Consider the following 287238-nt stretch of genomic DNA (forward strand, 5'->3'; position numbering starts at 1 on the left):
GGCAGATCAGGGACATTTATGATTTATTTCCAGGGTAAACTCCCAGTGTAAAAAGCTGAGTGACCCAAAAATGTAATGAGAACAGCGTATAAAAAGAATCAGTCTGACCCATATCCAGTTTAGATATGGGGCGAGCGCATAAAAAGATAGTTAATCTCACACTTTCTTCTTGGCCCAGCGTAAAGCAGCTGTGGGTTTAATATTTACCGTACTGTAAACACACACACGGCCTTTTAATGGGGCTTCTGAGAGTGCTGTTCTTCATCTTCAGATCCTCTGCGAGCTGACAAGAGAAGAGAAGACAATCATCATCACAGGATGAAAACCAACGAGCACAACTATAAGTCTTTGATGCTTTTAAGTCAGCAGAACTGATGGCCACCTGAAAAAGGCAGTGATTTGGTATTCAGAGGATGCTCTCAGCTCAGAGTGCTAAAACACCAGAGATATGCAAAGTCCAGCCAAGCTGTTGTTTATCAGGCCTCTCAGACGTACCTCTGAGAATTCAGCCGAAAGTTAACCTTAGACTAGAAACACTTCTACCTCAGAGCAAGAAGGAAGCTATTCACGACACGTCTCCATCTTACTTTCAACCAAGAGAGGTTTGACCTACACTCAAAAACATAAAATAAAGACTTTGAGGTGTCAGTGCAACAGTTTTAATCAGATTTAGGATCCACTTCACTTCTGTATGAGGCTTGAAATTTGGGTCTCAGTTGCTTGCATTGTGACACACACAAATGACATCAAATCAGGGGTGGAGGCAAAGCTTGAGCTTGGATTAATGCTGTTAGTAGCAGAGTGTTTTGGACACCAAAATTAAATATCTGCTGGCACTTCTGTAGAATCTGTGAGGGACAAAGAGGACAAAGAAAGCACCTCCTACACTTATAAGATTTTATGTAATGTGGTATAATAAAAAGAAAGTCTGGTTCTTAAAAGTTCTGATAGTAAGGTAAATACAACACATGATATAACACGCCGGATCATGGGGTTTACAGAGAAAAAAAGGATTTAATCTACAGGAATTAAGAGGGTAAATAGCAGCCAGCTGCTGCTGATCAATGCTCTGATTAATTGATCATCAGTCAGTGTGAGCTCCTCTATAAAAGCAGAAGTTCTGTCAGTTTTCAGGTGTGTTTTAACACGATGCCAAGGAGGAAAGACATCAGCAGTGATCTTAGAGAAGCAGCTGTTGCTGCCCATCAGTCTGGGAAGGGTTATAAGGCCATTTCCAGACTATCTGGAGTCCATCATTCTACAGAGAGAAAGATTATTCACAAGTGGAAAACATTCAGGACAGCTGTCAATCTTCCCAGGAGTGGACGTCCCAGCAAGTTCACCCCAAGGTGAAAAAGCCCAGAGCTACATCTCAGACTCTCCAGGCCTCAGTTAGCATGTTAAAGGTTAAAGTTCACCCCAAGGTGAAAAAGCCCAGAGCTACATCTCAGACTCCACAGGCCTCAGTTAGCATGCTAAAGGTCAAAGGTCATGACAGCACAGTTAGAAAAAGACTGAACAAGGATGGCTTGTTTGGAAGGGCTGCAGGAGAAAGCCTCTTCTCTCTAAAAAGAACATGGCAGCACAGCTTAGGTTTGCAAAGCTGCATCTGAACAAAGCTCAAGACTTCTGGAACAATGTCCTTTGGACAGACCAGAGCAAAGTGGAGATGTTTGGTCCTAATGCACAGCAGCACGTTTGGAGGAAACCAAACACAGCATATCAGCACAAACACCTCATACCAGCTGTCAAGCACGGTGGTGGAGGGCTGATGGTCTGGGCTGGTTCTGCAGCCACAGGACCTGGGCACCTTGCAGGCATTGAGTCCACCATGAACTCCTCTGGATACCAAAGTATTCTAGAGTCAAATGTGAGGCCATCTGTCCCACAGCTAAAGCTGGGCTGAAACTGGCTCATCAACAGGACAAAGATCCCAAACACAGCAGCAGATCTACAGCAGAATGTGTGAAAAAGAACAGAATCAAGGTGTTGATTTTATGTTTCTCATAAATCTGAGGTGACAGTTCTACAGAAAAGACTTAAGAAAAACAAATCTGATTTTATTGCAGACTGAGCACAGCCTTTGAGCGTATATATGTCCTTCACACCTTCACAGGCACCCTGTGAGGGAGCGGATGAAAAGAAATGCCTGCTGAGGTCTGAATTGGGGTTGACATTTTGTTTGGCACTTTATTTCCTTGAGGTTTTTTTAAGAATAAAACTATTACTGTTACAAACTATGGTGCCAGTCTCGACTTTATTTACAGCCTACCAGCCAGCGAGGGGCACACTTATTAATGGTTTCAGTGCAAGAACAAACATGTGGAAGTTATATGCTGCAAAAGAAACATGTTCATTCAATGTCATTGTCGTATTTAAGCAGGCTGTCCCTCACCTTTCCTCACTTTGCTCTCTTTTTCCCCCCGTTTAATTTCTAAATGATATTATGTCCATGTGACATTATTGTGGTTATTAACTTGTGTTTCCCTGTTCCAGCAGGTATCCTTTGAATGGCGTTATGGTGTTTTTCCCCCCTCTTTTCCCTCTTTTCTGTCTTCTCAAACCCCAGCTGGTCGAGGCGGATGGCCACCCTTCCTGGTTCTGGTTCTGCCAGAGGTTTCTTCCTGAGTCTGGTTCTGCCAGAGGTTTCTTCCTGGTTCTGGTTCTGCCAGAGGTTTCTTCCTGGTTCTGGTTCTGTCAGAGGTTTCTTCCTGGTTCTGCCAGAGGCTTCTTCCTGAGTCTGGTTCTGCCAGAGGTTTCTTCCTGGTTCTGCCAGAGGTTTCTTCCTGAGTCTGGTTCTGCCAGAGGTTGCTTCCTGGTTCTGGTTCTGGTTCTGCCAGAGGTTTCTTCCTGGTTCTGCCAGAGATTTCTTCCTGAGTCTGGTTCTGCCAGAGGTTTCTTCCTGGTTCTGGTTCTGCCAGAGGTTTCTTCCTGGTTCTGGTTCTGCCAGAGGTTTCTTCCTGGTTCTGCCAGAGGTTTCTTCCTGAGTCTGGTTCTGCCAAAGGTTTCTTCCTGGTTCTACCAGAGGTTTCTTCCTGGTTCTGGTTCTGCCAGAGGTTTCTTCCCGAGTCTGGTTCTGCCAGAGGTTTCTTCCTGGTTCTGCCAGAGGTTTCTTCCTGAGTCTGGTTCTGCCAGAGGTTTCTTCCTGGGTCTGGTTCTGCCAAAGGTTTCTTCCTGGTTCTACCAGAGGTTGCTTCCAGGTTCTGGTTCTGGTTCTTCCAGAGGTTTCTTCCTGGTTCTGCCAGAGGTTTCTTCCTGAGTCTGCCAGAGGTTTCTTCCTGAGTCTGGTTCTGCCAGAGGTTTCTTCCTGGTCCTGGTTCTGCCAGAGGTTTCTTCCTGGTTCTGGTTCTTCCAGAGGTTTCTTCCTGGTTCTGGTTCTGCCAGAGGTTTCTTCCTGAGTCTGGTTCTGCCAGAGGTTTCTTCCTGGTTCTGGTTCTGCCAGAGGTTTCTTCCTGTTAAAGGGAGTCGTTCCTTTCCACAGTCCCTCAGGCTCAGGACGGGAGATTGGACTGAAGACAAGTTTCGGTGCAATCTGTTGGTTTCCTTAGCTCGGATATTATTTTTTTAATTGGCTCCATATGAATTAATTGGATTATGATTACAATGAATTGAATTCCAATTGGCTTGAATTGGACTTTATTATTGAAGTGCCTTGAGATGACAATTGTTGTAATCTGGCGCTATATAAATAAAATTGAATTGAATTGAATTGAATTGTCAAACCAAGAGGGTTGCAGCTTAATGACCTGCACTGTTAATACCAAAGTACTTCAGAGTCGGCACAACTACAACAAAGAGGTTTTCTGCAAGAACAGCTTGTGTTCTCCTCTACATCCTGGTGATTTCTTTCTCACAATTATTTTTATATACATTTACTGTCTTTATGTGATCATAAACCGAGTGGAGGAGCATCCCCTCGCAGTCACTGGAGGACACTTCTGGAGATCTATTTGATTCAATCTAGCAGAGATGGCTTTAATTTCCTGAATCCAGACAGTAAACTGAAATTTAGCCCTGAAATGGATAATTAGAAGTGACTTCCAGGGGATAAAGACAGGCTCTGATCCATGACTGGACAAATATCTAGAAGGAATGTAAGAGGAAAGTGTATAACAGTGGGTTCCATCCTGCAGCACTGAACATGTCGTACTAACATGCCACAGCTATTTATGTTCTGTGAGGCCAGTCAGCAGCTTCAGCCATTATTCTCACTCCTAACTGCGGAGGCCTCAGCCTGCAGCTCCAGTCCAGTTAGTTTGGACCCTATAGCAACTCAACACAAAGCAATTTGCTCCAAGAAAAGCCACCCGGGACGCTTCCAGTGCATTACACAGGCAATTAGCATCGGCAAATAAACTAAAGGAGGGCAGCGCTGAGAGGGAGAGCAACAGAGCGAGAATAGAATTAGAGGCTCTGCAAGAAAGATGGATAAAGAAATGAGAAAGAGAAGAGACGACGGAGGGCTGTTATCACATTACAGGCGGCGCTGGTGCTGTTCGAGACGCTGAATAGGCAGTAAGAAGACAGAATAATAGAGCTGTAATGGCCGGGAAGCTAACCCAGGCTCTGTATTACAGGACCCTGTGTCCACGGCAGCCAGAGGTGGCTCCCAGGTTAACGTTATGTAAGACATGTGAGTCACAGTTATGGAGGCATTATGTCACGGAGGGTCACCCAGCAGAGATATCATTTGGTTTGTCAGGGACTGTTTTCTGCATTATTACACACTCTGCATGAAGCAGGAGGGACTGCGTTTGCTCCGTTTCTAAAGTGGTTTTATAGGAATGGCAGCGTTCTACCTTTCCTCTCAGCAAGTTTAATCCCAAATGATCAAAAATGCAACAAAACCGTAACATGTAATGTGTTCATTTGAGACTTTATTTGATCTAAAACAAGAACATCTTTGTATTTAGAAAACATAAGAAATTCAAACAAAAAGTTCCTTCCTTCCTTCCTTCCTTCCTTCCTTCCTTCCTTCCTTCCTTCCTTCCTTCCTTCCTTCCTTCCTTCCTTCCTTCCTTCCTTCCTTCCTTCCTTCCTTCCTTCCTTCCTTCCTTCCTTCCTTCCTTCCTTCCTTCCTTCCTTCCTTCCTTCCTTCCTTCCTTCCTTCCTTCCTTCCTTCCTTCCTTCCTTCCTTCCTTCCTTCCTTCCTTCCTTCCTTCCTTCCTTCCTTCCTTCCTTCCTTCCTTCCTTCCTTCCTTCCTTCCTTCCTTCCTTCCTTCCTCAACACTTTTTAATGGTTTTGGAAACTGAGGACACTGATTGTTGCAGTTTTTCCTTCCTTCCTTCCTTCCTTTAATGACTCTTTTTAATGCTTTGGGAACTGATTGTTGCAGTTTTTCAGAGGAATCTGTGTCCATTCCTGCTGAATCCCAGATTCCAGCTGCTCAACAGTCCCTGGTTGCTGTTGTCTGGTTCTCCTCTTCATGATGCTCCAACATCTGCAGCAGGAGACAGATGTGGACTGCAGGCAGGCAGCCGAGCTCACACACTCTGTGTGTCTGAAGCTGCTGGAAGTCCTGCAGAATGAGGTCTGGCATCGTCCTGCTGAAATAACCACGGACCTCCCGGGAAAAGACGGCACCTTGATGGCAGCATCTGTCTCTCCAGAACTCCAACATCCAGCTGTGCATCAGTGGTACCTTCACCCAGATGAAGCCCTCCATGCCATGGACTCTGATGCAGCCCCAGACCATCACAGACGCTGGCTTTAAACCTTCCTCTGAGAACAGCCTGGATGCTCTTTCTCAGCAGTTTTTCCCAGAAGCAGCTGAAACGTGGACTCATCTGCCCACAGAACACGTGTCCACTGTCTTTCTGTCCCTCTGAGATGAGCTGGAGTCCAGAGAACTGGGCCGTGGTTCTGCTCAGAGCTGATATATGGCTTCCTCCTTGTGTTACACTCAGTCCTGACGCCCTCATCTGTAACTAATTAATCTTCTGATAGCAGAATCTTCCAGAAATACGTTTCCTCCCTGTGGTGATGTCACAAAAAGCTTCTACAACAACCAAAGTATCGAAGTATAATCAGCCTATTAATATGCAGCTTAACTGTTTTCAGAGCTAATTAAAAAATAATTAAACTAACTGTTGTTTTGCTGATTTTTCCAACACTTCCAGGACCGGGGAGGAAAAGGAAAAGGTTTCCTGCACTTTTTTTTAATAAAACATTGGCCTAATGTTGCTCTCATCACCCGAGGAATCATTTTTCAGTGCATTGTAAGATAAAAAGTTGCCTCGTTCCTTTTAAAATGTGGAGTGCAGGCAAGGTCAGATTGACAATGAAAAGTTAAAAAAATGGAAGTGACCTTTTCCCATTTATTCTTCTGCTTTCCCACCGTCCCATCTGGCCGCCCATAATACACACCGCTTACAGCAAATATCCTCAGTGTTGAGTGTGACCTCCCTCTGATATTAACACAAGCCTGTGGTGATGCACTCTATCTGTATGTGTTGTCTATCAAAAGGTTACTGCTGATAAAAGACAAATAATGAACGTTGGAACCAACACTGCTCCTAAAATACAGCTTTCATGGCTTATGATTCACATTTAAAGCTGAGAAAGGTTACTCTTAGAGGGCTGAAGCGTTATCGACATGCATCATTTTAACTAATATATAAATCGATCCAAGGTTGATGCCAAACACGCAAACAGAGCACTTTGCTCTCAGACTGCAGCTTTAACTTGTGGTTCCTGGAGTTTCTAAAAGTAAAATGGGAGGCAGAGCCTTCAGTTATCAGGCCCCTCTCTTGGGAACTGGATCTCACTGTGGGTATAGGTGGAAGAAGCTCTCTTTACCGTTAACATTAAGCTTAAAACGCTCCTTTTTGATACAGTATTTACCCTGAAACATCCCTTAAGTTGATCTGCTATAGGCTTGATGTAGCTATGCTGCCCGTTCCCAGCCTCGGCCGGTCGTACAGACGGATGTTGATGAGCTCCAGCTGCAAATACAGCTGCTCCACCTCGGTTGCCATTGGTTACTGTTGTTAACTGTGCAACCGGAAGAAAAAGCAAATTGCAGAGCAACGTGTTCCCTGAACGCAGAACTTCGAATGCTCAATGAAGACGTCACATCGACGCCGGCAACGTTACGGAGGAGTATAAACTAGGACTAAGACTGCTGCACCTCTCTTTCTCAGCAGATGCACTTTATCTGTATGTGTTGTCTATCAAAAGGTTATTGCTGATAAAAGACGTAAACGTTGGAACCAACACTGCTCCTAAAACACAGCTTTCATGGCTTATGATTCACATTCAAAGCTGAGAAAGGTTACTCTTAGAGGGCTGAAGCGTTATCGACATGCATCATTTTAACTAATATATAAATCGATCCAAGGTTGATGCCAAACACGCAAACAGAGCACTTTGCTCTCAGACTGCAGCTTTAACTTGTGGTTCCTGGAGTTTCTAAAAGTAAAATGGGAGGCAGAGCCTTCAGTTATCAGGCCCCTCTCTTGGGAACTGGATCTCACTGTGGGTATGGGTGGAAGAAGCTCTCTTTACCTTTAACATTGAGCTTAAAACGCTCCTTTTTGATTAAGTATTTACCCTGAAACATCCCTTAAGCCACCGCGAACGTCTTCTCTGTCGCCTGCTTCAACATCTGCAATTTAGGCATTTGTTCTTCAATGTTGATGAGCTCCAGCTGCAAATACAGCTGCTCCACCTCGGTTGCCATTGGTTACTGTTGTTAACTGTGCAACCGGAAGAAAAAGCAAACTGCAGAGCAACGTGTTCCCTGAACGCAGAACTTCGAATGCTCAATGAAGACGTCACATCGACGCCGGCAACGTTACGGAGTATAAACTAGGACTAAGACTGCTGCACCTCTCTTTCTCAGCAGGTACCCCTGACCTGGTGTCATGGTGCCCGTTGTCTCCTCTTTCCTGTCCTCCCAACTGCCAGCTGGTTAAGGCAGATGGCCGCCCTTCCTGGTTCTGGTTCTGCTGGAGGTTTCTTCCTCTGTCGCCTCGTGCACGCTCAGGACGGGGGATTGAATCGAAGCGATGCTACGATGCGATCTGATGGTTCCTTATAGGAAACTTTTCATGAATTGACTTGGATTTTAACTAATTTGAGTATAAAAAATGGGACTATATCTTTAAAGTGCCTTGGGATTACATCTGATGCGAAACGGAGCTATAGGAAAATAAATTGAATGTTTCAATAAAGCAAAAAAAGATAATCAAATATTGATGTTATGTGGCATTTGTCAGGGTGTGTTCAGGTTTTATGAACAGCCTCCAGTACTCATGTCTGTGCTGTCAGACAAATCAGGAACTGTGTGTCAAGCAAAACTGAACCATTCTTCAAAAAAAAAAAAGGGAGAAGAAGAAAGCCTCGAGCTCTCTGAGGGATGAAGGAAGCAGAAATCTAACAAGTCCCAAATTATTGATGTTGTTGCTACAGGTAACCTCTAAAATTAAATAGAGGCTCGGAGTAAACAGGACCACAATATCAGAGCTTATTTTTTAAAGAAAAACTCTCTGAATTTGAGCATCTTCAGGCTGCAGCTGTGATCTGATCTGTGCTTAAACTGATATGAACCAATGTAACCAGCCATACATGGGGAGAACATGCACACTCCACACAGAAAGGCCCCAGCCGGGAATCGAACCTGGAACCATCTAACGGTGCAAACCACCACACCACCGTGCAGCCCCAGACTTATTGTAAAAAGCTAATTCAAAGTGTCGATGATGTCATAGACCCTGATCTAAACTTTCACAATTACACGAGGAGTAAAAGTAATTCTCTGTTAATTCTTCTCAGACTTATTTTCAGGCTGCTTTTTACATTCAATTTTCAGAATTCAATATAACTGAAGATCCTTGTTCCAGGCTATTAATGGACAGGCTCTTCGTGCTATGGGGCAGATATTTAAGATCTCTAATGCTGGACTCACACCAAACGATTTTCACAGCTCCGGACTAAAAACTGACAGTCTTTAGGAGTCTAACTGGAGTCTCGGCGCGCTCCCGTCATCTCGATCGTTAAGTTTAAGGCGGTAATCTGCGCTAAATTTAAGGTGGTAATCTGCGTTAAATTTAAGGTGGTAATCTGCAGTCTGCGACCGCGTTTCATACCGGTCTTTCCTTGTTCTTGGGTTTTAGATCATATCAAACGTGTTTAATATTATCGCAGGTCGCAGTGACGTAACACAATCAACAACCAATAGATTAGCTCTGACAGCATCAGAAACAGGAAATAACAAACATGTCGGCGGACGTAGAAGAACGAGCCATATTCTGTGGCGTTTTCTCTTCTTTTTGTTGGGTTTTTCACTACAAACCACTGCACAGACAAGAGCAGCTGCAGATAAAAGCTGCTTCTCCGCCATTTTTGTAAAACTTCTGCTGAGCATGATGGGAAAAAAATCTAAAAAATCTAGTTGTAGTCTTGTAAATAGTGACCCTACAAAATTCACAGTATTTGTAAAATCTTTAGTCTGAGGCTAGTCTGGGACTAAAAACTCTAAACACTAGTCTTTAGATGTGAGCTGATAGTCTTTTGGTAGCATGAGTCACTTGTTTCCTTTGCCTTTCTCCAGTTTTCTTCAAATCTGGTGAAGACACTCAGACTTAATGCATAATATGCAATGCAATATCTCTTGCCCTGCAGGGGATGAAGTCATTCATGTATAAAATTGAAATAACTTTCAAAATGAAAATATGTGCATGAATTAGTTGCCTCAGGGCAACATTATGCAGTTGGACCACTTAGGGCCATGATGCTAATGCAGAGCTTCATGCATCCAAATCCCTGATGTGCACCTGGTTAACGGCACACCGGACAGTCATTACAGCCAAGGTACCAGGATGCAACGGTACTCATAAGTGCAATATCCACCTCTGTTTTAACCATCAGCAGGTGTCTCCTGACGCCTGAAACAGAAGAGTTTTCAATGTCAGACACATTCAGTCGTACAGAAACATGCAGACAGACCGACTCACGCATGAATCTGGGGACACACAAGCTTCCTTGGCTGTAAGATTAAATGTTTGAATAAAAATGTACATGATGAATTCTCAATCAGTTGCTTGTTTTTCGTCCTAAATCTAAAACGTGAGTATTTACAGAAAACCATGACATTTCAGTACCCTTGCTGCATGTCGTTGCCTTGACAACAAAGCAATTTCCAGTGGTTTTACCATAATATGATTGCTACAAATCTGTTTAGATATTCTTTGAATTGTCTTTATTAAAATACTCATTTCAATGAGCTGATAATGAGTGGATGTTAATATCTGTGCAACAATCTGATTCCTCTGAGACGACAAAGTGCAGTTTCTGTGCTTTTATCAGTGAGAATAAATGCAGGATTTCACCTGTGCACATCTCTGCTGTCTCCACCTGGATGCAAGAGCAGCAATCAGAGCCTCGCCGAGAGCTTATTCTTTTTTAACTCGGGGAGATTGGTGACTTTCGAGCTGTTATGTACCTTACATCATTAGGAAGTAATGAAACTGATCTATAATTTACATGACATGTGCAAATGGGCTTTCATTTGCACGAGGACCCTCATGAAATAATGTGTACGAGAAACAAAGAAACCATTCTGCACAGGCTCCAACAACAGCTGGCTTCTGGATTTACTGATGTGAAAACACAGATTTACATGTGATGACAGAACCCTGACCCCACAGACACGTGCACACGCACACACACACACACACACACACACTACAAATGCATGCAGCAGAAAGATTTGCACACAGAGTTCTCTGGAGTCAGCACTTTTCTTGATGGTAAACAAGCCTGTGAGCTGCTTTGCCATGCTGGTCAGGCTTCAGGCACTGCAAGTGCACGTAACATTAACCCACACACGCACACTCACACTCACAGAGCTGTAAACATTAGCAATATTTTCCCATTTCCTCAGCAGGGCAGGTGGGAGTGCAGTAGATCTTCAGCCCTTCACTGGTAATAATCTGCTTTACACTTCACTCTGCTGAGGAGATGAATCATGGAGGATGGGGTCAGTGTGTGAGGGAAAGGGCTCAGATGTGCCCTGCGAAGGTTGGCCTTTATGGTCCTCAAGTGTGTGTGTGTGTGTGTGTGTGTGTGTGTGTGTTTATTCGGGGAGGAAGACAGACGCCAAGGATCTTGTACAGATAATGTCAGCAGAGGTGTAGGTGTTATGATGTAAGCTAGACTTCAACTTCAGAGTAAAATTAAGCTATTATTTGCTACAATTAAAGAAAACAACTTGTATTTTCTCTCTGTGAATGCGTGGGTTCTCTCCAGGTATTCCAGTGCCCTCCTGCCATCCTGAAACTTGCATGTTAGGTTACCTGGTGATTCTAAGACCCTGAATAAGATCCTGAGTAAAACCCTGAATAAGATCCTGAATAAGACACTGAATAAAACCCTGAATAAGATCTTGAATAAGACCCTGAATAAGACCCTGAATAAAACCCTGAATAAGACCCTGAATAAAACCCTGAATAAGATCCTGAATAAGATCCTGAATAAGACCCTGAATAAAACCCTGAATAAGACCCTGAATGAGATCTTGAATAAGACCCTGAATAAGACCCTGAATAAAACCCTGAATAAGACCCTGAATAAAACCCTGAATAAAACCCTGAATGAGATCTTGAATAAGACCCTGAATAAGATCCTGAATAAGACCCTGAATAAAACCCTGAATAAGACCCTGAATGAGACCCTGAATAAGATCCTGAATAAGACCCTGAATAAAACCCTGAATAAGATCCTGAATAAGACTCTGAATAAGATCCTGAATAAGACCCTGAATAAGACCCTGAATAAAACCCTGAATAAAACCCTGAATGAGATCTTGAATAAAACCCTGAATAAGACCCTGAATAAAACCCTGAATAAAACCCTGAATAAGACCCTGAATAAAACCCTGAATAAGACCCTGAATAAGACCCTGAATAAAACCCTGATTAAGATCCTGAATAAGACTCTGAATAAGATCCTGAATAAGATCCTGAATAAAACCCTGAATAAGACCCTGAATGAGATCTTGAATAAAACCCTGAATAAGACCCTAAATAAGAGCCGATTTTTTGTGTAACTGAATCACATAAAATTGAGTGAATCCCTAAATCCTACCTTACCTCCCACCTGTGGTACAGAATCAATCCTCCTGTATTCACATCCCTGCATGTCACACATTCAGGAAGAAACAGCACATAAAGTTAAAGTAGAGTTACTTACATTTATATATATATATATATATATATATATATATACATATACATATACGTATTTCACTGACCTATCCCCACACAAATAAACCCAAAGCCCATTTCTTTACTCAACCTTATACAATCCAACTCGGCTGAGTTAGTCCATGTTGAATTCTCTCTGTGCTGAATATGCCTTCACTGTTCAATCCGTAAAAAGTGTGATGAAACTGAATGTCACGGAAAAATGTTTCATAACGGAACTTTATAAGCCTCATTCTCCCTGAAGTTTAAATATTATATGGTCGGTTTCATCACGAGTGGTCAGTCCGCTGAAATATTACATTAAAGTGAAGGGACAGCTGAGACGTCAGCTGTGATAAAATGGAATTTGGAGTAGGTGTGATGTTGCAGTTCCAGGTCTCAGACCTACAGTGTGTGACGTTAGCAGTGACCTGACTGATGAGGACATGGCGGTGTGACAGAGAACCTGCCACCGAGCCAGTCCCCAGGAGACGGCCGCCACGTACGCAAACCGCTGACCGACTTACAGAGAGAGAAAAAACCCCAGAAACACGAAATTTATGGGCAGCATCTGCAGTGTGGTGACAGGCCCTGATCAAAGGCTGAGTTTTTAAGAAGTTGTGCCTTCATGATTCAAAATGACACCAACAACACATTTTATAGAGGTTGACGTGTGCAGGATCAGTGCTAAAGCAGCTAAGGTAGATGTGCATCTGTGTGAGACACTTTTACACATTTTACATACACTTATATTGGGTAGAAAATATAATGTTAACGATTAAACTGCTAAAAAGGTTAATGTTCACATCGAATTGATTGGAGATGAAATATTGCAAATAAACTAACTGGCTGAAAGAAGACATCCTGCTTTGTGAGAACCTTTTATAGATAATAAGATGAGTCAATGAGCAACTTAAAGGGGACATATTCAGCTTATATTTGGGTGAATGAAGGAACAATAAATGCATAAACTTCATAAAAAACATTTCTACATCACTTTACCAGATCACAGTATTATTATCCAGCCTCATCGTCTTCATCTCAAGTTCAAAATCACGCTTCATTCACTGTCAGGAAGGAATCAGGAAGCGGAGACTCTTTTGCACTTAAATTTTCATCTATACTTAAAATAATAATAAAAAAAGAAATGAGCTAATAATGCTCTCCCAGTACTTTGTATAATGTTCAATGTCTTGAATAGGACATCTGACTTCTAATTTTTGTTCTTTCACATTACCGAGTCGGGAGGTGGAATTTCTGATTTCCCATTTGTCATTGAATGCATCACTTGCAGTTCTTCTTCTTATTATTCAGGATCTCATTCAGAGTCTTATTCAGGGTTTTATTCAGGGTTTTATTCAGGATCTTATTCAGGGTTTTATTCAGATCAGAGTGGACAAATCAGAGTCCAACACCAGAGGCTATGAGTGAGATTCAGGTGTATGTCTATCCCACATGGGTTTAGCACTGGTGCAGGTATTATTGCCCACTATACTGCTAATACCATTATTATTAACTGTATTAAGTGTAGCAAACAGTGGTGAAAAGCAATATCAGTAATAACACCGGAGGACCTTCTAGTATTTGCAGCATCTGAAGACACTGAACAGGGTTTAGTACAAACGTACCAAACTGAATGTGAGCAGCAGAGATCACAGAACGTTGCTGGCAGTCATAACATCAACAGCTTGTCTGCTGAAGCCCACTGGCGCCTTCCCCAGGAGAAATGATTTGGAAAAAAAACTCTAAGACTGAATGCTCCTCAGCAAGTGGAAATGAAAAGGAACCGACTGCTGCTGTGACGATACCACTGCATACCTCCTTCGTTTTAGCCCGTTTCAAATGGCTGCGCTGTCATTTTAAAAGCCGCCACGGCGTCCAAACTAATCAGAAATCAGAAAAAAGCAAAGAGAACCGGTGAACGGTGAGAAGTTTGGTTCTGGCCACGTCACGTCCGTCTCGCCCTCCCTCGTGACTTCGTGGTTTCCGATCCAAAGCAGCTGCTTACCACGAGCTGACAACTTTAAAGAGATGCTCATTAAGAATTCCACTTGGGTCGCTGCACTATGATTCAGCACCATGTCTGACATTTGGGTACCGGAGAGAGGCTGGAGTCCCTCCTCTTTAGCAGAAACAACTTTTAGTAAACTTTATACACTCTCTGAAATCTTATATGGCGGTGAATGAATGGAATCACTGGCACAAAGCATGTCATACCCCGGTACGATAGGTGGCGCTGTCCCCATTTCAGCTATCGCTAATAGAGCCACTTCCTGTTGACGTCTTCACCACCAACAACAGCAAACTCAGGCATTCAGAAAGATGGCGAACGAAGTGTTTTTAATCGTATTGAATTGAACAAAATCGTATCGAAATCGTTGGCTGAATCAGTGGGTCTACATGATGAGATGAACTGGATTACAGCTACAGTTGGGTTCTGCTCCTTATCTGAGGGTAATTATCCTTGGATATATGGCGGTGAATGAATGGAATCACTGGCACAAAGCATGTCATACCCCGGTACGATAGGTGGCGCTGTACCCATTTCAGCTATCGCTAATAGAGCCACTTCCTGTTGACGTCTTCACCACCAACAGCAACAAACTCAGGCATTCAGAAAGATGGCGAACGAAGTGTTTTTAATCGTATCGAATCGTTGGCTGAATCAGAGGGTCTACATGATGAGATTAACTGATAGATTAACTGGATAGTGTAGTAGTATGATTGCCACCTTCCATGTGGGAGACCTGTGTTCAAATCCCCTGCATGAAAGGTATTACCTCCAGTAGGGGTCCTTAGGCAAGACCCCCTTACCCTGTCTGCCTACCTGTAAATCGCTTTGGATAAAAGCGTCTGCTAAATGCATAAACATAGTCTGATTTATAGTATACCATCAAATTCTTGTGTGTGACAAAATGTGACTGTTAAATCTGTGGACTCTTAACAGAGACATTGGCATTCAAAGAGACAATGATGTTTTTGGATAAAAGCGTCTGCTAAATGCATAAACACATAAACACAACTGGATTACAGTTGGGTTCTGCTCCTTATCTGAGGGTAATTATCCTTGGATATATGGCGGTGAATGAATGGAATCACTGGCACAAAGCAGGTCATACCCCGGTACGATAGGTGGCGCTGTCCCCATTTCAGCTATCGCTAATAGAGCCACTTCCTGTTGACGTCTTCACCGCCAACAACAACAAACTCAGGCATTCAGAAAGATGGCGAACGCAGAGCGAGATGAAGCTGCGTCCCTCTCCATCTGTGATGAGCTGGTTATGGCACAGATGATGCACAACGGCGCATTCTCCATCGCGTTGTTTCTTTCTTTCTGACAGCAACAGGAATATCGTCTCCTTCCACTTCCGGGTGACGATCGCGGGAAAAAATCTGGAGCATGCGCAGAACGCTCGATCTGATCCACTGTCGTCTACGTGCACGTTCAGTGCACGTTTGGATCGAGTTATCTCGGGTCTTAATCCGATCCGATTTTAGTCAGATTAAGGTGTCTACATGAGCTGAATAACTCAGTCTTATTGTAATTTAGCCTTTAATCCGATCCGATGGCGCTCATCTAACCGAGCTGAGTGACAACGGCTCGAAACCAAGAAATCACTCAAAGGTCTCAGTATTTTACTTGCAAGAGGAGAACAACACACAGACCTTCTCTCTGCGGATTCACAAGAGTTCTCCAGCGAGTGGTTGCCTCCCTTTACCTTTTATTTGATATGTAATGAGTATGCAGTCATCAGCTTATTTGGGCAGAGTGAAGATGACATTCCTTTTGAGTACATCGTGCTCTTTCTCCCATCCCTCCACCTTGGGAGTTTTAATATATAATGGCCTCTCTGGCCTTGACATTTATGCAGTGATGATATGCAGACTTTTCAGACACTTGTCATCACGATATGTCTTCCTGCTCCAGTGGTGGTGTGAAGTACTTTGAGGCTTTGTTTGTTTTTAGTAAAACATCCATTATTGAAGCTGATTAAATCCTTCCCCATTACCAGTAGTAGTGCATTTACCCTCAGTGCTCTTAACTTATTCAGAACCAGTTCAGTGATGACAAACTCATCAAAAAGGTTGAGTCTGATGTCGGCTCTGAGCTCACAACTTTGGAGGAGGTGGTTACGGCAAAACTGTCCATAAAACACCAGAAAACCTCAAGAACCGCTTCAGCAACAGACTTATTCAACCCCGCTGGTAAAAAGAACAATACAGGAAATCATTCCGGCCAGGTGCTGTCGGGCTCCACAACTCATCTGCTCCTGTTCGACCTGCAATCATCTGACCCTGTGGGCCAATAACTGAATCTAATCTTTGCTCTCTGCACCTTTTCACATCAGAGTACTTCAGGGTATCTTTTATGTCACATACAACACATCACACAGTGCTGATACTGACCCATCATGTAATCTATATAACGTTTATCTTATTCTATATTATATACCATATCTGTGTTTATACTATACACATTATATCATATCATCATAACTCTGCATATATCCTGTACAGTCAATATGTTTATCATCATTTCTATCTGTCATCTTACAATCATTGCTATGTTTATTGTCATTAATCTCTTTAAATCTAGGCTAAAAACATATTTATTTCATACCCAGTAGTATGGTGACTCTTTTATAATATCTTATTCAATTTTGCTGTATTTTATTTTATTGCGTTTACTGTTATTTTATTGTTTTGTACTTATTCTTTTCTTTATTTATTATCTGATGTAAAGCACTTTGGTACCGAAAGGACTGTTGTAAAGGGCTGTATAAATAAATTACATTTACATTAATATCAGTACCAGTTCCATAGCTGTCCTATACCAGCTAAGCTTAATTATGCCCCTAATTCTCACATATTTTATGTGTATGCTGTATATTTGCTATTTCTACTGTAGTTGTATGTTGTACCTGGCTGCTATGACAACTTAATTTTCTTTTAAGACTGATGAAGTCGTTATCTACCCACCTGCCTACCTACAACAACATAAAGTTATGGAATTGCACTGGATCCTGCAGGCTGTGTTGGACAATCATGGCGAGTGTCTGAGATAATTAGGCTGCCTTGGACCATGGACTGGATCATGGCAGCCATCCGTCTTACAGTCAGGTGAGACAGTTTCTTCTCTCTTTAGGGTTATGTTCATGCATTCAGCAAAATGCAAAAGAGGATGTAACATTACAGCTAACATCAGAGCTAACATTGAGCTACATAGAAGGAAAAACACGTGTCAGGCTTTGTCAGAGGGGACAGGGTAGAAATAGAGCTCAGGCATCGAGGGAAGTACAAGTACAGGGTAGGAGAGGCTCTCCGAAGAGCTGAGACTTCAAGAGTTTCTTGAAGGTAGACGGGGACGCCCCTGTTCTTGCAGCATTTGGTCATTCCACCATCGTGGAGCTACACATGAAAAGAGTTTGGATTGTCTTGAGTGTGGTGAAGGCACCGCTAGATCCTGTGAGTATCTGAGCCTTTGTGAGAGCATTCAAGTAGATGGGAGCCGTTCCATTAAGCACTTTGTAGGCTAACATCAGTGACTCTTTGCTTTCAGTTTCTAAAGGGTTCAGATGGGTTTTAGCAACATTAAATTGAACCACTTGTTCACATGGAGCAAATTAGCTAACCCACTAATTTACCCACTAAGCTAATTTCCCCAAGCTAACCCACCAGTGCAGGTGAGTCTGCAGATGTTATCATAAAAGAGAGAAGTTCTTAAAAACAGTTGGATTGTGTGAAAGTGAAGCAGTTATATGTTGGAGATGATTATTACAGAATAAAACCACAATAGAGACACTCATCCTACATGAATTTGACATACAGTCAAAAGAATTTAACATGTCGAGCATCACTACTCCTGCACTACACTCTTTCTCTGGTAAATTTATAATTGATTTTGGCTACTTTGAACTCGTTTTGAGTTCCTAAAGTTTGAAAGCCACAAATCTAGAGAACAATGACAGAATAAACACAACAAGAAAAAATGAACAAACAAAGAGGAAACATTTCTAAACAGTTGAAGAATGGAGCAGTTTGTAAGTCTGGTTTTAAAAAGACCAACGTGTACGAAATGTAAACAGAAAGTGCAATTTAAAGCAAAAGGAGATGCTGATAATACCAGTTAACGCTGTTTTTAGGACAGATTTACTGCACTCGGCTGATTCGCTGGCATCTATTTTGGAAAAACCTGATTCGACAGCTGAAATGAACGCGCACATTTTCCATGTTGGATCTTTTCTTTTAATTGTTCTAAATTTTGAAAATTCCAGCAAAATCCTAAAAATTTGCTGATTAAAACTTTTTAATGACGTTTATCAAATATTTGCTTCTTAAGATATGTTGTAAATTTCCATGAGATGTACTTCTTCTCAGGACCAAAAGGGGGAAAAGGGACTGAGGAAAGAAGGCAAGTGAGAAATGAGTAAAAAGGGCAAATGTAAGGGAAGGGAAGGATGTTTGAGAGAGCGTGTCGCTGCACAGTGCAGCTGAGCTTTAACACCGAAGGGTGGGATGAGGAGGCGCAGAGATGAAGTGTCCCTCTGCTACTGTACACCCCATCAATGAGGAGAAATTGTATCATGAATAGAACGATCTGTGCACCAAACAATCTGCACCAGCACCTATTCTGCTACAAAGATTTAGCACCACCTTAAGTACGGAGTACATGTTCCACCATGTCACATTTCGCCTTTCATAAATTCATGAATATAGCAGCAGTTTGCATGCACGGACAAAAACAAAAACACATCTGCGTGACATTTGAGTTTGAAGTCAGATATCAATGCCACTGATTCACTGCTCACCTCACCAACAAATCACACTCTTTCTTCGCCCCCAGTAAAAAAGCACATTACTCTGATGCAAATGAGCTGCAGTGGGGGCGTGATGCATGGAACTGGCTGTAGTGTCTATAGGAGGCTCACAGCAACACAAGCCAACACCTCTCACGTTGATCTACTCGCACAAACATTGCGGCTTATGAATGGCTGGCGAGACGGGGCATTACGGTGGGCTGCAGTGGAAAAGCCCAGAGGCCGTGGGCTCTTTAAAGTGAGTGATGCTGTGTGCGTGAGGAGAGGTGGGGGAGTATATTTCCCACGGTAACAACGGCCAAAGCAACATATAGAATAAAGAAAAATCTAAATCCGTAGCTCATGCACGCGTCCTCTCTGGGGAACACTGTGAATGTGAGTGAACAGGCACGTATGCGAGAGGGATAATGTCACTGCACGGAGTCACCGGCCGGACATCGAGGCTGACGCTGCAGATCAGCATGTGATTATTTCAGGGCTTGAACCCATGAGCTGCATCCAATATGTCCACAGAGGTTATGATGAGTGTTTGTGGAGAAAGGTGTGCACCTAATAGAGAGAGTGCAATTAAGTGTGTGTGTATAAGTGAAAAACTCTAAACACAGAAGTTAACACAGCAATCTTGTGATATTGTCAGCTTTAAAGTTACTGTAGGTGCCATATAATTGATATAAATCATAGTACATTTCAGTTCATTATGGAGAATGTGTTTGGATTTCATGGCAGTTTAATGATTTAATTGAATAAGTTAATTGAAGTCATGATTATTATTATTTACTTATGATTTGTACATAAACTCTCATAATTCATTGTTTGACGTCATTATGAGTTTCAGTGAAGCAGATGACAGTAAGCACCTGTATCTTTAAGAAGGTAGCGGTTCAAGGTGATGAGGAACTGGGCTGTGGACCATGGGAGAGTGACAGGAGCACGAGGGTTTTCTGACCGTGTTGATCATTTAGTGGATATCGTGCTAGAAAACGTAGGACGCGTGTTTTGAAGTGTGTATATGGGTATAATTGGTTACAGTGTCCGTGGAAAACTTGTGCGTTTTATTTTTTGTACTTTGGCGAATAAACCTGTAAAATCAGTCATCGTGGAGGACACACTTCTTTCATGGTTTCGCTTTGGACAACACGCGTCAGCCATAAACTGCGGTGGCAACCGATAGGTTTGTTGGAAAGCCTCCAGTTACTATGAAACAGCTCACAGAGTGCGAATAAAACCAACAAGTCCAAACACCTGATTAGTAGGCCCCTCCCACCATTCTGACATCACTGGGATAAGGAGATGTTTGTGCGCCCTTTGGTGCCGCTTGGTCTGGTCGCGCACTTCCAGATTTGGGCGCAGTGTAAGCGGCGCATTTGAAAAACAGGGAGCGCTGCATGGGAAAGTAGGTCCGTCCACTCAGGCATCTGTACCGCACATCTGTTTGAGCCCCAGGCCTGCCTGGTGTGCAGAGTTTGGGGCTGAGCTGAGCCGTTCCCTGTCCAGGATTGGCCTGAATAGTCCCGACTCCGCTTCCTCCCATCCTGGCACCACCGACCGGACTATTCTCTGACCTGATCACAGCATCCATGTTGATTTTTCACCAATATAACAAACTATTACATGTCAACAATGTTCTAACAATCTCCCCTGAGAAATGTTCGAATACAGTTAAGCTAATTTAGCCTAAATTATTTAGTGAGTGAGCCACACGTCCATTTGCTCTGTCGGTTCTTTTACATTCTACAGCAGCGCATACGCACTTCTTAGATATAAATGCTTAAAAGTGAGTGTCTTCTCACCTGTTTTGACTTCTGCTCAGTCACAACATGTCTGCATCTTCCGCGTCACATTGTGCAAAAGCTTGTTGCCAGTTTGTCTGCGTGGTCACTCGTGACGCTGCTCATAAAAAGCTAAACAAACCGTCTTTCTGCCATGAATTTTTCATTCTTGTAGTGAGTTTTATTCTCCTGTCTCCTGATAATACCTCTGCGTGGCGAGCAGAAATGTGCAGTTCGGCTCACCCAGAAACACCAATCTGCAATTTTAACTTTGAGTCTCAACTTCAGCTCTCATCAGTACATTCAAAGCTTTTAGTTTCTGTCTTTTCATGCTGATTTTACACATATTTATGTCAGATGGAGGGTTTGCTGAAGAAGTTCAGAGCGAGGTATGTCAGGGCTTAATTTCGCGCTGCATAAATTAATTCAAACCATTAATAAAGAGCCTGAATATGAAGCCCGCTTAACTTCCTTATTTATAATACTTAACAATTTATGAAGTTTGCTGAATCAAGCTTTGTGGCTCTGTTGACTGCAGGCCACTTTCTGTGTAGGGAACAGAGCTTTAAAGAAGCCTGAGTCATCATAGTGGAAAATATTGCCTGAATATTTTAAGATGCACAGGAATAAGAAAGCAGCCTGAGTAGGAGACTGTGAAAGATTTTCACAGGCGACTGAACACCAGTGTAAACTCTATTCCCCGGTGACCCGAGTTCATTATGCACCACTATACCCATTTACTTTCCAATCAATTCATATAAACAGGTACAAGTCATAGCATGGAAGTAATTCAAAGACTGACATGCTAATAACTAAATAATATGTTATGATAAATGGACTGAAAGTAAGGCAAAAGTCCTGATCCAGCCTTAATTTCTTTATATTTTGTCTCCAAGCTGCTCAATCTTCTTGTAATCTTTTAAAGTGGCCCTAATGGTTTTCCAGACTTTCTCAGTTTTTCTTTGGACATTTGCTGCTTTTTTCTCTTATTTTCAGAGGAGTGTGTTCTCTTCTCATGTTTGTGAAGCCACTTAACACTGATTTATGAATGATTCAAGCATAAAAAGGCACCAAACTCATAGAACGAGCAGTGCTGTGTCTACACATATGCAGACCCTTGGAATGACCTTTCCCAGTTAAAGGCCAGGCAGTTTTCAGCCATTTTTTTCATGCATCTTTGCATGTTTCAGTAAATCTTTGCACCTAATTCCATTTTTCTGGCATTATATAAAGAAATGAAGGGTAGCCACAGACTTTTATCCAGTTTCGTTGACCATTGAAAGGCCTTCATGATACAAATCAAACATCCAGGCAAAGCTGCACATTGGTCCCATTTACACTTGGTGTTAGCATGTGTTCTGGGTGACATGTGACTGCTCCGCGAACACGTGTAAATGCACGTGTGAGACCACATTCAGAGGATGTTCCTCTTTCTTCCAGGTTCTTTATTAAAACACTTTGTTTATACCTTAAAAAGTGCTCAGTCACATAGGTCAACTTTAGTGAACCATGCCCGAAGTTCCAAGTTCGATTTTTGCTAAACGTAAAGAAATATGAAGGCTTCATGACACTAACAACACAAACAGCAACTTTCTTCAACACCTCTGGATCTGACATTTTTCCTATGGTCAGACAAAATGTAAGTAGAATTGGATGTCCCAAAACAAAAGTTCACCATTCACAAACATCAAGTATAATATTGAATGTAACAAAGTTTGAAGCTATGCTAAGCCTTGTTCAAACACACAGAACACGTCATTCAGAGTAAACCATTTGAGGCAAAAATGGTGCTGATGCTCTCTGAAATCCATAAATTTCATTGTCTGTTTGTTGTTGCATCGAGCACTTGGATCATTTTTAATGTAGTACACTGTTATGATTACAAAAGCCATCCAAGGACAGAAGGTAAAATGGAGGAAAAGCTGACTGAGAACTCCCTGAATTATAGGACTCAACTTTGTGGTGATTCCTTTTGTCCCCGAGGATCACTTTGAGTGTGCTGCACCGTTCTGTGTTGCAGTGCAGATCGGCTCATTCAGGCCCCTCTTTTCCTTCTCACTGCCAAGGCTGGTGATGGCTCATTTAGACTGAGCTCAGCGTATCCCACGTTCGGTCTGGGAGGGCCACTAATTTCTGCAGCATCAGAGAAACAAAGCTGCTGTGAACACGATGCCAAAGCTTCGGGTTTGTCCTGGGAACCACCTTTTACTCCTCAACTCAAAAGTTAGCCACGGGTATCTGTCAAGGTTAAACTTTCTGATCTGGCTGTAAATCATTTAATGAACCTTTATCAAAATTAGATCTGGTCTGAATGGGTTTCTTTGTGCCATTGTGCATGGAGCCCACTGCAGGCAGTGAGCAGAGCGGTTTGCAGCTCTTTAGGGGTTTCTGCACAGAAACCAGTCCAGAATAAACTCTGCAGCATTTAAAAGTCTCTCATGGACAGACACAAATCTATCATTACTTGATCCTTTTACTTCTCTTTCAGATCTAATCAATTATGCAACATTAGCTGTTAAAATTTCAATAAAAATAACTCAATGAAACATGTTTAAGTCTGAATACAGGAGAAGAAATACATGTAAAGCTCTTTATATAATCTGGACAAAGTTAAAAAGATGCTATTTACCAGTTTATCGCCCAGGAGGCACTTTAGCACCTGGCTGAAACAGATTAAATGAGTTTAAAACACACCCTCACTTAGAATAAGGCATCGGGGGAGATGTAGGTTTCAGTATTTTGTTTAAGGACATTTGTGGAGTGGGGAAGCTGGGGTTCAAACCATTGCCCCTGCCCCCAAGTGTCCCTACATCCTGCACAGTAGAGCTTTAAAGGTGCCCTTAAAGAGACTTTACCTACAGAAACTGAAGCTGGGGAAAAGGAGCTTGAAATCTATTCTGAAAACTTACACTCTTACAGTTTAATTCTATTTGGAAATATCTGTTGTAAGAAACAGAAAGGGGACAAAAGGGGGGGTTAAGAGAGGCCTCACAGTTCATTACGTTCTTAAAATCAATACAATAATTCAGCAATGGAAACATTCAGCATTGAGCTTTAAGTACCGGAGGTTTGGGTTAAAAAAATGACCTGATGAAGACGAATTAATTTAACTTTCACATGGTGGACACTGCAAATAGGTCACTTCAATAGTTTAGCACAACTGTGCATTGTTACACAACAAAGCTAAGGTGGGAATATCATTCATGTCCAAAACCTCCAGTCAGTGGGAAAGGCTTCTGAGAACATTAATCCCTCTCCTGACGAACCAGAGCATCACTGCTGACTAAAGCACATTATAAGTGGGAGCGCAGCGGCCCGCTGGCAGCAACAATGGAGTCACTAAGCAGGGGTGGACTTCACATAATGGCCACTCAATGAAAACAAAAGCCCTGCCGCTGTCGGCTGAGCTTCTTTTCCCCTCTTCGAAAAATCTAATGCACGTTGTTTGGCATTCCTCCTTTCTCTCGTCCAAGGCTGAAGCGTCCTTATTACAATGGATCGGCCTCGATTGATTTGTCTTTAGAAGCCTCGGGCAAGAAAAAAAAAAAAAAGAATTGATTTTCCTCTGAGAGCAAGTGAGACGGTGAGCTTGTGTTGAGGTGGTTGGTAGGACTCCAGAGGCCAAATGCATAAAACTAATGCAGTTTCATGACTAAAACTGTGTAAAGCTGCACAGATATGTGGTGTTTTTTTCATCTGTTTTCTATTCCAAGTCTCAGATGCAGACAAACAACCCTTTGGACATAAAACCTCAGTTTGCACCACTACGTCATAAACAAGATAATCAGAAGCACAACAATAACAGCTTCATGAGGGAAAAAGGCAACAGAAGCCGTCAGCTTTGTGTTCAGAGCAAAGAGCTCTGAATAAGAGGCGCACAAGGTCAGCATCAGCGTCACAGCACAAAAAAGTGAAGTCTGAGGAAGTCAAAAGGGCCATCTTCAGCAAACTATGTGTCATATGGAGCCAGAAAATATATAAATGCTCTTTTCTCTTATCAAACTGGAATTAGAAAGGCCTTCCAACAGCAGATATCTGAGAGTAATTTATAGCCCCATAACTGAATAAAAATACAGTTCAGAAATTAGTGTTGAGAGATCAAATCTGCATAAAATCACGATTATACTGATCAAACACCATGAAATTGTCTATATGTTAAATTATGTGGCCTCTTTCTCCATCTTAGATTGTTCTCAGGATGCACCAGCACATTGTCTGAAGAATGCATGAGAAGTGCACGTTCTTACATTATAAATACCTGGTTTTTATCCTGGAAAAGGTCTATGCATTGTTTATGTGTCCATCCCCGGGCGGCTTGGGGTAAAGACACAAAAGTGCACGTGTGGTATGGTTGGTGTGTTTTTCCCTGGCTTTTCTATACTGTTAACTGTGCCAGTCGGTGTCAGAGTAAAAAGCTGCAGCCAACAGCGGGAGTACAGATAGAAAGGACCATAAACAGTGCTTCTGTTTGGGTTTATTCTTGGAGGAAGTGACTCAGAAGTTACAGCTTATTTAAATACACTGACAGGGTGCTTTTCATATCGAGCCAATCGAGATGAAGCGTCTCATCAGAGTGAACTGACACTAATCGTTTCAACAGCGTCAGCATTAAACAGAGTGAAGCGCTGCCCAGTAACGTCAAAATAGATCACGAAAAATACTTTCTACAATCATCAAGTCATAACTAAACATTTTCTAATCTTAACCGTTGTACAGGGGTTGAACTACTTAAAGATCCACTTATTAATCCTTTTGAAAACAGCAAGCTCACAGCCAATAGCTCAGGAGAGCTTGGCTGGCTCTGGGTTTGGCACAGCTCTGAAAAACCTGACTTGCATGCCGAGTTCCCGGCTGATAACCCTCTTGCTGCTCAGCTGTAGCTGCTCTTTTTGACTGAGAGCTGGCTATGCAAGCTTGTTTAACTGTCTTTTGTTTGAGTTAGAGCTAGTTAGCTTAGCTCCCAAGTTCGTGGCCAAGTGATCTCCTGAGAAAAGCTGAGATTTGTTGACCAAGTCTGAGCTCTTTGATACTCTCTATAGATACTCTAAGGCAGGAGGAGAAAAGCTGAATAACTTTTTCCTAAAAAACAAAGAAAGCAGACCTTTCATATCACCAGTGCACAAAGCTGCAGGTCATGTATGACTCCTTCTCACTGACATCATTCACCAGCAGACAAAAAGCCTCGGGAGAAGGTCAAAGCAAAATGACAGGAAAGAAAAACTGATGAACTCGTCTTTCTTTGCGTCATATCCAGACCGCCCTCCTGCTGTACTGCAGTCTTGTGAACACAGCAGTGCCCTGAATGAATCTATGGCGTGACTCAACCCCTTCAACACAACCACCACAGTGTGGGACTTACAGTTACATGGCTGCAGGAAATGTAGCAGTGGGGACTTAGATGGGAAATAGGTAGCTAAGCTGCTGCTTGTTAGTTTTCTCCTGCAGTGACTCCGTCAAAATCCACGACTGATGAGCAGCTTAAGAGACTCCACAGTGTGACTGAAATCCTCCTGAAGCCACAACAATACAGCTGTTATCCTGAAACTGCAGTCATGTGAAAAAGACAGCACATCCGCCTCCAATTATGAGGTTTTATGTGTAAACGATGAACAAATTACCTGAAAAGTAGGTAAAAACAATCTGAAAAACAACACATGACAGTTTTAGAGTATTTTTTCCACAAAACTAAGTAAAAAAGTAAGAAGTAAGTGAACCCTTCCTGCTTCCATAGGCATTAAAAGGGTAAGTAGCAGCCCGCTGCAAATCAAACACACCGATTAACTGATCATCAATGATCTATAAAAGCAGGAGTTCTGTCAGTTTTCAGGTGTGTGTTAACATGATGCCAAGGAGGAAAGACATCAGCAATGACCTTAGAGAAGCAGCTGCTGCTGCCCATCAGTCTGGGAAGGGTTATAAGGCCATTTCCAGACTATCTGGAGTCCATCATTCTACAGAGAGAAAGATTATTCACAAGTGGAAAACATTCAGGACAGCTGTCAATCTTCCCAGGAGTGGACGTCCCAGCAAGTTCACCCCAAGGTGAAGAAGCCCAGAGCTACATCTCAGACTCTACAGGCCTCAGTTAGCATGTTAAAGGTTAAAGGTCATGACAGCACAGTTAGAAAAAGACTGAACAAGGATGGCTTGTTTGGAAGGGCTGCAGGAGAAAGCCTCTTCTCTCTAAAAAGAACATGGCAGCACAGCTTAGGTTTGCAAAGCTGCATCTGAACAAAGCTCAAGACTTCTGGAACAATGTCCTTTGGACAGACCAGAGCAAAGTGGAGATGTTTGGTCCTAATGCACAGCAGCACGTTTGGAGGAAACCAAACACAGCATATCAGCACCAACACCTCATACCAGCTGTCAAGCACGGTGGTGGAGGGCTGATGATCTGGGCTGGTTCTGCAGCCACAGGACCTGGGCACCTTGCAGGCATTGAGTCCACCATGAACTCCTCTGGATACCAAAGTATTCTAGAGTCAAATGTGAGGCCATCTGTCCCCCAGCTAAAGCTGGGCTGAAACTGGCTCATCAACAGGACAAAGATCCCAAACACAGCAGCAGATCTACAGCAGAATGTGTGAAAAAGAAAAGAATCAAGGTGTTGCAATGGTCCAGTCAGAGTCCAGACCTCAGCCTGACTGAGATGCTGTGGTGGGACCTTAAGAGAGCTGTGCAGAAACCAATGCTGCAAACCTCAATGAGCTGAAGCAACGCTGGAGAGAAGAGTGGCCGAGATTCCTCCAGAACCATGAGAGAGACTGATAACGTCACACAGGAAACCATCACTGCAGCTCACTGCTGCTGGATCAGGGGTTCACTTAGTTTTTCCACACACTGCTTCTACATTTTAGCTCAGTTTTTGTTAAATTAATAAACGTTACAATTCTCATGACTATGTATAATTTAGCACGTTTTAACCTTTTTCCCTTTAAAATAAAAGTTCTTGCTCCTCGTGTCTTTACCTTATAAACTAAATCAAATAATGTGTAACTCCTATTATTTCTTTACCGTTCCTCTACTTATGTACCGACCCGTTTGTCCTCCCCATCATTCCTTCTCTCATTCCTGGGGCTCAGCGATTGTTCTTGTTATCAGAGAGGAGCTCGCAGGGGTTTTGTGTCAGTGTGTTTGACAATGAGACGGTGAAAAATGAGGCAGGTGGTTGCAATTCATCAGCACTTGAGCGGCGTGAGGCTATGTTGTAGCAGAGGCAGCTCAAGATGCGACGCCGAGGGTTTTTCCTATGTGAGAACAGGCATGATGAAATAGATGCGGCTTCCCCTCCACTGCATCAGACGGACAGGAGGGAGGATAAACACAGAGGGGAAGACAAAGCCAGAGGGGAGGGTCTTTTCCTCCATCTGCAGAAGCTTTTCTCCGTTAGAACTCACCTGACATCATTTTCAGCTTTTCCTTCAAAGGGAGGTAGTCTTTAAGGGTTTTCTTTACAAAATGTGTAACATGTGCTCTTTATGTCACCTTTTTCTTCTCTTTCCTTTGCATTTTGTATCTCTTGTGGCATGGAAACAGATGACAGAATGTAGGAACATTTCTAGATACATCTCCCTACCCATCAACTCCACTCCCAACCCTCTAAATCTGCATGCAAGCACCCACAAACCACCTTACATTCCCTGACCTTTTAGCCATCTACCGCCCATCATCTCGCCAAATGCCCCACTTCGATACACACTGATAACAGACACATACATATGCTGTTACTGTACAGTGCCGGCTCAGCTCGTTGCCTGCAGCTGCCTCAGGCTCACTGAGCAAGTCTCTCCACTGGGAGGGATACAGAAAGGGAAACGCACATCAAGGCGGCCCACAGTCAAGTAATCAAGGAAAGCAAACAGATGGAAGACTTGGATACCAAGAAATGCCAGGGAGTCACGCATTTAAAAGAAATATTAGCCGAAGGGTGTCTTTCACCAGTCAAAAAGGCACCGATGCCTCCGTCTGTTAAGATCTGAGCAAAACAGATGAATGTGCCAGAGATTTAACCCAACTGGCAGATAAAAGAGGAGTGAGATCAGATTAGAGGGAGATAAATATGTACAAAGAAATTAAGCAGAACTGGTGCAACTTTGAGCAAACGAGGGAGCAATAATTCAATCGAATAAATCTTCATTAATCCCAAAACGGGAAATTGTTTTTGTAGCATAAAAGAATCAAAACAGTTCAGTTATTAGTCACTGATGCAGGAATTACCTGCTACAGCCGGGCTGATGAAGCCTCTGACTGAACACACTTGTTGACCCAAAAGCAGCACTCTGGAAATCAGGAACAGCTGGTTATGACTTACTTTCATACCAGCAAAACAGGAGCATGAGCAGACGAGGACAATGGGCAAACAGTTCTTTAGCAGCCATAGTAGTAAAGGGAAGGGGCTTACGGGAGACGAGGTGTCCAGAGCCAGAAGAGTCAGCCGATGATGCAGAGGAGGCGGAGCCAGGAGAGCATGAGGCAGGGCACTTGGTCGGGGAAATAAGGCAGGTAAGTTCACCAGGAGGCAGGCGAGGAGAGGCTGGAAAGTCTTGCATGGATGCAGTAGAACAATCTGGCAAAGGTGGAGTGCTGGAGAGGCTCATATGCAGGGCTGATGAGCTGCAGCCGAGCTTGCAGGTGAGTGTGGTTGGACTGATTAGGTTGGAGTGGCTGACAGGTGAGTGGAAAATAACTGAGGCAGAGGGATAAGAGGGGAGACAGGACGGATGAACTGTGACACTTCGCTGTCTGAGCTCTATGTGATGCAGAAGATGAGCAGCATTGGCCATTATGTGAAGCAGATTTATAGTTTAATGAGATAATGAAATGAGCCTATCAAGAAAAAGGGATGGAGGAGATGTCTGTGGGGGGGTTTAAACTAAGAAAAATGGCATCATCTCATTTCCACCTTTGATTTCAACATCAAATTAAACATGTCTGGCTCATGTTCTTAAGGTAAACAGGGCAGGGAAATATAAAGCCACCCAGAAATGATACAAAGACATTCAAACTATGTGACTTTGTTCAGTGATAGACGCTGGACAGTATTATGTGTGTTACTGATTTAATAAGACAGAGAGAAGTGCTAATAAACGGATTTCTACTGCAGCTTTCATCACTTTTTCATGTGTGAGGCAGCCATGCTGGATTATGAGGTCGGGGCTGGCGAGGATCCTCCACCTCTTTGAAGTGGAAATCTGACTTCACAGGGCATTCTGGCTGAACTTTACTTTCAGGAATTTGGAAATCCAAACTTCTGAGATTGAATTAAATGCACCACTGGGCTGCAGTTTCACTCTGTTTCAAAACTCTGCTCTCAGGGATTCCATCGAAGTTTGTCACAGTTTAGATCATGAATGGGTTTGGTTCATACCAACATTATTCCATTAAAGATAAAGAGCCTGATATCCAACCCTACCCGTCACATCTGTGTAAATACACAAAGCTTCCAGCCTTAAAAAGGAGCACAACATCTGGATTTAAAACCTTGATTTTCTTTCCTTCTTGAAGAATCACAACTTCCAACTTTTGATGATAATCATGTCTGCCTTGTCAGATCCTCACAGAGACGAGGTGAGCTGCAGACACAACTTTGCACAATCATATCCCTAAATACTGAATCTGTAATCCTAATGAACAGAGATGAGCTTTTAAGGGTTAACTGCTTACAGAGAGAGCCAACAAAACATAACCGAATGTACAGAAACTCCATAAAACACATTAACTGCTGCCTTAAAGCTCGAGTCAGTGTGTTGCAAAGATATATCCAGATGTGTATAATCTATAGATACAAGGCACTATGAAATTAGTTTAGAGCACCATTTGATTTAAGGTGACTGTGGCTTGAAATGTTACAAGTTTAGATGTCTTTATGAAGGTAGAATTGAGATTTAAAAATGCACCAACAAGTAAAGAAAGAATCCCAACATGCATGTATATATAAATATATAAATATATATATGTATTTATTTATGAATTTTGGATAAAAGCATAGAAATCAAACAGGAAGGTTACTATAAGGGCAATTAGAGGGAGAAGGGGTATGAATAAATAAGTTTTGCATTAATTAAAGTCATATCTGAAGGTATAAATACTTACATGTTTATTCAATTGGAAATTTTGTTTATATTATTAGTTTCTATGAATATGTAATGCGATGTTGAGCTAATACTGGTAGTTTGGGATTGTTCTTTTTGTAAATACTGTTTACCAACCTTTTTTGTGATAATTGTCTGAAATAAATTCATTAATTCATTCAACATCGAGGACAGAACCAGAGGATTTTGAGGGGTCGGGACAAACTGTCTACAGCTCAACTAAAGATGAGGGAAATTCATTTATCTGAGAATAAAGTAATCAGTTTGGTGTGTTGTAGAGTGAACTTTCAAGCTGGGTACTTTATGCTCTGTCGATACATATCTTAAAAGAGTCAAAACCCACAGAAAAGAGGGGTGGAGAGGACTTAGAGTGGGTCACTCCACCACCTCAGCTGCTCTGAAAAGACGTGCAAAAACCTCGGGAAAATGTGTTTACACGTGAAAACAAACAGAATCAATTCTTTTATTCACAGAAACAGAATTTCTGACAATGGATGCCCAAAGTTCTGCGGTGAAATGTGAAGAAAAGAGGGGCAGAGAAGCTCTGTGCCCCCGAGTCACCTGAACATGTTTTATTTAATGTCCGACGGAGGCAGAGCCGCCGAAAGAAGTTTCGCTTCACAGTCTGGGTCAGTCTGCTCAACACAGCCGGAGGCTACAGTCCTGCAGGACCTGCTGGAGCCACACATGATTTGTTTTAACTCGTAACGATGCTCATCTTTAACCAAAACTAAGCATCTTATATTTCTCCCACATTAAAGGTTCAAATCTGTAACCCAGCGACAAAAAATACTTGTTAAGTAGCTTTTGAATTGTTGCATTCAGCCTTTTCTGCGGTGCTAATACACCACCGACTTATCAGTATATGTCCCAACAAATAAGTTGAGTTGTCGGAGTTCCTTTTGCTGTTTCTGTGAGTAAACGTTGTGAGATTGGACCCAAATGCAGGGCTGAGGAAGATGAAGATGAACTCAGGCTTTATGTGAAAAACAGGAGCAAAAGAATGAACAAACTAAACTAAAAGGACTGACTGACAATGGAACGGAGAGAGGATCAATGAACTGGCAAATGAGAACCGAGAGAGATATAAAAACAGAGCAGGGTGAACCTGTGTCAAAACTAAACCAGAACCAGAAACAAGACAGTTTTATCACAGTCCACAGTGGCAGGAGGAAGACCCAGAGCTGCACTGAGCCTCTGACAGAGAACAATGAAAACCAAGTAAATATGCTGGGATGGGTGTCAGGGTCAAGCTCAGCAGCGCAGCCTGTTATTTCAGATGAGAATCACAGGATCAAAGGTTTTTCTCTTCTCTTTACTGGCTCTGCTTCACCCGAGGCGTCCTCAGACCCGGTCCACACCCAGCTGAGTGCAGCTGACACCCCACCCATGTAAAGCAAACAGATTGAATGGTTAGGGCTCCGTTTGTGCCGTTAAAATTGTTGTTTGTGCTGCTTTCGTTTCTGAGATATTAGGAATTTCTTTTAGGTCATCCAAAGGTCACCCCCCCCCCCCCCCCCCCCCCCCATGTTGCTCCAAAACAAACCAGAGTGGTCTACTTTTTTAGTGCTTTGTCTGTGCAGGTTTGTGATGTTAAAACTGTCGTTTGGTTTCTGAAATATTATGAATTATAGTTTCGGCCGATATATTTTACAGAAATATATATGTAATGCAAATGGCTCTGCTAATCTGGGGCTGAGTTTTATCTAAAACCTCAGCATTATTAGTTTGCTTCTCTTGTACAACAATCTAATTTTACAGAGGGTTGGAAAAAGGATAAAATAGAGTAATACTGTTTATTACTTCTGCTCAACCCTCACTGTGGTGGGGGTCAGTGAATGGGTGGAGCCATTCCTGATGACACTGTAAATATATTAGTGACTTAGTTGACATTTCCATCTAAAGCACATTTCTTTAAATGAGAAAAAAAATTATTTTTCATCATCTTTATTGAGAAATAAAGTGAAAAACAATATATCTCTTATATAGCTGTTATATCTTCATTTGTAAGTCGCTTTGGATAAAAGCGTCTGATAAATACATATAAATATAAGAAGGCACACATTTTACAACAGCGGATAACAGAATTTAGCAAGTCAGTGATGGCCTGAAAGCAAATTATATATTTTATAAATCAAAGCAGCACAATCACGGTTTTAACGGCACAAACGGATCATTCAATCTATTTGCTGGAATTTCTTACGTGGGCGGGGTGTCGGCTTCACTCAGCTTCCACGCCCCTCTGAAAATGCAGGGTGAAAAGGTGAATGGATACAGGTGAGTAACGAGTCCAGGGAACAACATGGTGATCAAGTGACGAGTCGAGACAACCGAGGAACTCGAGATATCCTGACAGGTCGCAGGAGAGAAACTGAGAAAAAACTGAAACGATCCACCAGAACTAAAGCAGTTTCTGTCACAGTCTGCTCTGTCAGTCTATGTCACAGTTTAGGTTTGATCATGTTTGGTTCTAGCCATGTTTTTCCCCTGTTCACTCACATCACCTGTTCTCACTGATCACTCCCTTCACAGTATTTAGCTTCCTGGTTTCCTTTCAGTCACGGCAGAATCCTCACTATCCCTCCATGCTTCGCCACAGACAGATAAGTTTGGTTATGCCTCATAGTTTTGTTTTGTCTTATTCATAGTTTTTGTTACCATAGTTTTGTTTTGTCTTAGTCATAGTTTTTGTTACCATAGTCTTGTTTTGTCTTAGTCATAGTTTTTGTTACCATAGTTTTGTTTTGTCTTAGTCATAGTTTTTGTTACCATAGTCTTGTTTTGTCTTAGTCATAGTTTTTGTTACCATAGTCTTGTTTTGTCTTAGTCATAGTTTTTGTTACCATAGTCTTGTTTTGTCTTAGTCATAGTTTTTGTTACCATAGTTTTGTTTTGTCTTAGTCATAGTTTTTGTTACCATAGTCTTGTTTTGTCTTAGTCATAGTTTTTGTTACCATAGTCTTGTTTTGCATCTCACAGTCTTGGTTTTTTGTCATAGTCCTTTTTCCACGTTGAGTATTTTTGATCCGGCTCTGCCGCGCCTTTTGTTCCCGCTATTGCTCCCCGTTTTTGTGGAATAAACTTTGTTTTTGAACCAAGAGAGCTGCATCTGGGTCCTACCTTCCCATCGTTCCGTGACACTTTCTAATAAAAAATTGCATAAATTTAGAATCTGATGAAACATTTTTATGGAGCACGAATCATTTAGTCTATTTGCTGGAATTTCTTACGTGGGTGGGGTGTCGGCTTCACTCAGCTTCCACGCCCCTCTGAAAATGCAGGGTGAAAAGGTGAATGGATACAGGTGAGTAACGAGTCCAGGGAACAAGTGGCAACATGGTGATCAAGTGACGAGTCGAGACAACCGAGGAACTCGAGATATCCTGACAGGTCGCAGGAGAGAAACTGAGAAACTGACCAGAAGCTGAAGCAGAACTGACCAGTGGGGCTGGATAGTGTAGTGGTATGATTGCCACGGAGATCTGGGTTCAAATCCCCTCCATGAAAGGTACTGTCTCCAGTAGGAGTCCTTAGGCAAGACCCCCTTACCCTTTCTGTCAGTCGCTTTGGATAAAAGTGCTAAATGCATAAACATAGAAGCAAAAACTGAAACGATCCACAAGAACTAAAGCAGTTTCTAATAAAAAATTGCATAAATTTAGCATCCGATGAAGCATTTTTATCAATCAGAGCATGCTGGGCCAGACTTATGCAGCCTGGACACACACAGACCAAGACAACAAAGTTTCCTCCCAAAATGAAATGAGTAAAAAAGTCCCGCTGACAGTGATGGAAGGTGAAACTGCTGCAGCTCAGCCCTCCGGTTAACACACTCACTGAATTATACCTCCAGCAACAAGTCGCGTCCTTGTGGCTCCATAAGATTTTAATGAGCGCGGCTGCTCCCAGCAGAGCTCATCGGCCCAACCTTGGGCCAACTGCCTCTCCAGCATCCTCCATGACATTTCAGGAGCATTTCGCAAAGGGCAGCAGAGTTTGTACACCAGCATGAAGTCCACTGAACCAGCCTCCATAATTGAAGCTGAATTGTTTCCATTTGGCATAATTTAAGGAAAAGGCGTCGGTATTCCAGAGGAATTATAATCAGAACACAACACATATATAGTTTAATTACACACTTTAGAATTAACTGTCGGCCTTTTCGTTGATTTAGAGATTTTTGTGTTAGCGACACAATGTTTCCACCTCAGGCAAGCAACGCCTTTGTTTTAGCAATGTTTTGTTTTTATTGGAAATAAAAAAATAATTCTTGCAGCAGGTCAGGGTTTCAGTCCCAGCCTGAGGATCTTTGGTGTATATCACCTGCCTCTTTCTGCCCTCTATCCAAGAAAAACTTTAAAAAATGTGCACATGGAAACACATTCTCCACAGTCTGCTGTCGAGGCACATCTGCTCCAGTGAGTTCGGCCAGATGTTTTACAGGTGACAGCGGATCCTCAGCTTCTGTCTGCCTTTACAAGAGTCTGAAATCAGAAAGAGCCAAAAGAGTTTAACAGTATGTCTTCAAAATGAGTCTCAGTTCTGAACTACACTGGTTAGATAGTAATTAATGGTACATTTGGCAGATAAATAAACTAGTTTCTGAAGTGCAAAGCTTAAATATCTGGTCTGAGCTCCTTTATTCTCCAACACAGCCTGAACCCTCTGAGACAAGCTTTCTGTCATTTCTTTAAGGAGTCTTCAGGAATAGTTCTCCAGGCTTCTTGAAGGACATCCCAAAGCTCTTCTTTGGATGTGGGCTGCCTTTTGTTCCGTTCTCTGTCAGATGATCCCACACTGCTTCAATAATGTTGAGGTCCGGGCTCTGGGGAGGATTCATCCCTCCATAAGACCTGTTGCCACTGATTTTCAGTCCACTTCTTGTGTCATTTGGCACAGCTCAGCCTTTTTTCCCTGTTTCCCTTCCTTAAGAACGGCTTCTTGACAGCCACCCTTCCATGGAGACCATTTCTGATGAGGCTTGGGCCAACAGTAGATGGATCAGCTGAAGGTCCAGATGCATCTCTCAGGTCCTGTCAGGTCACAGCTGGATTTTTTCCTCTTTCTTAAGGACATCACTTTCAGATTCTGTTCATCTGCTGTAGATAGTTTTTTAGGCCTGACACTTCTTCTTTTGTCCTCCACTTGTCCAGTTTCCTCAAATGTTTTAAGGACACACTGCACACCATGCTGAGATATGCCAAGTTTTCAGCTAATAGCTCTTTGGGAATCACCTTGTTGCTGCAGAAATCCTATTTTCTGTCTGTCAAACTGTGTTTTCTTTGCTGTTTTTCATAGATGCAACTAAAGAAATGGGAACAAATTATGTGTCTTTGTGACAAAGTGCCTAAAGATCCAATTTAAAATGGCTTCTTTGTTGTCTGTTCTGTGTCGACACAACACTGGTTCATCCTTTGAGTTTGGAGCCTTTTTTTCTGCTTGAATGATTCATAGGTCAGAGTTAAGTGGCTGAACATATTCTCTGAAAATGTTCAGGTACAAGGACTGGACTGAAAATGAGTGAAAAAGCAGAAAATATCCACAGAAAAGCCTGAAGAACTATTGCTAAAGAGTTTCTTAAGCATTGTTTGAGTTAATTACCACATGGTGCACACTTCCAAATCCTAACAGATCCTTCTTATTCTACGGCTTTAATCCCCACAGAATTGGAGAATCTACTTGTTTTCTTGGGGTGTCTGGATTAGTGACGTTTTCACCAAATTTTCAGCCATTTATACACTGATATACCAGTCCTACTATAATGTAAATTGAAGCCTGAAGCTCATACCCCACGAGCTCAAGCTGCAGAGGTTCAATGTGCCTGCAGTCCGTTGAGCGAGTGTGAGGGTAAAAGCTCGGTTATGGCCCAGAGGTACCTGCTACAGCCCTGCTGACTCAGCACAAAGCCTCTCTCCCTGTCTCAGTCTCTTTGTAGAGAGGCTGATCAAAGCACGGAGCGTGCTCAGAGGATTCACTGCATCAGGCAGCTTCAGAGCGGATGCGCATGGACATCCCATTATGTTACCAAGACAGGTGCCGAGGGACATGAAAGTGCACACAATCCCACGTGCCTAGCTAACCTGTGAGTGTTAGCTCACTCGAGCATCTCCATTTCAATCCCGAAGGTTTGATTCTGTGCACGTATGAAGATACTTGAGTTTGGAGAGTGAAACTGAGTGATGATTATGTTTTTGAAGCATCGGAGTGTGCTAATGGTCTGCAGCCTTCATCTGTAATTAGGATGGCAGGGTCAAGCTCAGCAGCGCGGCCTGTTATTTCAGATGAGGATCACAGGATCAAAGGTTTTTCTCTTGCTCTCACTGCCTATGTATCCCTGCTTAACCCGAGGAGTCCTCGGATCGCCTCTGCCCCTTCCACACCCCTCTGAAAATGCAGAGAAACTGTCAAAGGCTCTTAAACTCTTAACTCCTCTGCTGCAGCAGAATGGAGTTGTTTACGTCACGCCGAACAGGTTCAGCCTCGGACTGCTGACCTCTGACCTCACTGTCGATGAGGACTAAAGCACTCAAGCACTCATTGGTTATAACCCTCCACTTCCTCCTACGGCACAAAGAAAGATTCATTTCTTATTTCCGAAGACCCCTCTGTCTTCTGTTTATCCTCCATGATAAATTTGCTTGGCTTAATCAGCTAATTAGATTAGCGTGATTAGCTTCTCTACCAACAGGCTGCCCTTTACTTTGGGATTTGGGGAGTTTCCTCGATGAGTCACTTGCTGTGGCTTTTACGCTCATTTTAGGAGTGGAAAATCACTCCAGTGACAATGTTTTTACTACGGTTGTGTGTGTCGGTGTGTAGCTGTGACGACCCACATGTGAAAGCTGAATATTTTGTCACTTACATCATTCTAGGACTTCTGCATCAGCAGCTGGGAAGTGTTTGCGGAGGTATTCTCTGGAGCGACAGTCGGCCTGTGGAGGAAGAAAAGAGAGAAAAATTAATTATCTTAGAAGTTTCTACTGCTCAAATGATTATTCATTTACATGAATGTGTTTTCTAGCTGTACAAATAAGTCGATTACATTATTAATAAAACTTAAAGGGGAACTCCGGTGTTTTTAAACCTGGACCTTATTTCTGGCATGAAATACGTTCATCTACTCACCGAGAACAGTTTGGTGAAAGTCGGCGTCCTTCGGAAGATATTTAGATAACTGGAGATCCATATAACGGAGTGAACGGGGCTTAGAGGATGCAGCCTCTAAATAAGGCATTATCTGTCTTTATTTCACCAATACTTTAAGAAGAATGAATGAATGAACGTGTGCTATAGCTCTGTTAGCTCATAGCTGCTGTGTTGTTGTTATTGGTGGCTATCGGGGGGGCTTATAGAGGACTTTCTACACACTCGTCTACTGAGATGACGTAATCGACGCCCCCCCTGCAGCACAGTTTATTCACTCCGTGCTCTGTGACAGTCGGCTAACTTCACACAGAGTTTGCTGCTGATAGTTTTGTGCAACATGGCAGGATATTTATCAGATTTTGACAACGTGGACGATGACTTTGAGTACGATGGACGTTCTTACCGGAGTGAATGAGCTGTGCTGCAGTGGTGGCCGTTCCACAAAGGCACTCTACTGGGACCACTTCATCCACCCGCCCCCCTGCAGCACAGTTTATTCACTCCGGTAAGAACGTCCATCTTACTCAAAGTCGTCGTTCACATTGTCAAAATCTGATAAATATCCTGCCATGTTGCACAAAACTATCAGCAGCAAACTCTGTGTGAAGTTAGCCGACTGTCACAGAGCACGGAGTGAATAAACTGTGCTGCAGGGGGGCGTGTGGATGAAGTGGTCCCAGTAGAGTGCCTGTGTAGAAATCCCTCCGTTAGCTCTCCTATAGCTGCAAGTAGCCACATAACAGCAGCTATGAGCTAACAGAGCTATAGCACACGTTCATTCATTCATTCTTCTTAAAGTATTGGTGAAATAAAGACAGATAATGCCTTATTTAGAGGCTGCATCCTCTAAGCCCCATTCACTCCGTTATATGGATCTCGAGGAATCTAAATATCTTCCGAAGGACGCCGACTTTCACCAAACTGTTCTCGGTGAGTAGATGAACGTATTTCATGCCAGAAATAAGGTCCAGGTTTAAAAATACCAGAGTTCCCCTTTAAGAGTGCTGCTATTTATCAGTGCTGATGGTATCTCTGATATAAAAAAATAAAATATAGAGTTGACAGTATACATATGATGATATTGAGATAGTAAATAATATCAAACATTGAGAAAAAACACACCACAGCCTTAATAAAGAGACAACACACTGTTAATTGCCATAACTGCATAATAATAAGACCCAATCTGATGATCTTTCAGCTGTTTTCCTCCTAATCAACACACTGATTAAACAGGAGTTTGGTTTGTTATTTGATGTGAGACGCTCATAAGAAAAGACTGGAGTGTGAATCAATGATTAAATAATGTTGTCACTGTCTGGATTTGTCATTTATGGCAGCTTCTTGAATAAAAGTGCTTCAATTTACATCCGCACGGCAAACTTGGTACAGTGAAGCTCACCTGCTGCACCGTTTACTGTCACTTCCTTGACTGGTGGCTAAAAATACTCTTATTTACATAAATAAATGGAGAAACCTGATAGCTGACGGGTTGGGTGAATGCCACACGGGCACCAATTTCCTGAGCCGGGCCATTTCCTTATTATCAACACTGACTATCAAATAAAGGCAAAATACCCATAAAAAAGGATTAACATGCATAAAGTAAACTTATTTACATTGTGCAGCAGAGAAAATGAACGATACGAGCCCACAGCTGCTTGAGATCAGCTTATTAATGCCTGCAGACTCACACATATCTGCAGAGAGGTGTCTCCACAAAGAAAGCCCTTTTGCCTTCTTTTCATTTAATCCGTGCACGAGTTGGACGGCAGAGTTTCATCTAAATGTGAGTTCTGTCAGTGATGTTTAAAGATGCTGATATATGAAGAAGATTATCGAGTAATGTTTGAGTTTTCAATGTCACAAAGGTTGAGAGCCCTTTAAGAAATAGGTGCGGTAATTAATTAATCTGCATTTTAAAAGGCTAAATGTAAAAATTTGATAGCTAAAGGGAATTTAGTTTTAATCAGCATTAATTTTGACTGATGTTATTATACACATCGAGCAAAAAGAATTTAATTTAAGAAAAGTCCTTCACACAGCAGTTATACTTCATGTGAACCTGTGCTCAGGTAGGAGCTCAATGGCTGAAGGAAAGGAGTCGTCAAAAGGACCATTTTGTGGTTGAAAAGCTCAGATCCAGATGTTCTGGTAACTGAAATGTTTCCACAAATTCAGAAACAAACAGATACCCCAGCAGAGACCTTTTATGTATCTAATACGGTCTAATTCTGTCCGTCAGCACTGTGAGGTTCAACTGGCTCACTGACTGAAGGGGATTGAACAACATAATTGGGATTCTGTCGGCTTCCAGGAGTGAAAAGATGGAGTCATTTTCCAAACTCTGAGAGGAGGCTCAGAATCTCAGACATTAAAAACCTTTAAGCAACACTATAGAAGTCTGTAAACCTTTGAACCACGTGCTTCTGACTCATCTTAATGGGACTGGATAGTGTAATGATATGATTTCTTTCGTGTGGGAGACCAGGGTTTGAATCCCCTGCATGAAAGGTACCATCTCCAGTAGGGGTCCTTAGGCAAGACCCCCTTACCCCATCTGCCTGCCTGTAAGTCGCTTTGGATAAAAGCGTCTGCTAAATGCATAAACATAAACATCTCCAGCCCTGAAACTGCCCCGAAGCAGCTGCGATACTGCAGTTTAAACTCTGGTTTCCGGCCCTGCAGACACTGTTTTGCTTTACGGTTGCTTGATATTTTTCTGGGCTGTTGATGGCGTCGTTGTGGCGTCTTCAACATGTCAACAGATTCATGTGAATGGCTCACATGGAGATTTGTTTCATGTCAACCTGTGGGAGGAGCCAAAGAGCCAGGTGAAAGAAACATGTGGGCTGCAGGGGGGTGCCGTGGTCCGTCCGGTCCATTTATAACCAGATGGTTCCGGGTCTGAATATTGGCCGGGGCTTTTCTATTGGGTCTTGGGTAAACGTCCGGGAAGCAGACACCCTTTCCACTTTTAAGATTAGGCTTAAAACTTTCCTTTCTGATAAAGCTGATAGTTAGGGATGGCTCAGGTGATCCTGAAACATCCCATAGTTAAGCTGCTATAGACTTAGACTGCTGGGGGACCTCATCTGTCACACCTTTCCTCCCTTTCCTCTCTTTTTCCCCCTGTTTAATTTCTCAAATGATTTTATGTCCATGTGACATTATTGTGGTTATTAACTTGTGTTTCCCTGTTCCAGCAGGTATCCTTTGAATGGTGTTATGGTGTTTTTCCCCCCTCTTTTCCCTCTTTTCTGTCTTCTCAAACCCCAGCTGGTCGAGGCGGATGGCCACCCTTCCTGGTTCTGGTTCTGCCAGAGGTTTCTTCCTGGTTCTGGTTCTGCCAGAGGTTTCTTCCTGGTTCTGGTTCTGTCAGAGGTTTCTTCCTGGTTCTGGTTCTGCCAAAGGTTTCTTCCTGGTTCTGCCAGAGGTTTCTTCCTGAGTCTGGTTCTGCCAGAGGTTTCTTCCTGGTTCTGGTCCTGCCAGAGGTTTCTTCCTGAGTCTGGTTCTGCCAGAGGTTTCTTCCTGGTTCTGGTTCTGCCAGAGGTTTCTTCCTGGTTCTGGTTCTGCCAGAGGTTTCTTCCTGTTAAAGGGAGTCGTTCCTTTCCACAGTCCCTCAGGCTCAGGACGGGAGATTGGACTGAAGACAAGGTTCTGTTGGTTTCCTTAGCTAGGATATTATTTTTGAATTGGCTCCATATTAATTAATTGGATTATGATTACAATGAATTGAATTCCACTTGGCTTGAATTGGACTATATTACTTAAGTGCCTTGAGATGACAATTGTTGTAATCTGGCGCTTTATAAATAAAATTGAATTGAATTGAACTGAATTGAATTGGGAAATTCCGTTAGTTACGTTAAAAAGTTAGTTTTTACCTGCTTTTTAAAAGAGTTAAAGCAGTCCACAGATCCCAGGCTCAGCAGCAGAGTTCCAGAGTCTGGGGCTCACTGTTTCCTTCAGCTCTCAGCCTTGTATGCTGCCCTGATCACATGACCTCATGAACCTGCTGGGGACGTATGGATGTAAAAAGTATACAATGCGTATGCGCCTGAAAGAATAGTTTGTGCTTCCTGTAAAACTCCAGTGCAGCCTCGTTTAAAATGCCTGTATTTCATGGCATAGTGACTTCTACAACACCAGCATCTTTCGGATAACTAGCCTTCTTTAGGGGAGTCCAAGGCCCTATTCTAGTGGAATTCCACCAATAGGAACAAAAAAGTTGATCTTATGGCCTTACAATAGTGGTCTATAAAGAACATCATAATGAATAAACTCTCTAATTAGAAGAAAATGTATGAAGACAGAGACCAACGTGGCACCAAACCAATATAATTGGTTACAAAAACGAATAAAAATCTAACTCCTCGATTATTATGGGCAAGTAGAGCCAATAATATTATATTGTCCGTGTAATTAAAGTTGTTTATTCTCGCCTAAAACAAATCTTAAAGCTGTATTATGTGACAGAAACGAGGCAGCAGTTTATGGCAGAAATAAACAGGGTTACTGTCATCAGTGGAAGGAACCTCTGACCCGGGGGGTGATTTTTTCTGTTGGGAAAACACTCCAGCGGCTGGATTTTGGTGAGTAAACCAGCGTGAGTCTTCACTCCGTGTTTGGTCTGAACGTCGGGATGTTATTTCGCTCTGCTGCTCTGATAGATGGCTAACTCGTCTCCGTGTTTCCTTCCTCGCCACGAGGGTTTTTTCCCCTTTATGGTCACTTTTAAAAGATAATTTACCCTCAAAGGGCCACGTTTGCACTATGCATCCAATTCATCTTCCATCTTAATTCAGCTGCCCTGGTATTAAACTTATCAGGGCCTTGTAGTCATTCTCGGATGGCGGGGATGATGATGATGTATCCCCCCGAGCTGTCGTCCTGGCTTCCCCTTGCTGTAGCTTCTTTATTGTACCTCATCAATCTCTACTTTTGAAAGCAGATTCCCTTTTCAAACGGAACGCTGAGTTAGTTCTTTCTGTCTTTATATTTCCACATTTACGTTCATTTCCGAGCACATTTTCTCATCTTTTTTCTTCTCTGTGGCACTTTCTTTATTCCACAGGAGATAAGTGGTGGGAAGAATCGTCCTCTGAACTAACTCCATGGCAATGTGGGAAAGCAGAGGTAAACAGATGCATACTTTTGGTTCTGCAGGAGATGTTGGTGCATGAACCCTCCCACATAAGCAGAGTTAAGGCTTTGGTCCAGAGGCCTGGGGCAAGTCTTTACTCTCCAGCCCCTCCAAAGGCTCTAAAGCCCTGCAGCTATACCCACTCCCTGGTCCTTTCTAAATCCATCCATCCTTTTTCATATCATTTTCATAATTCTCCTTCTCCCTGGAATTCACCTTTCCTCGCTTTTTAAAAATCCAAACTAAATCCCTTTATCACTCTGTTCAAACTTTTTTCCACCCAGATCTCCTCCTTTTTCTGTCACATTCATCCCATGACTGCTCTTACTTTTCTCTTCAAGTCTCTTCCTGTCTCTCTGTGGAGGTCCACAGTCCAGTGGCTACAGCCCCACAATGTCAGACAACCATATATTAACATTTAAACAGCCTCAGGGCTCAGCGGTGAGCTCTGCTTTAAATCAGTCACATCCTCTTGGAATATTGAGAAAAGTTACAAAACCAACTGGTAGGCGGCACAGGTGTCAGCCTTCATGGATGTTTTCCCTCATCAGTTACCCAAGGTGACTGTTTTAGTGCTGTGTGGGCTTCTCTTTCTCTCAATTTATTTTCTAAAACTTGTCTGTTCCTTGTCTGAACACACTGTCTGGTGCTGCTGTCAGTGTCAACAGGCACAACAGAGCCTCTGGTTTTAGAGATGAACGAATGGGAAAAGTTTTTTGTACTTTCACTGAGCTCAGTTAAGAGTTTATAAAGATTTCATTTGTGAAAAGTTTTCTTTTTTCATCTAAATAAAATGCAAACAAATGCAAAGAAGACATCTCAGGCTGTAAAACTGTCAATCCACCACCTGGTTTAGATTAAATATGTCCAGAAAATGTTTCTTAATGATCAAATGTCTGCAGGACTAATTGCATTTCTGTCGGCCTGAGCTGTACGGTGTGTTCAGGGCTTATTACGGCCTTAATTAACAGGCTAAACAAGCTGGTAAAGGTGGCAACATGGTGTCACCTACACATATGGCAGCTTTGTCAGATACTTTGGTGTCTGTTTTCAATACATCAGATACTCTTGTGGAAACACCAGATATAAAAAGACTGGGCTGTGGAATTTATAGCCACCGGAAACACTCTCTGCAGAAAGTGAGAAACAAGCCTCATTACCTGTGGTTCGTCAAAGGCTGCATTTTAACCCAAATCAAACCTAACAATAAAAGACGTTTCCAATGTTAACTCAATTTCTCCTATTAAGAATTCCTGCTTCGTATTTCTCCGCCATCCCGTTGGATCCCAAAGGCGGACGTCAGTAATGCTCCACATGGAGGTACGGTCAGTAATTAGGTTAAAAGAATATGCAGATTTCAGTGGGTGTGGGAGCAACTGCTTTGGAAGAGTCGTGACGTGTCCACGATGGTGGCAGCTGCACTTTAGACCTTCAAGCTGCATGTAGGGTTTGTACTTTAAAGGACGCCATTAGGAGTCATATTGAAGGGTTTGAAGGAATTACCTCTATGATTGTTTAAGTTGGAGGACTTGGTGGTAATTTCCCGATGGGATTAATAAGCTAAAGGGTAAATGAAGTGTGACACCCAGGGGCTCCTGACTAAAATGCAGCTCAATGTTTCCACGTCTGCTCCCTGTTTGTAACTTAAATGTCATCCGCCTCATCGGTCAATAACAGCCCAACACGTCTCTTTGCGCCTGACTGCGTGCAGCCCACATGCTAACATTTAGAACCATGTGGGCTGAGCGTGCTGTCAGGGCATACAACTGGATCAGTCTCCCTTCTGAAGAACAACACACCAGACCAAGAAGACGAGGAGCAGAATAACAACGGGGAGAATTTGCTTTCAATGTACACGGCCTATCAATGCATGGGAGGCTTTGGCACAGCTGGCCTTAAAGGACGAACTCGATAGAGTCCCAATCAGTTTGTGGACGTGGAAAAGAACATGTTGGCTAAATGTTAGCATGATCATTGTGAGGACAGCTGCTGCACAAAGACACGAGCATGGCGACAGATATCAACCGTATCCTCGGGCAGAAATGGCAGCAAAAACACAAACTACAACACTGTGGGAAAAACACGACATTAATGTTTTGGGTTGAATTCTGTTAGAAAAATTCTCTCAAAATTAGGCTCCGAGTCGCTGGAAACGATTAACACAAAACATTTATTTCTTGCAAGAAAGAGACAAGTCCACACAACCTGTCAGGAAGCTGCTCAGAGTTGTCTCACTAACAAAATGGTGCTATTGCTATTTATATTGTTTATGTTTGCTAGCCACACAATGTTATGGGAAAGGGACGTTCAATGTTATGGGAAAAGGCATTACTGGCCATTTAATGTTATGGGAAGGCGAGTTCAGACAGTCAAAACACTTACAGCTACATTGTATTATGAGAACCAAAAGACAGGAGGAGGCCTCCCCCCATCACAGAAACTCTTATTTTTGCAGCTTTTCTCATAGTATAACTGTATAATTTTTCTAACAAATTCTTTAATCAACATTACTTCCTTAAGCAACAAGCAGCTTTGCTAACGTGTTTGAAAGAAAACAACTTCCTGGTCCTGGTTTCTTTTAAGAGTTGTTGCAGTTATTTGCACCTTTAAATCAATCATCTGTTGATGCACGATGTCCAGGGGATGCAACTGAATCTATAGGGACTTGAAATAGGTTTAATAGGAACAGATTAAAAACTACCCGAGTAAGTCGATGTTAATTAGCAACACGGAAATGTTCTGAAATGTTGAAGAATTCTACAAATTCAAGGCCGACCTTAAACTTATATGTAAATGTGTTTGGCGGATTTTACAATTTACTTAAAAAGACAAAACATTGCAGGTACAATCAAAGCAGCAGAAGCTCGGTACTGAAGTTTCCAAGTTGTGTTACTCCACAGTAAATGTGTGAAGTGCGACTCAGCAGAGAGACAGAAAAGAGCAACATGATGCTGTGAAACCCCATGGAGGATAATTCTTCATATTTAGTGAGTCTCAGTGGTCTCGTGTTGGCACGGCTGAGTGAGCCGTGTTTGTGTTGCTGCAGCAGTGACAACAATCAGAAATACAGTAGCTCTGCAGGCCTGAATAATTCAGACAGGAGGTGGCGTAGCGGGTGGTGGAGGTGCAGATAAATGGATGGAGGGATGGGAGGAGGCAGAGAAAGCACTGTGAAGAAGAAGAAAGCCGGCAATAACAAGAAGTGGAGACAAAGTTGAAGATGTGGGGAGCCACATACGGAGAAAACAAACCTATTTTACTACAGCCTGCCGGTGGGGGTCGGTTATAGTCTTACTCCCACACACTGCAGCACGAGAAAACACAAAACAATAAAACACAAAATCTTCCTGCTCGGGCTTCAATAACTGCACAAAAAACATTCATCAGCAATCCTTCTCCCTTAAACACAAACGCACTGCAGCCTTCCTCCTTCTCCTCAATCTCTTTTATTCTGCACATGCCGGCTCCCTACAGCCCATCACTCACGTTGAAATTCCGTCTGTTTTTGCAATCTGGGAGCACAGCTGTAGAGCTTTCACATTTACTGTCTCCTCACCCAGCGCTGAGGGGATGTAGAGGAACCCAAAATGGAGACTCTTACGGGGGAAACTGTGCACAACCGATATGCAAAGATATGTTTTCAGCACCGCTGGCACCTCAACAATGAGATGCAAGTCAAAACCTCCAGGAAATAGTTTGACATGAAGCCAAAGACCTGAGTTTGTGCACTTGTGAGACCTAATGTTACACAAATGGAACTTAGATGAGGAAGAAGGAAGATAATTAGGGACTTCCGCCCTGTACTTAGCACTCAGACAGAGAGGAGTGTCCTGGCAATAAGCCGATCTAAAGCAGATCCGCAGAGTCCCATTACCAGAGGATGCCTTCCCATCAGTGTGTGGGGAGAGAGGAGGGGTGATAGATTTTAATCAGGATATAATGAGCGATGGACAAATTACGGCAAAAATGAAACACAATGTGCACAATTTAGGGGTCAATTTTAATTATGATGTCATTTAGGTTGTTAGATTAATAAAGATGAGCTAAAGAGAAGAAAACTTCATCTATCCACTGACATGACAAAACCTATTGATAACTGATAAATATGATCAAAGTAAAGCTTTTTTAAAACATTCTCAGCACAGCAAATCTGACAAGAGCAAAGATATTCTTCTTTTAGTCGTTTCCTTCATTTTTCAGGCAGCCAAAGTAAAAGTAAGAAGCTATTTGTTAGCATCGCCCGAGCTGTAGCCACAAAGTCTCCGAATGCCTTCCAGCCCCGAGAGCTGTGATGCTGTGTAAAGTGTAAATAACAACCAGATGTTTTCCTCACAAACCAACATTTTATTCCCAACAAATCAAATGAAACATTTTACTATTTGATGAAAAATATTAGCTCATCTTGACTTGGATGGCAGCGACACATCTCTAAAATCTTGTTTCCCCCCGTGCAGCATCCCTTCTTCTTTTAACAACACCTGTAAACATCTGGGAACTGAGGAGACCAGCTGCTGGACCTTTGGGACAGGACTGCTGTCCCATTCCTGTCTGATAGAGGACTCTAGCTGCTCAGCAGTCCTGGGTCTTCTTTGTTGTAAATCTAAATGTTGTTGAAACATCTGGACTGCAGGCAGGTCGGACTCTTCTTCTACGAAGCCGTGCTGTTGGAATAGATGCAGGATGTGGTTTAACTTTGTCCTGCTGAAATGTGCAAGGCCTTCCCTGAAGAAGTCGTCACCTGGACGGGAGCAGATGTTGCTCTTAAACCCGTTTACACCTTCCAGCACTGATGGAGTCTTTCCAGATGTGCAGGTTTCCAGCTTCATCGGCACCAATGTACTCCCAGAATCCTCTGGTTCTAATGCAGTGCTGCCCGAGGGCCTGAAGATTGATTTTCAGCCGTCTCCCTTCCACACAGATGTCTCCAGATGCTCTGAATCATCAATAATGATTATTGATATCATACAGTGCACATGATGAAATATTTAAAGACTTCCCTTTCTTATGTTGAAGGACATTATTCTGAAATTGCTTTACAGTTTGTTGACACAGCTGAACCTCTGGCCATCTTTAGATTAGAGAGACTCTGTCTCACTAAGGTGCTCTTTTCTGATCGGTTATCAATTAAACCAATTAGTTTTAACATGTTCCTTTAGTACCACTTCCTTCTCCAGCCTGAACACGTGATGCTAATTACGAATAATTAGCATCACTAATTATTTTCACAGCCTTTTTTTGGAAATTGGGTTATTTAATGGTGATACAAAGGTGTTCCTATGGGATGTTGTCCACTCTTCGTGTTCATTTGACCACAAATACTGACTCAGAAGGTGTCCCAGTCATGCTTGGCTGTCGTTTTGTTTTGGTCTCTGAGTCTTAGGTGGGCCGAGCAGGTTTTCCGGAGAGCCTTCGGCGGAGCCTGGATCGCTCCTGCCACCACATCTGTTCCTCATCTGTAAGACGTCCTGATAGGAGCTGCAGGAGCAACCAGACTTCACCAGATCGTCTCACAATCTTTGGGGGTAAATCAGCTCTCTTTATGATTCTACACATAGATCTCCAAGTGTCTCTGACTGCTGCCTTTTCTCTAGTGTCTGCCTTCCTCGCCTGCTCTCCTTTGTCCTGGTTTCCTTTATTCCTGGGTGTTATCCCCGCCATCTATTACCGACAGCCTGCCTGCTCGAGGTAAACAGATGCGACCTCATTCACGGACTTCCACTTCTCACAAGACCTATTTACTCCCTTTGGATTATCTTCCACCATTACGGAGGATCAGTCTAACCCTCTCCCTCCTCCTGCAGAATCCTCAAGTGTCTGGATCCTACCCCGACTAAGCTACCACAACTATTTTAATAAACCTTTCACCCTGTATCCTATTCAGTTTGCAACTGAGTCTGAATTCTTCGATAGCAGGCGTTGGTGGAAGGAATATCCATAAAATCCTGAATCTAATCTCACCTGCAGGTGGTTATGGTCAGAATTTATGAACATGTTTAGGTCTAAAAGTTGCAAAACACACATTATAAACATGTGCAACGTCATGGTTTACACACGTTTTGATATTCATGATTCCTTACATGACATAAACTAACAGCCCAGGGATACACAACCATATTTTACCATATCAAGCACATATTTTATGAAACTCCCACATTCTGAAGAGAATGGGCTGATCATTTACTGTGTGATGTGCAGAGGCCAGTTGGATAAATCGCTTAAAAGTCCTGGTTAGTAGCTGGCAGAATAGTACTGAAAACCATGAATAAATACAAATTTATTTACCTTTCCAAGATATCAACGTTGCAATCAGAAAACTGACCGTCTCACTAATGGAAACAACTGATTAAGGACAACGATTATTATGTAACAGTCACTTCTTTAACACCCCATGTTTTCAGATAAGAAAAACTGGAGAGTAAATGTTCTCCAACAGCTAATTTTCTTGCTATCACCATTAAGCTGTTAGATTTAACCAGCAATCCATTACAACGGCTCCTCATATTATTATTTTGCATCCATTTCCGACTGAGGCAGGCGGCTGGCCAGCTAATTACTGCTGAAGCAGTCTGACAGGATACCAGTAAGTTTGTCAAGGAACATTAGCTTGAAGAAAATTAGGTTTCCGTTCTACTGCTGTGCATTAGAGCCCTTAACTGACTGCCGAAGGAAAGGTGGGAGGGAGCTGGAGATGGGCCTGTTTGGTGGTGTGTGCGTACACTTGTTTGGTGTATCTGTCGAAAACAGGTCTGATCCCAGAGGTCAAAAAAGCACAAACAGGAAGGTTGCCTTACCTCTTGTGTCGGATGGAGAAGTGAAAGTCTTTACTTTTCTCAAATGTGTCCCAATAAAATTATATGGTTTGTCTGCACTTGTTGAAATTTTACAGCTAAAATATGGTAAAAATTGTCTGTTTGATTAGTTAATTTTTTTAGACTAAACTCCTGGTAAACTGGGACACCATAAACAGAAACCTGTGAAATATTGAGGTCAGGTGAAAAAGGCATGTTGACTTATCGGGGGCTCACAACCCGCAGCGGCCAGAGAAGCCGGAAGCGGCCAAAGGGGCGGGGCTTATATGTATAGCAACTAGCAGATATATATAATAATCCATCCATACATCGGTTCCCTCTTTCACCATGGATCGTACTCTGGGCAGCCTTCTTTGTGTTTCTTTGTGTTTGCACTCTGCCGTTTTCCGCTTTTTTCCGCCTTCGGAATCCAGATCGGCCCTAATTGGCTGTCGTCGCGTCACTGCTCATTTGCATAAAGTTGAGCCTTTCTCAACTCTTGAAGCTCACAACACCAGCTTACATTGAAAATGAATGGCAGCTGGCCGCTCACGGCGCTTTTGGTGTGAGCCCCCGGTTAAACCTGTCGGGGAGTCCTGTGGGGGGTGCTCTGGGGGTATGGAGTGCCGGACCCCTTGATAGGGGCTGTTCGGTCTCTGTATGGCCGGTGTCAGAGTTTGGTTCCGCATTGGCGGCAGTAAGTCGGATGTGTTTCCGGTGAGAGTTGGACTCTGTCAGGGCTGCCCTTTTGTCACAGATTCTGTTCATAATTTTTATGAATTTCTAGGTGCAGTCAGGGCATTGAGGGAGTCCGGTTTGGCGACCTCAGAATCGGGTTTCTGCTTTTTGCAGATGATGTGGTTCTGTTAGCGTCGTCGGACCGTGATCTTCAGCTCTCACTGGAGCGGTTCGCAGCCGAGTGTGAAGCGGCTGGGATGAGAATCAGCGCCTCCAAACCCAAGACCATGGTCCTCAGCCGGAAAAGGGTGGAATGTCCTCTCCAGGTTGGGAACGAGATCCTTCCCCAAGTCGAGGAGTTCAAGTATCTCGGGGTATGGTTCACAGTGAGGGACGAATGGAGCGGGAGATTGACAGGAGGATCGGTGCTCTGCACCTGCCTGTTGTGGTGAAGAAGGAGCTGAGCTCTCAATTTACCGGTCAATCTACGTTCCTATCCTCACCTATGGTCACGAGCTGTGGGTAGAGACCAAAAGAACGAGATTGTGAATACAAGCGGCCGAAATAGGCTTCCTCCGCAGGGTGTCTGGGCTCTTCCTTAGAGATAGGGTGAGAAGCTCAGTCATCCGGGAGGGGCTCGGAGTAGAACCGCTGCTCCTCCGCATTGAGAGGAGCCAGATGAGGTGGCATCTGGTTAGGATGCCCCCTGGACGCCTCCCTGGTGAGGTGTTCCGGGCCCGTCCCACTGGGAGGAGACCCGGGGAAGACCCAGGACACGTTGGAGAGACTATGTCTCTCGGCTGGCCTGGGAACGCCTCGGGGTCCCTCTGGAAGAGCTGGAGGAAGCGGCCGGGGACAGAGACGCCTGGCTTTCTCTGCTCAAGACCCCCGGAGAAGCGGCAGATAATGGATGGATGGATGGACTTAAACCTGTAAAAGCAGTAAAACTTGGATCTAACGATGTCATCATGTACAAACCAGAGCCCAACAACTCCAAAACCCCCCAAAATTTGTATTTTCTATCTGAACAATGCACCTCGCTTAGAGCTTCATGTCTTTTTGATCTACTAAAAGTCCCAAACGTCCACAAAGTTTCATATAAATTGATAAAAAAAAGATCCGCCTGGAACATGTCGCAGTATGGAGTGATGCAGGAAAGCCAACAACAGATCCTTCACAAACGAAGGATTGAAAAGGTGAATCGTGTTATTCTGAGGCTTGCAGTTAAATCTGTCAACATGCGGTCAACATTACTCCGAGCTTGACGTCATCTTTGCTAATCAGAGCTAACAAGTCCCACAGAAGTCAGTCGCACCTCAGATGATGGCGACGCTCGATCTGAGCGAAGCGAAGTTCTGAGACACTAGTTTCTACCAGACAAGAGCCCAGGGATTAGATTCGTCATCTCAGATCTGACATGTGAGCTTCCCCTTTCTGCCCTCTGCTTGTTGCTCTCGCTGTCATGGTGACTGCAGAGGATGGGCTGAGGCAGATGCCCGCTTGCCTCTGACTTTCATCACATGTTTAAGCGTGAGACGCTGAAGCAGTGTGAGAATTTAATGGTGTGAGGGAGCACAACTGAGGCGGGGTGTGAATTGGCTCCCAGTGTGTTTCAGTCATCTTGCTATGAGATTCTGCTGCAGTGCATTCACACATCAGCCGTCACTGCAGAATCCAACCGTGATGATGTCATCTATTCCTTTCAACTTTCTCTTTCTGAACCCCTCGGGATGTGGGGGCGGGGTTTATTTAATTTGAAGGTGAGAGGATTTTATCAGAAAGTAAAAAGGTTCATCTGCTCTTACCCATCTCTATGGGGAGAACCCAGAAACAAGCTCTCAATAAGCTGATAGAGACTACCAGAACACTGATAATTAGATGGGCACATTTCTCATATACCAGCATTTTTTCACCTCTGGAGAAGAATGATGTAATACAAATACAGGCAGTACGTTCATAATCCAGCACAACAGCATCACTCCTTTATTTGGTTAATCCCCAATTCAAAATTAAGCGGAAAGACATTAAAAAAGAGAATAAATAGAAAGTAGAGGTGTCCAGCTTTCCATTATAAGACGCATTAACATGTTGTTAACTCTAGAATTATATATTTCCAAACAGAAGGCTGGGATTTGATGATGAGAATCAAAATAATTCAGCAGTTCACAGCACAGACAAACAAATACTTATGATTCAAACACGGTTTGTGTCCCAAAATAAAGAAATCTCTGATATGACACAAACAGCTTTGAAACAAAAGTCAATTCCTGACATTTTTGGCAACTTTTTCCCAGACAAAGAGAGCATTTCTAAGAGAAATACATGGCACCAACAAGAGAGCTGCTGGTGGAAACAATGGAAAGGGAAGATATTAGATAAGTGGACAAATGCACCCAGAAAACATTTCCTAGTGATACTGGACTGAAAATGTATAGATTAAACTCAGTCGTTATACTTTGGAAGCTTCCTCTAAAGAAAGTAGCTGCAGGACTAACTTCAACAGTCAAAATTAAAACACAGAGAGCTGCAGGGATGTTCGACACAACTCAAAGCTAAAGGGAAAACAGGGGAGTATGGACTTGTCTGGACCGTCCATGCTCCATCTTCACAGCAGCACTCCCCACAGTGACCTGACCTACATGTTTAAAGGCAGCGCCTTGTTAACCTGAACATCACTGACTGAGAAAATGGAGCAACAGGAACAAATTAAAGAGCAAATACCGGTGATTTTATGTCAAACATGTCGGGGATGTAGGCATGTGAGACGGGAGCTGAAGCAGATGAAGCGTACAGACAAAATAAACCTGGAGTCGCTGCCAAATCAAAGATGCAGATGGGTGAGAAATTCAAAGAAAACTTGGAGAAAAAATCAGGAAAAATGCAGGTGGATGAAAATGTTGTCAGTTATCAACCCAAAATGTCAAAGCAACACTACAGATGTTTGTAAACCTTAAAACCGTGCGTCTGCCTTGTCCCATTCATCCATTTTCTATACCTGCTTAATTCAGCTGTAGGCTTGAGCCTGTCCTCACTGTGGATGGCTTCCTTTGATGCTACTTTATTTCCATCCCCGGTGAAGAATGCAAAAAGAGGAGCAACTCCCTGGTGCCTGTATGATGGCCACATCTGGCCCATGTATTTGAAACACAAGAACACCCTGAACAGGTCGTCGGTCCATCACAGGGCCACACAGAGACAAACGACCACACTCACTCCTCGGGACAATTTAGTGACACCAGTTAACCGAACCTAACTGTTTTTGGACGGTGGGAGGAAGCCGGAGTACCGGAGAGAACCCACGAATACCCCGGGAGAATATTCAAACTCCCCACAGATCGAACCTGGAACCCTTTGTGCTCCACAACGTTTTGCTTTACATTCGTGGTTTTTGCTTTGATGACATTTTTGTGGCCTAAACCTGTGCAGGACTCACAGAGATTTGTGTCTATGACAGTGGTGGCGTTACATCCCACAACTGTAGGGGGAGCCAAAGAGCAGAAAATGAAGGACCAACTTCGTCACAAGTCGGGTGGGAGGGGAACACCGATGTTTTACAGTAACTTTAGAAAAGGCCAGGCTGGAGTTTAGGACCTCCTGGGAAAAGACTTGATGGCAGCATCTGTCTCTCCAGAACTCCAACATCCAGCTCTGCATCAGTGGTACCTTCACCCAGATGAAGCCCTCCATGCCATGGACTCTGATGCAGCCCCACACCATCACAGACGCTGGCTTTAAACCTTCCTCTGAGAACAGCCTGGATGCTCTTTCTCAGCAGTTTCCCCAGAAGCAGCTGAAACGTGGACTCATCTGCCCACAGAACACGTGTCCACTGTCTTTCTGTCCCTCTGAGATGAGCTGGAGTCCAGAGAACTGGGCCGTGGTTCTGCTCAGAGCTGATATATGGCTTCCTCCTGGTGTGATGCAGCTTCAGCTCACATTTCTGGATGCAGCCGTGGACTGTGTTGAGTGAAAATGCTTTTCCCAGCTCCTCCTGAGCCCATGTGGCTGTATGGATCATGGTGGCCTGACGGTTTCTCCTGCAGTGCTGCCTGAGGGCTCCGAGCTCATCCAACAGGGGTTTCTGTCCTTGGCCTTTCCACACTGAGATTTCCCCACTCTTTTCACAATATTCTGCTCTGTAGATGCTGAAAGACCAAAATTCTTTACAATCTTGCATTTAGAAATATTGCTTGAGCTGATTCTCTGATAAAGTGGTGAGTCATGAGCCAATCTTTTGGTGGATGATCCTTTTATACCCGATGATGACATCCTCACCTCTCACCAGTTAATCTGTAAAATCTTCCAGAAAGATGTAAAAACTTGAATATATTGAGAACACTGAGAGTTACCTTTTTGCACTTGTACTTTACAAATTAGAGTTTTCATTGCATTTAACAGAATACTGTAACTCATCTGTTCTAATCTTAAGTGAACCTGCTCCAATCTTGCCATTTCCAATGCAATTTTTCTCTCCTGAACAGATCTATCTGCTCTTCTGTTATCACCTCCACTGCTTTTCTGCTTGTTGCAAGCCTCAGACACATCAGTGAGAGAGAAACCCAAGGTTAGTTCTGACCACGACAGGCACCTTAACTGCACCCGTGATGGCATGTTTTTGCTGTGATGTCGGCAGTGAAGAGGATGGAAAACATCAACAGAACAAGTGAACGCAGGAGACAGAAAAAGGGACGAGAATGTCAAAGAATAAAAGAGGGACAGCTGGACAGAGGAAAGATAAATAGGAAGGTGAGAGTGTCCCTGGTTCTGATGTCCACATCCAGTTCCCGCTGCCTCCCAGCAGCTAAAACACATCACACTTTGATGAAATAAACACACACAGGAGGGGTGAGTTAGGCCCTGCTTCTGCAGCTCCCTTGGTGAAAAACTGATTTTGAGGTGTATTTGTGTGTGTTTGTGTGTGTGTTTTCTGTGCTGGATGCTAGAACAGCAGCAGCACAGCGCAGCCTAGTGGCAGGAAGGAAAACAGCCCGAGGCACGAGGAGGAATTATTCAAGCTTGGGTTTTTCTACTTTAAATCAGCTCGTTGGGGTTTGGAGAAACTTTTTAAGGCTTTTTGTTTCAGCAGAAAGATGCCAAATCTATTGTGGCTCATTTGACTGTAAAGTCATGAAAGCTGTTGTTGGCTTCTTCTTCTTCTACACACTCATTGTTTCAAAGATCTTACCTGCTGGGTCCGGCCTATTAAAGCTTGGCAAAATGAGGAAGAGACACTAAAAGATTCTGAGGTCTTAATTGCCACCAGTGGGCAACAGTTTTGTTTAATGGGCTGCCTTAAACTCTTGCAGCCCGCGGTTCCGCGTAGAAAAAAAGATAAGAATCCACTTAACCTCTCTCACATTTTTCCTTCAGGCTTGCTTAAAGAAGCCTTTGAACCACCTGAGTGGGCTCATATTTGCGGTTTTGATCATAGAGTCGAGCAGAACAACATTTAGCGGCTTCAGACATGATACGATGCACCTGAAAACATCTCTTCACTGCAAAGCGAGACCCGCGTTGCCATGGTAACGGCACATAAAAACGCAGCAGCCAGTCGATGTCCCATGTACTCTGCTGTTTGTCAGCTTTTTAATGACATTACTCATGACTGCTTAACACAGAATTACACTTTCAGAGCTTCTCTGCCTGGCTGTGCTGGAGGCCGAGGAGGACAAGAGTTCACTTTTGACTTGAGAATATTCAGTTTCAGGTAAATTAAGCGCAGTGGATGAGATTAGGGGTGGAAATCAGAGACTGTTGGCTCATCTAATTGGGCTAATTTGTGCTTCCTTGTTTCCTCCATCACCCGGAAATCATTCACAGCAAAACATGTTGAAGGCTTATCAGGCTTATCAAAGGATATAATGCAGCTGCATGTCTGAAATGTAAATGTAATTTATTTCTACAGCCCTTTACAACACTCCATTTCGGTACCAAAGTGCTTTACAGCAGATAATAAATAAATAGAATAAATAAAAAGAATAAGTACAAAGCAATAAAATAACAGTAAACGCAATAAAATACAGCAAAATTGAATAAGATAATATAAAAGTGTCACCAGACTACTGGGTATTAAAAGCCATCTGAAATAAGTATGTTTATAGCCTAGATTTAAAGAGGCCCAGGTCAGAAATAAGATGCATCTCGGGGGGGGGGCTTATTCCAGAGCCTGGGGGCAGCAGCAGAAAAGGCTCGGTCACCCCAGGGCTTTTATTTTGACCTGAACACTTCCAACAAAAGTTGATTTGTTGACCTCAGAGCTCTGCCAGGGTTACAGTTAAAAGCTCAGATAAATACGATGGGGTGAGGCCGTTAAGAGCTTTAAAAACAAACTTTAAAAGTTTAAAATCAGTTCTATAAAGGACAGGAAGCCAATGAAGGGAGTTAAGAACAGGAGTGATGTGCACAGGTCTGTTAGTGTTGGTTAAAAGACGGGAAGCAGCAGCATTTTGCACCAGTTGAAGGCGACTGAGAGAAGTCTGGGAGACGCCGACATCAAGTCCATTTCAGTCGTCTAACCTTGAACTTATTAGGGCAGGGATGGCTTTCTCAAGATCGTGAAAGGGGCGTGGCATGTTAATCCTCCGCTTTAACGTGGTTAACAGCAGATATAAAGTCAGATACAGCAGCAGTATGGCTCATGTACTCCATATACTGGAAGGAATCTGTCAGGCAGAATAATCGTCAGCATCACATTACATCTTTGTCACACTCGTTGCTGACAGATGTTTTTGTCTCTCGCACCTTTCTCTGCATTTGTGGTGGAATCTAAAAAAAATTCCCACAGCTTCAGAAGGTCCCTAATTTGGCTTCCTACTTTTGATCCCTCCACTTCTACTCGTCTCGCAGGCCGTGCTGCGAAGAAGCGGCAAACAGCATGATGCTCGCATCGCCTCGCTTAACAGCAGGACGCCGACACACAAGCACCACTCGCTCTGCCTCACAGCTTCCACTGATCACAGAGAAGCGCCTGCCTTTTCCACCTGATTGGAGGATGTACTGCTGCAGTGTGTGCGTACCTGTCTGATGGGCTCAGGTACCCGGTAGCGGCAGCACGAGTGTGTGAGGCGGACAGCTGTGTCCAGACTGATCTTGTGGCCCACAGACACATAAACCGGCTTTGAGCTCCTGTCAGAGCTTCGCAGCGCCTGAATGCAAAGACAGAAGTTAACTTATCAGCAATTATTTGCGACCGAGCTCATCCTAAAATAACTTCTGGCAGGGTATGAGTTCTCTGGAATCGGCCACAACAAAAACGCTTCTACTTTTTGTGCATCTGCCCTTTGGCCCACCTTTCCCAGCACTTTGCCTGAATCAGCTGTGAGTGGGAAGCTGTCTCCTCCTTTGTGCAAAGCAGCAATCTGCAAAGGTAAAGAAAACAGCAAAGATTAACAGCATGCCACTCTCTGCACTTTCTCTTTAACCTCCGAGTGACACGACTTTAAAGCCCAATTGAAGACGTGCCTCAGAATGTGAAAACTACTCTTTTTGAAAGGATGGCTTTGACTAACAAACTGCAGTAATACTCGCTCCCGCTGACCCCATCAAAGAAAGGGAAAATTGATATATAATTCAGCTCTGACAGCTTTATCACGACTTCTGGCTTTTATTATAAAATGCCCTTGTATCTGTCATTAATGAACAGAAAAAAGATCTGTTGAAAATGATGCTGAGAGCCACGTGTTGCATCATCCGCATGGAAACTGAAAGCTGCTGCAAGGTGAGCCAGGAACGGACGTCTGCATGTTGGAAAACTGACGCAGAACATAGATCACATGCATGTTCGGGGGCAGCCTCATAAATATGTGGAGCAGTCTGAGCTGTGGGCTGCTCTTGGTTCTGTTGGTATCGTTGTTGGTCCTTTAGCTTTTCTCTGCTGTGGCAAAGACAGTTACTTCTTTGCTGTTTATTAGTTTTTGGCATATTTGTTGTGAAATTGGCTGTTTTCGACCGGCTCAAGATAACTTTCAACAAATCCTCTTTCTGGAGTCTGTCTGGTTGGATTCCTCCGATAATGTTTAAAACTCTTATGTGACGTTTTAGGGTTGCAATTTCAGTGTAAAAAAAAAAAACTTTAAACAATCCATCACAGCCACCTAAAACTCAGGGTTTTTAACGGCTTGTTCCTTAAATTTAAAGAAAATTTCAGATAATTCTTTACAAATATGCTTTATAGCTAAGTTACACAGCAACCGTGTCAAAATCTAGGGTTAGAAATTTGTGATCAGCCTTGTAACTACGAGGCTGTTTCTCTGCGTTTTTCTAACACTTACCATCTGTTTTTGTGTCATATCAACCAAAGCTTGTATGTTAATTCTAAAGTAAAGTAAAACATCAGGAGTTGCAGTTAAAGAACAAAAGTTAACAGGAAGAAAGAAGAAAAATCTCAAGTAAAATTAGTCCCAACCTCTCGCAGGAAAGGTCAAACACATCGTCCTTTAAAGTTGTCATGATGGTGACATTTAATGCAACGTTAACATGCTGCTAAACCAAAGGAAATGAGAGAGTAAAACATAGTGATGGAGAAAGAGACATTAAATACTAACATTAGTTAAAAGAATATACTGTATGAGCAGCTGTTGAATAGGTGTAACTTTATCCTTAATAAATTACCTTTAAAATAGGACACGACCAAATGAAACATTCATAAATGTCAGGATCGTTGGTGCGAGGAAGGTAGGAAAAACTCAAAAGGTTTATTCCCAAAGACAAAAGGTCAGAACATAGGACTGATCCGGATATCAAAAATACTAAGTGTTAGTAAAACAAAACAAGACAATGAAAACTGTGGCTATGAATGAACAAATAAACTATGACACTGTGAGGCAAAACCAGACTTAGCTTTTCTTGACTGTGACATGAAGGGAAAGTGAGGAAAGACTGGGACTGAACCTGGAAACTAAATGCTGTGGGGAAGTGACTGGTGATGATGGGCAGCTGTGGGAACCTAACGTGACCTGAAGCCTGAAAACATAACCAGAAACACAACAAATGACCTGAAAATAAGAATATTAAAACATAAACTGTGGCCCAAAGCTGCTTTTATAAATTAAACGTCATGCAGCAGCTTGCTGCCTGCAGTAGAAACCTGAAAGTCTTCATTTAAGGATGATAAACTCAGAGTAACTGGAGCAAATAGACCACCTATTCTTTCTATAGGAGCTAAAGTTTGGCTCTCACAGTCAAAGAGACATTACAAAGTCAGCTGTAGTGACGTGGGCTGCTGTTGACAGGTGCACTGTGGGTTAGGGGCCAAAGCGATGAAAGGAGTTTAGCTGCCGTGATGGATGGAGTGTCTGCTCCACTATGACTGATTACAGCAAGTAGCCAGCAGGGAGACAGGAGGGGCCGCACAGAGCCTCCATTCCCAGCTGGGATGAGGCCAACAGTGCGTGAGATGGAGGGCGGTTTGGCTGCTCTGATGCCAGAACGCAACAGAAGTCAGAAACACAGAGTCAGTGATCAATAACACACTAGTTTGAATTATAGCCAAGGCGATCAGTCAGATAGAGAAACAAAGGTGAGAGAAGGTGAGGGAGGGGATAGGGTAGGAAGGGAGGGAAGATCAACTAAAAGTTTGAAGAAAAAGAGGAGAAAAGTGCAGGGGATGTAAGATCTGAAGGACTCTGAAGCCAAAGGGAATCACAGGTGTGTTGAAGACGCACTTCCGGAGAAGTTCAGTCGTCTTTCATCCTGCTATGTCGCAGTTTCAGACAAGAAAAAAGCTATGCTTTACGCTTTTATGCCGCCTCAGAAACCTTAAATTCAGAAGCGAAGCAACGCAGAGCAAATGGAGAACAGGTGGAGACGCACTGATACGGCAACAGACACTTCAATGGGATGTAAAGGACACGTCATTTGATCTGTTACTCAGACTTTTTCCTCAGTTTGCAGCTTATTTCAGGTATCTGAACAAATTCTTCAAACAGAGCAGAGATGAGGGCACATCCCTCGTGTCTGTTGTTAATGGAGTATTCCAGTCAGCAATTAAGAGGCAGCAGACTTCAAACCACTCAACACATTCTCAATTCAAACTCATCAAGAGCCTTTCGCGTCAGTTTCTAACACACCGGGTACCGAGCGTGGAAGCATTACAGTCACTGAGCGAGATCCGGTAAAACTTAATGTATTTTCTACACGCAAGAGCTAATTTTCCTGAAATCTGGATGGGGGCCTGTTAGCTAATATCCCACAAAGCACTCAGCAATTCAGTGTGTGTCTGTAGATGAGTTACAAAGAGCATCAGACGGTGACGATTACACCAATATGGACTGGGAGGGGAGCTCTAAAATTTCACTGCAACTGACCCCAAACATGGAGCGGTATCATCCAAATCTATCCGACAGCAGCAAGAAACGGGAGGCTGCTATTTGGACAGGCATTGTTTAAGTGGATATGTGCGGCTCTATCCTCGGGGTTAACCATGTCTGCGTAAATCAGGATCAATTACCTCACGTGGCAGAGAGGAGATCATTTTTTCTGACGCCAAAGCCACCGACGCTAATTGCGGGAGATGGAGACACTGCTTCAGAGAATTGGATTAGCATGTATTAGCAGGCGGTGCATCATCTGGATCAGATGCTGGTTGGCTGTTCACATTGGCTCACTTGGAAACTCTGGATCTGCACTCAGCTTTCCAGGAAATGCTCATTACGTCTGCGATTATCATCTCAGATTAAAACTGTAAAGATTCTGCATATTCCGCCGCTTCCTCATTTTCCCCTCAGACCAAAAGATAAGAGCATTTAAGTGTGAGCGCCTGGAGGCTTAACTCACACAAACTCCATGAAATCTTGCCGATAAATGCATTTTTAAGTCCTCTTGTGAGGAAAAAACCCCAAACTCCCCTGTTCTCCATCCAGCCTGATGCTCGCTCGTCAGGTAGATCTTAGACTTAATTAGTTTTTGTTCTTCCCACTGAGGCTCCAGACTGAAACAAAGCAAACATTTGCATATTAATGACATCTAGATTTTGCCGTCCCACTGGCATACTTTCACCAATATAGATATTTGTTTCAGCTTGATTAGTATTCAGATCAGGAGGACTCGGTTTGCCATAAAAGTCAAAGCAACACAAACGCATGTGACTGTGAATTCACACGAAGAGATTCTGTCCTTCGCTTTTTAACATGAAGCGAATACACTTTCAAAACTTAAATAATTCATCTGCCGACTCTATTCAAGGTTAGACGCTTTTTTTCCAGGAGAGGCACACGAACACAGATAAAAGAAGCTAAATACGAAGCGGCTTTGCATCTTCTTTTCTGCTCATCCTTTCATGTTCTCCAAAGCAAACCACAAACAGACGAGGCTCTGCAGCACAGACAGGAAAAAAGTGGCTCTTTTATAACAGCAAAGCCACAATAAAAATATGTTGTGGCTCTCTCTAAGTGTGACTATAAACGTTCACGTTTGGACGCTCAAATAAAAGCACGTGTTTACTCAGTCTCACCTGTGATTGGTGCTCCTCGTTCTTATTCACGCCCTGCACCTGCAGCAGGTTCTTGGCCACGCCCACACAGGGAAGCCCCGACTGCACTCCCAGGTGACACGCAAGTCCGAACTCTGCAACGGACCCAACAGCACCAATCAGTTCAGATCTCAGGGAAAAAGGCCTCGACACAACTTTACGGTGGATGTTCGGCAGCCGTCTGCAAAATGAAACTCAGGAGAACTGACCGAAACGATACTTCAGTCTCATGGACCAATCAGACTAAACAGGGAGCCTCGTCCCGCTGATGAAAGCACGATTTATTCAGCTTATTTGCTCAGTTTTCTGGGCTCAGCCTGAACTTTAGGCTAGAATTATTCTAACAAGGGACGAGGCTAGAATCTATTTCCTGACCAGAGTGGAAATGTTATGGGTCAACTGTTGGAAAATAATTTAAAGATAAGCACATACGGCATCGATTCTTCTAATTAAAGACAGTTCTAAGAGATGCTTTATTCTCTAAAATCGGACGTGAAGATGGTCAGTCTGTGGCAAACTGAGCGGAATAGCACTGAAGTATCACAGCAGCAGACAGGATAAGAGCTGGTTGGATCCTCTAAGGATTAAGGAAAGGAGTCACTGCTTCTTTCTTTATCTTCTTCAGCATTGGAAACACTGAACCATCCTTTACATAAAGGAAAGGAAATCATTCTGCTCTGCAATTCCCTGTGGCTGCAGCACCAGATTACTTTAATGCAGTCATACTCACAAGGACTGATCTCAATGAATATGATGTGTGAACACATGGATGAGGCTTGGCTGTTCACTTATTTTACATTTTTTAATAAACCAAACTAGCTTTAGATGCAACATGAAGTATTACTCCATCACTTCTTGTGGAGTATTTCCTGAACAGCTGTAGTTTTACTGATGCAGATCACCCCCATCTTAGTGTAAATTTGGTCAAATTATCATCCTCTCCTAAGTCCTTCCGGATTTCTCCTAACACCCTCAACATCGTACCATTTTCCAGCCAAGTGTTTTGGAAAAGACCATCAAAAGCAGGTACATCTTCATCAATCAATTTAGGACCGTGTATGAAAGTTTAAAAACGATCTAAAGGGTTTGCAGACTTTCAGGCACGGTGGGAACTTGTTTTTTACACTAAATATTCGTAACTAATGCTGGATCTCATCTAAAAGAAGCCTTTAAGGGCTCGTAACTTTTGTTAAAGGGGAGCTCCGGTATTTTTAAACCTGGACCTTATTTCTGGCATGAAATACGTTCATCTACTCACCGAGAACAGTTTGGTGAAAGTCGGCGTCCTTCGGAAGATATTCAGAGTCCTCAAGATCCATATAACGGAGTGAACGGGGCTTAGAGGATGCAGCCTCTAAATAAGGCATTATCTGTCTTTATTTCACCAATACTTTAAGAAGAATGAATGAATGAACGTGTGCTATAGCTCTGTTAGCTCATAGCTGCTGTGTTGTTGTTATTGGAGGCTATCGGGGGGCTTATAGAGGGATTTCTACGCACTCGTCTACTGGGATGATGTCATCCACACGCCCCCCTGCAGCACAGTTTATTTACTCCGTGCTCTGTGACAGTCGGAAGTTAAAGGGGAACTCTGGTATTTTTAAACCTGGACCTTATTTCTGGCATGAAATACGTTCATCTGCTCACCGAGAACAGTTTGGTGAAAGTCGGCGTCCTTCAGGAAGATATTTAGATAACTGGAGATCCATATAACGGAGTGAACGGGGCTTAGAGGATGCAGCCTCTAAATAAGGCATTATCTGTCTTTATTTCACCAATACTTTAAGAAGAATGAATGAATGAACGTGTGCTATAGCTCTGTTAGCTCATAGCTGCTGTGTTGTTGTTATTGGAGGCTATCGGGGGGGCTTATAGAGGGCTTTCTACACACTCGTCTACTGGGACGACGTCATTGACGCCCGCCGCTGCAGCACAGCTGTGTTCCCCTTTAAAGTCTTTCTCTAAACCCAGCTGAACACATCTGACTCCAATTAACTCCAACTGAATCTATAAGGTTAGAACTGATGAAGGCACATAAGCCAGAACACTGAACCACACCACTTCCATAGATGTTGATAAACTAAACCTTCCAGGTACCATAAATAGTGCAGATGATTTGAAAGCAATTACCTAATTTCACTGCCGCCATTTTTAACTTTTCATAGCAGGAAAAGCAACAGTCCAACTAGTTTTCAATGTTTTGCCGCCTCACCTCTATAGTGGAAGAGACCATTCCCATCCACAAACACCACCTGTTGACAAGGAACACGACACATGTATATTAATTTTATTAAATATCAATACCTCTGGGCAAAGTGACTGAGATGTAATGAGATGCGTCCAGTCAAAAATCAAATAACAATGAATGAAAACAAGATATTACAAGTGATACCGATATGCAACACAACAAAAACCTAAAAACTATCGACCTTGGAGGGCGCTCATTCTGTTCTAATATAATAAAAACATAATATTTTGGAATAAGTGAAATGATGACATGAAATATTAAAGATTACAGGTTTGCTTAAATGTATTTGTACTGCATTACCTGGACACAAATGGTCTTTTTCAAAGCATTCAATGAGAGCTTCTTAGTTCAGAATTTGAGTAAAAGGGAACAAATAATTGTTACATTAGAATAGTTAATGGAGGTAAAATAAATCATTTAGTCATCTGAGTCTGTCATACACTGAGCAATGATCCAGTATTGGTAATATTAGCTAATATTAACCTTATCTCACATCAGGTGTAAATCATTGCTGTCAGTGATGCAAAACCGTAAATTAGCCGATTAACGTGTACCTTACAGAAAAGATTAAAGGTTAAAGGTTCTACTTCACACCAAAAAGAACCGAGTCAATATTTGTTTTGTCAAACAATAACTTCTTGGAAGATTTAAGCATATCAAAATAAAGTTGTGGGCTCTACATTCGTGACACTTTCGGTGGGTATATAATAGTATCAACAGCATATAGTTGCTCACTCTGAGCCAACAGATCTGATTTAATCTGATGCACATAAGTGTTAAATCACATCAGTGCATATTGGGAAAGCTCAATACGCAATTTCTGTCAATTTTTGACCTGAGCTCTTCCTTCGATGAGCAAAGTCAGTGATTTTAGTGTGACGACGTGTCTGAAAGTCTTCCTGATCTTTGAACTGACACAACAATAAAGTCTTGAGGCCAGAGTTGATTTCACAGACTTATTTCTGCAGTGAAGTGTGTTCAAAAATGAATGTCAATGGAAGTAAATCAGATTGCCTGTGTGTGTGTGTGCATGTGAAAGTGCATATTGCATATTTCTGTACACCTTCCCACACGGTGACTGTGAGACAGAGTGGGAGGAAGCGGGGGAGACACGACGAACAGAAGTGAGTGGGAGACGGTGATTTAGAGGCGACGGATTGAGGAACAGCGAGAGGGAGAACAGAGGAGCTTTGTCACAGTTGTCACAGAGTCTGTAGTTCACTTAGTGAGCCTGAAGTACGGCTGGTTTTACATCATTTGAACAAGCTTTGTAATTTAAAACTAACTGAAATGGGTTTAGTGTTGTTATATTTTACTTCTGTTGCATTAGATTTGGTTGAAATGCAGAAATGCAGTGTTGAAAACATGCTGATTAATTGAATTACAGCTTCTAATGGCTAGAACTAAACTTTTCAGTCATTGCTACACTTGGCTGACTTGGAGTCTGACTTGGTTGCAGACCAAAAAAAAGCAAATAGTGACAAATTTTTTGACTTTTAGACATACATTCCCAGCTCTGCCCCTCGTGAGCAAGGCCTCTTTCCTCGCTCCAGGAGCACCTTGGTCTGCTTTCAGTGTGTCTTTAAGGTGGACCAAGAGGCTTTGGATTGAGTTAAAGTACATTTGAAAAATTCTGGGTGATCATTTTAAATGTAAACAACGTCAAAATCCCAACACAACAATGTTAGCACAGAAGAAAAGGGATATTTTGTTGGCTAATATGCTAAAATTAGCATTAGAACTCACAGTTTAGCATGCTAGCATTTTTGTCTGCTAATTTTAGCACTGAGAGCAAAACTATAACTAAAAGCTGAACAGGTTTTGCAAAGTTGCAAACAAGAGGTCAACAAACTGTCCTATTATCACCATTATTTATTGAAGATATAACATTGCAATAAAGACAATGCATTTCTGCAGGTATATCCTCTAAAATTAAAATAGAAAGACAGTGTAACGCGTACACTAAAGACAGCAGATGAAGTTTCAGCATTGCTTCAACAATGATAACCCAGAATGTTAGGATTGACATTTCATCTGTTTTATTTCTATTCACATACAGACTAAACAACTCAAATGGAAAACGTGCTAACGAGAAAGCTTAAGAGATATTCATGGATGTAGTTAGCCATGCTAGCTCTAAGCTAGTTGGTCGTCCAAAGCTAACAACTTCTCACAAAATGTCAGTCTTCTCATCTCACTGTCTGATCAAAAGAGAATTAGTCTCCCAAATTGTTTTAACCATTCCAAATACATGCTATTTTACTCTATCTTGGGTATTGATAGAGCATTCTGGCCACTGTTAGCATAGTTGCAAACTACAAAAAGACATTTAAAAGTCAATGTAATTCAGCAAAAGTGAAAAACGTGAGGCTATGTGGGATGTTAGGAAACTGGAGCTGCATTGGTTGAGTAATAATAACACTGGAGGCAGCTGTTGGAAAGGTTTATATGTAAACAGTGACACAGAAACAGAAAAATAACTATTTAAATGGAGATTCTGTGACTCAGTTTCTGCTTTAAGGCAACAAATACGGAAAGAAATATACTCATCAGGGAGTTAATATAAGAAATGTACTCATCAGTATCACAGGTGTTATTTGATCTCATGTAACTGAAACACTACCTTGATAAAGAAAGAGTGGGACATCTACTACATAACTGTTACAAGAGCTCATCAAACAAGGGGAAGATATTTGTTTCACATATCAAACAGGATACATTTGTGTGTTCGGGGGCAGACCTGAGGCATGAGCGAAGGCTGGCTCATCTTTAACCGCTGCAGAGCCTCCAGAAGAAAAGGAGTTTCCCTGAAGGCCAGGAAGCCGGCGATGTAGGGAGCCGTCAGGGTCACCATCTGACTGTCCTCATACCGAATCTGGCAGCAAGGGTCAGAAACAAGTCATTTCACTACAATGGGATCAGATAAATACTTTTATGGTCCTGGAAGGAGCTTAGACAGCAAGTCTGTGGGAATTTGGGAGCTTTAAATGCATTTACTCCAGTGTTGATGGGGAGTTCATATGCGCACACGACCTGTATAATTAGCAGCATCTCCCAGCTGGAACAAAATGAAACATCTGCTACTTTATGAAGAGGTCTGAACATACCTTGAACATCATGCAGTTTATTTTATTAAGCCACCTGGTGCCATAAGATGTGGACACAGTTCCAGTCTAAATCTTCTCTCTGAGCTTTGATTAAACCCCTGAAAGCTCTCTGCTCATTAGTTTTTTCCAGACCTTTTAAAAGTAGCTGGGATGCAAACTTATACCTTTGCCACATTTAATATGGATACAGTAACATGAAAAAGAAAGAACACACTCTGTCAATTCATAAATCTTACATGTGACATAACAACAATACACCTGTAAATTTAGGTAAATACGACCTCTGATGACATATTGTGTTATTTATTTATTAAACAAAAGATAAAGCAAAGCAGAAGCAGCGTGTGAAAAGTATGATTTTATTTATTATTATAATTTTACTGCTTCCACACTTGGGTAAGTTGTAGCCAGATTCTGCTAATCAAACTGACTTTATTAACCGATCATCAGTCAGTGTGAGCAGCTCTATAAAAGCAGGAGTTCTGTCAGTTTAACACGATGCCAAGGAGGAAAGACATCAGCAATGAGCTTAGAGAAGCAGCTGTTGCTGCCCATCAGTCTGGGAAGGGTTATAAGGTCATTTCCAAACTATCTGGAGTCCATCATTCTACAGAGAGAAAGATTATTCACAAGTGGAAAACATTCAGGACAGCTGTCAATCTTCCCAGGAGTGGACGTCCCAGCAAGTTCACCCCAAGGTGAAGAAGCCCAGAGCTACATCTCAGACTCTACAGGCCTCAGTTAGCATGTTAAAGGTTAAAGGTCATGACAGCACAGTTAGAAAAAGACTGAACAAGGATGGCTTGTTTGGAAGGGCTGCAGGAGAAAGCCTCTTCTCTCTAAAAAGAACATGGCAGCACAGCTTAGGTTTGCAAAGCTGCATCTGAACAAAGCTCAAGACTTCTGGAACAATGTCCTTTGGACAGACCAGAGCAAAGTGGAGATGTTTGGTCCTAATGCACAGCAGCACGTTTGGAGGAAACCAAACACAGCATATCAGCACAAACACCTCATACCAGCTGTCAAGCACGGTGGTGGAGGGCTGATGATCTGGGCTGGTTCTGCAGCCACAGGACCTGGGCACCTTGCAGTCATTGAGTCCACCATGAACTCCTCTGGATACCAAAGTATTCTAGAGTCAAATGTGAGGCCATCTGTCCCACAGCTAAAGCTGGGCTGAAACTGGCTCATCAACAGGACAAAGATCCCAAACACAGCAGCAGATCTACAGCAGAATGTGTGAAAAAGAAAAGAATCAAGGTGTTGCAATGGTCCAGTCAGAGTCCAGAGCTCAGCCTGACTGAAATGCTGTGGTGGGACCTTAAGAGAGCTGTGCAGAAACCAATGCTGCAAACCTCAATGAGCTGAAGCAGCGCTGGAGAGAAGAGTGGCCGAGATTCCTCCAGAACCATGAGAGAGACTGATAACGTCCCACAGGAAACCATCACTGCAGCTCACTGCTGCTAAAAAGATCTCCTGCGTTGTGTCTCAATTTGTGTTAAAAAAAAACAATGTCTAGAATGATTTATCTCATTATTAAGGTAAAACCTTCAAACTGAAAGAGGACATTCTGTGTTTTTCCATGTTTGAATAGATCATTTGCAGGGCAGTAAGTATACATGTAAACACACTCTGCAGCTCTCATCTATTTTCAGCAGCAGCATCCAAGGTTAACATTTGTCCCATGAAAAAGTATCACGTGGAGAATCAGCAGGGGTCAGGGGACAGAACAAGCTGTCAGAGCTCTCTGACCAACATGAAAAATCATTTTCTGTCGTGCCTCAGATGCTGAAACATCAGACCCAATCACCTCTCATCAAAGCTTAAAGGGGTTTCCACAAATGAGCCGCCTGAGGTTCCAGGGGATGAGTGTTCAGAAAGCCTGACGCGCTGTCTGCCTTTAAAATGTCAGCTACCTTTTCCAATCTTTAGGGATTGTATTGTTAGCTGCAGCCACCACCTGTCTGGCAGCTTAAAAGGAGTAACATGCTTGCTGAGATGCAGACTGAACAGTCATGGTACAAGTGAACATGCGGCGCTTTGGTGTCACAAGCAGCATGTGGTGGCAAAGAAAGCATGAGGAGAACATAATCACATTTAAATAGATGTCATCTGTGCAACACTTCTTTAGAATGTGTGCAGACAAATATCATGAATTAGTTTTATAACAGGAAGCAGGCATCCTGTGAAAAGTTGTGGAAGAAAATAAGACTGTAAAGGTCTCTATTTTCAGGCATATCATCTTATTTTCCGTTTCCCTTTTACAAACTTCCTCTTATTTTTTTGGTACTTTTAGTCAACATTTTTTCCCCACACTCTTAGCTGAAGTAGCTTCCTGAAAGAGTTTTATAATTCTTTCCCCTCTTCTGTTTAATCTGAAAAATAATTGCCAAAAAATGACAGCAATTCTTTTAGATGTGTTTCACAAAGCAAAAAAAGGAGGAAGCATCAGCTCTGAAAAACATTCCTACAAATCACAAGCTTTGACATGTGGAGGCACATCATCAGACACCTACAGTCTTTTTAAATCCCTTTGTGGCTCCTGAGACCAACCAGGCAGAAGCAGTGAAATCATGAGTAGTTTCCAAGTCATGCACCAGCTTTCAAAAGTCATAAAACACAAGTTAATTTAAGCAAATGAAATCGCTGAGGCTTGTGCCCAAAGGCTGTTTTCAAATGTCGTCTGCAGCCCTCAGACAACCTTTCTGCTGCATAATTCTGTGATTTCCTTTCATTCAAGGTGGAAAAATTACAAAAAGATCAGACTCTTTTAAATCGAGAGGAGACAAACATTTCCCTTCAGTGCACCTGCTGCTGTTCCTCTCCGTCGCCACTGGGGGGCGACAAAGCTCGGTTCACCTGAAGTTACCGGGTGGGATGGAGGCAGCTCACCTTCAGATCGGGGTAACTCAGCACCACGAGCTGGGCGCAGGCGCTCTCATCATCCCCTCTGATGAAGGAGAGGTCCACCCCGCCGACCCGCTCCAGGCCCGAGAAGCCTGGGCTCCTCTGCCAGTCCTCGGTGTCGTCCTCCACCACCTGCTGCCTCAGACACTCCTGCTCGCTGCAGATTAAAACAAAACATGTGACAAGCTTGTAATACTCTAACACAGCTGTGGATTTATTTTTGCATCTGTCGAAAGGGAGAATGGGAGTTTGGTTGGTCGCTGATGCACAGTTCTAAAGGCTGTGCTGTTAGAGCTTGCTACTCTCAAACCTTAATCCTAAATAATCCTGAAGAAAAATCTAGATTAAAAGGCTGGACAAAAACAACTGTTGTCCAGAGAATAATTTGGCCTAATGAAACAGCTAATTTTACACGATCACAAATAACTGAAAGGTTTTCACTGTTGTCAAAGACATCTAAACTATGAATTAACACATGTGGGAACAGGTAAACTAAAGTGTGTTTAAATAAATAAATACAGGTAAACTAAAGTGTGTTTAAATAAATAAATACAGGTAAACTAAAGCGTGTTTAAATAAATAAATACAGGTAAACTAAAGTGTGTTTAAATAAATAAATACAGGTAAATTAAAGTGTGTTTAAATAAATAAATACAGGTAAACTAAAGTGTGTTTAAATAAATAAATAAATACAGGTAAACTAAAGTGCGTTTAAATAAATAAATACAGGTAAACTAAAGCGTGTTTAAATAAATAAATACAGGTAAACTAAAGCGTGTTTAAATAAATAAATACAGGTAAACTAAAGTGTGTTTAAATAAATAAATACAGGTGAACTAAAGCGTGTTTAAATAAATAAATACAGGTAAACTAAAGCGTGTTTAAATAAATAAATACAGGTGAACTAAAGCGTGTTTAAATAAATAAATACAGGTAAACTAAAGCGTGTTTAAATAAATAAATACAGGTAAACTAAAGTGTGTTTAAATAAATAAATACAGGTAAACTAAAGTGTGTTTAAATAAATAAATACAGGTAAACTAAAGTGTGTTTAAATAAATAAATACAGGTAAACTAAAGTGTGTTTAAATAAATAAATACAGGTAAACTAAAGCGTGTTTACATAAATAAATACAGGTAAACTAAAGTGTGTTTAAATAAATAAATACAGGTGAACTAAAGTGTGTTTAAATAAATAAATACAGGTAAACTAAAGTGTGTTTGAAAAATAAATACAGGTAAACTAAAGTGTGTTTAAATAAATAAATACAGGTAAACTAAAGTGTGTTTAAATAAATGAATACAGGTAAACTAAAGCGTGTTTAAATAAATAAATACAGGTAAACTAAAGTGTGTTTAAATAAATAAATACAGGTAAACTAAAGCGTGTTTAAATAAATAAATACAGGTAAACTGAAGCGTGTTTAAATAAACAAATACAGGTAAACTAAAGTGTGTTTAAATAAATAAATACAGGTAAACTAAAGCGTGTTTAAATAAATAAATACAGGTAAACTAAAGTGTGTTTAAATAAATAAAAACAGGTAAACTAAAGTGTGTTTAAATAAATAAATACAGGTAAACTAAAGTGTGTTTAAATGAATAAATACAGGTAAACTAAAGCGTGTTTAAATAAATAAATACAGGTAAACTGAAGCGTGTTTAAATAAATAAATACAGGTAAACTAAAGCGTGTTTAAATAAATAAATACAGGTAAACTAAAGAGTGTTTAAATAAATAAATACAGGTAAACTAAAGCGTGTTTAAATAAATAAATACAGGTAAACTAAAGCGTGTTTAAATAAATAAATAAAGGTAAACTAAAGTGTGTTTAAATAAATAAATACAGGTAAACTAAAGCGTGTTTAAATAAATAAATACAGGTAAACTAAAGCGTGTTTAAATAAATAAATAAAGGTAAACTAAAGTGTGTTTAAATAAATAAATACAGGTAAACTAAAGTGTGTTTAAATAAATAAATAAATACAGGTAAACTAAAGTGTGTTTAAATAAATAAATACAGGTAAACTAAAGTGTGTTTAAATAAATAAATAAATACAGGTAAACTAAAGTGTGTTTAAATAAATAAATACAGGTAAACTAAAGTGTGTTTAAATAAATAAATAAATACAGGTAAACTAAAGTGTGTTTAAATAAATAAATACAGGTAAACTAAAGTGTGTTTAAATAAATAAATACAATTAGATTACCTCTTTCTTCAAAGTGTTGGAGACCTCTACTTGTATTATGAGGAAGCATAACTATGCGGTAAATAGATCTATTCACCAACTAAAATAATCCATTTTATGTAAAGATCAGCCACCCAAAACAAGGAGAAATGACCTTTTTTCACTACTTAAACTCTCAGTCAGTCTTATAATCTGGAAGGAACTCAAACGTCTCTTCATCAAACACTAAAACATCCAAAGACAGGACGACCTCGACTGGCCTCTAACGTAGATAATCAGTTTATTAGAGTCACCAGCCTCAGAGATCCCCTCAGATTAGTGTCAGCATGCATCCTTCACAGGGTTCAAGTGGCATCAGCATGATTCATCAGAAGGAAACAGCGTGAAACTGCCACAGAGGGAGTTCAGTTAGAGGAAGAATCATGAATGGAATGAACATGAAACCAGTGGAAATCTGTGTGAGGCCTGGAGAATGACCTTTGACCCTGTAGGTGACTTTAAAGCCACACTTTATCCCCTAAACACTGATCCGGGCTCCTCAAAATGATAGATTTCAAAGCTTTTACCACAAAAAAAACCCCCTTCTGATGGCATTAAATTGGGTTAAATGGGACTCCTTGGTTTCTGTAAAACAGCTGCACAGAAGCAGTCTGGATCGGTTCCTCCAATCTCTGTGGAGCCTGCTTCCGTCACATTTCTGAGACTGTAGTGTTTATGGCTGAGTTTGCTCATTCTAGGTCTCGGAGCACGTTAAAACTCAACGGGACAGTGAACGAAAACACACCTCCAGGCTCACTTCAGGGTGTTTAACCAGGAAGACCGACAGAGAGCTGCATCTGAGGTAATGTGGGACCACAAAGGGACATTTTTTAAGTGTTATTTCATAGTTTGGATGTCTGCAGATTTGCTCTGAAATGAGGAAAACAGTCAACGTACAGAAAAACCTTCGGTTTTCAGTCAGTTTTTCACATTTCATGAGCTGGAAGCAATAAGTTAATCATCAGAATGTCAGCACGTTATTCTCTGTGGACTAAAACATGACCTCTGAAGCCCAGAAAATGAAGAATCGACATCTGGAGTGTATCTAGTTTGAAATCAGTCCCAGTGCACGCTCTCTGATGATGATGACGATGTCTCTCTGGTCTTCTGCTGGCCTCGTGCAGCCGCACACACGCTCACAGAAACTCATTTCATGGAGTCATGCTGTCATCAATGGACTGGTCACAAATTTACAACTCGGTGCCTGCTGGGGAGGACTGCAGCTGCTGGCAGAGTTACAGCAACATCTGTCAGCTCATGGGGCGCGTGCGAGTTTTAATCAACCCCCGATCAGAGGTCTGCAAACCACAGCGAGAAGCCCAAAGATAAATAAGGTGCAGTGACGTCAAGTGTAGCGCGTGCAGGACAGAACCACTCACGGACCTCTCCCACTGTTTGACCAGATCTTCTGCCGGAGGAGCGGGCGCGTGCGTCATCCTGCTCACACAAAGTTAAAAAACTAATTTCTTTGAACAGCAATTACACAAAAAAAAGAAACAGAGCGAAGAAGAATGTTTACTTCCGCAAATTATGTGACGTGGAAAATGAGGTGGAGTCACTGAGGGGAAAAATTTAGAAATGCTGACATCTAGCGGAGGTGAAGGTGAATTACAACAATTCATTTTATCGTCTTATTATAAGTGTTTGTTCAGTTCTGAGCAGCTTTAAAGTGAATATCTGGTCTGAGCTCCTTTATTATGCTTTAAAGTTGATTTATTACTGATGATTTGACCCAAAAAACTTTTGAGGAGGTGGAAAAGTGAGAAACAACAAGTTTGTCTCTCACTTGTGACATTTTGATCTTCCCCTCATGAACATTTTAAAAGTAAATCTCTGGTCTGAGCTCCTTTATTCTCCAACTCAGCCTGAACCTCTGAGACGAGCTTTCTGTCATTTCTTTAAGGAGTCTTCAGGAATAGTTCTCCAGGCTTCTTGAAGGACATCCCAAAGCTCTTCTTTGGATGTGGGCTGCCTTTTGTTCCGTTCTCTGTCAGATGATCCCACACTGCTTCAATAATGTTGAGGTCCGGGCTCTGGGGAGGATTCATCCCTCCATAAGACCTGTTGCCACTGATTTTCAGTCCACTTCTTGTGTCATTTGGCACAGCTCAGCCTTTTCTCCCTGTTTCCCTTCCTTAAGAACGGCTTCTTGACAGCCACCCTTCCATGGAGACCATTTCTGATGAGGCTTGGGCCAACAGTAGATGGATCAGCTGAAGGTCCAGATGCATCTCTCAGGTCTTATCTTATTTACTTGGCTATTAATAATAGATCACTAAGATTTAATATAATCTTCCACAAAAAGATACAACTCTTGTTTTATAATAATTTCTCAGCGATGCAGAAAATTTTCTCATTAATAATCAAATCTTTAAGGGATGAAAGCAGCCAGCAGCACAGTGACATTTAACAGCATCCGGTCCATAACTGGCGAGTTCCACACAACAAAAATGACACGTACACATCTGTTTTTTCCCTCATAATTCAAGTTTAATGTCTTCAAAAATGTAAATGCGCCATATTCTCATTAATCCAAACATGTATTTTACACAGTTTCTCACATCAAGGTAAAGAGAAGATATGCAAAGATGCCAGAAAAGGAAGCGAAAGACAGACAAATGTGCCGACAAGTCAACAGTTATAGCCCTCATTGAGTCAGAAGCAGGAGATTTTCAGGTTTCTGTACAGAGAAACATCTCAGTGATAACACATCTTAGTGCCTATGGCTTCAATCAAAGGTTCACTTCCTAAAGATAAACGGGAAAGAAGCTAAACTGCAGTGCAACAAGAGACAAAGAGAAGGAAAAAAGGAAAAATTAGAGCAGTTCTGATCAGACGAACCACCTGACTGGAGTCTCCCGCAGGTGAGGTGGTCCAGAAAGAGAGAAGAGGCAAATATTCAGCCGTCTCACACCCTCAGCCGTCTCACACCCTCAGCCGTCTCACACCCTCAGCCGTCTCACAGCCTCACACACACACTCACAGCGTCCTCTCTCAGCAAAGCATTTCATGTTATTGCAGTTAATGACCATTAACGGGCAGAAATGAGCCGTTTCACCCACCAAAAACCAGCAGGAAGATGCTCCCGCGTTTTCCTGTTCTGCGACAGCTGCCCTCAGTAACCACGGCAACGTCATCGCTGCTTAGAAAGTGTACTTCAACAGAAACGGAGGTTGCCTTTTGAAATGTTCACTCGTCCTTTCCAGTGGTCACCTTGGAAAGAAAGCAGGTTCCTAAGTGATGCTTACGAAGGCTAAAATGGTATTTATTGACACATGGCTCTTAAAATATCTTAACTCTTTAAATAATAGACCCATAAACCCATGTGAGCATGCAGTAAGAGGCCACACTGCTTCACCCATCGAGCACCCGCCGTCACAACCACATTTACAGTATCAGTGATGTCACAACCACACATTCTCCCTCTGCCCTTTAAAGTCAGGAGTCCCATCTAAGCTGGAGTTTCAGGCAGCGAACAGAGCATGAATCAAACATTTTAAAGAGGTGGTTTGATGCCTCAGACGTCGGTTGTGTGGCTCAGTTTCCGCCTGCCTGTGCACGGCTCGCAACAAAAAGCTCACCTGCAGCCAGCACCCTCAACCCTCCGCATAATGAATGATAAATAGAAATATTTCACACCGTAGGAAGTCCAACTCGTGTTATTGCTTTTAGCTCATTACCTCGCTAAGAGTCAGAAATCAGGTCAAATATTCGTCTAAATGTTCCTCTTCAGCTGCTAAGTTGTGATACAATGAGTTCCGGTTCAGATGCTCACCCCCATCCACCCACCTTTGACCTATAAACACACAAACCCCTCCAGTAACAACATGGCGAACACTTTTTGTGCAGCATCCCGAGTGTTTGCCTGTAACAGCTCATCCGGTGCACTCAGCCGGGAGCGAGGTGTCGTGGCCTCGCCTCTCTGTGAGTGAGAGTTCATGTAAATGCATAAATGTAACAGCGCCTCCAGTGTCTCCATCTGGTGTCGTAGCTCACAGGATGAAAATATTGCTTCTTTCAGCCTTCAGCTGCGGCTCCAGACTCTGCCAACGGCCCGATTCCAGCCGCCGCCCGGCAGAGACACGAAATGTACGACCCTTTTGTGCAAAAATCAGCCCTTTATTTGTAGTTCTTTTTGCCTCAGAGTTTCAGAGCTCTGTCTTCTGTTTGTGCAAGAGTGCATCAGTTCCACGGAGACTGGCTGTGCAAGAGGAGCAGAGTCCAAAGACGACGATGAGGAGGGGGAGCGGGAGAAGGGTTGGTTTCCACGTGGATGGTCAGGGCAGTAAATGGGGAGATCTGGGGGGTCGTTTTCTACCTGGAGATCATGGAGCTGGACTGGGAGTGGTTGGAGGAGGTGGTGGCGGCGCTGAGCTGAGAGAAGCCGCTGTGGCTCGACTCCAGGCTGGTCATGGAACCCCTGAGAGAAAAGACAGATTGGTGAGCATGAATCACACATCAGTAACTTCACACCTGAGCAGCTCCAGTCTGCTGAGGCCCGACTGAGAGCACCGTGTGCGCAGGACTCGTGCTCATGATGCAGAACCATGCAGCAGTGGGCGTTCACTCTGTGAGACACACAACGCTCAGGCTGCTAAAACCAGCAGGGCCATCGGGTTTTAAAGGGTTTCCCATCAGCCACCAGGCTCCCAATCTACTGAGCTGGGTCCAGAACGAGTGTTTCGGAGCTGATCTGAGGGCTGTACTACAAAGTGAGACATGTTGAGGCTAAATTTAGGATCCCGATATTCCATTTTTATCCCGCTGATCAACACACAGAAGATTATTCACCAATAAAATCTATTCCGGTTATGTTTGACCCAAGATTGCGGCTCCATGTGTCTGAGCTTTGTGCAGCCGAGCAAACAGCAGGCAGAAACCAACAGATACAAACTACCAACAACTTCCTGTTTGCAGAAATATTGATGCTTTTTTCTGTTAATGAGTTGATTTTCATGTGCTTTGAGCCTCAGCGTCAGAAGAAGCATCAAACAACACGTAAAAACAGACATTTTCATGTGAGCCCGAAGGAGAGCTTTAGCTTTAGCCTTAGCTTTAGCTTTAGCTTAGCGGCTAACGCCCAGAAAGCCGGGCTGTGAGTGTCGTGCACTCCTCAGAGCTTCTGGCTCCTTGTGAGTTTAAAGTCTGAATTGTTTCGTCTCGTCACTGTGCTTCCAGACAGCTGTGAGAGCTTTTATCAGAGTATAAGCATTAGTTTGCTGAACTTTTCCCATAATAACTGCATTAATACTCATCAGGTTCCTTGAAAAAGGAGACGAGAAGCTTGATAATCCTCAGTGTGAAATGCTTAACGTGATTTTTAACATCTGTGGAACCTAAATCACGGCATGCATTTGTAACTCCTCATATAACCAAAGACTGTGGATCAAATACAGGTGAGTGTCTACGGCATGTGGACAAATAAGCTGTTGAATTGTTTCTTTAATTGCACGTGACAAGCGAGGGGTTCTTCTGAAAAGGCAGACATGTCCCAGCAGGTAAACACTGCTTTATCATCTGTTTTCTGTGTTTTAAATGTACAAATCAACATCCTGTTGATTGAAAATGTTCCAAAGTAACAAATCAAATAAGGAAAAAGGTCCTTTTGTCACAGCCCCCTGCTGGCCATTAGCTGTACTGCAGATTTAAGACTCTTTTTAAGACATAAAGGCTTTTATTTCTTAAATCAGTCTTTGGTTATCACTCATCATAACTCTTTAACCCACCAAAGAGTCCCAAGATAACAACCCTCAACTCACGTCACTTTGAATGTTTGACACAGAGACAAAAACACTAAATTCTGTGTTTTTTTCTCCTTTCGGGGTGCGAGTTTAAACAATAGGAAGTTTAAATCTCCACCTAACGTGTCAGTGATTAGGAAATTATGTTAGAAGCAGCCAGAATGAGCAAGATGATGATCTTGTGTGTCTTTTAGAAAGTAAATAAAATGACAATCAGTGAGATGGGATTAAAATGGAGGATGGAAGGAAACGTGTGCGTGTTTTACCGATCTTAACCCAAATTAAAAAATCCCGACAGTTAGTCATGCAAGGACAGAGATTAAAGCCAGCGAGTCTTTCTCAGCACGAACAAAGCGCTAACCTCCTGTTAGCCGGCGCTAACAGCAGTCACACACAAGAACAGATGCAAACGAGCATCTTCCTGCTGCATTAGAAGCCACGGAGGGGCGCCGAGATTAGCAGCCAAAAGCAGCAAGGATGAGTGCTAAAGTGCTAAAATAAAAAGGGAGGCAAACACTGAGCCACTTACAAACTCTGCACATCACAGCAAGCCGTTCTTCACAGTCGGAAGACAGAGCAGGAGGAGGAGGAAGAGGGGTTGTGAGCGAAAGAACAGGGACGGAGTGGACAGAAAGAGACGGATTAAAGGAGTCAGGAAGGCAGGAAGCATCTTCATTTCACTTAGAAAACTCATGATGCTCTCAAAGGTCTTTCATAATCAAGTATCAAATGTCATACGTGGCATTAATGGCAGGTTGCAGAGAGGGATATACTGAAAGAAGAGTGGAGAAAATGAGCAGCAATAACGGAATAATGGCAAAACTATCACAGCATCATGGTAAAACAAAGGGGAAAAGGTAAGAATATGGACAGATGTCATTTACAGATGTGTGTTTTTTCTCGATATTTTCCATTAAACAGGAGGAGGAGCTGCATGTGGGGCAGAAACTTAGTGTGATAGAGGGAAAAACAAGTAAAAATCAGCTGAAATCAACAGCTGTTGGATGAGCTCGTGCTGTAGGATCAGTGAACCAGGACACTAACATCTGGTTTCACTGATGTTTCTGATTACGCCTCAAAGAGGGAGCCATCAGTGAAATTAAGGTGAGGACCCTCGTGGATATTCTCTGTCCTCGGGTTCTGTCCCGTGTTTGGATGATGATATCATACAGAATCCACTGCAAAGTTGTGTAAGAACAGCAGTGAAACAGCTTTTTGCTGCAGTTTTAAAAGGCTTCTCCTCATTTATTAAAACACCTGGTGATCAGGACCACAGACGCAGGGCCGAAGCGAAGCTTAAATAACCCTGTAACCCTCATCCAAAACCCCATGGAGCATAAATGGCAGCTGCCCCAGTTTGCCGATACTGTGGATTTATCCTCAAACATCGATTAATCGAGCAATCGGACACGTTTTTTGTTCTTAACTCGAGTTCAGGTCTGATTTAGCTACATTAAATGCTAACGCTAGCTAGCTTGACTGGATGCGTCACGCTGCGGCGGCTTTAAGAGCTTCCAGTTGAACACCTGAACGCACTCGTTTGACCTAAAATAACCCTGAAACCAGACTAATAGCAACCGAGTTGTATCAGACCCGTCCACTGATAATAAGATATTGTTGTCATAGAAACACGAAGCACTGCTGCTCCTGTAACAGACAGCAGTAATAACCGCTGAGCCCCACATGTTTGTGTGAATTAAACGAAGCATCGAAGCAAATAATCTGCATTGAAGACTTTTTTTTGTAATCGAGTTATTCGAAAATCAAAATTTATCGATGTAATGACAGTTCAGTCGCCATCCTTACCGGGCGCTCACACCAAAAGCGTCTTGAGTGGCGCTTACAACCCGCCGCCTCTGCAGCCGAAGAAGCCAAAGAGGCCGAAGGGGCGGGGCTTTCAAATACCAAACATATAATAATCCATATATGCATCGGTTCCTTTCTACTCCATGGTTTTCCTCTCGTTCTGCCCTTTTTCCGCCTTCAGAATCCAGATCGGCTGCGTCGCGTCGCTGCTCATTTGCATAAAGTTGAGCCTCTTTCAACATTCAAAGCTCACGACGCGCCGCTCATCGACGCCAGCTGACATTGAACATGAATGGCAGCTGTTAATGTGCTGTAACAAAAACACCGACCTCAGCAGAACACGGTCTGCATCGTGTTCTACACCCCGCTCAGTGCTCAGATAATTATCGTATTTGTACGATAATTTTGCCCTGTGTCTGATCAATAATCCCAAAAAAGGCCAAATATACGATCATTTCACCAGTCTGTGAATGTGTGGCTGTAATCAGCCTGTCGCAACTGTCTTGTCGGATTTTTTAGTGGACCCTGAAGGCGTTTCCATTTCCATGTGACAAGATTCAAGCTAATCGTGCTTTTCTATGTGAGCTACATGCTGCGTTGCCTCAGAAGTTCCTAACAGGCCTCATGATTCGGCTCATTAGTTCCCACTCGTCATTGTTTTCGGGGACATTTAGTCTAACGCACCTGCTGATGCAAAGCCGGGAGTCTGTTAGACGCTTTTCAACACCTGAGTGACTATAACGCAGCAATAGACTTGTTATTTTAGTGATGACGAGTGCATGATAATGTCTCTGGTCCGATAAAACTACATTTCCAACCTGGCAACCCAGTCGCTTCGGGGCATTTCCCCTGGTGGGACTCAGACTATCTCTGTACCCGTTTCTGCAGACTTTGTTCAGTGTTCATGTGTGAAAACAGCTTTTATCTTTCACTCACACACACACACTCAGTTCAGGTACCAACCTGAAGTCCTCAGAGCCCAACACCTCAGTGTAGAACATGACTTTACACTTGTGTGAGGAGACCTGCAGGGTTGCCAGCACGTCGTCCACCCGCGGCAGGTTGGTGGCTGAGCACGCCGGCATGTTGTGAAACTTCCACTGGAGGATGTAGAAACCCGGCCAACGTGTTATATGGGAGCCCTGAGGAAGGAAAAGATTCATAGAGTCTGGAAGGCTGACAGGAAGAAGGCAATCACCAGCAAGAAGAACCATCACACGCATACCTGCACGCTCTCGCCCTCCTTGCAGGTCAGAGGCGACTCCACCATGCTGTAATCTTGGCCCAGAGTCCAGGACTTGTCAATGAGCTGGACGTTGTTGACGCCCGGGGAGGTGATGCCATGTGCTCCCAGGGGGTCTTTACGTGGCGGCTGGGGGGCCCGCTTCGAGTGGTAGATGTTGAAAACGATGTCGCCTTTGCACACATCGAAGTCCCAGGTGACGACCGAGGCCGCGTCGATGATCTCAATCACAAGCTGGACGGAAGTGAGGAAATAAAACGCACATTTAGCCACTTTTCCCACTTATTTTACAGTGTGACCTGAGCAGAAAATGGGGATTCCTGAGGAACACCAACAGTTATTCCGATTATTCCTTCTGCTGTTAGCTTGTGTCGCGCTGACAGTAGTTTTTAGGCTTGTTGTTATCATCTTATCGTCTGCAGGAGGTCATGTGAGGCGGCCTGTGGGCGCCAGATGCTGATCTGCTGTCACCGAGGTGCTGCTTTTCTGTTTCCTGACCTGAACTCGGGACGTGAGACCCGTGCCCAGAGGGAAGATTAAATATCACAGGACATCCGTCCCTTGGTATGAATTATATAACATTCACAGCAGCAGTCAGATTATTTTACAAAGACACTCCACACGTGTTTCACATCCTAATCCAAAAAGATTTTACAAGCCTGCGTCCACCAGATGGCAGAAGTCACAACAGAATCTCCATCAGTGACACCCTGCAGCTCTCTGCTGTCCTGACCTACATATTTCTTGTGAAAGAGCCACAGACGACCCATCTTCTCCTCTGTCTTTCAACCCTCACCTCATGCGGAGCTCCTTTGAAAATGCTGGCGCTCTGGTAGATCGTCTCCGTCCACAGGCGGATGTCTTCGTTCTCCAGTTCCTCGCTGGTGCGGTACATTGATTTGGGAACCAGGCCACCCTCCGGGACCTCACACTGCAGAGGAGAAAAATCGGCATCAGTGGTCATATTCTCAAAGTAAAGCTTCCAAAGATGGATTTTTTTTAGCCAGTACTCACCATACACTCCCCTCCTAAGAAGTCAGGGATGATCTCCTTGTCTATGTAGTCCACGAGGCCTCCAGGACCCTGGTAGTCATTGCCTGCATAGATCAGGAACTTCTTGCGGGTGTTTTCATCGATAAATGGGCTCACCTACAGAAAGAGGTACATGTTGCCATGAGTGACTGGGAGAAAGCTGCTAAATACTGTGCAGAAACAGTCCTTCAGCCACCCTTTACTTCTCCACATCATCAGAAAATTGGACATAGGTTCAGCAATTTTTCGTGCAGTTAAGATCATTTGAGGCACAAAAAATAACAAGGAAGTGGTTTTACTTTCATGGTCTACCTCAGCAGCCTGAAGCTTTCACTAGAAGCTGAATGTTAACAATAAAAACGGACCAAATTACCGGGTTTACAGGTGGATATCAGATGGAGAAATGCCTCGATTCCCCATCAGAAAAGACAACAAACAAGAATGGAGATGAGTAAAAATATCTAAAGAAGAAGTGGCAGCAGCTGCCTTCAGAGAGTGAGAAAACCACACTTTCTTTAAATAACCACAACAAACAGAGCTCCACCCAAAATAAGCTCAATACACCTAGTTTTTGCACTTAAAAGAAAACGATTCACAGAAAACCGAACAACAACGTTGGAATGAATCATGAGTTCATCAGTTCAATAGAATACTGTGAAAATGTACTGACCCACAACTCATTTCTTTATATTCTGCCAGTAAAACATGAATATAAATACAGTAAATAAGGCAAAAAACAGAGTTTGTTCAGTTCTGAGCTACTTTAAAGTGAATATCTGGTCTGAGCTCCTTTATTCTCCAACACAGCCTGAACCCTCTGAGACGAGCTTTCTGTCATTTCTTTAAGGAGTCTTCAGGAATAGTTCTCCAGGCTTCTTGAAGGACATCCCAAAGCTCTTCTTTGGATGTGGGCTGCCTTTTGTTCCGTTCTCTGTCAGATGATCCCACACTGCTTCAATAATGTTGAGGTCCGGGCTCTGGGGAGGATTCATCCCTCCATAAGACCTGTTGCCACTGATTTTCAGTCCACTTCTTGTGTCATTTGGCATAGCTCAGCCTTTTCTCCCTGTTTCCCTTCCTTAAGAACGGCTTCTTGACAGCCACCCTTCCATGGAGACCATTTCTGATGAGGCTTGGGCCAACAGTAGATGGATCAGCTGAAGGTCCAGATGCATCTCTCAGGTCCTGTCAGGTCACAGCTGGATTTTTTCCTCTTTCTTAAGGACATCACTTTCAGATCCTGTTCATCTGCTGTAGATAGTTTTTTAGGCCTGACACTTCTTCTTTTGTCCTCCACTTGTCCAGTTTCCTCAAATGTTTTAAGGACACACTGCACACCATGCTGAGATATGCCAAGTTTTCAGCTAATAGCTCTTTGGGAATCACCTTGTTGCTGCAGAAATCCTATTTTCTGTCTGTCAAACTGTGTTTTCTTTGCTGTTTTTCATAGATGCAACTAAAGAAATGGGAACAAATGATGTGTCTTTGTGCTTAAAGATGCAACTTAAAACTGGTTCTTTGCTAAGTTGTCTGAACACTGGTTCATCCCTTGAGTTTGGAGCCTTTTTATCCTCTGAAAATGGTCAGGTAAAAGAAGTGTACTGAAAAAACAGCCAGTGTCCAAAGAAAAGCCTGGAGAACTATTGCTAAAAACCACTTGAAAACATCACAAGAAAGTTTGGGTCCTTGGAAGCAAGACATAAAGAAATAAGTGGTGGCTAAACGTTTCTGCACAGGACTGTAACCCAGTAATATCGTTGGAATATAAAGTAGTCCCTCTTGCTCTCACCAGTGTCCAAAGGACAGGGAAGACTCTTGGTGCTCTCAAGATAAGCAACCGTCCCAGAGTCTCAGGGTAGTTTGCCTCCACGACTTCAATAATCCTCAGAAGCGCCTTGACCCCTGGTCGCCACAAGTGACGCATGTTCAGCCCCTCCAGATCTACAAGGCATGTCCAACAGCTACAGAGAAGGAAGTGAAAGGATTAGTGTGGATAAACTCATGCCATGCTCACTCTGAAGTGGGCAGCTGCCTCTTTCTGATCACTTATCACCCGTCAACCTGACATGGGGCTTAAGCGGTGATGGTAAAGCTGGCTAATTCTGAGCCCTGAGAGCCGTGATGTGATCGCTCACACTTCCCTCCCAGCGTAGCTCTCATCCCGGGTGCCAGGTGACAGATACCATCTCGGCTCTCACGCAGGCCCTGTGCATCATTTCCATTTTGGGGAGTGAATTCTCTGGGCTCGCTCATGCCGTGCATGTCTGAATGTGCTGACCCGAATCCAAAGAGCTGCGTGGGTCCACTTAATCCCACGGTTCTGTTCATCTATGACCACTTCAGCAGTTTAATGAGAAACTAACTCTGCTCTACGATATTCTTTATTTTCATCTAACAAACAGACGTCAACGTGCTTCATTTCCTTCTCTTTAAGTCTTATTCTAACAGCCAGAAGAACAGCTCATAATGCATTGATAAACAGCTGGTGCTCAGTCATTTTCAGCTGATGTCCACCACAGATTTACCTGATGGGTCGCCCAAACACCTTGGTGTTCTCCTCACAGCGCCTCAGGCCCTCTTCGTTGATTGACAGCACCTAAAATGACGCGAACACAACTTTATTTTTCCAGCATTTGGTCCTCAAAGGCCTCACAATGACATAAATAAGCAGGCATCCTGGTGTTAATGCTGCCAAACATTCAGTCTCTAACTGGTAATCCAACCATTAACTGTCTGACCTTTGACCTCAGCAACCTACGAGCTGAACAGCTCTTTGTTTTACGTACATGTCTGAGCAGAGACTCCTCTCCGAGGGCACGCACCAGACCTTTGGTGTCCATCTGGCCCAGCCTCAGGATGTACAAAGGACGGCCATCTGATAGAGTAAAACAAATATTTACATGATCGAACACGCTATTTACACTGCACACAAATGCCAGTTAAGTGGAAATGTCCACAATGGCTGCCATCTGCTCTGGTGCAGGACAATAAGTGACAAAATGCTTAAATGTTCTCTCGACGGCACATAAAACACAATGAAAAGATTAGATTCCCTTCAACGTGGGAGCAGACGAGCAGAAACTGATTTATGATACTCGGGTCTGTAGAGAATGACATGTCTGCGCAGTCAGACCGGCGCTGGAGTGTCCTCTGAAGCGATGAGAACATGATATTCTGGGTGTGACCCGACTCCAGGAAGCAGCTGATCCTGGACTCGATAGGGCAGCTTTGACACAGCCGGCATAAATCTTGACATGCGTTTGCCTGCGTGTGTGCATGTGAGTGCGTTCGCTTGCTCAGCTGTCGCTGGGGGTGACTGGTAGGTACCTCTGTCATGGTGATGCCAGCCGCCGGTGTAGTAGTCCTGAAGGACCTGTGGAGAGTTCCAGGTCTCCAGCAGGTAGTCCACCTGGTGCTGCTTCCTCCAGGTCAGAGACTGGCACAGTATCTCCCGAGCCTTATCGATGTTGAAGTCCCTGGCCCTCAGGAAGCGCAGGATGTGCTCATCTTTAGGGATCTGCAAAGAGAGTTGCAGGTGATTTGTCAACAACTGGGTGAACGTACAGTTCTAATGAAGCAAAGCCTCAGATATTTCCATTTTTTAAGACTTTTCAGACTGCATTTGTATCCCAGAACACGTATTTTAGGATTCTAACAGATGATTTATCGTCTTTGGTGCCTGTTTTTTTCTGCTAGTATTGAGTCTGCGCTGGACTGCGGGGATACAGTCTACAAAGGGATATCATAACAAGCCTTAAAACACTTCCTCATCATTGCTCATTGCATTGGATTTGTCTGGTTCCTCAATGCTAGTTTGATGTGTGCGAATCTCCAAAGAGCAACATCAGCGTGTCAAAAAGCACCGATAAGGGGAAAGTGATGAATGAAAAAGGTTAAAAGTGTTTGGGAGGTTTTCGTCTCTGCTCCCATGACTTGTGACCTTTTAACTGCCCCTAAAGCCCAAACCGATTTGGGAAAGTCGGGGTAGATATGCTGCTCTGAATCAGCCCAGTTTGAGGGACCTGGTTTCATTAAGCAAATTAAAAGAGGATGTAAATGAACCCGTGATAACTGATAACGACCTCATCTGATAGTCTCTGCAGTTTATCCATAAAACACTGAAACTAAAAGAGATTAAAATAGATTTTTAATCCCAAGACTCCTGTTCTTAATGGTTGGATAAAGGTTAAACGAATAAGCACGTCACCTTTCCCTTGTGCGTCTCCTGAAGCCATTTGCGAAGTCTGATCAGACAGCTCTCCTGCAGGGGGGTCAGGTCACCCAGGTAACGTTTGATATAGTCTGCATCCAGCTTGTCTGCTGCCCAAAAAACAGGATATCAATCAACATGTTAATTCTGACAGGCAAATCAAGGTGAAATATGCCTTTGAAACTGCATAAACTGCATCTGTGCGCACGATATCGTTTTTTCTGACACAGTAACCGCATAAACAGAGTCTAAAATGATCAATTAAAACTTAAACTAGAAAGATAACAGTTCACATGTCTTTAATAATCATGGAATAGAGCTCATTATAGACAGACAATGTCCTCACAACCATAGAAATCCTCATACTGCAACATAATCTCACATAATTACTCTGCTTCACAAACCTTCAGGTGTACCGGCCAGGATATCGGGAAAGTTGTCCGTCTGCATTGTGCTGCTGTCCTGCTTTGCATCCTGAGAGGCGCCATCTTTGGCGTCGGTGGCCTGCGGGGCAGAGACAGCGAGTGTGCTCGTGTGTTTGGGGAGGACAGGTGAGCTGGTGGAGAGGCTGGTCGGCCTGGGGACAGCGCGGGAGTCGGAGGAAGGAGTCCATCGGGGCACGTAAGTGATTCCCTCATCTTCGAGCTGCTTCAGGTAGAACTCGATGATTTCTTTTCCCTGTGAGGAACACGAGAATAAATGTGAGAATACAGATCTTCACACGAAACTTATTCACATCTTTGTGCAGTGAATATTTCCAAAAACACACGAAGAAGAAAAAGGGAAGGACTCAGCACTGCTGAGATCTGTTCTAAATTAAAGATGACTCATTGGTTTCACAGCAAAACGGCCCTTTTCAGTCTCTGCTTCGTGTTCACATCAGTTCATTTATGCAGTCACAGCATGAAGTGACTCATGGTTAAATGTCACGGACTGATCGTAGTTACATTCAGCAGCGTCTGTTCGTAAAGATGCACGCACCTTTTTGATACTGCCGGCATACTGCTTCATGGCAATCTTTTCCACTGTGCTCTCGAAGCCAAAGAAGGACTTGATATCCAGACTGGCGGTCTGTTCAAAGCACGTCCAGTCGTCATTGTCCGGGTGGACCTGCACCAACACACACACGCCAAAACACGCCGTTTCTTATACTGTATACACAGGCAGAGGCAAGACGACCGGGTTACTATGGCAACCACACACGATTCCCTGGACGATGACGCACAAAGAGAGCAATTTTCACACTGCGCACTCTGAGGGGGAGTATATGTGTCAGTCTGCCCGTGTAAAATTAGCCAGATCTAAAATATAAAACTGGAGCTTCTGCAGAGAGGTTCTGAACTATGATCATTTCTATTTTTTGGTGTAATTTCAATGCACAATTTCAACAAATGTCTTAGGAATGCTTTTTCCCTTCTTAATAGTATTAATTATCTTAAGAAGCCAAGAGTTAAACGCACCCTGAAGGCAAAATGCTGGTGGCTTCATTCAGAGTGACAACCTCATTACTCCAGCTTTAGGCCGGTCCATTAGCCATCTAACTGAGCTGTCCACCCTGGTTACACAGTACCTGATAAGTAGCCAGTAAGAACCTCTGCGCAGCCTTGGACCTAAAATTAGCACCGCAGTTGGTTGGAAGCTAATACGATGCGCTTGACCTCATTAACTCATAACACATCCATTTATGAACGAGCAGATCTGGAGTCAGAGTCAGGCATGTGGAACAGAGGAGTGTGGCTGGGAGAAGGCTGACCAAAGTGGCCACACGCCTGTGTTGGCTTCTTATCTGTGTTGATAAGTGTGAGGAATGTTAAAAACTCCCAAAACCTGCGTCAACAACACCCACAGCTGTGAGCTAGCAGGTGAGATACTGACCGAGTAGCAGCAGGTCTCGTGGATGATGACCCTGTTGGAGAAGGTCTCGTTGTGGGACTCGATGTGCAGGGTCCTTTCCTTTCTGTTCAGCGTGTTCTTCTGATTGAAGTAGACGTAGTCCACGCCTGCGATCTGTAAACCACGGACGGCAACGATAAAAAAGGGAGGAAATGTGGGTTACAACAGAGCTCGCTACTTATGACGCACATCTGCCAGAGTTTTGAGGTACAACAAACCCTTTTGAGAAGGCGCGGCGCATCAACATCCAGGGCACAGCGGCGCTCCACCCTCTGGGTGGAGCCGTCTTCGCTGGTGTCCTCCTCCATCACGTCGCTTCCCACAAACATGGGGATGAGGTGACAGGTGGGGAAGCGGCGCTCATAAGCCTGAAAGAAGGAGCAAACTCGTATTTTTAAACTGGAGAGATCATTTTAGGGTTCAGGTTTCGTTCCGTTGAACGAAGCAGAAAAGAAAAGAGGTTTCAGTGACTCCTGCGTCATCGCTTTACGTATTCAGCTGTAAAGTTGTTGTGGCGGCAGAGGCAAAGTATAGCACTGACTGTCCAAATATAAGAGACAACCCACTCACATATTTCTATTCTTTACAACCCAAAGTCGTGTTACCGGGGGCTCACACCAAAAGCGACCACAGCCGCTCACAATCCGCCGCTTGTACTTCCTCTGCCGCCGGAAGCGGCCAAAGGGGCGGGGCTTATATGTATAGCAACTAGCATATATATATATATATATATATATATATATAATAATCCATCCATACATCGGTTCCCTCTTTCACCATGGATCGTACTCTTGGCAGCCTTCTTTGTGTTTCTTTGTATTTGCGCTCTGCCGTTTTCCGCTTTTTTCCACCTTTTTTTCGCCTTCAGAATCCAGATCGGCCCTAATTGGCTGTCGTCGCGTAGCGTCACTGCTCATTTGCATAAAGTTGAGCCTTTCTCAACTCTTGAAGCTTACGACTGGGATTTCTCGTCTTTTGTGTGCACTTTGGAACGTCAGGTATGCTTTTTTTTACATTTCCTCTCTTCCTTCCTCCCTGCCCAGCTCAGTAGGTATCAGACGGCTGCTGGTCATGTACTGGTATGGACTGGTATGGACTGGTATGGACTGGTATGGACTGGTATGGACTGGTATGGACTGGTATGGACTGGTATGGACTGGTATGGACTGGTATGGACTGGTCACACCACTCCACCGATATCCCCACATGTAGAATCTCATGCTGTGGGAACCGCCGTCCTTCATGTATTAAATAAGCTAGTTTAATAGGTTTAATAAGGACGCAGAAAGGATTTGCAAAGAGAAAAGCTGCTATTGTTGCATCTAACAAACAGGGCTAAAAGGCTTGTGACAAAGTTGGGAAAGACGGGTTGCACATCGCCCAATTACATCATTTAAAATCGTTTTACGTATTCTTTAAGAAGTGATGGGGAGGAGACCAGTGCTGCAACCAAACAGGAGGTGAAACAAGAGCTCCTTCAGCTTTAAACTGGCGCCGAGCCACCGCAGACTCACTCAGCCCGAGAACTTTTTAATTATTCTACAACAAAGGCGCTCAACACATAATAGAAACACTTGAGTCTCCAAAATGCGTGCTCGCACAAATGCAAAACGCAGGCAAACTAAGCTTGTGGCAGCGGCCAGCTGGTTGTTGAGCAACGGGGCCCGGGGCTGGAGCAATGTGCAGCAACAGCACTCGTAGCTTCACGTTCCTTCAACACCTGTTTTAATCTTAAACTGAGGGATCCTCATGGCTGAAGCAGGAGAGTTCTGCACACATCCAACCAAAAGAGCAAATCTTAGGATATTCCAAAGCTCTTTATTGTGAAAACTTGTCTATTTGGTGCTCAAATATTTCACTTCGTGACCCGTTTTATAAAAACGGCCTTTGTCAGAGCAGTAAAAGAGTAGGTTTGGACGTTTTTTCATGGCATCCCGCTGCCACAGATGCACTCATCAGCCCACTGACCGAGTGAATGCTGAGCTCTGTTTTTCAGCCCTGATGCTCTGGAACACTGGGCGTACGGCTTTGTCCTGCCGTCAGCACAACAGACCGACTGTAAACATCAGCTTGACCCATTAAAAACAGCCATACATCAACCACAAATGCCATGAGTCTTCAAAAAAAGCACCCCAGCACATTTCATTTTAACAATAGGCCACACGCTGTGCAATTTACTTCACAGACCGGCGCCGTTTTCAGAGCGTTGCTCACTCCACGAACAAAAACTACTTCAAACAAACGGCTCGTGCACTGAAAACTGTTGAAGTGTTAAAACAAAAAGGTCCAATCTGGTCCCATCTGACTGGCTTACAGATACGGTCAGTAATAAACCAGAAGCTCTTAATATACTATAACAGTGAATTAACCATTTATTCCACTTTGAATCACCACATGGTCAATTTTAAGGTAAAAATTATTTCTTTGAGTTAATAAGCTCATGTGGGTACGTCAACTCACCTCTAACATGCAAAAGCTCCTTCACACACATGCGATTATGCAGCGTTCGTCATGGATGACTCAGCGCGATGCATGTGTGCAAGAGTCTGAGCAAATATTTAGGTCACACTCAAACTAAATCATGCAGGTCTGTATTGACTGTTCAGTGTTGGCAAACAGAGGCTGGGAGCGTGTAAACACTTCAAATACTCTATTTAGAGATGACTTTTATCGTTTCCTGCAGCCTCTTCTCCCAGAGAAACATTGCAGATAACTGGGAGGATGATGTGTTGTCGTGGAGCTGCAGAAACAGGTGAATGAACCTATGATCCAGGTTCACAGGTTTTCAAATGACTTTTTATATTTTTACACCAAAAGTACCGTGTTAAAACCTGGTCATTTAGGCATGTATGCGAATCAAATCCTTTCTCATTAGCAGTGGTCACATCTACCATTACCTGCCAGGGGATAAGCCTTAAAGTGCCATGAAAGGATGGCGTCACATTGTGTGGTGCGAGCTGTGGCTGAACACAGCGTCTGATCATCACAACATTGTTGGATAATTAGCTTAGCATAATATTTTTAATACTTAATTAATTTACTTCATAGAAATCTAAAAATGAAAAATTATTAAGTTTTTTAATTGAGGACTGAAACTGTCATAATTCATCTATTCCCATGTTTTCTTCTTACATTCCCCTTTCTTAAGCTTTTACATTTCAACCTCATTATGCAAATGAGGGGGCGGTCCTTCCAAATCTGTCATGGGTTCAGCTGCTCAGCTATTGGTTGACTGTCAGGCTACATAGACGATGTTTCAAAAGGTTGTTCCTGAACCAGGAAGTGGTAAAGAGGTACTTCCTGCACCGAAGCATTGATAGATGGCTTGTTAATTGAAAGTCAGAGATAGTTTTTGTTAAGATGAAGCAGTTGTAGCCTGACATGTACATACTTGAAAAACTAAAATTAAGGCCGTCCTTCTAACTGCAAGTTAAACTAGCCGCTAACGCAGCTAGCCTTCCCCGCTTCTGCATGGCTGTGTTGTCATGACACCGTGCCAAACTTCCCCCGTAATTAGCATAACAAGGGAGAAAATCATACAGACATGTAAAAATATACACCGGGATATGTAAAAAGAAAACATGGAAACGGGGGGAGAGCAGAGGGAGCTGCTAGCTGCCTTGAAAACAGGTTAAAAAAACAATCAATCTCGTCTCTTTTTGTCTGCGAGTTGTTGCTGTCAGTTTTAGAGGTTTCACATGAAACATTAAAGTCGGTAAACACGAGTTTCTGTAAAGAAAATGGAGTTTTCCTCCACTCTTGTAGCCCTGAATGCAGCAACTTGAAGCCGATTAACACCCCAAATTAATACGATTCAAGACTGAATGACAATCAAACAAAATCCAGACGTTTAAACCTGTGTGTAAAGAGCTAAAGTAAGCAGCCAAACTAAATTTTTCTGGAGCAGGCATGGGTGGCACCTCCATCCACAGAGGTGGAGAAGTCTCTCCTGCACTGTAACACATGCACAATGGAAGCGAAAGTCTTACAAAACTAAATCTGATCAGCATTCCAGTCCAGCTCAAAGCTCCAGCTCGTTGTTTTATATAAAAAAAAAAAAAAGAGTGCAGGAACATTGCTCTCCAGTTGCCACGGTGATGGGATGCATTGGGCAAACCTCAACTGGCCAAGCCATGAGTAACAGCACCAGGAATTTGCATTCCCAGAGACGAATGAGGAAAAAAAATAGAAAAACAATAGACGGTTACCCGATTTTCTTCCTGCAAACACGGAAAACTGTTTCCTCTCTGGAGAAAACAGGCTGCGGGTGCGGAAAATAAGACGCTTTCTGTACAGGAAGGGAGATTCAGGAAATCTATGAGAAGGAACAAAGGCCTGCAAAATGCCTATAAATATGAGTCATGAACTACCATGAAAAGAAAGTCCCAACGTGCAGCCAAGACATTTTTAATATAGATGCAGTTCAAATGAGTAAATGTTAAGCATTGGATTCAACTCAGTTGTTTAGTTTGTGGACAGACTCTATTCCAATCCTAATGCATGAACAGAACCACCATCCTTTATCTGCTGTACACAAACACTATTATTTTGAGTCTCTGGTTGTATTTCGGGTGTTTTTCCACTTGTGAGAGCACCTATTTAGCTTGTAGCCAAACGTGTGAATGATGAAATGCGTCAAGCCTGGACTCGATTCGTCATATTTTGTGTAAAATAGCTTCAGTCGTAACATCTACAGCGTCCCAACGATATAAAATGGAATTAATTAGACATCAAGCCGAACACGCCCTCCAACCAGAGGCAAAGCAGCTCTGATGCAACGTCTTTCTTTAAACCAGCAGGCATCAACCAACAGTTTGTGGTGCTTCAAGTTTTCCCAAGACTTGAGAGTTTTGCAGCCAGAAGAAAACGGCTCAGAGTTTTTGTTCAAATCCACTTGTGTGTTGTATCTTAGAAAAGCTTCTCATCAAGTCAATCCTGCAAGTGAGATGTGGGTTAATCTGAAAGGGGTTTGGTGGCAGAAATCCTCCCACTTCCAGTGAACGCGTCTAATTTCCTCAGAGGAAAAGCCATATCTCTGAAGCTTATGAGAATGGTTTGCATAACGGAGACAACAGCTGCCCAGAGGTCAGCTCAGGCTATTTTTAAAATTGCCCGGCTGGGAAAATGGGAACATTTAAGTCAGAGGCACTTTTAAGATTAAGACACTTGAAGAGGAGAGCTTAGAGACGATGTCAAAACAAACCGGCAAACACAGAAGGCCGAAAAGCAGCAGTCAACTCCGTCTGAACTGCCGTGAATGAAACGTTAAGTCGTGTTCAACTCACTGGGTCACAGTGGAGTAAAGTCTCTTCTTTCTTGTAGCAAACCATTTGGTGAGTATAACTGGCTTTTTATACAGAAAAATAGAAGCATGTGTCCACTTGTGCCTCCTGAGACTCTGATAATGACACCAGCAGGATGCAGTGTGTAGTCTGCTGCAGCATCTTTGGATTTTTCTGAATCTGCATCGAACAGTCACACCTAAAACACGTGTTGTGTAACAAACATCACCACCACTGACGTAAGACTCCAGCAGAACCTGGCTTTAAGTGTCGGCCACTGGTGTGACGTCAGTTAGCCTGCGTTTGGTGACAAAAATCATTAGGTTTTTCCCACCAACCACCTCAGGCAACTCTGGGGCCTTAAACTGTCAGAAACGTCATTACAACGGCTCAGAATACGCAACACACAAGTCCCCCGTGTGACTCTGATGGGACCTGTCCGCCATGTTGATGCAAGTTATCGATTAGAACGGCTGGGTTGCGTTTGATGCTGTCTGGTGGACAATCAGTGGAACATAAACAGTAAATTAGTTATCCAATTCTGGCTATTAACCAAAGCGCGAGTCAAACAGAGGTTTTTTTCTTATACGCTCACATTTAGAGCTTCAGATCAGCATTTATAAAACCATTCAGAGTGCAAATCAGTCAAGCTGCTGAAGCAGGATGCAAAGATATGAGCTTAGCATGCAAAAAATAGCCATTTCAACAACAAACCATATATTTAAACCCCTAAATAAGAAAATTCCTCCTAAAATGTGTGCTCTCGCTGTGTCAATATTCAACCAACCAATTCTCTGCAACTAACTGGGTTAACTTGAGGACAAAATGTACATTTTTGTCATCAGTCGAATCACGAAGAATAGGGATTATCCGTGTCTCTTTTGGGGCCCAAACAAACCTGGTCGATGAGGCTTTTCAACAACGCTGGTTTCACTGTGTCTCGTGTTACATTTAAATAAATATGTTCAGACAAAGCAGAAGAAGACGGAGCCACTGGTGAGGTCAGGTTAAGTAAATAAAAACCACTTTTAAAGGAAACGAATCCTTTAGCAGCAGCTTCCACGTCCCAGTTCTCCTTAGCTTGGCCAACCAGTTAAACAGCTTTAGATTATGAACGCCACAGGGTTTCTGCACTTCAAGCCTTCTTTACTGAGACAGTGCAAACTGTGCAGGGTGTTAAACAATATGCTGCATGTCAGATTTAAAACACATAATAGTTGCTATCCTATTGAACGAGAGACAAAATAGAGAAGTTATCTGAGAAGAAGGGTTATCTGGTAAATAAGGGTTAATCACAGCCCCGCATTGGGTCAGAGATGAAGCATTTTCTTTCAATTTGTCAAGTCCAAAACCTCCAAGCCAAGGTGCAGACTTGCTCAGGAGTAGGAGAGAGAACAAGCTCTTGACTGAAAAGATAAAACAATAGAGGCTTTGGTCTCTGCATGCCATAACACCCACATCTCTCCTTCCACTGAGCTCACTGCTGCAGCCTGCTTTGTAATGGCAGAACCGCCTGGAACCACCAACAAGGAGAGAGGAGGGAACAATCTGCCAAGAACCCGGACCTACACAAAATCTGGTGGGCCGTGCTTTCATCTGAGTGCTCGGTTAGGCACACATGGTTAGATTGGTTTGTGCAGCAGGGAGTTGAAAGCATCAAAAAGGCCTCAGAGTAAGAATTAGAAATGACTCAATCAGCCAAACGATGCCTTAAAAGGTCGCCTGTACCAAGAGCAATAATTACAAAGATAATTATTCTTTAATGGTTGCAGTTAGAGGATGAAAGAGCTCCTACCACAACTGTAACGACAGTGGGATTAGATGAGCGGTTAGATGAGCGCCATCGGATTGGATTAATGGCTAAATTACAATAAAACTGAGTTAATCAACTCATGTAGACACCTTAATCTGACAAAAAAAAACGGATCGGATCGGGTTACTCGCGATCGAATTAACACCCCGAGATAACTCGATCTGCGCATGCTCGAGAATTTTTCCCGCGATCGTCACCCGGAAGTCGAAGGAGACGATATTACTGCTGTTGTCGTCAGAAAGAAAGAAACAAGGCGATGGAGAATGCGCCGTTGTGCATCGTCTGTGCCATAACCAGCTCATCACAGATGGAGAGGGACGCAGCTTCATCTCGCTCTGCGTTCGCCATCTTTCTGAATGCCTGAGTTTGTTGTTGTTGGTGGTGAAGACGTCAACAGGAAGTGGCTCTATTAGCGATAGCTGAAATGGGGACAGCGCCACCTATGGTACCGGGGTATGACATGCTTTGTGCCAGTGATTCCATTCATTCACCGCCATATATCCAAGGATAATTACCCTCAGATAAGGAGCAGTACCCAACTGTAGCTGTAATCCAGTTAATCTCATCATGGAGACCCACTGAGTGATGAAATGATCGACGGCCAATTATCACTCATAGTCTTTATAGTAAAATGGATTAAAGCTGATTAATGCAGCGTTTTCTGACTACCTTTTATGTAACTGATAGAAAATGACACTTTAACTCTGAAATCATCCATTTATCCATCTATTTTCTGAACCAGTTTAATCCAATCCAAAGGCGGGGTGCATGCTACCACTTATCAAACACCAAATTATCGCAAGGCTGGAAATGACCTGTGACTCAGTGAGAAAAACGCTGACACTGATGGAACCTCTTGGTTTTTTCCTCTCTGACTGCTCTGATATTGTCAAACTGATAAAAAATATGAATAGAATCTGTTCTGAAAAGAAGACTCGTAACATAGTGGTGAATCCTGCCAACTCCAACCTTCCTGGTTTTCTTTCTCCTTCTTTATGCGACACAGAACGATAGCAGGTCATCAAAGCCCATGTTGGTGCACAGGCACAGCTCGATCTGATGGTTTACAAATGCTTACAGCTCGATCTGATGGTTTACAAATGCTTACAGCTCAGTGCTGTGTTAGGACTTCATTGTTCTTGTGGATGGCCTCAAATCTGTAAGCAAATCTAAAAAACAATCACCAAAATGAGAGCGTGAACCAGCTTCTGGGGGTTAATCTAGCCGAGTTTCAGTAAAAAAATGTTTTAAATCCTCAACCTACATGGAGTCTGAACCACACTGCGACATATGAGCAGCGAGTTATAGGAAACTGGAGCATTATTAACACCCAGAGTAACAGTAAAGGAGAGAGGGGAGCTGGGAGGGCATTCATTGCTGCTACTTCGCCTTCTTACACCACAGTTATACAATTAAGAGGAAACGCTTAGATTTGTTCAGGAATTGTTGCCATGACGGCTTTTAATGTCCTACAAGCTACAAGGAAAGATTTTAGAATGAAAACTTTGGCCTTTATTTGCACTCAAAAAGCAGCCAATCGAGCCAAGCTCGACATTTAACATCACATGGCTGAGAAGACCGAGCTTTGACAAGCTAAAGCATATCATTAGAGAAACATGTCAGCGAGCACACAAATCAGCTGTCACAACACGACATACACACCAACGCCGCTGCCGCACAGCTCTGAGTCACTATCCACTGCCACACTGACTGCAGAGTAAACCACGCTAAAGGGTCAATTGTGTAAGAGTATGTGCGCACACATCCATCTGTGTCTTGCAGAGGGAAGCTGGCTGGGGGAGGGGAGCCACAGAGGCAGCATCTCAACCTTGCAGCAGCAAAGAAAATGAATGAATGTGCTGCTGATAAGTGAATGAAATCACATGGTGGTGGCGGCACAGTCCTGCATTAATGCTTGTTAAGGGAGCATGCTGCACTGTAAGCTCATCCTTCCAAAGCAGGCCGTAATTTAATCATTTTTGGCAAACAACAGAGTAAGTGAATTAAGCAAAGCAGCTCTGACGGTCTGATTCAGAGGCGGATGGACAGTGATGGGGAGAGCTCATGATCCAAGCTCACATAATAAAACATTTCACCAAAGCAGGCACACAGAATTTCCTTTGTGACATTATACCTCCCCTGAGAGCTCAAACACAAGTGTATCGTCTTTCATTCCATTATCCCGTGCTCTCTTTTTCTGTGGAAAAGTTTCACCGCACCAAAATGACCCAATTTCCCTGCTCAAACAAGCCTAGCATGGAGTGTTTGCTCGTAGATGGAGCCGCCTGCAGCAGAAGGACCGTGAAGGGATGTGAGCCACATCGCAGCCAATAGAGTCAAGCCCAGAGAGCTTCAGAGACGGAGAATTGGGTCGTAAAAGCCTTAACCAGACCTGGCCATAAGTGGGTCAGAACATGGTGGGACAGGATGACACCCTGGCAGAGCTGCGCTGCACTGAGCCAGGCTGGGCGGAGGGATGAGCCAACTTTAGCTCAACCGTGCACACTCAAAATAATTGGCTGCTGAGTCAATGTGCAGAAAACGAGTTATAGAAAGGTTCTGAGCAACTTCCTTCATCTTTCTCTGCAGCAGGAAATATGTGACAGGTGAGTTTAAGCGTTATTCAACCAGCTAACTGGGAAGACAAACAATGGTATTCCTCCGTAATGTTCTGAAGATATTTTTCTACAGAAGCTCGTATGTCTCGCTGCCAGATGCTTGGTGAATCAGGGAGCAGTGGAAGCAACACAGAGAAAAAACAGGGCAAATAAAAGCAAACACAGAGTAAAACAGGGCAAATAAAAGCAAACACAGAGTAAAACAGGGCAAATAAAAGCAAACACAGAGTAAAACAGGGCAAATAAAAGCAAACACAGAGAAAAACAGGGCAAATAAAAGCAAACAGAGAAAAACAGGGCAAATAAAAGCAAACACAGAGAAAAACAGGGCAAATAAAAGCAAACAGAGAAAAACAGGGCAAATAAAAGCAAACAGAGAAAAACAGGGCAAATAAAAGCAAACACAGAGTAAAACAGGGCAAATAAAAGCAAACACAGAGTAAAACAGGACAAAGAAAACAAACGCAGCACAGATGGGAGTCAAACTCAGCTGACACGGTTCCATAGACGCAAAAGCAGAGGAACAACAGGTCAAAGACAATGTCTCCCTGCCGACAATCACCACTGTCCATCTGGGCTTATCTGATTAAACCGGCTTTATTTAAATCTTATCAGTTTCCCTGTGCTGCTGCTGCTTCTATCAGCCTAAAAACATCACTCATTCAGGAACAACGAGGAGAGAAGAGGCGTCATTAATGTGCCTGTAGCAGGTTCCAGACTTGCAGAAGTGTGCATCGTGCAGCTTTAACCGTTGCACCACAGAGGGTGAAACTCTAAAATTTAGAGAATTTTAAATTATAGGCCAGAGACCACAGTATTTGCAGGTGGCTGACGCAGCCTGTGGCCCTTTTATCGGTCCCATTTGAGGCTTCTCTGCTTTCTTTTGCCATCTGTGGTTATTAAACCGCGTGTCTGCATCGCCTAAATCCTGAGAGCACTTTGAAAGCAGTCCAGCTTCCTTCTGAAACCCACTTGTCTGTTATCAGGAAACCATTTAATTTCTAAAACATGTTGTATCCATTTCTGTGGCTCTGACTAATAAAGAGAGTTTAGGCAATGAGAAGGAAATGTCTCCTGTTGCTGAGGGTGCCAACATGCCCAGCAGACATTAAACTAACATGGCACATCCTGTTTCCTACCCTGCAGAAACTCTGCTGGGACGGGGCACTTTGTCCTTGTGGATTAGTCAGACTGAACCTGTTTCCATGGAGCAGGTTCAGCTAACAATAAGCTTCGGTTCACAACATTCCCTTTCTCTAAAGCACGCAGACGAGGGAGCGGAAGCATCGTTACTGTCCTACAAGCTCAGCTATGGCAGCTTTGAACTAGTGGACACGCACTAATCCACCCTGTGTTTTTATTGTTTTTCTCCTCGTGTGACAGCGAAGGTCCTTCATCTGCTGCTTTGTACTGGAAGCTTCTGTCCCTCCAGGCCAGAAACAACAGGAGGGGTGTTGTGTTGAGCTTTTGACATTCCTCTGCGACTCCCTGAGGACAGACCAGAGGCTCTGAGACTGGACCGCTGCGATAATGGCAACAACAGCATCAGCTACGCTTCCTGTTATTGAGACACAGCAGCAGAAACAAGGGGCTGCTGTAGCTGAGGGAGATTAAATAAATAAATAAAAAACTGTGCTGATACATTTCCTTACTTCCCTTTTATCCTTACAAAACAGACCGAGAGGCGAGGATCAAAAACACACACCTTGGTGCGGGCTGCATGATTCTCCTAAACATTTACAGGGTTTTACATATCAAAGAAGTTCTGATAAACATGTTGAAGGGTTAACCAAACAAATGATTTTTACTACAGGTTTCCTGGGGCTTTAGAGGCAGTTTCTCAGGCTTTAGAGGTTTTTTAAAAAAAAATAAAGTCTTGAGCATTAATGGGTAAAGTTATTGGGGTTTTACACCTGTAAAATGCACGTTAACCCAGGTCAACTAAACCTGGGGTTGGTCAGGTAGAAAGTATCCCGTAAGGACAGTAAAAGCACAGTTTTACGGACCAATCAGAAGAAAAGGTGTTAGCAGTGAGTTATTCTATTCCTGCCAAGTTGTGAGTGCTAAAAGAGGGCAGAGGAACATCTAAAAGTTCACCCAAGGATGAGCCAGAGGTTGAAAAACTCCTCAGGGCCATGTGAAGAGTTGCTGCATTTCATCTCGACTAAAGGAAAGCATTCAAAGGCTCAGACAGAGGAATGTCGAGCCTTGGTTGTTCGCCTCAAATTAGTAAATCGGCATTTCAAAGACCCGACAGCGTCCAAACAACAGAGTCGAGTGCAGAGAGAGCACCAAATTCCTCAAAGCAAAATGTCAACCATCATCGCTCACTGGATGAAAGTGAGAAGTCATATTTCAAAGGAATCTTAAAGAGAAAGCTATGGGCCAGCGAAGCAAGGCTCAGACTATCTGGAACTACCCTGCAATGGCTGCCTGATATGTAAAACCTTCTTAACGCACTGACAAACCAAAGTATCGCTGGCACCAACAGGCTGATTCCAGTCGGCACAGTAAGTAAACAGAGCATTTTGTCACATGACGATTTCCCACAAACCCAGGATGTTTCTATACTGAGCTGTGGCAATGCAGCTGTAGAGGAAACGAGAAGGAAGAAGTTGCAATCGCTTTTCAGTAAAAGAGGAAAAAGAGAGAGCCGAGCTGGTGTTGTGACGCACCATCGAGTCCGCTCTGCAGTATCTGCAACAGCACTGCAGAGAAATGTCACATAAAAGCAAGAAGTTCACCGAACTGGGCTGTGCATCTCAAACACATCAGCTGCAGATACCGACTGCTCTGCGTTTTAATTATGTCACATCACACAAGCACCTTATTGGTTTCCTGTCCCGTTTCAAAAATACTTCCAGATGTGGGTCATCTCCAGCTTACAAATCAGTCCAGCTTGCTATTATCACCACTTCCCCCCCTTTGGCAGCACGAGTTGACTAAGGTGCAGGTACCATCTATTTTTAGCTATCCGTTTGCCCGCTGCTGAATCCAGGCTGTGCTAAAGAGATTTAGTGCTTCTGCATCCTCCCTCGTAGGAAAGCTGATTTCCATTTAAAGAAAATAACACCTGTCTGGAACACCGAGTCCTAAAAGCATGAGAAAGCTGAGGTGAAATAGCACCGCTTCAAAGTGACTTTCAAGTAATTATCACAAGTTTAAATAAATCAACCATCTGATGTGGTATAATCAGGCCAAGAACAAATAAATAGCAGGCGACACCATAAAAAAGGATCACTAAGTTCTGTAAACCACCCATTCTTCTCTGATTACAGTCTATAAAGCAAAGTATTTCTGATTCTTCTTCATTTTAAAGATCTGGTACAAATAATACAGAGTAAATGTGAATGAGAATCTCTTCGATATTGAGTCCCGGACCCTGACACTAAAGCAGGAACAGACTTTACACCACAGGCAGCTCAGCAGTGAACCCTGTGTAACGTCCACCAATCCCTCATCTCCTCTGCTAAAGAGTGAGAGTCAGCTTGACGTGGCAGAGGAGACACAGAGGAGGGGAAATTAACACGAGCCTAGAATTTAGGACAGAAAAAGCTGCTGAGCAGGGCCGTTTTTAAACAAAAAAAAGCAAAAAGAAAGACGACAAACATGCAAATCAGACTCCAAAATGAGCACTCTGGCTGGAGCTTTAACAAAAACACACAGGAAACCAGTCGGGACCTAAAAGCCGTGCAAAACACTGAATTTTTTATGCTGCAAATGGACTACGAGCAGAGTTCAGCAGGACCTCTGCCTGACATGTTGCAGATTCAGAGGCTTAGTGTGCGAATGTGAGGTTCACCACCTCTGTGAGCATCACATGAAACCAGAGAGCGGTTTGTGCCACAGCCAGTGTTATCCTTCCAGTCTGAGAATCCCAAAAAGCTCACGTTCAAATGGCTTCGAGTCGGTTTTGTTTGATCAGACGTCAGGTGTGACGGTGCAGCAGCGTAACGTCAGAAGCAGATTCAATGGCTTTCTCTTCCCAGCGTGACCTCCCGAGCGCCCAACTCTGCATGCAAAATTCAGGTGGACAGAAGGTTGACAGAGGCGACAGGTAAACACACTTACCGCCATCACCAGCTCAAACGGGTGCTTGTACACGCGCACGGGCGACTGATACTTCTGCACCATGATGGGGGTTAAGGTATCACCAACAATCTGGACAGAGATAAGAGCAGAAGACATTTAAAAGTGACAATCACAGGTTTTTAATGAAAAAAAGCAGAGGTGTGGGGATGCATCTGATCTACTTTTGGCACTATTTAGCCTGCACATGGCTCTGTGACACGAGACCGGCGTGCAGTTATGTAAAGGTGTGTCCGGGCCGTCGGCTGGAATTATGCAAGCTGGCTGTGTTGTGGTGTCAAACAGCCCAAGATTTAAGAACACTGTGTACAGAGCGGAGCTGCAGAGGGGAACTCTCCCGGGCCGTGACCGAGGAGCTCGCTGATCAATGGATGCAGCGTTTCCCGCTCGTTTATCAGCCGACTTCACCGCCGCAGCGACGTTTTTAACCACAGGGGAAACGACTGAACTGAGTTCAGCTGCAGTTTCTGCCAGAGCACCACTTCACGATAATGCATGAAGTCATTTTTTAAGAAAGCAGGCTCTGCTCATTCTTTAAAGTGTAAGCAACACATTCCACATGCTGGAGCCTGTGACGTATTCTCCGGCCTCCGAATGTTCGATGTAAAAAATGTGCAAAAGCTTGTTGTGGAATGTTCTGGATGCTGGAAGATAAGCGATGTGTCACGTAAAGACCCTCTTCTGTGTGGGTGCAATGTGCAGCTCAGGCTTGATGAGTCGTGATGCTGCTCGGCGTGCTGTTACATGTTTTTAACTCCAGCTCTGACTGCGGGGGCACGTCTGCGAGGCAACTCTCTAAAAAACAGCACAGCGGCTCAACTCTCGGAGGCAAAACAACACCACAACACTGAAGAAAACACAAGAACAAAGTCAGAAAACTGTTTTGATGTTTACCGATGAGGCTTTTCTTGTGAAGTTGTTTTTATTGGGCTTTTTTTTTTTAAACGTTCTTGTGTTTTCTGAAGGTTTTTTGTCCTTATTTTCTGTCCAATGTTGTTGTGTTGTGCACCTCGGGGGAAGCATGGACCAGGAGTGACAGACTATAATAACCAGGCTAAAAGGAAACTAACCAAAGTTTCTTCTTTAAACAACACTTTACTACAGCAACGTGCAATTACCGTCATGATTCAGCATCAGTTAGACTTCAAAGACAGGCCAAAAGAGGACAATGTTCAGTCAGTATGTGGAAACCAGAAGACTTTGATGACATGACTTTAAACAAGACATTCAGCTGTGAGTCTCTGTCAGAAAACACACTGGATTTCATCTCCTTATACCAGCCATTTCCTTATGTTTAAAGACACACTTTCCTCTTTCCTCATAGTTTTTAGTTTGGTCTGCTTTATGTAACAGGAACTGAAAGCGGTTTTAAAAACAGGTTGGACTGAACACACCTGGATCAACATTACAAGTACAACTAATTTTGAAAATGAAAGCCATTTAGCAGACAGTCCTGTTCAAACTCAACTCCTCATGGTGGTGGTTAACAACATTTAAGCAGATGACTAATGAAACTCAGTCATAACTCAAGCAGTCTGATCTAAATCAGATTTTTAACTGCAGCAAATGTTTATAAAGAGGATTTCTAATTTATTTTTATTTCCAAACAGGGCGGTGCCTCAGAAATGATGCCGTTTGACTCACAGACGTGAAGACCATTTATATATGAACACATTTAAAGGCAACAAATGTTGTCCATGGTGATGTCCAACTAAACACAAAACAGCAAAAACATTAATATCAAAAGACAGACTTTCCCAAATGGGAAAATATACCACTGACGTGTAAAGCAGCCAATATATGTGAAGAGGAAGAAACGGTCACAATGATTAAAACAGTTATTGTATGAGGCAAAATAAGATAAAAATAACTACTGACCAAATATTGCTTTACAAACAACTCTACAGATAGAAATAGAAATGTTTAAATAGCGTAAAAGTCACAATTCGAGGCACCAAACATCTCAAAATATGTCAAAATCTTATTTCTATGACAACAGTTTGGACACCTGAATGAATTTAAAAGGTACCGTTATCAAATGGTAATTTATGTAATGACTTAATTGTTTAAATTCCTTTAATAACTAGGTCACAAATGTTGGCGTTGCGTCGCGTGAATACCTTAACGTTAGCTAACACAATAACACTTCTGGCTGATTAAGACTAGCCAGCATGCTAACGCTGACTTTACAAACCGGCTTTAGCGTTACACAAGTCTCAGAACCGGTACTTACCGGTGACTCAACGAGGTAAATAAACGTGGACTGGTTTCGTGTAGTTAGTCGGCGTTTCTTCTGGAAGGGCAACCGGAGTGAACTCTTGCCATTCCTCTCCTCGGGTCTGCACTTCACCGGGTCCGCAGCTAACAGTTAGCTTTGTTGTGCTAGCTGCCCATGTAGCCGGGCTAACAGCTAAGAAGCTAACCGCAGAGGTTCGCAACACAAAGCAAACGGCGGTGGACAAACTAAATATCTCAAACAGCCTAAAGCTCAATCACGCCGTTGGAGATGAAGTGTGGACGCCGGAGGACAGCGGTAGGTCTCCTCTCTGTGGTCCTCTCCTCCCCTCTCTGGTCCTCTCCTCCCCTCTCCGTCATGAATCTGGTCTGACGCCGTCGCTCCTCCCACTTTTGTAAGCTCGGTTTTTTTCCATCTCTCGGTGAGGCGCAGTGCTGCTTTCATAAAAACTCACCGACTGATCACATCTGCTCAGCTGAAGGACAAACAGCAGAGGACAAGCCCCAATGAGAAAATCTAATAACCAGGCAGAAATCAAATTAGGCTCTAAAGTTATGGAACATGGGGTTAATAACGCTGCAGACATAAGAGATGAGCACAAATTAGGAGCTGCTTCATTATGCAACCAGCTCAGCAGCAACCAGATTAATATCATATGTTTCCAGGGCAGTGAAATAACATTGCTGGTGTGTAAATCCAGAGGTCATATATGTACAGCTGTGTCTTTAGTCTGATCATGGAACATGTAAAAGGACTGAAAACTGTGCAGTTGGCGGGATTTAGGATCAAATTAACACGCATATCTCCAAAGAGTTAGGAAACCATTTTAAAGTAACACTTGAGAAGTTTGTGAACCTTAAAATTACGTGCTTCTGAGTCATTTTGACTCTATTATGCACATTCCCAGGCCTGAAACTGACCCGGATTGCCTACAGGCTGAGATACCGCAGTTCACGACTTTTACCTGCGCCACACTGTTTTGCTTTAGTTTAGGGGGGGGTTGGGGGCATCTTTGTGACCTCTTCAACATCACAACAAATCAGTTTGTATGGCTGTAAATGTTCAGGGCTCACACAGAGATTTGTTTTTACGACAGTGGTGTTGCATCACAGGACTGTAGGCGGCGCCAAAGAGCAGAAAAAGCCTAATTCTCTTGTGTTACTTTAAGGGAAACATGTGAAACAAAAGACTTTTTGTGCTTGAGAACATCCATTTGGACGTCTGGAGTCACGACCAACCCGTGAGGGCCCTTAGGTCTTAAAAATGATCATTCAGTGAGCCTTTCAGATTTGCACATCACAGGACCAACTAAATGCAGCCTCCCAATCCTTATCTCCACCCAACTTCCACTTCAGTCTGCGTTCGCTGTACCTCAGAAGTGGAAAGATGAAACTCACTCTTCCTTTTTGCTTTTGCTTCATAATTCACCCGCAAAAGAAATGAGAATGTTTTATATCCCCGCTTGGAAATCAGAATATTTTCTTGATTGGAAGATGAACATCGAGTTTCCAATTGTCCTTGAACTTACCACCATCTTATTACTTTAAAACAAACTTAATTCAAAAGTAGCACAGATAAACATCATGGATAATTAACCCCATATGTTATGGAGGAATGGCATCGTGATTCAGACTGATGATTAACATGTCCAGTGTCCCTGTGGTTGAGTTTTAAAAACCTCAGCCAACAATTTAACAATCTGAAGCGTTAAAATCACACACAATGGTAAATGTAAGTATTTATGAATAAAGCTGTTAGCTAGGAGCTCTCAGGCTCGGTACTTTTCGCTCTCTGAAACAGCAGTAATGTGCTTAAAGATGCTACAGATCTCAGTTAAGACACACTCTGCAAAAGAGACGAGTGAAGTGGAGTAAAGTTGGTCTCTCTACACCCTAAAATCCACGAGAAGAACTGTAAATGCATGGCTCGAAAGGAGGCTTTTGTCGTGCATTTTTAAGGTATTTCATCCAAATCATGTCACAGACTTCAGAAACTACTCAGGAAAAATAGTTAACCTGTGAAAAAGGTGCTTAGTTGGTCTCCTTCAAAGAGAGAGGATAAGAAACGAGCGGCGGCTCAGTTAACATAATGGATACGACAGGTTTCCGCTGTGATGTGAGTTCATCGGAATAGCAGAGTAACCTGACACTTGGCAATTAAATGTTTCTTGAACAGCTGTGTGTGGTTTCAACATTATTTCATGCACAAGAGAGCTCACATGGCTCAGAGATGACACACAGCTGAGCATCGAAGCGAAGAATGAAACAATGAGGCCAAAGAAAGCTGAATCCATCCGTAAGACCTCCATGTTTGAGACAGTCTGCACAGAGAAGACCTTCTTTATGAAAGCAACATATATGGTTTATTTTGGACAATTGAGAGAAAACGGACTCACAACACCTCTGATTTGAGAGCAAGAAAAAACCTCTGAAAGAGCTAGAAGTTATATAACAAACTTAACTGAAGTGATGGAACAAAATATCAGCCCTCACTGAAGTTAGCAAAAAAAAGAAAAGCAGCTCATGACGCAAAACACACACACGTCATTTGTCATGACAACATGGGGGTGCTGGTGTTATCACGTACACACGTACAGCTGCCATACAATCACCATGACATTTATTGATGTTTTTGCTGCTGTTAGATGCAACAGGACGAGCCCTGAGGTGTACAGCAGAGCTCCATCAGCTCAGATTGAAAGATTAAAGCCATTCTGAACCCTCAGACTTTGTGCTCAACTGGCTACAGTCACGTAAAAAAGAAAATGGCGTGTTTACACCTTGTTAATATTTATTTAGCAAAGTTAAAACACAAACGTAATTGATGACAATCTAAGCTGATCCAGCAGCTTCAGCTGCAGTGATGGTTTCCTGTGGGACGTTATCAGTCTCTCTCATGGTTGTGGAGGAATCTCGGCCCTCTTCTCTCCAGCGTTGCTTCAGCTCATTGAGGTTTGCAGCATTGGTTTCTGCACAGCTCTCTTAAGGTCCCACCACAGCATTTCAGTCAGGCTGAGGTCTGGACTCTGACTGGACCATTGCAACACCTTGATTCTTCTCTTTTTCCCACATTCTGCTGTAGATCTGCTGCTGTGTTTGGGATCTTTGTCCTGTTGATGAGCCAGTTTCAGCCCAGCTTTAGCTGTGGGACAGATGGCCTCACATTTGACTCTAGAATACTTTGGTATCCAGAGGAGTTCATGGTGGACTCAATGACTGCAAGGTGCCCAGGTCCTGTGGCTGCAGAACCAGCCCAGATCATCAGCCCTCCACCACCGTGCTTGACAGCTGGTATGAGGTGTTTGTGCTGATATGCTGTGTTTGGTTTCCTCCAAACGTGCTGCTGTGCATTAGGACCAAACATCTCCACTTTGCTCTGGTCTGTCCAAAGGACATTGTTCCAGAAGTCTTGTGCTTTGTTCAGATGCAGCTTTGCAAACCTAAGCTGTGCTGCCATGTTCTTTTTAGAGAGAAGAGGCTTTCTCCTGCAGCCATTTCAAACAAGCCATCCTTGTTCAGTCTTTTTCTAACTGTGCTGTCATGACCTTTAACCTTTAACATGCTAACTGAGGCCTGTAGAGTCTGAGATGTATGACCTTTAACCTTTAACATGCTAACTGAGGCCTGTAGAGTCTGAGATGTAGCTCTGGGCTTTTTCACCTTGGGGTGAACTTGCTCCTTAGATGATTGACAGTGTTGTGGAGAAAAAGAGTGGTCGGACTCATCTTTGCAGCCTCTTATGAGGAACAACATTGAAACAGATCACATGGCAGCATACACAGAATTCCCAACGACTCCAGCTTGTGAGATTCCTCTTATACTTCCTGATAACATTCTGTGCATACGTGGCCAAAGCCCAATCTCTGTCCGGTATCACTATGTCTGCGATTGCCACAATATCTTCCATCATCACCTTGACAGAGAACATTCTGGCCCTAAATAATATGTGGCCCTCCCACAACAGCTGTCCTGAATGTTTTCCACTTGTGAATAATCTTTCTCTCTGTAGAATGATGGACTCCAGATAGTTTGGAAATGGCCTTATAACCCTTCCCAGACTGATGGGCAGCAGCAGCTGCTTCTCTAAGATCATTGCTGGTGTCTTTCCTCCTTGGCATCATGTTAACACACACCTGAAAACTGACAGAACTTCTGCTTTTATAGAGCTGCTCACACTGACTGATGATCAATTAATCAAGAGTACTTTCACACCCTGCTTCTACATTTTGTCTCAGTTATTGTTCAGTGAATAATGACACAGTGTAACATGTCGTGTGTTGTTCATCCAAGGTTGTTTTCATGTAATTTCTCTATTTTGTCTGAATATGTAAAACATTGTTTACTTTTTGTTTTACATGGCAGCAAACCAGTAATTCCACTAAAAGTGCATCTTGGTACCATGTCCACTAAGCACAGCACAGTCCAGGCCATCCATGTGATGTAACAATGATTCATAAGAGCAGGCCACCTTCTTCCAATGATCTGTCGTCCAGAGCACCTAAAGCAGTCTGCAACTCTGCGGCTCTACTGCTTCTGGTCCATCCTACCCACTGCAGACTGTAGCTATGCAGCTAACATCATTGTGTCCTTATGGGAGCTAATCTTTTCATTTTTCCCACCCCTGTCAGGTGCCATTATAATATGATATGCATCATTTTTCATAGGCCTCAGAGGGTAAAGAGGAACACATTCATTAAAAATTTGATGACACTGTGGCCACATTGTCTCTATAAAGAGCAAACATAGCACTTTCTTTAAAGCAGTATCCATTGTTGAATTGTAATGTAATTATTCTATTTTGTCTGAATATGTAAAACATTGTTTACTTTTTGCAGTATCCATTGTTGAATTTCAGATTAAACTAACTGAATCATGAAATCTTAGCAACAAAAGTCCTCTTGCTTGCACCGTGGTGTGCTTCATTGAGCTGTTTAGCTGCGTCTTTAGGTTTCATGCACCTTCTTACGTGTGTGACCTGGGCAAAACGCCAAAACCTCAAGTGTAAATGGACTCAGTCATTTTAGGCCACAGGTAATCAATACTGGTGTTGGAATCTGATAGCTGCGGTCACGTAAAGAGCTTTGCGAACAAGTGCTGGTCCTTACGCAGTATGGATGAACTCATTTGGACGGTGGACATTCGAGACTTCTGCCAGCATAAAAGTTTAAACAGGATTTAAATGTTAAAGTAGCAGGAGCCCCATTTCCAACTCATCTGGCTTGTCTTCATTAATGTTTTACAGTGACTGGATAAACACTCAGAGTTTAGGAAAGATACACATAATGTGGTGAATTTGAACTCTTAACCTGCTCGTGGTTTGCCTTCTCCTGCATCTTGCCAGTTAGGACAGACTGAAGAGCCACAACTACTCACTGCTGCACAGACACATCAATCTCCCAGTCTCCTATGCTTTTAAAATCAGCTGAACGTGGTGATTTATGAGTGAGCTTTACAGAATTTGAGTGCGGGTTTTCTCCAGATTCCTCCCACAGCCTGAAAGACTCATGTCAGTGTACATTTGGTGAATCTGAATTGGCTGTAAGTCTGTGAACCAAACGAAGCAGTTCACATTGATCTAATTATTTTCTGGTGTGAATTATTCAGCGTTGCTGTCAGGCTCAATTGCAGACTTCCTGTAGTAATTTGATGCTCTACTGCCATCTAGTGGCACAGATATGGAAGAGCCCTCCACATAAGCCACAGCCACAAACTGCAGTACGCTGTGAATGTGCACGTTTGTGTCACAGTGTTAGCTGCTTTGTGAATTTTCCACACAGTCTCTTTTCATCTTGAGCAGAGATGAAAAGAGGTCCTCGAGGGCCGCTGTTCTACAGGTTTTAGATGTTTCCCTGCTTTAACACGCCTGATTCAGATCAATGCATCGTTAGCAGGCTTGTGCAGAACTTAATCTTCATCTGAATCAGAGTTGTGGTTCATCCAGAGGCATATTCACCTTTACAGATGGATTATCACAAACTCTGAAACACTCGTGTTGCAGGGACAGATTAACATTAGTGGTTTTAGGTGAAACATTTGAGTAATCATCCAGAACTAGCTGTAATGCCTTTGCATGAGCTAACTTTTCATCACAGCAACAGTTAAATCCAGAACTATGACTTGTGATGAAATACTGGCAAAGTTCATGACCCGTTTATCAGCTTCAGTGCTGTGGTTGGTGCTAATGAACAACCTGCCACATCGGAGTGGATGATAAAGGTAACAGGTGCAAGAAAAGTCAGTGTTCTATGAACACAACGTGTCTGAGTACAACTGAACTGTTTAAGGGACACTTTCTTAGAGAAAAATATAAGCTAAAGGGAAAATAAAATAAAGTTAAAGATAATATTCTGTTTTCAGCTGTGACCGATTGGAAGAAACCAGGGGAAGAGATCAAGGCAACTGAGGACCTTTAGGGGAAATGATTCAATCTAAAGACTGACGATCAAATGCAAGGAATAAGGTTCAAACAAAATACCAACTAAAGAACCAGCGAACTACAAGATAAATAGAAAAGACTAGAAATCCAAAGCTCCACAGTCCACGGCTGCCTCTCTTCAGCCCACTGTGACCTGCTTTTCTTCTCTTTAGGTGTTATTGATGGTTTATAGTTGACTTTTCTGAATGGAAATCCCATTTGCCTTCAGCTGGTTTCTTTCAGTTTCTTCACAAATTTGTTTTTAATTTCGTTTGCTGTACATTTTCTATTTTCAGACCTGAGTTTATTGCTGTCCTGAGTTTCTGACTTCTTCCTTGGTCTAACTGTATGTTTCACTTTTACAATTACATTTACATTTTAGACACAGCTTACTGTGAACAGCAATCATATTTGGCCACATTCTGGGTTGAAATACCTCCATGAAAGAGTTTTACAATCCTTAATCATCCTGATGCATCAGCTTGTGAAGCTGTGAAGAACTCTCTTTTAACTGCAGACTCATTTGACTATCTGGACATGTACAAGTATTTTGTTTGAGAAATGCAACACCAAGGCTATTCATTAATCTAGTCTTTGTGATTATGTGATTAGAGCTGCACGGTGGTGTGGTGGTTCGCACCATCACCTCAGAGCGAGAGGGTTCCTGGTTTAAATCCTTGCTTGGGCCTTTCTGTGTGCAGTTAGCATGTTTTTGCTGTGTATGCACAGGTTCTCTCTGGGTACTCTGGCTTCCCATGGTCCAAAATAAACATGCATGTTGTGTTAATTGCTTATTCTAAATCGACCTTTGGAGTGAGTGCATTCATGGTTCGTGTGTCCCGGCGACCTGTTCAGGTTGTATGCAGGTATCATCACCATCATTTCAACGTCATTATCAATACCAAAATACAGCCAGCAGAGGGTCTTCCAGAACAAAGACAAATATGTCATCTTGGGTGGTTTGAACTGTTTTCTTTGAAAAAAAGACGAGTGAATGCCCCTGTTTTAATCTGGTTTTCAGATAACAATTTCAAGCAGACTCTGAGATAACATAAAGAAGGAAGCAGACAAAGAAACACAAATTCCAGATACCAGGAGTTCTGTTCTGCCCTCGGTAGTTTGATATCGATGCACGACTTCCCACCAGACAACCACTGACATTATCAGTTGCATTGAGTCCAGATGAGACACGGAAATATCCTGCAGGTGTGTTCGAGCTGAGAGCCGCATGAGAGCAGGAAGTGGTTTTTCAGCGTCTGAAAAAACTGATCTGAGCAGGAAATGCAGGGTTGTTTCAACAGGAAACTGATCTCAACAGTCGACAGTCCAAACGCCCACAGGTAGCCCAAAAAAAGTGGATATTATTATTATTTTTCTAATATCACGGTTGAACAAACTGAGCCTATAACCCCCTGTGGAAAACAACATTTTTAATAACCACATTTGAACTTATAACTTATTTATGAGCACCCACATTTCAGTGATCAAGCTAGAATTTTCCTATATTTGACTAAATCTGTCAATGAGTAGCTTCATAAATTTTAAGTGGGCAAGAACTTCTAAAGCCATATTTTCATATTTCAACAGCTCGAGATCTGAGAGACAAACATGTTTACCTCAGCTGGGTAAAGGTGGAGCTTTTAACCACCAGCATCAAACCTGCAGTGAATCTGACTTTGACCTCAGCGTCTGTGTTCATTGCTTTATGTTATGCATAAATAAAAAGCTGATTTTATTTTCTAAAACACACCCTGGCTCCTTTTTTCATTTTAGAAAAGCTCATTTGAATTAAAAAGAAAGAAACTTAGACATAAAAAACGGAACGAGAAGAAGAGGGGAGAGGAAGCATTGACTGAAAACATAAAGAGTACCAAAAATAATGAGATTTTTATAAATAGGTTAACTTCTCTGTGTCATTTAATGAGGAAGCAAACAGCCGTTGTGAAAGAAGAGTTGGGTGCTGCAGCAAAGCAACCACAGGCAAAGCTGCTACTCGCGTGTTGTTGACGGATAACGTCTTTGTAAGACAGGAAATGAGAGAAGCGGAGAGATAGAACGAGAGTAGATTTGTCTACCTTAGCATGCATGAGACAGAGCTAAATCAGAAGGGAAGCAGCTAGAAGTCTCCTGTGAAAGTGGTTGATGCAAACAGGAAAAAATTAAGACAAACAATCTGCAATGGGCACTGCGGAGAAGGATTCAGAGCCTGCAGCTCTGCCAACATTGAAGGAGCGGGGATCCCCAGAGAAGGAAAAGGAGTCCCCTGTTGAGGCTCCTCAGGCATCTGAGACCACCGACGCCCTCAACACATACAAGTGGCACACGGGCTCGAAGGGAACGCTCAACGAGATGAAAGAAGAAGGAGATGGAGGAGCAGCTTCCTCCACATCTACTGTCGATAAGATTCAGAAGGCCTCCAGCAACAAATGGAGCGTGATGCAAAACTGGCGCAAAGCCTTGAGCGAGGACCCCGGGGACAAGAACCCATCCAGTGGGAAAAGTGCAGAAGGAGCCAAGCCTGATAAAGCAGCAGGGGGGACCAGGAAGAACCCGTTCAGAAGAGCCCTGTCGGAACCTCCCGGGTCCCTTTTGTCAGCTCTGACCCCTTCCTCCAGCGCTGGCAGCTCAGCGCAGCCAGCTTCATCCTCATCTGCTGCTGCTGCAGAGGCCTCAGGAGGCCCCTCCACTGACCCCTCGCAGAAAGGAGGCGGAGGGGCGCTCTTTAAAAAATACCTGATGACCGTGACCCAGAAGCTCAAGAGGCCCAGGCTGCAGAGTCGCAACAGCACTCACAATTTACTGCCAGGTAGGAGCTCGTGGTCTGACTGCACAGAACTCAAATGTAGAAACGAGGCGTTAATCAAATTCTATCAAATTATGGTTGTGTGTGAATGTTAAAGTGCACTCAGCAATGCTTTTCAAATAGCAAATCGCACACCTCATGCTACACGTAAAGAATAACCACCTGTTAGACTGGCTGAATCACAATGTTTGCTTAACATAAATGTAATATATTTAAGATTGTTAAACTCAATAAATGTATGTAAACAAACCCTTAAACTCAATGCATTTATGTTGAGCAAATACATCTCTATTTACTCAGTCTAAGGTTATTTTTTTCACCGATCTTCCAGTAACACGCAGCTCTAGGTGGGGCATGTGTCACCATTTTAGCAGCAATATGTGAAAAATGAATCTGAATTTAACCCCAGTCCTAAACTTGATATAAACCTAAGAAGGAACTTAATATTTGAAAAACAGATGCAACTAACTCAACAATCACTGGGTTGACATTTTGCAAAATGTGGAAGTCATTCATTTACGTATAAGTAGCAGGAAATATAACTTTGTTGTAAGCTTCTACTGAAATCCAGGATCTCTAAATGAGCGATTCGAGGTCAGTCGCTGGCCTTTTAATGCTATAATGAAGAGTTGTCTTTGAATTAATATAAATTTGGCTGTAAAGATCGGTTTGAAGCTCATTGATTTTGTCACGTTGTTCAGTAGATACAATAAGGTAGAATCATGACAATGTTTCAGCAGAAACTGGCTGGGCCTAGTTATGATGCAACTGGCATGAAAACGCAGGAAAAAGGCTAAAACACAGGTCTTAGTTCTGTTGAAAAGACTGAGACTGCTGTGGCTGTGAGAAACATCTGCAGCCAACATTTGAGAGAAATCCAAAAATAAATTAAACTTTCAAGCTAAAGGGCAGTTCCTAGAGAAGTTAAAGTTAAAGGACCTTAAAAGAATGCTAGAAAATAACCAGAGATCACCGGGTTAGCCCGTAAGTGAAGCTAAGCTAACACAAAATGTAGCTCAAATAGTCCAAAGTTCTTTCAGTCACAAAAGCTGGAGTGGCTTAAGAAATAAAGACGAAACAAACACTGAATTCTGCATTAATGTGAGAAGCAGGAGGCGTTAGCAGTACAGTACCACGCCTGTCAAATGTATGTCATCTTTTAACCCCTTTTAAAAGCAAAAAGACTCCAGCTTAACTCCAGATATCCACACAATAATCAAATTACCCAGAAATCCTGTTTATGTGTGACTGAACACAACAAAGCAACGCCACGCTGTCGAGATAGAATTCATAAATACAACAGCACCATGTTCAATACATCAAGATGCATCAAGCTGCATCAAGCTGCCCTGGCTGTTGCCTGTCTGTACGGTGGCTGTAAATCAGACAGCTCCTGCAAACGTCCAGCGGTTCTACTGACATCTAGTGGCACAAATGACAGATTGCAACCAAATAATTGACCCCTCAAACTACTGCTGACACAATAAATGTGACAGCGCCAGTCCTACAGTAATTTTCTCTTACAACACGTAAGATTCTACATCAGTGAACGCACGGTGATGAATTCTATATCATATTTCTGCCTAAAAGTCACCCAAAATGTTTCTCAAAGGAACTTTGAAGGTGGTTGAACTTTTCTTTTATGTATACGTCAGAAACGTACAGAAAAGTCAATCCACATCGGGATAAACCTAAAAACTCAAGATGTTTATCGGTTAAAACGAGGGATGCACCGATCCGATATTTGGATCGGGTATCGTGACAATGGGCCTTTTGGCCTTCATTCGAGGGCCTTCTGCCCCCATTAGTGGTGAAAAAATCTAAGTTTGGACTACCTCAGATTTTTTCTTTTTTAGTTTTTACCAAACTAGAGAAGTTATTGTTTTGTTCAGATGCTTTTGTAATGGATGTTTAATTCCCATTTGCACTAAACTATATAAAGAACTGATTTATTTTGAAAGTATACCAACCAAGCTAGTAAAGCTATTGTTTTTTTGTTTTTTTAATCAATTTCAGCTCCTTTATTATTTAATATTTTGAATCCTTAATTGCACTGACTGAACCAATTACACATGTTATATTTTTATGGTTAAGATTGTTTTACTGGTGCATAATTATTAAATAAACAAGTTATTCAGTACTTTTATATCTGTTTATTTGTTTTTTAAAAAATAGGAAAGAAATGTTTAAGTGAAGTCTGATGTTGCCTGGCACAAAATAATGATCTGAGTCTTTTCCACACAATGAAACTTACTGATACTAAACCTCAGATTGATAGGTTAAAACACAAAGATCAGGTCTGAAAAATCATCCCAGTCTCATGAAAGTCACGTAACAGAAGGCTTTGTATTAGGGCTGATGAACACGAAATCTGTATTGTTTTTCAAGCCTCCACAACGTGGAACCAGTCCTTCCTCTAGTTTGAGCGTCCAACATGTTACGTATTTATAGTCGAGAGCACGAGTCTCAGCTGCCAAACATACCGGAAAAGGAAATGAGACGTCATGTTCCCAGTGACCACGAAAGGTGATTGGCCATAACTCTCATTTAGCCATGAATATGAGCAGTTCAGTCCTTTTTTAGTCTTTAATGTATGACACAAACATTGATAAATGTTTAAGATGCACAACTGAAGTCTGTAAACCCCACAAAAAACGGATCTTCATGTTTTTGTTTGGTCTGAATGTCCAAGAACCCATTTTTCAGTGTAAAAAACATGTAATTATTTTGTTCTGTTGAGTTCAAAGGGAGGAAATATTTGTTTGTGTGGATATAATTTCAATGCATTACTGTTTTCGATCAGATTGTATTAGTATGGAGATAAAAAGCTGTATACTATCAACAAGAAGGTACAGGACAACATAAAGGCAGCTGAATATGGCACATTTCTTGTGCTTTTCACATGCAGAATATCCTAAAATCCTCTAAATGAGCAGTTTGACACGGTGATGGTGCTACGAATAGCTGTGGTTATTAAACTGACGGCACGACGCTTTTAATTTTAGAGTAAATACAATCCTGGTGAACTCTGAGCTGAATATATGTTTAATCACTGCCTGCAAATACAATAAACTTCCAGTTTTGAACATATGAACCATTCAGACGTCTTTCAGCTGCAGAATATTCAGTGGGTTAAACAGTGTGTGTTTTATTTCATGCCCTAACCTAAAATAATGTGTAAATCCGTAACGAATCCTCAGTACTTTACTTTAAAACATCTGTGAGAGTTTAACTAATAGGACATGATGCAACAGGTGTTTTGTGACACATTTGCATTTCACAAGATGCAGCGACTCTGTGGACACGAGACGACGGATGAAGTTTTCGTTACTTTTTCACATTTTGCTGCGAGACTGATTGGATTTGTCCTCATGTTCACTTGTCACACGGGAATGAACAGACTCAGACTCTGCAGATGCTAAAGGAACATGTTAGTGGGAGAAAACGCACAGAAAACGCCAAAGAAAATGACTCTTCAGTGAGTCTGAACCGTCTGTGATCATCAGACAAGTCAAACAGAGGCAGGTTTTTATGTGATCAAAATTCAAAAGGTGTGAGTGTTTGATTGGTGCCTTATTTCATCTTTCTGTATTTACATCCTGGTTAACCACGCAAACGATGAAGTGTGCACGTCAGCCTGGGTTGTCATGAAATAAGATAAGATCAGTAAGATAAGTGTCATCATGCCACAATTACCAAAGCTGAAAAACAAACAGGGGTTTGCATGTGCTTCCAGTTATGCTGGCGGGGAATCTGTAGATTAGAAACATCGCCATTAGCTCCTCAAAGTGACTCATTTTGCAGAGTGAGTTCAGTAATTGTGTGCGATGTCCAAACAGATTTGGGGGAGGTTGAACCGACATCAGCTGCCTCCACTGAACTCCCAAGACTACAATGGGTCCCACCTCAGGAGGTCCCACTCTGGGACATCGGCAACTGCAGCCTTTTGGATGGACAAATTCTCATCTCTCAGGAGGATGAGGTACCAGCACACACCTACAAAAGAGCACAGACCGCTCCAAATCACCAGAGTTGTCTTATTTTAGCATGTGTGTGTGTGTCCTTCTCAGCCAACGACGTGGATCCGAAACCGTGTCAGCAGCTGCTTGTCCAACCCCAGCATGCAGAACCTCGTAGATATCGACACAGGTCAATACTCACACACACACGCACACATTAATCAAAGTGAGAAACAGATTTATGGGGTTTTTTAGATGCAGTGAAGCAAAGCACGACCAGCACAACTCCCTCCAGCTCGAACTATGATTCTGTACACAGTCACAGAGGAAATAGCTGAATGTTAATTTGTGTGGGTGACTGTCAAATTGCTTCCTCTGCAAGTTTTTTTGAGGAAGATGGTATCATAGCTGAGTGTTCTAGCTGTCCAATGACTAGTCGAGCATAAGAAGAAGAAGAAGAAGAAGAAGCAGCACAGGGAGGGGAGAGTCATCTTGCTTCCACTGAGCTCAGACACTTTGCTTAGAAGAAGCTCTAAGCTGCTCTGTGCTGTTGAAGTGATGAACCTTCACTGATTAGCCTGCTCGGCTCGGTCAGGAGCGACGCTTGTTATTGAACAGCTCCGGGAAATGCTAAAGACACAGATGCTGAAGTAACAAGACTGCCACACACCTTCGGACTAAATGATGGGATTTAGACGCTGGATTGTTTGTGGTGGGGCTTTGGGTAAGCAAAGAGAATAAATCTGTACAGGATTAAAGAAGAGACGCTACGACGCATTTCATTTCTTCCACTGGAAAGCTTTTAGTTAGAAGAATTACTGTTAGTGAAGTTTGCATTTGACTTACTTGATACTATCAGCTTCTAGCTAAAAACCACATCCTGAGTGAGTTAATCTGAGTGTATTACTTCACTGGTGAATGTTTTTTTTATAAATGTGTAGAAATATGTGCTGTCAGAGGCGCAGGAGCAGAAACATTTTACTCATTTTACCGGACAGGTTTGAGAAAAGAGTAAATGTAAATGTAATTTATTTCTACAGCCCTTTACAACAATCCATTTCAGTACCAAAGTGCTTTACAGCAGATAATAAATAAAGAAAAGAATAAGTACAAAACAATAAAATAACAGTAAACGCAATAAAATACAGCAAAATTTAATAAGATAATATAAAAGAGTCACCATACTACTGGGTATTAAAAGCCATCTGAAATAAATATGTTTTTAGCCTAGATTTAAAGAGGCCCAGGTCAGAAATAAGACACATCTGGGGGGGGGGAGCTATTCCAGAGCCTGGGGGCCCCAGGGCTTGTATTTTGACCTGAACACTTCCAGCAAAAGTTGATTTGTTGACCTCAGAGCTCTGCCAGGGTTACAGTTAAAAGCTCAGATAAATACGATGGGGTGAGGCCGTTAAGAGCTTTAAAAACAAACTTTAAAAGTTTAAAATCAATTCTATAAAGGACAGGAAGCCAATGAAGGGAGTTAAGAACAGGAGTGATGTACACAGGTCTGTTAGTGTTGGTTAAAAGACGGGAAGAAGCAGCATTTTGCACCAGTTGAAGGCGACTGAGAGAAGTCTGGGAGACGCCAACATAAAGTCCATAAAAGAGTCACAGAAAGCAGAAATTTTGACTTTTAAGAGCAGGGAGCGCACATCTGAACCCAAGTACATTAATTACAGCCAACGCCCATCAAAGAATCTACATTCTTCAATCAACTCAGAGCAGACGTCATTAATATCTGACCTATCATACTTCCTGACCTATTATAGGGGGACCTTCAGGCTGTGGAAAATGTCTTTGTCTGAAGCTGTGGAACAAATGACTAAAACTGGACCGCAAACATAAACTCCAAATAGAAAGGACAGCTTAAAAAGTGGTTTATTTCTGTGTCTTTGGCTCAACTAACCCATTTCCTCCTGGTCCTCAGAATGTAGCCCCGACCCCGCGGGCCCAGCAGGTGGTCCTCGGCAAAAGAGCCAAGATGGCGGCGTGAGGGTGAGTGTTGAAGGCACCACAGATAATATCTGTGCTCGCACTGTATTTCCTGTTGATGTAATATTTAATTACACTCATGCGCCATGCCTGCCTCCTTCCCCCTCAGGCGCTGATCAAACGACGTCTTGACAAAGCCAAAAGGAATAGCGCCTCCCAGCTGACCACGATGGGACTGAGCAAAGGAAGCAGGTAGAACACGCTGGTAGTCTTTGGAGGAAAGGTCAACCGGGTTCATACGTGTCCAGCATGTTTATCACCTTAGTTTAGCTCCTTCTCCTTCTAATTCAGTTTAGCACAAAGTAAAGAACAGCTGAGAAGGAAGGTAATATAATAATTATCATTATTATAAGCAACTGGACGTCTGGGCTGAAATTCAGGGGAACAAACACCAAATATTCGATCAGTTCAGACCTCAGGAGACGCAACATTTCATCACAACTGATCTCTGAATGTCTTTTGCGACACAAACCACGACATAACTGAGTCATTTAATTCCGGCTCATTCAGGGAAAGTCATATAAAATGTCGCTTTTGTTCATTTTATTTCTTGATCGGGGGATTTAAAGTTATATTTTTACATTATAACGGGAAAAACTAAAAGTGAGAACATCTATTTTGCAACGTTGAGCTCCAACAAGCAACAACTAAAACGTCTTCTTTCAGGATAATACCAAAAAAAATGTTTTCTGGGAGCACATTAGAATATATAATCTATCATATTCATAACTAAACACAGATCTTAAAACCTTTAGAATGTAAAAACACAGTTTTTCAGGGATATCTGCTGGATAAAGTGTTCTCCTTGAATAGCAAAGAGCTAAAAAATGGTTAAATACTCTAAAAGCTCTTTCTTTTTTCCAAAGGCACTATAGTTCCCGGGACTCTTTGTCAATTCCAGTGGGCGCAGTGGGAAGCCTGGATCTGAGTGCCGACACCAGCACTGTCATCAGGCCGGTCCACAGCTCCATTTTAGGGGAGAAGTACTGCTTTGAGGTAAACCGTGACCTGTGAAAATCTCACGGGGATAAATTAAGTGATTCCAGTCAGGCTGACTCCGTCCTGTTGGCTTTAATGTGTTATAGGTGATAAACTCAGAGAACACCCACTGCTTCGGCTGCACCTCGCTTGCTGAGCGCGACCGCTGGATTGAAGACCTGAGACGGGCCGCGCAGCCCAATAAGGTGAGCCATCGAAAAATGTGGTGAAATGAGGTGAAAAATCATCTCCCAGCATCAAAGCACTGATTTAACTGCTGAAATCTTCACAGGACAACGTTGAGCGCACAGAGAACTCTCTGAGTCTGTGGGTTAACGAAGCGAAGGATCTGCCACCCAAACGGCGTTATTACTGCGAGGTCCACCTGGACGGAACTCTGTTCGCGCGCACCAGCAGTCGGGCCGTCGGGAAGCCGTCCAATCGCTCCAGCCTGGCTGCGGACGCCACCACTGGCTCCTCAGGGGGGCTGGGGTCCAGTGGAGGTGTGGCTGGGGGGTGTCAACTTTTCTGGGGTGAATTCTTTGAGCTGGACAACCTGCCCTCTGTCTCCCAGATCAGTCTGCACCTTTTCCGCGAGGACGACCCAAAGAAAAAGCGCCACTCTCGAGATGAGTCCAGCCTGCACCCACTGGGCAGCGTGACGATCCCCGTGGCAGACATTAAAGGGAGGACCTATCAGGAGAAATGGTACCCCATCACCCCATACAAGGCCGCGGGCACAGCAGGGAACAAAGAGCTGCTGGGGCCACAGGCTTCTCTCCGCATCAAGGCCCGTTTCCAGAATCTGAAGGTGCTGCCAATGGAAAAATACAAAGAGTTTGCGGAGTACGTGACGGTGAATTATGTGCAAATGTGCAGAAGCTTGGAGCCACTTCTGAATGTTAAGGAGAAGGAGGAGCTGGCAGGAGCTCTGGTCCACGTACTCCAGAGTATCGGCAAAGCCAAGGTGGAGAATGAGCGCAACTTCGTTTACAGCTTAGACACAACCTGGTTTAAAAAAACGGGAATAATCACAGGTGTGTTTTTCACTTGAACGCCTCAGGAATTCCTCATCAATCTGGGCAGCGCAGAGGTGGAGCGACTTGGAGAGAAGGAAGCCTTAATCTTCAGAGAGAACACCCTGGCTACCAAAGCCATCGATGAATACATGAAACTTGTTGGACAGAAGTACCTCATCGACACTTTAGGTGAGGAAGCTCAGGGGTAAGGGTGGGAATGTGAATTTGACAGATGGGTTTTCATCGATGTGTTTTCTCTTTGATCAGGGGACTTCATCACCCGCCTTTACTCCTCAGTGGAGAACTGTGAAGTTGACCCTCGTAAATGCCCCCCCGCTGACCTGACAAACAACCAGGCTCACCTGAGGGCAACCTGCGAGGAGGTGGTGCAGAAGATTGTTGAGATCCATGGGTGAGAGAGGACGGCTTATTAAAGCCAAAGCATATCCCGTTTAGCACGGCTGATAACTGAAAACTCTCCTGTCTGCAGACCTTTTCCTGAAGAACTCAACAAGATCTTCTCCAGCTGGATGGACCTGGGCCGAGCAGAAATTGGCCAGCGTCTCATCTCTGCCTCCCTCTTTCTTCGCTTCTTATGTCCTGCTGTTCTCAGTCCTTCTCTTTTCGGCCTGACACAACCTTATCCAGAACCAAACACCCTGCGGACCCTTACCCTGACCGCAAAAGTCATCCAGAATCTGGCCAACTTCACCCTGTGAGTGGCCTCTTCGAACATTCAATCTGAGCAGAAATGCACAGAGCTTAAAGAGCATGATTACCTCCCTGAAATGGTTTGAGTGAATCCAGCCTTTCGCTCCCCTTTAGGTTTGGTGAGAAGGAAGAGTACATGCTCTTCATGAATGAATTCCTGCAGCAGCACTGGGATGGAATGAGGTCCTTTCTGCAAACAGTGTCCAGTCAGGACACTGACATTACAATGTCGTCCTTTGATGGCTACGTGGATTTGCCCCTGCGTTTAGCTGTGCTCCATGGCCTGCTGGTGGATATCATCTATCAAAAGGACATGGTAGGAGTCCCTTTTTGTTTCCAAGCTGCCAGAAAAACTTGTAATCTTCTAAAGTGGTCTTGAACAATAGTTCTCCAGGCTTTCTGAAGGTGTTTCAAAGAGTTTCTTTGGACATTGGCTGAATTTATTCCGATTTTTATAGCGATAACACAGTTTGACAGACAGAAAATAGGATTTCTGCAGCAACAAGGTGATTCCCAAAGAGCTATTAGCTGAAAACTTGGCATATCTCAGCATGGTGTGCAGTGTGTCCTGAAAACATTTGAGGAAACTGGACAAGTGGAGGACAAAAGAAGAAGTGTCAGGCCTAAAAAACTATCTACAGCAGATGAACAGGATCTGAAAGTGATGTCCTTAAGAAAGAGGAAAAAATCCACCTGTGACCTGACAGGACCTGAGAGATGCATCTGGACCTTCAGCTGATCCATCTACTGTTGGCCCAAGCCTCATCAGAAATGGTCTCCATGGAAGGGTGGCTGTCAAGAAGCCATTCTTAAGGAAGGGAAACAGGGAGAAAAGGCTGAGCTGTGCCAAATGACACAAGAAGTGGACTGAAAATCAGTGGCAACAGGTCTTATGGAGGGATGAATCCTCCCCAGAGCCCGGACCTCAACATTATTGAAGCAGTGTGGGATCATCTGACAGAGAACGGAACAAAAGGCAGCCCACATCCAAAGAAGAGCTTTGGGATGTCCTTCAAGAAGCCTGGAGAACTATTCCTGAAGACTCCTTAAAGAAATGACAGAAAGCTCGTCTCAGAGGGTTCAGGCTGTGCTGGAGAATAAAGGAGCTCAGACCAGATATTCACTTTAAAGCTTGTTTGCTCTGTTTTTGCCTTATTTACTGTATTTACATTTATGTTTGCATGAATCACTGCACATATCTCCTGTTTTCCTGGAACATATAAAGAAAATATATTATGAGAGGTAGTTCAAGACCTTCACACAGCCCTGTAGTTGTGAAGGTTTGTGATAATTTGAGTATCTATAGTTTTAACTGACTGCTCATCATATCAGTTTAGGGTTCATGAGTCAATTAAACACATCGTTCATGTATCATGACAATAATCCCATGTTTTGATCCCAAATGAGACCTAACTTGTCTCTTCTTTTTTCTTCCTCAGGACACGGTGAACAAGCTGCACCCTCTCCCTTCAATTCTCAACCAGATTACAGAGTCACTGGGTCCTGAAGCACACCGGATCATTGTAAGCAGGTATGTGAAAGACCTACATCTTGTGTGGCATCATAAAGATGCTCAAACTGTGGCTAAAGCAGCCTCTTCTTTGCAGCCAAACTGGACAATCCAAGCCAGTGTATGTTCCTCCTAAAGACTTGAGCCAGTACAGTCCTCTCCAGTCGTCCCTCCAGCAGCTTCCCATGGACTCCAAAGGTGTACGAGACAGGTATGATAAGCCTGTAAAAACAGGCAAAAACATCATTTATTATTGCGTGGTAAATGCTGTTTTTGTAGTACTCATTTTGCACACTAGAGACAGCTTTTTGCCTCCTCATTTGACGTGTTTTTCCTTGTATTTTAGTGCTTGTTATGCTTCCTGTTTGAAGATATGTGTAGAATATTATTTCATGTGGGGAAGTGTGGCAATCCGTCAATTTTAAAGTGTGTAAGCACTAATTAGGCATATTTCTCTCACCCTTAACCGCATGTTTTAGACTCTTAACCCTGACATTTTGCAAGTGACAGCAAAGTACAGTCGAGAAGTTTAAAAAAAACTGTCAAACATTTTGTTTGCTCCCGCATCTGCAGTAATGCTTACATCATCATGCAGTGACACGTCATGATGTAAGCAGAGTCTGAACGAGGAAAATGAGCCTGTAGAATGTGGTTACTCTGGTTTACTCTGTTAATTTCACTGGTGCACTCAAACCTCTTGTAGATGAAGCCTCCAATAACAACAACACAGCAGCTATGAGCTAACAGAGCTATAGCACACGTTCATTCATTCATTCTTCTTAAAGTATTGGTGAAATAAAGACAGATAATGCCTTATTTAGAGGCTGCATCCTCTAAGCCCCGTTCACTCCGTTATATGGATCTCGAGGAATCTAAATATCTTCCGAAGGACGCCGACAAACTGTTCTCGGTGAGTAGATGAACGTATTTCATGCCAGAAATAAGGTCCAGGTTTAAAACTACCGGAGTTCTCCTTTAAGTATTCGAGTCAGACCTGTTCAACTAAAGGTTTTATAGTTTCTCTGAACAGCTACACTGAAGGATGAAAATAGAAGTTATTGATCGTGGAGCAGCATCATATTGTTCAAATTTGGTGACAAATTCCAAAGTTCAGACAGATGCAGCTGGAGCATGCAGCGGCTGATTATGATATTAATCAGGTGTTCAGACACAGGAGAACATAGAAAACATCAAATGCTGAAAGGGGGACTTTACTGTTTGATGAGAAATATTTTCTCACGATGAATCTGACGGCAGCAACACATCTTAAAAGGTTACAGGTCCATGTTTCCACTGTGCAGCATCCCCTCTCCTTTTAACAGCATCTGGGAACAGAGGAGACCAGCTGCTGGACCTTGGAGAGGGAAATGTTGTCCCATTCTTGTGTTCTAGCTGCTCGGCTTTTGAACTGAGCTGACAACCAGCTGGACAGTCCCTCTCCTCTTTAGTCTGGAGGAGGCAGCATCCATGATTTTACCATTAACACAGTGATTTAAGACCAATATCTGTGGCTGAGTCCTTATGAACACGGTACCTTTTCTAACCGTGCAGGATGTGTTTACTGATAAAAACAGTGAATATATAGATGAATGAATACAACGTTTGATACAAAATGAGTACAGTACAGATCTTCTCTCTTCATCTGTTTGTTCTTCAGTGATGGAAGAGCTCGAAGGAGCATGAGAGAGAGGAAGCCAGTCACCAGAACTCAGAGCGCTCCGTACAGAAAGCCCGACAAGAAACAAGTCCTAAAGAGGCAGACGAGTTCTGAAGCTCTGCCGGTACCCGACCAAGAGCCCGAGGCGGACCCCAACCAGCCACTTATCTCTCTACCGAATACTGTGAGTACCAACCGGCTGTTTATTCCTCTTTACCCTCCTGAAGCTTGTTTAGTTGAATAAAAGAATCATGAACAAAGTCTTTTAATCGTGTTTCTTCAGGATTCTTCAGGATTCAGCATCAAACGTGCACCTGCACCGGTTCCCTGGATAGTCAACCCCAACAGGGAGTCGAGTGAGATCAAGGCAGAGGATGAGCAGTTCAACTTACTGGACAGGGTATGTTAAACTGCTGCAAAAGTGACCCACTTCTGGCTAAGTAGTTCACAACTTGATTTGTATGAACCTGTGAAACCCAACCAGCACGCTCAGGAGCTGTCGGAGCTGCGTCTGGGGATAGAGCAGGTGACGGAGCGCGAGCTGGACATGGCCAAGCGTCTGGAGGACTTCATCATCCAGAGTCAGGACCAGAACGCAGTGCTGCAGGCCGAGGTCAACGAGCTCAGGGACATGCTGGCTGTGAGAGAGGAGCAGCTCGCCAGCGCCACCTTCAGGTAAGGTTTTATTTTCTGTCTGGAACTTAAACTCATCAGTAATCAGTTGGATTTCAGGACATTTTTTTTGTTGCTGGCGTGAAACGAGCATCTCTTCTGTCTGTTGCAGGCTTGGTGTGATTGAAGAGGAAAGGGAGGAAGATGAACGGAGGCTAACTGTTGCCGTGGCAGCAGCCGAGAGAACGAATGTGCTGGTGAGGAAGGCAGAGACAAATGTTTGACTAAATAAAAACTATACATTTTTTTATCTAATTCAACAACAGACAAAACTGTGAAGGCTCTATAAAAAAGTTGGGTTTCCAGTTTCCATAAGTGCTATAAGACAGTTTTTCAAAAGCATTTAAAATCAGAACGAACAGCATTCATGCACGACTTAAACTTAAGACTTTTGTTTTATATAATGTGATGAGATGCTAATTTATGTTTGAGTGAGTTAAAGCAACACCAGAGAAGTGTGGGAACCCCAAAACTGTGTGCTTCTGACTTGTTTTGACCTTAGTTATGCATATTTCTGGGTCTGAAAGTTTCCCAGAGCACCTGAGGGCTGAGATATCACAGTTCACTTCTTTGGTTTCCAGCCCTGCACCACATTGTTGTGCTTTATGGTCACTTCACATCTTTGTTGCCTCTTTCATGTGACAAAAACAACTGTAGGAGGAGCCAACGAGCTCTCAAACAAACTATCTTGTTTTACTTTATGCATGTTTAAATGTCACGAAAGACAAGATACTGTTTTATGGCCATTTTTCCCACAGTTTCTAGAGGTCTGTGACATGCTTTGGTCCAGAAAACACAGAAAGACGCATGAATAAACACCAAATTAACCCTTAAAGCACATTATTACTGTACAACTGAGCATACAGTAAAGATGCTCAGAGCTCACACCAACAAACCAAACTGAAAGAAAAATGTAATTATCAGATACTTCTGTTAAGGCAGAGCTTGATGAAGCTTATTGAAGCACTTTTCCAGCCTGTTGTGCATAGAATAAAGAAACAAATAAGAAATATCACATCTTCATCTCATCCATTACCACCAACACAACACACAATTAATTTGAACTTAAACCTAAACATGTTAAACATAATCAGGATGAAATGTCCTGAACTGTAATTAATTTCTATTCAGCTTTTTAAAGGAGTGTTTTCCTTTATTGTCACATTTTATTTGCATCCATTTTAACTGAACAAATGACGATTACAAAACCATGTTGCCTGCAGATGAAATACAGGTTAAAAAATACTCTGAGGGGGACAGAAGTAAAACACAGATCCCTCTCTTAGCCACAGTCTCATCACAAATCACATGTTTAAGGAGCCCAGACTGTTAAAACACCAGCCGGACGTTTAATTCTCCAGTAAAAAAACTCACATTTCTATTCCTCCTTCATATTCAGGCTTAATAAACTCTGCCACTGTGTCTCCATTTTTCAATATTTTAGAGCCTGACTTTAGCCTACTTTTAATCAAAGTTAGCAAGAATATTTTAGTAATGAGGGAGCAGATGATGGTGCGTTCACAGACAAATCGGGAAATCCAGCTTCAGACTGAAAATGATTAAAGAACACCTGTTAGAGGTCAGATTAGGAGTTTTTATTTCCCCTTTATGAGGCACAGTGAAAGTAGCATGAACTTTACATTGGGTGGAGATAAAGATGGAGAGGTTGAATGCTTCTCCTCTGATCTGGGAATGTAACATTACCCACGGTAGCATCTTTTTTTATAGGTTTTTGAGTTGGTAAAACACGGGAAAACTTCTTCTCTTCATAAAATGATTCACCTGACCTGTTTTTGCAAACTCTCAGCTCCCACTGAAGCATATAGAGTGTGGAAAGAACCCTTTTTCAGGAGCTGAATGACAAACTTGACCGATAAATGTTGTTCGCAGGAGGAGCAGTTTGCTGGCCTCGTGAGGGACCTTCTGCAGCTGAGGGAGGCCTACAAAAGCAGCCAGAACAACACACAGCACCCTGAAAAGCCGCTCATTAACAGCAACTGAACCCCGACAGAGGAAAAAGGTTCAGCTTTAGTCTTGTATAAATGCACATATAGAGCACGTGAGTGTGAAAGTTACAGGATTTATCAGCATTTTCTTTCTTCTTCTGTATGTCAGCTTAAAAAGTGTTGGGCTTTCTGATAAATAAAAACTAAGAAAGTGTCTCTTTTCTGTTTAAAAATCAGTCATTACAGGTTTTCAGATCTGTTTAATCAATGATAAGTATCTTAAGTTGGGTTATGGTTTGTGCTGGAGAGGAGAGAAATCAGCAGTCTGGTGGCAGATGGAAAACTCGACTGGGTGATTTATTAGAAAGCACAACAGAGCCAAAAAAACAGCACCCAGACTGTGTTGTATTCCCCGAGGTTGCAAGGATCTGACAGAGCAAACAAAGCCTCGGAGCTTAAACACAGAGGGATGCTGATGAGGGAAGTGAGTGCAGCTGCAACAGGTGAGTGAGGAGGGAAGCTAAGGGAAAAGACAACTGAGGAAAACTACGATTAATGACAAGATGTGAACACTGAAGGAAGAATACGGGAATAAATAAATGAATAAGCCATAGAAAAACCAGGAAGTAACTACAGAGGGGCTGCACGGTGTAGCTATTTATAAATATATTATAATATTAATCCGTCGGTCGGGTTGCGGGGGGGCTGGAGCCTATCCCAGGGTTCATCGGGCGGGAGGCGGGGTCCACCCTGGACAGGTCACCAGTCCATCACAGGGCCTAATAAATGCCATTAATTCTAATTTAAGGACGTTTTAAATAGCTAAATGGGGCCTCGTGTCTGATTTCAGGCCCTGCATTAACCAACCAATTCACTGCCGGTTATTTCTGCCTAACCGGACTGACCCGGTAAACCTCGGCTGCTCTGACGGCTCACGGCTGGTTTAAAGTGCCTCCAGCCGCTGGGAGGAGGCATCGCCTCAATGTAGGGACGAACTGTCCGAACAACCAGCGTTTACTGGGTCATTAAATGCTGATGAAACGACTGTTGTTATTTCCTTTTTTACAAGCCTCTGAGTGTGTGGATGTGTCGATGAACTCTCTCCAAAGTTGTGTGGATGTGTGTGAGTGAGGCCTTTACTACGAAGCAGGATGAGCTGCGATGCAAGACAACTTCAGGTTCAGCTCTGGCGTTTCCAGGTCGTATCACCATGGCAACTTGTTCTGGAAACCTGCAGGTTTGAGAAGTTTCCCTGCTTCGACGCACCTGATTCAGATTAAATGGATCTCTTGAAAGGATTGTTAAGTTCTGCAAAAACCAGCTAATGAGGCATTGATCTGAATCAGGCGTGTTGGAGCAGGGAAACACCTAAAACCTGCAGGACAGCAGGAGTTTGACATCCCTGACGTAGAAGCACCGCCTCCTGACCAATCATCTCTCTGTCCAACTCCTACTGGAGTCAAAGACCGATTAGGCTGTTTGACTTTCACTCAGGAGCATCTTCATTAGATGTGTCTGTGTTTATGTAGCCTAAAACAGGGATTGATTAGCCTAAAGAGTGTTCCTAAAGATGTAACTAATAGGAGATTTATTTGCCTTTTTCTCATACATCATATGAGTTTGCAGTGCATCAACTTTGCAAAACTGCACAATATGATGTCCTTCATATTCAAATCCACACAGATCTTATGGAGCGTTTCTAAGTAAAAAATCTAAATCATTCGACAACTAAAGACCCCTTTGTTCAGCAATTTAGAGCCTAGATGATGGAAAAGGAACTTTGACATCTATGAAATGCCCTCGAACTGTTTCGAATCTCTTTCACGTTTGTTCTTTTGGAGCATTTAGAACAGCTGGTATTAAAGAGTAAAACTGAAACATCTGAGTTTTAGACAGATGACAGATCCTGTTCCACCCGTTTCACATGAATCCAGAGTCGGGCTGACGTACAGCGCTGATGATTAGCAAAATAACCTGGATGTGTTGAACCTGGCGTCCCTTTAAACCTCGGCGCCATCACTCTGAGCTCCGAGCCAGCAGTTAGTTTGTATTGATTGCAAAGAATTTGGTTTAAGAGCTGTTTTTTGTGAAGAAAGTAAAATAGTTGTTAAGTTTTTAAGCTTGTGATGAGTTGTGATTGTTAATCACTGTAAATGTCAGTAAATATCTCGCAGTTTAAGCAGTTTTGTAGGAGTTAAAAGCCCTTGTTTTGGCTTTTTTTCTCCTGTTTATGCATTCAGGAAGTCAGCTCAGAGCTGTGTCGTTGGTTTCTTTTTCTTTATTCGTAAGTTTAGGCCGAACTGATCATGTTTCATTGCTGTTTTGGATTTGCTGTGTGACAAATAAACTACTGTTTGAAATTGGACCTCTATTGTGCAACTGGCTTCTCTTGGGATTTGGGAGAGTGGGGAGAGGCAGATTGTGTAATGCCTGTTATTATATCTCCCTGAGCAACAATGTTCCACACAGGAACAAAACAAAATACCTCGTTTCCTGGTTGATCCACAGCGTATTCTGTAGATTCAACGCGGAACTGAAACAACCTTTTTATGGTCTGTGGCCTTTGTTGTGTGTGAATTTACACATTTAGTTTTGTATTCTGGTTCACTTTACTGCCTTATTTGTAGTTCATGCTCCCTCTGTTCATTTCAGTTAGTTTTGCTTCCTGCCACACACGGTTTGGGTAATCTGAGTCAGTTTAAAGAGTCTCCAGCTTCCTCTGTTCAGTGGGAGATCTTCATCTACACAGCCACATTTTGCTGTTGTTTATTTGCTTCCTTATCAGCCAGTTTTCCTGCTTTAGCAGCATCCTCGGTTCTTTGCTTTATAAATGATCAGAATCTTTATTGGGATTTTACGAGTACAATAAAACTGAGGCAGAGCTTTCAGATTTGATGCTATAAAAGAAAGTTGAAAGAATAAAAGACAAACAACAGATAACAGAGAGAGTAGAGTTAAATAAAGGTCTAAATGAATGGGAACTGTAAAAATGAACATGTAAAAATACTGCATGAGCTCTGTGCTGGACTGGAAACCATCACAGGGTTTGTTCCTGCTTTAATGGCTCTGAAGCCCCTCCCTGAGGGCAACAGATCAAGCAGATGGTGATCAGGGTGGGAAGAGTCTTTGAGGATGCTTTGGGCTCTTCTGAGGCAGAGTATATGAGGTTCTGGGAAGTGTTAATGACCCTCTGGAGCACTTTCCTTAGCAGCAGTACTGTAAAATTACACCAACAGCCTCTGAGTGAAATTGTTCTTCCTGAGGATCCTCAGGATCTGCAACCGCTGAAGGTGTTTACGGTGTTAGCCCGATTCTTTCATTGGAAGCCCAAGAACAAGCTGGAGAAATCGTTTATTAAATAAAGTATTTATTAGTGGTCACAAATAAAGTATATTGCAGCGCTGGACTCCGTCAAATCCATCAGGCTGAGCCCCGATATCTGGAAACATTTCATATTTATATTCAGCTTTATCTCACAGAGGTTGTTTTCACACTTGTCAGAGTATAATTGGCCAGTTTTTAGTGGCCTGATCAGGCCAGCCGCTGTCCATGTTGTGTTCTTTGGATGTGATAAACTGTTTTAGGCGTGGATCTAATGGACCAGACCTATCTGCCCTAATAGAGATGTTTAATCTGACCCAGCTGTTTATGTCATTCTAAGGTCTTGGACCATTTTAAGGTCATCTGTTGTGCAGTATGAGCAGAGTGGAAAAGTAGCAGCTAGGAACAAAGGTTATTTAGTAAAATACAGAATATGAATACATAATGTCTAAGAACAAAGCCAATTATAACAGCTGTCCAGGTCAGGTCAGGTCTTCCCCGATGTGGGGACCCAGGAACCTGAAATATGAGACCCTCTCCACGTAATGCTGAGTGGCTGAAACTACGTCTTGTTTCCCCTAAAGTCTACGATCAGTTCTCCATTGTTTGAGGATCAGATTATTCTCTGCACACGTCCTTCCTGTCTGCTGTCTCGTGTCATTCTGTGATGAAATCCACCACAGTTGTGTCGTTATGCTGTTCAGTTTCAGCATCTTTTTGCCTCCTGCTTGCACAGTCCTGCATTTGGCTTCTACTCCTCCCACCATGGATCATGACACCACCCTGCTGGGTTTGTTTCAGCCCTGGAGTCAGTCTCTATACTCTGCCTAATATGTGTTGTCAGAGACACACCAGCACAGTAACAGTTTAAATCTACGGAAAGCTGAATGTTTTTCCAGCTTGTCTAAAACGCCATCTGGCTGTAAGCTTAATAAATGCTGTTACAAAAGCCTCCAGGTGCTGAATAAGCACCACCTAGTGTTTAAAAAGTGTAACACCAGGTGGTGTTTAATAAAGCCTGGTAGCATCGAATAACTATGTCCACCCACAGGTTTTCAAGTCATCGAGTAAATAACAAGAGCAAACCTTAGTGATCAAGAACAGGTCAGACTCTAGACTGAATTCAATTGTTGTTTTAAACCAGTTCAAACATATTAAGGTTATTTTAAAATGTAATAATGTAAGAAGTTTCAAGGTGAATGCTTGTGAAACCACCTGGGGAAGAGAGTTAAGCTTTGTAGGTGATATCTGAGGGTTAATCAAACATTAAAGACAGGAGTTGGTCTCAGGAATCACATATCTGACACTTAGTTTAGCTGGTGGTCTTAAATAGATGACTTTGAAAGTTGGCTTTCCATACACAACTTTTTTTAGACAGTAATAATAATTGGTTATTTTTACATGTTGATTATCTTTGGATACCATAACAGAGCCATTTTGAAAGCCCAGAAATGACTGGTACTGAATGACCTTTAACCTTGACATGGCGGCAGGTTTAACCTCTCGTGACCTGCGCTTTTATTTTGTTTGTACTTTTCATTTCTCCCGGATATTTAGTGACTAATATAAAAGCTAAGCGTCACTTTTGAACTGACGTGGTTTTTGGGGACGCTGGATCTCAGGAGGAGGAAGGAAGTTCTCTCCGTGGAATGAAGCCAAATAAATAAAACTGTTTATTTCCTGTTGTGACGCATCAGCTCGTGAGATCCAACCCGCCCACCGGTTCAAATTCCCACTTGATTAATTAATGTTTCACCATGAAATCTGAGGTTAAATTGTAAATAATTTACAGATGGGTGAGTGGCAGCTGCCCCGGAAAAGCGGGTCCTGCCCCGGTAAAGCCTGTCCCGGTAAAGCCTGCCCCGGAAAAGCGGGTCCTGCCCCGGTAAAGCCGGTCCTGCCCCGGTAAAGCGGGTCCTGCCCCGGTAAAGCCTGTCCCGGTAAAGCCTGCCCCGGTAAAGCGGCTCCTGCCCCGGTAAAGCGGGTCCTGCCCCGGTAAAGCGGGTCCTGCCCCGGTAAAGCGGGTCCTGTCCCGGTAAAGCAGGTCCTGCCCCGGTAAAGCCTGTCCCGGTAAAGCAGGTCCTGCCCCGGTAAAGCGGGTCCTGCCCCGGTAAAACCTGCCCCGGTAAAGCGGGTCCTGCCCCGGCTGCACCAACCACAGGGAGGGCGGGACTTCATTTGTCATCGTGTATCTCCGGGTTGTTTCTCACAACTCACCGAAACGTCTTTGGACCGAGTTTCTCTACATTTACGACACTCAAACACCGAAGGTACCGTATAAACTTAAAGTGGATACGTAACTATCTCTGTGTATTTGCGGGTGTTTTAGACAGGAAGGGAACATTTAAAAAGGGAGCTTCGGTGTCGCGCTCCGCGTTCACGTCGTTTTAATTTTTTTGCATTTAACTCTGATGGCTTTTACATTTTAGTTCTAAATTTGTAAATGAGAGGAAATCCGTTCTCTGAACGAATGTATTTTGCTTTGAGGATTATTCTGAACCTTTCTCTGTTTCTTTTTACTTTCGTTTCGAGGTCTTGACTTAAGTTTCGTTTTACCCTTTCCAGTGAATCTGATGATGGCCGACGCGGTCGAGCCTGGGTTTTCTCTCATGAGTCTGGAGGATGAGCTGACCTGCAGCATCTGTCTGAGCACCTTTGACTGTCCGGTGACCATCCCCTGCGGACACAACTTCTGCCAGGACTGCCTGCTCACCTCCTGGAAGGACTCCTACAGCTGCCCTCAGTGTCGGACCGTCTTCGCCACCAAACCGGAACTGAAGAAAAACACGGTCCTCAGCACCGTGGTGGAAACCTTCAACCTGAGGTCCAGCAAGAGCGAAGCCGGCCTGCAAGGAGAGGAAAGTCAACCGGAGGAGAAGGACGTCATCCGCTGCGATGCCTGCATGGAAGCAGAGGCGTCGCAGACCTGCCTCACCTGTATGGCGTCATACTGCGAGGAGCACCTGCGGCCTCACCGGGAAAACCCCGTCTTCCGCCTCCACCAGCTGACGGAGCCCATCGGAGACTTGATGGACCGCATCTGTCCGGACCACCACAAGCTGATGGAGCTCTTCTGCAGCCAACACGAGCGTCCGATCTGCAGCCTCTGCCTGCAGCAGGTCCACAAAGGCTGCTCCTTCACGTCTCCTGAGGATCAGAGGAGCCTGAAGGAGGTGCGTTGTGTGCCACCGTTTACCTGCTGATCCACGCAGATTACATCATGATCTCACATCATGATCTCACATAAAGACTCTGAGATAGGGACCAACCTTTGTGCTGCACAGAGCACTGAAAGTGTGCATTTCAAAGACTCACGGAGCATTTTTCTTTTGGTCATCTAGCTGCAAAGTTTATTCTGCTCCAACCATTTGCACTTTGCATTCAAAATCCATTCAAATTGATTTATTTACCACTGTTTTGCCAAACTTTTGCTTGAGATGACCGGACACAGTAACTCTGACCTGCATGAGTCTCTAGCCGGGTTTTCATTCAAATCTGAAGTGATCTTTTAGAACAGACGTGTAAAATAATGACAATCAGGCAGGAGTGGGGGGTTTATGCTGCGCTGCTTGCTGTTGTTCAGTAGAAGCAGTCAGATTTAGTCGTTTTCCGCCTCAGACCAGAAACGGCTGCTGAATCATGTTTTTATTCCCCCATTGTTCAAAAAGTCTTCTTTAAAACAGACAAAAACCTCAATTCTTTCACATTTTTTACTGTTTCTACGCTCCTTTTTTTTTAATTCATCCTTTTAAATACGAATCAAACCCAGCTGTGGAAACCTGGCTTCTGTCTGCATCAACTGAATGTTTCATTATCTTCTGTTTGCAGTCTGACCTGAGATCAAAGCTGGGATTGTTAGATGGAAAGATTGTGAAGAATGAGACTATCTTATCTCAAATGAAAGACATGCAGAACAAGCTCAAGGTAACGGTTTGCATTTGACTGCCAAAATAACTCAAATAATTCCTGTTTATTTCACTTTTTTTTTACTGAATAGACATATTCTGCTGTCATGATTTCCCCCACCAGGAGTCTGCCACCAAGAAGAAGAGAGCTGTGGCTTCTCAGTATCAGTACATGCGGGATCTGTTGAGCAGGGAGGAGCTCGACACCGTGAATGCAATGGACCAGGAGGTCGAGAGCGGTCAGACCAAAATCAGAGGTCTCATGGCGAAGTTCGCTGAGAACATTGATAACATGAACAAAGCTAAAGAAGACATCCACAGCCTGCTGAGTCAGACCCAAACCATGGGCTTCCTACAGGTGGGGCGCTCTGTGTACAGCTGACGGCTCCATAGCCTGTTCCCACAAACATAAGGATCATTCTGTGCTAAGAATGCAGAATGACGTTTAGATACCAGGGTTGGAGTTAATCGTTACCATGCTTCCTTAATTAAAAGCTGGCCTTTTATAACAGCTGGAGGTGTGGCCCCAGAACAGAGTGCACAGGAAGGATGAGAGTAAAATCATTTCAGTGCATTGACCCTGCTGTTTTTAAAGGTTTTCCCTGTACTTGGCCTCACATTTGTCAAAGTAGCTGTAGAAATGATACGGTGCTTATCAAGCTAGCGGTTTGTTAGCCTGACGGCTAATTCGTTTATCCGAGTTTGTGGCACACAGTGCGGTTTACAACGTGCTCGAGGTAAATTCTGGCGGCCTGGTACCCAACGCTGTGTTTCCTATCTCCTTCCTTTGAGGAGATCCGGTAGTTTGGTTCTTCTTCGGCAGCAATAACTGCCTGAATGCATAGAAGAAGACGGTCATTTCACATGTGGTATGTGAGAATTTTCGATTATCGATTTTTGTCGACTAATCGTTGCACCCTTATTCCTCTCCTCTCCTGGCAGGTTTCATTCAACCTTCCCCAAGCCGTAAATTTTGACCCTTACACCCCTCGAATCAACCTGGATTCCAAGAAGGTGTTGTCATCAGAGGCCTTCGCTGCCGCCCTGAAGAAGCATCTGACGGAGATCTTCAAACAGCCCATTGAGGCCAGAATACCGATGCTCAAAGCAGGTGGGTATCCAGGTAGCTGGAAGTCTGATGCTTGGCTTTTTTTTGCATTAAGAACGCATTAAGAACGTTTAGTGAAGTGAATTGTGTCCAATTTTATTACAGACATTAACACTGACATTATAGCAGATGGTGAGTTGTGTGATTTCAGAGGAGTTTAAAATGGTTTCCAATCAAAGCAAATAAACTAACAGGTGCTGTGATTTGCTGTGGTGGAATACTAAAGTAACTGTTTGAAGTGATGTGGATAAAAAGATGATGTGATGACATGTTTTCAGGTGAAAAACTTGATTTTGGTCCAGGATATATACCTTTTATCCCTGGAAATTACATGCAGTTTGGTATGTTTATCTGCCGAACACATGGTTTATGTTTCAAAAGCAAACTTGAGACTTGAAAGATCAATAGTGAAATGCCTTTTCTTTTGCTTTTCAGACCCAACACTTCACTCAGGGCCTGTGAGACTGCCAATGCCCCCCAATCCAGCTGCTCAGGTCAAAGCAGGCCATAAGAAGAAAACACAAAGTAAAAATGAGTTGTTTTTATTTTTTATTACAATGAACATTTAGCACAAACACAGAGTTAGCTGAAACTGATGTGTTTGAATGCAGCAATTCCTATTTCCCATTCACACTTGGCTTTAATGTGTTTTGGATGATCCGATCATGGAGAACTGTTCGAAAGTAAATCTCATAAACTGCATTTTAAAAAGGATAATGGTTCCAAAAGCATATACATTCTCTATAGACATTATTATAACTCAGTGGCCTATTATAACTCTGAGATTGAAAGCTATAAGCTATGGCTGAGTTACCCTCTGGACAATAGGCATCCTTTCCTTGTATTGAAGATCTTAAAGCTTCAAAATGACAGCCTGGAACCCAATGAGTGACATCAGCACGTTCAGTCTATCGAAATGACCCCGGGGGGCGTGTCTCTCGTGCCTCAGCACTGGGTGACCACCTGTAGCCACTTTGAAGGACCACCTGCTTGATAACTGCCTCTCACCAGAGAGAGCAACAAAGAATTTGAGTCTTATGCTAAATCAGGGTCCTCCTCCTATTATTTGTCCCTTTTTTTCCACCTTATAAAGCTTTTGACCAATTGGACAAGTAAAATAAATCAACTTGACCTGAACGAATCCATGCTGACACTGGCTAAGGTGGGTATTCAGGAGGTCCGGCTGAACTGTCTGTGTTGATGAGGAACCTTCCTAACTGAGTGAAATGACCTCAAAGTATCTCTGTAGCTTCTAAAATAAGAGCTGTTCAATTTCCCCCAAAGCTTCCTTAATTATTTCCTTTAGCACAGGAAACACTGGACCACCCACAGGAGATGATTCCATCCCATAATGCCTCACAGCTGCAACCTTCATAGCGACGCAAATACAAGGGCAGGAGGCGCTAAATGATGCTGAATTATAACATATAGAGGATGTGTTTCTCCAGCTTCCGCCTGGATTTTTGAGTATTTTGTTCATGAAAGTTTGCATTGCAGCTGCAAAATAAATCTATCGTGTGTTTTTCTTCAGAAAACCCCAAAAAGCCTCCCCAGCCCACTGATAACACTACGGGGAAGGCAAATTTAGCCAAATCTATGGAGAACCTGTTAGGGTTTGGTGTGAAAGACAAACCCAGAGGATGTCCTCCTGCAGCTGAACCCAAAGAGCAGCCGGGTGGGTACCAGAGTTCACCATCTTATGCTCCTAATTACTGACCCTAAGTTCACTTTGCAGCTCCTTACGTCTGAGGTTTATCACCAGTTTTCATTCCTTTTCCTTTTCTTGCAGATAATCCAGACATTCCCCAAGAGATGAGTTCCTCTGAAAAAAGAAGTGATCTCCTCAAATGTAAGGGAAGCCTTTGCCTTCATTTTGAAAGCAGATGAGAGTCTTTGGGATTTTTTGAACCATCTTTGTTTCTTTGGTCCCACTCAGACGGCACCGTGCTCACTTTTGATCCGAGAACAGCCCACAAACGCATCGTGCTGAGTGACGGCTTCACCAAGGCCTCTGTGTCGGACGACCATGTAAACTACAACGACTGCCCCGAGCGCTTCGCAGTCTGCTCCCAGGTGCTCGCCACCAAGGGTTTCTCCACCGGGCGCCATTACTGGGAGGTCCGGCTGAGCAGCAACAACTTCATTGGCATAGGCTTAGCTTACAGCAGCATGGACCGCAAAGGTCCCATCAGTCGACTGGGCCGCAACCCTTTGTCCTGGTGTGTTGAGTGGTTCAATGTGAAGCTGTCAGCCTGGCACAACAGCAGCGAGACGGTGCTGCCTAACCCCAATCCCAAGCGTGTGGGGGTGCTGTTGGATTGTGAAGACGGCAGAGTTACGTTCTATAACGTGGCAGACCGGGCGTACCCCTTCCACTCCTTTGAGTTTCCCTTCACTGAGGCCGTCTATCCGGCCTTCTGGATGTTTTCCAGTGGTTCTTTCATCACTCTGTGCAAGCTGCAGTAGCACATGCAGCACAATGGACGGACATTTCCCCTCATTGTTTGCTTTAATAATACAAAAGCTGGTTATTAAGCCAGTCCTGGCTCAAATTAAAGCCAACATTAACTAAAGAATTAAAATAAAAGTAATGCCTGAAAGTGAGATGCAGGGATATCTTGTGTCTGGCCCAATAGGTCGGCGCCCCGTCGAGCTGGTTTTTCAGGTGTTGTCTTTGTTAAACCCCCCCCCCCCACCTAATGTGCTCTGCATACTGCTAAATATGCTTTATTCTCCTTCTGAATTTGTTCAAAAGCATGCTCAGCAGTAAAGTTATCGGTGGTTTCGGAGCCGTTCAAACACAAAGGCTCCTGCATGAAGGCCCCACTTCACTGATGTAAAAGTCCATTTTCTACAGCTGCAACATGTGTTTCTGCAGTTTGAGCTCCAAAACTGTCCCATTCACAGAAAAATAATAAGAAAAGAGGGCGTTCCCCTCAGAGGGAGGGATCAGTGCGGAGAAATGCACCTTCACAAGCTTCAGGTCATCACTTTGAACACGGATGGCTGCTGCATTAGGTGTTCATGTTGGTTTTTGTCTTTCTGCATTATTTTGGGTGCGTTTTGTTGCATGTATTTGATACTGGCTTTAATGAAGGGAAATATGGGGAAAGATTGTCTTGTTTATCGTTTCACTCGCAGCATCCTGAGGAGGATGCTAAGAAATGAAGGTGATGATTCGATAGATGAAGGCGTCGCAGAATAAATGGATGTTGGAGTTAACGGCATTTTGCCGTAAATGTCTTTAGCTCCTGTCAGTAACTGTCGGATGTGCAGCGACTGAATTTGTGGTCATGTGGCGGCAGAAGAGAAGCTGGAAGTGCTTTTCACAGTAAAAGCTGCTTGACTAAGTGATTGTGTTACAGATAACTGTTCCAGTCACTTCATGAGAAGAATTTAAAAACCAGGTAGTTTTTAAAGGATCATCTCATGTGCAGAGGGAATAAAAACGATCATCCTTTATCCTGATTGGATAAAAGATACAGAGTATAGGTTATCTGGGAGAGATCTCCCAGTACCCGCTGTAGGGCTGGATCTGGTTGTGCTACTGTTTGGACATGAATTTGTCAGGTAGGTAATCATTTTGGTGATTATAAACCGTCTCAGCCTGTGTGCCTGACTAAATGCCACGCTTTGGTTCACCTAAATCAACACATTTTTGGTGTTTTTAGGGACTTTGCATGTGTTTTTTCACTGGCTTTTGGTTTTAAAAGGCACCTAGCTACAGCTGAAGTGCAGCTGGGTCGTTCTTCGGCGCAGCAGCAGGCACACGTCTCCGAGTTAAAGCGGAGGTACCTGTGAGCGAGTTCTTCTCACGTGTGCTGCGTTGCCGTGGTTACTCGGACAGAGGCTGGGCAGTCTGTGCATTGGGATGGCAGTATAACTGAACCCCTCCGCTGTGACTTAGAGGCATAAATCTTGATTTAAAAACTAAACAATTGAAACTCTCATCGTTGACTTCTGCAGCCTGTGAGTTCATATCAGTGTGGAAAGAAAACCGCAGTGAATTGATCCCTTAAGCAGACATTGTTGCTGTGTTTCTACATTAAGTTTGCATTTGAAACCTCTTTGAGTTTGGCGGTAATATTTATTCGGGTTGATATAAATTTCTCTGGTGGCTTGAACACTTCTTTGTCATTTTGGATGGTTTTTAAGGTTATATTGAGATGAGTGAATATATTGTTTGTGTTTCCCAGCCTGAAACGCTCGCTTCCTCAGTTCTGTGACTGGTTTGACTGATTAAAACAGAGGTCACATAGACTCTGTTTCAATCGTGACCAGACTCTCTGCATCACTGAGTCTCAGCGAGGAGAAAAAAACGCAGCAGGAATCCAGGAAGAGATTTGAACCTGGACTGTAATAGAATACTTTTTCCTTTTCTGTGGTGCGTTACACCAACAAGTCGTCACATTACTGTTGGCTTCTTGGCAGGTCGGATAATGTGGAGTTATTCGAGGATGAAGGATGTCTTGTGTGGTGCAGATGCAGTTTAACTGGACCTGTAAGATGTGCTGAGCACTCTGGTAACCTTAGTTACCGTGACTCATCAGCACTGCAGGTGATGAGGCCGTTGGTTGGTCAGTGTGCAGGCTGATCAATCCAGCTGCTGATGAAAGGTGCTGCATCTAAAACCAAGATGTGTCTGTGCATATAAGCTGTGAGAGCAGCTGTTTTAAGGCTGAACTCTGCGTTTATCACGGTTTTCCATCATTCTCCCAGTGCTGACCTTTGGTTTGGTACAGAAACCACATCAGCACCTGTTTCCTCTTCATATCAAGCTTAAACCGCATTGTTTTAGTGTCTGTTTGTAGATTTTAGTGGAATCAATCAGAAAGTTTGTTGTTTACAGCTTCTTTTTTCTTGTCTTTAACCGTTTTTCTTTCATTTAACAGTTTTAAAGCATGCTGGCTCTTTGTAACCTGAGGATCCTCATTATTCAGCATTAAAACAAACGTTGTTTTACTTCAGCAATCAGCCATAATGTGTTCTTGCTCTTGTTTCTAAATCAATAAAAACGTAATTAAAAGCTTTTCTGTCTCAAACGCTTAATTTATTTAGTGTTTTAGAAGCATTACATGACATCAGCATCTATGAGGAGAAACACTTCTCTCAGTTTCTGACAGATGGAAACATTAGATACCAGACGAGGTGTAACAGACCAGTAAGATGTTCGGGTTTCACTCCCAGTTAAACTAGGGCCGGGTATCAATCAAAATGTTTCGATACCGATACCTTCGATACCGGATCCTGAGCGATACTTTTTACGATACCAAATCTATCACAAAAAGGAAATTACATTCCACATAACAGTACAAATCTTCAGGTTTATTTTTCAGTATTCTTCCAATCCAAGCGGTTTTCTTACAGAAAAAATGAATAACAAATAATTTCCAGTGCAAAACGGTTGCAAACAGGTGCCAGGTTGGTGTCTAACACTGAGGATACTTTTCACTCCGCAGTTTTTCTTCAGAAACATCAACATTTCTGCTTTCTGCACGTATTAAACTGCCGTAACATTGAGATTTCTGCCGGATTTCGCTGAACTTGACCTGTTATAATCCCACACACTGCGCCGTCCTCGGTGCTCTGAGATGAAGCCGAGTCCAGAGGTGGAGATTTTGAATGATGCTGCCCGGGCTCTGTGGCGTCCACAGGCTGCCTTGGATGCTGAGAGGATGGCTGCTGTCCGACTTTCTTGCAGTAAAACACGGAGCAACTTTCTGCTCTTAAACTGATTTTGTGCAGGTCAAATAATTAATTAAATTAGTCGTTGTTTCTGGCCTTAGCAGCGAGGACTTTTTGGCAGATGTTGCATCGCGCACTATTGGCATCAGTCTTGGTGAAATGGAGCCACACTTTAGACCTCGGTGGCATTGTTTAACCGGTTCGACCACATGCACGTGACTACAGTTCCCAAGCAGATGCACGTGAACCCGTCTGTGGGCGGAACCACATTTTCCTGCATGTGGCAAAGTGTAACGTTAATACAGCCAGTGGAGCATGATCAGTTCCTGATCACGTGATTAATCTCTGGGTACCGAAACTTGGCACCGAAAGGCATGTTTTGATACTCGGTACAACCGAAGCATTTCGGTCGGTGCCTTAAGAGAACCGAAGTTCGGTACCCAGCCCCAGTGTAAACAGGTTAATGCAAAGGAATAAAAGGAACTGTCCGTGTCTCCTAACACCAGAACTCACTCATTCACTTGTAAGCAGCATGGGAAACGGATCAGATGCCAGCGGTTTCAGCACAGAGAGCCATTGGTGGTAAAACCCTCCGAGGATCAGTTGCTTTATGTGCTGACAGTGAAGCTGTGAACAGGAGAGGCCTGTTTAAAGTGTCCAAAGCTTTCCAAACCCCCTCTTCCTTAAACCTGGCAAATGGATTCCACTTTGGATGACTAAAAGTGACCTTTGCTATTTTGCTTCTTGTCATTTTTGTGGCCTCTTCCACATATTAATGCGTATGGCTGTACGTTGAGATCCGTTTTAATCCCACAACTGTAGAGGGAGCCAAAGAGTAAAGAAAAGCCAGATTCTCTGCTGTCATCACAACCATAAAGACCAGAAAATTGTATTTTTTACACAGTAAACCAAGTTAACAGCCAATAAAAAAACAAAAAGGCCTATAAAGGGACCTTTTTTTGAAGACTGTATAGTTTTATAGGTTTTAATGTAGTATGAGTCACTGAATTAGTGCTGATTGAGAATATCATCAGAATGACTGAATACAGACTTTTTATTCTATTTTTGCAGGTTTTTTGCAGCCATTTTCTATAATTAAACCAAATATTGTGTATTTGCATCAAGATAAATCTGTATTATGTCACTATTTAAATTAATAAACTTAAAATTAATAAATAATAATAAAATTAATAAACGAAACTGTAGTTACAGACATGAAAGCAAAGTTGTAAATAAATTTATTTTATTTTTGGGGGCATTTCGACTGATCTCAAATATTCCACTTTATTCTCGACCTTTAGAGTTTAATCTTTAAACTGGATGCCAACTTTCTTCCTGTCATTTCGACATGATTTCTCCACAGAATCACCGCCTTATTCACAACATTTCGACTTTAAGTCGACACGTTTGCTTTTATTTTGGAAATAACAGGCAGAAATCAACAGCTTCCTCTATTTGTTCCCCTCAGTGTTTGCAGCCCTAATACTTCTGAGGAGGGGCGTAAATCTTTAGGTTACGCTCTTTTTTCCCCACACATCTCACCTGGCTGCCAGCTGCACTGGTAAGGTTTAACCTGTGACGTCACATTTTATGATCATGTGATGAAATTAGAGACTGTCCAGTCCGCAAGATCAACTTTATCCCAGTTTGCTGGAATCACGAACGCAGCAGAGGTAAGTGGAATAAACTGAAGTAAATTAAATGAAATCGGCTGTTCCGGATGAATAAAACAGCGCTGGTTACTCGAGCTTTTTACTGGACACATTTAGGTTTCGTTTTACCCTTTCCAGTGAATCTGATGATGGCCGACGCGGTGGAGCCTGGGTTTTCTCTCATGAGTCTGGAGGATGAGCTGACCTGCAGCATCTGTCTGAGCACCTTTGACTGTCCGGTGACCATCCCCTGCGGACACAACTTCTGCCAGGACTGCCTGCTCACCTCCTGGAAGGACTCCTACAGCTGCCCTCAGTGTCGGACCGTCTTCGCCACCAAACCGGAACTGAAGAAAAACACGGTCCTCAGCACCGTGGTGGAAACCTTCAACCTGAGGTCCAGCAGGAGCGAAGCCGGCCTGCAAGGAGAGGAAAGTCAACCGGAGGAGAAGGACGTCATCCGCTGCGATGCCTGCATGGAAGCAGAGGCGTCGCAGACCTGCCTCACCTGTATGGCGTCATACTGCGAGGAGCACCTGCGGCCTCACCGGGAAAACCCCGTCTTCCGCCTCCACCAGCTGACGGAGCTTGTGGACTTGATGGAGCTCATCTGTCCGGACCACCACAAGCTGATGGAGCTCTTCTGCATCCAACACGAGCGTCCGATCTGCAGCCTCTGCCTGCAGCAGGTCCACAAAGGCTGCTCCTTCATGTCTCCTGAGGAGCAGAGGAGCCTGAAGGAGGTGAGCTTCAGTCCATTCAGGTTAACTTCCACGTCGGGTCCAAATGATTAACTTTGTGCCGGTGCTTTGTGATGTCTGTCTGCAGTCCGACTTCAGAGAAAAGTTGGCTTTAGTGGTGGGGAAGATTGAGAGGACCGATGCTGTTGTGCAGCAGATGAATGAGCTGCAGAGCAAGCTTAAGGTAGTTTTACCACATTTCACCGTTAACAGAAAGCAGGTCTGTTAACTTCTACATGTGTCCTTGAATCCAGGACGCAGCAAACAGCAGAAAGACGGCCCTGGCCGCTGTGTATCAGCAGATGAGGGATATGTTGGCTCAGGACGAGCGAGCGGCCCAACACGAGGTGGACTGTGAGCTGGAGATGGGGCAGACCAAACTCCGGGACTTCACCAGGAGGTTCAACGAGAACAGTGACCGGATGAAGAAAGCCAGAGAGGACATCAACAGCCTGCTGAGTCAGTCCCAAACTCTGGCTTTCCTGCAGGTGAAGGAGTTGTATTCAAAAGGCTGCTGCTTGAGAGCCGCTTTAAAGCTTCTACCTTAAACTCAGTTTGGTTTTCCACAGCCAGACAAAAGATCCGCATCCTCATATTTCAGCCTTGCTATCAGGGAGGAAGTCTCTTCTGAAATGATTCCCTTGTTCCTCACAGGCTTCGTTTGAGTTGCCGAAGGTCGTGAAGTTTGACCCTCACCCGCCTCGAACCAACCTGGACTCAAAAAAGGTGACTGCAGCTCAGAGCTTTGCTGCTGTGCTGCGGGAGAATCTGACGGAGATCCTCGCTCTGCCTTTCGAGGCCAGAGTGCCTCTGCTTAAAGCAGGTAAATGACCCATTTTACTGAGTTTTACATTCATCGTAGTGATAAAAACGGGAAGTGAAGCCAGTCTTTTCCACTGTGTTACAGAACCTAACGCTGGCAGCGCCCCGGATGGTGAGTTCAAGTCAGCTGAGAAATACTGGATTATGAAGCATCATTTTTACATAGATGCTGTTTTCTTGTGGTCGGCTCACTTTAAATTCAGCACGTTAAGTTCTTTGTCTCCAGCCGTTACAGCTGGGATGTTCAGCAGCAGCAGGCCGGCGTCTGATAGCTGGAGAAGCCGTTTGATCTCCAGCGCCTCCTTTTTTACGCGTCCTTTAACGGGAATCCACAGTTTTCCTGATTCCGTCGCACATCATTTTCAGATGTAAATGAAATGAGAAGAAACTGCAACTCATTTACCTTTTTACAGATGAAAAAGAAGCTTCCACTTCAGGACCTGAAAGTGCTGCACGCCGCCCAGAATCTTGTATGTACACCTCTGAAAAGTAATGATGGTAGTTGAACATCTAAAGGCTCATGTTTGGCCACGAATATGATAATTATTCACACACGATTCGATAAAAGAAAGCCTAAAGATTCTCAACTATCTCTCTTTTCTTATTACTTATCCTTCACAGTTTCATAAAACATTTAAACTTCTTTATTTGATGGTGTTTCAGTGAAGCCTGCAGAGCAGAACCCTCGCTCCAGGTCCAAAAGTCCCGGTCGGCCACCCATTCAGCCCCTCTTCCAGACGGTTCCCGTACCCTACTACATACAGTCCCAACCACCATGGATGTTTCAGGGTTCACAGGGACAGTCGCCTGGCTTTCCCAGGGGTCCTCCATCTTTTCGAGGACAAACTCCACGTAAGCAACATAAAACACAGTCATTACATTCATTTGGTGCGTCTAATGAGTCTAATGAGGAAGGAGTAAAGCAGAAGTAATCTGAGTAATCCAACAACCAGCAAAAAGGAAGGATTGTGTGGGGAAAAGGTCGTCTTACAGAATTCTTCAAACTTCAGAACCTCGCAGAGATGCCACGAACAAGACGTCTTCGGGACAAAAAGAGAAGAAAACTGTCTGCAAACCAGCTCATAAAGCAATGCCAAACAAAGCCGGAGACAAGAGCCACAAGCCGAAAAACGAAGGTAAAGGAAGTAGGTTTTTACAAAGAGGGGCACAGAAGGTCCCCGTGTTGTCGTCCCGCTCTGGTGAACGCGGCGCCTCAGGAAAGCCTTCCAGGAAACGCTTCAGACTCGAGTTTGTGGGTAAAAGTCTGAGAAATGTGGCACTTTTTAGAGATTAAAGATTAAAGCAGGGATTCAGAGAGCAAATGAAAGCATACAAAGAAAACTCATTGAACCCAGGATATAGTTTGTTTTAAATATAGAAACACTGTCTGTAAAGAACCAGGACGCGGTCACTGAAGTACCCGGAGTTTCGTCACTGCAGTGAAGGCGGTGGCGTCAGTGGCAGAACTCGTTGAGCTGTTTGATTCTTTCCCCTGATTGCATCAGTCCGACTGCACCTCTGACATTTTTCCTTTTCTGGAATATGTCCAGGTAGGGCTTAGTTGGGCTTTGTTTGAGGCTGTGAAGAAGGTTTCGGGTAAGAAACCTGCCGCGCTGGTGCTGCATCTTGGTGTGCAGGACGCCGTATTCCTGCTTACTGAACTGAACACAGTTCATAACACAGAGGGTTTAACTCTGAGGATGTGCTGGAAACAGAAATGGAAATAATAACCTACATATTACAGCTTATGGATGGATATAGATTTCAGCATGTGGCTTTGAGTGGTTAGTGATTAGATGGAAGTCATCACCGAAACACCATCAAATGTCTCACGTGTCTTTCACTTTCTGTTTTTTTCTCAGACAGGAAGAGTGATTCTGGTCACCACCCCCCCCACAGTATGTCATTTACCTTCACATCATTGTTTAATGCATTGCTGGTTATTCACACTATTACCAGGCTCAGTCCTCAAGCTTCTTATTAACTGGCTGAAAATGCTGGAAAGTTTTTGTTTTTAGCCAGAATTACAACTTTTATGGCACAGCTGTTGTGTTAGTCAGTGAAATCGACACGCTTTAGTGTCAAAGAATGCTAAAACACAGGGTTGAATGTCACATTCACCGTATGTGTGAGCCACAAACACTCACCGCCACTTTATCAGGAACCCCTGTAACAGCTGATCAGCCAATGGCGTGGCAGCAGCTCAGTGCATATAGGCATGTTGAGGTGGTCAAGACGACCTGCTGAAGTTCAAACCGAGCATCAGAACGGGGATTTAAGTGACTTTGAACGTGGCATGGCTGACGGTAACTCAAATAAACACTCGTTCCATCCAAGGACTGCAGAAAAACCATCTCTGAAGGCACAACCCTGAAGAAGAAGGGCTGCAGCAGCAGAAGACCACACCGGGAGCCGCTCCTGTCAGCTGACAGCAGGAAACTGAGGCTAAAGTTCACACAGGCTCACCAGAACTGGACAATAGAAGACTGGAAAAATGTAGCCTGGTCTGACGAGTCTCCATGTCACTCGCAGTCGAATTAGTGGCGGAACGGAAAGATTTGATTTCCGCTAACGGGTGAAATTAAATTTTCGGTAGCTACCGGGTTAAGTTGTTTTAATTTTGAGAGCCCAAGTAAAGCAAGTTAAAGGGGAACTCCGATATTTTTAAACCTTATTTTTGGCATGAAATACATTTATGAGCTGTGCTATAGCCATGCATGTGGATGAAGTGGTCCCAGTAGAGTGCCTGTGTAGAAATCCCTCCGTTAGCTCTCCTATAGCTGCAAGTAGCCACATAACAGCAGCTATGAGCTAACAGAGCTATAGCACACGTTCATTCATTCATTCTTCTTAAAGTATTGGTGAAATAAAGACAGATAATGCCTTATTTAGAGGCTGCATCCTCTAAGTCCCGTTCACTCCGTTATATGGATCTCCAGTTATCTAAATATCTTCCGAAGGACGGCGACTTTCACCAAACTGTTCTTGGTGAGCAGATGAACGTATTTAATGCCAGAAATAAGGTCCAGGTTTAAAAATACCGGAGTTCCCCTTTAACAGAAATTTACCTTCTTTTTTTTAATGCAAAATTAGCTTTTTACACAAGATTAACATGCGCACGTTCTATAAATGTCATATTTAACGCGTTAACGGATATATATAGATATCTATATATATCTATACACATCCCTCTATGAGGATAGTGCACTTCCAGCAGGATAATGCACCATGTCACAGAGCTCTTATCATCTCAAACTGGTTTATTTAACTTCATAATGAGTTCCCTGAACTCCAACGGCCTCCAGTCACCAGATCTCAGTCCAACAGAGCAGCTTTGGGATGTGGTGGAACGGGAGATTCACATCCTGAATGTGCAGCCGACACATCTGCAGCAGCTGCATGATGCTGTCATGTCAACATGGACCCAAATCTCTGAGGAATGTTTCCAACACCTTGTTGAAAGTATGGGGGGGGGGGGGTTTCCAAGCTTTTACCAGCAAGCTGTACCTGATAAAGTGGCCGGTGAGTGTAAAAATTCTTAATCAAGAAAGATATTCGGAAGCTTTAAAGGGTCAACAGGCAGTACTGCTCTGATAATCAACCATTCAGCAAGAGCTTTCTTAGGTAACAATCAGTATTTCTGAAGAAGTTCAGTTCTTTTCATGCCAGATTCAAACAGAAGGAATTTTCCCAAGAAACAACACAGCATTTTCTTGTTTTCCTGTAGTCCTCAGGACGGAGTTCAGAGACATTGCTGGTAAAAACAGCTTCTAGTTGTTTTATTTCAGTGACAGAGACGAAAAACGTTTTGTTCTTTCAGAACAAGACAGAAGGCCACAGAGTGCTGCAGGAGGCCAGAAGCCGGCAGCAAAAGGGCCCAATTCAGCCCACAAAGAACACCCCAAAAGCCATCCTTCTTCACAGAAACCAGCCGGGCACCATCCTAAAAAGAACAAGTAGAGGCAGCACCATTCAAATCTGCAGATCTGAGATGAGGAAGCATCGTGTGTCCTGGGCATCATAAATATATCACACGACACAGTGCTTACCGTGCTGCTTCCTCAGTTATTGATTAAACTCTTAAAAACTGAATGTTTTCCACTCTCTCTGTAGAATGATGGACTCCAAATAGCCTGGAAATGGGCGTTTCTTGCATTATGTCCTGACAGATTAAATGTTATTGCAACATCTTCAGTTCAGTTGCTCGGTGTTTGCTAAGCTGGTGAATGATTAACACGTGGCGGTGCGGTGATGTCAGTGTGATGATGGCTGCGATCTCTCACCCCGTCCTCACACCAGCTCGTATATTTCAGTGAAAACACAGACACGCCTGACTTGCATATGAAAATATTTATGGGAATGTCTTCAAATTCTTTACATTCATTTCAATCAAAGTGTCTCCTCCTTCTGGATACATCCATATCTTAAATGATTCTAAGCATTAAAGCTCGTTTTCTTTCAAAGTGATTTTCTTTGTATTTTCTGGTTAAGTTGAGGACACATAAGGCCTCCTTCTGGGATACATTGTGGTCAAAATTAACCTGATTAATGGGATTAAGTTCTGTATTATATTTGAACAATGTGTGGCAGCAAAATAAAGCACATTCCAACATACAATTATCAATAATCAAAGTATTTTGGTGCACAAAACACAAGGAAACAAGGACATCAACTGAATTTCTAATGCTGAAGCAGCTCAGGTCATTTACACATTATTAGAAACTAAAGTAAATACAGGTTCTGTTTGCTTTGATCCGACAAACTCAGGTGCATTCAACCCAGTCATTCCTCCACCTCTCGCCGAAATACAACTAAAATCTATCAGATCGTCTTTAATCTAGAAACACTTGCAAGGTTTGAAACTATAGGGAGACATGGGCTGTAAAATCCTTTAAATAAATTCAGTGCAACACACAGCTGTGGTAAACCAATAAAAAGGTAACAAGACATTGAGCAAACAAAAAGGGGCTGATGAAACCAGGACGTTTGGTTCCCTGCCAATCAGTCTAAAAAGCGTAGGCATCCCACGGCTAAAAGCTGATCCCGGTTCAGCTTTACAAGCAGCAAGTTCACTCCAGGTTCATGACAACGCACAACGTGACATTTTCTGACATGGCTCTAAGAAACCGGCGCTTAGCAACAAGCAAAAACAAATGATTCACAGACGTGATGCGGTCAGTAACACCCAACAGGAGGCTTAATGTCACCTGAACACCGCAGTGATCCCTTAAATACTTAACTACAGTGGCATGAGAACACGTGTGGTTTAAAAGGAATATTATCGTTAGTCTGCCATCTGGTGGCGACTCCAAGCTAAAACACAAACCGTGAAAAGTGACGAAACACATAATCTCATCAGCAGGTATCACTATCTGCAGCAACATGGACAACGTTACAGTGTCGTGTGCAAGTTAGCTGCAGAAAACAGTGCAACAGAAACTATGTAAACAGCAGGAGCTTCGACAAGACCGGGACAAACGAAGGTTTTTACATGTTGGCAAAGCGGATCCTCACTTACTTGGCAGCACTTTCTAATCAAACCTCAACAGATCAGGCCTGTTTTTCCCCCTCTTACAGGAGCACAGCCGGCAGGGCCAGTCACAGTGTAACCCAACAGTTTGGCAAGCTCCTCCAGACGAATGCATCATGAATTAAACAAACCTCCGTCACGGAGGAGCCGCTGCATCCACATTCAGACACAAAGTTTGGCCAACAAAGAAGCTCTTTTTACCTTCCGTCCCTCCCTCTGATTGTTTGTGCTTCGGGTGCAGTTCATAAAAATGTGGAAAATAAAGCATTTGGCATCAGTCAGGCTTCCCCGGCCTGCTGTTGATTTAAACATGGCTTCTAGTGGGTCTATGGGACCTGGACAATGTTATTAAAATGGCTCACTTGGGACTGAATTGTTAATAAACTATAATAAATACTTTATAAACAGCAGTTTTTCTCCTCCTGAGTTCTGCTTTACAATATTAGGCGGCGTTATAACAACAGATCAAACGAACCCACACACGATTGCACCCCCGCTGCGAGCGCCCTGAAAGATGTGAACACCTGATCTGTCAAACCTGATGCTGAGCACTAAGACCTTACAGGAGAACAGCTAAAGCAAACGATGCATCAATAACACTGGAGTCAGTGAAGGGGGAGGACAAGAGGAGCTTTAGGTCACATGATGTTGGAGGCTCGTCACGCTCGGGCAGAGGCCGGCCCCGGGGGCCTCGGAGAGTCGCGAGGCGTTGGGTTCTCCGTCTCAGAGGCGCTGGATTCATCGTCATCATCGGTCTGCTCTGCGCTGTGGTACAGCATGAAGGCCTGCGTCTTATGGGTGATGGTGATGGTGCAGGGGCCCTGGGCCCACGGCTCCCCGTCCACCTGCATGGGCATCTTGGAGCTCTTCAGAACCAGCTGCAGAGTGAAGAGCAACACCCACCATTTGAGTATGACACAGTACTGATAGGAAAGTATCCTTCCACCGGGAAGTAGCCTTCCAGCGGGAAGTAGCCTTCCAGCGGGAAGTATCCTTCCAGCGGGAGGTAACCTTCCACCGGGAAGTATCCTTCCACCGGGAAGTATCCTTCCACCGGAAAGTAGCCTTCCACCGGAAAGTAGCCTTCCACCGGGAACTAGCCTTCCACCGGAAAGTAGCCTTCCACCAGAAAGTAACCTTCCACCGGGAAGTATCCTTCCACCGGGAAGTATCCTTCCACCGGGAAGTATCCTTCCACCGGAAAGTAGCCTTCCACCGGGAAGTAACCTTCCACCGGGAAGTAACCTTCCACCGGGAAGTAACCTTCCACCGGAAAGTAGCCTTCCACCAGAAAGTAACCTTCCACCGGGAAGTAGCCTTCCACCGGGAAGTAACCTTCCACCGGGAAGTAGCCTTCCACCGGGAAGTAGCCTTCCACCGGAAAGTAGCCTTCCACCGGAAAGTAGCCTTCCACCGGGAAGTAGCCTTCCACCGGAAAGTATCCTTCCACCGGGAAGTAACCTTCCACCGGGAAGTAACCTTCCACCGGGAAGTAACCTTCCACCGGGAAGTAGCCTTCCACCGGAAATTAACCTTCCACCGGGAAGTATCCTTCCACCGGAAAGTATCCTTCCACCGGAAAGTATCCTTCCACCGGAAAGTAGCCTTCCACCGGAAAGTAGCCTTCCACCGGAAAGTAGCCTTCCACCGGGAAGTAGCCTTCCACCGGGAAGTAGCCTTCCACCGGGAAGTAGCCTTCCACCGGGAAGTAGCCTTCCACCGGAAAGTATCCTTCCAGCTGAAAGTAGCCTTCCACCGGAAAGTAGCCTTCCACCGGAAAGTATCCTTCCACCGGAAAGTAACCTTCCACCTGAAAGTAACCTTCCACCTGAAAGTAACCTTCCACCGGGAAGTATCCTTCCACCGGAAAGTAACCTTCCACCGGAAAGTAGCCTTCCACCGGAAAGTAGCCTTCCACCTGAAAGTAGCCTTCCACCGGGAAGTAGCCTTCCACCGGGAAGTAGCCTTCCACCGGGAAGTAGCCTTCCAGCTGAAAGTAGCCTTCCACCGGAAAGTATCCTTCCACCGGGAAGTATCCTTCCACCGGGAAGTAACCTTCCACCGGGAAGTATCCTTCCACCGGGAAGTAACCTTCCACCGGGAAGTATCCTTCCACCGGGAAGTAGCCTTCCACCGGGAAGTAGCCTTCCACCGGGAAGTAGCCTTCCAGCGGGAAGTAACCTTCCACCGGGAAGTATCCTTCCAGCGGGAAGTAGCCTTCCACCGGGAATTATCCTTCCACCGGGAAGTATCCTTCCACCGGGAAGTAACCTTCCACCGGGAAGTATCCTTCCACCGGGAAGTATCCTTCCACCGGGAAGTATCCTTCCACCGGGAAGTAACCTTCCACCGGGAAGTAACCTTCCACCGGGAAGTATCCTTCCACCGGGAAGTAGCCTTCCAGCGGGAAGTAGCCTTCCACCGGAAAGTAACCTTCCACCGGGAAGTAGCCTTCCACCGGGAAGTAGCCTTCCACCGGAAAGTAACCTTCCACCGGGAAGTATCCTTCCACCGGGAAGTATCCTTCCACCGGGAAGTAGCCTTCCACCGGGAAGTAGCCTTCCACCGGGAAGTAGCCTTCCACCGGGAAGTAGCCTTCCACCGGGAAGTAGCCTTCCACCGGGAAGTATCCTTCCACCGGGAAGTAGCCTTCCACCGGGAAGTAGCCTTCCACCGGGAAGTAGCCTTCCACCGGGAAGTAGCCTTCCACCGGGAAGTAGCCTTCCACCGGGAAGTATCCTTCCACCGGAAAGTAACCTTCCACCGGGAAGTATCCTTCCACCGGGAAGTATCCTTCCACCGGGAAGTAGCCTTCCACCGGGAAGTAGCCTTCCACCGGAAAGTAGCCTTCCACCGGGAAGTAGCCTTCCACCGGGAAGTAACCTTCCACCGGGAAGTATCCTTCCACCGGGAAGTATCCTTCCACCGGGAAGTAACCTTCCACCGGGAAGTATCCTTCCACCGGGAAGTAACCTTCCACCGGGAAGTATCCTTCCACCGGGAAGTATCCTTCCACCGGGAAGTATCCTTCCACCGGGAAGTAGCCTTCCAGCTGAAAGTAGCCTTCCACCGGAAAGTAGCCTTCCACCGGAAAGTAGCCTTCCACCGGGAAGTAGCCTTCCACCGGAAAGTAACCTTCCACCGGGAAGTATCCTTCCACCGGGAAGTAGCCTTCCACCGGAAATTAACCTTCCACCGGAAAGTAGCCTTCCACCGGAAAGTAGCCTTCCACCGGAAAGTAGCCTTCCACCGGAAAGTAGCCTTCCACCGGGAAGTAACCTTCCACCGGGAAGTATCCTTCCACCGGGAAGTATCCTTCCACCGGGAAGTATCCTTCCACCGGTAAAATTGCTTTACAGCAGACTGTAAACCCATGGCTGTAATTTACCACTTGCATGGTTCTGCCAACCTGACGTAGATGTGTAAGAAATGTCACAAACTGACGCTTTGCCCTCCTTCATCTGCATTAAATCAACATCCTCAGTTAGCAGCAATGCCTTTAATAACTAAAATTATAACTGTACAAGGCATTCAAACAGTGTGTTTCCTGTGATAAGTTGGTAGTGGTGGAAAAGAACCATGCAGGTACACATCAGTGGCAGCCTTCCTGGGGTTATTGCTGTCTGAGAGCTCTTTTAAATCTCTAAGAGTCTAATTTTTGTGCTTCATCGGGAGCATTTTTAGGGTTTAACCCTGCAGGGTGAAAGCAAAGAGGGAAAATGAGCAGCATGTGTTGAATCAGATTAGTTCAAATTAGATTTTCAAGTCCTGCATGAGGCGAACGACGGTGAAAAGTAATTCAATTCCCTCGTGTTTCTGCACACAATGTGTGTGTGAGTGTGTGCACGCCTCACCCTGACAGTGTGCGCCTGCCCCAGCCGTACGGGGTTGGCCAGCTTGACCTGGATCTGAGCACAGTGGAAGGATCCAAACACACCCACAACCTCCAGCAGACCATCATCCAGCCTGCGGCGTGAGACAGGGAAACAACAGGGCTCTTCACTTATAGTCACCATGGCAACACCAAGCAAAAAAATGCACTAGATCGAACAGCAAAGCTCTGAAAATGACAAGAAATGAATAGTTCTGCTCCCGCCTGACGGACAGTTTACATTTTCAAGACCAAAACTAAGTGCTGCATATGGCCGTGTGGGTCTTACCGGGTCGGGGGGCACGGCTCGTCTCCCATACCCTCCCACAGTCTGCAGCCTCCACCCCAGTAGCCGATGTTACAGACGATGATGCCCTCCAGGCTGGGCAGCGCCACCCGCTCCCCGTCCAGCTCCAGCTGTTACGGAAACAAACACAGCTGTACAGAACTTTTCTTCGAACTCTGCCAACTGTACGTCTCCAACAGAAATAACACAAGAGGAACATTTTAGAAAGGGTTGACCCAGATTCAGACGTAACCCCACCTCAGAGCTACAATGGATGGAGAAGTTTGTGAACCCTAAAACTACGTACTTCTGATGCACTTCCAGCCCTGCACCACACTGTTTTGCTTTGACGTTTTTGTGGGTTTTTGATGGCGTCTTGATGAGAATATAATAAAGATGACTCATGGCGGTGATATTACACCCCGCACCTGTAGGGGGAGCCAAACGGCATTAAAAAATGCCAAATTCTCTGGTGTTACTTTAAAACAAGATGATCCCTCTGCTAACGCTCAGTTTCAGGCAAAGTTTTACGTTTATTTACCTGTTCGGCCCTCTTTGATGTAATTTTATTTCATGGTGCTGTAGATTTTTAAATCAGGCAGGATGCAGATTTGGCATCATCTCACTGAAATAAGCAGCACCTTCACTGAAAAGACTGCTCTAAGATCTGAATGTGTCGTTTCTATAAAGATCTCAGGTTCTGAGCAGCTTTTTTCTCCGTGGTTTTCTGCTCAGTGACATTCATGAGTTCACAAACTTCGGAGAGTCTCTTTTAAAGCCCAACCACTTTACTAACCTGTTGCTAATTTACCTGTAAGAAGTTTTTTTTTCCCCCCAATCATTTCAACCTTTCTTGCATTTTATATTCCAGTCCCAACATTTTTAAAGCATCAGACATAAACATCTAATTTTAAACATCTTTGGAAGCAATCTATTTAAAAATCTTAAGCTAGTTCACTTTCGACTTTCTTCATATCCTAACAGACAACTACCAGATGTGGATTTACATAAAGAAGTTTTGTAGGTTTTGGAGGCATCACCTGATCTCAACTAAAGCATCTGGACCCAAACAAAAGAGGCTACAGAAGAACCAGCTTTGGTGGAGAAGAAATAAGACGGATGGAGCTGGAGCTGGAGCTTGAGCTATGGCTGGATGCACCAACATGTTGAGTGGCTGAGATACGGCAGGGTGAAGGAGGACGGATGCATATCAGCTTAGAAATGCCTCGTAATGCCTGGGATAAGACCCCAAATCAAGAGGAGACGTCCAAGATGCAGAGCAGGAACAAAATGGACAAACTATTTCTTCCCTTGATCATCATCGGAAGCTGGAAGATAAAATGGACACGCTTGGACCTCTGAGGACACGGCAGGAACATCCTGGACACGTCTCTGCAGGCGTTGGACTGTTGGCTCCGAGTTTCTGTCCATGATGTCACCTGTGTGACATCATCAGCTAAGTTGTTGCCAAGCGACAAAACCCCGACCTCAGAAGGCTGCTGCCACACCTTCCTCTGCTCCACTGTTTATCAGCTGATTTACATCTAATCATTTAAATCTTTAACAATAATTAATACTGCAGCAATATAATTTTCACTGTCATATTTTGATTTATCATCTATTCAAGTTTGAATTCAATTAAAAATGTATTTATAAAAATAAATGTACAGCCCAGTTCAAGCCAATAATCCACAAAACCATCAAAATCAAGTTCCTTAAAATCCAAATGAGTCCAAAAATGCCCAAAAAGTCACAATCATGCAGGTTTGCCAGAGAAGAATCACACAGTCTGACTGCTGGTTACAGATGGAAACAGAGCTGGTGTGAAGCTTTATCACATGCAAAAGTTTACAGTACCTCAATCCTCTTATCCAGATCCTTACATTCCTGCACTAAACAATCTTTGGTGCCATACAGGAAGTACACGGCCTGCAGAAAGAGGGAAGACGGCAAAGCTTCCGTATTCAGGTGAAAACAAACGTGGGAAGCTCTGATTTGTGTATTCAAATGAAGTGTTCAGACCTTATTTATGATGCGGCTGGAGAAGACGGAGGGGGTTTTCTCGCGGTGTTCGTGGAAGTTGAGCGCCATCAGGGCATCGGGCCCCACAGAGAAGTAGTTGTTCATGGACAGAACCTGAGAAGCAAACACTTTAAATCCCTGCTTAGTGTGGCTGCTGTAAATATGTCTGCACACGCAGATCAAGGCACATATCCACAAACAAATCCAAAAATTAGACCCACCTTTGGTTTACGAAAGTAGAGGCCTTTGGAAGCAACCTGCACTTTCCACCTGAAAGCATTAAAGCAGTGGTTAGAAGAATCCAGATGTTCCTCTAATGCAACCCTGAAAGCAAACACCTGAATCCAAAGGTTATTTTCTCCAACTACAGATCCAAATCCTTCTCCACACGGACACTGAAACAGTTCTGCTGATGAAACACTTAAATGAGTTGTCCTAAAGGCAACAGAATATGTCTGTAATACATCATAAAAGTGTGAAACTGCTGCAGGCAAAAAGACAAAAAACTGAGAATCCATCTGATAGATCTGATAGATCTGAGCAGCACTTGTTCCCACCTGTCCATTTTGACCACTTCAGCATCCAGGATGTTCCGAAGAACTTGCTCCACAGGGATCTCACGAGCATAACCGGCGCCCCAACCCAGAGTGTTCGAGAGGTCGTTTCCTGTTCCCAGAGGGAGAATCGTCACCCGCGGGATGAACTGGTCTTGGCCCTAGTAAAAAGAAAAGAAAGCCCCGATTTTATTTACAGAAAAACAAGTAATAGGTACAGTGATGTGTTAAAACATTTGCAAAAATAAATGTTAAGACAGTAAATTAGTCAAAAACAGAGTTTGTTCAGTTTTAAGCAGCTTTAAAGTGAATATCTGGTCTGAGCTCCTTTATTCTCCAACTCAGCCTGAACCCTCTGAGACCAGCTTTCTGTCATTTCTTTAAGGAGTCTTCAGGAATAGTTCTCCAGGCTTCTTGAAGGATATCCCAAAGCTCTTCTTTGGATGTGGGCTGCCTTTTGTTCCGTTCTCTGTCAGATGATCCCACACTGCTTCAATAATGTTGAGGTCCGGGCTCTGGGGAGGATTCATCCCTCCATAAGACCTGTTGCCACTGATTTTCAGTCCACTTCTTGTGTCATTTGGCACAGCTCAGCCTTTTCTCCCTGTTTCCCTTCCTTAAGAATGGCTTCTTGACAGCCACCCTTCCATGGAGACCATTTCTGATGAGGCTTGGGCCAACAGTAGATGGATCAGCTGAAGGTCCAGATGCATCTCTCAGGTCCTGTCAGGTCACAGCTGGATTTTTTCCTCTTTCTTAAGGACATCACTTTCAGATCCTGTTCATCTGCTGTAGATAGTTTTTTAGGCCTGACACTTCTTCTTTTGTCCTCCACTTGTCCAGTTTCCTCAAATGTTTTAAGGACACACTGCACACCATGCTGAGATATGCCAAGTTTTCAGCTAATAGCTCTTTGGGAATCACCTTGTTGCTGCAGAAATCCTATTTTCTGTCTGTCAAACTGTGTTTTCTTAGCTGTTTTTCATAGATGCAGCTAAAGAAATGGGAACAAATGATGTGTCTTTGTGACAAAGTGCCTAAAGATCCAATTTAAAATGGCTTCTATGCTAAGTTGGTTCATCCCTTAAACCTTCATAAAGTCTGGAGAACTGTTGCTCCATCTTAAAAATGATAATAAAGTCTGGCTGCTTGGAGGAAAATAAAAAGAAAAGAATGTATCAAGACCGGCTCGTAGCACACAGACATCTCACCTTCAGCTTCATGGTGTCGATGGCATCGAGCACCCAGCCCACAGTACCATCACCTCCACAAACCAGCACCCGAACGCTGCCGGGAGGGAGGAGGGTGCACAGCTGGAGGGCTTTGGAAGGAGTCAGCTCAGACAGGTCGAACACCTGCAGACAGAAGAGTGGATCGGATCAGAAACAGCGGTGACATCAGCAGTCGAACATGAGCCATCTGAGCTCAGGGTGTGTGGCTGACCTGCACAGGGTTGATGAGAGTGCGAAACTCTCCCAGCAGAGCCTCCCCCAGGTTGTTTCCGCTACGCGTGTTGGCCAGAACCAGCACCGGCGTCCAGCCGCTGCCGCAGGACGACCCCAGCTTGCTGTACTCATCGGGGTGCCGGCGGCGCAGCTTGTTGACGCGGTAGAGGTAGTGAGGAGGGATGATGAGGCTGTGGAACTCACCCAGATCACACACATCTGCATCCGCCAGGCTGCCTCTGCAGTCATCGTGCACTGTGGTCTGACACCACACACACCTGAGAGAAGGGCAGAAGGACACAGAGCTCTGAAGCAAACACGCTAAAGCAGAAAGACCTGGAACAAGCCACTGTGGGGCTGCTCTGACCCCGACCTGCGAAGCTCTGGGGTCAAAGAGTATGAGCTCAGCCAGCCAGCTGGTGCTTGTTGTGCCACAAAACAGCAGCAGTCCGTGAGAGGAAACTGTGTTCCATGATTACACAAAACCCTCAGAGGGTTGCTTTAATGCAGGGAACTTGGCTTCTGTATCGGTCTGTCAGACTAGTCAAGCTTTAGGGGGAAAAAGTACATCTTTTCAGCTAAAGTTAGACGAGAAGCAAGATTTTCCTTCATTTCAAGTGTTAACTGTGGAGGATAAATCAGGGTAGATCAGGAGGACAAAAGAAGAAGAGCCATTCTTAAGGAAGGGAAAGGCTGAGCTATGCCAAATGACACAAGAAGTGGACTGAAAATCAGTGGCAACAGGTCTTATGGAGGGATGAATCCTCCCCAGAGCCCGGACCCGTCTCCTGTTAAGGTGGAAATACATGTAAGAGAATGAGGGGTAGTTTTATCTCTACAGATGTGTTTTGGTTTAAATTATGACCATAACTGAGTCTAACCTACTGTACAACAGCTGGCTGTTGAACCACTGCAGATTCTTCATGTGTTTATATGTAATTAATGTGGCTCAGTGCGTCCTATTGGTGCGTCTTTTGTGACCCCAGCTGCCTGTATGACAGCGCAGTGATGATCTCACACCACCAACTCTACCTGAGGTCGCACAGCTTCGGCTGCGTCCCGCACTGCTGTTTGCACACAGCACAGTAACTGGCCAGAGGCACATTTCCGCGGACCCAGCGGTGCTCCATGGTTCCGTCGGGGCCGGACGGGGCCATGATCTCCTTGCACGTCAGGCTCTGGTCGGCCCGGCGCAGGCACTGCTCGTCCGCGCACACGCCGCAGCAGTCGCAGTAGGCGCCGTGCAGGATGTGCTGCGAACAGACGCAGCAGTAGGTGGGCTTGTTGAACAGGTCGGTGTAATGCCAGCCGTGCTTGCTCTTGCGAAAGAAATCCTTCATGTGCGTTTTCCGCTTGGAGCGCCGCGCGCTGCACCACAGCGTGACGACGACCGGGACGATGACGGCCAGAGAGGTCCAGAGCAGCAGCGTCCACTCCTCCCGGGAGCCGCAGTCGTCCTGCGCCTCGTCCCCCTCCTTGCACATCTCTGCGGGACGGTAGCTCCGGCTGTGGGTGATGTTAAGGAGCGGAAATCAGCGAAGAAGAGATGAATGTAAACAACACGGAGCGCACGCCTTGTTGCGCTGCAACATTCATGTTGACGGACACCGACGGGCTGCTGGAACTCTCTTCTCTTTAGATGAAAACATATGTACGTAAGACTAACAGGAAACCAGAGGAACACGAAGTGACGTTGTACCCACGAGCTAACGCGCTAACGAGCCACCTGCAGAGAGTCCACACAAGTCAAGATAACTCACCCACTCTGACGGCGCATGCGCAACTCCGACAGGGAGCTGGCCAAACCGGAAACGTTTTCTTCTCTGCTGTTGTGAACCTCAGTTAATAAACTAATGGTTTATTAGAAATGCAACACATAAAAGCGACGTTTTAAACGTTAATTTCAAATTCAAACCTAGAAGAGTGAAAGTGTAACGAACCAAATATACATGAAACTGATGCAATAACTTTCTACCCGTGTTACCACATAAGACACTAAATAATGAAGTCTTTAAAACAGGAGATACCTTTTACTGTTGAATGAGGTCACGGTACAGCTGTAGGTGTTCCTCTGCAGGGTGGTTTACTTACAGTATGGTATACAAGTCCTGATCCAGCCCTCATTTCTTCATATTTTGCTGCCAAACCTTCTTGTAATCTTGTGTAAGTGGTCTTGGGCAATACTTCTCCAGGCTTTCATAAGGTCTTTCAAAGGTTTTCTTTGGACATTGGCTGCTTTTTCACTAATTTTCAATCCAGTTCTTGTACCTGACCATTTTCAGAGGAATTCGTTTGTTAAGCTGCGTAACACCGACCTGTGAATCATTCACTTAAAAAAGGCTCCAAACTCAGTGGATGAACCTGTGTTGTGTCTACACAGAACAGATAACTAAACATAGAAATACATTTTAAATTCTATCTTCAGGCACTCGATCGTTACAATTACAAACTCTGTTTTTGCCTTTTATGAACACACAGTTATCATCTCCCAGGTCATGTCTCTAACTTGGAATTTGCATTTAGAGTCGAAATAAATATTTTGCACATGAGCTTGAATGTACTGATCAATGCAATGAGGTTTAAGAGCCAGAAGCTGAAGTGCTGATTGCAGCTCAGATATTTCATCCAACTACTGGCCAGATATATAGTCATATATATAATATATAATCATATATATATAATGATTAAAAATCAAGAAAATGTATGTTATTAACAGCTGAGCACATGGGAAATGTTATAGAATCACTATGTAATTTGCATGTTTGCATATGCAAAGCAGTTAAAAATAGAGTTCTTGCAGAGCTTAATGAGCTTAATGAGCTGATGCTCCAGGATGAATAACAAGAAACATGGCCCCAACAATGGAAAAGATGATAAAAGTCAAGGTAATTCAACTCAGACTGCAGCAAAAGCTGCTGGTTGTCCCCAGTCAGCTGTGTTTCAAATATGGTGCAAACAAGAGGGGAAGGTTGTAAAAGGAAATCATACAGCTCAAAGAGTCAGGAGAGAAAACTCTGAAAAATGTCTGAAAATAGAAAATGTTCAACAGAATAAATAAATAACAAATGGGCGGAAACAGGAGTCATCCAGAAAAACCAAACATGAATCATCAGTAACACCTAAAGAGAAGAAAAGCAGGTCACAGTGGGCTGAAGGGAAGCAGCCGTGGAGGGTTGGATGGAGGTGAGATTCAGAGATGAATCACCAAGGAGACGATGCTGGAACTTTAGTTTGGTCCAATGAGACAGAAAGGGCTGGAGGAGATGGCAGCATTACCTCTACAGGAGATGTACAGCTGGACACTTTGCTCATTCCATCAGTCATCAGCTGAGCTAATTTCTCAGGGGGAAAATTCATCTTTCTACAGATCCACTCAATCACTCTTCAAATTTATGGTGGAAGCTGAGAAAAATGGTTCATGATGAGGCTCCATCCTGCAAATCTGATCCGTCAGCTGCTGTAAAAGAACGTTGGAGCCTGATTTATTAACAATATTATGTTTTTATTAGTGAAGTCCTCAAAGAATTGAAGCTGTCAGAAAAGACAGAGGAGCTGAAACTAAGTACTATCTGATTTTTTTTGGTTTTTGGTTCCATAATTTTGTTCTCTACTTAAATTTGAGAAAAGAAAGAAATAGACATTAAATTCCAGTTTTTTAGGTATTTTTCTTAAATGTTTAGCTGTTAAATTAAATAATTTTGTGTCGTATCTGTGACTTATTTTTTATTTATTAAAACTAAAGAGCTAAATGAGCATCCTCCAATAAGCTGATTCCACGTTATTTTCTGTTGTTGCCAAAAAACTTTCCCCATTTGGAACTTATTTTCTTTATCTAAAGTTGCTGCACGTGACTTTTTTTTATCACGAGTTGGACAAACACTCATTTTAATCTAATATATAAGACCCTCGGCAGATGAAATGGACCAACTCAAAAATGTATTTGAACACGGAAGTGAAACACAGGCTCCATCTCTGTTCATGAAAATCATCTCTGATTGGAGCTTGTGGCTGCAGGCAGCTGGTTATCAGGGCGCATGCGCTCTGCGCTGCATTGTCAGGTCAGCGCACGTTAGATAATCACATAGAGGGAACGAAGTGATTAATCAGAGTAACACTGCAGCTTAAGTCCACACGGCTCTGGAAACAAACAATTATAGAGAAAGTCACAACGTTATGCGGAAACGGAAAGAATGACGCACAGTGACGTCTTCCCTTGGACGTCACAGGCGGCGCTCCGCTGTCGTGTTGACATATAAATGAAACATAGCACAGATCCGCCTGGTGCTTGTGTTGAATTAAAAAACGGTTTGTTTTAAACACAAGGTCAAGTTGTTTGGTCTGTGGAGCTGCAAAGGTTGAACAAAGAGAAATGACGCCAGCTACGTGATGACGCAGATGTTTGTTTTTATGGAGAATAGCAAAAAATATGTTTTCATAAGATCATCTCCGGCCTCAGGAGTTCTGAATTGTTACTGCGTGGAATTAGAAGTGAAGTTAAACATATTCTGGCTTGAATTACCTTTAAATTAGACTCCAGATGTCATCAGAACTGTCGGCAGCGTGATAGTTTCCTCTGATTTGACCCTGAAGTTCACAGAAAGTTGGATGAAGGATGAATGCGTCTCTCTGACAGGAATGTTCCCCAAAAGGTTTGCTTTGGTTGTCAGATGGTTCAGATGGAAAGGTTGATGATTTCAGTCTCTCGGCTGTAATCATCAATGAGTGAACAGACAAACCTAGAGATGGGAAAACATTAGTTTACTGACAAAGTGAAGCAATAGGTGCACAGAAAAGGCCTGATGGCAGCTCAGTGTTTAGCTTTCAATGACTGACATTAAAATGCTGCTGGGAATAAATCATCTCCAGCCCTGGACACGCAGAAGCCACAAAGATGCTAACTGGTGGTATCTTTGCTCCAGGGCAGCTTCCACAGAGGCCAGCAGCGTACTTCAAAACGAGCCAGAAGGGTTCACAAACTTCCCCCGCGTTGCTTTAAAATGAAGTTTTTGGATTGAGTTATTATGGCCTTGTTTATATTCTGTCATTTTCATTGTCCTAACACTCGGGCGCGTTCACACCAGAGCTGTTCGGTCCGCTTTAAACGGACCAGAGTTGGTTTCCTCGGACTGTCCGCTGCGTTTGGGCGGGTGTGAAAGTTCATCCAAACTCCAAGCAAGCGAACCGATCCGCCTGAAACGTGCTTGCAAGTGAACCCTGGTGCAGTTTGCTTACAGTGGGAAATACATTTTGACCAGGACTCCTCAGAAGATTAGATGTTATATCTCACAGGGACCTTCCAGGCTAAATGAACAGGGAAAAACATCTAAAATAATAGTAATAATGAAGCTGATTTAATATAATTGGGCTGATTTAAAACCTAAAACTGATTATCTCTGTCAAATGTATTTTAGCATTCAGAAATATTAAAATACAACCAATTAGTTTAGGGATTGTTTTGCTACCTCCAACGTTTCCTGAATGCATCTCGTTAATCGAACCGCAGGAGAACCACAAGCCATCGTTAGATTAACACCCTGTGCTTGATGGGAAACACTCAGATTGATAAAGGCAGAGAGAAAACGGGCAGCCTGCAACAAAATGAGCTGCAGCCAGTTCTGTTACGTTCAGAACTGTTTGGGTGTTAGTTCTTTAGAAAAAACAAAGCGCTCACATCCTCCTCTGCTGAGAGGAGAGAGTCTGAGTGCTTGCATCGCCATCTAGTGGACAGACTCCTTCAAGCCTCCTCATTTAGCAGAAATCCTCAAATGCCCAGTGACTGTTACCAGATATTCCTCCACTGTGATTTTTCAGCTTCAGATCAGTTAATTGAATCAATATAAATGACTTTTTTGTGCACTGAAGCATGGCTGTTTGTTGTGATTTATTGGAAGCATCCCCTCTGTAACATGAGCCTTAAGGAGAAGGAGGAGGACGAGGAGGAGGAGGAGAATATCCCCTGCACCCCTTCTGGGCTCTGGTCAGGACCTCAGAGCAGTGAAGGCACGGGCAGGAAAAGGTGAAGAAGATGAAGAAGCTGGTGGTGTTTTTGCTCTGCCTCGTCCTGATGGCTGTTTCCACAGGTAGGAAACCCTCAGGGTGTCACAGAGGATGATGGGGTCACTAGAAAACATCCGTCTTGTGTGTTTCAGCAGGGACTGATGAGGTATCTTTACACAGTAAAGTCTAAATGATGTAATTTTGAGGAAACTCTTTATTTAGAATGGTTTTATTAGTTTTTGCATGTGTTTTTTTGTTTGTTGCTGCAACAACAGAAAGAAATCTGAGGTTAGTCTTTTGCATCTCTGCTTATTTAAAGGCATCTGAATTCTCAAGTGTTGTATTTTTGCCTGCTTTAAGACGTCACAAATCAACAGGATGCGTCAGAAATGAGAGTTTTGTGATAAGACAGCTGGAGAATCCCGTGTTTTTTGCCACGTTGCTGTGAGGGCCCTGCTGCAGCAGTTCTGGCCTTGTGTTGACAGAACTGGGTTCATTTTCACAGCAGAGGAAAACAGAGCCTCCCTGACTGCCTGCCGGAGTCACGTGCTGCACAGACTCGATTCCCCGGGGAGCGAGGAGGATGAATGGCCACTTTGTTACCTTCCTGGCCTCCTCATACAGAGCTGGGTTTACAGAGAGGGAGACCGCGGCTCCTCACTCTGCAGAGAGCAGCTCCCCCGGGGCCTGCATTGAGCAATAAACAGCATCACATGGACACTAACTAAACAGATCAGACCAGGCATGACTCACAGGCGGCAGGTAGCAGTGAGAGGTTTATTCATGGGTCTGAACACAGCTCTCAGTGAGAGGAATGCCAAGAAAACAGCTGTTACATTCATGGAAAAACAAACAAAAACAGACAAATCAGGCCGAGGTTAAACTCAGAGCAGACAGTCTATGCCTCTGAGTCTGAGAATAAATAAAAAACACACTGACTCACATCCACAAGAGAGCAGCGGAAAACAATCATCCCACTCCTTGCAGGACATTAAACATCTGCAGACAAACGGTTGTGTTTCTCTTCCTCCTCAGATGCCAACCCTGTCATCAAGGAGAGCTTCGCTAAGCAGCTGCTCCGCAGCAAGAGGCAGGAGCGGCCGATGAAGGCCGGCCACCCCGATGAGCCCATGAGGGTGAGCAAAGAACTGCATTAAAGATATTCAGTGACACTGCGAGATCATGTGATAAGTGTCCGATTTCACTCTCATCAGCTGTTTTAAATCAATGATTTCAAGTCCAATTCATCAGGGATGAAATAACAGTGAATGAAAGCTCGATAAGTAGGTTTAAAACCATTTAAATTGCCTTTATGACTCATGAAGTTGTATTAATAGATATAAATAGAGCTTTATGACATCCATCACTTGTTTAGGGAAGTCTCATGAAAAGTTTAAAATGTTTCACAATGATTCTTGTGGAAACTTATACAAAGTCTTTGATTAAACTTCAGTTTATTATATGTTTTATCAACATAATTATGTGTAGAAACTTCAAAATGTTTATTGCAGATCAACTGATGTGACATGAAAAAATAAAATAAGATTAAGGCAACAAATTTGAAGCTAAAAACAAGAAATAACAAACTGTTCTGTGCAGAAGTCTTGATCCGCCTCTAATTTCTGAATATTTTGCTTCCAAGCAGACAGATCGTCTTGTAATTGTTTAAGCAATAGTTCTTCAGGCTTTCTGAAGGTATTTAAAGTTGTTTCTTTGATACATTGGCTGCTTTTTCACTCATTTTCAGAGGAACGTGTTGTTTTTGCCACATCATTTGTTCCCATTTCTTTAGCTGCATCTATGAAAAACAGCAAAGAAAACACAGTTTGACAGACAGAAAATAGGATTTCTGCAGCAACAAGGTGATTCCCAAAGAGCTATTAGCTGAAAACTTACAAGCTTAGATTTAGAGAAAATATGCATTATCACAGACTAAAATGTTTTCTATCGATCATATGCTGGAAAATAGTATTCTTGGCTTGTTGAATTATTTGTTTATTAAGTCTTTTTGTTAGAAAAAATCTCCAAAATGCTCTTTTTTTACATTGAATATTATTTTACTTATATCCTATACAGTGTTTAGATTACATGGAAACAATAAGGCAATATGTTTTTATCTATATTTCACACAGAATCCTTTTTTTTTTTAGACTTTCTTGACTTTTTGACTAAGATGTAACGTAGATGTCGTATTCTTTATAGTTCGTTCCAAGCAGCCAGATTTTCTAATAATCTTTTAAAGTGGTCTTGAATAGTTCTCCAGGCTTTATGAAGCTTTTTCAAAGTTTTTCTTTGGATATTTTCTGCTTTTTCTCAAATTTTCTGTCCAGTCCTTCTGCCTGATCATTTTCAGTAGAATGTTTTTTGTTTCTTAATCCACTTAACCTCTGAATCATTCAAGCAGAAAAAATGCTCCGAACTCAAGGGATGAACCAGTGTTGTGTCGACACATAACAGACAACTTAGCAAAGAAGCCATTTTAAATTGGATCTTTAGGCACTTTGTCACAAAGACACATCATTTGTTCCCATTTCTTTAGCTGCATCTATGAAAAACAGCAAAGAAAACACAGTTTGACAGACAGAAAATAGGATTTCTGGAGCAACAAGGTGATTCCCAAAGAGCTATTAGCTGAAAACTTGGCATATCTCAGCATGGTGTGCAGTGTGTCCTGAAAACATTTGAGGAAACTGGACAAGTGGAGGACAAAAGAAGAAGTGTCAGGCCTAAAAAACTATCTGCAGCAGATGAACAGGATCTGAAAGTGATGTCCTTAAGAAAGAGGAAAAAATCCAGCTGTGACCTGACAGGACCTGAGAGATGCATCTGGACCTTCAGCTGATCCATCTACTGTTGGCCCAAGCCTCATCAGAAATGGTCTCCATGGAAGGGTGTCTGTCAAGAAGCCGTTCTTAAGGAAGGGAAACAGGGAGAAAAGGCTGAGCTGTGCCAAATGACACAAGAAGTGGAGTGAAAATCAGTGGCAACAGGTCTTATGGAGGGATGAATCCTCCCCAGAGCCCGGACCTCAACATTATTGAAGCAGTGTGGGATCATCTGACAGAGAACGGAACAAAAGGCAGCCCACATCCAAAGAAGAGCTTTGGGATGTCCTTCAAGAAGCCTGGAGAACTATTCCTGAAGACTCCTTAAAGAAATGACAGAAAGCTTGTCTCAGAGGGTTCAGGCTGTGTTGGAGAATAAAGGAGCTCAGACCAGAGATTCACTTTAAAGCAGCTCAGAACTGTTAAAACTCTGTTTTTGTCCTTATCTGCTGTGTTTCCACATGTTTAAATACATCGCTGCACCTATTTCCCTTTTTTCTGTAAAAATAAACATAAATGAGTCACGAGTCGAGACTTTTCACAGCTTTGTGAAGCCTGTGTTGAAGGACTCTCTGGAAGTAGAAATCTTGTGTCTTCGTCGGATTTCCCGAATAAACAAAAGGAAAAAAAACTAAATTGTACCTTTGCATAAATCTAAATGTTTTGTTTTTAATTAAAAGGCATTAGTTAGATCTGTAAAGTGTGTTTTTTGTAGGTGTTCATGTACAGTAGAGTGTGTCATTCCACATGTGATCTTACTCCTGTTTATGACCCACTGAGAGACATTAAAACATGAAACTCCACTCATGATGAAAGCAGTTTGGCTTTTCTGAGGAGGGTAAGATAGAAATTCTCCTCGTGTCCTTGTGTGAACTTGTTTTGTCTGCACTCATCTCTGTAATTTCACTTTCTACCCTGCAGGGTTTCAGCCTGACTCAGCGAATCTGCATCATCCAGCACCTGGTTTCTTTTTTGCAAATGCAGCTTTGCTCTCATTTGTCCTTTTTTTTCCAGCTTATTCAGTAACGCACACTTCTCTCTGCAGGAGCATCTGCTCCACATGCAGGCTCTGGATCAGAGGGCCCAGGAGACTAACATGGAGAACTGGCTGAATCCTCACTGCCCCCCACGCTGCGACAGGAACTATGGACACCCGGTCTGAGGAGGATGAAGGTGGCCATAAGTTTCCACTTTCACTTCCAACCCCAGATGTGAATGACATGTGAAGGCATCACTGTGTTCTGTGTCTCTGCTGCACAACACTTAGCTTTTATCTGTGAAGATTTCCTCAGCTACACGAGCATCTTTTCACTCATCTGCAGACAACTGACACATTTCCTGTCGTTTCAGAGCGAAAGTCTCTTTTGTTTTTTCCCCTTTTTTGTTTTTGTGATTTTTATCAACACTTTTTGGCACAACAGGAAACCCTGAAGCTCCGTGAGCAGTTACAGACTCACTGTTTTCTTGTTCAAATCATTTCTTTTTCGGTGGATATTTGCAGCTGAATGGAGTCAGTTTGGTTTAAAACCAACTCATCAGCTCTGTCTGATAAATGGAGGCTTTGTTCGCTCATAGGTTTCATTTTTACCATGAAAACAATGAGAATGAGTCATAAACAGGAGAAGCATGTTTGTATTCACCCGCAAAGATCTGCTCATTTAAATAAATAAAAAAACATGAAATTGAGTTCATTAGAGAGACTAATTCCGACTTATTTTAAATAATTTATTCAAGATAATAAAAACAAACCCACCTGGTCTTGTTTGCCATATTTGACAGCAGAATAATGTCATTTTTCTCTCTGTGTGTGCAGAAAATGACCCGAGGTGACCGACCATGGACCCAACAACATATAAAACCTTTTCTCTCCTTCTCTGTTTCATTTAATGTCCTCGTGTGTTATCTTTTAAAAGCTGGTAGTTTGCTGTTTTTAGTGGCTTTTGCATGAATTTTCTATGTTTTACTGAATGAAATTTGTTACAACCAAAATAAATAAATAAATCACGGCTAATATTGCGGAATTGATTTATTATTATTTTAATATTTTAATGAATATCTCTGATCAGAGGATTATAGTCCGTGCACACAATCATTTAACTTACGTCACTCATGGATAGTTTCTTTAAAAAAAAAAAGAAAAATATGAGTTTCTTTCGTATTTTAAAAAAATCTTATTTCTACCAAAAGGGTCAGTGTCCACTTATCTTATTTCTGTGCGTGACGCTCCTGTTTTGAGGTTAATTGAAGCCATTGTTGTCGCCTTCTTCTCCTTCTTCTTCTTCTTCATGGGTTGCTAAAAGCGCAGAGCCGTGGTGCACGCGGCGGTAAATGTGAACAAATGGGAAATATGCGCAAACCTTATTCACCTGAAAGCATATCGTAACGTGTGCTGAGTCAAAGCAGCCACAGTAAACTAACAGCATCGGTTCATCAGTTAAACGAATAAATACGTTCAAATGAATAAAAACGCTTCGTTTTCAGAAAAGAAACTGATTAAAAAGGCAGAATAAGCAGGTTGAAACGGGACCCGGTAGTTTGGGCCTTTAATGTAATGACAAATTAAATGCAAAAACATATCAAACCTAATAAGGCCATTTTAGAACAGGCGTCGCGTCAAAATCACGCAAAACTGCGGCCTTTTGTGGGCGAGAGCGCCATTTCTTAATTATTTTTACTCAAAACCCGCAAGGTCGTTAACATTCAGAGTGGAGAGCAGGAGGCCTTTAACGTGAGCAGAACGTGGTCTGTTTATCTCCAATAAGAGATAAGTTTAAATGAATTAAATCAAAGCAAAAAAAGCGTTTTTTCGAAAATCACTGAGCTTTAGCAGCTTTATTATTATTATATATTAGAAGCTGTTTGTAAAAGTAGCTGCAGTGATTCAGGGAGAGGCCTGGATCCTCCGGCTGAGGTAAAACCACACAATAAAACTAAAAAATGTGAAAACTGGTTTATTGAAAAGCATCTAAAAAGCAGTCAACTGTTACATCAAAGCTTTATGAACGTTTCTATGAAAATGTAAAATATAGAATGTTAATGGAAAAGTAGTTATATGCACCTTGGGAAAACTCTTCTGTCTGGATTTAATTTATCTTTTAGATTTAGAACATTACAAAACTTTGAGACGGTCTTTAAAGACAACACAAACATATATATTTTTAATACCTCTGAATTCAAAGTGCTTGAGTTCATTTTTTTAAATATTCGCCGCAACGAACTGAACAGAATCTGTCAGTCTAATCGGTTGAAATAACAAAAATATTCAGTCTTTTTAGCTTAGCTCGAGCTGGGGGGGGGGGAGAGAAGAGTGAAAACAACAATTCTAGTTTGTCATAATTGTGAAATAGTAGAATTTATGAGCTCTGTGCAGAAAGTCGGCTCCTGCTGCAAAAGGAAACATGCAACTCATGTCCACTGATGCATGATGGGAAATGGACTTCATTAGATTTGGTCAACACATTAAATAGATGCCCAACTTTATATATATACACATATGCACATAAAGTAATTTGCCTTTATACATTACGTACAAAAACTGCTTATTAATCACACTACATCTTATAAACTTCAGAGTAATTCTGACGCGGGTCGGAAAACAAAGCGCGGCGTAAAGAATCATCTTTTGTCTTTAAAGAAGCCCTTCGAGGTGCTGCTCTCTTTGATGGTGACGGTCAGGAAGTTGGAGGTCACGTCCGTCACCAGGACCTTTTCCACGTTGTTGAGGCAGGGCTTCCACGTCACCTCGTCCACGCTGTCGTCGAGCCGAGTCGGCGACGGCCTGTCCAAAAAGTACGGCTTTTCCATCTGTGGAAGAGCGGCCGGTCGGCTCAGGATGCTGCTCATGCTGGCGTGATGCTGGAAGTGCGCCGGCACCACGTAGCCGGAGCTGTCCTTAGTCCTGTGGCTGTCCAAGTCTGTCCTGTGTGGATGCAGGCTGCGGTCGGAGTAGAGCGGTCTGTAGGCGCTGCCGCGGCTCTGCGAGTGGTGATGGTGGTAGTGGTGGTGATGGTGGTGTTTGTGGTTCTCTGGATGTCTGTGGGCCAGCTTCACCAACCTCATCTCCTCATTGGCCTGGAGCTTGGCCAGTTTGTGAGGGCTCACCTGCTCCTCTGCTCGCCTCTTGTGGGGCTCGGAGACGGAAGGGCCGCAGGCGCCGTCCTTAAAGCGGGGCTTCGGCTTCGGGCCTCTCTTTTTGGGCACGTGGATGAGTCCGTCTGACCGAAGGTGTTCGCGGGCGCTCAGTTCAGGCGGCCGAACGCGTACGCTTTCCCCGCGGTTGACAGTGCTCGGTGGGAAGATGGTGGGAACGACGGCCCTCAGGCCCTCTCTGGCTCTGGGGGTGACAATCGGTTCTGGGGTCGGGTAGGTGATGTGCATCCCTCGGACCGCCTCGCTCCTGAAGTCGTAGGACTTGGATTTAACTTTAGCTTGGGCCTAAAAGACACAGGAGGGAAATATTCAATTAAAGAAGAACACAAAAAAGACGCTTTTCTATTACATTTTTTTACTTAATCTGCCCCATCAAGCGATAATGACTCAGTAGGCATGAAACTGAGTTAAATAATTGCAGATTTTTATCCTATTTTTCTACTGTAGGATGTTAAATGCCATAAAATCCCAAGTCTGAAACATCCCACTGCCATTAATGCATCTAACACTTTGCTAATGCGTTTATTAATAGGCTACAATATTGTCACCTCTGAGGCCAAAGTATTTTATAGGAGCGATTTTAATACAGCAGTAAAACAACAGCTCTATCAATAGAAATTGCGCATTTTTCTGGAGACGAGCTGTCCGATATTAAGCAATTTTAAAAGCTGGATAACTAGAAAAGCCGACTTAACCCACTACATTTACACAATAATATTTTTTTACTTTAATTTATTGATAGATGTCGTAATAAAATAACGATTTTACATGGAAATAAAATTATTCAAAGATGACAGCACGTCCTCATTTTGTAATGAGCGAGCTGAATACACACCCAGTAATGGGTGTGTCGTTTCTAATATGCATAACCAGCACCAACACGCAGACTTTTAGCGTTTAAAGGACTAAATACAGCCTGTAAATAAGCATTTAGGAAACCGTCCGATACTAATAACGTGTTGATGTTGGAGCTTTCAGGGCAAGTCTTGAATCTCGCTGCCAAATTATAGGAAACGAACATGACGTGATGCTAAAAAATAAGCGCTGCTGCCACTTTTACCTTGAGCAGAAATGTCTTGGGCTTTGGTCCTCTCTTTTTGGGCCCATAGAGCTCCCTTTCACGCTCCCTGAGAAAAACAAGACACCCATTTTGAAGTGTCACAGGAGCAAAGTGCACCGAGCACCGCACACTCTCTGGACGTGTCTCTGCCCGTGAAGGCCACACATCTTACCTCTGCTCAAAAGCAGCGAACAAGCGGGAGTCCAGAATATTCTCCTCCGGTTCCCAAGTGCTGTATCTGCGAGGCAAAACATGAAGTCAGACCGAGGAGGCGACCGCTGACAGGCGGTCTCTGCGCGGACCGCCGCGGCGCTAGCCCGCCAGCTAAAATCATCGTGCTCAGGTTTAATCCCGCTAGCTGTGGCGAGCTAACCTCAGCCACAACAGAGACACTGCAACCGCGGCGTGAAAATGTGTAAGAGTGACCGTGTAGCGGGACTTACTTGGGAGACCATCCCTTCCATTTCACAAGGTACTCAATCCGACCCTGCATGCCATCAGAAACAAACAGAAATGACTTCATTAGCTTACAGGGCAACGGTACAGTGGTGTTGCGTTGCATTCGGTACTCGTGAAAAAAAGAGAGCATGTTTCGCCTTACGCCTACCTTCCTAATCCTCCGTTTGATGATAGACTCGGCAGCGAACACCCTCTCCCCGACGGCAGACAGCTCCATGTTTACTCCAGTGCTACCTACCGTTAGCTTGCTGGGCGCTAGCACGGCAGATATTTTTTTCCCCTCAGTCCCAGCCACTCTGAATTCCCGACAGACCATAATACTCCCGAACAGAATGGACGTCAGCGCAATTTTTACAGCGTTGCTAAGGAACCGCAGTCGGTGGAACCTCGAGGAGAACGCCCATTGGCTCAGCCGTTGCTACGTGCTCGGGTTGCTAAGTGAGGGGAGGAGCGTTCGCATGGGTGAATTCTTTAGGAGGGGCGGGGAGGGAACGGTGGCTCTTTTACCCGCGAATAATGTCGCGTAAGTTATGTGATATGTACAAAAAATGCACGTGGTATCAATAGAGTGAGGGTCTAATGATGAGACAGTGTCGTCACGGAAATAGACAAACGTGGAACTCGTTACGATTCAGCTTGATTAATGAGGAAACTGTTGGCGATACGATCACATTTAAGCGCCGTATTTATCAGCTGATAGCGGAAATAATCAATAACAGACTGTAACTGTATTAGTTCCTTAAAAATTCATCCGCATTAGTGTGTCAGGAAGATAAATGTTCTTTTTCTGTGATGTAAAACAACAGGTTAGACCTGGAATTGTTCATATAATTTCGTATGACCGCCCTTTAACTTTTAAATCAAAGCTTTAGGCACATTTTAAATTGGTTATTTATTTGATATAAGTGCAGACACATGTCAGAATAGTCTGTTTTGAACGTTAACTGAGAGGACAACCTTAGAAATTCACCATCATTCCTGGTGAAATAGAGTCCGTTGGGGTTTTCTATCGATCTGTAGGATGTTTACTGACTTTAATCTATAAAATGTGTACAAAATATAAATGTCTTAATCATCCACACAGTTAGGAGAGAAAATGATTATAGAGAGACGCTCTGAGCCTGTCAACGACGTTTTTTATTGATCTATTTAAAAAAACAAACACGTTATCAGTTGTTTTATGTCGGTTAATTTTTACCCCTCCAGATAATAGGATAAGACAACCAAAATGGTTCGTAAATTGGGTGATAAATGACACGAACTTCTGTTGAAGTATTGTTTTTAACCCAAAGCCCAACGCAGGAGGAGAAAATTATTTCTAAAAAATGTTAAAAATATTAAAGAAAGACAGAGATTTTTTTTCTGTTTCTGCAATTAAACTTTTCAGGATATTTTAAGGCTATTTGTTTAACTTTTTATTCTTATTTTCATAATTAAATTGTGTTTTTACGAGTGAAAAGTCTCGGGAAACGGTCAGTTTAAGGCCCGAGGAAATAACAAAGGAAAATAGATTAATGTGAGCGGCAGAGAGCGATGTTAAGAGGCGGAAAAGGTAGATTGAAATAAATACGGAGGCCGTTAAGGTGTAATCAGCTGTGAGCTGTGACTCCCAAATCTGGGCCATTTGACCCGTTTTCTCATCGGAAGAAAAAGACCTTTAGTTTTTCAACGACATAATTGACCAATTTGACTTTTACAAATTAATTCTATGGTTTGATAGGAAGATTCAAATCCTCACGACCAATTATAGCCGAATGATTAGGCGTGATATAACCTTCCAAAGTAACCTTTAAGATGACCAGCGGTGTTTTTAATTTGATGCTGACGTGATGTCATGATGGCTGACTTGGACACACTTTCTGGGCTAATCATCTCGGTGTCAAACGGAAATAAATGTTATTTAGAGAGATGAGCCCAGAGCGGCTGAGAGATTAGATCCACCCACAGTAACTAAGAATAACTCCAAATAACCGACCACAAGCATAACTGGATGACATTTTGGACCAGATGCATCATGCAGTGAATGAATATTTCACCATCAGTCACGTTGGGTGTGCCATGACATCTAGTTTAAATATGTACCAACTTCAGATGAATAATTCGCCTCCAACTTCTCCAAAAATGAGGCAAATCCGCCTCCTCTGACCACCACAGACGGCCCCGCTCCTCCTCCAGGTCATCGGACTCGTTCATCAGCTAAAACTCAAACTGAGAAACATTCCGGCGGTTCGTGATCTCGCAGCAGAACCGAACTTCTTAAACATTTTGGGATTACACGGTCCATCGATTTAGGGAAACGACACGATTGGTCAAATGCACTGTCATTTCAAATAATTTCACAGCTGACCCACCAATCAGAGAGCTGACAGCGATCATTGTCTTCCTAGCAACACAAAGCTGATAATCTGATAGGATGAAAAACTTAATTATTTCAATAAAAACTCTAAATTTCAGCATAACTTCGTTTCTGTTGAAACGCGAGTTTATTTAATGTTTTTCTGTAGTTAATTTGCATGATGATGTTCCAGATGAGAGCTTTTTAACACGTTTTCAGAACATATCAGGCCCTCCCTGAGGGCCGAGGGGCCCCTGGCAGTTAAATCATGCATCATCTCCTCTCAGACTTTCTTTCTATAAGCCTTAAATTTATCAGATTATTTTTTTTTACACATTTCTCTGATAAAGTTTTTGTTCAGGCTCCATTTATCACTCTATTTTATTTCTAGTGATTATTCAAACTGATTTTTTCTTGACTTTGTTATGATTTTCTTCTGCTGTGAGTACTGCCACATTCTTTATTTACATGGCATATGGCCAATAAAGTTGATTATGATTCCCATTATTTAGATTAAATGTAGACAGCTTACACCCATTAATGAAATGTAAAGACATGTCAGAGTGTTACTGATTTTTAAATCCTGTATTCAATAAGCTTTCCTCAATTCATATTTGACTTTGAGTTCCACCCCCCCATCTTCTCCCTTTCCGTCTGAAATGTGCTCAAAATTATTTATGAGCTAAAACATGCTCATGTCTCCGGACCAAAGCAGAGTTACAAATCAGTTTTGACATCTTAACCCACTTGAGCTGAAGCTGGTCGGGACTATTAATAAGTTAACATGCTGTGAACCGGAAAAGGAGCCACTTACAGGGATGTAACGGGGGAAAGACCCTTATCAAACATGTGAGCACGCGGATGTCAGGCCGTGGTGAATCACAGTGCGTGATAATCAAGAGACAGTGAATTCATTCTCACCAAGTTTCTGATCCAAGTTAACTCAATCACAATATTTATCGTGTTAAATTAATTATTAATCAACTGATGTGATTGTAGGCTGTGAAAAAATGCGCTGAGTGTTCACAAGGGTCCGCATTAAATTACGAATACACTTCAACTTTAAATGCTTTTCCTTCTCATTTGAGTGCAATCAAAGCGGAACACTTCAAATTAAACTGCAGGACGCAGAATCCAAAGTCCGCAGGCAGTAAAGTGACGGAAACCAAATTATTTCACCACTCTTTGCGCAGCACTTTTAGTAAGACTGAAACTTAAACTATTTTCCTCAGAAATCACCTCGTGAAACAAAACCCGAGCATAAACAGATGTATAGTGGAAGATTCCCTCATCAGATGGAGATTATGAAACGCCAACGAAGCGCCCTCACGCGCCACCAGACGGCTTGATGCTTCTCTAGGTTATGATCTTGTCCTCGAGTCGATGTTTTCAGAGCACAAACAAATTGTCGGCACTGACAGAAAGAGAAGCAGGGCGCAGCTCAGACTCTGGATGCGATTGGTCTGCGCGCGCCTGCAGTGCAGCACCGCTGCCGCGTTAAAACACAATTGGTTGGCTTGTATCCGGGCAAGAAGTGGGCTCCCAGTGCGCGTATAAACGGGAAACCCCGGCCACAGCACAAAGGCACTAGTATGTAAAATACAGCTGCGTGGAAAGAGAACGAAAGAGGGCAGGGATAAAGCGCTCTGCGTCCCAAACAAATCAGATCAGATGCTTGGTTTCCGAGGACGGAGGTGTGCTGATCAGTGAAACAACGACTTCACTAAAACAAGCCCCTTTTTAATTTATCCGGGCATAAACATGAGGATTCTTAGGGGCATCTCATTCTCCAACTGAATATTTTAATTAAAAGCCAGATCATTCAAATCGAAACAGAAAGCAGGACAGTTCAATCTGCGCCATCGTGCCTCCGGGCTTCGTATCGTCATGATTTCCAAAGAAAGAAGGCAAGACAAACATTTTCCTGCATGCAGGCTGCCATCTTCACCAGGTCCAAACGCTTCAGACACGTGCACAACAAGGTGGCTCAGCTCAGTGCAGAGTGGTGAATGCACGCGCCTGCAATTACTTCTCCGGTCAAAACTTCTAATTAGCTTTAGAATGAAAACGCCACGTCTTCTCAACACAGACTATATCCTTGGATGATGTAGGCTTGTTTGAGATTAAATGGACAAAACACGGGTCCCCACAGGTTGGAGGAGCGTGCTTATGGGTGCACGCGCTCTCCCCAAAAGGCCCTTTGTGAGTCAAAACGCGGCTGACACGCAAGCTGTGCACCCTTGATGCGGCTCCAAAGGGTTTCTCACTGATTTGTTGTGTCATTCTGATAATGAAACCCTTTTGTTTTCTTATTTATTGAATAATGTTGTCAGAATTAATTAACCTCTGGAGATGTGAAGTCACTGAAATGAGCGGATAACGTCACAGTGGAAACCATCACTCACATGTGATCAGCTCATCGCGGTCAAATGGATGTGAAACACGGAGGATTTGTGAAAAACGCTTCGTTTATAGAATGAGGCTCAGCCTGCAGAGAAAGCTGAAGGCGCACTTTAATTGTTGGATGTTTATACTTTCATAAAACATCTTTTAAAATGCACTCATTTACCCGAAGACCTGTTTAATACATTAATTAACCCGTGAGTTCTGCCACAGAGCACCGTGGGACTGTAACTAATGTGGACGCAAATTCAGCTGACAGTTTTCACTCTTGTTTTACTTCTCACACAACACAACTTGTTCAGAGATAGTTTATTTCCAGTTTTCTTCACGCTGCGAGCAAACAGCGTTTTTTTTTTATTTTGCGCAGAAATTGCAGCTGCAGCTTCTCCACTCCAACTTTGGTGCAGTTCTCTTAGAGGAAAAAAAAAGGCTGAGACGCCCCAGAAAAGAAAGTGCACCGAGGAGACCGAGGACAGCCATTTTCTTTGTCGTTGCTCACATTAACGCGCACAGAAAGCCGGTCTACTGCCGGGCTGCGGCGGAGGAAATGGTCGAGCGCTGCCATCTCTGTCTCCTTGAAGACGAATTTCATCGCTTCTCCAGAGATGTCAAGTCGGACAAGAGGCTTGTCAATCATGTGGCCTTCAAACAGACAAATGTGACCAATTACAATCCAGGAAGGGTTTGCGAGAGATCCGAACTGTGCAGCACATCCTTCCCCTTAAAGCGCTCTTCGTGACACGGAAGAACAGCAACCGACAAAAGAAGCGTGAAATGTGAGACTCTAAAAAACAAAAACGTGTAAATAATATCTGCATTATGTCATCTAAACAGGATACAGGTCAGAAGAAGAAAGCTGCTGGCTCCTGTTGAGTTTCAGGCTGGATTCATTCACCTGGCACAAACAGCTGTTTGGGTCAGAGGTGTTACTGAAGAAGGCACGTGGGCTCATTTACGTCATAAAACACTGATTTTCATAGGTTCACCCAGTAAACTGAGCAATTAATAATCAGTCTTTGTTCTGTTGTCATGTATCAGACTGTCAATCGTTGTTACTGCACGTTTCATTGGCTGGAATTGAACAAAAAAACTGATTTTAGTCGCATTTAATTAAACTTCGCTGGAAATGGGGCCCTGTTGTAAACAGCTGGGATGAGTTGCAGGCCCCCAGTTGGAGATGTTGGATGAATGAAAACTTGCTCCAGTAAACCCAGCTGAAGTGGGGCTACAGCACGGTCTGTATTGGTCTGGATGGCCTACATAATTAGACGATGTTCCTCTGAAAATACACACTTGCTCACAGACTTCTCTACACAGCCACAAATAGAGCCAAGGGCAGATTCAGCTGCTTCTGATGTAATGTTAACCGTTTAAGATCATTACAGCACAACGCCTCTTCCCCTTAAAATTCTCAGCTCTTGTGAGGTCACATTTTTTCTTCTTTTAAAGGTAAAAACAAAAAGAAACACACCAAACGTCGTCATTTGCAAACAATTTTATTATTGCAAAACGTGTTCTAGGAAGCCTTCAATTTTCAGCTTGCACATAAAAGCGCTCCTGTTCTCACGGAGCAGCTCAACACACCGCAGATCACTGGATATTCCTACAAAAAGTTGGCATGTATGACAAAGGAAATGTGCTTTTTACACACTTTATTTGCTGCTGTGTTGCAAATAACGTCAAAACAAGCCAATTCAGTCCCATATAAGGCAGTCCTGCCTTCATGGAAAACGCTGCGGTGAAAAACCACCCTGTTGGTAGTCTAATCTGACAGATTTGCAACGGATCGTCGTTCTTGAGTCTGCTGTTTAAATGGAAGTGAGTTGTGCTCAGTATCCATGACTCAAAACACACTGAACGGAGTTTAAATGACAGGAGACACATACATCAAACATGAATAATCTTCCACTTCTTTCCTTTTCCACGACACAAATCATATTCATTGACAGGGAAGGTGCTTTATTTTCTTTATCTGCTCGTCTAAGCATGCCTAATGGCATCATCTGTCTAAGCAGCACTCATCCTCGATTGAAATGGTTCATCTGTTAACACACACACACACACACTCACATCCAGACACAGTGTAATTTACCACAATTCAATAAATTTTCCTCCTTACAAAATTCTCCTCGTAGCCTGACATTAGACAGCTGAGTGTATAAATCAAATTACATCCATAGAAAAGTGAATATTTACAAAAGTAAGTGCACCTTCAAGTAGAGTTCTGTCATTCATTCGATCAAATATTTGAAGAGTAAACTACGTTTGAAGAAGCCGAAACCAGATACTGCATGTGATAAAATCCCCAGAAATAACAACAGGTCGGACTTTTAAGTAGAAATTTTGCAAAAATGCAACAAAGGAGTCTTTTGTAAATCTAAGCTTTACAAAATGAAAACATCAAAGGTTCATTTATACATTCAAGCATCCAAAAATACAAATATCTATATCTATATATATATGTATATGTATATATATATATATATCATATACATTTATACAGTTACACAGCTGGGCACCAGTTGTCTCATGCCGTTACGTATTCCTTGAACGTAACTGTGAGGCAGTTTGCAGTAATATCTGTGATGACTATATTCCCAAGAAAAGGCTGGAAAGAAGGAAATGTCTCCTGTTTTTTCTTTTCGTGGTCAGACACTGAGTCGACTGTCTTTTCCTCCGCAGTCTGAGCTTGAGTTTCTGTTTGAGTTTCATCTTGCGGACGTGTTAGCGCCTCAGCTTGGCTGTGAGTCCCAGGCTGGGCTGCGGCTGAAGATGTGGGCCTCGCCTTGACGATGCTCAGGTCTATGGGCTCCTCCTGGTCTGCGTAGACACTGGGCTGCAGCTCAGTGTGGCTCTGCTGTCCGTTTTGGTCGATGCTGCTGCTTTGGGAGGGCGAGGAAGCTGTGTTTGGAGCGCTGATGCTCCTGCAACTCAAAAACCTCTTACTGCCGCTGTGCTCCTCACCGTCTGTGTCGGAGAGGTGTCGCTTTAGTTCTTGAAACCCACCCTGACTTCCTCTTTTGTCGAGCAACGAGGGAGCTCCTCTCTCCAAAGGCAGGGAGAGCAGATTAGGATTGCCTGTCAGTTGTAGAGGCTGATCCGCTGGAATCTGCCCCTGACCCTTGACCTCATCATGTTTATCCTGTTTTGTCACAGTTGGCTCTATTTGAGGGGACTGCTCCTTTTCTTTGGGGCAATCTCCTTTCAGTCCAGAACTGAGAACAGTGGTTTTGTCTTTGGGGTGTTTTGCAAATCCATTCATGAGGCCGAGCTTTTTGACGAGCTTCATCTTCTCGAGGTGCCTCTCCATGCTGCTGTCCGTGGGTCCCTGCGGTGGCTTTTCAGCACTTTCTGAGTCACAGTTTTTTATTTTGCTCGTCTGCATACCGTTTTCCATGTACTTGCTCATCACAATAACAATCCGTCCATTCTTGTTTTTGTTCTTCACGATCTTTAGCTTGCTGCTGCTGACACCGTTAGCCTGCGCTAAAGTGTCTTCTTTAGCTTTCACCTTCTCTGGCTCTTTGTGCCCGTTCAGATCAGCTGGAAGTTTCTTTAGCTCCATGGTGATATCTTTCACTTTAGTCAGGCAGCCTGAGTCTTTGTCCCGAACCCACTTCTGCTGCAGCACCGGGGGCAGGTTGTATCCTTTATTAGCCAGCTCTGGAGCTTTGACCTCTCGAGGCTTAGCAAACATAGGCTCGTGCACCTTCAGGTCCGGTTGATAGTGGTGATGCTTCTTGCTGTTGAGCTGATAGTAGAACTTCTTGCCGTTGGCCTGCTGTTCTGCCTCACGCTCCCGACACAGCGGCTGGTACTGGTGGTGCTTCTTGCTGTTTAACTGGTACTGCTGGGCCTGGGGACGCAGCATCTGGATGGGGCTGGACTTCTGACAGCTGTCGTCCTCCAGGGATGCCTCTTGGAGGTCTGCCAGAATGCTGGACCTCCTGGCAAAAGAAGGCACCTGCAAAGCAAGATAAACAGTGTTACTCAAACTGCACAAGCTCTGTCACTATTACAAGAAAAGCGAGCTTATATCTGCTGTTTGAATAAAAAGGCTTTAAAAAGCATCCCTCTGAGCTTGGAATTTGATTAATGATGACCTGACTTCAGTATCTATAGATGCATCTGCGTTGTGTGCAACAAAAAGCCTGCTTTCATGGGGCCCAGGAGCTGCAATGAAGACACTGAGCTTGGAATGTGTGAATGAGCTCCTCTGAGGTCCAAATGAGAGCACAGTTTATTTCAGTCCATGTTCACACTGCCCTCCTACAGCTCCCGTTCAGCTCTTTGAGCCAGCGGCCCGGCCATCACAGTGACATTTCAAAGTGTCTCCTGTGGCTGTGACCTCAGCTCAGAGGAATGCCACTGGTTGCTTTGTGTCCCATCTTTGACTTTATCCCATGTATTACCACCAACACCCTCCTGAGAGGAACAAAAACACTCCTCTGAGGGGATCTCTCCACCTTTTGGGCTGTTGATTGATGCGCTAAATGAATGCTTCACAGCCATTTAGCGAGAACTGCAAGGTCAGGAAACTGGAGCATTGAAAATTCAACAATAAGAATGTACACTAGTGTAATTACTGTTGTTAGTAGATATTCTAGCACTAACTATCAATCTCATTGTTTAAAGTACTGTGCAAGATTATTGGCCCACAGTTTGTTCAGTTCTGAGCAGCTTTAAAGTGAATATCTGGTCTGAGCTCCTTTATTCTCCAACACAGCCTGAACCCTCTGAGACGAGCTTTCTGTCATTTCTTTAAGGAGTCTTCAGGAATAGTTCTCCAGGCTTCTTGAAGGACATCCCAAAGCTCTTCTTTGGATGTGGGCTGCCTTTTGTTCCGTTCTCTGTCAGATGATCCCACACTGCTTCAATAATGTTGAGGTCTGGGCTCTGGGGAGGATTCATCCCTCCATAAGACCTGTTGCCACTGATTTTCAGTCCACTTCTTGTGTCATTTGGCACAGCTCAGCCTTTTCTCCCTGTTTCCCTTCCTTAAGAACGGCTTCTTGACAGCCACCCTTCCATGGAGACCATTTCTGATGAGGCTTGGGCCAACAGTAGATGGATCAGCTGAAGGTCCAGATGCATCTCTCAGGTCCTGTCAGGTCACAGCTGGATTTTTTCCTCTTTCTTAAGGACATCACTTTCAGATCCTGTTCATCTGCTGTAGATAGTTTTTTAGGCCTGACACTTCTTCTTTTGTCCTCCACTTGTCCAGTTTCCTTAAATGTTTTAAGGACACGCTGCACACCATGCTGAGATATGCCAAGTTTTCAGCTAATAGCTCTTTGGGAATCACCTTGTTGCTGCAGAAATCCTATTTTCTGTCTGTCAAACTGTGTTATCTTTGCTGTTTTTCATAGATGCAACTAAAGAAATGGGAACAAATGATGTGTCTTTGTGACAAAGTGCCTAAAGATCCAGTTTAAAATGGCTTCTTTGCTAAGTTGTCTGTTCTGTGTCGACACAACACTGGTTCATCCCTCGAGTTTGGAGCCTTTTTAATGTTTCAATTATTCATAGATCAGAGTTAAGTGGCTTAACAAAGAAAAAAACACATTCCTCTGAAAATGTTCAGGTACTGGGCTGAAAATGAGTGAAAAAGCAGCCAGTGTCCAAAGAAAATATTTCTTCAGATCTTCAGAACTATTGTTTAAGACAACTTTAAAGACGGTTTTCTTTCATGAGGCTGGAGAGGAGATTATGCAAGAAAAAATATGTCAGCTGTACATAGACTGAATCATTTACATTTCAGATAATTAAGAGATAAAACGAGGACTCTCCAACCTGAACTAGAAGGTGCTTGGGCTTTGGTCCTCTCTTGCGATATCCCATCAGCTGCTCCTGACGTTCCCTGTGGGAGTGGAAAACAGCAGCCAATCAGAGAGCGGTTTCGTAAGGCTGAGTCGCTGTTGCATGGCAACGTGATGTCATGGATGTCCTCAGACTCAGTTAGGAAACACAAAACCCACACTAAAGGTTAAAGTTATTCTTCCTGATAAAAATATCCACTTAATGAGCTTTTCTTTTTTTAAAATCATTGTGTTTATCTCTCCACAGAATCAAATATCAGTATAATTGTCCTTAAAAGTGACTTAAAAGTGAACAAAGGCTTGTTCCTGCTTAAAGAACACTCATTATCCATAATGTGTCTGTTCCTGCTGAAGATAAAGACTTTCTTTAGCTTTTCTACAGCTCCATGCTAGTCTCTCTGAGGCAGTAAGTCAACACCACAGACAGGAGTGATGTCACATTCCTCCCCCACCCTCCTCCCCTCACATCTAATTACAATGACGACTCAGTGTATTTTCATAGCCTGGTATTCAGACGATTTGGCTCCCCGGAGAGACATGCAATTAGTTTCAATAGCGAGACAGAGATAATTGCAAAAACAGACACAGAGTGATGTCGATGTTTGGCTTTAACGTGCGACCTGCGCCTTAACGGTCGCTGAAGGCGAAGGCTGAGAGAAAAGCCAGTGACAGCTTAACATGCCTCGGATTCGAGAAAAACCACACTGTCCAGCAGATGTGTGGAGCTGACTGTTCAGCAATTAGCCGAGCAGCCAAAGGAGCTCCTCAGGTTTAGAGCTTTCATTGTGTTTTGACTGACTTACAGAAACGTGTCCTCTGAACTCTTGCAGCTCCATTACATCATAAGCTGTGAGTTTGAGCTTCACAGAGCAGAGTAGACTGTTGCCAGGAGGTTCCTCTGCACATCTGATTTAAATGTGTGCATGCAGGCAGGTCGGTGGGACGGCAGGTAGCACCTCCGCATGCTAACCTGATGCTAACTCATATAACTACGATGGAAAAAGTTCATTAATGACCGATCATTTCAGGATATGAATTTTAAGCATCCCTGTTGAAAATCAGCAAGGCTTTGACAAGGATGCCCATTTCCAAACTTCCCAAATGCCAAAGTATATTTGTCCCAAACATCTGTCGTGCTCGTTGGCCCACGTTTGGCCTCAAATACTCGTGTTGACTCAAGGCCCGAGTCTGCACTTTCTTTGGGCCTCTGATCCTCGCATTTCCCTCACATCACTCACCATAACTCAGGTGTTATGACACCTGGGCCACTCCTGCCTCATACATCACTTATCAGAGCCATAAGTGCCAAAAGCGGCGGAGATTAGTTTAAAATGTGCCTGTTATTTTGTCTCAAATACACAAATGAGTAACAGACAAGTCACGCACCGTGACCAGAACTGGAAGAGTAGGAAGTGTAAGAAAACCTGTCTGGTTTTGTTATTCTGTGACTTTAACTGGAGGCTTCACATCCTGTGAAGCTGGTTTATCCAACAATAAACGTACCTGTCTTGGAAAGCATCAAGCAGCCTTGGATCCAGGATGTTTTCCTCTGGTTCCCAAGTGTTGTATCTATCCAGAGAGAAGGGAGAAAACAGTCAGGACACACTGGCTTTTTAAGAAGTGGCTGACAATCGCTGGATTCTCCAGATTTAGGAGATTATCTCTAATTCAACAGATAATTTAAGAATAACCCCACAGCTGTTAGAGCAGGTTTACACGTGTGTTAACACGAGGAGACACTTGTCCCCCCCCCGTGGATACTCGAGTAATAAATCAAGAGTAACTTTTACGCAGTGCAATAGGGGGAGGACACGGCAGCGTCCACACAAATCTAGATCTATGGGCAGTTCTTAAAAAACAGTGTTCAATTATAGACACGTCCTCCTTTAATTGGCACGCTGGGAATTGCATACATGCTATAACCACATCCATCATCGGGTCTAAAGCAAGAACGCGCAACCGCCCATCTGCGCGCCCACGGTCGCAAGAATGCTCACATTCACTCGCGCACATTTGTGTTTTGAATGTTGTGCCATCATAATGAGATCCGCTCCTCTTGTTTATGGGTGGACTTACCTTGGCGACCATCCTCTCCACTTGACCAGATACTCAACTCTCCCCTGCGAACGAGAACAAACGGGATAATGAGCGGAACGTTACTTTCCTCTGCTGCACCGTCAGCTCAGTGTATAATTATATATTCAAAAGGAAGATGCAGTCCGATAAAAGGAACATGGAAACCGACGATAAATCGGCCTCCTCCTTCTACAATTTGCATGTGCGTAAAAATGTCCTCAGTGACAAACCTTTCTGCTGCGTTTCTTCTCGATGCTCTCCACCGCAAAGACGTGCTCTCCCGCGGCGGGTAGCTCCATTTTCCAATACAAGAGAAGAAGGCTCTTCTGTTTTTTTGGTCACCGGACACCTTATCCTTTCTTTCAGATCGTTTTCACTTTTTTCCCCCTTGCTTCTTCTCTGATGTGAAAGACAAGACCCCCCTCCTCCTCCTGTTTTCACTGCGCCTCTTCCCTCGCTTTCCCCCTCGAACAGACTCGCTCTGCAGACGAGTTCAGGCTGCTGCAGCCAGAAAACACTTCATGCAAATAGTCGTTGATGTGACGTCCTACTGGGGGAGGCGATGGGGGCGGGGATGGTTCCCGTGATGCTTTCAGGGGTTGTCGGGAAAAATGCAATCACGACTTCAAAGTGGAGAGCATGGCAACCACGTATTGATTTCGCCTGCGGAGTAACAGTAGGAGGGATTTAAGACTTTTCTGGTCACATATGTACAAGTTTACACAACATGTTTCCTTTTTATCAACTGTTGCAGCTCTAATCAGATGGTGCAATCATTTCCTGTAAAGTAGCCAGACCTTAAATGGTTTCACTGGAAAGAAACAACTGGTTTCTGGTGACAGACTTACAAGAATCAAGGCTCTTACACTGAAACAGACAAACAGCTACAAACCACCCAGACAGCCCACAGTTTCCTTTGTGCATTATTTTGCCTCCCTTTGAGATTATTTTTGCATCCTGTAACAGTTGTTTTTTGTCCCATTTTTGGTTATTTTGCCTCACATTTTAGTCAAGAAATGAGTCTATGTTATAGTTTTGTTGCTCAGTTTTGAGCAGATGCTCAATTTGTGTAAAAATATTTTGACTTTAGTAGTTTTGCATTTAAGTGCAGGCGTTATTTTGGTTATTTTATGTCTTTCTTTGGCTTTTTCATGACCCAGATGTGTTTGGTTTACTTTGTCCTCTTCACAATTTGTCTCATATTTTTTATTTTTGGCATTTTGAAACCACTGGAAGCCTTTTGTGCCAATTTGCTATATTTTTGCTTGGGTTGTTGTGTGTAAATGTTTTTTGGTGTGGCCATTTTGTGTGTCTAACCGTCAGCTTTGCATCTTCTTGTGATCATCTTAAGTGTTTTCATTGATTTAATTTCAGCTTCTCATTTATTCATTTCGTGTCTCTGTGATCAACTCAGTCTCACACCACAATGCTGAACAGTTAAGTTGTTTCACAGCACAAAACCAAGCAGTTTTGCAATAAAAACTCACATTGTGAAATTACTAGAATCCTAGGAAGTCTTTACATGTTTTGATCTACCTTTTAAAATCATCACCTATCTAATTATACCTGAATGTCGCATTACATGAAACTGTCAAACGCACTCAAAAAAGGTAAAATTACGATATTTTGAAGGCTTCAAACGTGAAGTTCCTGTTTTCCTTTAGAGATGATAACATGCTCATGTTTTTTATTAAGTGAAACAATCATAAAGGTGACAAAACTATCACATGATTGAAAAAAATGCTTACAGGGAGCCAGGAGGAGTTGACAGACCGTCAAGAAAGAGACCCAAGTTTATGTCCCAGGTTCCTTTTTCTATACTTTGTCAGAGTAATGCTTAAAATAACACATGATGAGGTTTAGGTCTGAATAAAACACATGGTTCGACATAAATATGAACAAACGCATGGTTACATGCTCACTTTGTGTCATTGGGGTTCTATAAAATACGAGCTGAGAGCAGGACGTGAAGGCAGCATCTCCCCCTCCCGTGCTACTGGACTTGGAGCTGTGACAGGCTGCTGTGAATGGTGACAGTATTATTCTTAACCGTGCTGGCCTGAATGCGCTCCCCTCTAACCCGTATTTAGCTGCTTGGAAGGCCTTCCCTTTAATCCTGTATTTTCAGTTACATCACATCTACAGATTGGATTGCGATATATAGTTACACATAAATGTCTTTTATTTGTGCGCTCCCGGCACCTGCAGGGTTATCTAAAATGTATTTATGACCCGGGTCACATCATAAAGTAGCTTACATACTATAATAAGACAGCCGACGTAAGAGAAACCTTCCACCCGCATTCACAGGCCCAAGCAACGTCAAGGCCAGAACCGGTTTGACGTTGATTTATCACCTCAACCATAACTGGGCCTTCTCTATTATTCGGCGAAATAGGAAAGCAAAATCCATCTGAAACTCAGCGGTTTTGATGACATGATGACAGGGTGCTGCGGATCAGTGCCCGTGTGAGCTTAAATTGCTTGCAAAGCCAGTCCGCTGTGCGCGCATTACAATGAACAGATTTCCATAGCCACTGAGTCAAGGTCACACAAAGAGATGACATTTCACACAGCTCCGTGTCGCGGGGATTTTCTGCTGGATTTCCGCGGGGTTAAAAGATAGCTCGTGCTTGAGTTTAAGTCGATGTAGGCCACCCTCTTCAGGCGAAGACTTAACCCTGGGGGGGTTATCTCCGGCAGCGGAGCCGCGACAGGACAGCACAGGCTGCAGCCAGTTCTGTTTTACCAACCAACGGAGTGCGCGTGGCCAGTATGAACCGGCGCAGGCCTAAAGCCGAGAGGACACGAACACACGCGCACAAAACCGAGGCTTTGGGCCCGAAATGCTGGCGCTCATTTACAGGAGGTTAAAGACCCTTATATGAGCGCAAAGGGGTCACTAATTTGGCCACATCAGCTTATTTTCCCATCTCGCGCACATATCAGTTTGTTAGTTGTTTTTATATTAACTTACATCTAAAGGGGCAACGTATTTTTCATGCATTTGTAAAAAAATAAAAACGCAAAACGTGAACGCAGCCCCGTTGCATTGTTTCAGGCGACTGGACCAAATAAAATTCAGCAACGAAGGGGTTAAAATGCAGGGTTCCCGGAGGCTGCAGCGCTCGGCCTATTGCAGAAAGGCACGACTGTCTTTCCTTATAAGGCAAAGAGCGCAAATCTGCGGTGAAAATGTCTCATGAAATGATCGACCGTAACGCATTCACGCGCATTTATTCACCACAGGGCAGCATCCGTAAGCGGAGAGACTGTAAAAGCATCCATTATTATTCACTTGTTCGTGCTCGCGCACAGCAGCCACATCGCGCGGACATGAGCACAGCGCTGCTGCTAATTCAGCTGCGTCATTGCGAAATTAAGACAGAGCAGAAGAAATGTGGTCATCAGTTTTACGCTGAGGGGAAGCTGAAGGCGTCAAACATCCTTTTTTCATATTCAAACAGAGCAACGGGCTGGTAGTGGACACGCAGCGGCCACGCGACAGCTCTGTAGAGGTGTGGAACATGGCACGTGCTCCAGGGATGGATGGAATGTGATGCCGCACGTGCTCGTGGTCTCACAGAGACTTCACCTGAACCGCACGGCGCCAAATGCCGCGTGCACGATGCACCCTGTGCCAAGTATTCACACGACCAAAAGAAAACCCAACAAAAAATAAACGAAAATTAGCACAAAGTTTGACTCTTTGGGGGAAAACAGTCAGTTTGTCTCCAGCTGTCACACGCGCCACTCGTTTTAATGACGCGTGCGTGGAAATTCAAGCCGCGTGGCCTGAGGAAATTATTTGGAAAACAGGTGATAAATAAACAATGACTTCATCTGAACGTCATTAGAAAAAATAACCCGTTTGTGTCATAGTTCCTGCGAAATTCTTAGAATAATTGATCTTCCCTCTTTTCAATAACTGGGAAAAAGAGCCGTGAGCAAATATAAGCTTTCATAAAAATGACTGCATAAAAGACACTGAAGACGACACATTTACACACATAAGAAGTCCAGAGATAGAAGCTTGACTGTCCTCTTTATCAGTTTGCTTTATCAGCACAGTTTAATACTCTGATCCTAAATAATAAGAACATATTCTGTAATAATTCATTATCCTCGTTTAATTGTTCTCTCATGATTTGTTCCTTTGGATATAAATATATTAACTTCTGTTATGAATACAGCATCAAATTTGTACTCTGGAACTCATGACTGTGACATGAAGGGAGAAGAGACATGACCACAAAGAGAAGTGAAACTGATAGAAAGAAACCTCCCTAAAAAATGCAGAATCTCTTCATGTTGTAACACAAATAATAATCTAATTACTGAGTTCTGCGTGAAACACTTCAGAGCTTCTGAGCAGGAGGAGCGGCAGGTGAGGAGAGCTGATGTTTACGGACAAATATCTGATGACGCAGCTGCTCTTTCTGTGAGGGAAGAAGGTCTGATTAAGATGACATGTGGAGGTAACGCTCCGCCTGCATCAACAGATCAAACGATAGCAGAGGAGAAACCCAAAGACGGAGTGAGAGACTAAGTGTCACGAGTCCTAAACAGTAGGGTGTTTAGCTTAAAGTCAGCAGGATTAGCCTCTCAGGAAAGGAGAGACTCAAACTGTCAGCAGTTCCTTTTGCTTTTTTAAGAGACGTTTGATAATCTGAATGTAAACTAAAACCTGTACAGGGATCTGACAGCTGACCCCAGACCCTGAACACGTTTAAACTGTGCAGATCCTCCCCTGTAGTCATCTTTGGTGAAGTCTCACTCTCTGCCGTGTTGGTTGAACACTTTGGAGCCTTTACCCTGAAAAAGGACCAGTTAAAACGGACAATATGAGGCAGAACAAGACAAACTGACCATCTCTGTTTCACTGCCTCAGCTGGGACTCAAAAACAGCTTCTCCCGCTCTTTTGCAGAGATATAGAATGCCTTTTATTGTCACTATACACAGTGCAATGAGACTGAAAGCAGCTCGTCACTCAGTGCAAACATGCAGGCAAAAATATATATCATCAGTGCAAAGATATGTGCAACATAAAAACTGTGCAGAGAAATATGCAGTTTGTATTGCACAGAAACTTTTATATGCAGATACTGCACAGTAATGGGTTCCACAGTATTTTAAAGTGTTATTGGATATCAAATATTAAGTATTTAAATATTGCAGAGTACGTGGGGAGAAGGGTTGAGGGGGTTAGGCCGAGAAATCAGTGCATTGTGTGGTTCTGGCTTTTGGGAAGAAGCTGTTCTCGAGTCCGTTTGTCTTTGTTCTGATGCACCTGTAACGCCTCCCTGAGGGCAACAGGTCAAACAGATCAAATCCAGGGTGGGAGCTGTCCTGTAAATGTCCATCAGGGAGGGGAGAGTGCAGCCAACGGTCCTCTGCGCTGTCTTCACTACCCTCTGAAGCCTCCTGCTGCCTGCCTTGGTGCAGCCGCCGTACGTCAGCAGGCTCTCAATGGATGAGCAGCAGCTTTGAGTCCAGATTGAGCTTCCTGAGGACTCTCAGGAGGTGAAGCCGCTGCTGAGCCTCCTTCATGACCGCTGGGATGTTGTCTGTCCGGGACATTTTCAGGAACTGGAAGGTGTGGCTCCTCTCCACACACTAGCTGTTGATGTAGAGTGAGGCTGTGAGCTGATGAGCTCCTTGGTGTTCAGAGTCAGTTTATTCTCTGAACACCAGGCTGCCAGCGTCAGATGAACATGTGAGTCGCTGCTGCACCACATGCAGCTTTTAATGCCACTTTAACAGCAGCTCAGCCCCCGCTCTGATGCCTTCATGGGCTGGAGGGACGGAGACAAACACAGCAGCAGTCAGACTGTCGTAAAAAGACTCAACACTGACAACTTCACTGAAAGTCTTTGAAGACTCGATCTGTCAGACGTTGTGCCTTTGTGTGTTATAAATGTAGGACAGGGGTCAAAATTAAACTCATTTCAAACAAAATTCCAACATTTAAACTAGTTTGGTAAGAACTGAGAAATACCCTTTGCTTAGATATTATTAATATGTGATTATTATTTTTTTACGCATCAAAACTCATGCAAAATTCTGCTTTTAAATGAATGAAAATGATCTAATTAGTACTTAAGTCCAGTGGGATCCAGCTTAATGCTCAGGTCGTTCTGAGGGGAGATAAAGTCGGCATTTTCTCCAAATCTTTTGTGTTTGATCAAATTAGAAGTTCTGGGATGATTTAGTTGCAACAGCTGATGGTAGCTGGTGATGCTTCTGTGCAACAGAAAAAGGTTACAGAAACGTTGAAAACTTGACTCAATCTTGTTAAAACCTGCCATGCAAAAATGCTAAATCTTAATCTGAAAAGTAGAATAAGTAGTGATAGATTACATTGTGTTTGCTTTGCCAGGATTAAACCTCAGAGATGGAAGTTTAACAAAGAAAACGTGGCTTTTCTCTCTCTTAAAGGTATAAATGAGCAGGTAGAATAATGAGGCGACTAAATTACAAACTATGTGTCATTTTTAAACCTTTAGAGGAAGTGCAGCAAATATGTAAAACACATGAAAAGGATTATTTTAAAAAGAGAGTCACTGACCAGTACAACTCCCCTTCTTTTCGGTAACATTAATCCCACTTCTTCACTAAAGCAACAACAGCTGCCCTCTCAGTCCGTCTCCCCTCACGGTAAATCTCGTGCTCTCAAAGAACCAACAAGGCGTTACAAACAAAGAACGAGCCATTTCTGGCACGTTTTGAGCAACATTCAAAAAGATTTTAAAGCTTTTTGTGTGTTTTTCTGTGACATCAAAGCGATACACCGAAGGTTAATTGTTTATGGGGAAAATACAGGACATCATTAGCCTTGGTTTCCACTGATCTGCAGTTAGAAAAAGGGAATGAAAATTGTAAAATAGAAGTAAAAACGTTTTTTTTTAAAGATTACACCGTTGAGCTGACATCTGTCCAGATAGATGCTGGTGAATAAAAATCTCCATTTTTTTCCTTTTGTGGATGTCCACCACAGCTGTTGTTGGATGTTTTTACCTCCTGGAAGTTTGTTTCCAGTTAGTAAAACTACTTCTTCTACTTGTTCTCAACCACTGGCAGCGTAGTTTATAATTCTGGAGACACTGCAGCCTCGTCTATTTGCTTTAAAACACTCAGAGGAAATGTCTTTTTAGAATAGAATAGAAAAATACTTTATTCATCCCCCAGTGGAGGAAATTCATATTAGTCGAGTAGCTAAAATAAATAAATATTTACAATAATTTCAATAATAACAATAATAATAATAATAATAATCAATGACAAAATAAATAAATAAATTTGAGAAGAACATGTCAGCGGTCACTATTAAAAAGCCTTATGGCTGTGGGACAAAGGACCTCCTGAACCTCTCAGTCCTGCAGCAATTTTAAAAGATTGCTTCAGATTTGCTTTGCTTTGTAGAATGAAAACTCGGCTGTCGACGTGGTCTGTTTGCTTGTTTCTTTTGACTATTTGAACTTTGGTTTTCCCAAAGCAGTTAGTTTTACTCCTTTTTTAATTCGTGTTAACGGTCGGCCTCAGTCTTGTTTCAACACATGTTGCTCATTACCTGCTCAGTATTTACACCACCTGGTTTCCTTCTGTCTCATTTTAACAGCTTCTGTCCTTGCGGCTGTTCTGTCACTATTTTCTGTTTCTTTCATACTCCATCCTGCCCTCTTCTTGTCTGTCTTGCATTTGGGTCGAAGTTTTACTGCAGATTGAGAGTCATACCTTCAGGATATATTGGTGCAATGACACGAAAAAAGAAATGTGAGCAATGACATGCGACATGACTTGATGTGTTATTAATACACATGATTTTATGAGACCAAGCTGCCAAACGAACGCTGAGGGCTGCTCTTTTTCCATTGCTTGAAGAAGCAGCTTCCAGAAACTGGGACTCAATCTATATACAAAGATCCAAAGATCCAACCTGCTCATTCTTCATGAAATCAAGCTTTGCCAGAGCCTCTCTTCCACCCTGCTGGGGGGTGGAGTCGGTGCTCTGTTTCACTGAGCAGATGGATTGATTCACATCTTGACACGTGTGAATCTAATTTAATGTTTTTGCCTCCTCGTCTCTCGCTGATCTTGCTACCCTGTCGACTATCTGATGGTCACACCTCGATAGTTTTTTAAAGATTATCGCATCTTCTCTCAAAAGGAATTTAAAAGCTCCTGTCAGTTGAATCCATTGTTGGGTCCATTTTATTGGCAGTAATAAAGCTGCTTAATGACTATCACACTTTAATTTAATCAACAAAACATCATCAAAAAGTGTTTATGGCTTGAAGGTGGAAAGTATACGTAGAAACAATGATGAGATATTTGAATTTAGTGGACATTTCCCCCAAAAATGTAGAAGAAGAAGCACAAAGTAACACGAATAACTCCAGTAAAAGTACTTGAAAACTGTATTTAATCATGTGCAAATCTTGAAACCACTGCACATAATCTTATAAACGGATGAACTGTCTTCACAGATTTGTCTTTGCAGAAGTCATAAAAGCCAAATATAATCTCCAGAGCTGCCTCTAAAGAATCTAATTTCCCTCAGCGTGTTGGCGTGTAACAAATGCTTTTAACCTGCCAAGATGACGGAGTCAATTCCACCACATTTGCGAAGTCAAACATATTATCTCCTCCTTTGACTGTAACTCAGAGGGATGCAGCGGCGCACAAAGCGAACCTTTCTGCATAAATCTCCAGCAAGCAATTAGAGGTTCAGGACTCAGTCCTGATATTGACGTTGTTTTCATCAGGCCTGTAATGATGTAGAGGTTAATAGGTGCGCATGACTCATGGGTGAAATGGGTCTCATGGGAGGCTTTGCTCAAGCTCCTAAAGAGAGCACCTGCTTACGTCAACAGCTCCACCTCGTCACGACTGGGATCCTTGGGTCTCCAGTGCTTCGAGCGTAAGAGCAGGAAGGAGGTGACTCAGACTCCCATCTAGACCTCGAACTGATGAGGATGCTTGTCTCCTTGTGTGTGCGTCAAAGGCAGGTAACAGTAATGCTCAGTGATAGCTGTGCTGAGTGACTCATAGCATGTCTGCATAACTGGTGTTGCTCTGATAATGACGTGGGCTGAGCCTCCCTCACACACAAATAAAATCTTTTATGAATTTTCCAATCACATGCGCCTCGCCTCACTCGCCCTGACTCACTCACAATCAACAATGCAGGATAGAGTGACTTCATAAATGTGAATACTGACCTCAGCGTGTGGTTTCTGACATCAGCTCCAGTTTACGCACTAATCTGAACACGAGGCTCACTGATTAGAAAACATCTAATTAAATTTTCAAGGGTGCCAATGGAGCCACTTCCCATTGAGAGAAATAAAAGATTAGGTTACAGTGGTTAGCTGTTAGTTCATAGGAAAAACCATGATACCAGGATTCCTGGTTAGAGATGACACAACGTTTGACTTAGAGCCAAGATTAAATATTTACCCAAGACTGAATGATTTCTTTATTTATTCTGGCACTTTTTTTTTTTACATCTGTTATGTTTCATAATCATGTTGATGGGACGTTGCTTGCATGTGGGAGGAGCTGAAAGAGCTTTCCAAAGCTCAAGTAATGCCAGGAATAAGATCCCAAATCCAGGTGAGCTGAAGAGGAGACGTCAAGGATGCAGAGCAAGAACAAAAAGAAGGGAAAGGAGGAGGAAATTTAAACAATTTCTTCCCTTGATCATCATGGGAAGTGTGAGATCACTCAGATAAAACAGAAGAACTTTGGAGCACTGACGGGTTGCAGCAGGAAAATGGGAAGGCCATAGTATTTGTTTAACTGAGATATGACTGCAGGAACAACTCTAACACCTCTCTTCTTTACTTTCGAGCAGACAGAGACCACAGACAGACAGGTAGCAGGAAAGGAGGAAGGATTACAGAGCTTCTTAATAACAGATGGTGTGATCCTGGACAGGCCACTGAGAAGGAGCTCTGCCTCCCAGATGTTAAGCTGCCGGTTTCTGTCCACATTGTCTGCTGAGAGAGTTCATCTATGCTACCTGCTGACTCATCAGATAAGTTGTTGCCAAGCAACCCAGTGCATTCATCGTGACCACAACTCTAAGTCATCTAAATGTTCATCAACCTACTTGTTATTTTGTTACCTTTCTGTAACAATAACATGTCTTTGATCATAATTTATACTGAAACAACCTGATGAGTCACTGGTTGTCATGGTGATGTCCATGCTTTTTCTGGAAGGAGGGGTCTGCTTCTGTTGAGCAGACAATAGATCAGAAAAAGTCACTGTGCAAAAACTGAAAGTCACATGGAAAGAATTCTTAAACCACGAATGGCAGAATATTGACCTCAAAACACAGAAGTATTTTCTTATTAATTCGCTTTGTATTATTATGTTTTATTCCAGGTTGAAGAGGAGTCAGAGCTTGAAATTTTGGTGGCTACACTGACTTCTGAGGCGCTTTGAGGGAAAAACACGAGGATTATCACCATGACAGACACACCAAGACCAAAAATGACCACATTTTGATTCATGTATTGTATATGTTGAGGAGAAATAGTGAGTGTAAAAGTAGGTTAAAACAAAAGAGTTTAAGATAAGAATGGTCGACATCATCTCCATCTAACCTGAACATTTTGTGGGGAAAAAATCCCAAATAATCATTCAAATTAAACTGTGATTATACAGAAACTGTATAAGATGTTAAAGAATCCATTCAGTGAGCAAAAGTCCAACTTTCTGTGACTCATTTGAATACTGAATGATGTTTCTACTGTAAACTACTCCTGAGCTATAGGGCTCCGATGAGTTTTCCTCAGTCGTTTCTGAAAAAGTCCCAATGTTCTCTCAGGGCAAATTTGGGGATTTTTTTTTTTGTAAACACTCAACGGTTAATATCACAATGTTCCCGATCGAGCTGCATGTTGTTGCATGTTTGTTTTCTCAGAGCTGCGGGACAAAGTACGTGTAGAATATCTTTAGCAGATGAGTAAAAAGCGTGCTCAGTGCTTTTTCATTGGCATCCGTAACCAAGGACAGCTTGAAGATTAAACTGGCGCACAGTGACCTGCTTCTCTGCAACAGCATGATGCAGCTCCGTGGAGTAACATCTCACCCCCTGCTTCTTTGTCTGCTGTACATGTGATGTCAGTGGTGCCAATGGAAAGCAGCATAATTATGTATCTGGCAGCGAGTGGTGAAGCCGACATGTGTGTTGTTGGCGGGGAGGCTTGAGGAGAGGCAGAGACGGCAGCTGAGTGCAGCGGTCTGGAGCCTGGCTGTGGAGTGGACACATGGTTTCATTTCACGATCTGGTCAACAGGTCATGACGGGAGCAGATGAGTGCATGTGTGCTACAAACAGACAAATGCACATTTGCATGGGCAGATTGGGCGAGGAATTCATTCGCCTGACGGAAACCCTGGGAAAATACAGACCAGAAACAGAAAAGTGCCAAACGAAACAGCGAATAAACGTCAAATCAGGAGCGATGGTTGTAGCTGAACAAGGCAAGGCGAGTTTATTTGTACGGTACAATTCAACAACAAGGTGATTCAAAGTGATTTACAGAGACATTAAAACAGAAGAAATAAAAAGCAGGATTTAAAATTTAAACAAAAGAAGGAAATAAGAACAATAGATAAAATCAGGAGTTAAAACATGATTCCGTTTTGAAACTCAAGCTTATTCAAATGCAGCTGAAAATAGATGTTTCTTCAGCCTGGACTTAAATACTGAGTGTTTCAGCTGATCTGAGGCTTTCTGGGAGTTTGTTCCAGACATGTGGAGCATAGAAGCTGAATACAGCTTCTCCAGGTCTGGTTCTGACTCTGGGAACTGATAAAGAACCAGATCCAGATGACCTGAGGGGTTCATAGTGGGTCAGGAGGTCACTGATGTATTTTGGTCCATTCAGAGCTTTATAGACCAGCATCAGAACTTTAAAGTCTATCCTCTGATGGACCAGCAGCAGAACTTTAAAGTCTATCCTCTGATGGACCGGCAGCCGGTGGAAAGACCTCACAGCTGGACTGATGTGCTCCACTTCTTTGGTCTCAGTGAGGACTCGAGCAGCTGAGTTCTGGATGAGCTGCAGGTGTCTAACTGACTTTTTAAAGATGCTGTTACAATAATCAAGCCTACTAAAGATAGTTTTTCCAGGTCCTGCTGAGACATCAGAGCTTTTAGCCTTGATATATTCAGCCTCAATATGACAGTCATCCTGGAAGAGAGGCTTTTTCTTTGCCTCTTATACTGATGGTTCTGAAAATGGAGAAGCGTTCAGCCAAAGCAGGAGGTGTGGAAGCCCTGAGAGAAGAATGCTGAATGCATGATGATGACTGATGGAGTGCTTTGACATGAGCTTGGTTATCTTACCAATCAGAAATTAAATCTTATACTCGTGTGTCTTAGCTGTTTTTAAACTAATGTCTCGCTATTTTTAATTCAAAATGTTTACTTTCTCTTGATTTAATTTCGTTCAACTCCTGCCTGAACGAACAGAACTTCTGGTGTTTACAGAAAAATAGTTTTTTTCCTACTATGGCTACTCTAAATAAGATGTTATATCTCAATGAGTTTCCCTTTATAGACACTAAACAACTTGAACTGCTTGTGTGTGCATTCGTTTTCTTATGACCTTGCATTTTCATGGGTTTCCCATAGTACTCGCAATTTTAATTATTAATGATGAAAACATTTTGGACCATAGAAAAGCCATCAAGGATATAAATCATTGAGCAACTGAAGGAAGAAAGTACATTTCTGCAGGTGCCGTCTAAAAAACAGGAACCCTGGAGGTTAAAGACTTAAAACGCGAAGCACTGACAGAAACCTGCCATATGGTCTGTTATCTCTGATAAACTTTGAACCTGAGTGAAAACATCTAAGACTGAAGAAAGTAGCTGGCTGCCTCCTTTTTATGAGACAACACTTGTAAAAAAGTAAGGACCATAAAAAAGCCGATAGGTGGGGTTTTAAAAGCAGCTAAACACGCTAAAGACAAATGAGGATGGAAACTTTCTTATGTAATCATGCAGGTTTATTATTTTTGATTGGGCTGAGATTGAGCTGCCAGCTGTGTTACAGACGCTAGAATAAGTGTCACACTCAAAGCCTGCCTCGGTAGAATATAGAAAAAGTGACATTTGTAGCCTTCCTTTGTAGCAGTAAAAATGAAGGTAGTATGAGGACGAGGTGTTGTGTTCCCATTAAAGGGGAACTCCTGTAGTTTTAAACCTGGACCTTATTTATGGCATGAAATATGTTCATCTACTCACCGAGAACAGTTTGGTGAAAGTCGGCGTCCTTCGGAAGATATTTAGATAACTGGAGATCCATATAACGGAGTGAACGGGGCTTAGACGATGCAGCCTCTAAATAAGGCATTATCTGTCTTTATTTCACCAATACTTTAAGAAGAATGAATGAATGAACGTGTGCTATAGCTCTGTTAGCTCATAGCTGCTGTTATGTGGCTACTTGCAGCTATCGGGGGGCTTATATTATAACATATTTCATGAGTAGATGAACGTATTTCATGCCAGAAATAAGGTCTATGTTTAAAGGAGTTCCCCTTTAATGCTGCTGGAGCCAGAGTCAATAAATACCTGCGACTTCCGCAGAGTCCTTCGACACGGGACAAAATGTTGATTAAAAACGTTCCTATTTTACTCAAATGCCAGAAGTTAGGAGGTGTTTGCAGGCTTTCTGACCACCATAAAAATGGTTTAAGTTTAAGTGTTTCTCCTAAAAACTTGTGATGTGGATTCTCTTATTCTCACATATCAGGAGCAGTGTTTAAAAAAAATGGCAGCATCAGGACAGAAGAAACAAAGAAAGAGTTTAAGTTTTTTTTAGACTTTCCCTTCTCATAAATTAGCTTGTTTTTTTACAACTCCACACTCCCAGCTACAAATATCTTAATAAAATAGCTTCTAAACTGATCCAAGTTGGCTGTTTTCAGTCCGGCGTGGCCTTTGTTTCGCTCATTTCTTATCATACATCACTGGTACCACAGATGCATGTCATCCCATTAGAGAGGGCATTAACTGTGAGAAATCCATCCCATGGTGTCTTTGCCTGACCAACCATTTCTAAAAGATGTTTTTATTCTGCCTCTTGTGACTAATTTGTCTCCGTATGAATGCAGAAAGTGCTCAGCACTGCATCACTTTTTCTTTTGTCTCGTTTTTCAGTAGAAAGAGAAAAACAGCATTTTTTTAAAGTAAGTTAAAACCTCCATTTCTGAGCCTCTTAAAATGAAAGTGTGGGATCCCGTGTTTGTGCCTCAGTGTGGATTTAACTGAAGCTTGCCTGGAAGAAAACCTTGAAGTCGGCCACATGAGAGGATGCTGATATGTGAGCGGCCTCCCTTCCGGCTCTTCTGGCGGCTGCCACCCCCCTGCTGAAGCTGCTGGAAGCCAGAGCTACTGTGCAGGCTGCAGAGACTCTGGCTTGGAGATAACGACAGGAAGGCGCTGTGTGAGGAGGCACAAGAAGAAGAAAAGGAGGGGGAGAAAGAATATCTGCCTCGGCCCTCAGGAAACAGCCACATCCCAGTGAATCCATCCAAGGTGACAGCGAGAGGAATGGTGGTGTGTGGTGGGCCCTGGGCAGAGGCAGAGGAGAGGGAGAGCAGATTTTCTCACTTATTGGCTTGTGTTTATTGTGTACGTGTGCGTGATCATGTGGTGTAAATGTTAAGAGCGGCCTGCAGCCGCTCTGACAGTGCACTGCAGGGGGTGATTAGGGCTGTGCCATCCATCTCTCAGGCAGACTACAGCAGCAGTGCAGCAGCAGCGGAGGCTGGTGGAGGGAGAAAAGGGGCCTGTTTGGAAGATAGAAAGGGGGAGGATTACAAGCTAACGCTGATTAGCTAGTAGCTTAACGACACTCTGTGTTTTCCATCTCATCGGGAGCGCATGACCTGGGGCTGATTGGGGGAAATGAAATGGTATTTTTGATTATTTGTTGAGAGAAAGGGAAAGTGGAGTGGGGCTGAGAGCTGGAACATGAATATCAAATGCAAGCAATTACAAGATGTCCTACTTGGAAAAGGATAAGTAACGTGACACTCACTGCCAGGAACGTTGTAATTTTCTGTGGGTTAGACCTGAGTGCTTTGAAGCTTTAAATGTTGCCCCACAGGGTAACTGTTGGCCAGATTTGTATTTTGGTGCATTTTTTTTCTAGATATATATATAAGCAGAAACCCCCACACTGCCACTGTTCAAGGCCAGGTCTTGGTGGGTGATAGTGGGGTTTCCTACCAGTGTCAAAGTGGCCGGTTGTCTTTCAAATGACGTTCGCAAACTTTAAGAATAAGTCACCAACTGCGTCCATATTAATACAAGTGATTTCTCATTTTAAATCTATGCCGAGTTGTCTTTTAAAAGAACATTTTTGCACAGTTTTTTCAGGCCTCACAAAGTCTAAAACAGTTTAAGTAGATGACTTTGTTTGTTGGTTTTATACTCAAAACAATTAATTACCTCACTGTCTTTTTAAAATATATTTGTTTTTACTCAAATTATGTTATAGATACAGGTAAAAAGATTAAAAGTCATGCTGAGCCAAGGCAATTTTAATTCCCTTTTCTCTAATCTTTTATTGCACATAAATATAAATGGTGTGTTTTTCTTATAGGAGTGCTCTGCCACATATTTTATTAAGCCAAAGCGCTTCTTTCTGGGATGAATGTGACTGTGGCGTGTTGGTGACTGAGAGTCATGCTTAGCTGGATGAATGGCAGTGGTGGCTTTGCGTTTTCTGGCTCATTGCTTTGAAATGAGTCTCCCAGCTTCATTGTCAAAGAGCGCAGGGTTAGGGAGGACCTTTATCTCCTTTCTTTCCTTCTCCTCGTCGTCTCACTGTGTGGTGCGCCAGCTCTGGCTTTTTTTCTCCCACCTTAGCCTCGCTCGCTGCCAGGCTTTCTTTCCATGCCTCCCTCTCGGAGCAGCAAGCCCCCACGTCACCGCCTCCCAAGAGCTGCTCGAGTGGGGGATGGGAAAGAGAAAGGACAGAGGAAGGGAGGGAGGTAGGGAAGGAAAGAGGAGGGACGGATGGGTGAATCGAGGGAGGCGGAGGAATTCTGCAGGTTGCCACGGTGAGCCAGTCGATAGCACATTGAGCCACTTCGCTGCTGCACCCTTTCTCTGCCCTTCACCTGATACACAGAGGAGAAAGACGGAGGAGAGTGTGTTGTGTATCTAATGCTCTTCCTCCCCTAGTTACTGTTGCTATGCCTGCCAAGCTTTCCCTTCAGCGTCGGCCTGCATTAGACTTAAACTAATAAGAGCGTCATATTCACCACCATAAAGATAATAGCATTTAAAAACATTTAACGACCTGTTATTATACAGAATTATGACAAATTGATACAAGGTTATAGGTTTAATTTCAAACCTAAAACTTTATTCCAAAGTTGTGGAAAAACCCTTTTAATAACGCTTTTCTGTTAGCAATAACAACGCTGTTAGTTTCTATAAATTAAAACGTTTTAAGGACGAGGATTAACCATAAAGTTTTAGTCGGAAGGTCTTTGGTGAAATATGCAAATTCTATTAGATGGAGAACAAAAGGGCAGCAGTGTCTTTATTCCCAGGCATGGAGCATCTCAGAAATACACATAAAAAGTCATGTCATGACCACACCAGGAGGTAGGAGGGGCAGAAGCGGATTAAGCTGTACATTTAAAGACAATTTAAAGGGTTCGAGTCCCATATGAGACCAGTGTTTTTTACCTACTTCCATGTAGAAATCCCAGACTGTTGAAATTTCAGTTTTGCTTGATTACCGTTTTTTTCCATTACACGATAACGATGCTCTTTTTCATTTTCTGCTACTGACGGCATCCATTCGACACGATCAGCTGTTTATCATCACAGCGTGTGGGACGCAACCTTTATTACATCTTTGAGAAGTGACTTACAAGGAGTACGGAGGAGGATGAAGTTGTCATTGCACAGAAACTTTGGGGTGATTGTGAGGACAGCACGGAGCTCATCTCTGGTTATCAGAGCAGAAGCATCAGTTTATTTTTAATAAACATGCTGATGTACTCGTTAGTCATCCACACACGATGTGATCCTCCAAACAAATGAGAAATCTGTGATTTATGTTTCAAATTGAGCGTCGGATTTTCAACTGACTGCAGGCAGGTCTTTTCAGAAGGTAATGTTTGTGTGTGCTGCTGTGCAGACATTATGCCCACAGGTGCAGAATCCCACTGACCAGTCAGCAGTCTGTAGGGTTTCTATGCCACAGGGTAATATCAGCTTGGCTCACTGGGAGTTTTGGCTGAAGAGGTACTACAAAAGTCTCAGTATCAGTCACCTGATATGCAGGAACCATCTTATTCATGGACCACTCGCTATCACTGATGTGTTTTTGCTTGATAGGGGGTGAGCATACGCAGTCTTTTCACTGCTTCACTCGCTATAACACTGATAAGTACACATAGGTGTTTATTAACGTCATGCAACGTGCAAACGTGTTGCGTTTGCTTGGTTTGATGGAGGAAACCGGAGAAAATGAGGAGCAAAATGAGAGAGGGAACTAACAAACACAAGGGAACATTTCACGTTAGCATTTTAATGTAAATCAGAGGCTCATTAGCTGAGATGCTAGAGGAGAACCGAAGTGAGGTTTAGGCTGGGCGGTATTGACCCTTTTTAGTTTAAAGCAACGAAAAGCAACTTTTTTCTTATTTAAATAGTTATTTTTGTACTCGACTACCTAAATAACTGTTTGCTGCAGCCCTATTCAGCACATTCACGCAGTTTGGAAATCTATATGCTTGTGAATGTGTGGAACATCCTGCTCTCTGGGACTTTGTGAGCAACAAAAGGCACAAACAACACAAGCAACAGCACATCAATTAAGTGCTGATCCAGTAATGGCTCAGGGGCTTTAAGTCGAGGCTTAGCCTCTGCATGATACAATTTACAAAGGAAAAGTGGAAAAAAGAGCAAGCCAAACAGTTTGATTAAGCTGTAAAAGTGGTGTCGCCTGGGAACAAAGACAACGCGGTGAAGAAAGCACTGATAAATCACCAAGGGTGTTGTTTTGTGACGCTAAGTGGTCCAAAAAAATTGCTGTGTGACATGTTCTGCCAAATCTGCTGCCCTGACAGGTTTGATGGTTACCACACCTTGGCATCGCATGTTGTGTGAGAAATTAAACCTCACTAAATTTCTAGATGCTAAAAACAATCCCCACCTTCCAACCTTAGAATAATTTTCAATTACAAACAACCTTCCACACAGACCCCAGACACTCAGAGGGTCTCCATGCTGAGATTAACTGGATTACAGCTACAGTTGGGTTCTGCTCCTTATCTGAGGGTAATTATCCTTGGATATATGGCGGTGAATGAATGGAATCACTGGCACAAAGCATGTCATACCCCGGTACGATAGGTGGCGCTGTCCCCATTTCAGCTATCGCTAATAGAGCCACTTCCTGTTGACGTCTTCACCACCAACAGCAACAAACTCAGGCATTCAGAAAGATGGCGAACGCAGAGATGAAGCTGCGTCCCTCTCCATCTGTGATGAGCTGGTTATGGCACAGACGATGCACAACGGCGCATTCTCCATCGCGTTGTTTCTTTCTTTCTGACAACAACAGGAATATCGTCTCCTTCGACTTCCGGGTGACGATCGCGGGGAAAAATCTGGAGCATGCGCAGAACGCTCGATCCGTTTGGATCGAGTTATCTCGGGTCTTAACCCGATCCGATCCGTTTTTTTTGTCAGATTAAGGTGTCTCCATGAGCTGAATAACTCAGTTTTATTGTAATTTAGCCATTAATCCGATCCGATAGCACTCATCTAACTGCACTGACTGAGCTTTGACTGGACAACTGTTACTGGTAGGGGCTTCATTTCTCATAGAAAAAAAGATTTTTTGCAGAACTCACACACACATGCTCATCAAACTCCATCCACCCACCTGCAGCAGCGGGCACCAGAGCACATCACGCCAGCTGTAAGCCACATTAATGCTCGCCGTGTTTTTCCTCTGTTCATCTCTCTGTGTGCCCACACTTTTGAATGTATAATATTTTTCTATCATGAAGTGCAATAAGTGTGTGATGATGAAATTAAATTGTATTTGTGGGTGTGAATTCTCAGCTGCAGGCCTGCGTTGAGGGAACGCGACATTTGATTGGAGTACCTTCCACTGTTGCTACGTGCCTCTCAGCGGTGTCCTGTAGGGGAGCAAATTTACTTGTAGTGATTGAATTTTAATCTTTTTGGAGGGCTTTATATCGTGCAGAGAGAGGACGACAGAAGGAATGAGAGCGAGTGGAGTAATGACTGGAGGATCTGAATTAAGGAATGCAAATGTCTTAGGAGAGGATTTTTAAAAACACCTTGACAGGTTTTTAACAAATAGGTTTTTCTCAGCAAATAGGGTGAGTCTACTGGCACAATTAGAACAAATACAAACCTGGTTGATGCCATTTCTTTGTCTAATTCAGCGCAATTGTTGCCACAAAACGGTGAACACCCCATCAGAGGGTCACAGAAAGCATGTTTACGTTACAATAGAAAAAACTGAATGATTGTGTTTGTCCAACCAAAGCCAGTCTGTTAAAATGCATGTAAACATGTTGCTCTCAAAACCGGACAAACACAGCCAGATGAAGCGGTCGGAGATCGAATTATTCATGCAGCTGCCTGCTCATGCAGGCTCAGATGGGTCTAGATCCATCTTTAAACAGTACAGTGAACTGTAAACCAGCTGAATTCCTAATAAAGCTGCTCCCATTCACATATTTTCTGTTTCTTTTGTCAGAAAATCAGACCATTAAGTCATCAGCTCACCTCTTAAAGCTTTACCAGGCTGTCGTTCTGCTCTAATGATTTCATGGCTACAACGCCATCAAACAAAAGCACCATCGGAGTTATGCCTCCTGTACACCAGACAACTTTAAAGATGTTTAAAAGACGCCTGACTCCCTCTCACATCCGAAGACACAGTCACTGAGTTATATGTCACAAACTAAACACCTGAGATCATTCAGGGTCACTATTTGCAAGACCACAACTAGATTTTTCTGAGATTATTTCCCATCATGCACCTGGTGGAAATTCTTTTCAACAATCAAGTCAACCAATGAGCAGCTTTTAGCCACAGTCTGGCTCCTTTTGCACAGTTGATTTTTTGCCTCATCGCCATGGTCACCCTCACCCACAGCTCCCCCTGCTTCCTGTTTGGAAGTGACAACAGTGCACGTGTTGGCTGAAGACCCAGAATGCTTCCCTGAATGACACAAGTTGCACAGAACAAAAACTAAAGAACTAAAGACTAAACCCACAGATGAGAGAGAGGGAGCACGCCGCAACTCTCGTGAGATTCTTCCCAATTTCATTCTGACACTGGAAAACTCTGCACCACTTCAAAATTGCGTGAAATTTTTGTCAAAGTCTGTGAACTCAGATTCATGAGCTCCAACAGAGAAGGTTAGAAGATTCTGCTCCTGTGCAGGTGTGCTGTTTCCAGGATGGTGGTCCAGTTAACCGGCAGTCGAGTTGTAACCGTAGCCCGACCCAGCTGTCAGTGCTGCACTGGTTGTTTCTTCTTTACGACCATTTCATGTGGGGCAGTCCTGAAGAAACCATCGAACTGCTGGAAATCCTTCCACATCATCCAAACTGCAGTGACTCAAAGAGTCCTCAAACGCTGTCGCCTCACAGCAACAAGCTTCGTGGTTCAAATCTCTCCTCTGTGTTTGTATTTTCCTTCCCCTGCATGCATGTGGTCCCTCCAGCTGTCCTGGCTTCTTGCTACAGTCCAAAAACATACACGATGGGTTAACTGGCGACTGAAAAAGGAGATTTTTCCATGGCTGAATGTGCATGATTGTGTTGCTCCTGTGATGGACCGGCGGCCTGTACAGGATATATCAGCTGAACTTTGCTCCATTAACCCTGAACAGGATGAAAGATGTTTTGGGAAAATGTGAGTTTTCTCAAATACAAAAATGTACATTTTGGGAATTCTTGTGTTTTTCGTTGTTTTGGCCTTTTTGGAAAATGTTCTGTTGTCTCTTTAGTTGTTGAGCTTTGTGTAATATTGTTAATTATCTCAGAAGTGTTATCTTTAAACACACTTCTTTCTATCTTGCTGTTGTATTTTCTCACGTTACTTTCTTAAAATGTGGCCCTGACATATTTTTTGACATGTTGTTAATTGTTGACCTTTTTGTTGCCAGGTTTGTTCTCTGGTTTCCTCCTTTTGAGCGAGTGTCGTTAAACTCTACAGTGCTCAGCTATTTTTGGACCTATTAAGCATTTTTATACGACGAAACCAAACATCTGACCGGTTACATCGTTAACAGAGGCCTACATCTTCATATTTTAGATGAGCTGAAGTTACAGTGAGTGTTATCAGGAGTCCAAACTACAGTCGACTGATACGTAACAAAGAAGCACAATGAATGCTTATTTCAAAGAGGAAATAAGGGACAAAGCAGCTCAGTATTGGTTCCCGCTCAGAATGCCCTTTCAGTGCTGCCGCCTCTCTGCTGCTGGTATTAATCACCGTTGTTCACAGCCCTGCCCGCATCCCTCTCTCCTCACCCACTGTATTCAACTTGACCTTTTCCCTTTCTTGGCCGCTTCCACTCAGAAACCCGGAGCCTTTTGATATGTGGGAACATTTTCTCTGACCAGACATCTCGCAACCTTGGTTACACTCTGGAGGAGAGGATGGGAGGAGAGAGTAGGAAGGAGGGGGTAGGTAGGAGATAAAGTGTTCAGACAAAAAGAGGTTCTGCGATGGGAAACGGGAGTCTGGACAAACTGGTGACAAGAGGTTTGAGATGGAATGTAAACTAGTTAAAAAATATCTTTGTTTCAACAAATTCTCCTTTATTTCAGCCCATAATACTGAGGATTCCTCCTCCGTCTCCCTCTTACCAATTGCTGGTGTTCAAAGACGAGTGGGAGTTACAAAACAGGAGATCACCAGAGATGAAATACAGCATTAGATCTTTTTAAATATACATTAGTGTGAGAGACGGTGAGAAGAATTAGATTTGATTCACAGGGAGTTTTTGAAATTACTCTTGAATTTCATTCTGTGTAAAGAACTGCAGAGAGATATGAGAGCTGGAGGAGAAGGAGGAGGAGATGGGACTGAAACGTTAACGCTAAATTATCAGGAGTGGACCTGAAAGAAATTAGATTTGATTCAGCGGCTGAAGGAGGAAAAACGGGAATTATCCCTCAGTTCTGTGCAAAGTATTGGCTTTGAAAGGCCGAGAGAGGGAAAGAGAAAGAGGGGGGAGGGGGCAAGAAAGAGAAAGAATTTTGTAAAGAGAGACGCAGAAAAGCTGCTGTCCTTTGGAAATGATTCTGTTGAATGAGCCGACACTCTGCTCACCTCTGCAGCCGCCTCCTCGGCGTGTCAGAGACCCCATAAATAACTCAGCCCGCACAAAAAAACCCAAGATGCTCTTCTGCTGCTGTTTCATTGCAGTGTTACCGGCTATGTGCTGCTATGTGAAGTCAGTTAAAGCTTGAAAGACATCATTAAAAACCAATAGCCTCCTTTTGACATGCTCTCCGTTCCCCCGCCCTGACATTGTTGTGTGTTAATCACGTTAAACAACAGTGTTTGCCTACAGCACATTCCTCATAGGCCCAGAACAGGTGGCCATTAACGGGGGTCAGGCCAGGGGAAAAGCTTCAGTGTGAGTTTAGTGTGTGTGTGCTGGAGTGGAAGAGAAAAAACAAGTAGCAAGCACACACAGGCACACAAAACCGAACGCTCTGCCTCTACAAAAGCCAAGTGGTGGAGTGAGAGATTGTTGAGGGGCCAGAGAGGGAGGGCTCTCTGCAGATTCATAACTTAGAGGCCCGTGCAAGTCTGCACAGCCCAGAAAGACAGACAAGAGGTCGATCTGGCAGAGACACAGCAGCCCATATCCACTGGACACACATAAACGTGCGAATGCTTGTGAGAGCGCACACAGCAGCTGTAAAACGTGGACACAGACACACTCACACTGAGGATGGCGCGGGACCAGGAGGTCTTGGCTGCTTCTGGTCCACGTGTCTGAGCTCTCCGAAGGTTTCTCAGAGAGAGCGATCAATAAGTTTGTGTTTTTCAGGTCGTTTAAGGCACGATTGGAATAAGATATGTGTTCAAACTTTTATTTACACTCTTCAGCTCATTGAGGTAGGTAAATATGAACAGGTAAGCAGTGAAGGTAAATATCATTCAAAGCCCAAATTAGGGAGGTTGGTTTGTAAAATAGAATAACTGCAATATAAAGCAAGATATAAATAAAATAAAATACAGTATGACCATTCATGAAATGTCAGATGATTGCAAAGAGATGCCCTAAAATGTTCCAGGAGTCAAATTAAATAAAAAAAATGTAGATTTTTTTCAATTTCAGATTTATTTTGTTCAACGTGAAGAAAACAAATGGGTTCAATCAATTATTTTATGTACTGAAAAATAAGTTTACATGATGAATTAGAGCTTTATACATAAAGGGCATCACACCTCACCTGGAGTAAGGATTATTAAGCCTTTCTGTATGAAAGACAACGTGTACTACAGGCATTATTATTAGTATTAAATTTTATGGCAGAATAATAGAAACGGTCCATAAATTTAAGTAATCGATAAGTGGCACATGAAGAAAATGACCCCAAAGAGTTGATAAGTGTTGTAAAATGTGAATAAAACAAAATGCAGTGATTTTTAACTGTGGGAACAGGTCAGTAATATGATTGGATATAAAAAAGAGCACCTTAGAGAGGCAGAGTAGTCGTGAAGTAAAGATGGGAAAAGCTTCAGTTATCTGTTAAAAACTGTGTCTACAAATTGTGGAGCAATTTCAGGATAATTTTCAGCCCACAATATCATAAAAGGTCTGGAGATAGCTCTGTCTTTGGGTCTTTGGGCAGCTCTGCATTGAAAAAAAGGCCTAATTCTGTCCTGGAAATCACTGCAAGGCCTCAGGAACACCTCCAGAAATAAATGATTGTCTGTGAACACAGTTACAAACATCCAAGAATGAAGGTTATTACCCTATTGAGAAGAAGCCAGATGTGAACATGAAGCGCAGAAGCACTGCCGTCTTCTCTGGGCCAAAGCTAATTTAGAACAAACTGAGGCAAATAGTAAATATCTCACTTTCAAAATGTGATGTTTTATATCTTCTATTGTTAATGAAATATTGGTTCACAAGTCTTTCAGTATATCCTTTAACAGCTGGATGTAAAGAATCAGCAACATGATGCTGTGCTGTGTTGCCTGGATACAGATAAACATGACAATGACGATGTCACCGGGAGCAAAAAGGGCCGGACCTAAAGCTGGATCCTGTGGAACACCTTTCGTTAAAGCCAGAAACTCAGACAGATTGTTGTCGCTGACAGGTATTTAATTAACCAGTTTCAAGCATTGGTGTCGGATCCATTATCATGAAACCTCTGCAGCAGGACCCTGCCTACAGTAAATATCAACAGCTGGTGCGGAGGAGTTTAAATGAGCAGATGAAGAGAGGCTAAAACTGGGGAAACATCATCTCTCCTGGAGATAATCAGTACTCTCATGCTGAGGTAGAAGGCAAAGGTGATATCATCCTGAGTAAGAATGTGGTTTGAAAGGGAAAGGTTTTTAAGACCAAGAACAATTATTTAGGTTTAGTCTGAGTTAAAATGTAGACATTTAGTTTTCCTCCAGACTTTTATGTCTCCAAGACAGACGAGTAGCTCGAGTAACTGATTGGTTTAATCAGCATGGCTCAGCGTCGTCAGCATAACGGTAGAAATGAACGCCATGTTTCCTGGTGATGCTGCCCAAAGGAATCATATATGAAGTGATGAGAAATGGCCTAATCCAGAACCCTGTGGAACACCAAAATTAACACTGACAGGTGAAGATGAAGCATCATTTACATGTACAATGTGAAAAAATGTTGGTTAAATATGACTTAAACCTATTAAAGCAGGACCCTTTGGAAGAAGACGTCTAACAGGTCCAGCACAGTAACCAGAACATTATCAGAGACTATAAGGAGGTCAGTTTCAGTTCTATGGTCGGCTCCAAATCCAAACTGGAACTGGAGCTGACTTAAAGGCCTGTGGTGCACAACAAGGTGCAAAGTACAGAGGCGCTGATAAGAGGTAAATCATCCTTAAACAGTCGGGTTCAACATGAAAGTTGAGGAATGAGAAGCACTTGATACAATTTTATTAAGCTGAAGAATCACACTTTAAATCAAACAGTTATTCTGGAAGCTAAGCTACGCATTTAATGGCTGATTATATTATTACATGTAATCTACTTACTTTCATCAGATGCATTAAATGACCGGTTCTGTTCCAGGATATCTTATATCTCTTTTTAAATATAAATCCCACTGCACTAAGTACCAAACCTCCAATGAGTGGAACAGTTTACAGAAACTCTTACTGTTAGATCTTATAGATGGCTTAAAAGTGACTTTAAAAAGATTAAAAGCTGGAGAAACATGTTAAAGCTTTGGTAGAGAATTGCACCTGCAAACAAACATCTTGCATCAATCAAATGCTTCAACAAGAAGTGCTGCAGCATCACACTGTATGTAGTTTGTTCTACACCGTTCAAGATGTTTAGAGGGTTGTCAGTTTTTGATTTTAAAGTAGAATAACACGCTAACCCAGGGGTCGGGAACCTTTTTGACTAAGAGAGCCATGAAAGCAAAAAATTTGGAAATTTATTTCAATGAGAGCCATATAATATATTTTAGTAGCTCTTGGCACGCTTTCTTTCTGCTGTCTCCTGCCGGGTATTTTGATGCAAAGGTAGCATGGCGCGTGTCGAAGTGCCGCTTTACATTCGACCGTTTCATCGATGTAATTTTGTCTTTGCAAATTAGACACACCGCAGAATTTGCTCTCTCCACAAAGGCGAATTCTTCAGTCCATTCGGCCTGAAATGTACGATACTCGTCATCTTTTTTTCTTTTCGCCATCTTCTTCGTCGAAGGGTTAGCTTTGAGCTAATGACCGAGCAGACTGATTCAAAAGGGGGCGTTTACCTGTTTTACGCTGCCAACGTAGTCCAGTATCATCCAATTAAAATAATGGACAATCGCTCCTGCAGCCCTGAACAGGACATGAAAAATCGATGGATGGATTAAAACAAGTGAGAATATTTTGTTTTATCTGCGAGCCAGATGCAGTCATCAAAAGAGCCACACCTGGCTCGCGAGCCATAGGTTCCCGACCCCTGCACTAACCCAAACTCACTCTAACAGTGAACAAATAGATGCTACTCTGATGGAGGAAGAAATCGCTCCACAGTCCTTAAATCAGCTGAATCACCTGGATACACATGATAGCCTCTGATATTAAGTGCAATTAAAGGACAAAACGAACACAGACAACTTTAGTTTATGTGACAGAACGTGCTGTGGGTAGAAAACCAAGACATGAATCTGCAGTAATTTATTGATGGTGTTACACTTAGGAGACAGTAAGTCCTCCTGTAGTCTATCAGCACCGTCGCCTGGCTCATGAATAACTTAACGCTGTCAGAGAGACAAGGCTGCAACTTTGAATCAACCAGGTCTTCACTGAAATGACTGAAAAACACTCAGATAACAATTATTCTGAAGCTTAGGCTGAACTGCACGTTTAACGGCTGATTACGTGTGATCTAACCACCTTCGTTAAATGGATCTAAACACTTAAATGGTCTTTTCACACTGTGGTAAGTACCAAAACTCTCACTCTTACCCCCCCAGAAGTGGAAGAATTTGCAAACATTTTTGCCATATGGCTAAACCTTATAATGAAATCAAAACATGGATCAAAAGCAATGCACAAGTTTAATCAAATGTTTTATATGCTTGAGTTTATTCTATGCTGCTTTCTGATTGATCATAATCTATGTTTTCAATGTAAAATAGACTTTTATTGTATTCAGGGCACCTGGAGAGGGGAGCTTGCTCTAAATGCTTGCTCTGCATGAATAAAGGTGATGAATGAATGAATAATTCCCCAGATGCAGCTTCTCTCCAGCCATTTTTCATTGGAAAAAGAAATGTCACAGCCAGTGCCATTAAAAGAGGAATTCTGCAGCAGGACAATGAGCCCAAAGTCATTAAAACTATCTTCAGCAACAAGAGAGAGACGGTCCGGACCCTTCAGAACCACGATCTCAATTTAAAAGTAAGAGGTTGAAGCCAATGAGACCGACTGGGTCAACAGAAGGCTGCACTTTCACTGTAAAATAAGTTCTTACTTTGCCAAAAAAGAAGATATAAATATAATCAACTGAGGGAACTGAGATGGTTTGCATGGGTTTTTATCCAGTTTGTTCAGCATATGCTGCAGATTTGACATAATTAGGACATAAATAATGGCATAATTACAATCTGAGGGTTTTACTTATTCAATTTACGGAGCAGATCCTTTTAAAAAGATGTTTTATTATCATTATGTCCTAATGCTTTAACATTAGCATTGACAGATTGTTTCTAACCGTGTATAATTATTTATTAACATTAGATTTATCATTGTGTAAGTATTACTGAGGCAAAGTGTGTTATTTTAATAAAACACTGGTATATTCTGATGTCACTACTAATAATGTAATAAAATGTAAATGTAATAAGAAGCAAATAAGTCCAACTTTAAACAGCTTCTGGTGTTCAGTGTTGTGAACTAATCTAAAAAAGAGATCTGCACGCCTGTAGGTTTGGACCGAGTGCTAAAATTTACATGCATTTTAATTAGTGCTGCGTGAATTTCTCTTTGATATTCTGGTATTTTTAATGTGCAGCAGTGGAAATGTTTCTTTCATTTGCATACAGAATCATTAGAATATTTTCTGCCCTCTTTGCATGCACAATCATTGAAATGAGCCACTATTTGCATGTGTTTGGAGACGAGAACATGCGAGTGTGCGCAGAGGCAGGGCCGCCGTATCTTTGTAGGTACTTTTCCACAAGGGCTTCGCATCTGTATTCAGCGCCGTCTCACACTCACACAGAGGCCTGCAGAGGGGAGAATAGTGGGAGATGAGAGGGAGAGGAGCAGTGAAGCGTGAATTATGGATTTTGAAGGATTTCCCATCGCTGCAGGACTGCGAGATAGATGGAGGGAAAGCGGATAAGTCAGAGAATTAGTAAAAAAAATAGAAGATGAAAAGATAAAGAGGGTGTGTAGGCAGAAAGAGAAGGGAAATCTCTGCATAGAGAGAACCAAAAGAAAGGACCTGCAAGGGGAAACAAAGCCCTCATGTATATTCACTTGGTCCTGGGGCAGGTACGGCCGAGTCCAAAGGTGAAGGAGGGGGGCATGCTTGACCAGTTCAACACTTCTGTTTTCACAACTCGGACCTTCTCGAGTGGCGCCGCTGTCTTTTTTCCCTCAGGCCGCCGTGTGAAACGGAGCAGTCAGGTGCTGAATGCTTAACCATGTGTGGCAGTGGATCAAAACATTTTTCTGGTACAAGCCCTTTCTCACAGACAATAAAGCTCAGGATGGCTGATGACCTCTGAGCATTTCCATACGCACACCTGCCCGTGTTCACATGCGCTGGAGGTGTTATCGCTTGCAGATAAGATTTAGTGCCGTGTGGTTATTTTAACCACAAATGTTCCACCCTTCTCCGTCGTTTTCATCTCTTTCACTTCTCTCTATCTGCCTCCCAGACATCGACGTGTGTTCGGTCTGTGCTCCCGCTCAGGGCCTTGAGATACATCAGGGTGTCATTACAACATGTTGTCTGCTTCAAACACAGAGCATGATCCTTTATGTCCTTAACAGCTGTCTGCTGCCTGGATGTATATATGCTCAGCAGCCTGTACAGAAGGCCACAGTTCCAACAGGGGACTTCACTTCAGTCCTCTGCGCTCTGATTTGAGCATCAACTAAACTTTTGCGTATTTCACCATCCTGATGGAGGTTTTGATGCAATCTGGTGGTTTCCTGAGCTTGGAAACTTTTTTTTAATTGTCCTTCTATGAATTGGACTAATCTGGATGATAATGAATGAATTGGATTCTAATTGTTTTCAATTGATTTGTATCTTTGAAGTGCCTTGACATGACATTTGACCAGAAATCTAAATCTGCCTGGAAATCAGTGATAAATGTATCCTGTTTGTAAAATTAATCAATGATTTTTCAATTATTCTATGAGCTGCGAAACACCATCACATAAACGACACTCACCTCACCTGATCTTAAATAAAAGACTTGCTAAAATGTTAACAATTAGCTGGATTTAGCAGTTTTGGTCTGAAAATTTGACCAGCTGAGGTGTATGTTTCCATTAACCTTTCTTCTTCTTCTTCTTCATTTTCAGCCTACTGAATAACAACACCAGAGAATAAAAAACTCTTCTTCATTGGCTCTGTATCTGTAATCTGTAATGACAAGAAAATAGCTGACTGACAACCAACAATAAGACAAGCATGCCCTAATTCTGATTTTACTGCTGATAATGCTTGGGCCAGTCACGATAACGCAGCTACTTGTGTACAGTTTGAGCAATTAGCTCAGTTTTTATAATATATATGGTGGCAAACGGCTTAACACTGTAGTTTGTTTCACATTCAGATTCACAACACATCTTGCAAACCTGCTGCTGATCTTTGGTTATTCACACAAAGGTGGATCAGCGCTGCATCGGGGTGTGCTTACATCAACTCCAGCATTTTGCATCCACAATATCAGCAGTGTAAGCTTTTTCCTAACCACCAAGAGAAAAACTTCAGGTTCTTCCTCAGATTTCACTCTTTTACTGCCCAAAAGCTGTGCCAATAATTACTCTTGTTCAAGCTCTTTTTTTTATTGCTATTTCATAATTTTTTTAGCTTCTTCGTGGAAAGGCGGCGGTGGGAAGGGTATGTTCAAACTCATAAGTAATCTTTCTGCTCTGTTTGCCACCAGTTTGCTCGTTCAACTCAGGGGCATCACTTCTAGTCACCTTGGGGGCCCCAGGCAGGAGTGACCACGGGGGCCCTCCCGGTCAATGCCCGCTTCGTGTTTGCTTCGGTGATCGAAACTACGGCAGAAAGCCGGCAAGTCGGGACGGGGCCCCATAAGGGGGATTCCAACCGTGTCGCTGCACTGTCTATGGGGGTTTCAGGTTGTGTCATTGATATGGATCAATATCGGCCGTGTGTCGTGGGGTCCCTTAACAGCCACTCGCCAGTAACAGCTAGTTGGGGCCCTATGCGGGGGTTTCCTGATGGGTCGGCGTTGCAGTGTCTAAAGCAGTTCAAATATTTTGTTATTGATAAGGACCAATGTCAGCTCTGTCTTGGGGCCCTTTCCACCTCGGGGCCCAAGGCAATTGCCCGGGTTGCCTGTCTCGCTACTACTTCTTCTTCTCTTGGCTGGTTGTACAATGACACGCTGCCCTTCCCCAAAGGCAGATATATTTAAAATACTGGGATATTGCAGTCATAAAACAGTACAAATTTAGTTTTATCGTCTTTTTTATTAGTCCGTGTAGCTGTGTAGTCAAGCTGCAATTGGACCCCTCTCCACAGATATCTCTTAATATTTAATATTTTATTTTACATTAAGCCACTGCAGGCAAATAAGAAATTGGGAACAAACTGAGTACAATATTCACATAATGAGAAACGGCTTAATTTCTAATCAAGTTCAGTAACTATACGCCCAACTCGGAGTGTAATTTCTTGTTAAACTCGGCTGTGTGCATGCTCTGATTTTTCTTTTGCATAAATATATTGTGTGGAAGCTTCTCCAGTCAAGAAGAACAGTTTGGAGAGCAATAAGAAAAACACACATGTAGATGCATCTTTATTGAAAAAATAAATAAATAAAAATAACATGACTGATTCCACTAAAAGTGAAAAAGTTCAGGTTAAGAATGTAAAACCTTTCTTACGTTAATTATCATAATAGTGAAATAATGAAAAGTTTAAACGCTGTTATTTTTCAGCAGGTGAGAGTTTGATCTGTTGTGGCTGTTCTTAGACTTTTCTCCTTCCTTCTTATAAAATCCAGATGTTTTCCAGACATTTTAAACTGTGTCAGCTGTGTTTACCCACAAACAAAGAGGATGGGGATTTAATAAAGTAAATTACAGATCTGCATTAAACTTTAACAAGAGGTAGGTAAACTTCAAAGTGATTAATGTTTTAGGTATTTATAGGTATATGCAGTCTGAGACGAACACAAACTTATATTTGCAGTTTAAAGAATAATCAGTTCATAAATCAACTAGATGACTGACAGCAAAGTGAAAGCAGTTTGATAATAATAATTCTTATTTCCTCAAATGAAAAATGGGATTTAGTTAAAAGCCAGATGTCGTGTGAGGTTGGCACAAACAAAGAGATTCAGGCTGAAGGGGAAAGGTGGGGAGAAAAGAACAAGTTTAAATATGCTGTTGGATTAATTCCCTCCGATCCTCTTCATATCAATTTATATGTCTATTTTTGTTATGTTTTGCTTCTATTCTTGTGTTAAGTTTTTTAGCTTGGTGACATATTGTTTTGCTTTCTGTTTTAAGTTCTGTATTTCCTGTTTCACCCATCAACACACCTATTTTCATAAGAACAGATAAACCAGCTTTTCCTTTGTGTTCTCGCCAGATCGTTACTTGTTCACTGTGTAGTTCATCCACATCTCTGTAACACGACGCACCAAAAATAGTGCACAGTGCTTTGGTGCATTAAACAGACCACCTGAAGCAGGTGCTAATGTAGCATGCTAATGCAGCATGCTAATGCAGCATGCTAATGCAGCGCGCTAATGCTATCTCCTGCTATTTCAAGCCAACCATCACAGCTCAACATTTTGATTTCTTACCTGTTGAAAATCCCTGGAGAGCTAATAATAACCCTCATGTGTCTCAACCACGAAGTGTCTCGTCTCTGTTTCTGCCTGAGATGCAGATGTCGAAGAATTATTCAAATATGTTCAGGAATTGTTTTGCTTTTTTAAGATGAAGGGAAACGTAACTGTGAATAAAAGCTGCGTAGTTATGAATCTCCAATGCATGCAAATGCATCAGCTGCTGTCCGCTCTACCCAGTGAATGTTATGTGAGTTTTGGGTTTTTTGGTCTCAGTTTGGGTCCTCTCGTGCACGCAACCGTAACACGGCTTCTTGTTGCATTTGATAGTTGATTAAAGTTTTAAACAAATTCAGGAGGGGATATAACCATCGAAAGAGTTTCTCTCACCCACAGACAAGAGATTTATTGTCCTGTGCAAGGACATTGTTGCAATGAAATTCTTGTTTTGTTTGGATTTGTCACGCATGGAGAGGAAAGAGATAAATACACATAATAAATAGAAAGCAGCAGAAGCAGTTTTAGGAGAGGAAGCAGTCCTGATTTGTTTAAAATTCTCTGTGCTTTGTGCAACAGTCAGTGGGAGTGGGAGGAGTGGTGATTGGTGCTCTATTCAGGAGTCTGATGGCCTCTGGGAAAAGCTTTTTGTAAGCCTTGATGTCCATGATTTCACACTTCTGACAGCGTCTCCCTGACAGCAGAAGTGTGCGGAGGCAGTATTGTTGACGTGTGCTTGCTTTGATAATGTTTTTGGCCCTCTTGACTGTAGTAAGTAGACTGTGGACCAGGGATGTCCTCGAGGGCCGCTGTCCTGCAGGTTTTAGATGTTTCCCTGCTTCAACACACCTGATTCAGATTAAATGGATCTCTTCAAAAGATTGTTGAGTTCTGTACAAGCCTGCTAACGATGTATTGATCTGAATCAGGTGTGTTGAAGCAGGGAAACGTCTAAAACCTGCAGGACAGCGGCCCTCGAGGACCGGATGTGGACATCCCTGCTGTAGACAGTGGGTCTACATGATGAGATTAACTGGATTATAGCTGCAGTTGGGTTCTGCTCCTTATCTGAGGGTAATTATCCTTGGATATATGGCGGTGAATGAATGGAATCACTGGCACAAAGCATGTCATACCCCGGTACCATAGGTGGCGCTGTCCCCATTTCAGCTATCGCTAATAGAGCCACTTCCTGTTGACGTCTTCACCGCCAACAACAACAAACTCAGGCATTCAGAAAGATGGCGAACGCAGAGCGAGATGAAGCTGCGTCCCTCTCCATCTGTGATGAGCTGGTTATGGCACAGAGATGCACAACGGCGCATTCTCCATCGTGTTGTTTCTTTCTTTCTGACGGCGCCGACAGTAATATCGTCTCCTTCCACTTCCGGGTGACGATCACGGGAAAAAATCTGGAGCATGTGCAGAACGCTCGATCCGATCCACTGTCGTCTACGTGCACGTTTTGTGCACGTTTGGATCGAGTTATCTCAGGTCTTAATCCGTTTTTTAGTCAGATTAAGGCGTCTACATGAGCTCAATAACTCAGTCTTATTGTAATTTAGCCATTAATCCGATCCGATGGCGTTCATGTAACCCACTGACTGTCTTGTAAGGCTGGAAAAGTAGTTTGGATGTCTTTATCCCCCGCTGAGATGATATATAATGTATATATATAGGACATTATGGGCATTTTTAGTGGAATTAATGATCTTCTGTCTTTTTTTGCATTTGAAGACACAAGTATGTGGAAATGAGGCATAATGTTTTGTCTCTACTGTAAGGCATTAAAACAATCCAATGTAGAATAATATGACACAGGATTAGCTTCAGCACTGAAGCAGCTATAAATAATCCAATCGCTGTTGCAAACGTCTTACACTGAACTTCAGGGCTTGACAGCAGCTCAGGATGATAAACTGGTTCTGCTGTGCGAGTATATTAACTTAAATGACTGAACAGTGCATCAGTAAGGAATTCTAACATGATGTGTGTCAGCTGTGGCGTTACTGTAAAGCGCCGCCTGTCAGCACCGCAAAACCGTAACATAAACTTAATAAAGCTGCATTTCCAAACCCTCCAGTGAAGCATGTCTGTCAACATCTGCAGGAGTCACACACACACAATGTTTGTTCTGTTAACAAAGCTGAGTGAACAAATGTCACTATTCCTACACTGATCCAGTGTCACTGAATACACAGACAAAGACACGCGACGTGGACTCGTCTTTGACTGGAAGATGTGACTAAATTTTCCCTGATCTTGTCACACTGTCCTGAGGACATGCCGATCCTGACTCACCTGTTTTCAGACACCCAAATCATTGTGAATGGTCTCTGCAAATAAAAAACAGACCAAACAAATTAATAGAAGAACACCTCAAGCTCAATTTGTATTCACTCCTTCCTGTTTTCCAACTTTTCGTGGCCTTCAATAATGCTCGGGACTGCCTGAAGCAAAAGATTGATATCTAACTGTTTAATTAGCATTTCCTATAACTGATGAAGAACAACATCCTGGGAAATACTTATATTTATTGTGCCTTAATTTACTTTAACACAAAACATTTGCTCTGAGCTACAGCATGAAACTGAAACATCAACAAAATTCTTTTCTTCCATATTTTCAGGGACCTTTGAGAAATGAATTATCGATAAAAGTCTTTAGGAGACTGATTGATTTGTTTTGGTGCCACGTGGGAATCAAATTCTAATACAGTGAAAAGAGTATTTGTCAGATTTTGAGGAGGTAACGTGTTACAAGCTCAAAAGAAACAATTCTAAGAACAAAAATGATTCAATGATTAGACACAACGATCAACCAAAAGATAATATATGATGCTTTGGGCAAAGTTCTACTGGGAAAACCCTGGGTTCTGCCGTTCTTAAACAGTCAATGCGGTTACCTGAGTGCCATCGGATCGGATTAATGGCTAAATTATAATAAGATTGAGTTATTCAGTTCATGTAGACACCTTAATCTGACTAAAAACGGATCGGATCGGGTTACTCGCGATCGGATTAAGACCGTTGTGCATCGTCTGTGCCATAACCAGCTCATCACAGATGGAGAGGGACGCAGCTTCATCTCGCTCTGCGTTCGCCATCTTTCTGAATGCCTGAGTTTGTTGTTGTTGGTGGTGAAGACGTCAACAGGAAGTGGCTCTATTAGCGATAGCTGAAATGGGGACAGCGCCACCTATCGTACCGGGGTATGACATGCTTTGTGCCAGTGATTCCATTCATTCACCGCCATATATCCAAGGATAATTACCCTCAGATAAGGAGCAGAACCCAACTGTAGCTGTAATCCAGCTAATCTCATCATGGAGACCCACTGACTGTTGTCAGATCCACCCTATTACACCATAGTAGTGACCTCTTTCAGCAAGATGAAGAGCCCCGCCACACTGCAGAATTAGTTCAAGAAACAAGTTCAAGGTGTTGACTTGGCCTCCAAATAATCCAGCTCTTTTTTTAACTCTCCAAGTTAAAAAGTGACATTAATCAAGACGAAACAAATATGAACTCTTTTATAGAAGATAAGAAAACAGGGCAGCAGGTTTTCCAGTGTGACAGACACTCACTCCAGCAGTTAAAGACAGTTCTTTTTCTAATGAGTGCTTTAAAAGCACAGTGCTTATTATGTGTGTGTGTGTGTGTGTGTGTGAGCGAGCAGAATGTAAGCGCAGGTCCGGATCAAACTGACCCGAGGCAGTTTCAAACCACATCGAGCAGAGTCATCAACTGCAGCCTTTGTACTGGATTAGCCCCAGCTCCACCGTGGATACCGAGGACTGTATCTGTGTGCTGAAGAATAATAATCATGGCCACACTTCATTCTCAGCCAGACGTGACGTCTCAAAACCGCAGCGAGTGGCGTGTGAAGAACATGCGTGTGTCTGTGTGTGTTCAGCATTTCTGTGTCAGGGTTTCTGGGAAAAAAAACTAGGCTTCGCTCACAGCTGAGGGGAAAAAATCAGACAGGTGTGTGCTTTCTATCCACATGCATCATTCTCCTTCTGCTCAGTGTTGATTACATGAGTCAGCGCATCATCAACAAAGCTGGAGGCACATGACGCTGCTGGCTGGAGTCCAAAGCGAGTCGTCACTTATACTCAACTCGTGTGTTATCTGGATCAATCTACTTGGATGAAGGTTTTATCTCAGAGCTTGGCCACACCTCATCATCTTGTTCAAAACATTTGCTGACAGGGCTCCACTGGTTGGAGGTGTAAAGGTGAAAGGTATGATGGGAATCAGGAGGCGGGGGCAGAGGTCACACCAACAGAACACTGTGTCAGGCCGGGGAAACCCTTAATGTGATATCTCTCATTGATTATGATGAGGAAATCACACAGGGGAGCTGTACAGAGAGGTCAAAGGGCATGGTGTCACTTAAACATACAAGCAGAGTATACAGCCAGCCCTCATTTCATTATTTATTATTCTTTATGTCACCCTGCTGACTTAAGTAGCTGATCTCTCTCAGCTGATCCCTCCTCTGAACAGATTCAGTTTCCATAAAAATGTAATTTCTTTATATTTAGCCTCCGAGGAGCCAGACTGTCTCCTAATCTTTTACAGTGGAGAACTATTCCTGAAGACTACTTAAAGAAATGTCCAGAAAGCTGGGCTGTGTTGGAGAATAAAGGTGCATAAAGAACACGCAGATAGCTTAGTTTATAACTACGTATTTATACTTTACAGCCCTCAGTAAAGTGAGTCTGCTGTACTTGAACCCTTTCTTTCTCTTTCTCCAACTGTTAGAGACCATTTTCTGCTTTTTTTGGTGCCTTAACCTACTGAATCCTTGTATTAGTGTGCAAGCTGCTCCATGGCACAGATAGCAGAGTGCTATGAAAGGCTGCAGGGATAGAGTTATTGACAGCTCTTTGAAGCCTTTTTTACGTCTCTGGGTCTTTTCAAAGCCAGAAAACAGTAAAGAAATAGAAAAAATAGAATAAATTGAATATAATATTTCATAATTTAGGTGTTGTAGATCTTAATCTTCCACTTTGGAGAAGAAACAGATTGTGCAACGAAGGCTTTCTGCTGTATTCTTCCGTTTGATTTAGTGATTTTAATAAAAAAAACACCCTGCAAAAACCCCATCCGAGGGCAGGTTTTCACTGCAGTGGAAATGCTGAGACTGTATAGTCATCATAACAAAAGTGTTTCGAGATGAAACAGCGTAAACAGGCTCTTTCTTTTCTGCAGTTCACAAGAAATGGGTTCATTTTTAGAACATTTCCCATTTTGCTCTTCTGACAAAGTCTTTCCATCCATCCATCAATTGTTTTTTACGTCGGAGGTCTTCTGACAAAGTATTTTCTCTTTCCAAATGCGATAAATTCTGATTTGTTTTTCTCAGAGATGAGTAAGTGTGCCTTTGCTGAAGCTTTAGTCCTCACAGTGTAGTCTATAAATGTGTTAAGGGGTGGAATTTAGGAGCTCTTTTTTGTAAGTTATTGTTTCTCCTCCTCTCAAAGTAATAGGTTTTAATAATGCAGCGTCTTTCACATTCCACACTAATCCACTAAAAATAACCATTTATGAATGTATAAATAAGCCCGGCCTTAATTTGAGCCTGTTAAATTCTGGGATATTCACCATCTGTCATCTCGCTTCTGTCTTTTTCAGTCAACCTATATTAAAAAAAAAAACCACTAAAACAAATTAAGCTTCTTTCTGGACATTGCGTTCAAACTTGAGAGTGAGAAGGAATTACATCTGGCTGAGGGACATTCATCCCTCTGACTGTAACTGTGCACAAACACACTTTCTGTGTGTGCTCAGTGGGAAATCACACATAAATACAGCCTCCACGCTGCAGTGCAGAATCACATGTGCACTCTCACACACTCGACTGTTTTCTAAAACAACACTGGTGTGAGACGTCTTGGACTTCGCAGTTCACCCCTCGTCTCAACAATCAGGTTTCACTCTCTTCTGCGAGAAGCCCTCCGTTGTTGTTCGCCATGACTCAGAGGAGCGGTGAGTCACTGCATCCTCCGAGTCGCACACATTTTTCACTTTACTGGAAGCAGGTTCCCCTTTTCAGTCAAAGAAGTAATTTTGTTTTCCTTCCCCGGTTCCCCTCACTCCCCTGAACTCTCTGGGGGTGTTGTGTGTGCTTGTGTGGGTCTGTGTGCAGGCATGTGCAGCTGCCTGTGTGTGTTCGACTGTATGTGTTTGTATTTAATTAAAGTTGGGAGGAGAGCTTTGGAGGAGAGTGAGCTGCCAACGGCTGTTGCGTAAAGTAAACAGGCAGACGCACAGTCACATGCTGACAGCGCATGCACACACACATATTTATGCACTCATACACTCCAACCGTCCTGTACCCTTTAACCCCTGAATGTACTGGGAGAGTATTATTTACAGCAGGACAGCTGAGATCAGCCATATAAATGTTATTTATGCATATCTTCTTGTTTTTAGGGACATTTCTGCACTAATTCAGCACAAAACCCCCTCCAGTTCCAAGCTTGTCCCACTTTCCTCACTTGTAAATCACTTGTTAATAACAATATTTGATATCACAACTTAATGGTTTTTCATCTGTGGTATGAAACCAGCAGAATAAAACCCCACACCAGCATGCTCTGCTGCAATATTTCCCCTTTTTTCCAGACATGACTTGACTTTTCTCACCATGGAAATGCTTTTCTTAAACTATCTGCAGTGTTGAGCTGCATGCTTCTTTAAGACACTGGAAGAAATATGAGCTTGTTAAAACAGCCTGTTTGCCAGGGTTAAATTATTTTAACCACGAACACCAGAAAATCAGCCAATGCTCCCTCAAGAAGCATTGGTTTGACCACAGAATTTTTAAGGAAATGATTATTTTTAAGCCACTTTAATCAAATGTACCACACCAAACACTCGCTGAGGGATCTTGACCTCAAAATACATCCCATGAAGAGGATTTATGTTGCATGAATACAATTTTGAAACAAAATCATCACAGAACTACTGCAGAGGGGCTCAAATGCTAAAAGTATGTGGCAATGTTCGAGGCCTTAGTCTTCAGATCTAAAGTGTCACGGTTTGGAGGTGGAGGCGAAGAAGGACTCGGATGCAGACAGGGAGTTGGAGCCAGGAGGCAACTTAAAAGGTTTATTTAGAAAAGAAATGAAAATCACAGCCAAGCTGGAAATACCAAAAAGATAAAGTAGAAAAAACAGCAAACACCTAACAAAAAAAACACCTAACAAAAACCAGACTGAACATTGCAAGGAACAGGAACAAAACAGATGGGGGAGGACCATGGGTACATCGACAGAGGATCTGACAATAATGAAGAAAACTGGGGGACTAAATACTGTGGGGAGAGCGATTAGTGAGAAGGTTCAGCTGAGGATGATGAACACAGGTGAAGGGAGTGGAGCTGAGGAAAGGTGTGGAAAACAGAGACTAACCAGAAAAAACACAGAAGATACATGGACCCTGACATAAAGTACAGAGCAAAGGTCTTCTTTATATTTTGCTTCCAAGCAGCCAGAATTTGTTGTAATATGTTAAAAATGATCTTGAGCAACAGTTTTCCTTCTTTCTGAAGGTCTTTACAAAGTTTGGCTGCTTTTTTCTGACCAAATTTAAGCCGCTTAAAACAAAAAAAACTTGGCATATCTCAGCATGGAAAACATTTGAGGAAACTGGACAAGTGGAGGACAAAAGAAGAAGTGTCAGGCCTAAAAAACTATCTACAGCAGATGAACAGGATCTGAAAGTGATGTCCTTAAGAAAGAGGAAAAAATCCAGCAAAGACCTGACAGGACCTGAGAGATGCATCTGGACCTTCAGCTGATCCATCTACTGTTGGCCCAAGCCTCATCAGAAATGGTCTCCATGGAAGGGTGGCTGTCAAGAAGCCGTTCTTAAGGAAGGGAAACAGGGAGAAAAGGCTGAGCTATGCCAAATGACACAAGAAGTGGACTGAAAATCAGTGGCAACAGGTCTTATGGAGGGATGAATCCTCCCCAGAGCCCGGACCTCAACATTATTGAAGCAGTGTGGGATCATCTGACAGAGAACGGAACAAAAGGCAGCCCACATCCAAAGAAGAGCTTTGGGATGTCCTTCAAGAAGCCTGGAGAACTATTCCTGAAGACTCCTTAAAGAAATGACAGAAAGCTTGTCTCAGAGGGTTCAGGCTGTGTTGGAGAATGAAGGCGTTGGTCGTTACCTCCATTTCCTTTCTCCTGTAAATCTACAAAAAAATGGGGGAGCATACTGAAGAGAAATGCTTCTAATCTGACAAGAGAAATTGCCTCTCACATGTCTGCCCTCTCCTTTCAGCTCCATCTCTCCCTGCAGGTTTACACCCTTCAGTCTGTGGCTTCGTGCACTTAGTTTGCAGGCCCAAAAGACCACAATTCATTTAAACCCTGTAAAAATGGGAAAGAAGGTGAAGCACTCAGCTTTCAGCGAGGAAAGGAGGGAGAGAAGGGGGCTTTTACATGCATATCCCATCACTGCTGCATCTGTCTGCTCTGATATTGTCTGTAGCAACACGGATATGGGTCATAATAAGGAGGACACGCAGGTTAACAGCTCTGAGCTTCCTCTATGGGTGAGTTGATACTCCCTCCATGTACGCACACAAACAGGAGCGTCCTATCTGAGGGAAATCAAGGAGGTGTATGTGTTAGCTTAAAGCCATAAACAGGAGGCAGCAGGACGGGACGATTCAGCTGATAAGCCTCGTTTTGTACTGTTGGCAGCCGGAGACTTTACACACTCACTTACAAAGAGGCACACACACAACATCTCTCCTTATTTCATGTTGATACTGCCGGGCTGATTTCGATTTATGAGCGTGTTACCATCATTACCCAAACACGTGTCAAGGTGCTGCCTTACAAAGGCGGTGGGGAGTCACGTTTGACTGCACTTACACATGCACGGCTCTACATAGAGCTGCAGACTCTGTTACAGGGAGGGCATGAGACGGGAGGGGAATGTTTTTTTTATTCAGATCGATTATAGCTTGTCTCTGAAAAGGCCAACAGTGCGCTAAATGACACATTAAATGCTAATGAGGAGCTGCAGTCAGAGTTTGACAAATTGAAACTGAACACAAAGACAGCAGGATCTACGGTAATACAGAAAACCTCATTTGTGGGACCAGATCACCCAGACGCTACATGCTGCTGGTGTGTGACGTGCTTTTATCATCGTACAAATTGTCGTGAGCTGTGTAGTCAACACTCACACGAGAGGGGGATATTTTATGATGAGGTGTTGAGTAGAAGCACTTCACTGCATCCTGCCTGTGCTTTTCTGACAGAAAAAAAATGATACATGGACACATGCCCTGTTTCTGCCAGGGAAAGAAAAGAAATCATGCAAACCGAGACACACACACACACACACACATCCACAGCAAAAATTGGCAGTTGCTGGGCCAAACCATAACAAAAAGACAAACAAAGGGCTCACACACTGCAGCATTCCCCCAGTTTCTTCTTCATTGCATCAATGTGACATTTTGAGCTAAACCGCTGTTCGTCACTTCAAATCTTGGGGAAGAAAAACTTGGATTCAATCTTCAAACAGTCATTATCAATTAAAAATGAGATACACATTCAAAATGTCGTGGAAAGTTCCACTTGTTCTTTTACAAGTTTAATTGTAAGACCACTTCCCAGATTTACAATCACTTAACGCCTGATCCAAACCCTGTTTTGGCATTGATTTGATTTTGTCTGTATTTACTATGACTCTGCACTGGTAATTTACTTGGAAACCGAGATGTGTTTGCCTGAAGTTGTTGCATATGTTTTTAATGAGAGTTTGCAGTGCTCAAAATCCAGGGAAGAGAATATTCAAGTGAATCATGCAGACCGCTTTGCACTCACGCCACTTTTTATTGCCAATAAAAAAAACGCTGCTCTGGACAAGGCTGTGATTGTTGCTGTTGGACACACAGACATTCCTTAACACGGGCTGGTGGAGAGAATGTGAGAATCGAGATTTTTCTGTCCACGGAAATGCATTTGAAAGCCAGAAGACTTTATCAGAATGAATACCAAGCCACATGATTCCTGTCTGACTGAAGGAAATTTAAGGTGACCTGGAATCTGAGACAACACCTGCTGCATCAGATCTCCATGTTTTGTTCTGTCTATTTTCGTTTGTTCTGTTTTAATAGTCTCATCACAGCGACTGATATCCCAGAGGTGCACAGGTTTGACAGCAGGTTTAACAGCAGGTTTAACAGCAGTTGCACTATTGTCACAAACAGTAATGATCGGTTTAAGGCTGTAACGACTCGTCCTTACTCATGCATACCGTCCATAAAAAAAGTCTGATGGCACTTATAGAGGATGTTATTCATCAAAGTAAACCCAACAATCTTTTTAACTGAGTCAAAGAGTGCATCTGGAATATTTCACCCTATCGGGGGATCAGGTTCATGCTTCTATGACCTGTATTATAGCAAAAAACAAGCTGCATCTGCGTTATTATTCTGCGTTATTTCATCAGCTTGTTTTGCGACTCTGCACTGATTAAACTGTGCTGGTAAACAGTTTTACTTTTAGTCAGTTTAGATGAAGTGGCTGCATCTGTATGTGTAGATGAGCACAGCCCTCAGCCTCATCTACATTTATCAGCAGCTTCAGCTGTTTAAAAACCCGTATTAAAAGCCCCTGAAACGTTTGACCTTCAAGACCTTTTTGTCCCTACCTTAACTGAAGGTCACGTGGGGAAGTAAGTGACATGTAGTGGTGAAGCTGTAGAGCGCAATGATCTGTGCACACCCTTCCTCTCTTTTCAGAAGTGTTTGGTTTGTCTATCGTTGAATGAAGATCAGGAAACATTTTTTTCATTTTTATCTGATTAGAAAGTTCTGGTATTTGAGGATTTTCCTGATCATTCATTCATTCATTCATTCATCCATCCATCGAATTTCAACACAAAAAGAGAAAATGTAGGTAAAACGGGTAGATCTACAATCTAAATATCAAAATATAAATGTATATTATTGTAGACACATGATTCAACGTGGTGCACTACAATGAAGGAGGCTCCCGTGTATTTCTGGTTGTTTTATATGCGCATTAAGTGTCATTTTGGGGCAGTAATAGCTGTTTTTCTTACACCACTGAGGCAGCTGCTTGTGCACAACATTTGAATCTGAGACAATTATTCCCACAGGGATGATTAATTATACCATTTCCTATAAAGAACAGGCCGTATCAATCTTACAAAACAATCATCCCATACAGACACAGCTTATTACCTCATGACTATGCATGGCTCTTTGTATATATCTTAGTCTCCTCTTTCTTTTCCTGCCGGACGTCCTTGTTAACTAGATCAAAACACTGATACTGTTCTGACAAGACTAATCATCTAAAAAATACAAAAAATACACTCACAAACAGTGTTATCAGTCATAGCTTCAAATATCAAACATCGCTTCTGCTAATTTTGGTCCAATTTTGGATTTCAGGACCAACTTTTCCCATTTTTAACATAACCAGCTGGTGATGTATCCATAGTCTTAAGGAGGCATTTCAATGAAAGAAAGCAAGATGAGCTTTTTATTTGGTGGAACCATTGGATCGTTTGTGACTTTTCCCAGATTTCTTCACCCCTGTGGACTTTAATCGTTTATCATAACAAATAAATAATAATCTTGAATGTCCCTGAAGGAGTCATCCCAAGGGATAAATAAAGTTGTCTAAGTCTCTAAGTCTAAAACTATTAAATTGGAGAGTGAATGGAGAAAAGCAAATATGTTTAGTCTTTATTGTCTCTTGCTGTTTAGTTTTGATTTATATGAAGATTCTTTGAAAGAAATCTTGAGTTTTGGGTTAGTTTTATGATTTGGCGCAGCAGATGTCTGATACCTAAAGGAAACTAATACACTTCGTACACATGCAATCACTTTTTACAGCTCAGTGCACAAGCAAGCCTCTGTAACGGTGCTTCTTCCATTCAGACATTAAAACATCAAACATCCACACAGTGACAGGCACAACACACACACTAGGAGACGTACATGCTTAGACAACAGTGTGGCAGTCAGCATCCAGACCACCATGCCTGTAATAATGAGGGTACAGTGCGGTGCCTCGGGCCGCCCCTCCAGCCTTGAACATGGGTGAGGAGGGAGGCGGGGGGGACGAAGTCTGGCTGTGCATGGGGCTGCATCACTGGAATCATTTAATTCATACCATAAACGTGACAGGGTTAATGAGTGCCAAAGAGAGCCTGGGGACCAATGGGGGCAGGGTTGGTGGGTATAATATTTGTTGTTGGAATGGCATGAACACGATAGGCTGAGGCCAGGGTGCTGTAGCCCTCAGTCACAACTAATGCTGCTTAATTCTGAGTTTGGATGTCATGGCTTACACTGAAACTCACGGAAAAAGGCTGGGAGGCAGAGTTAGCGGCATGTTAAATGTGTGTGATAGCTGTTTGTGTGCATGGAGGGAGAAAGAAATAAGGAGAGGTGGTTCAGGAGTATCAGGTTTAGGGGAGACAGATGGTAAAGCCTGGGTGTATTTCTTTTTTTTTGGTTGTCTCTTATTACCAACTCAGAATCAGGATACACACACTCATTTTTATTATGCATTCATATCACCTAACACCAGACTGCATGGATACAGACAAAAAAACACACACACCGAGCTGTCATTCATCGTCCTCCCTGACAACAGGCTGCTCGAGTTTTGTGATCAGACACCAGCGTGGAGGAGAAAGCAGGTGAGTGAAAGGAGTGAAAGTGGGGTTAGGATGGAGGACAAAAGCACGTCACTCTGCGGAGCAGAGAGAAATGAGTGAAGGCTAAATTGGCTGGGTGGAGTAATGGAAGACGGCGGGGAGAGGGGAGCAGGGAGCGGGCGGCGATGGTGATGGATGAGCAAATGGTGGGCGCATGATGGGGGAGGGAAAGGGCGGAGGAGGGGAGGAGGTGATGTGATTTGCAGGGTCGGAAGCACCAGAAAAAACCCCATCACAAACCTCCCCTCCCTGTTTCTCCATTAACACACAGCGCAGCCTGGTAACAGTAGCTCTTATTGTCTGTGAGGCGTGCAGTTTACACTCCCCTTTGCCATAGACAATTAAATCTGGCATCAACACACAGGACTGCCTTCACCACGAAGGTGAACATGGCGCTTTATCCTCGACTGGAGGTGTTCGTCTGTGTCACAATGGCTTCTTCAGTGTGGGCAGAAGAACAAAAGACACGACGTGCAGACTGAGTGTTGAGTTGTTCAAGAACACACGCATCAATCTGTAATTAAACTGAATCTCTTTTGCATAAAAAACAACCCGTCATGAGTGTACATTTTCAAGCTGGGCTCCAAAAAACTGCTTGTCTGCTGCATCAAAGCTCAGAATCTGGTGACATGAAGGCCTCCACCAGAAAAACAAATCCCCCTTAACCCCCTCCCAGCTACGCTCCCCCTCTCCATCCCCCCATCTTTCGGTCCCTGGGGATGCTATCAGTACAAGGAAAGGTCAGGGGTCTGCCAGCAGTAACCACACACACCCATAAACTGAATGTCACACACACCTACCTGCTCACATAGAGCACCTGCAGACAACAACAATAATCACTGATTTTGTTTCGTGTTGAGTGATCAATTGAAAGGCGCTCGTTTTAATTTGGGCTGGATGGTAATTGACAAGGTTCATCAATAAGTCACACTGACCTTTTCAGAGCGTGTTTTCCCCTCTCTGTTGGTGATGACTTGCATCATTTTCTGCTTACACTCATTTTTGAAAAATAAATGCTTAGTTTATCCGACGTTCCTCTTTGGATACAAATCAATACTGTGACTACCAAAGAATATAAATGAGTGTGATGAGTCCTCAAATCTTTTCTACCCTCTGTGTGTTTCTGTCATGCATCACCAACACACAACACTCACTGGTAACTTCCTATAAAAAACAAAACATTGAAAAACAAAACATTATTTCTTCTCCAGATTGGCAGGAAACAACCACAGAAATATTAGATTTTAAAAAGGTGCAAACAAAAATACATTTTAACCAACATATAATTCTAATTTTAAATTCTATTGAATGAATTGTTTCCAATAAAGACAATTAAATTTGTATCCTTCTGCAGCAAAGATGTAGAGGAGTCTTTAATAATGAATGCCTTTTATCATTAATGGGTTAAAACAATGAGCCACCCCTCATTTCTTTATGTTACAGGAAGACAAGAATAAACAGGGTTTGAACATTTCAACAATACTTTAGATAACACAGCTTGACAGATAAAAAAATGTGTTTTAGTACAAATAAGTTATTCCTCTTTCAGACACTGTTCATCTGCTGTAGATAGTTTTTTAGGCCTGACACTTCTTCTTTTGTCCTCCACTTGTCCAGTTTCCTCAAATGTTTTAAGGACACACTGCACACCATGCTGAGATATGCCAAGTTTTCAGCTAATAGCTCTTTGGGAATCACCTTGTTGCTGCAGAAATCCTATTTTCTGTCTGTCAAACTGTGTTTTCTTTGCTGTTTTTCATAGATGCAACTAAAGAAATGGGAACAAATGATGTGTCTTTGTGACAAAGTGCCTAAATATACACTTGGTTCTTTGCTAAGTTGCCTGTTATATGTAGACACAACACTGGTTCTTCCTGTAAGTAAGGTCCCATATGACTGAATGACCCAATAGGTCAGAGTTAAGTTGCTTCTTAACACATTCCTGTGAAAATGGTCAGGACTGAAAATTTGTGAAAAAGCAGCCAATGTTTGACAGACCTTCAGAAAACCTAACAACTATTGCTCAAGGCCACTTTAAAAGAGCACAACAAAGTCTGGTCATTTGGAAGAAAAATATCAAGAAAAGAGGGCTGGATAAAGACTTTTGCGCAATACTGCACATTTTTATGTAAATTGGATGCGTTGTTTGACCTTACTGTGATGGTTTATGAAAGCTGCAAACTGGAGCAAGGTCTACCATCGGAGGGATCAACTGAGAGAGATCAAGTACTGAAGTCAGGACGTTCAACGTCTCAATAAAAACAGAAAACTTCCCCCTAACTGTGGTAATCCATCTCCTGCACGGCCTTGCCCCAGAGGAAACCAGACATAACGAATAAAACTGGACATTGAGATGGACTGTGACTGAGTTTAAACGCTGGGTCTCAATTCCCAGCAGCTGCATTTCCTGACAACTTTCCAAAACTAATGCCAGACTTATAACTCCCAGCAGTGCAGAGAGGAGCTCGGAAAGAGCTGGTCAATGGATTTTCACTGTTTACGGTTTATGACTTCCATACAATAAATCCATTGAAATTAGAAATTTAATATTCAGGACTACCCGTGACACAGTTTTTCTTTACAATCTATAAAATATTTCTGTATTTCTGCTACATAAACAATACTTTTATTATTTAGCAATGTGGACTCTTGAATTTAGGACTGAGGTGTAGCTACATCATAAAATGTATTTCTGTGGGTTTTTTTTTTCCTTAGAAACCATTTGTTTGTATTTCTGTGTCAGATTCCAGTGAAACAAGTCCCTCTGACGGATACAGCATCTACTTAAAAGACACATCTCATTAAGCTTTGTGACTAATGAGGTGATTAGCTGTGGCTAACAATATTTAGCGTTAGCCTAGCGTAGCGTTAGCGGCTCTCTCTGAGGGTTTAAGTACACAAATTCAGACAGAATGGCTTATACAGCCTGTGGTTGAGGCTTTTAATTGCCTGAAAGCTATTAGAACTAATGTGCAGATATGTGAAGGACAAATTACTTTAATTAGCTCGTGTTAATGTGTTTGCTCGAAGAATTATTAGCACATAACATCAACAGGAAGAATAGCATTGGAGCAAAAGAAATGCTTGGTGCCCTGCTTTGGATTAAGGGTGGAGGGTTGTGTGTGTGTGTGTGCAGCTCTTTGAGAGGGGCAGGGGGGGGCACAGCAGCACTGAAGTGTGCCACAGCTATTTATAGGCCCAGTTGATTGCAGATTTATTCTCCTGGGAGGGAGTAACTCAGAATAGAGTGTGTGTTGGAGTGGGGGTGGTAGCCGTTGGTGGGTGCAGGTTATGAAGAGGACCCACAGTGGGAGGAACAGCTGTCTGTCAGGAGGAATCTGTCAGTTAATTTCCTTTGGGGAAGAGACAGAATTGAGAATTAAAGAGTGAGAAGAGACGTCTGACTGCAAATGCTGATTGTTTGTGGGATAAAATAAAACCTATTCTACTTTAGGCTTTAAAACAAATCAATTAATGATTTGCACCTTCAATGAGTTTCAATGATCAGTGGAACCTGAGGGCCAATTGATACTCCTTGTTCTTCTGTAATATTGTTAATGAAAAGATGATGATAAAGAGGTCTAACAAACGCATACTGACACTAACAGTATGATAAATGACTGTCAGCTTTGTTTTAAACTATGAAGTTATCATTTTGTATTTCTCCACAGATTTGTGTTTGTCTCAGCCGCAAGTGTATGTTGAAGAGGAAGAATACAGTGGCGGAGTAAACAAGGAGGTGAGTGCGGCTGGATCGTCTGTTTTGACAGGGGGATGGGAAATACTGCGGCTGGCGCTGTGTATTAGATGAATTCCTTACTGCTGGCATTTACTGCACAAGCGATGGCGTGCAGGGCAGGAGTGAAGGGAAAAGTACAGCTAAATAACAGTTATCTGTGCACAGATGGATCCAACATTTACTCATGGTGATGTCTTGTTGTACTACTGTGTGTCTTTTAAAGAACTGGTCAGACATCTCTCTCAAGAATTTCCCAAGAAAACCGAGTTGAAAGAATTGTTTCACAGGTGAAAAATGTGTGTTTTAAGTCTTTTCCTGAAGTCTGTGCGAAAAAATGTGAACAATTCCAGAGAGCTGCTGGTTTAAATGAGCCATTCACAAGACGAAGGCAGGTAAGATCAAATACCTGAGCTGTACGGTTTGATTAAAAACAGCACGCTCTTTCTCAGTGTAAATGTATTTGATTCACAGGTTTGGATGGGTTTAAATTTGATGGCACACAACTGTGAGAAAAGTCTTGACCCACCCCTCATTTCTACATAATTTTCTTCCAAGCAGTCCAACTTCCTGAGAATATTTTAAAGTCGTCTTGAGCAATAGTTCTCCAGGCTGTTTGAAAGTGTTTCTTTTCCTTTGAACATAGGTTGTTTTTTCATTCACTTTCATTTCTAGTCCTTGAACCTGACCATTTTCTCAGGAATGTTTTTTTTGTTTGTTGAGTCACTTAACTCTGACCTATGAATCATTCAAGTATAAAAGCAGAACATAACTGAACCTGTGCTGTGTCTATACTAAACAAACAGCTTTTGAATTTTATCTTTAGGCACTTTGTTACTAACAACCTGTCATTAAGTATCTACAACAATGTCAAAGATAACACAGCTTGACATACATAGAAATGGGACTTTGTACAAATAAGAGAAAAACAGATTTGTTCTGTTCTGTTTGAGCTTTAAAGTGAATATCTGGTCTGAGCTCCTTTATTCTCCAACACAGCCTGAACCCTCTAAGACCAGCTTTCTGTCATTTCTTTAAGGAGTCTTCAGGAATAGTTCTCCAGGCTTCTTGAAGGACATCCCAAAGCTCTTCTTTGGATGTGGGCTGCCTTTTGTTCCGTTCTCTGTCAGATGATCCCACACTGCTTCAATAATGTTGAGGTCCGGGCTCTGGGGAGGATTCATCCCTCCATAAGACCTGTTGCCACTGATTTTCAGTCCACTTCTTGTGTCATTTGGCACAGCTCAGCCTTTTCTCCCTGTTTCCCTTCCTTAAGAATGGCTTCTTGACAGCCACCCTTCCATGGAGACCATTTCTGATGAGGCTTGGGCCAACAGTAGATGGATCAGCTGAAGGTCCAGATGCATCTCTCAGGTCCTGTCAGGTCTTTGCTGGATTTTTTATTTCCTATTTATTCCTAAAACAACATACTGCACGCCATGCTTAAATATGCAGAGTTTTTGGTCCATAGCTGTTTGGGAATCACCTTTTTTACTGTATATCTATCTATGCTTGTACAGGTTTCAATACATTTCAGTTTAACTAGAAATATATAAAGAAAGGAGAAGTTACTCAAGTCTTTTTTATGGCATGAAACATCGGTAAAAACTGTGCAAAAGAAACTATAAATATAGCTGTGAAGGATCTGAAAACGTTACTTTCAGTACTTGACATTATGAGGAAAACACACAAAAATGTGGATGTGATCTTGAATCAGAGAAGGTTTAAGTTGCAACTGTAATGAGCAGTTACTGGCCTGTAAAAAAAACACACCCCTGTGGCTTGTGGGAGGACAAAAAGAGTGCTGTTTACAGAGACAATGAGATGACTAACAAACAGGGCTATAGAGTTTCATACACACACGCAGCGGCCCTGATGCTGTCTCAGAGGGTCAGGCCTCTGCCCGGGTGCAAGATCATGAGCACTGAGGCCCGTCTGGCATGGATGTTGGTGATGGATAGCATGAGGGTCGGGTGGCTGACAGAGGCTCCTCAGAGTGGAGCGAAATGCCAGCCGACCAGCTGCCAACAAAAGCAGCATTACAAATACCTCACATTAGGGGAATTATGTCTGTATGCAGCATCCAAAAAGGCGCAGGGATAAAAACAATGGTGTGAGGGAGATGTTTCCGTTACAATTAGCTGCATGTTAATCTGTTTTTCCTCATCTTTTTCTCCTCTTTCTTTCTTTTTGCCTCGCAGGCCTCAGTGCACAACAAGAGTGTAGCGCTGAAAACCAAGAACAAAGAACAGTTTGGAAGCAAAGGATCCATGAAAAAGCGTAAATCTGTGTAACAGAATGACTTCAGGGGAGTGATGAGCAGATACTGGGTCTGCACACTGAGTATCTCTGTGACATCCTGTGGTATTAGAAATGTCTGCAGATATTATCTTTCAAATGTCTGAAACTCAATTTTAATAACATAACAAGCACACACACACAGAGAGGATATTCCTAAACAAACAAGTGTAGGTGAAGGTTTTTCACCCTTCACTTATGTGCAAGAAAGACCTGCTGCTCCTCTAAAAGGCAATTTCCTGAAACAAGACACATGGACCAAATTGGGCCGTGTTTTTTTCCCGCTCTGCCCGCCTATTACTGCTGGTAGAGCTCTGTGAAAAGCTTTCTGCAGGCACTTTGGCAAGCACAAGCATCCAGTCTATTTTTCGCGGATAAGAGGGATGGGGTGCTGGGGGGGAGGTGGTGTTTCTGTCGACCCGTGTGAGAGGGAAGGGGGAGAAGAGAGAAAGGAAAGGAAAGAAGGGGTAGACAGGAAGGAAGAGGAGGCTTGGTTTTGAGAAAAAGAGTAGGTCAGTGCAGCAGTATGATAAAAAAAAACTGAAAATCAATAAGCACGGAAAAAATATGAGATGAGGATGCACCGATAAAGACAGATGGGGAAAAGATGGAGGGCCTATTTTCTTTCTCTGCCTGCACAGCTGGATGCAGTCAGCAGGACACTGGCTTATGCACCGCTGTCCTCTGCCCAGGGCAGACTTTCTGCCCTTCTGTCTGGTCCTTGGTGGGGGATCCAGATGATGCTGGGACTCAAGCTCAGGCATATTCTCAGTGGGATGACTTTCAACTGTCTTCTCTCCAGAGGGGCAGAGATGTTTTACATGCAGGGATTTCAGAGCCAGTGAGAAGAAAATATTATTTCCTTCTGATACTCAGATGCTGCCCACATGTTCCACATATATTTGGTCCTGAAACTGACCTACTCTCATAAAATATATCTTTTTTTATTCGACAATATATCATTAACAGTCATGTGAAAAAAAGTGCACCTTCTTTCAATTGCAGTTCAAATTTTCAAAAACTTTTGAACCAGAACATTAGAAGAAAACCAGGTTTTAAAATGTCACATTACACATGAGTCATTATTAAACAAACCCCCTGATCCAACAGCTTGTAGCAGCAGCTTCAGCAGCAAGCTGAAGTTATGGTTTCCTGTGGGACGTTATCAGTCTCTCTCATGGTTCTGGAGGAATCTCGGCCACTCTTCTCTCCAGCGTTGCTTCAGCTCATTGAGGTTTGCAGCATTGGTTTCTGCACAGCTCTCTTAAGGTCCCACCACAGCATTTCAGTCAGGCTGAGGTCTGGACTCTGACTGGACCATTGCAACACCTTGATTCTTTTCTTTTTCACACATTCTGCTGTAGATCTGCTGCTGTGTTTGGGATCATTGTCCTGTTGATGAGCCAGTTTCAGCCCAGCTTTAGCTGTGGGACAGATGGCCTCACATTTGACTCTAAAATACTTTGGTATCCAGAGGAGTTCATGGTGGACTCAATGACTGCAAGGTGCCCAGGTCCTGTGGCTGCAGAACCAGCCCAGATCATCAGCCCTCCACCACCGTGCTTGACAGCTGGTATGAGGTGTTTGTGCTGATATGCTGTGTTTGGTTTCCTCCAAACGTGCTGCTGTGCATTAGGACCAAACATCTCCACTTTGCTCTGGTCTGTCCAAAGGACATTGTTCCAGAAGTCTTGTGCTTTGTTCAGATGCAGCTTTGCAAACCTAAGCTGTGCTGCCATGTTCTTTTTAGAGAGAAGAGGCTTTCTCCTGCAGCCCTTCCAAACAAGCCATCCTTGTTCAGTCTTTTTCTAACTGTGCTGTCATGACCTTTGACCTTTAACATGCTAACTGAGGCCTGTAGAGTCTGAGATGTAGCTCTGGGCTTTTTCACCTCGGGGTGAACTTGCTGGGACGTCCACTCCTGGGAAGATTGACAGCTGTCCTGAATGTTTTCCACTTGTGAATAATCTTTCTCTCTGTAGAATGATGGACTCCAGATAGTTTGGAAATGGCCTTATAACCCTTCCCAGACTGATGGGCAGCAACAGCTGCTTCTCTGAGATCATTGCTGATGTCTTTCCTCCTTGGCATCATGTTAACACACACCTGAAAACTGACAGAACTTCTGCTTTTATAGAGCTGCTCACACTGACTGATGATCAGTTAATCAGAGCATCGATCAGCAGCAGCTGGCTGCTACTTACCCTCTTAGTTCCTGTGGAAGCAGAAAAGGTTGGACTAAGTTATCCACTCATTGCTTTTGAAGTTTTTGTTAGATATATAATGGAATGGTTATATTTCATGTGTTATGGTTGATCTGAGGTTGTATCTGTTTGATTTTGATATCTTGTAGGGAATTTTGAAAATTACATCCTGGTATGTAAAACTTGTAATTGAACAAAGGTAAACGTTATTTTACATGAGTGTATGTGCATTTTAAAAAATACATTCTTAAGTATGTTCATTTTTGTTTAGTTTGAGCTGAAAGACGAGAGCACATGACCTTTAACATGGCTGTGTGCTCTCAGAGAACACTCAAACTGAAAGCCCAGTGGACTCTCATTGCCTGAAGAGTTTCTATTTTTGCAATCTAAATTAGGAAGCTAAATATGGCACAAGGGGCTGTATTATTGTCCCATTTTTCCAATGATAAGCTTTCTCCTTTGTCCTTTGAAATTCAAAATGGAGTTTACAGTTTAAAGACCCAAAGCTGCATCCTTAACTTCAGTTCAGACCAGAAGTTTTTGGACTGTAACTATTTCACAGCAGGATAGATTTGTCAAAATTCACTTTTCTTGATGAGCGGAGCAGCTTCGGTCCAAAAGAGGCCATCTGCTGACTGTGAAAACTCTGTAAAGAATGACAAAGTGTATCTGACACCTTCCATGGTGACACACAGCAGGAAACCTATAGAATTCCAGTTGATGTCATTGAAGATATGTTGAGATGAAACTCTTTTGTGAGACAGACAATCCATCAAATCGGATTAAAGGCTAAATTACAATAAGACTGAGTTATTCAGTTCATGTAGACACCTTAATCTGACTAAAAACGGATTGGGTTAAGACCCGAGATAACTCGATCCAAACGTGCACTGAACGTGCACGTAGACGACAGTGGATCGGATCGAGCGTTCTGCGCATGCTCAAGATTTTTTCCCGCGATCGTCACCCGGAAGTCGACAGATTAGTTGGTCTGATTCAGGCTGGCAGAGGTTGTCTAAAATGTGAGACAAGCTAAAAAACAAACAAAACAAACTGTCACATTCATGTGAAAATTGCCATAAAGGCTTCGAGGATGAAGTCTTTAATGAACCTAATTTCTCTGGTGAACTAAGATCAACCTGACTTCTGTAAAGCTTGTGCCGAGGGTAACAGAACAACACAAAAGGTGACTTTCCCAAGGACGACCAGTGCCTCATCAGTTTCTGCTGTCCCGAGAGAAATGATCAAACAAGGGTAAAGGGTAGATTAAACGTCAAGGTGAGCGTGGCCAGAACAACAAACTCAAATTAAATACAGGGACCTAACACAATTCCCTGAACTTTGAAAAGAAAGGGCATCTCACCCCACTGTCCTGACTGCTCTTCTCTGTAAGGTTGAACATGTTTATATGACAAACAACTCCACATGTTGGGGGCCTGTCCGGGACATCTGAAATGCATCTGAAATGCATCTGAAATGCATCTGAAATGCATCTGAAATGCATTTGAAGTGCATCTGAAATGCATCTGAAGTGCATCTGAAATGCATCTGGAATGCATCTGAAATGCAACTGAAATGCATCTGAAATGCATCTGAAATGCATCTGAAATGCATCTGAAATGCATCTGAAATGCATCTGGAATGCATCTGAAATGCATCTGAAGTGCATCTGAAATGCATCTGAAATGCATCTGAAATGCATCTGAAGTGCATCTGAAGTGCATCTGAAATGCATCTGGAATGCATCTGGAATGCATCTGGAATGCATCTGAAATGCATCTGAAGTGCATCTGAAGTGCATCTGAAATGCATCTGGAATGCATCTGGAATGCATCTGGAATGCATCTGAAATGCATCTGAAGTGCATCTGAAATGCATCTGAAATGCATCTGGAATGCATCTGAAGTGCATCTGAAATGCATCTGAAATGCAACTGAAATGCATCTGAAATGCATCTGAAGTGCATCTGAAATGCATCTGAAATGCATCTGAAATGCATCTGAAATGCATCTGAAGTCACAGGCAGGAGTCCGGTTCTGTCCAGCATATGAGGCGGGAGGCTGTGAGGACCTGTGGCCAAAAGCCTCAAGTGTCGACTATCAGAATGAACGATTATCCTTCTGCCAAGTCAAGAGTTCAGACTTGTTTTCGGTGGTTTTTGTTTGATTTCTCTGAAATATGGTGGAGAAGTCGGGCACAGGCAAAAGAAAAAAATGCACTTTTGTGAGTTTTTGTGAGATAAATGGACTACACTAAAAGAATAGAATAGAATAGAATAAAATAGAATAGAACAGAATAGAATAAAATAGAACAAAACAAAACAGAACAGAACAGAACAGAACAGAACAGAACAGAACAGAACAGAATAGAATAGGATAGAATAGAATAGAATAGAATAGAACAGAATAGAAGAGAATAGAACAGAATAGAATAGAATAGATTGGAACAGAATAGAATAGAATAAATAGAATAAAATATAATAGAATATAATAGAACAGAATACAATACAATAGAATAGATTGGAACAGAATAGAATAGAATAAATAGAATAAAATAGAATACAACAGAATAGAATAGAATAAAATAGAATATAACAGAATAGAATAGAATATAACAGAATATAACAGAATAGAATAGATTAGAATAGAAAATACCTTTTTTATCCCCCGTGAATGGAATTCAAAATCTAAAATCTAAATTTAAAAATAAAGACCTCCTACATGTAGATTACAACATCAAACTGACAAATATTTAACAAATAAATGAACTTTTTATACAACCAGCAGAGCTCATTCGATTTAGGAATGTTTTTGTCATCTATTGCTTCTTATTATGGAAGCTGCATGGACGTCCGCGGCCGTCGCTGTGAATGCAGGCAGTTAAAATAACTTGTTATTTCAGGGCCCAAGGACTAGGATATATACATAAGCACTATTGTAAATCTCTCTGGCTTTTCTTTCTTCGGGCAGAGCTTGAGAGTGATGTGGCCTTCGGAGCCGAGGTCACGTTTTAGCCTCGTCTTTATCTGCCTCTGTATCACTGCAGCGGAGCAGATTTACAACAGGTGGAGTTGCTTGTATGGACTTGGCAGGATTCACAGCACATGTGACAAAGCAGATAGTGACTGACTCCTGGTCACGTTGAGCAGCTTGTGAAAACAAACACTTAGCAGACTGTCTTCATTTCTGCTCATCGCTTCTCTGATGGCGTCACCGTGATATGCTTCCACATACAAATGTGCAATCATTCCACCCTGTGGCTGTTACTTTCTCTTAACTCAGTAATTTACTTGTATGCTGGTATGGCTGCAGCCAACATTTCTGTTTATTTACCACATTACCCCTCCAGGAGACATTTAATGTGTATCATCTTCTAAAAAGAAAGAAAATAGGATGTGATTGCCGGCTGCATTTTAGGAGCAACTCTCATCTGTCATGCAGAGAGAGGACAAAGGGAAACTCCTCACTGTCTGTCCCGTTGGGCTTTTTTCTCTGCTGCAATGAAGGCATTTACATGTCAGCCACATAAAACTGGCCATTTACATGTGAGCACTGCTGACACAATGCCATGTGGCATCTCTTTATAGCCGAAGTGATGAAGTAGTGCATTGGAATATTTATTTTCTGCACCCGGAGCAACACAAACACTCAAATTACACAATCATAACTTAAGAAGAAATCTCTAAATGTAGCATAAGTTATTTTTTTATTACCAAAACAAAGGCTAACAGCTTCTGATGGCAACCAGCCAGCACACCACAGTGAACCCAACCCCTCAACCAGCGATATTCAGGAAACAGTTGTTACTCTGAACGTAAGCTGTTGGAGCTGGACACCAGCTAACACATTAAACTCATACTATTAAGCATTATTACCCCTTTAGCATCAATTATCTGAGCACACTGCTGTGAAAATAGGTTCTTTAAAGGACAAAAAATATATAGGAAGCTATTTCATGCTCTAAAAAGGAGGCGCTGTTTCTAATGGATTAGCTGACAGCTTCAAAGATGACCCCCTCAGTAAACACAGTCACTGTTTGTCTGGGAAACTGCAGTCCCCTGTGAGCGTGTTTGAATGTTTGCGTAAGTTATGTCTACAGGCGTGACGGCAGCACGTGTACACATCTGAAGCACTGGATGCAAATTGAGCAGGAAAAAAGGTGATGTGAGGATGAAGATGGGAAGGAGAGAAGGGGAGACAGACAAGAAGAGGGAGGGATGGTGGCTTTTCTTTTGTCTTGAGCTGCAGCCTGTTTCATTAGCACACCCGCCAGCCCCCCCTTACCACCACTTCTCCTCCTCGCTGGCTCCCCAGCCCCAGACGGAGAGCCTGGTTACTGTCCTAATGGCAGCTCTGTATTCATTATCACCTCCGCATACGCCTCCACCCCCCAACTCTGCGCGGGATGGGGGGCTGCCGTAATTGATAATTAAAGAGCAATAACACAGCGGTCAATGCAATCTCACCACAGGAGCGCCTGAGACCCCCACCTCTCTGCCTCTTACGCACACACACACAAACACACGAACACGGATCCTCGCAGTTAACCGAGGGACGACCTGTACATGGCGTATATGAAGCACTCACGCATCTCCTGGCACAAACACCAGAAAACAACATAACATGTGCACAAGTTTGCACATATATGCAAATAAACAGCCGCACACACCAGTAGCCACAAATATTCAAAGCAGAGAAATGATTGGGGGAACGATGAGGCGCAAAACCTTGGAAAAACAAAACAAAAACATGCTAATTTAGCCGCATGCAGATCAATTTATAGACATGAGAGCAAGCACACAACATTATTGATTCTGAACGGGGACTTTTCTCTCTTGCATGTGCTTGTGTGGATTCAAACAACATCTATTACCTCCAATTATGACAACATTAGAATCATAAAATCATAACTCTGTGATCAAACTCAGCGTCTTTAAAGTGTGTTTGTTTGCTCAAGCCGTCAAATCAGAACCTCATTGTGTCACACGCACAGTGATGGAGGCGCGACTGGGATGAGAGACGAGAGAAAATCTTCCAGACGCCGAGATCCCCCCCCCCACCCGTCTCTCATCTTGAAGCTCGCCCAGAGAAGAACACTCAGCCTGACGCTTCATGCGGTAATTACAGAGAGGGAAGAGAGCAGCAGAGCTGCCGCTGATTACAGGGAGAACTAATGACCACGCATGTAAGCACAGGTGATATTTCCTCTGAACTATGAAGGCTTGGCGTGAAATAAAACACATCATCGATCTGCTCGAATCCTCTGGGTTTGCATCTCTGCAGCTGTGTTTGTCTCTTTTCTGTACAGCAGGTCAACAGCAGTGTGTGTTTTATTAAATCTACTTGAATTAATCATCCAACTTTCAGTTCCACTTCATGAGAACTGCCGAAAAACAAGTATGCTAAACAATATTCATCATTATCTAACTGGCATCCAGAGCATTTCTGTGCGTTTTGTGCGTTTAAATGATTACACAGTTTTTGTGAATCTGTCTAAATGCTTCCAGACATTCAGATAATATTACAGCAAATTTAAGTCAATGAGAAGAAAATTAAGAGATTTTCTTGAAACACTTAAACATTATCCAGCACCGAACTGTAGAGACGGGCTGTTCGTATCTTATTAATCTTTTATGTGACCAAGATTTTGGGCAGGTAATCCTGCTCAGACTGATGTTATAATTACTTTAGGGTATTAACTGTCTTCTGCACCTGGGTCACTTTACTACGTAGCTTCTTATCTATATCATCTCTTCTGCTAGACATTTACAGATTAAGCTCCTTCGACTACTGAAGCTTTCCAGCCATTTGTGCTAAAAATTGTTCAATTTGAACCAAGGGTTTTAACATCTAATATCCTAAATCGATTTAATATTCTTACAAATATTGCCACTCTGGTGAATATCTTTATATCTGTTTTTGTGGGCACTGCCTGCTGCTCATCCACTTCCACGAACAAACAACTTACAACACAACGGGCTGCAAATCCGTAGATCTCTGATGGCAAACTTAAATATGCAGATTAAAGCCCCGTGGGGCCCTTTGTGAGTCTTTTTCTTTATATCATATCTGGTTTGAGCCTGTTTCTGTTGAACTAATGAAAAGATGTAAACGTTATGTTCTTCATACATGAAACAATGAATCAATCACTAGGTATGTTTGCTAAAAAAAATGGCAAAATAAGCACATTTTTATGTTAGTCTGACCAAAACTGTGCCTTTAAAACGCAGGTTAACATGCACTTATTCAACCGAAATCGTATGAAATCGAGCTTTTTCAAAACACACGCAGATAATAGAGTTATCGTTTAATCCCTCCTGTATCAACTGGACTCAAATGACCGTAGGGGCTCTGCACATGCTCCAAGTTAAAGTGTAAATAAAGTGTAAAGCTAAAGGGTGAGAATTCATGTCGATTTAGTTTGTTTTACCAGAAATTGTGACTGAAAATCAGCCCATTAAGACTTAAAGCACATCAACGAGGAGAGAGCAAATGAAAGGGTTGAGATAAATCTATTGGTGTACAATGATTGGGGTAAAGTTTGACAGTTAGACTCTGATGCTGCATCCAGGTGGAACGTGGCTGGGTGGAAAAAGCTTTTCAAGATCCAAAAAGATGGGATTTCAAACTTGTATGGCGCACCTGTGCCCTTCTTCTTGTTGCATTTACCATCTGGATCGTCTTAGTCTGCTTTAGAGAAGCTGAGTTCTGTTCAGTTTCAGTTGGAAGAAGTTTGTTTAACACAATCATTTGTTCTTTCTAGTGTCATGAAGACCAGCTTGCTGATGGATAGCTGAGGCTCAAAACTGACACTCAGCTGAGACAACTGGGATTAAGGCACAATCTGCTGCTAATGGTTAAACATTCAAACACCCCCCTCCCCTGTCCCACCAACATCTGGTGCCCTGTTGTCATAAATATATGCCGCAATTATCAGGTAAAGTGACCAAAACGTTTTAGATCATTGGTGAATCTTTGTTATTTCATGTCTAAGCCGTTTGATTTGGTTGAAATTACCTTTTTTTAACCGATCTGAGAGCCGTTTCTCATCCTAAACACTGTTCAGAGACTCTGCTTATTCTTTCTGTGGTTGTTTTCATTTTCATACGCTTACCTGGATGGAGTTACACATTTTTCTGTGGTGTGTCAGTGATGAAATCATGAAAAAATATGACATGTGCGAACAGTGACAGAACCACAGCCAAGTCTGACAGATGCTGTGCTGTAAATCATCGTTTGCTAACCATATATTTGATAAAGGATGGTTTTGTTACACCTTTAAAGGGGAACTCTGGAAGTGGTCCCAGTAGAGTGCCTGTGTAGAAATCCCTCCGTTAGCTCTCCTATAGCTGCAAGTAGCCACATAACAGCAGCTATGAGCTAACAGAGCTATAGCACACGTTCATTCATTCATTCTTCTTAAAGTATTGGTGAAATAAAGACAGATAATGCCTTATTTAGAGGCTGCATCCTCTAAGCCCCGTTCACTCCGTTATATGGATCTCGAGTTATCTAAATATCTTCTGAAGGACGCCGACTTTCACCAAACTGTTCTCGGTGAGGAGATGAACGTATTTCATGCCAGAAATAAGGTCTAGGTTTAAAAATACCAGAGTTCCCCTTTATGTAACATTTTAATCCTGATATCTGTAAGAATACGCCTGCAAACAGCCTGATCTTTATCTTTTCTTCATTTTTTCATCATATGGGGAATCCTCTGATTTTATAATCACGAACGTCTCCAGAACATGTGCAATCTGTAGCTGATGTGCTTCTTATCTTCTTTGCTTGCATGGTCATACTTTGATCTGTACCTTTTTAAATGTGTCACTTTCTAAATGTCCAATTTTATAACAATATTTAGATGCTGGTTTTGCATCACATTTAATTTAAAGCGTGCAAATCATTTTAAAGATGTTTTTTTTTTAGTGATTTAGAGTATGAGGATGGAGATGGCTCCATCTATAAGATGTGATGTACAATCTGAAAACTCTTGAGTGTAAATTGGTTTTTAATTGTTCCTCATAGAGTGAATGTATCTGACTCTGGACTGTAAAACATAGAATATGCTTAAAATGGGGAAGAGCTGTGACCAGCGGTAACAGACTCATAGAGTCTCTTGGATTGCTGCAGCCCAGGCTCAGACAGGTGGAACGTACAGTTAACAGCATGTCCAGGATGTTAGATTTCATGTTTAGATGGAACACTGATAGGAGCATTCCCTCTGTACAAATAAAGCATTTTTATGCTTATGCTCTGCAATCCTTGGTGTTGGTCAAATCAAATCATTTAATTAAACATTATTGTATCTTATCTTATCTAAGACTGTTTTTATGACACCACATGTCATCCATCCAAGGTCTCATCATATAATCTTCCTTTTACCAGCCTGAGAAAAAGCCACAGTCATCATTTACCTTCACTTTTAACCTTAGTTAATTGAATCCTGGCCTGAAATATGACCATATGGATTCTGTTCAACTGTCTGTGTGAAAGGCATACAGACAGACATCTGTATCAGCTCATTGGAGAGTAAACATCCATCCATTTTCTATACCCTATTAATCCAATTCAGGGTCGCAGGAGCCTATTCAAGCTGCCATCCGGGAAAAGGCAGGATCTTCCCTGGACAGGTCACCAGTCCATCACAGGGCAAACACAGGGACAAAGCAGACAAACAACCATGCACGTTCACTCCTAAAGTCCATTTAGAATCATTAATTAACTTGGATGGTGGGAGAAAGCTTGAATAGATCTTCTTGCTGTGAGGTGACAAGAAAGTCTCATATTCTCCACACAAAACCCTGCTTCACACGCGATTAGACGGACTCACACCTGCCCAGAACAACCGCTGTTTCTGAGTGTAGAACCTGTCTGAACAGAAGTGGGCAGAAGGCGTGAAAGAGGCTGTCACATCAAGTCAGGTGTGGAGAGATTTCCCCACGAGTGTCAGCTGAGAAATGCCCGACTGACTGTCAGATCAGCCAATCAAAAGGTCAGTGGCCACAACAAAAGAAAAGGAAATGAAAATTTAACAGCCTTGGCTTTTTGTTTCTCAGTGATGGCTTAATATTTTATCAGCGCTGGGACCAGGTCCTCACTTCCAATCCCAATTATCCAGCTCAGTGTCTTTTTGCAATTATTCAACTAAACACAACCTAACTTGCATTTTTCATACAGGCAGGAATGCAAATTAGCAGCAGAAAATAAATCTAAAGAAAACCAAAGCAGATGTATGAGCAAATGCATGCCATAGTGCACGTACGAGCACTTGTGTGGGAGAGCCATATGCTGCAAAATGGCAGCCCAGAGGGGGCGAGAGACTAATAGTGAGAACTCGAAACAGAAGGAGAGACATGGAGGGAGAGTGTGTATATGTGGGAAAGACAGAAAAACAAGAGGAGAGTCTGTGTGAGCAAGAAAGAGATCGTTCTGAGACAATAGCAGAGCTGTCAGAGGGCTGCGTGTCAGCCGGGGCACATGAAGCCTGACATACTCGAGCTATCGCCCACTCCTCCCTCCATCGGTCTTGCTCTGTGGTGGCGAGCGTCCCTTTCAGCTCTTTTCTGGAGAGTGGTATTGACTTAGTTGGTTCGATTTTGGCTATTTCCATTTTCTCCTGCGGGGAAAGAGGAGACAAGGCAGTAGAAAGTGGATTTCACTTTCAGGCTGAGACCTGCAGCACATCAGTCAAAATGACATCCTCTGTCTTTGCACTCTCCCTTGGTCCTCTTCTTTGCATCTAAGGGATGTTGCTTTTTTCCTGCACTCATGAAACAGCTTCAAACACACACACACACAGAGACACGCAGGCCTAAAAATGAGGCCCAAAGCGGCTTGGTGCTGTCTGCAGTTCAGTCCCAGGAGGGACCCAGATTAAAAGAGGGCACAAACAAAGCCAGGTAGAGCAGCCCATCTTTATCCCACAAGCTCGAACACCAGGAAACAAACTCTGAGATGTGCAGGCACACCTGTGTGCACATTTACAGCTATATATATATATATTTAGATTAAAACAAACTACTAACAAACAAAGAAAAAAGAAAAGAGACTCACAGACACACGTCTGAGCTCAGCTGTGTGGAATGAGGCCACTTTGAAGTGCTCAGAAACGTCCTCCCTCCATTTCCACTGCTGCCCGTTCCCTGAGGGATGTCTTCAATGGCAACAAACACACACACTCACACATTCACACTTTACTTATGGTCCTCACACAGATGTGCGTGCACTAATCTAAACATGCAGAACACAAAGAAGAGCAGCATGACCACAGAGAAAATTCACAGCTTCATTTCCGGCCGTTACTACACGACACACATGTGGCACTATGGAGCGAAATTACTGTGGGTTCTGCGTTACAAATGAAAGGAAACATGAGAGAGAAGTTCAAGGAAGAAAAAGCAGTAAAGCTCTTTGGTTTGTTCGACAGAGGGAGGCATCCTTTGCGTTAGCTTGCTCAACAGATCGCGGAGCTCCACTCAGACGTAATGAATATCACAATAATGATAAGTTAGAGAGCTGCTGTTTATTTGATATTTAAGTGCTTTGAACTTGATTAATTAAAGGTCTCAAAGTTGTGCCTTTAAAGCAACACTGGAGAAGTTTTTTTGAAGTACACCAGCCCTTGTTATTTACTTTCTCGGCCTAAATTTGCTCCGGAGCTCCAAACGGGCTGAGATACTGTCTTTGATCTCCAGTCTCACTCTTTGGCTTTATGGACTCTTGACATTTTTGTGGACTTTTGATGGCGTCTTTAGCCCATTTTACAGAAAAAAGTCATACTTGTGAACTTGCAGTCTAATCCTGTTTCTCCTCATAATTCATAAGTGTCAGGAACTGGTGGAAAGGTAGGACCCAGATGCAGCTCTTTTCCAAAAATCAAAAGGTTTATTTCAAAACAGGGAGCACGAACAAAAGGATCATCAAAAATACTTAAACATGAAAAAACACTAAACAAAACAAGGCTATGAAAAAACAAGGCTATGAATAAATACTAGGACTAGGGCTATGATTACATGACAAGGCTATGAGGCAGGAAACCAAACTTAGCTTTTCGTGAGGACATGAAGGTTAGTGAGGATTCTGCAGTGAATGAAAGGAAACCAGGAGACTAAATACTGTGGAGGGAGTGATTAGTGAATGCAGCTGTGAACAATGAAGCAGGTGATGTGAAACTAGGTGGCAGGGGAAAACATGACCAGAACAGAACCTGAAAACGTGACTAATAAAACAAACTGTGACATGAACATAGACTGTGACAATAAGTGCCAAATAGAGGAGGATCAGCCTCATATCAGCTGTGTTCTCATCATGTTAGATCAGGGGTCGGGAACCTATGGCTCGCGAGCCAGGTGTGGCTCTTTTGATGACTGCATCTGGCTCGCAGATAAAACTAAATATTCTCACTTGTTTTAATCCATCCATCGATTTTTCATGTCCTGTTCAGGGCTGCAGGAGCAGTTGTCCATTATTTTAATTGGATGATACTGGACTACGTTGCAGCGTAAAACAGGTAAACGGCCCCTTTTGAATCAGTCTGCTCGGTCATTAGCTCAAAGCTAACCCTTCGACGAAGAAGATGGCGAAAAGAAAAAAAGATGACGAGTATCGTACATTTCAGGCCGAATGGACTGAAGAATTCGCCTTTGTGGAGAGAGCAAATTCTGCGGTGTGTCTAATTTGCAAAGACAAAATTACATCGATGAAACGGTCGAAAAACACGCGCCATGCTACCTTTGCATCAAAATACCCGGCAGGAGACAGCAGAAAGAAAGCGGGCCAAGAGCTACTAAAATATATTATATGGCTCTCCTTGAAATAAATTTCCAAATTTTTTGCTTTCATGGCTCTCTTAGTCAAAAAGGTTCCCGACCCCTGTGTTAGAGGGATGGTTTTCTAACCCAAACCAAGTGGTTCTATTATCTAAACCAAACAGGAAGTGACAAAGTAAAGTGTTGTCATCTTTTTTACTGAACTGGCTCAGAAAAGAAACGAAGGTTTATGATTAAAAGTGCTGCTCCTTCCTTCCTATGAGGACCTTAAACGAAGGCGTCTGCTCTGATGTGGAAACGCTCTCATGAGTCATATTTCACTGAAACTGCCAAGAACAAAATACAAAAACATATAAATGGCTAAATAAATAGGTTTATAAGATGATTAATGTGATTAAGAGTAAATAAAGTTGCAATCAATGCAGAAACAATTGTACAGAATGTGACAAAAACTAATGTTTCTGCTTTAATTATGAACCGCATTCATTTAAGCTTTTGTTAAGGTTGCTGTTCGTTTACTTTTTTCAATTTCATGAACTGTTTTGATTAGAAATATTTTATTAATTTATACCATCATTCATTTTGTGGCTCTACTTCCTACTTTCCATCCAAATGTTTTATTTCTTTAGATTTATTTAATCCCCATCCATCCAATTAGCCATTTTCTGTCACGCAGGCTCACAGGGCAGCTGGAGCTGCCATTGGACGAGGGAACTGGTCACCAGTCCATTACTGGGCCACACAGACACAAACAACCAGTCACACTCACTCTTTGCATTTTCTCCGTTTATTTCCTTGTTTTCTCTTCATATTTCCTTGTCTCCGTTTTACATTCCTGTGTGCATTTCAGATTTTTTAATGCAAATGAGGTGTCAGTCTTTCAGAATGTGTCGTGGACTCATATCGGGCTGTTTCAGAAGATGGTGCCTGCAACTGAAACTGTGCTTCTGGTACCGAAGCTACTCTACAGACGGCTTCTTTGTTCAATAGACCAAGAAGTCACTGATTGAGCTGCTTAAAATATAGCAGTTGTTGATAAAGTTTGATAGAAAAACGTAGGCTGTTGCTCTGATATGACACAATCTGAACGGCCGCCCCCTCATTTGCATAATGAAGCAATATCTGCATACAGGAAAGGGAAAACAGAGACATGGAAATGTAAAATGATATAAATGGGCTTTAGGAAATAAGTAGAGGGAGAAATGCAAAGGGGAAATAGATCTATGAATGATATAAATCCAAAAAATAATAGAACAAAGAAATTAATATTTTAAAGGGAAGAAGCAGATCAATATGATGCAAAGGAAAGTAATAGACAAATAAATACAGGCAACAAAGAAAGAAAGAAAGAAATTAAATATATTCCAAGTAAACAAATAGCAACATTAAAACAAGCTTAAATGAATGCAGTTAAAAAATAAAGCAGAAAAAGTTATTTATTTCACATTCTATATGATTCATTTTGGCATAAATAAAATTTAAATGTACCTTTTTAGCATTAATCAACACGTTAACATGTTTATTTAGTCATTTGTATTTTTTTCCATGGCAGTTTCAGTCCGCCATCGTAGGGGCGGCCGGTTGCTTTACGGGACGCCATTCAGAGTCGTTTTGAGGCGTATGAACTGACCATCTTAAACAGAAAAACACACCGGTTCGGACTGTGGTTTCATCATGTGGACGCTGCCCAGAAAACAAGTTACCGTGTCACTTTATCCACGGCCACAGTTGGAGATGTGAACGAGTGCTCCTGTTACATGTTTCCTACTGATACTGAGCTCTTTGGAGAGATTTTATCCAAAAGCTGTTGTTCTCCAGGATACGTGCAGCCGAGGAAATACAGGCTGCTGTCGCCATGTGACCCGAGCAGAGAAGTCAGCTAATTTTTCAGGACCTCATGGAAACTATCTTCAGATCCCTGCCATGCTGTGATCTGTGCCATTTGCACTGTGATCAACCTCCATGTCCCTGTACATAAATTCCTTTCTAACAAGCAAGTGGAGGTCGATATTACATTCTCTAATTCTAGCCTACAGGCACAGGCCACACCCGGTCCCAAATCTAATTTGGCCCCAGGCTTTTTTCTTTTTTTTTACGGGAGCTGTCAGAAAAGGCAGCCAGTTGCTTCTATTTCACAGGTAATCTCTCCTGTATTGACTTAATGGGTTCAGGCTCTGTAATAGAGGTCATTTAGTACAATGGTTTAGTGCTGTGGAACATTATAGGTGAAAGTGGGGCTTACCAATCCTAATGTTACATTTTAGCTGCAATTTGGGGATATTTACGCTCTTCCTTCAGTCCCTGAACCCCCACGGTAACCCCCCTCCCAAAAACCCCTGGAGTGGCACTCAAACAGCCCCTCGAGACTGCAGATTTCCAGGATCATCTTCCTCTGTGTGTGTATGTAACATGGCGGTTTGTAGATGGCTGACGGGTATAGATTGATTTGGGTTTGTTAGGCAGAGGGGATTTGCACCGCAGCAAAGCCTTCGCTCCTTTAAAAATCCCCCCCTCTGCAGATTTCTCTGCACTCTCCTCCTCTTTTCAACAGGGACAGGGAAGTAATTAACAGCTACTTAAATTCCCTCAATGGATTTTACGGACTACAGAGAAAGGGGAAGGGGGCATAGTGGTGAGAGATGTGCTCTATCCTCTAAAGCTTAATGCCGCCATTTGCAGAGGGTAATTTTGTCCGAGAGAATTTTTTTTTTCTTTTCTTTTCTTTAATCTTTGGTTGGTTCCTGGTGTAACATTATTCAGTAATGAAGCAGAATAATACAAGAGGCTACTAATGCATTATGAAAACCTCTTTGCATTTATGCTGCTGCCATTGATTGCTTCAGAATTTCACCCCCCCCTTATGCAAAAGAGCGGTTCAGAGCCGAGCTGCTCTGTCTTACAATAAGCTTTAATGAGAACCAGCCCCTCCACCTCCTCCTCCACCATGCTCCATACTGTAAGTCAGGCTTTATTTCTTATTGTTTACTCTCTAACCCACAGGCCAGCGAAGGCCTAAGTGCTGACCCTCCACTTCCTGTTACAAATCAAAATCAATTCCCAACCCATTTTAATGATTTCCACCACAAGCATGTCCCTACTTGTCAACAGGAAGCCGATAAAATCCTCGGTGTTGTCAACCACTTTTATTTAGCAAGCGGAGTCAATCACGAACACATTTTGTTCCCGTGATCAAACGGCCGTCCCCAGAAGGAAACAGCAGCACTTCCTGTCAACATGGTTCAGTTTTCTCTCTGGTTCCTCCGTGCTAACGGCTGTGTCAAGTGTGTCAGGGCTGCCAGATCAGATGTCCCGTACCCTGCGTGAATATCAGGCCAGACAATGGACCTCCTGCTGCAGGCTGGGAGAACGCCGTCTACCCAGAAAGCATTCATTTCCCCTCTTGAGCTAATCCTCCATCCCAGGAGAGATGAGCGGGTGGCAAATGAATACAGAGGAGGTAATCTGAGTCTGCTTGCTCCACGCCGTCGAACGCGACCCTTTCGTCTGACACAGTCACACATCCAGAGCGATATACTGTACAATGTTTTATCAATAAACAGCTGCTAAGAAATTAAAGTGTTCAGTGGAATGTAGAGGAAAACACTTTAAGTTTATTATCCCACCTCAGACGAGGTGAGCCGTTAGGTAAGCCTCGTTACGAAAGACTGCGATTATGGAACAAACGTGGCCTACTTTCCTGACAGGTGAGCATGTGAACGTGTTTAAGTTGCATAACCGAGTCATGAAATTTATTATCTGTCATCTTAAGCTAACATGCTGTTGCACAGACAGGAGCTCAGACACACAGAAGTGTTTACTCTTGATTTACGCTTACATTACATAACAGGACATTTGTACAGTTTCCTCTCATGATAAGGAAATTCTTTTACTTTTGCTTCTAAAGCAGCTTATTAAATTTATTAAACATTTACAGAAACAAGACCCCACATGGCTTCAATAATGTTGAGGTCCGGGCTCTGGGGAGGATTCATCCCTCCATAAGACCTGTTGCCACTGATTTTCAGTCCACTTCTTGTGTCATTTGGCACAGCTCAGCCTTTTCTCCCTGTTTCCCTTCCTTAAGAATGGCTTCTTGACAGCCACCCTTCCATGGAGACCATTTCTGTTGAGGCTAAATCCTCAAAGGTGCACAGTTCATCAGCTTGAAATATGAACAAGAGATTGTAGTCTTCAATACACAAATATTAAAGGTTTCAGTATAAAAACCTGCGATGATCAGGTGCAGCTATGTGTATAAGGTAGCATCAACTCGGTATTTAAGACATAAATCTGTGGCTCCGAACATGGCACCATCTGTAGTAAGTTGTGAGAAATGTGTGGCTTGTGTTCGAAACCAAAATGTGAAACCCGATGCATAGTGTGACTGTTAAACTGGATTATTTTCAAACCTCCACCCTCAATCTGCCTTTGCAACATACAGTAAATATCCTGTAAATATTCGTTTTTCACTGAATACTTAAGCCGAGATGCTGCAATGTGCAAAACTTTCGAGCTGCACCTCATTTCAGTGTATTTTTCTTGACAGCCACCCTTCCATGGAGCCCATTTCTGATGAGGCTTGGGCCAACAGTAGATGGATCAGCTGAAGGTCCAGATGCATCTCTCAGGTCCTGTCAGGTCTTTGCTGGATTTTTTCCTCTTTCTTAAGGACATCACTTTCAGATCCTGTTCATCTGCTGTAGATAGTTTTTTAGGCCTGACACTTCTTCTTTTGTCCTCCACTTGTCCAGTTTCCTCAAATGTTTTAAGGACACACTGCACACCATGCTGAGATATGCCAAGTTTTCAGCTAATAGCTCTTTGGGAATCACCTTGTTGCTGCAAAAATCCTATTTTCTGTCTGTCAAACTGTGTTTTCTTTGCTGTTTTTCATAGATGCAACTAAATAAATGGGAACAAATGATGTGTCTTTGTGACAAAGTGCCTAAAGATCCAATTTAAAATGGCTTCTTTGCTAAGTTGTCTGTTATGTGTCGACACAACACTGGTTCATCCCTTGAGTTTGGAGCCTTTTTTCTGAGAAAAAACTCCTCTGAAAATGGTCAGGTACAAGGACTGCACTGAAAATTAGTGAAAAAGCAGAAAATGTCCAAAGAAAAACTTTGAAAGTCTGGAGAACTATTGGAGAAGTACAAGAAAGTCAGGCTGCTTGGAGGCTAAATATAAAGAAATGAAGGCTGGTTGAAGATATTCATATCACAACCATTTCTGTTTTCTACATTATGGAAAAGGAAACCGTCATTGTGACAGTTTCTCATTTTTCTTTGTTAGAATTTAGTGGAACGTTTTTAAGCTTAGATTAGAATAGATTTACACCAGATATATGCACAGTAGATAGCAACAGTATCAGCACTTTGAAGGTTAACTGGAAAACTGGCTTATGCTCTTCTTTCTGGGCAGCTGGGTGGTGTTTCAGCATTAAATTACACAAGTTAATTAAATCAGTAAATTCATCCATCTTCATACATTTTCATTCTGTGTTGCTGCTTTGGCCCATTTCCAAAAAATTCCAACATTCGTCCGTCGTGTGATTTCCCATCTTTCTGGGCCTGAATTCATCCGTCTCTATATTCATCCTTTCCTCAGAAAAAGAAAGTCACACGAGGTGTGATGATATCATGTAGCAGCATTAGCTTTAATGTGAGGTGGCAGAAAAAGTAAAGAGTCTTGATTCTCCGAAAGAGAGGGCTGTTAACTCTATAGCTGCCTGCCCAGCCACAAGCCTGTAATCTGCCTCCATCAGGTGTCTGAATGCTCTGGATATAAATACCCACCATTACTGAGAGGTTGCCAGGGGACAGATCAAAGAGAGCCTCACACACACACACACATGCAGCAGGAAAATTTCTCCTCTTCAGCTGGCAATCACAAGTAAATGTTCTCAAAACAGAAGTAGTAACTTCTACTCAAAGCCAATATATAGATCTAGTGAAGTGTACAAGGCCTTGGTAATGCTTTCAGGCCCTGACTGAAAGGACGTGCACGTGCACGTGTGTGTGTGTGTGTGTGAGAGCACTGGGGCCATCTCATGCTGAGGGACAGGTGCCTCCCAACTGCCCTTCCCCTGGATCGATAGCCCTCGCTTTAGGTTTTAATTAGCTAATCAGTGGAACATGGGCTTTTAAGCACGGTGGGAGAACGTAGCTAAAAACCCGCGTCAATACCTATTAAAAAGGTTGCCTTAAAATGCGACTGCTATTGACTCACAGCCTTTGTTTTTTACGGCACTCCATCCAGCCAGTGTGGCAGTAAATGAGGGTGAGGTGAAAAAGTAGAGCATGGACAAAGAGCAGTGGAGGACAACACATTTTCATACTCAGCTCATCACACGCTGAGGCTTGGTCCAGAAGCAGTGTTTCAGTGTCAGTATTCAAAGCGAGGGGAACCTCTTTTTCATATTCAACCAGTCGCTGTCCAACACACAGGGAACTGCTGCATGCTGCTTTATGTCTCTGCAGCAGTCAGAGGACTTAACACGTCCTACAGATCATGTAACGGGGTCAGAGAGGAGGAAGGGGATGGAAATTCAACTGAAAAGCAGGAGTCTTTCTTTGGGACCAACCTTCACACATCCAGTTTAACTTCTTTCTGTCCTTGTCTTTAGTTTTTACTGTCTTCGCTCTGCTACTGTGCTGCTTTATCCTTAAGAACGCTTGTTTAAGATTGGGTGAACATCAAGGGTAGGCATTGAAATAAACAATAAAATGCATTTTGTTGCAGACATTTTCCATTTTGTTAGGGTTAAACCTCCAGGAACTGTTTCATAAAGCAGCTCCTGCATCTCCAAATGTGATGATATGGGGGTCTTTAAGCAGTGATTATCACTGTTATACCTGAAGTTGGACATTACCATTAGCTGTATTATTATTAGCTGTGTTTCTGTATCATTCTGAGCACTTACCACATGCTCCACAAGATGTTTTTTATTACTTTCTGACTCAAGGTGATTCAGCAATTCAGATCTCTCATATAGACAATAAACAATAGAACTTAAATGGTAAAATATAATACAATTTCTTATTATTATCCTTATTATTAGAACCTTTTTTAACCGGGAGTCAGACTCATTGAGGTCAAAGATCTCTTTTGAAAGTGTCCTTTCATGCTACACATACAGATATTTGATGACAAAACCAAAGGGATAATATAACATTAATTTGGAATTTAAAGTGAAATAAGAAAGCGGAATAAAAAACAAAAGAAGAAGAGTCAGAAAACACAAAGGTAAAAAGGGGTTAATTGAAATATCTTAAAGTGTGTGTCTCTAGTCACATAAAAAATTCATTTAGTGAGATCATCTTTCATTTTAAAGCTGATTTAATGCAAAGGAAGCAGCATAAATAAATTCAGAGCAGGTTCTGGGAACACACAAAGTGAATAAATCCTGTTTGCAAAGAGAATAACTTCCCATTCTTTTCTGAAAAACACAAGTTAATAAATAAATAGAAAGCAGACCAAGGATATCCTTCTAAATAATACCAGTTAATCAGTAGTTTCACATGAGAAAAGTACTTATAATCAGTAAAAACACTGAATATAAAGAGAATTAAAGATGATAAAACATGTGGAATTAATTCTACAGCTGTTTTCATGTTGCAAACCTTTAGTCTACAGCAGGAAGAACTGATATATGACTGATAAAGCTCTCCCTTAAAGTCTCTAACGTGGACCCAGCTGGATAATGACGAAGCGTCAGTATGTGACAAGTTGGGTTCGAGAGAAGCCAACTTGGAGAGAAGCATCTGTTTATGTATGCAACACAAAAACTCATTTGTCAACAGCTCATTACGGCTGATAATCGTATAATTACGGAGGAGAAATTATGCTGCCTGTTGACAGGATAATGCTCTCGCTCACGATGCCGCTTCCCTGATTATCAGCTGTTTGAAGTCGTTCAACTTGTTCAGTTTTCTGCCAACTGTAGTTTTTAACAGGTTGACATGTAATAACAGCCACTTGTCTTACAAAAACACTGCAACCCACAGAGGTGAGACTTGGAAGGAGGCTTAGTTTGGCTTAGAATACGAAGAGAAAACTCCGGGGTGAATCCTAACTTCGTGACCGGCTGCTCTGTGCACTTGTCACATGCTGCAGATACCAGAAGGATTAAGATTTGTGACACGCTGCCAAGACACAGGCGGGGTATTCAGCAGCCACGTTAAACTGTTTGGTAAATATGCTGCAGCGTGCCACAGGTCAGGGCTGGGATGAGTGTGTGTCTCAGTTCATGCCTGCATCAGAAACACCTCATCTGTAAAGCTGCAGTGCATGTGAGCAGACCTGCCGAGTGCCATGTATTTATATATGTATATGAACTGTATACGAGTGTCTGTGTGTGTTGGCGTCATTTGTGTTTACCTTCAGCTCAAGCCCGGGGGTGGTGTCTGTGATTGGCCGACAACATACCGATGGTTTTCCAAAGCAGCGGCGTCACCTGTGGTCACCAGTCTACTTCCAGGACAGTGCAGGGTTTGCACTGGAGAAAACACACACTCACCGCGACCGAAAGAGGCAGAGGGGTTGGTTAAAGACCAAAAAAGGATGGACCAGATGCAAATATTAAGGTAAAGAAAAGAAAAAGAAGGAAAGAAATCAGTAAAAAAAAAAAACAGACCATGTTAGTTACCTGCTTGACATTTTCCGTTTCCTCTCCATTTCAACTGTAACCGCTCACTATCTCTGGGACAACTCCCTCACAGCCATCAGTGGGCTGTAATTAGGACTTTAGTTTGATTTAGCTCCACTGTTATGACATAGCACAGAGTAAGAAAAACAACTGATGCAACTCAGAGAAATTGTTTAGTCTCTCACTGTTCAGACCTCAGCTGCAATCCCAACGCAGGAAAAACAGGCCAAGATGGTGACCAACTTCGCTTTCTGACACTTATCTTTAAGCTTCTGCATATGTTTAAGAAATTATATGCTTTAAAAACACAACACACATATACTTATCTCAGGGGTGTTCTACAAAGTGAAATTAATAGCTTAGAAAAGTACGTTGAGTCTACCTTTAGGGTGGATTGGGCTGAACCACAGTACTGTAAAAAAGTCTTCATCCTACACTAATCTCTCTATATTTGACTTATAAGCAGCCAGACTTTCTTGTAATCTTTTATAGTGGTTCTGAGGAATAGTTTTCCAGACTTTCTGAAGATCTTTTTCACTCATTTTTCAGTCCAGGCCTTGAACTCGACCACATAACACTGACCTACCATCCAATCATTATGAAAGTATGAAAAAGGTACAGCTTTTTGGGCATTTCTGCACCATGTAGGATGAACATCACACGATCTGTCAGTAACACTTTACAGAAACACTTCTGGCACTTCTCGGTTAGGTTTAGTTAAGTACATTACTTGGTTAGGGCCAGAAAACAATGATGCTTAAACACACCTGCATGGATGCCAGTTTGCAGGTTGCTTTGGTTAAATTTAAACTCTCTAACTTTCTGGTTGGCTTCAGAAACACTAAAAATGCCATAATTCACATGCAGTTGCTCTCGTGGCCACTAGAGGTCTCATATTATTTGAAATGCGATTATTGGCCGCATCTGTATGAATAAAAAATTCTTGTTTTCTCACCCTTCAAGGGGAATTACGGTAATTTTAAACCTAGACCTCTTGACCTTTCTGGCATAAAATACGTTTATCTACCTACTGAGAACAGTTGAAAGTGGTGAAAGTGGGTTAGGGTTAGGGTCACTCCGGCGAGGACGTCCATTGTACTCAAAGTTGTCGTCAAAATCTGACAAATATCCTGCCATGTTGCACAAAACTATCAGCAGCAAACTCTGTGTGAAGTTAGCCGACTGTCACAGAGCACGGAGTGAATAAACTGTGCTGCAGGGGGGCGTCGATGATGTCATCCCAGCAGACGAGTGTGTAGAAAGCCTCTATAAGCCCCCCGATAGCCTCCAATAACAACAACACAGCAGCTATGAGCTAACAGAGCTATAGCACACGTTCATTCATTCATTCTTCTTAAAGTATTGGTGAAATAAAGACAGATAATGCCTTATTTAGAGGCTGCATCCTCTAAGCCCCGTTCACTCCGTTATATGGATCTCGAGGAATCTAAATATCTTCCGAAGGACGCCGACTTTCACCAAACTGTTCTCGGTGAGTAGATGAACATATTTCATGCCAAAAATAAAGTTTAAATACACCGGAGTTCCCCTTTAACAGCTAGCGTTACTGCTTCAACCCAAACAAGAAGTGTTGTTGTCTTATTGATGCAATATGTTGGTCTGCTGGTTGAAAGCACAGCGCTTAACCAAGCCATCGACTCCCCTCCTTCCTTCTTATGAGGTTCACTTAAACAAAACAATAAAAACACTCATATCAGACCTTTGTAGGGGCGATACTTTACAGGAAGCCACTGTGAGCCTTATTGATGGGTATGAACAAAGGATAGATATGTCAGTTTCAGTTGGAGGGTTTGTTGCTTTTAACAGAACTTTAACAGAAGTAACAAGCTGCTGCACTGAAAAAGTTCATTCAGTTGATTAATCAGTTTAATTGTTTAATTAATTGATTAATTAATTAAACTGTTTAATTGTTTTGTTTTATAAATTGGCTGCTCTTTCATTATGATGGTTAGCTGAGGACTTTGCATGTTCTCGTGGAAACTCTACGGGTACTCTGGCTTCCTCCTTCCAAAAACATGCGCGTCAGGTTGACTGGTGACTCTAAATTGACCCCAGGAGTGAGCGTGGATGTATCTCGTTTCGCTCTATGTGGCGCTGTGACGGACTGGTGACCTGTTCAGGGTGTCCAGTGACAGCTGGGATGGGCTCCAGCTGCACCCGTGACCCTGAATTGGATGATTCCATGTATCGAGACTTTTATCATGAATAAAATCATTTAAATTTTAATTTAGTCTGAGATTGAGGTGGTTTCCACTCGTTCTCATAATGAGAATAAACGTTTCAGAGCTTTCTGCAGCCACACAAACAACAAATATGTAAAAACGCAACAATTTAACCAGAAACTTTTTTATTGCAGTCCTCTCTCAGGTGCTGCAACATTCCTGCTTTTTGCCATAATTTTTTATATTCTCCACCTGCTCCTCTTATGAATAAAGAGTCAAATGATCCGTGTATGCAATGAAGAAGAATCTTCAAATAACAATGTCCTCTTTTAACAAAGATAGAAGGCCACAGCTTCAGTTCGTGTCATATTTGAGTGGAGAAACTAACGCAGAGCAAGCCTGGCTGTGTTGAGCGTCCTTCACCGTCCTGGTAGACCAGCAACATTAGATTACCTGCTTTTGAATGCTCCCAGAAAACCCCTTTGACTGGTCCGACACATTTTCACACTAAATATACAAATGACTTGGGTTCCAATTCAAAGCCATTATGGCTTATTGATTTTCTTATCGTTTTACAGCCGCCACAGAAAAATAAAAAGTAGTGCCAGGGGTGAAAGCACTGGAAAAAAACTGCTTTTATGAGGTGAGACTGCTTGGCCCTGAGAGCTCAGTGGAATTCAATATTCTTTCAAAAGCTATAACACACATAGGTTCCTGCTAATAAAAGAACGAACAACAAAAGTGCCCATTTTCAGTAGAATAGAGTAAGGCAGGAGGAAGATGAGGGAATTGGTCAGAGAGGGAGGGGGGGGGGGGGGGGGGGGGGGTTCAGCGCTTTAATATGATGACACCAGGCCGGCCGAGGCCATTATCAGCCTTGTAGACTCATCCAAACACAGACAGAGCAACAGAAAGGAAGAGCACCCCCACTTTAATAAAAGGAGACATTTGCTGTGGTCTGATTAGAAATATCATTTCCTGACGCTCGTCTTTTTCCTTCCATTAAATTGGTCTGAGCTGCGCTGGGACTGAGTGAATATAATAAGCTGCAGTGAAGGCGGCGTGTAAAATAACGGAGGTGATAGACAGGCTAACAGGCAGAGGCAGACACTCGCATGCATCTACACACCTCAGTGCACCTGCTGAAACCAGTGGGGCGATTGTTGCTTTCAGTTAGTGACAAAATGATTATTCATGAAGCTAATTATCAAGTCGTTTTTCATGTTTGTTATTTTTCACTGCCAGAACAACTTGATAACAATTATTATCATTAAATGGTTCATCTGTGTCTCTGTGTGTGTGATAGTATGATTATCGCTGTGAGGAGAGATAGTTATTTTGTAATGAAACAGACTCTTTCCATGCAGAGTGAGGAAGATGGCCTGATAAATGGGAAGGTAATAAATAGCCCAATCCTGCCTTGAACAGCATGCACACACACACATGCTTCACTTTCCTCGCTTCTTCTCTCTCTGTTGAGCCCCTGTGGCCAAAAAGGCATCTGCTGCTCATGCTGATGTCATCTGGAGATAATAACCAGACCCAGCGTGGCACCAGACCACAGCCAGTGCCTCAGACCCCCTCCACGCTGCATGGGCTTACTGCGATCTGGCAACCTACATCTGGGAGGGGAGGGGGTTGTACCGAGGACCTGGCAACCCACAGCTGGTGGGGGGATGAAGAGGGAGGGGGGCACTGGACACATCCAGAGCTCGGTGGTTGAGCTGAGATGCACCATTAATGAACAGTTGACAAGTCACTTTGGGTGTGTTGAAGGTCTTCCTGCCCACGACTGGAGCCGATGTACAGTTTGTTCCCCTGCTGTGAGCCCGACAGGCTTGATTACTGTGCAGCCGAGGAAGCAGCACTGCCTGTAGCTGAGGGGGAGATTTTACAGACAACAGGATCTGCAAGCATGTGGCAAAGCCAACATGAAACCAGAGTGCTCCAGTGATCGCGGCCTGGATTCCTGCCTGTGGGCTCTGACTGCACCATGTTGTGCGAGGCCTGGAAGTGATTCTGTGCACACTGCATGTTGTGCAGCAGTCTTTACTTTTTTATCTAACATTTCCAAGTGCAGTAACTCCCCAAAATGTCAAAGATGAAATGGTGTCACAACCAGTGCAGAAAAAAAGCAAAAAAAACTCACAGGTCGGAATTTGAAGGTGCAAACTAACTAGATCAAAACCAGGAAACAGATTACCAGGAACAAATTGAGTGTTATCAACAGCAAAAGAGTAAACAAGGAGCTTAAATGGACAGGAAACTGATGAGCAAATGACTGCAGCTGTGATGATTGACCACAGGAAACCAGGTGTGTATGGAAGAGCTGAGGAAACGGAGGGAACTGAGGACAAATACTGGTGAGTAGGACAGAATAAAATAGAAACTGAATAAAAAGATCAGGACTAAAAGACAAACACAAGAACAGAACTGAGGCAGGATAAAACTGAGACTGCATATGAAAGAAGTAAGAATAACAACTTAGGCAAATCATAAAAGACATGTATTTAAGACATGATTTAAGATGATTAAACAAAAACAAACATCAATAATAGCCTGATACAAGAAGAGAATAAATCCAAAATCAAACAAATTACTCGAAAAGACGAAGAGCACAAACAAGAAAACAACAGACAGAAATCTAACCCAAGAAAAACCAGTTTTCTTTTGTTTTTTAACGCAGATAGATAGACATGTCGTCCTCTAAAAAGCTAACAAAGCACAGGTTCTGATGGTGACACTATGGTTTGATCCAGTACTGATTGGCTGAAGGTTAGCCTGAGCCGACCCGAGCCAGGAGGGCAACCAATTACACAACAGAGAGGACAAAACATCCAAAACCTTAAAAAAGCAAAGAGGCGCAGATGGGGGGAAATAATGACTGCTGCTACACTTAACGATGCCAACCAGATCTTTGTCCATTTTGACTTGTGTCTTTTCCACAGCAGTGCAAAGCTAAAGGACCAACAACAGCACTAATAAAGAGCAGTCCGCAGCTCAGAGACTGGTCCAGGACATCTTTACGGGGCACCAAGCAGAAAATCTGTGTTCGGCACATAAGAGTCAAACTCCAGACAAGATGAAGAGGAGATGATGCAGATATAGGGCAGGAACAGGGGGAAGTTAAATCTCGTCTTCCCTCGATTGTCACAGGGAATGTGAGAGCACTTAAAATGGAGGAGTGATGAGGACAGAGCAGCGATATCAGGGATGCAGTATTGTGTGTTTCATGGAGAGATGTTTGCAGGAACACATTCTGGACGTCTATTTATCCGGCTTTGAGATTACGGGCAGACAGAGACTGCAGACAGAGACTGCAGACAGAGACTGCAGACAGAGTGGTAACAGTAAAGGACGGGGAAGTGCAGCGCTTACTGAAAACAGATGAAGAAGAAGCATCTCTGCGCCCCAGAGGTGGAACCGTTGGCTGTGAGTTTACATATCTGTTGTCTATTTTCTGCGGTTGTTCGGTGGTTCTGTGGATGTCGTCGAGTCGTTAGCTCGTAACCAGGATGCAAACGCAACAACCCAACTCACTCATGACAACCTCTGGAGGTTTCACCCTTTGCTTCAAACATTTTCACAGCTGATTTCTAACATTACCTTATTCTCTTTTTTTATTATTATTAAACAAATGTGAATTAGTCAAGAAGCAGAGGACATGGATCAGAGTCCAACATAACAGACAGGACTCGGTTTTTTAGGTTATGTTTACAGGAGACAGGTAAGTAAAATGGGAAGTGATTTATTTATGGTGAAATTCTGCGATTCAGAAACAGGCGGAGGAGGTATTTCTCCTGGATGGGAGAGGAAACGTTGGTTAATAAAGAGTTCAGTGTAGAAAGTTGTTGGTTTGAGCCTTGGAATAACTTCCCTACAGTGAAACAGACTTGAATTGGTAATGGCGGTGCAGACTGGCTTGGCGTAGCAATGGCGGATCCGGTTGCCGTCTTCCTGAAAGGTGAGTAAAAAAGAGGTTGTGACGAGGTCACAAAAACTCGACACAAACTTGAGCGACGTGGAAAGTTGGCCGGTGTTGTACCGCTTAGGAGAACAAACGAAGTGGCAACGAGAGGAAGTAAGACTGGAGCTTTTAAGCAGCAGACACAGGATCAGCCACAGGTGAGGATGATGAGTGATCAAGGAACCTCCCGTCGCCATGCCAACCGGGAAGCAGACTGTAACAAGATGGATGTTAGTATTTCACATTGTTGGTTTTTTCCATCACATGTGTTTTAAAATGATTTCTTTACATGCAAAACATCAGAATCTAAAGACGGTGAACTTTATTTGTCACATTATCTTTATCTTCTTTAGGATTTACTATTCAAAACATGCAACTTTCACCATCGTCTGACATATTTTTCATCCAGAAATTGTGATATAAAACCAGCTAGTCTATATCAGCATGCTTGTTTAGATTCCCATAGTTTGCATAACATTGTAACTCATCCAAAAAACCCAAAAAGAAGCGAACAAACACCACAGAAAACAAAAAAAAACCTCCATCCATCCATCATCTGCCGCTTATCCGAGGGTCGGGTCGCAGCTTGAGCAGAGAAACCCAGACGTAACTCATCCAAAAAACCAAAAAGAAGCGAACAAACACCACAGAAAACCAAAAAAACCCACATACACTGAGGTCACGGCACTAGAGAAACCCACAGCAGTGTTGTGCTCATGGCATATTGTACAGTAGCCACAGAATCATAACTTAAACGGACATTACGTTACCACAAGGTCAGCCACTCTCACCATAATTCACCTTGCCAGAGTCCTCTGTGGGTTAGTAAATCTATCTGTGTACATGATCACATCGAGGTAAGAGCACCGTATCTGCTCACCAACCTGATGTGCTGAAAGGGGCTGAAACAGGAGACAGAACCCAGGAATTGAGTTACTTTGGAAAGGATGGCTCTCTTTTCCGCTGCCCACCTATACTGTGGTCCATTATTGAAGCTATTAAAGGAGCTAAGAGGCGTCAATCTGCCCATTTGGAAAGCAGTGAGTGGGTGGACTATTAAGTGGCTGCCTGGATGGCCCATTGTCTTCCATTGTTTCTCCCACACTGACTCACACAACCTTTTGACTGCTCATTTTTTTCCCTCACAGGATTCTTCCTTTCAATGTGATTTTTTTTTTGCATCCATCTTGATTATCTGCTCTCAAGCTTCCCCTCTGTATTGCTCCTCCTTTTCCTTTCCGACTTCACCACTCAAGATGATATTGTTTTCTCTGCGGCCCTCTGCTTTCCCTTAGAGTCATTTTTGCTGTTAGCATCAAACAAACCCTCTTTCCCTTCTGTTAAGGAAAAAGAAACCCTTGAAGAGGAAGAAATGAAATTGTCTGTTTGTGTCTAATTCCCACCGACATCCACTTCAGCCTGGCTGACTTTACCAGCATCCTGGAGGGAGGAGAGTGGAGATGGGGAGCAGAGGGTAGGGATGGAGGATGCTGTGGAGATGGTAAAAGAAGGGTTTGTGTGTGTAAGACAGTGCATCAGGGTGGGTGGTAGGTAGCTGCAGGCATATTCTGACTCTCTGTGCTTCTTGTCAGATCTACCATGGATCAACCTGAGGCTTAGACCTTACCTCAGCCTGAATTTACAACACACACTGGTCCTCACCGCTATAGATAGATTTGGATGGATGGATGGATAGATGGATAGATGGATAGATGGATAGATGGATAGATACTTTATTGATCCCGAAGGAAATTCGAGCATCCAGTAGCAAAAAAGTGACATAACATAAAATCAACATACATTAAGATAGTGGATAGTGTAGTGGTATGATTGCCACCTTTAATGTGGGAGATCTGGGTTCAAATCCCCACTACCTCCAGTAGGGGTCCTTAGGCAAGTGCTCAAAGTAAAACTACTGCATCTTTCCTGGGGGCATTAAAAAAAGAGCCATAACATTATGAATATTCTTACAACTGGACATTCAACACATTCATGAATCCTATAATTATAACCACCTCATGCTGCTACGTAAAGTGCACAAACACTGGAGAAGGTGGGACCCAGATGCAGTTCTTCAAAGTAAACTTGATTTATTCACAAAAAAACAAAACAGGGAGCAAGAAAAAAAAAACAGAAAGCGCGGCTGGGCTGGTTATCATAAATACTTAACTATGAAAAAAGCCAACATGACTTAGGATTAATAACAAGGCAAAACAAGGCTATGGTTTAACGAGACTATGAGGCAAAATAACAGACTTAACAAGACTTAACTTTCCGTGGCAAGAGATGAAGAGTAGGTGAGGATTCTCACTGAATATATATATATATATATAATATAAATACTGAGGAGAGTGATTAGTGAACGAGTGAAGCTGATGATAATGAAACAGGTGATGTGAGTGAAGCTGATGGCAGGTGAGAAACATGGCAAGAACTGAATCTAAAAACATGAGAAAGAGCCTGAAAACATGACAAATTACCTGAAAACATGAGCTGTGACACATTCAAGTGTTAAGATTGTTCATTTCTATTGTTAAATATTTAAATGTTCTACATTGTTTGCTACTGTCAATATGTTTAGTTAATAAATGTTTCTTTTTTTTGTTTAAATTGAGACTTGTGTGACATTTGTTGTCATTTTTATCATGGAAATGGAGGGAGAAAAAACAATATCGGCTTCAGGAATCAGCCCAAAAATAATAAATCGGCAGCACATATCGGGGATCGGTTAAGACAAAATAATCGGTATCGGCCTTAAAAAACCTGTAGTAGTTAAGATGGTGGTCAGCTTATTGTTTACCAGCTCAGAAACAGCTGGTGAGTCACATTTTTTCCAGGTCAGACATGATTTTAGACCCTTTTTGTACAGATATTACACTGTTATTTACTGCTTTTGTCAGTGTCCTTCTTTTTATTCTGTTAAAGCAATCCGAGTTGTTTTTTGCTTGAAAATTAGCTTCATAAATAAAGCTTGACTCATTGATTGATTTTTGATACATAAAGCTTACAGGCCTTATAGAAGCCACAGTAAAACATGAGCTGGTCTTGCAACACTTTAACTATTGATTTATGTCCACAGACGCAGGTTTCATCGTTTTTCGTGCTTCGGGGCGCAAACAACTCCAAACAGGAACATGATACAACTGTGTTTTGTCACGAATAAACTGTTGTTTCATGTTTAACAAACAAAACGTGTTGAGGTTGGCATTAAATCCACGACTGCTGCGTTTCATCAATGTTTTATACATTAAAAAACAACATATTTAATTAAAACATCCTTTTCACACATTACTGAGTCTCACCCACTCAACTAAACATGTTTTCTGGTTTGATTTTGCCTTGACATGATGCTTTATGAGCTTTAAATGTACAACATCATTTAAATGATGTGCTAATATCAACCTAAACACAGGTTTTTGGTCGTTGCGGCGTGCTCTAGTGCTGCTTTTTGCAGAAGCAGGCGACAGACGCAGCTGGTTCTTAACGTCTGTTTGGTGCCTAAAAGCCTTTAGACTCATTTAAATGTTACAAAGAGAGCTGCAGTGAGACAAAGCCGTGAAATGAGGCAATAACAGGAGACCTTCAGCCTTGTCATTATGTATGGTTTAGTGTGAGTCAATGACTTCATTATCAGAGGGTATTGATCGGCTTGTGGCTGGGTGACAGCAGGTCAGGTAATAGATGGAGGTTATTTTAGCTGAGGCTATGTTTATAGACTGGCGAGGGCTTCGGACCGACGCATTAGCGCTTCAGTGAGGACGGACAGTAAACTTTAAGACGTGATTATCGGCCGCGGCATTAATATTCTGTCTTGTTTTTTACAAAAAGGAAAACATCAGTGGCTGCATTACAGATCAAAACATATGAGATTTCTGTAGCTCTCGTTGGGTTTTAAAGAGGTAGATATAGATTTTTACTCCATTTAATGAATGAATGTGAATGAAGGGTATGACTTTTCCTTATTTACTTCATGATGACAGCAATATTCACAACATCCACTTTGACTTTGTCTTGTGTTACATGAGGAAATCCAATGAGTATTGAACTGTATTCTGACATTTCCACAACTTCTTTCTTGCTTGTTTTCTCTCCTCTTCCCTCTTGGTTCCCCTGAATGTGGAATCTGGGGTTAAATAAGACGGTACTGTCAAATAGTTTGGCCACCACCACAGTGACTCTGACCCTGGTTTAGTACATCTCTGACTATTCTTGACCCCCAAGCATAATGGCTCCACTCACAGCTCTCCAACCGGCCTCAACCCTCACTGTCACCCGTATAATAGAGGGGGAGAAAAGAGTGGCTGATAGGAGGGGGAGGATGGGAAAAGGGCGTGAGACTGTGTGTGCACAAGTCAAGGTAAGATGGAAGAATTTGCATAGATTCTGTTGTAATTTGTCCACCAAAGGAGTGTTTTTTTTATTCAAAAAGTGAAATCAGATTGTTTCCTTTGGGTGAAATGAAACTGTAACTTCAGCTGTTTCAGGTTGAAGATTTATCCCCTTTTCACATCTGTTGTAATCCCAGATATATGACATTTAAATGCTTTGTGCAAATTTTAAAAACACAGAGAAAAACTTATTTAGTTGCGTCTATGAAAAACAGCAAAGAAAACACAGTTTGACAGACAGAAAATAGGATTTCTGCAGCAACAAGGTGATTCCCAAAGAGCTATTAGCTGAAAACTTGGCATATCTCAGCATGGTGTGCAGTGTGTCCTTAAAACATTTGAGGAAACTGGACAAGTGGAGGACAAAAGAAGAAGTGTCAGGCCTAAAAAACTATCTACAGCAGATGAACAGGATCTGAAAGTGATGTCCTTAAGAAAGAGGAAAAAATCCAGCTGTGACCTGACAGGACCTGAGAGATGCATCTGGACCTTCAGCTGATCCATCTACTGTTGGCCCAAGCCTCATCAGAAATGGGCTCCATGGAAGGGTGGCTATCAAGAAAAATACACTGAAATGAGGTGCAGCTCGAAAGTTTTGCACATTGCAGCATCTCGGCTTAAGTATTCAATGAAAAACGAATATTTACAGGATATTTACTGTATGTTGCAAAGGCAGATTGAGGGTGGAGGTTTGAAAATAATCCAGTTTAACAGTCACACTATGCATCGATTTTCACGTTTTGGTTTCCAACACAAGCCCAGGGTCACACATTAGCTAAACAAGTTGTTTTGTGTGACTTATTCAAATTAACAGTAGGTCACACACACATTTCTCACAACTTACTACAGATGGTGCCATGTTCGGAGCCACAGATTTATGTCTTAAATACCGAGTTGATGGTACCTTATACACATAGCTGCACCTGATCACCGCAGGTTTTTATACTAAAACCTTTAATATTTGTGTATTGAAGACTACAATCTCTTGTTCATATTTCAAGCTGATGAACTGTGCACCTTTGAGGATTTAGTGTGTATTCAAAGGAATTAAGTGTATTTAATTTAATCAGGGATATTTCTATAAATGTTGCAACATTATTTTACATGTTGATGATAACAAAACAATTCATTAAAATAATGAAAACTAACCCTTTGTGGACTATAAGGATAATGCATAAAAAGAGGAAATATAGACAGTATACATAAATAACGATTAACTGTACACAGCATGATAATAGAGTGTTAAAGCTTTCTCGTAGCAGGCTGATGAACTTTAGATGGAACTGACAGCATAAGTTTAATAACTTTAATATTATTCTCAGTTAAAACTGCATTGATTGCAGATTTCTTGACTGATTTTGAATAGTTTCTAACGTTCAACCTGCTTATTCAAATGTTTTTCTTTACATCTACATCTGATAGCTTAACATAGTATCTATGTTCCAATTATTTGTAAAACCACAAACTAATAAGTAGGTGTGACCAGATGAAACACTTTCAGAGATTTGTGTTAAAAAAAGATTCATTTTAAAACCACTGATTATTAGGGATGGGAATTGATAAGATTTTTACGTTTCCATTTTCGATTCTGCTCGACGATTCGAATCTCATTTGGGGAAAAAGGACAACAAACAATGTCGATTAGCATCAACTTTGTTTAGTTTAGAAAGTAACATGAGTCATGACCTTACAAACCCAATAAAAGTGAGGTCCTCAGAGGCCCTCAGCCTAAGGCCCCTCGATGGGCTGCCAGGGGTTCCCCAGAAAAAATTATTTCTTTTGAAAATAAATAGAAACTTTTAATAATAATAAAATAAACATTCTTCTGTAAAAATTAACAAAATACAACATAAATTATTCTGTGGCAATTCCACAAGAATGTCCAACATTTTTCTAATAGAAATGACATTTCTCCTTTTTAAAATAAGGAAGTTTCAGCGGTGAAAGGAGAAGCTGCAGGTTGACGTGAAATGGAGGTATTACTGCCAGCCTCTGGCTCTGAGCCAGTCTGTCTAAATGTAAGGCATGAGAAGGCATTCATTTAACGATACAGTTAGTAATAGCAGGTTTTACAATGAGGCAAATGGCGCTAACATGGTAGGCAGTGTTAGTTAGTTAGTTAGTTACCTGCAGTATTAGCCGCGGACATGCTAACGTTGCTGCTGCTGGGTTGAGGTTCACTGGCGCTCGTCCGGAGCGGATCGAAAACGCCACATTAATTAATAGTTTGCAAGCTGTGTGCGCAGATGTTTCTGCGTGTTAGTAGTATTTCCTCCCTTTCATGAAATATTCACTTTGCAAGTAACCAAACTTTCGGACGTTTGTACCGCCGGCCGCCATGTTTACTGGTGACGTACGTGGTGACGTCATTCGCGCCCACTGGAGTCGATAAGGGAATCGTTTGCAAAGGATTCAAAGGGGAATTGAAACACTGGGAACTTCGGTTCCCATCCCGACTGATTATTATACATTGTGTGTTGTAACTCTGGAATTCTTCATTTAATTTAATTAATTTCTAATCCTATATCCAGTTCAATACTTCATTAACTGTTAAAATAAAATTATTTAAGCCTAAACTGAGAGAAAATAAATGAAGATGCAATGGAAAATGTATCTTTGTATGAAAAAGAAGTTGACAAACTGATGCAGACTTGTTTATATAGCATGTCAGATTCAAACATGGAAGATAAATATGAGAAGCATGATGTAGGCTTTTATTTTTATTCTCTCTCAGGCTGTGGAAGGTGAATTTTCCTTTATTTCATATCTGTTTTGCACCCATTTCTGTTGAACCACACAATAGGTCTCAACGCCATGTCTAAAAAAGGAGCTCCATGTTATCAGTAAGAGCGTTTTTGTACACATCCTCAGACACTCATCTTGAGCTCAGAAGTGAGCTTTACTTACAGTGCAGAATGTCCACATGTCAGGCATTTGCTGTTGTGATGTTTTCTGTTTGCACAGGCATGGACCAACCTGGGGTTTTATCTACCCAGCAAACTGGTGCATCTAGAATCAAAATGTCTCATAAGTATCTCTTATTTTTAATAGTAATCACAGAGTGATGAGAAGAGCAGCTTTTACCGAAAAATTGCCAAATCTTTGCTTTGCAGCCACAGATAAAGTGTTAATATTCAGCCGCCATTGTGCCACACTGACGTTTACCTTTCTGATGATCGTCTAATTAGCAAATACGTCACAACAGACTGTACCAAAGTCCGATCCAAGCCGTTTGTTTTTGGGGATTAAGACACAGATGAAAGATGTGGGAGTTGCTGTTGATATTAATCTTGTGTGCAAAGAAACTGTTGACAGAGCAGAGATCCTATGAGGGCTCAACCCATGCAGGGCTGCCCCTCAGGGTGAGCTCAGAGTGTGTTTGTATGCAGAGACTCACACACAGCAAGTTGCAGCCACTCCCGTGCGGCATGTTTCACACTGTGCTGGGTCACCGGAGGGTCAGCGCTCTCTGCAGGAAGAGAACAAGAGAGATGCATTTCTGCTTCAATTTTACACGTGATCCACGACAACAGGGATAACATTTGAGATTTCAAAGGCACTAAATCAGACATAATCAAATTCAGCTTTAACCATCAGCTGCTGTTTGTTCAAATGGTCCTTTTAGCAGTTTCACCTGGTGTCAAATGAGCAACAGATCAAATTATGCTGTGGACTGTGAAATGTTTCAGTCTGTCACAGGACCGCAGACGTAGCTTTTTGGAGCTCATTGCACTTCCTTTCTAACAGAACAGGGAACGGTTTTCATTCAAAACTGCTCATAACCTTACTGCATGCAACCCAATCACTAACAAAGGACAAGAAGAAATACTCTCACCACTAAATAGGAGAGGAACATGAACCCTATCTGTGTTTTTTATCTTGTAAAAGCTCTGCAGACTCTTCCTCTGAATGAATGGACCAGCTCTGGACTCAGCTTTAAGATGGATGAGGTTATTTCTAATTTGTGAGCCCTCACAGCATCAAATAACAAATTCTAACCCCTCACGATCACTGCTGTAGAGTCCAAAGGGGAGTATAACAAAGCAAATTCAATGCAGTTGGACTTTCTTTGTGTTTTCTGGCTGAATAAAACATAACCACCCTGCGCCGGTGGTTTGGATCGTTATTTCCTTTCCTCTGCAGTTTCTCTGGGGCTTCACAGACAGTAAAAAGGGTTCATGCTACACAAGAGGCGACACAAGAGCAGAACTGTATAGATAGGGAGATGTGGGATAAGAAAATCTAAATTATTACAGGAAAAACACAAATGCTGCTCTATTTTCAAATTAATCTAACATCTGCCTGCCTTTTATGTAACGACAACTACACACAAAGCTCTTAAACTTTTAACTTGATCCTCAAGAGTCATTGAAGAAATCAAGGCTAAATTTCATTGATTCAACATTCACTTACGGTCATGAGATTTCGGCTGAGACCAAAAGAATGAGGTCAGAGATACGAGCGGCTGAAATTAATTTCTTTCAGAGGGCTCAGGCGTAGAGGTGGGGTGCGGAGCCGGCACATCTGGATGTAAAGCCGCTACTGTTCCACAATGAAAGGAGTCAGCTGAGGTGGTTTGGGCATCTAATTAGGATGCTTCCCTTTGGAGGTCTTACAGGGACACATCCAGTTGGGAGGAAACCCAGAACTTACAGGAGGAATTTTATGTCTCTCTTAGTTTGGGAGGATCTCAATCTCCCAGGAGGAGCTGGAAAGTGTTGGTGGAGAGGGGGGAGAAAAAAGTTGCTTAGCTAAGGAAACCAGCAGATTGCATGGCTGAATGTGCACGGATGACCATCTGCTTCAGTCGGCTGGGAGCTGAAAGCACAGGAAAGAGGGGACAACAAACACCGTAACACCAGGCCAGGGATATCTGCTGAGAAAGAGAAACACAAGTTAATGACAACAATAATGTCATATGTACAGAGAGAGAAAGAGAGGTGCATTATGGGAGGTCCACCAGGAGTCTGGGTCCATAGCAGCACAACTACGGCTGGAAGCTTTATCAAAACGGAAAGTTTAAAGCCTAAAGGTAGAGAGGGTGTCTGCTTCCTGATGCTTGTAAGCTATCCAGTGCAATAAGGTTAGAACAGGATAAGAAAAATCCCTCCTCTGAGTAACAGTCGGGCTTCATTCTGCACTTATCAGTGAAGCATCTTTAAATCTTTGACACATTCAGAGTAATTTTCACACCTGACCCTCCTCACTGTGAAGACAATATAATGACTGATGGCAAAAATGTGCTTTATATGCTGCAGGCTTTAGTTTAAGGACTGCTAATGAGAGTTCAGAGGCTTACTGGGAAACTTAATCATTATTAGTAACACCTGTGCTTTTCCAAGTCAAAACGTGTTCTGTTAGAAAAAAAGAGAACGTGCACATCTCAGCTAGCACATAAAATGGCAGGCGGTTTATGATCTGTACAGTAAAAAATCAGGGATTTTCTTTCAAGCACAGAAACAGGAGACCCTAAAAGTAATAGACTGACTGATCACCACCTGAACATTAACTTCCTTCATGCAACGACACAGCGGCTGCAGTTAAATTATACTTGTGAGGACCATGGCTCTGAGCTACTGTTAGAAAAGTCTAATTATCCCAAAGATAAACCCAAAGGAGCCTGTTTTTTTTTTTGATAGAGGTTGAATGCATCTAAGTGTATAAGTGGGATGATTTACCCTGCAGTTTTGTCCCTAAAATGACAGAAAATTTGCCCTCTTGCAGGTTTTATTACCCTCACAGTTGTAGGTCTTGTGAGATTTTGAGAAAGCTGGACAGTATATTTTTATTGAAACTGTGATGGATGTGCTACATTAGACCAAATTAATTTAAGAAAACAATTGTTTGGCTGCACAAAAGAGAAATTTAAATGCTTCCCATGAGTGATCTACAATAAAAGCCAGACAAAAAACAGACATGACTTACAGTTCAATAGATTGTTTTTCAATCTTTTCTTTGCCTCAGCATCTAATCCTGTAATAGAATCTGTCTCTTTAAGAGTCTCCCTCTGTTATTTGTCAACCTAAAATGGTGGAGAGCAACACAAACACATTATTTGTTGGAGATGTGTGAAACTAGACTCTGTGCAAGCATATAATGCAAGCATTAAAAGGAATGTAACAGAGAAAAAAGCTCATTCCCAGGGTGTTCTGTGAAAGGTGTTGATGTCTGTAGGATTCAGGTAAGGTGTCCTGGTGCAGAAAATGGCACATAACTCATCTCTGGAGTGTTTGCTTATTGGCATGATCCTCAAAAGGCTTTGAGGAGGTGGTGGAAACTCACAGAACCTGTAGACATGAGACTTAGTAGAATTACCAGTGGGTGGTGGTTATGATCCAAAATGTAAATAATTAATGTGTATAATGGTTCAGGATGGCAAAGCTTGCAACTCCAAACCCCCTGATGCCTTCACCAGAAGACTGAAAGTCTGAGTCAGGTACTCGGAAGTGTGGGACAGACGAGGGGGGGGCTGAGACTGGAAGTAATCAGGCGAGGCCCCTCATCTGGCAGCCATGCTCACCCCAACATTAAGTGTGTTATTCCCTCGAAACGGGCTGCCTGGTCATCCAGTGAGCAGCTTGGACGAGCTCTCAGCTCAGAGACAGTAATGGGCCTCTGTATTGGTGGGAAGACTGGAGGCGGCGGCGGCCACCTGCACATCTCAGTGTATCCCTCACTGACACCCTTTGAAGAGCCGAATGTGTATCGTAGACCGGATGGGGAGATCCTGTGTCTTTGCTGTTGAGACTGAACACTTTAGTATTTATATTTATATTTTAGTACATGCACATTAGGTAATAACAACGAAAAAAGGCTCAACTGTGTGGTGTTTGTGACTGATTGGCATCCCCTGCAGCTGGAAAGCAATTTTTAGGTTTACTTTTGAGAATTAAAACTTCTTGATCAGGTTTAAGAACAAAAAGGACGAACTTTGGTTCAGAAAAAGGTCGTGGCTGGATTTAAATACACTGTTTCACTGTGTGACTCTGTGAAGATGTCTTCTATGTTTTCCTGGAGTACTGTAAACTCACTCTCTGCGTTGCCTTGGGTTGACAACGCTGGATCTGAGTGAGGTTTAGCCACACAGTCCTTTTAGAAGCAGCATGTTCTGTGGTAAATGGCAAATGTAGACGTTTTTCCACTTACAAAACGCAGATTTACACACTGGGAGAACCCAAAAATGACCTCTTAAAGAGATCACATATTGCTTAATTTAAAATATTACTCAGAATATTAGGAGAACAATCAGTTTTTGTTGAATGTGTTTTATATCATTGCTGTTTTACGCTTTGATGCATTGTGTGATAACTTCAACAGGAAAACACACACACAAGTAATTCAGAGCAGCAGGGCTCACGATGGCCTCTTGCTTAATTAATGTGACACTTTTAGTGTCTCAGTGAGAGCCGAGTTTGGCACAAAACGGCGTTTTTATACTGTAGCGTGGAAGCATTCATCTCACAGACACAACGCCTGGCAGCAAACCTCCAACACACACACACACACGCGCACACACGTCTTTTTACAGTGATTTAGGCTAATTACAAATAACACGCCATTTGCTCTTACATCCAGCCTCGATCAATTAAACATCAAATATTCTCCCAACAGTTTTGCTGCCAAACTCATTATTCATTCCTTTAATCCCAAAAGCTGAAACTCAAACCCGTTCAAATGACAGTGGAGAGAAAGCGAGGAGAAAGCAGAGGAATCAAAGCGTGGCTGTGCAGCCCTGAAGTGCAGAATGTGTGTTCAGAGACAAGACAAGACAGAAAATACGGAACCAAAGCAGATGTGCTTGTAATATAAGTACATATATTTCTCTTTCTCTTTCCCCAGCTGAGTTTTCTCTTCTTCCCTCCCTCGTGTCACTGTCTTTAACGCATTCTGACAACACACAAATAACTGGACTGGTTTCCCAGCAACAAGAGGGAGGTTTCGGGGGTTTTTGGACCCCGATGGAGCCAAAAATGTCTTCCGGGAGAGTAAATTGATTGAGTCGAAGCCTTAAAAATATCTCTCGGATCCAGTCAGGAATCAGCACCAGACTTAGAAAGGAGGGAGGGGAGAGCAGGGAGTGTACGGGCAGTAAAAGCAGGACAGACTGATGGAGGACAGTGATGCTGCAGGCACACCTCTCTTCTCCCCCCCAATGCTCGTCTTTCTCCCAGTAGGAACCATGTTTTCCGTACCAAACCGCTCCCTTCCGACACATTCATTTCTCTCTGCCTCCCTCAAGTGGCAAATTACTGCCAAGGCAGCACCCTGAAATATGAAATCCAAGATTTTAATTATTTTTCTGTGACATCAAGATAATTTATGACTCCTTCTCTATTGAAAATGAGTAGAAAAGAACATTTATCTTGTTTAATATGCAGCACTAATCCTAAGAGGTTGAAAAAGGGCAAATGGACTGAGAATCTACACCAACATTACACAGCAAGGTGAAAAGTGTGGATCCATCCTCTTTTCTTGACATATTTGTTCCAGGAAAACAGGAATCAGGTGCAGATTTATTAAAACATGTATAAACATCAAGGTGAATACAGTAAATAGGGTAAAAATAGAGTTTGTAGGAGCTTTAAAGTGAATATCTGGTCTGAGCTCCTTTATTCTCCAACTCAGCCTGAACCCTCTGAGACCAGCTTTCTGTCATTTCTTTAAGGAGTCTTCAGGAATAGTTCTCCAGGCTTCTTGAAGGACATCCCAAAGCTCTTCTTTGGATGTGGGCTGCCTTTTGTTCCGTTCTCTGTCAGATGATCCCACACTGCTTCAATAATGTTGAGGTCCGGGCTCTGGGGAGGATTCATCCCTCCATAAGACCTGTTGCCACTGATTTTCAGTCCACTTCTTGTGTCATTTGGCACAGCTCAGCCTTTTCTCCCTGTTTCCCTTCCTTAAGAACGGCTTCTTGACAGCCACCCTTCCATGGAGCCCATTTCTGATGAGGCTTGGGCCAACAGTAGATGGATCAGCTGAAGGTCCAGATGCATCTCTCAGGTCCTGTCAGGTCACAGCTGGATTTTTTCCTCTTTCTTAAGGACATCACTTTCAGATCCTGTTCATCTGCTGTAGATAGTTTTTTTTAGGCCTGACACACTTTTCTAAGGACACAACATGCTGAGATGTGCTGATATTTTGGCTAAAAGGTATTTGGGAATCACCCTCACAAACTCTTACTGTCAGTTTAGAATAATCAGTTACTCTAACATGCAGGTTTTAGCTTGTGGGAAGAAGTCAGAGCACCTGGAGAGAATCCAGTCTGGGAATCACCCTGTTGGTGCAAAAATACTATTTTATGTCTGTCGAAGTAGGATATTTTTGTAGATCTTATTATCTTTCGTAAACACTGTGTCTTTGTGACAGGCGGTGGATAAAGCCTTTTGCACAACACTGTACAGTACTGAAAACAGTGTGATACAAATCATATTCCGCAGCTTTCCACATTCCCAAGTGACACAACTGGCAAAGACTGAAGCTCATTAAAATGTTTCCTGCGGTCCAGCTTGGCAGCGGTGGCTGGTTAGGATTAGTTTGAGGTCAGGTTATGCATCTCAGAAGTTGAGAGACTTGGCTCAGGGACAGCGGAGAATTTAACCTTTTTTTAATGCTCACATTGATAAAACACACACAGCACAAGTTAAATGATGTGAGCAGCTTTACGCTCAGCAGAGGTCTTCAGCTGAACCACTAATGTCACCAACGAGGGACTTTCTTGCAGCAGAGATTAAAGATATCTGAAGAGAGAGAGAGTTTTAATTCTGCTTCCTTTAATAAGTGGGAATGTTTTGCACATCTGTTCCCTCCTAAATTTCTACGATGCTCCAGAGGTTGAAGAGCGGTGAACGAGGAGATGAAGAACAGGAGGGTGTGTTGTTTCAGACATGATCATGGTGCAAAAGTCTTAATCCACCCCACATTTGTTTCTATTTGACTCCCTTTAACCTTTTAAAGTGATCTAAACTTATTTTTGTGCATTGGCTGTTTTACACAGACTTTCACTCCAGTTCTTGTTCCTGATCATTTTCAGAGGAATATGTTTTGAAGTACTGGAGACACACAGCAAGTCTTTAGTCCCATAACCTCGGCCTGACAGTGAAAGCTGGAACTTAACTAACTCGAATGTTTGCACATCATTTAAATACTTCATGCCATCATGTTCTAGTTTTGTTTGCTTCCTGTTTGATCTTGTATTCCTGTTGAGTTTTACTCCCGTTTCTGTGTTACACCTGTTTTCAGGCCCCTCTGTACAGACCAGGGATGTCCACATCCGGGCCTCGAGGGCGGCTGTCGTGCAGGTTTTAGAGGTTTCCCTGCATCAACACACCTGATTCAGATCAAGGCATCACTAGCAGGCTGCTGCAGAACTTTTGAAGAGATCCATTTCATCTGAATCAGGGAAACATCTAAAACCTGCAGGACAGCGGCCCTCGAGGCCCGGATGTGGACATCCCTGGTATATACACTCAGCTGATCCTTTGTGGATCTTTTTCATGTGCTCCCCTGTTTTTATTTTCTTCAGATCTGTTGGCAGTCTTCTCAGTTCAATCTGTTTCTTCTCACTTTCTCCCACAGTCTGTTTAATCGGTGAAAGTCTCTCCTGTTCTCCTGCATTTCTGCTGCTGACAAACCCGAGACAAAGCCGTCACCAACATGAAGCTTTGAAATGTAAATGAACACGAACCAGTGGATATTGCTACATGCTTTATTGATGTAGACAGTGAGACATGTTAACTCCATCTTAAATTTCACAGAAATTCACAGAGATTTGATGTTTTTAGCTGTTGTGCCGACTGAATGTTTTTGGATTCTTGTCAGACCAAAATAAAACATCCAGAGGAAGAGACGGATAGCAGCAGCTATAAAGTACAATTATTGTCATATTTGTTATGAACCCATGATGAAGGATGCACAGCTTTGTATCCAGATCCTTTGTTTTCCCTTTTCTTCATCCCAAAAATAATCCTATCGTTCATATATTGAATAAACATTAGAATGACTGGATGCGCTCTCATGTGGAACAGAAGTGGATGTGATGCAGATGTTGGGCTTTAAAAAGAGTCCCGCATATTCCTCATAATAAGGAATGGTCAACAACATGTTGTTGAGTCTGAACAACAACAAGTCTGTGTCCTCAGAAGACACTACACACTTGCTTGTTATAAACAAATACCTAAAAAAGAAAGAAAATGTAAAGATATATTCGTCTGTACAGCTCTGAACCACAGCTGCATTCACACTAAAAACTTTAATTTATCTATTTAAACAGTATCATGGATACATACTAATGTTTACAAAACATTCCTTGTAAAGCTTATCTATACTGTCATTACACTCTCAATTTATGTTAACAAAGAAAAAACTGATAATCTAAAATTATTACTATTTTCCCGATTTATTTCCCCGTCACCACAGGTCCGGCTCCACCCAGACGATCTTCTTCTGCTCCTCCCAGATGGTGGTGCGCAGGCTGGTCAGCAGGGAGGTCTGGTCACACCAGGAGTCCGGAGACATGCTGTTATACAGACACGGCAACTTGTCCAGCAGCGGCTCCTCGCTCCTCGAACACGCCAGCAGCTGCTCCTCTGACTGCCCGTGACGCTGCAACTTTGACCTAAAACCGTTGGAGGAAGTAAGCAAATAAACAAAAACACAGAGTTTCACATTAGAGGCTTTTGTTCGTTGGTGTTTGGGTTTTAAATTGTCTATACTTGCAGGATATGACATCATATCAGTCTATTTCAAATATGTACATCAAGTCTTTTACTGGGGGGGAAGTGTGGAAGTTTACTGAGAATAAGCTGGATCTCTCCAAAAGCACTTTAACAGGAGCGTTTAATATAAATCCCGTAAAAAAAGAGTAGAAGCTTCTTCTTCTTGGCTCTCACCAACTGATAAGACCCATAAAATCCAAAACACTATGCCAGTGGTTCTCAATTTCGGTCCTCATGACCCACTGCCCTGCATGTTTTCGATGTTTCCCTCCTGCACCACACCTGATTCAAATGAATGGCTCCTTATCAGTTAATGCTATGCTAACATGCTAACATTCGTAGATGGGAAATAGGAAACTCTTCCAAGTCAGCAACCTCTTGCAGTTGATCATTTTTAAGAAACTCTCTTTAAGAAAAGACTTGCAGCTGCTGCAGGACGTGAGAAGATCGTAAACCCACTTTTCTCAACGTTTACGCGCTTTCATTCCATTTCGATTTTATCTATAATTTCTTGTTTTTGCCTTTTTTTAGTCTATATTTTGACCTGCGTCTGTTGTGCAAACTACATCAAATTTCTTGGTTATTTTAACCTAATACAACTGCAAACAAACAGTAATTGAAATGCGACAGATTTACCTCAGTTTACGTGCACTACGTGCACACTGACCGATGAAGATGATGATGGGGAAGATCTTGAAGCGGTGCAGCCGACGCACACAGTCGGGTCCCAAAGGCAGCACACAGTGAATCCCCTGTAAGACGTAAGAGACAGAGAGACCTTCAGGGACAGTCTGTTTATTCAGATTCTGAGACATAACAATTAATACTTGATCAAACAAAATTTCTGACATCAGTCTAAAAGGAGCTTTTGGTCGCCAGCTTTAAAGTCTTCAGGGAAATGTGCACAAAAAGTGCAAAAAAGAGCCGTTGCACATCACAATTTCCTTATCAAGGAGAAGTGTTCATATTTCACTTAATAAATGACACCAATGATGATTGGATGGAGATAGTTTGCTCTCAGGTGAACCCTTGAACAAACATTAATGGCTAATTGCACCTACCCGCTAAAACCCTGCTTTAATTAAAGGAACAGCACGCCAAATTTCATTGCATCTACCTGTAAACCGTGAAGCTGCAGGTTGAAAACGATGTAAAACCAGGCTTTTGTTTGTTTGGTTTGTTATCTTTGGGCATAACGCTGCAACAGGTGTGTCATATCTTGATAAATCATGTTTTCAGTTAACCTGATTATCGACCTTGAGCCTGTTTTTTGACCACGATTATTGCCTTATGTGTTTGTACATTTGTTGTACTATCTAGCACTGTCTGTAAACTGTTTGAACCTCCACCTTTGTGTCTGAGCCTGCATTACGAATCCTTCTGTGTGCCCACCCTGATAGGATGAGCACGTGACAGCTGTAAATAATCTATAAATAGCTTTTTCAGTGGTTACCGGCACACCGTGACTCTTATTTTCATGCAGTCCTACACTAACAGAAACAGTTATAATGTTATATTGCCTTTCTGGCGGTGGATTAAATGTTAAACCACATGTTTTCTGACCTTCTTCATGACTTTCTCAACACTCTGCACGGTGTAGCAGCTGTTTCCCCCCGACTCACACTCCTCCAGGATCTCGGACCTCTGGAGCCGGACTGCATGTTCACTGGAGCTCAAGACCTCTGAAGACCAGAAAGGGACAGATCAACAACAAAGATAATGTGTGGTGTTATCTGAAGCATGCATTATTTGATTTTCTTCTGTACAACCTGTGTTTTTCCCTAAATGTTCTCGTCCTTTGTTGTTGTAATGATCAAACTTTCCCACAAACATCAATAAACTCTCATTTGTCCTTATCATTGCAGGGAACACATTTACTATTTATAGCGTCTGCGTTTTTTATAACTATTTATCCACAGAGTTTATTTCCTTCCTGGTTTACAGCAACAGACAAAACCATAAAAACGTTGAACACTGTAAAGTATGAGACATATGTTGACAGAGCGAGCAAAACACACGTCCATTACAGCGTAAAATTGGAAACAGAGGAAGTGATGCATCTCTTCAATAAAACATCACGTGGCAAGTCAGACGAATTAATCAGAGCGTGTTTCCCCAGATGAAGAAGAAGGATGTCAACAAATAACAACGCTGCGCTTCTTACCGGGCTCACAGCGCTCAAAGCCCTGCCAGTCTGCCAGCTTCTTGTCGAGCATGCGTCCCAGAACGGAGGGCAGCAGCAGCACAGGCCGGCAGATGGGTGGGTAGTGGGGGGTGACCAGCGTGTAGGGCATGAGGGTTACGCAGCATTTGGACGGAGACGGAGCATCTACGGTTAAAAGAGCAGATATAAGTATTCCCTTCAAAACACTGCGAACGCAACATGAGATAAAAAGAGGAATTTTCCGACTGACCGGACTCTGCGCTCTTGGTCTTTTCGTCCTCAACGCTGACCCACAGCGGGTTCCTTCCCTGGCGGCCCGTGCTGACAATCCTCACAGCCTTATCTCCGTTCTGGGCGACTTCACGTCCATCCTGGTGGAAAGAAGAAACATCCCAGAAATGACTCGGGTGTCGGGTCAGGACAGAGGGTGGTTGTCTTCAGGGTCATTTCTTACCTTTCGACACTTTTTGGTTTGGAAGTTCATATCTTCAATTGCTCGAATCAGGAGTCGCTGCGCCCTGTGACCACAGAACATATTTTTCAATCAAAATTTAAGTTGGCTTTGATGGATTTAAGCTTTTCGTGCTCCACTACTTGCTGGCAGCAGTGCACACACCTGTAATAATTAGGCACGGTTCCTCCCTTCAGGTCCAGCAGCTGACAGGGGTGAACTTGGCTGGCTTGCCACAGGTCTTCGGTGCTGGCAGGTTTTGTGTTTGTAATATGAAGGATGTCATTGCAGGTCACAGCTAAGGTTCCACCGGAGCCGGCAGGGATGGATAAATTGACACGGACGTAGAAGGAATCTCCGGACAAGGTCTCACTGTTCTCCAGCTGCTGCAGCAGCGCCTCGTAGTCTGAACAAGGCAGAGGAGGACATTAAATCCTCTGCAGCACCACTGTAAATAATTCATGGTGTAGACACAGTCCTGATAATGTTAAGAAACCTTCAGATCCTATCATTTATAATGAGATTCCAATCTTACCTGTAAAATGTGCTACCCTCACCACACCCAACAACAACTTAGGCCTTACTTCTATATCCCCAAAATATCTGATGAAGGAATTACATAGACTGTAGAGAACTTAATGTACTCGACTATCCAGTTTTCAACCATGTGAGCTCGGGGGAGAAAATGCTCGACAGCTTCCTGAGTATTTCACAGACGAAGTGGTGACAGCTCTCTAAAACCCTCAGTCCTGACCCTTTTTTTAAAGTTTAAACAATACATTTACTTATATTCAAGAAAACTATTCTGATTAATATTCTAAAAACTCCTATGATGAACTCACGGTGTGATGCAAGGCAAAGACGGGCTCATAAACACAGCCGGTTCATCATGTCATTTCCTCGTGTAACAAGCAGTTGGCTCACGTGGCAGCTGCTAATCCCTTTAATCTCAAGAGAAACAATCAACTTCCTGAAGACTTCAGATGAAACCATAAACTCTTATTTTCAGCTAAAAACAGAAGCAGAATTCGATCCCTTGACCCTACCTCTCTGAGTTCCTGGGAGTAGATACCCCTTTTCTTTTGGCAGCGGAGGCCACCACTCTTACAGGACTCTACTCTTGCCTGTGTTCATGTACATGTTCACAGTAAATAGTTTGGGAAATATGGGAGGAATGTAACCCGGTGGATTATTTTAGCTTCAAGGCTAAAGGATCGTAACAGCTTCACTAAAAGTTGTTTAGAAACTATTCTTAATGCCACGTACGTTTAGGTCGAAGCAAAGCGTCTGCAGTTTAAATGCTGGGACGTACCATCTTGCCTGGGCCGGAGGGAGAGGTGACAGAAACCAGAGACTTGGCTGAGAGCCCACGTAGCTTCCTCTAAAGTGGAGTCCTCCAGCACCATCCTCAGAGCCTTCTGGTTTTGTTCGTACTTCACCTGCAGAGCAGATGAGATGACATGATGAGAAACACCTTCACAGCAGGCAGAATAAGTAACTGTTTAGGCCCAGTTTCATTTACCTCCACAATCTGCGCCCCGGGGCTGATCCCGACGTTATGGGCAGCACTGCCTTCGGTCACCTTGTGCACAAACACCCCGGTTTTGTTTCCCCCAACAACCGCCAGCTGACTGAGCAGCACCTCGCCCTGGAAGGAGATGCTGAGAACACGGCCGTTGAGACGAATCGCTTTTGGACGAGAACGCACCAGGAAGGGAGGCGCTGAGGTTCTCAGGAGGCTGGTGGGACAAGAAAATAAGACGAGGAAGTGACTGAACCGTTCCTGCAGCTGTTTTACAGTGAAGTCCTTCATCTTAAAGCTTATAGGTTTTATTTAAAATCCTTTAGAAGCCAGTCTTTGTCTTTATATTGAGCCTGAAGACACTTCCAGTGGGTCGTTAGACCGGATGGAGCAGGATTACCAAAAAAGGTGGAGTGCTGTGTAAAAAGTAACAGAAAACAGAAACTCTGCCTCTCTAAGGTGCTCTCTATGCACCCAATCACGCCACTGACCTGCTGCTAATTAACCTGACCAGTTGCAACATGTTCCTCTGCTTCTTCCGTCTTTTGTTGCTCCTGCCCCAGATTATTTGAGACGTTTTGTTGCCATAAAATCAAGATAAGCTAATGTTTGTCTCACTTTAAACATCTTTTATGTTTTCTGTGTTCCTGATGCTCAAATCATTGCATTCTGTTTTTATTCTGTCTTGGAGTCGGGTTTGTATTTTGCCTTTAGCCTGATGCTTGGTACCATGTTACCTTTGTATTTCACTGACATTCGGCACTGCTGTGCCTAATTACATCCTGAAATTTTGCATGAACATATCCATATTGAATATGTGATGTGCATTTGTTTGCTACTACTGCACATAATTACCTTTCCTGTGTCTCGCCTCCTTGTTTGTTGTTTTTCCCTCTGCACTTATCTGCAAGTATCGATGTCTGGAGCTGCGTGTTTCTTATCAGCAGGTTCATTTTTTGGTTTTGGTTATTTTCTTCTTCTGCTGACGCTCACATCAGCGGATTCTGCCAGATGACCACTGCTCCTGAGTTTGGTTTTGATAGGGTTCTGACATGTTTTTCCTCAACGTAAAGCTACTCAAGCTGACTATTTGTTGGAAACTGGCACCTTTTAAATGAAAATAAAATAAAAGTTGAATTAAATCCTGCACAATACATCGTTTCAGGGAATCAGACACCCACAGACATCAGCTGATTCCTCAGTCAGATCAGTCGTTCTGCTCCACTGAGGCTGCAAAAAAACCCTCCCTGCTCTGAATTTGATGAATTTGTAGGATAAGTATAAAGACTGCAATGAGCTCTGTTGAAGTGACATGACGTTGGACACCTTTAAACTCTCTTTGTAAAGTCCTTTGAGGCTCCAGCTGATCAATGAGAACTTTGATGCATGTCCTCAAGGG

At 42.8% G+C, this 287238-nt stretch overlaps 10 protein-coding genes across 21 annotated transcripts in view; 4 read left to right on the forward strand and 6 right to left on the reverse strand.

Annotated features, from left to right (window-relative positions):
- Positions 1-223: 223 nt before the first annotated feature.
- On the reverse strand, positions 224-74046 carry LOC140304940 (endonuclease V-like). Of its 2 annotated transcripts, none has more exons than XM_072383730.1 (9): positions 73964-74046; positions 70337-70508; positions 67078-67212; positions 64302-64341; positions 62072-62184; positions 57912-57980; positions 57639-57767; positions 37727-37796; positions 224-283 (listed from the first exon to the last, which is right to left on the reverse strand). In XM_072383730.1, exons 1-8 carry the CDS (start codon positions 74014-74016, stop codon positions 37728-37730), a joined length of 780 nt encoding a protein of 259 aa, XP_072239831.1. In that variant the 5' UTR covers positions 74017-74046; the 3' UTR covers positions 224-283; position 37727. The 2 variants fall into 2 exon arrangements, with proteins under 2 accessions (XP_072239831.1, XP_072239832.1); XM_072383731.1 differs by lacking the exon at positions 224-283 and adding an exon at positions 34619-35348.
- A 1002-nt stretch (positions 74047-75048) lies between these two features.
- On the reverse strand, positions 75049-104872 carry LOC140305332 (SEC14-like protein 1). Of its 5 annotated transcripts, XR_011915349.1 has the most exons (18): positions 104541-104872; positions 102290-102379; positions 88724-88873; positions 88488-88619; positions 87594-87722; positions 87017-87290; positions 86610-86722; positions 85730-85919; positions 85189-85277; positions 84928-84998; positions 84192-84363; positions 82385-82519; positions 82167-82301; positions 81353-81604; positions 81091-81269; positions 78851-78877; positions 75554-77000; positions 75049-75521 (listed from the first exon to the last, which is right to left on the reverse strand). XR_011915349.1 is itself a non-coding variant. In XM_072384146.1 (17 exons), the coding sequence occupies exons 2-17, from the start codon at positions 102350-102352 to the stop codon at positions 76895-76897; spliced, it is 2214 nt and encodes a 737-aa protein (XP_072240247.1). In that variant the 5' UTR covers positions 102353-102379; positions 104541-104872; the 3' UTR covers positions 75049-76894. The 5 variants fall into 5 exon arrangements, 4 of the variants coding, with proteins under 4 accessions (XP_072240247.1, XP_072240246.1, XP_072240249.1 ...); XM_072384146.1 differs by having other exon boundaries at positions 75049-77000; positions 86610-86719; XM_072384145.1 differs by having other exon boundaries at positions 75049-77000.
- A 13477-nt stretch (positions 104873-118349) lies between these two features.
- On the forward strand, positions 118350-128387 carry rasal3 (RAS protein activator like 3). The gene is made up of 17 exons (XM_072384149.1): positions 118350-118443; positions 119650-119717; positions 119824-119906; positions 120581-120710; positions 120800-120898; positions 120985-121659; positions 121756-121900; positions 121979-122123; positions 122202-122426; positions 122537-122738; positions 123862-123953; positions 124030-124143; positions 125590-125777; positions 125883-125989; positions 126074-126264; positions 126374-126458; positions 128152-128387. Exons 1-17 carry the CDS (start codon positions 118401-118403, stop codon positions 128260-128262), a joined length of 2703 nt encoding a protein of 900 aa, XP_072240250.1. The 5' UTR covers positions 118350-118400; the 3' UTR covers positions 128263-128387.
- Positions 128388-133694: 5307 nt separating this feature from the next.
- On the forward strand, positions 133695-141562 carry trim25 (tripartite motif containing 25). Of its 6 annotated transcripts, none has more exons than XM_072384169.1 (11): positions 133695-133798; positions 134094-134701; positions 135357-135452; positions 135558-135791; positions 136376-136556; positions 136647-136673; positions 136820-136882; positions 136977-137066; positions 138073-138216; positions 138331-138390; positions 138478-141562. In XM_072384169.1, exons 2-11 carry the CDS (start codon positions 134102-134104, stop codon positions 139005-139007), a joined length of 2025 nt encoding a protein of 674 aa, XP_072240270.1. In that variant the 5' UTR covers positions 133695-133798; positions 134094-134101; the 3' UTR covers positions 139008-141562. The 6 variants fall into 6 exon arrangements, with proteins under 6 accessions (XP_072240270.1, XP_072240271.1, XP_072240272.1 ...); XM_072384170.1 differs by having other exon boundaries at positions 136376-136544; XM_072384171.1 differs by lacking the exon at positions 136647-136673 and having other exon boundaries at positions 133696-133798.
- A 2114-nt stretch (positions 141563-143676) lies between these two features.
- LOC140305343 (E3 ubiquitin/ISG15 ligase TRIM25-like) lies at positions 143677-150044 on the forward strand. Of its 2 annotated transcripts, none has more exons than XM_072384177.1 (11): positions 143677-143899; positions 143996-144621; positions 144707-144802; positions 144873-145106; positions 145273-145441; positions 145526-145552; positions 145854-145910; positions 146104-146292; positions 146451-146576; positions 147303-147338; positions 149261-150044. In XM_072384177.1, exons 2-11 carry the CDS (start codon positions 144025-144027, stop codon positions 149398-149400), a joined length of 1671 nt encoding a protein of 556 aa, XP_072240278.1. In that variant the 5' UTR covers positions 143677-143899; positions 143996-144024; the 3' UTR covers positions 149401-150044. The 2 variants fall into 2 exon arrangements, with proteins under 2 accessions (XP_072240278.1, XP_072240277.1); XM_072384176.1 differs by having other exon boundaries at positions 143679-143899; positions 144017-144621.
- Positions 150045-150137: 93 nt separating this feature from the next.
- Positions 150138-160877, reverse strand: dgke (diacylglycerol kinase, epsilon). Its single transcript, XM_072384175.1, has 10 exons — positions 160181-160877; positions 159147-159426; positions 158915-159058; positions 157707-157864; positions 157371-157419; positions 157150-157263; positions 156985-157056; positions 155131-155258; positions 154825-154936; positions 150138-151848 (listed from the first exon to the last, which is right to left on the reverse strand). The coding sequence occupies exons 1-10, from the start codon at positions 160630-160632 to the stop codon at positions 151630-151632; spliced, it is 1728 nt and encodes a 575-aa protein (XP_072240276.1). The 5' UTR covers positions 160633-160877; the 3' UTR covers positions 150138-151629.
- A 4253-nt stretch (positions 160878-165130) lies between these two features.
- On the forward strand, positions 165131-169948 carry cunh17orf67 (chromosome unknown C17orf67 homolog). The gene is made up of 4 exons (XM_072383732.1): positions 165131-165228; positions 166181-166281; positions 169016-169143; positions 169784-169948. The coding sequence occupies exons 1-3, from the start codon at positions 165174-165176 to the stop codon at positions 169130-169132; spliced, it is 273 nt and encodes a 90-aa protein (XP_072239833.1). The 5' UTR covers positions 165131-165173; the 3' UTR covers positions 169133-169143; positions 169784-169948.
- Positions 169949-170905: 957 nt separating this feature from the next.
- On the reverse strand, positions 170906-173954 carry cbx8b (chromobox homolog 8b). The gene is made up of 5 exons (XM_072384151.1): positions 173787-173954; positions 173623-173666; positions 173352-173417; positions 173180-173246; positions 170906-172404 (listed from the first exon to the last, which is right to left on the reverse strand). The coding sequence occupies exons 1-5, from the start codon at positions 173952-173954 to the stop codon at positions 171586-171588; spliced, it is 1164 nt and encodes a 387-aa protein (XP_072240252.1). The 3' UTR covers positions 170906-171585.
- A 5902-nt stretch (positions 173955-179856) lies between these two features.
- LOC140305336 (E3 SUMO-protein ligase CBX4-like) lies at positions 179857-186803 on the reverse strand. Its single transcript, XM_072384152.1, has 5 exons — positions 186502-186803; positions 186272-186315; positions 185699-185764; positions 184170-184236; positions 179857-182340 (listed from the first exon to the last, which is right to left on the reverse strand). Exons 1-5 carry the CDS (start codon positions 186568-186570, stop codon positions 180904-180906), a joined length of 1683 nt encoding a protein of 560 aa, XP_072240253.1. The 5' UTR covers positions 186571-186803; the 3' UTR covers positions 179857-180903.
- A 93876-nt stretch (positions 186804-280679) lies between these two features.
- The window catches only part of card14 (caspase recruitment domain family, member 14), a 14210-nt gene continuing 7651 nt past the window's right edge, over positions 280680-287238 (reverse strand). The window contains exons 12-20 of the mRNA XM_072384178.1: positions 285840-286056; positions 285630-285756; positions 284483-284723; positions 284321-284384; positions 284117-284237; positions 283867-284031; positions 283266-283384; positions 282339-282454; positions 280680-281602 (exon numbers count right to left, since the gene is read on the reverse strand). Of these exons, the coding sequence (XP_072240279.1) occupies positions 281395-281602; positions 282339-282454; positions 283266-283384; positions 283867-284031; positions 284117-284237; positions 284321-284384; positions 284483-284723; positions 285630-285756; positions 285840-286056 (1378 nt within the window). The 3' untranslated portion in view covers positions 280680-281394. The remainder of the gene's footprint in view (positions 281603-282338; positions 282455-283265; positions 283385-283866; positions 284032-284116; positions 284238-284320; positions 284385-284482; positions 284724-285629; positions 285757-285839; positions 286057-287238) is intronic.

The sequence above is a fragment of the Leuresthes tenuis genome, unplaced genomic scaffold, assembly GCF_036924035.1.
Source record: "Leuresthes tenuis unplaced genomic scaffold, fLeuTen1.0.hap1 SCAF_4, whole genome shotgun sequence".
Taxonomy (NCBI): Eukaryota; Metazoa; Chordata; class Actinopteri; order Atheriniformes; family Atherinopsidae; genus Leuresthes; species Leuresthes tenuis.

Bases quoted from the DNA above. Each gene is read 5' to 3' on its own strand.
- LOC140304940 (XM_072383730.1), bottom strand. From the start codon at position 74,016: ATGACGCACGCGCCCGCTCCTCCGGCAGAAGATCTGGTCAAACAGTGG. The intron at 70,509-73,963 runs GTCCGTGAGTGG...TTTAATCTGCAG, and splicing joins CTGGTCAAACAGTGGGAGAG to CGAGCAGGAGTGTCTGAGGC. The intron at 67,213-70,336 runs GTGAGCTGCCTC...CCTTGCTGCCAG, and splicing joins TGAGTTACCCCGATCTGAAG to ATTCGGTATGAGGACAGTCA.
- LOC140305332 (XM_072384145.1), bottom strand. From the start codon at position 102,352: ATGGTGCAGAAGTATCAGTCGCCCGTGCGCGTGTACAAGCACCCGTTT. The intron at 82,302-82,384 runs GTGAGTACTGGC...TCTCCTCTGCAG, and splicing joins TCTTAGGAGGGGAGTGTATG to TGTGAGGTCCCGGAGGGTGG. The intron at 78,878-81,090 runs GTTGGTACCTGA...CCGACTGTGAAG, and splicing joins TTGGGCTCTGAGGACTTCAG to AACGGCTTGCTGTGATGTGC.
- rasal3 (XM_072384149.1), top strand. From the start codon at position 118,401: ATGATGGGATTTAGACGCTGGATTGTTTGTGGTGGGGCTTTGG. The intron at 118,444-119,649 runs GTAAGCAAAGAG...CCTGGTCCTCAG, and splicing joins TGTTTGTGGTGGGGCTTTGG to AATGTAGCCCCGACCCCGCG. The intron at 120,711-120,799 runs GTAAACCGTGAC...AATGTGTTATAG, and splicing joins GGGAGAAGTACTGCTTTGAG to GTGATAAACTCAGAGAACAC.
- trim25 (XM_072384169.1), top strand. From the start codon at position 134,102: ATGATGGCCGACGCGGTCGAGCCTGGGTTTTCTCTCATGAGTCTGGAG. The intron at 136,557-136,646 runs GTAGCTGGAAGT...ATTTTATTACAG, and splicing joins CAAAGCAGGTGGGTATCCAG to ACATTAACACTGACATTATA. The intron at 138,217-138,330 runs GTGGGTACCAGA...CTTTTCTTGCAG, and splicing joins TGAACCCAAAGAGCAGCCGG to ATAATCCAGACATTCCCCAA.
- LOC140305343 (XM_072384177.1), top strand. From the start codon at position 144,025: ATGATGGCCGACGCGGTGGAGCCTGGGTTTTCTCTCATGAGTCTGGAG. The intron at 145,911-146,103 runs GTATGTACACCT...ATGGTGTTTCAG, and splicing joins TGCACGCCGCCCAGAATCTT to TGAAGCCTGCAGAGCAGAAC. The intron at 146,293-146,450 runs GTAAGCAACATA...TTCAAACTTCAG, and splicing joins TTTTCGAGGACAAACTCCAC to AACCTCGCAGAGATGCCACG.
- dgke (XM_072384175.1), bottom strand. From the start codon at position 160,632: ATGTGCAAGGAGGGGGACGAGGCGCAGGACGACTGCGGCTCCCGGGAG. The intron at 157,264-157,370 runs GTGGGTCTAATT...TTTGCTTCTCAG, and splicing joins TCTACTTTCGTAAACCAAAG to GTTCTGTCCATGAACAACTA. The intron at 155,259-156,984 runs GTACTGTAAACT...TTTCCGTAACAG, and splicing joins ATCTGGATAAGAGGATTGAG to CTGGAGCTGGACGGGGAGCG.
- cunh17orf67 (XM_072383732.1), top strand. From the start codon at position 165,174: ATGAAGAAGCTGGTGGTGTTTTTGCTCTGCCTCGTCCTGATGGCTGTT. The intron at 165,229-166,180 runs GTAGGAAACCCT...CTTCCTCCTCAG, and splicing joins CCTGATGGCTGTTTCCACAG to ATGCCAACCCTGTCATCAAG. The intron at 166,282-169,015 runs GTGAGCAAAGAA...TTCTCTCTGCAG, and splicing joins ACCCCGATGAGCCCATGAGG to GAGCATCTGCTCCACATGCA.
- cbx8b (XM_072384151.1), bottom strand. From the start codon at position 173,954: ATGGTCTGTCGGGAATTCAGAGTGGCTGGGACTGAGGGGAAAAAAATA. The intron at 173,667-173,786 runs GTAGGCGTAAGG...GATGGCATGCAG, and splicing joins TCAAACGGAGGATTAGGAAG to GGTCGGATTGAGTACCTTGT. The intron at 172,405-173,179 runs GTAAAAGTGGCA...TGTGTCTTTTAG, and splicing joins CCAAGACATTTCTGCTCAAG to GCCCAAGCTAAAGTTAAATC.
- LOC140305336 (XM_072384152.1), bottom strand. From the start codon at position 186,570: ATGGAGCTACCCGCCGCGGGAGAGCACGTCTTTGCGGTGGAGAGCATC. The intron at 185,765-186,271 runs GTAAGTCCACCC...CTCTCTGGATAG, and splicing joins TGGAGAGGATGGTCGCCAAG to ATACAACACTTGGGAACCAG. The intron at 182,341-184,169 runs GTTGGAGAGTCC...CTTGCTTTGCAG, and splicing joins CCAAGCACCTTCTAGTTCAG to GTGCCTTCTTTTGCCAGGAG.